General features: G+C 40.2%; 1 protein-coding gene across 8 annotated transcripts; it reads right to left on the bottom strand.

Annotated features, from left to right (window-relative positions):
- Window positions 1-115,968: 115,968 nt before the first annotated feature.
- Window positions 115,969-267,056, bottom strand: EYA1 (EYA transcriptional coactivator and phosphatase 1). 8 transcript variants are annotated; one of them, XM_070392137.1, is made up of 18 exons: window positions 266,983-267,056; window positions 261,792-261,841; window positions 260,170-260,297; window positions 238,939-239,016; window positions 227,624-227,693; window positions 227,164-227,309; window positions 223,172-223,309; window positions 209,692-209,774; window positions 209,108-209,294; window positions 180,642-180,781; window positions 179,222-179,305; window positions 159,344-159,433; window positions 137,141-137,199; window positions 136,875-137,035; window positions 135,751-135,865; window positions 135,512-135,633; window positions 131,567-131,667; window positions 115,969-117,920 (listed from the first exon to the last, which is right to left on the bottom strand). In XM_070392137.1, exons 3-18 carry the CDS (start codon window positions 260,291-260,293, stop codon window positions 117,840-117,842), a joined length of 1,779 nt encoding a protein of 592 aa, XP_070248238.1. In that variant the 5' UTR covers window positions 260,294-260,297; window positions 261,792-261,841; window positions 266,983-267,056; the 3' UTR covers window positions 115,969-117,839. The 8 variants fall into 8 exon arrangements, with proteins under 8 accessions (XP_070248238.1, XP_070248239.1, XP_070248240.1 ...); XM_070392138.1 differs by having other exon boundaries at window positions 223,172-223,294; XM_070392139.1 differs by having other exon boundaries at window positions 223,172-223,294; window positions 227,164-227,306.
- Window positions 267,057-288,358: the final 21,302 nt, after the last annotated feature.

Here is a 288,358-nt window from a genome sequence, read left to right as displayed (position 1 = left end):
ATTCTGCTTTCAGTGTCGGTGCATGTGAACTAAGTTCTCCTGGAGGTACATCTCCACATCTACCAGGGACCCTTAGGCAAATCATTCTAGCTGTTAAAGTCAGACTGCCCACTGCACAGCAGAGCGCCTCAAGTTAACAATATTGAATTGTAGCCTGGCTGGTTTGGCTCAGTGGATAGAGTGTTGGCCCATGGACTGAAGGGTTGTGGATTCAATTCCAGTCAAGGACATGTACCTCGGTTGCAGGCTTGATCCCTGGACCTGGACAGGGTACATGCAGGAGGCAACCAATTGATGTGTCTCTCTCACATAGATGTTTTTCTCTGTGTGTCTCTCCCCCTCCTTTCTCTCTAGAAAATCAATGGAAAAATATCCTCAGGTGAGGATTAACAACACACACACACACAAACAAACAAAAGACAATATTGTATTGTATCCTTACACATCTGCTAAGAAGACAGACCTTCGGTTATGTTGTTATTACAAAATAATAACTAAAAGGGTGGTAGGAAAGTTTGGGAGATGGTGGATAGGTTTATGGCATAGATTGTGGTGATGGTTTTCATGGGTGGAGACATATCTCTAAAATCATCAAGTTGTGTACATAAATTATGTACAGTTTTTTTAATGTGAAAAAAAATCCAAGTGGCCCATCCTACTCAACATGGAATTCTTATTTTCTTTTTCAATTCTAAAAATAGGGAGAGTGACAGTTGCTACAAATCTTCTGACCAGTGAGTCCTCTTGCCAGCTCAAATGGGAAGAGGTAGTGTGCTCCTCTAAGCAGACATTTGCATATCTTTTCTCTTTGCCTCCTTACTCAGGCTATTCACATACTACTTAGGAGTAATAGTCTATTAGGTAATTTTCCAATGTTTGGTAACTTCATAACATATTCTATTATTTTATTATAAAATTTCAGACATGTTTTCACATGTTATACCTTTAGAGTTAAAAGTACAGAGAATGGTGCAATGAACCACCATATACCCGTTACTGAGACTTAGTACATATTTGCTTCATTTTTTGGAGTATTTGAAAGTTAGTCCTGGATCTATAATATTCTATTCCTAAATATTTACTTTCATGGGTATCCCTACAATAATTCTTCTTCTATAAGAGCACCAGTGTCATTAAAACTTATAAAAATTAAAATTTCTTACAGTAAAGAGAAATATGTTTTTTAAACTTTATGTAACAGTGAAAATATTTTACATGTTAAATTTTAGAACTTATACCCAGGATCATCTAGAAATTAATATCATTGTTAACAGACAATACTTTTGCTTTTTATATTTGGTAAAAACCTTGATACCACATATGGAATAAAGATTTCTTGTGGTCTATCTTAGAGGTTTTCTTGAAAAGCTCATTGAATGAATCTGTGTCCATTTTTCCTCTCACATTCTTTAACGTAATGTTTTCCTGTTCAAAATACATGTGCTTTTGGTACTGTGAGTAATCATTTATTCCTTTATGATTTTTTTTGTAGGACCTGATGGCTTACTGTGAGAACAGCGGAATCCCCTCTTATTCTATACTCCTGGTGCACATGAGAACAGATGACACATTAAACTGTTTCTATTCTATGGGGTTTAAGTCACTAATGTGTTAGGTGGTCAAGTATAAGAATTACGACGTTAGATTTTAATAGAAGGTCTCTCTAAGGACCTTGTTAGGAGCCATATGTTTTTACAGTGTCTGTGGATGCTTTATAAGGAAAGCTATTGAAAGGTGATCAATGCAAAAGGTCATCTTGGACATTGGGAACGTGCTCGAGAATATGAGCAAAAGGCTTGTATCGAGTTCCAACTTGCATTTTACTCACTGAATGACCTAGGGACAGCCAATTTTTTCTGAGCCTCAGTTTCTCAATTTGTTATTGCAGCAAATAAAGTATTAGGGATTAAATGACTATATATATATATATATATATATATATATATATATATATATATAAAATCTATCTCCCATATATATTATTTTGAAGAGTATAATACTCTTTATTGACATAAAATGGTAAAATGGTAGGGGTATATTATGGACTGAACATGTCCTCCCCCAAATTCATGTTGGAACTCTAGTTGCCAATGTAACTATAGTTGGAACCAGGGCTTTTCGGAGGTAATTAAGTTTAAATAAATGTGTTAGGTTGGGGTTCTAATCTAATAGCATTGCTGGCCTTAGAAGAAGAGGAATCTCTCTCTCTCTCTCTCTCTCTCTCTGTCTCTCTCTCCACAGACTGAGGAAGGGCCATGTGAGGACACAGTGAGATGATGGTCACCTGCAAGCTAGGAAGAGAGCTCCCACCAGAACCCAACCATGCTGGCAACCTGATCTCAGATTCCCACTTCCAGAACGGTGAGAAATAAATTTCTGTTGTTTAAGATACAAAGTCTATGTTATTTTGTTATGGCAGCCTGAGCTGACTAGTAGAGGATGTAAGAAAAGAATGCATTCTATGTACAGTGGCCTTCTCAATTCTACTAAAAGATCAGGAGAATGGGTTTACTTTGTAGTAGGAGGAAAGTAGGTTACCACTGTGGAAAGCAGTATGGAGTTACCTCAAAAATAAGAAATGGAACTGCCTTCTGACTCAGCAATGCCACTTCTGGGAATTTATACGAAGAAACTTGAAATACTAATTTGTTAGAATATATGCACCCCTATCTTCATTGCAGTGTTAGGTACAATAACCAAGATTTGGAAGCAGCCCAAGTGCCCATCAGTAGATGAGTGGATAAAAAAGTTATGGTACATATACATAATGCAATACTACTTGGTTGTACAAAGAAAGACAATTTTACCCTTTGAGACAGCATAAATGGATCTGGGAGCATTATACTAAGTAAAATAAGCCAGTCAGAGAAAGACAAGTACCATATGATTTCACTCATATGTGCAATCTAATGAACAAACTGAACTAACAAGCAAAATAGAGATGGACTCATAGATGCAATGCAGGCAGACAGCTCTGGTGAGGTTGGGGGTATTTGTGGGGGAAAGAGATTGGGCAAAAAGAAAAAAAAGAGAGTGGTAATTGCAGGGAGAAAGGGGGTGGGTGGAGGTAGAAAAGGGGTTTAGGGGTAATAAATGGTGATGGAAAAAATAAAGGGGAAAAAAGAAAGTAAGTTAGACATAGTGTAGCATGTAGAGAAAGAACATTGGTCTAGGCTCTATAATGACAGTATTGAGCTTCTAATGTTAACTCTGTCATCTGTCTGTGTGACCTTGGGCAAGTCTTAAAGAATAAAAGCCTTTGGGATCTTAGTTTCCTAATTTCTAAAATTAAGAGATTTAAAAAAAAATGTTTTTCAAGGTCTTTCTTCTTCCCCTAAAGGTTTTTTTGAGCTCCATGATCCTTTCCCCCTTTCTCTGATGAAGCAGTGAAACAGCTCAGAGCACTCTGGAAGGATTATGGGAGTGACTTTTTTACCTTACGGGTCTCGAATAACACACAGGATTTACCTGGAAGTAGATCTGCTAATTTCTACCTGAAGTTCTGTCTAGCCACCAGGTTTTCTAGTACCTGGTCTTTAATTTAAAGAATTTATAGGCAGAGATAATGGATTTTTAAATTCAATAGGGAGAAGCTGTAGTGAGACTATTAATCCATGAAACATACTTTACCCTTTGAGAAAATGTTTGATTTCTTTTGAACACACACACAGACACACAGACACACACACTGTAGTGGGTTGAAAGGTGGACCCTCAAAAGATATGTCCACCTGGAACTTGTGAATGTGTCTTTATTTAGGGCAATTTTTGCAGATATAATTAAGACTTTTGAGGTGACATCATCCTGGATCATCCAGATGGGGCCTAATTCCAATGACAAGTGTCTTATAAGAGACAGCAGAAGAGAAGACATAGGAAGGCAGAAGACCATGTGAAGACAGAGGCAAAGACTAGAATTTTGCAGCCACAAGCTAAGGACCACCTGGAGCCATCAGGAGCTGGAAGAGGCCGGGAAGGAGTCCCCCCCAGTGACTTCAGCGGGAGCATAGCCTCGCTGAATCCTTGACTTTGGACTTCTGCCTCCAGAACAGTAAGAGAATAACTTATTATTTTAAGCCACCTCATTAGTTGTAACTCATTGTGACAGCCCTAGGAAGGTAATATACATACTCCTTTCTTTCCTATACTTTTATTATATATCATTTCCCAGTGGATACATTAACTAGGTTTAAATAATTTTGCATCTTAAGGAAGACAGGCATATTTCCAGATTTAAATGCCTAAGCTACAATGATTCTGGCATGGAAGGGTGAATAGTCATCAGCATGCCAAAATGTTTTGGTTGATTATTGAGGGGAGTCTTGTAGGTAATCAGAGTCAGCTCAGTTTTGAGAGGTGGAAGGACAATGGTAACGTTGAGTTAGAGAGCTTATTTTACCGTAAACAGCATTTTTCAACCTCAGCACTGAGATTTGGGGCCTCATAGTTCTTTACTGTGGGAGACGGTCCTGTGCCTTGTAGGGCGTTTGGCAGCATCCTTGGCCTCCCCATACTGGCTGCCTGCAGTCCTCCCTCCCTCACCAACCATGACAACTAAAAATGTCTCCACGTGCTGCCACATGTCCCCTGGGGGATACAAAAGCACCCCAGTTGAGAACTACTGGTCTAAAAGACGACACAAGTATAGACTCTGTGATAAGGATGAGGAAAGTGCCTATGGAAAAGTACCCAACAATACATGAAAATCAACAAAGATTTTCTAAGGAGAGCCATTTTCCTAACAATAACAAATACCTCTCCTTTAACCCAAAAATAAGAGTGGAGCTATGTGAGAAAAAGTCTGTCACATTCACTATTGTCGCCTGACAATTTTTGTTGTCAAAGAGGGTTATCCTGTGACAGAAGAGAGATCTATCCTCAGAGTAGATAGTGATATATATGTACATAAATGTGACTGTGTATATATGTGTATTTCATGCTTGTGTATGCATATATGCCTGCATATGTTGAAATGCTTACTAATAGAGATGGCTACAGGGTTTCATAGATGCCATTGTCTTGCTTGGAATTCTGAAGTTTCGGGGCGTAATGAATCGTTCCTGATGACGATGAAGCAGATTAAAAGTATTTGAGGAAGCTCTTCTTTCAGAAAGGACTACACGTACATTGTTGTAAGTGAACATAACTGGAACAATAACGTTGTTATCGTTTTAAAAAAGCCCCCATTTCTCTCTCAAATCTAAGATTCCCCCAGCTAATACGACAAGAGAATTCTGTTCTTTTATTCTCTTCTCGACACAGTGCTCATTCCCTACTTGAAACTTTGTAATCTTCCCCATCAGTTCAGTGAGTCACCCAGCTGAGAATCCTGTGTGCTTTCACACACAGCTGTCTAATGTGCCCTATGTCATGTATAATTACAGTGAACACATCTTTCTAAAGATACACTTGTGGTAAGCTTGGGTTCTTTTGCTTCTAGAAAAATGTTCACATGCAGGAAAAAAGTGTCCTTTGACAACCCCTAAATTATTCTTTAGCTAGAGAAATATTTCTCTTTATCTTTAAAGTATACATTTCCAAGGATGCAGACAGAAACAGAAAGTTGCTAAGAGCCAGTTCCTGGCTTGGGAATGGGGCTGAACTGGCTGGTCTAACAGTTCATTGAGATCACACCAGAGCAACGCCCCTTCCCAGAGACGCAGGGATCATGAGATAAGCTCTGGAAGCCAATCGAGGATTCCTGCGGAGAAACTCCTGCGGTCCCACTGAGCAGGAGAAATTGTAGGGAGTATCTTCTGGAAATTGGTTTTTAACATGGAACTTCATAAATCACAAGTGTTTCACAGATTGTCTACAGATGTTAACAGGACGCGAGTGTAATTGACAAAAAAGGTAAATGAGCCCAGGGAGGTAGAAGGAGGCCAGCAAAGAGCCCCCAGGTCTCCGTGCACAGGGCTGTTTCCCCTTTGAGAGGTCCCTTTTGGCAGTTAGAGTGCTCTGCTTCGGCCGATAGCACACTCTCATTTTTTTTGCACTGATTCACACACTGCTGGTGGTGGGGGCAGCAAAGTCACCAAGGCTGTGGCCCAGTCTGGAGCTGCCTCCCATAAACACAAAGTTTGAGAAATACCCCTGTTGCCTGAAATCATTTGTAAGAGGCCCGATCCTGGCTACAGGATGCACTGGTAGGCTCTAGAGCAGTGATGGCGAACCTATGACATGCGTGTCAGAGGTGACACTCAAACTCATTTTTTTGGTTGATTTTTCTTTGTTAAATGGCATTTAAATATATAAATGAATATCAAAAATATAAATCTTTGTTTTACTATGGTTGCAAATATCAAAAAATTTCTATATGTGACACGGCACCAGAGTTAAGTTAGGGTTTTTCAAAATGCTGACACGCCGAGCTCAAAAGGTTCGGCATCACTGCTCTAGAAGGAAATGGCACCTGTTCCTGGCCCAAGGTCTGAGACAACACGACTTGCCCCTTGGGGGCCAGCATGTCAACCACTGTGTGGATGGATGTTCATGGCGTGGGCTGTCTTTTTCCACAGTTAAGTGGATGAGAATGCATTCCTTATGTACTCTTTTGCTTGTACAAGTGCTGGGGTTTGCCCACACGAGCAACTCCAAACCCAAATATGTAAGTCTCATTTGTGGTTACTAGGATAGAACCTGATGGAAAATTTGACCCTAAGTACAAAAAAGTCATGTGAAAAAAACATCCCCTGGTACAGAAATAAGGAAATAATTTTAAAAATGTATTGTGTAACCAACACCTTCCCTATATTTTTTCTTTTTTAAATATATTTTTATTGATTTCAGAGAGGAAGAGAGAAACAGAGAGAGAGAGAGAGAGAGAGAGAGAATGATGATGATAATTGATTGGCTGCCTCCTGCATGCCCAACACTGGGGATCAAGCCCGCAACCCAGGCACGTGCCCTAATTGGGTATCAAACCATGACCTCCTGATTCATAGGTTGATGCTCAATCACTGAGCCAAACCTGCCAGGCTGCTTCCCTAATTTTCACAGCAGCCTTCCCCAGGTGAGGGTGACAATACCTCTATCACCACTATCCGTTGTCCTGAATCCTCACAGTGGACTCACTGGCCACTTAGGCCAAAGTCCCTGCCTGGTCTGGGGAGAACCTTCTCATTTTGCCCACAGTGGATGCTCTATGGAACACTGTGAGTTTCTCTTTGCCTCAGCATCTCATCTTAGTGGCCCTTGTCTCACCTCAGCTCCAGCGGCTACTTTTGCTAAGTTTGGGGCAAGACCCTTCCTAGGCAGGATGGACTTGTCCCTTCCCAGTGGGAGCACTATTGGGTCCTTCAAAGCTCTCCTGTGCCCACAAGTTATTCAATAATAACAGTAGCTTTTTTGATTTTTTGGCATGGACAATTACTATTTGTCTTATCTATAATAATAAAAGGGTAATATGCTAATTAGACTGGACATCCTTCCAGACGACCTTCTGGACGAAGCTGTGGCAATGAGGGTCGAGGCAGAGGCAGCTACCATGGTGGTGGGGGCCAAGCCCCTTACACAAATTTCATGCATCAGGCCTCTAGTATTAAATAAGATAAAATATTTTAAAAGATTATGATACTGCCCTGGCCTGTGTGGCTCAGTTGGTTGGGTATTGTACCATATACTGAAAGGTTGCCAGTTTGATTCCTGGTCAGGGCACATGTCTGGGTTGTGGGCTCGATCTCCAGTAGATGGTGTGCAGGAGGTATGTTTCATTCTCACATCAATGTTTCTTTCTCTCCCTTCCTGTCTCTCAAATATCAATTTGAGACCATTTAAAAAAGATTATGATACTTATAATAAGATACTACTTCTCTCATTTTGATAAAAGACCGAATGGATTCATCTTTAGAAAACTTAGCTATTTTTAATCAAATTAACAAATCCTAAAGTAAAAGTATGTGTTTAGAATATAAACTCCACATACCTTGACCCCCAGCCAGGAGGCTTTTCTGGAAATTCTGGAATACAATATGTTTCTTTCAGAGTGGCTGGTATTTTATTTGTTTTCCAGGTTCTTGAAAACCATTCTGTAAGGAAATATGTGATTGACTTCCTAGGAGGGTGCCCCCAACACCTCCATGCTCAATCAGATCTGGAATTTAAACCCAGGCCTGTCTCTAGGGTATGTGCCAAATTTGCTTCCATAGTTCCTCTCTGTCTAACTTGCATATGTCAGTCACTGTTCTCCATTTTGGGGATAAAAGCTAGCTGTTTTTCATGTTGACTTCTCTTCTTTTTTTACTCTTTTCTTCCACACTTGGAAATGGGAGTCTCATGTTTAAGAGACACTGTGGGTGTTAAGGAGCTGTAGGGTGGAGGGATATGGAGTTTGGGTTCTGGAGGCTGGCTCGCTGCTTTAAAAATCTCCACCTTTCCCTATGACTGTCCATTTATTTTCTAGGTCTCAGAGTGGGGACGATTATGTTACCTTGATGTGGGGCTAAAATAGTTTACTCATATAAAACACTGACACAATCCACTGAGCTTGGCAAAGAAAGAGCAACTCACCCCCATGGTCACCACTAAAGAGTTCAGTTAGCTTTTTGTTGTCAAGATTGATAAAAGGCCTTTAAAAATGGTGGAGGTGGGAAGAGGAGGAGCCGGGGGGTAGGTGTGCTTCTTTCCTACCCCAGCACATTTTTCCTTCTTCATCTTGGTCTTTCTTGAATTAGAAGGTCTTCCTAAACCTGTTAGTGGCTATATTAACTGTGGTGGAGCAGATTCAACCAGAGGAGGGCAACTTATTACATACACTTAACTCCACAGATCCTATAAAATACCTGGACCAGTGAACTGGAGCTGCCTCCTTCTTCCTGATTTCCAGTGCTATATTCTATCTTCAAAATGGAAACTTAATTTAAAAAGTCATTTATAATCACTTCTCTTTTCCTTTTAATTTCTCATATTTTGTACAAAGGCTTTTTGGAAATACTTAAAGCTTTAAAATGCTCCTAAAAGCCCTAAAAGAATATTTGCTCATTGGCCCTTTTTCTGTCTATCCTTATCACAGAACATAGTTTTATGGGGGATGGGAGCTCTAACAGTGAACTCTTCAGTTTTGTCTATCCACAGATATTTTTAAATATAATTTCAGGTGTTTGTTTTTTTCCTGAGTGTGATCATAAGGAAGGTAGAAATATAAGAAAGACTTAAATTCTTAATTAGTTGATTTTCCTAAGACATTGGTACAATTTCTGAGCAGTCATCATAAAGATTAGTAGACCTTTCTGAGTGGTGGTAAGCCATGTGCTTGCCCTGAGCACCTCCCCTCTACTTCTCTCACCAGGGAATGGCCTTCACAGGACTCTTAAAATTAATTTTCTCATTCCTTTCATTGGAAAAATGGTTAGCTTTGGGAGAAAAGGGATCAGAGAGTATTTACTTCTAGATACTGTATTATGATCCTGCCAGGGAATTTTACATTTTAAACATTCGAGCTTGGTAAACCAATGGAATAGATCTCTAACAGTAGGGTGGTGAAGGAATTGTTAAATGTGCACCTTGGACTCTGTGCCAGTGAGGAGTTATATTGTGTGAGTAACAGGGACCTCCCACACACCCTCTCCCCCTCAGGAAATCCCCAGTGCCTTAAATAAATTAAAGGTTATTTTTATCTCATGGAAAGGCAGAATGGAGATAGGTCAGTGATGGCTAACCTATGACCCACGTGTCAGAGGTGACACGCGAACTCATTGTTTTGGTTGATTTTTCTTTGTTAAATGGCATTTAGATATATAAAACAAATATCAAAAATATAAATCTTTGTTTTACTATGGTTGCAAATATCAAAAATTTCTATATGTGACACGGCACCAGAGTTAAGTTAGGGTTTTTCAAAATGCTGACACGCCGAGCTCAAAAGGTTCGCCATCACTGAGATAGGTAGTTGAAGACTGCCGCGATAACTTCATGATGCATCAAGCACTTGGGCTTCTATGTTGCCACCTTCAGGATGTGTCTCTTGTCCTCGTGCTCCCAAGATGCTCTCTGGAGCCTAAGCCAACCTGTGCACAAATCATGAGGAAGAAGGGAAAGGGGAAAGGCAAAAAAGAACAGTTTTTAAAACTCTGTTCAGTCCCTTCTGCTCATACATCACAGCCTGAACTCCAGCTTGTAGCCACCCCTAACTAGAAAGGAGGCTGGAAAATGCAGCAATTTCTTTAGTTCTTTCTAACCGAGCACAATGCATTCCTGAAAAAAAATGAAATAAATGGAATTTTACTGGAAGGGAGGAAGGGGAGAATAAATCGGCAGCTCTATTCTCTTTATGTATCATGAAGAAGAGTATATGAATATCCTGTTAGAAAAACGCTTTATAGACTAGAGTCAAATCCTAAAATCTCAATAAGAATTTTTCTGTTTGTCCTTTCTTCTGTCTATTCTCACTGTAGGATGTGGTTCTATGGGGTTAGGAGGTCTCACAGTAAACTCTTCAGTTTTGACCATCTACAACTCTCTTTGAAGTACTTTCTATTTCTCTGGTAAAACATCCCATCTAACAACCTGGAGCATTAAACACCTCCTTAAAACTACTCATATGGTTTACTCTTTAGCTTACAACATGGCTTACACCATCCTCCCAAAGAGGCAGTCAAATTGACCCCAGCCACCTGCTCCCCCACCCCCAGCCTTACCCCGGTTGAAAGGCTGATGGTGTAGAAACACAAGCATCAGCCTTTTAACCAACAGCGCTCACTTTGAAGTCACAACCTGCTAAGCCACCCTGGTAACACCAGCAACAGTTAAATTTGTCTTTTTAACTGAAATAGTTGCCTGTGAATTTCTAAGTCAGTACATTTTGACACCGACCTGGTTATGTAGCCTTGATTTTCTTCATTTCAAATTTGCACTCTTAACTCCTTAGAAGTTCTCTGAAAACAGTTTTCCACTATAAATGGTGCTACCCTTTCATTGTAGACCCTGGGCTGATGTCTTTACTATCCCATTGCCTGTAAGAAAAGTACTGTAAAGTGATTTTCCTGCCCCATCAGCTATAAGGTAAATCATTCCCTTATTACCCTTGCTAAATTATCTGCCTTTGGCAAGAGATCACACAGAAACTACAAACGGGTATAAGCACACTGCCTGCAGTCCCACAGGTCTGGCCAGAAACACTTTCTCTTGCAGACCCTATCCCCTTTCATGGAGCTCTCTTCCCAAGGAAGTTCCCTCTGCTATCGTTTGCACAGTGAGTTTCTCCCTTCTCTCTACGTTACTGGCTTATACCCCTGCACCCGGATCATGACATTGAAATTATTTTCAATAATGAAGCAAAAGAGAAGTTATGAGCAAAGTGTGCAAATAATTTTATCAAATAGAACCACCGACTGTTTTGATGCTTTTTAGCCAGGTAAACCTTTTTGTCCATGAATTTGTTGCAGTTCCCACAATCACATCTTTTATACCCAATACATTTAAAGTTCATTAAATCCCGGCTTCGGTGGAGGATTCAGCTCTGAAATGTCATTGTTTGGAGTGAGGCACAGATTAGCAGAATGATTTCCTCTTCTCTACGCATGGAAAAGATTATGCCGCATTCAGTAAGCACCTACTGGAATTCTTAACTGCAGTTAAATCATGTTAGTATTTTCCTTCGGGTCGAGGCAGAGTGGTTAAGCCTGCTGAATGATTCCATATAGGTGAAAACTTGGCGTGGAGCCTTGTAACCTCAGGCAGTGAATCTGAGCTCAGCCACACATGTCTACGCATCCCCCAGGATCCCTCATAATACATACGAGGGGCTAAGTTTTAAAGAGGTAGTGGAATTATTTCTATTTGCTCAAGAACTGAACAGAGCTATTAGGAAGAAATCTTCAAGTCCTCTGTGGGATGAAAATAATTCTCCCATTGCAAGACAGTGATCGGAGTTTTGTGAGCCAAGAAGGAAGCAGCTGAAAAGGGCTAGAAAAATCATCATGAATGTTTTTCCACTCCTTAAAGTCATTAAAACTGGCTTAAAATATTGAAAGTGATTTTTTGTCCAAACGGCTCCTCCTGCCATACATAACCTGTCAACATAATGGTTCCTGCTCTTTTGTGATTTTTCAAAGTGTTGCATTGAAGCAAGGAAAGTTTATTCAGAAACTCTACAGTGCTGATGTTTCTAAAAGTGTTAATACTCTCAGATGTTCCTTTTCATGGTATGATGTTTAAAAGAGAATTGGTTTTGAGGAAGAGTCTTGGAGTTTGCTTCTGCATTTGTCAGCCATGACCTTGACCCAGTTGCACACCCTAGTAGCCTCAGTATTCTTGTCTGAAAAAATGGGGAAAATCATATCCAAGTTGCAGACTTGTTGACGAGGTTACATGAAAGCCCCTCACATGGTACTTGGCACACAGTAGGGACTCAATGAGCGTTCATTGCCTTTTCCATGCTAGTGATATTACTTTATTAGTAAGGTTATTTTATTATTCATAGTGGTACAATGGATTTATAAAGAACTAAAAGCAAATAAGCTAGATGAATCCAAAAAACTTCCTTTAAAAAATAAATTCATTGGGGGTAACATTGGTTAATAACATTATGTAAACTTCAGATGTATAATTTTATAATACATCATCTGTATATTCCATTGTGTGCTCACCACCCAAAGTCTAGTTTCCTTCGTCATCATATAAACAAAGAGTTTCTTGGTAGGGATTCTTTATTTTGGCAGTACATATAGTATTGACATGTATTAGCAGCTATAGTATGTCTGAAGGGTTAATTCTTAATAGTGGAATGAATGAGTCAATAGGAGAGTACTTTTTTGATAATTCGTAACAAATTCCTCTCCAAAAAGACTATCCCAATTTTGATCCCCCTACCTCCTGCCCCCGAAGGTATATGGGAATGCCCCAAATCCATGCCCTGGTCCGAGTTGGATATTTTCAAAGTTTTAATTTTGAGGACACTATGAGAGGTAAGATCATCTATTATATCGACAAATCATGAGTGCAGGACTTAAACCTAAAAGTACTGGGGAACCACCAGAAGCCTAAGTCATGAAGTGCTACCATATTTTAATAACATGACCTACTTTTCCCTTCGATTGGCCTGTATTTTTCACTGTTAATTGTTGGGTGAAAACACCCTGTCCTCCTTCCCTTCTCTCCAATGCCCCAGCTTCTTATTTTCTTCCAGGCTTTTGCAGGAAGTTGTTTCCTAACCCAAAGTAATACAAACAAGGGATGAGCAGACCCTTTCTAACACAGTCCCTTATTGCGAGAGAAACTTCTCTGGGCTAGTCCCCTACAGAATCAATAGAGACTGATACTCAAACTTGAGTGTGTGTAAAAATCAAAGCATTGTGAAAAATAAAGATTAGGCTGTTCTCCTAAATAGGGTCATTCTGTAGATCTGGGATGAAGCCTGAATATTTGTGTGGTTTTTTTAAAAAATGTTTTTATTGATTTCAGAGAGAGGAAGGGAGAGGGAAAGAGGGATAGAAGCATCAATGATGAGAGAGAATCATTGATCAGCTGCCTCCTGTACGCCCCCTACTGGTGATCGAGCCTGCAGCCAGGGCATGTGCCCTGTCTGGGAATCAAACTGTGACGATCAACTACTGAGCCACAATGGCTGGGCCTGAACATTCGTTTTTAATAACACCATAGGTGATCCAGACAGCCCCCGAACAACACTGCTTTAGGATATAGCCAGCTTTTACCTCACCAGATTCAGTCTCTATGAAGATGTCTTTTGTACTCATGAGTGACAAGTAGGCCCCAGACATGCAGCTGAGCTTCCCCGGTTACTGTGTTCTCTTTGCTTTGGGGCTGTGAGATGGATCCTGGGGAAGAGCAGCTAAAAAACCAACACTTGATGGTAGTAAAGAAAGTATTTCATTGACATGACTCTTGGTAGGTAGCCTGAAAGCAGCTGTGCTCCTTGGCATGGTGACATCATACATCTTACCCACTGCTCTCTGCACTTCATTCTACCTGGGCCCTTGTGACCTCTGCTGAACTGGCAAAACTCTATGGTATGGAATTGTGGCTTGGGAGAGGGAAGAGGGACAAGGGGAATCCATATTAGCTCTTGTTGGTCTTGGAGTTTTCAGCTCTTTAGTCAAGTTTGTAGACGTTGCTCATAATTGATTCAACAAGCCTGGCTCTGATGACTTCTGATACCTTTTATTTTCCTGATCTTCACCTAGTACAGTCCCCAGTGCATGGCATGTAGTCAGAAAGTATTTACTGAGTGTTCACACATGCACACACTCCGTTGACAAATTTATATTGGGAGTCTGATTGTGGGCAGGTGTTTGGATCCTAGGGATATGATCGTGAACAAAATGGATTTGTTCTTGCCTTCATGGGGCCTGCATTCTAATTGTCAAGTTCACTGACAACTATAGTTCTAAGTACTACAAAGAAGAACGTATAAGCTTTAGTGGGAATGTGCAATTTAACTGGGAGATCAGATTTAGAGAAGCATTCCTTCAGAGCATCCAAAGCCAAAAGGAAATAAACAAAAGGTGCTGAATCATTTTGATCAATATAATAATCTATTTCAGGGTACTTTAAGTCAAGTTGCTTTGAAGAAGAACTTACCAGGATCAACAGGTTTGCCTTCTACAGTAGTTCTATAATGTATAGTAATGTGTAGTACTTCTTAATCATAGGTCCTTGGTTCATTCTCATGGGTAAGTAGGTATCTTTGGCTTTTCTATTCCCCAAATATCTAGGCATATGCAAAGTTCCCTATGATTTTTTCCAATATCAGAGCTAATTTTAGGCCCCAGATAGGGCTTCCAGCCAGAGTGTTCATGGACCACCTCCTGAATGTGCTTTAGGAAGCATGATAACGCCCATTTAGAATAATGTTCTGGTTTTTCTGAGCAAATGTTACTGCCCATGATGGATGGCTTGAGAACAGCTCGAGCATCTATGTAGATGCTTTTGTGAATATCTCTTCACCACCATATTTTGGGACATCTGCTATTGGGAATTCTGTGAAATAAATTAATTTGTGATTTGATCAGTTTGTACATGTAACCTGGATACTCCTTTTTTTGCTTCTACTATACAAATGTGTGGTTATTAATACTTGTTAATGCATTCCAGCCCTGATGACCCAATGGAATGATTACAAATGTTCTCTTATCCTCAGGGAAGAGGCTTATAATATGCTTATTATTGGTACCACTGTCGGGGCATGAACCCAGAAATGATTGTGGAGTTGCTAGGTGAAACATCTCTGGGCTAATCCCATATAGAATCAGTAAAACCCAGCATTATTCAAATGTGGGTTTGCATAAGAATTAGAGTGTTTCTAAGGAATTGATGATGAAATGTTAAGAAACAATGGTTTAAACCCATCAAAATCTGATGATACCCCTTTCCTTAGAATTCTTGAAGTGAGTCTGTGATGGTCCAGTTCAACACAACTCATACTTATTAAACACTCAATCTATTCCAGGGACACTGTGCTGGATGCTGGGAGGTGATGAAAGAATGAGTAAGGCACAGTTTCCATCCTCAATATTTCATTAACCTGGGGAATTTATAGGATATGTCATAATGCAGATTGAGCAGTATCAAGGTAGTTAACTATAATACTGCTTTCCTACTTTCCTAGGATGCTGTGGAGCAGTGGTTCTCAACCTTCTGGCCCTTTAAATACAGTTTCTCATGTTGTGACCCAACCATAAAATTATTTTTGTTGCTACTTCATAACTGTAATGTTGCTACTATTATGAATCGTAATGTAAATATCTGATATGCAGGATGGTCTTAGGCGACTCCTGTGAGAGGGTCGTTTGACCGCCAAAGGGGTCGCGACCCACAGGTTGAGAACCGATGCTGTGGAGAGTATGTGGCTCATTGCAAGAGGGTGAATAACACAATAACACTACCTTTGATGTAGCCACCAAAGAGCATGCTCTCATTTTGTATCTTTTCTAAAATTTTTATATCTAATATAACAAAGCAATTTGAAACTGAATGAAACATCTCTGAAAATTATTTTATTGACCTACTGTTCACTTTTTAGCATCCATGCAATTGTTGCCTCTCTTGTGTGGCTACCCTGCCTGATTTCTCACTTTTACTCTTTGTCTCTTTCAGATGATACCCTTTCTCTTCCCACAGTTGACAAGGCCCAAAAGAAAGAACTTTGCCTTCTGAGAATTAGAACTTTTGACTACTCATATAAAAAAAAGCAACCGAGTTCTTTCCAGATAGTCTCTGAACAGCCATTTGGATCCAGTCAGCTACTGCACTAATTTACCTAAAAACAGGAATGTACCTTTGGCACCAGGGAAGGATGGGGCAGGAATCTCAAACTGGAATAGGCTGTCATGGTATGAGTTTTACCACTTTAGGTGGCTAACACCAAGTTGGCCTGCACTGAAAACCCTTGGTGAAGTGAGAAGTTAGGGTGACTTCTGCTGGGGAATGAGATAGAGCAACCTTAACCAATAATCATACAAGTGTCCAAACAATTGGTTTGGCTGAATAACAATCTTGACGAACTTATTCAGAGGAGACTGTTGATGTTACCATTGCAGATGCCCAAATGAAGCCACATTTGGAAAAAAGTGAGATTTGAGCTCCTTCCCCTGAGGAGTTAGATAGAGTTAGGATGTTGTGGTGGAGAAAGATGGGAGGTTGTTCCAGGCGATTTTAGGTGCAATTGGGGAGTTGATAAATGTTGTTGCTGAAAGGCAAAGGCTCAATCCCAGAGGACCCTGTGCACCATGTCAGGAAGCATGACTTCCCTGGGACACAGGAGGAGGCACTAGTTTGGGTGGGTGGTCAGAAAATAATAATCAATTAACTATTTACTTTACACCCCAAACTAAGCTACTACTTTACATGGGTTATGTCATTCAATTTTTAGAACGATAGAGTGAGTTGAGGCATGGAAAAGCTAAGCAGTTTGTTTACATTACCCAGCTAGCAAACTGTGATGCTATAATTTGAGTTCAGCCTGACTCAGAATTCAAGTTCCTACTCATCTATTACATAGCCAGATAGCATTTCTGGGCTTCTCTGCCACATGAATAGTTAGGATCACCCAGTGTCAGGTAATGTGAATGCTTATGTTTTCTGGAATTTATTTTAATAAATATGAGTGTCATATTTTCTCAAGATGATCCTTTCTGTTTTAGAATCTGTGTTTCATAGAGGGAATTTGATGAAATGTGAAGGCTTTGGAGTCAAGTGGATTCCAAAGTGGAATTTGTCCTCAAATCACTGAGCATTTTGTAGTGGTGGGACTTTGGGGCAAGGTACTCGACCTCTCTAAGCCTTAGTTTCCTCATCTGTTGGGTTGAGAGGAAAATGCTCACCTTGTAGGGATATAGTGAGGATTTGCAGTAATGTGTATAAGGCATCTAACGTAACATCTGGCCAAGAGCAGGCAATGGATAAATTATTACATTATTATTCATTTCCTTGAATCTGCCAGCAGGGCTTTGATATAATCCTCTGTAGTCATGGTCAGGGCTCAGCTGTCCAAAGCCAGTTACAGATGAGGCAGAGAACACCTTTCCCTCATTCCCATGATCCTCTGGGTCATGGGCAGAATGTATTTCAGAAGCTGTTGTTTTCATTTTCATGACACGTGCTTTAAAAAATATTGTAAACACCCAATTTCTTTTATAAACTGAACATGTTGCCTTAACAACCTCCCATGCCATCTTAGAATTTCCCTAAGCAGGGCTTCAACTGGGTGCCTTCGCAGTAGGAAGTGCCTTCCCCAGGCTGTGGTTCTACTTTTGAAATTTGAGTCTCTGAATTGTGACTGAGGATGGTAAGAAGCCCCTTTTAATAATGGTGCCAGTTAGTCAGATGTCTTGGCAGCAGGTGAAGCAGGGTTTTGTAGGGTCTCATTACCAGACATGTTTGGGCTATCCAGACTGGCACTCTAGACCTTCTTTTGTTCAGGACTTCCTATTTTGTTTTTCTACCATAACAGGCAGAAACGTTCTTGGGCATGATTGGCAGCAAGTATACAATTATTAGCCCACTGCTTGTACACCCCATGAGATGTCATTTCATGTACAAGATGCTTCAGTTCCAGGGTAAAGGGCACATCCAATTGCCTGCAAACCATACTTGATACTGAACTTACACAGTCTGCTATCACCTTGGTTTCTTCCTTAATTTCATCACCTCAGTATTGATTGATGACAAAGGGGCCAGTTGCTTCAGGGAATGCAAAGGTGGCTAAGGGCTTCCCACCTCTGTACCCAACTCTCGTGGAAGAACACCAAGGGGCACCCCAAGTGTACAGATAACTATTTTACAAGACACTGATGAAGAATACCTTAAGAGATATAACAGCCAAGTGCCATGGAGATTCCAAGGGAGGCAATGTGAAATCCGGGGATGGAGAATTGAGGAAGTTTCAGAGACAACAACTCCTTCCTTGTGGTTAGAGGATAATGTGTTAGCAGCAGTAAAACAGGTAAAAGGCAAATAGGTCTTAAAATAAAACCCTACTCTGTTACTGCAAAAAAGACTCTGAATTAACCTGACCCTCAATCACTTTAGCATGTAAGAACAGAAAAGGGAACAGTGAGCTAGGGGTCCCCAAGACAACCACCAAAGACTGTTCCAAGAAGAGATATAGGATTTTTTAATGCAAGAGGTTGCAGCTTATTTATTGAACCCTAAATATACAAATTTAAATACATCTGAGGGCCCAGATTTCTGAAGACCAGCCTGTCTCTTTAGAGCAGCAGTTCTCAACCTGTGGGTCGCGACCCCTTTGGCGGTCAAACGACCCTTTCACAGGGGTCGCCTAAGACCATCCTGCATATCAGATATTTATATTACGATTCATAACAGTAGCAACGTTACAGTTATGAAGTAGCAACGAAAATAATGTTATGGTTGGGTCACAACATGAGGAACTGTATTTAAAGGGCCAGAAGGTTGAGAACCACTGCTTTAGAGGAAAATGGATATTTTCCTAGAGAAGTTACTAGTGTCAATGAACCCACAAGTCCACCATTCTGTGTTTAGCGCATAATACCTTTACCCCTAAAATAAAGCAAACCTGGTTTTATAACAATTTTCTTGACTGGTTTAAAAAAACCCCACAAAACCCTCTCTTTTTAAAAAAAAAAAGAAAGATCTACTTTTCTTTCCCCAATTATTTGTTGCAGAAACATGGACAAACAAATTAATCTAAGAACCAAATTCCCATGTTATCCAAGTTTTATTGTGGGCCTGGACCAGCCTTCACAATTTTCCTCAGGGCTTTGAGTTCTTTTGGCTTGGCTGGAATTTTATAATTGAAAATTTTTCCATCTGACTTTGGCCTTCAAGTAAAAACTGCATAAACGTTTCTTTTAAATCAGGCCGAGTTTTAAGGGAATCAAAGCAGATGTTCCATTCCTGGTTCCGCCAGGAGCTTCACCCCAGGAAGCAACCTCAGCTGCTCCTGTGCTTGATCTGTGGGGATCAATCTAGATAAAAAGTGATTTGTGACTGTTCCATTCAGTGCCTACTCATGTTGCCCAAATTACTCACCGTCTACCAGGAGCATCCCCCAAAGGATCAGAACGTATATCACCTTTCTGCGAAAACATTGGATGGACTCAGCTGCATTCTTCCTTGCCTTCCCTTTCTCCCCTGATGTCCTTGTGCTCATTTCTTCCCATTTTTTATATCCCCTGTTTCCTTGGAAACCTGAATTGTTGCTCATCACTGACTTGCTGCCTAGGTGCTCTTTATCCCATTCTCCATTGTGACTTTTCCAATTGTCCTCCATTGCCCGAGTGCCATCAAATGTCCCCTTTCTCTTGTATCTGCAACCTGTCACTCCCCATTGGCGTATCCTTCCTTATGTTCATAAACACCTTGTTTTCTTATGTCTTAACAACAAAAATTAACAACAAACAAACAACAACAATGAATAACTTTCCTAGACATGTTATGATCCTTTCTGGTTTCTTTGATGTTCAGACTCCTTGTGAGAGTAGGCTATGTTTCCAAATTTTTAGCTTTCACTGAATTATGCTTTCCTCCCCAAACTCTCTAGAAAAACCACTTTCTTGAAGGTTACCAGAGGCTTCCTATCATCAAATGCAGTGGCAGTTTCTTGACTCTCACGTTAATTGACTTTATGTAAAACCTGGCACTGTTGGCCACCCTCTTTCTATCCCCTTGACCTCCTGTCCTTGAGGGATTCTGCAGACTCCTCCTCTCCCATATGCCGCTCAAAGGCTAGTGTATCTAAGGTTTTGTGCCGGAATCTCCTTTTTGTTAGAAGACATTTCTTTCTGGGTCATCTCAGGTAGATCCAAACCTTCTGATATCTCGTCTATGCTAATGACGCCTAAATCTCAATTTCTAGCCCTAATTTCTCCCCTGGTTACTGAAAATTGTTGAAAAATTCTGCCTGTGGGTATGCATCCAAGGTCTTTAAATTCAACATTGCCTATATCCAATTTATTGTCCTGACTTTGTTTTCCCCCTAAACTTGCTCTTTTCCCTACATTCCTCATTTTTGTTAACTATATTCCTCTCAAAGCCAAGCAAGCTGAACCCTTTTGACATATTCCCCACCTTCATTCTCCTCATTAATCAATCCAAAATACTGTCAATTTAACTACCAAATGTTTCTTAAATTATGCCTTCTGTCTTTATAGCATTACTTTAATGAGAATTTGGATTATTTCATTTTCCTCCTGGGCTCTAATTTCGCTTCTCCAAATGATCATTTCCAATGATTTTAAAGTTCTCTCTTTAAAATATAGTCCAAATAATCTCATTTCTTCTGGCTTTCAACAGCTTCTCATTGTTCAAATGATTAAACTTGAGCTCCTAAGCGTGGCATTCAGTGTCTTCCATTATGTGTAGTTAAGGACATACCAGAACACACAGTAGGCACCTCAGGTCCCCTGAGCTTTGCTCTTGCTATTTTTCATGTCAAGATGGCACTATGGTCCCTCTTGCTCAGACACTATACCTTTCCTAAGTTTGTCCCAATACTCCTGGCAGAATGATCTGCTCTGAACTCTACAACATACTAATGGACACAGCAGGATAGGAGGGAAACAGCCCTGATTTTTGCATCAGACAACTTGAATTTAAATTCCTCTCTAGCACTTGGAAATTTTGTAGCTCTCTGTGGCTTCCAAGTGACCTGGCGAGACTGCCACCCCCATGCTGTACTCTCAGGAAATGGCAACTCCATTCTTCCAGTTGCTCAAGTTACAGACCTTGTAGTTAGTCTCAACTCTCCTCTTTTTTTCCACATCCTACATCTAATCCATCAGCAAATGATCTTGGCTCTGCTTTCCAAATAATTCAGAATCAGGCCACTTCTCCAAACCTTTGCTGCTACCACCCAGGCCCAGGCCACCTTTTTCCCTAGTGTGGATTTTTGCAGGAGCCTCCTGGCTGGTCTTCCTGCTTCAGTCTGTTCTTAGCATAGTGTTTGGAGTGATTGTACTACATGGTGTCAGATCTCACTGCTCTGCTCAAAATTCTTCTATGATTTTCTGACTCATTCATAGCCGTAATTTTCTTTCCTCATACTACCCTTTCCCTTTCTCACTTTCCTTTGTGATTCCTCAAACATGCCAGGGACAATCCAGTCTCAGACCTTGAATTTGCTCTTGTCTCCACTTGGGACACTCTTTCCCAGCTACCCACACTACTCAGAACAATGCTCCATGGCACTGAAAATCTCTTGGTGATAAATACAATAGATTACTGTCTATTAATATAAAGATTTATTCCAAAAGCATGCAAAGGAGGAGGTATGTCACATTTATTGACCCCACTGAGCTAGGCATTAAGTTAGAATGATTTCATTGTGTAATTTAATTCTCACAGGAATCATGTGTGTCCATTTTGTAGGAAAAGCAAGCAAAGCTCAGAGAGATGAAGTAATTTACCTGGATTGGGACAGAGAGCTGAAGTTTGAACCAGAGTCTAACTTCAAAGCCCATGCACTCTCTCTCTCTCTCTCTCTCTCTCTCTCTCTCTCTCTCTATATATATATATGTGTGTGTGTGTGTGTGTGTATTACATTATTATTATCATCATCATTGTTATTTGCATCTGTATTCCTAAGGCACTGTGCAAGATGCTGCAGATACAATAATGAATGGAAAATGGTACTTGTGCGGAACGAGCTCAATCTGGTGGGAGAGCCATCCACTGTGGTGGCCTCACATGCGGTTCTGAGCAGCAGGCCAGTGTGTTAGTGGCAAAACACACAGAGAGCTGTTGATGTTGGAAAAAAGCTCAGCCAGTCACCAGAGAGAATGTGGGAAACAAGGGAGGGCCTCCCATGGGCAAGGAGCAAAGCTCAAGTCATTGCTGAGAACGACCAGCCACTCTGCTGCTCCTGGGTCATCTATGCCTCCAGTGGCAGCATCTTCACTAGTAACCAGGCAACCATCAAAATTATTGCCTCAGTGAAAGCCCAATGTTGCCAGGTCTTCTCATTTATTATTTCCCCCAAAAGGATCTTGAAATTTTCATATTTAAGTGAAATCCCCCAATGGTTAAATGTTGGCAATTGGTTCTTTAATATTAGAATATCAGCTTGCCAAACAACATAAGTCTCCCACAGGTCAAGCGTGTCTTCTGATCCAACCTCCCCCCTGCATCTCTAGCATTTCTTCCAATTCCCCTCCCTCCCTCCCCAAACCCCAACCCATGCAAGGTCTTCCAGCCATAAGGAACTCCTGCCTACCCAACATGTCAGGACATTTCACACCTTAATGCCTTCTACCTGTTGGTGCTGTTACCTCTTCCTGCTTCCTTCTATCCCCAACTTCCCTGCCCTCTTTGTTTTTTAGGACTCAATTTAAATACCACCTCTTCCAGGGAGACTTTCTACTTTCCTCTGCTCTGATTCAATGTTTTTCTGTTCTCCTGTTATGTATGCTACATGCCTCCATCTCAGCCCTTTCAAACTGACAGTATTCAGAAATTTCTCCATCCTCACCCCATGCCATGTACACCCATTAGGCTGTAAGCTCTTCTGAAGACAAAAGGAGTTCTTATTTGATTTTGTACCCCAACTCCTCACAGGTACTTCATATACCAGTGTGCTCTCTGAATGATCTATTCTCCCTTTGTGACCCCTGCCTTTTTTCTACCCTCCTCCCTCCCTTTTGGCCCACTTAGTACAGGATGCATTCCCTCACTTCTCCAACACTTTCGCACTCCAGAACAAGTTTGCAGACCTTCTGAAAGGTCTTCTCTGAGTTACCAACCCAGGGCCTGTTAAAGGGTCCCTTTCCTTTCGTGCTGCCTTAATTCTCTTTTCCATGAAAACCCTGCAGGGGTTTTCTTAACATACAGATGTGGCCATTTGTGCATATTGCTAAGGAACTATAGAACTGATGCTTCCGGTGCTTTAAAACTATTGTTAACCCTCTCAATAGGCCCTGGGAGGCAATGAGTAGCCACATGTTATAGATGAGAAATGGAGGCACATGGGGGTGAACTCCCTAGTACAAGATGTGGTGTTTAGGAACAAGGACTGAGAAGGAATCTCCACTGACTTGCTGGGCATGTGGAGGTCTCCCTGGGATGGTGTCACTCCTTCACCAGGAGTGAGCAGGGGAGGCAGGGAGCCCATGGCTAAAAGGCAGGGATGGGCTTGAAGGGACTAAAGGTGAGGCAGGGATCCTAAATGCCCCCATGTCCAAAATCAGAGTCCTCAGGCAGTGTGGGACCCACTCCACTGCTGTTTCTGCTGCTGCAGATCCTGGTTTTTCTTTTTAAATTTTAATACATTTTTTATTGAGTTAATGGGAAGTTACATGCAGCTGTAGGAAATAAGAGAGAGAGCCAATGAACACTTTACCCAATTGCCCCCAGTGGTAACATTTTCAAGACCATGGTGTAAAACATTGCAAGCAAGCTATTGGCATTGCAGTACTCTGCCAGTCCTATTCAGATTTCCCGTATTACTTGTATTTGTGTGTGTGCGTGCACAGGGGTGTGGTGTGTGTGTATTTACATTTCTATACATTTCTATCCCATGTGGGTTTGCTTATCAATCACATAGTCAAGATACTGAGCATTTCCATCACCAAGAATTCCTACTATTGCTTGGGAGGGGGTCCTTCAACCACTAATCTGTGCCATTTCTAAAATTTTGTCATTTCAAAATATTATACAAATGGAAAAAATCAGTGTTTCACCTTTTGGGATTTTTTTTTTTTTCACTCAGCATAATTCCCTAGGGGTTCATCTAGGTCAGTGATGGCGAACCTATGACATGTGTGTCAGAGGTGACATGCGAACTCATTTTTTTGGTTGATTTTTCTTTGTTAAATGGCATTTAAATATATAAAATAAATATCAAAAATATAAGTCTTTGTTTTACTATGGTTGCAGATATCAAAAAATTTCTATATGTGACACGGCACCAGAGTTAAGTTAGGGTTTTTCAAAATGCTGACACGCCGAGCTCAAAAGGTTCGCCATCACTGGTCTAGGTTGAACCCATTTTGACCACGTGGTGAGGTGGGAATCGGCTGGCTAAGGAGAGATAAGCAGTTGCACCAACTGGGAGCAAGTTTGTGGGTGGCCAGACTAGAAGGCATTTATTTGTCAGCTGTGCTTAACTTCGGATGACCTGTACTCCATTAGATATCTATTTAACCCTGAGACGTAACTGCATTTTCATCTGTAAGTTATTTTCTTGAATTAAAGTTCCCAAGTGCTAGGGAAGCCATAGCTTTTCTGCCTTGTGGTATATTGAAAAGCATCCAAATGTCTGAAAGCTAGTGTGGTCTTTAGGGCATGTTAAAAGGATACCAAGAAGATTGTAGTGATTTTGAGTTAATTTTGGGACTCTACAGCAGTTGATGATTTAAAAAATAGATCAAAGAATCCAAAGAAAAGAAAGATGGGAAGTTGTTCCAGGTGATTTTAGGTGCAGTTGGAGAGTTGATAAATGTTGCTGCTGAAAGTTCATTCTACTTTTACTAAGTCCTTCAAATGTCCTAGGTACTACATCTCCATGAAAATGTTAAATGTCTGGTAAGCTTTGAAATTTAAAAAGGATACCAATTTGAATTAGATTTATGATTTAAAAGTTTTAACTTAAAAACACTTTAAAAATCTATTTGTTTCTATAATTTACAGAGATCACGTTAGTTTATACAATACTTTTCCTTTTCAATTTTGTCTTAGTAGAAAAGCAATGTTTTTTTAAGCTAAAGGAATTAAGTACACAGTGCAATATACAGGTTATGTGTCATAGAAATGTACACTTGAAATGTATATACTCTTATTAACCAATGTCAGACCAATAAATTTAAATTAAAAAAAATTTAAAATGTATTAATATAGGATTCTGGAAGGTGGTAGGATGAACTAAGAATGTGTTAAAATTCTAACTAGGGCCTAGGTACTAGGCTCTAGAACTAAGTGGATCAACTCAGTGACTCCATCCTAAATGTGGACAGAAATTTTAAAAATGATTATAGCTAGTACCTTACATAAAATTTAAATGGCAAAGTTTTTCTTTAGAAAAGTATAGTCACGATTTCATGTTCATGATGGCATATGGCTAAAAGCGAGGGGTCTGGGGTCACACTGCTGCCACCTATTAGCTGTGTGGCCTTCACAGATTTCTGAACTTCTCTGCCTCAGTTTACTCATTTTTAAAATAACCCCAATGGCTATCATTTTTCGAGCATTCTGTTACACATTTTGCATATATATATTATAGGAATTAATTTTTATTAATATTTCTATTTTATTGATGACAAACACAAAAACACAGAGAGGTTAAGTAACTTGAGCTCATGCAGTTAGTAAAGGGTATAACCAGTGCCAGTCCCCCCTCACTCCAGTGCCCATGCTTTTTTCTTTTTTTTTTTTTTTAATATATTTTATTGATTTTTTACAGAGAGGAAGGGAGAGAGATAGAGAGTTAGAAACATCGATCAGCTGCCTCCTGCACATCTCCCACTGGGGATGTGCCCGCAACCCAGGTACATGCCCTTGACCGGAATCGAACCTGGGACCCCTCAGTCCGCAGGCTGACGCTCTATCCACTGAGCCAAACCGGTTTTGGCAGTGCCCATGCTTTTAATTGCTTAACCACTAAGCAAAAGTCTCAGAACAAGTATCCGAGGGTATCTACCTGGGAGGTTTATTATTATTAAGTAGAAATTCATATAAATGAAGTTAGAGATGATCTAGTGAAAGCCACAATGCTTGGCACTTAAGTGTTCAATAAATGCCAGCAGATGAATTTTTACCGTCACATGGTCATTATTTGGCTTTTTCACTTGGCTGCTGAGGTGTATCTAAGTAAGTGGATTCCCAATTGTCTTGCACTTTAACTAGCATCATGAACGCTATTAAAAATATGAAGTTATTTCTAATTCCCCCCAAATTTCTGGCATTTCCAACCACAACGTTTTGCAGTAACATGTACATTGATATATAGAGTTTCTAAGCTGTATCAGCAAAAAGCTGTTCTGGTCAGTTTTTAACAATGTAATGTCTAGCATAATTTATTTTTTCATCTTTCAAATTTCTAAAATGTATTAAGAATGACTAGATCTTAACGACCTGTGAGTTCAGGTTTAAAGATAAAAGTGAAGTAGTGTTGGGAATAAATAAGAATATGCATGAATGAGACGGAATATAAAAGACTGTGATCACCATGAAGATGGACACATTTAAAATTTTATATATGTGCTGAATACTTCTTCAACAGCAGCAGTATGTCATTTAATACAGCAGCAACATGAACCTCTGCAGGGGGTGAGTGTTCGGATACTTGATGTTGCCTCCTCTGCATGTCTTTTTCATGTTAGCTCCACGCTGAGTAGCAGCCTCCTGTTCAACCTGTCTTATGGGCCTCTGTTGCTTAAATCAACATCTCAGTTGTCATAAGTTTGATTTTGTCTTATAGCATGCCCTACTAAGACCTTTGCTTGGGAGACTTTTGGTTGACTGAACCTCCCTATAATATGAAAAACATTTCTCACGTTTGGCTATTTTCCTATTTTTAAATCCACAGCTCCATTCTGAAATCCGAGTTTCTTCCTTATAAAAGCTTTTATTTTTCTTCTTTATAGCTGGTTTTATCTTTTCTAACATCACCACACCTGTGTCATATTATCCCGTAAATGCATATTGAGTGCAAATGTATTTTTCTCTTTGAGGGATATAAAGTAACATGTATTCAGAAATATGAATCCATTTCTGCAGAGTACATGCAATCAATCATTTCATGAATGAATGAAACTTTGGTACTGTTCAGGTACTTTCAAACAGCTTCTTTATAATAATTCTAGATATTGATAAATTAGTATGCCATTAACCTATATGTATATGGCCCCCTTATATAACAAGGACGTGTTTTATAACAGGTTTTCCCCAAAAGATTTTAAATGCAATTAGAGAATGAAACAGGTATGTGTGGATAAATAAATACTAGATCTTAGAATAGATGGCTACTATGAATAAAAATCAGAAATGAAATCTACAACTGGTGAGTATAGTTCCTAAAAGTTTTGTTTTGCCTTTCAAAGATGAACCAGCTGTTTCTTTCCTCTGGGAGAACTGGGAGCGTGTGGTGGAACTCAATGATTTTAGTATACAGCGCCTTTCACTCAGGCATCTCCAAAGACTAATAGATATTAAGCTTCTGTGAAGACACCAACTCAATCGCACCTTTCAAAAAACAAACCATACTCAACCATCTAAATCTAAAGTAAGATTTTGGTGGTGATAGATCTGCCAAGTAACCTTGGCAATTGTTCTTTTCATTAGCTATTCCAGGGGGTGGGGTGGGGATGAACTAACGCTACATCAATAGGGTCTCGAAGATTGCTACATCCTCCAATGTGAGAGGCATGCGCATTGCATACTCATTTCACTATTGGAAAACCCAAACCCTCTGTCTATATCTAGATTTTTTTTTAAAAAGGAGTCTTCACCTAACACATTTAAACTTAATTAGAGCTTTTCCTTTCTCAACTGGCTCAACAGTGCTGCCCCCCACAATGGAAACCTTCTTTCTTCCCATTACTCCAGTTTCCAGACTATTGTTCAACCACAATTGCTCATCATCATCCAGGAAAGACTACACTGGGCAATTATCCCATAGTTTTTTTTCTGTCCTTATCTACCAAAGACTAAATAGTGCCCATTTCTCAAGGACTTCAACACCTTCCTTCATTTAACAAATATTGATTGCAGCTCTACTATGTGTGGGCCAGAGAAAAGATGGTAATCATGCTTCCTGCTCTACTAGAGTCTAGATTGGCAGTCTAGATTGTTCACTCATCTATATCTGTCTTTCTCTTGGATTCAGCTAGGCATCATTATCACATGGTCAACCAGTCTATGCTCATGTAAATGTTCCATGATCTATAAAGGTTGACACCAATACATTTTGACTTTTAAGAATAACATGGATTTTGGAGTCTGTAACGTGAACATACTTGAGAGTCAATCTGCTTTTTTACCTTCTGAAATCTGTATCTGGTGATAGGTAATTTATTGCTCTGTTGATCTTTGGACTTTCTAAGGATTGCATTTTAAAATGAGATTGTTAGCCATGCTTTTAATAACATAAAGAAATAAACTAAATGTGTTAATACTTTATTAACTACTACTAATACTTTTTGTTAACTACTAAGATCTGCCAGAATGGTGTGCATGTGTCACTAAATGCATGAAGTAATATTTACCTGCAAAAGTTAAGGGCTGTGAAAGAAAATCTCAGGGCAAAAGTGGAATGCTGCTGAGAGCACAGTAGGTATTCAATAATACATTTGTATTCTGAACTGAGGCAAAGATAGCTGTGTCATGGTAGATGGATAAATTTAGTGTTTTGTTTTTGTGGGTTGTTTTTTTTTTTTTAGGGGATGTAGCAAAACAGCAATGAAAAAGGCATGAGATTTAGAATGTCTTTTAAAAGATTTATTAACACTTAAAAATAGGTTTTGGCCCTGGCTGGTTTGGCTCAGTGGATAGAGTGTTGGCCTGTGGACTAAAGGGTCCCAGGTTCGATTCCGGTCGGGGGCATGTGCCTTGGTTGCGGGCACGTCCCCAGTGGAGGGTGTGCAGGAGGCAGCTGATTGATGTTTCTCTCTCATCGATGTTTCTAGCTCTCTGTCCCTCTCCTTTCCTCTCTGTGGAAAATCAATAAAATATATTTTTTTAAAAAAATAGGTTTTGAAAGATACTATTAGGACATGTGCCCCTCATCAGAGTGAAAAGAAGTTTTATCTAGAAGCTTGGGTTAACACAAAATAGAACCTCAGGTTCTAAACATTTCCTTTGTTTGTAAATCACTTTGTAGATTTGAACACATTTGTTTATAGGGAAACATGGGCAGTGAAGGAATGTATTATTCTGGAATTTATTGTTTGTTATTCCATTCATTCTTAATTTCCCCTCCTCCTCCTCCTCTTTTTTCTTCTCCTCCTTCTTTCAATTACAGTTATTATCATCATCATCATCATTAGTATTAACTATCCTATATAAAAAAAGGCTAATATGCAAATTGTCCTCGCAACTGGGAGTTTGACCAGGTGGCAGGGCTGGCCAGCCAACCTTCTTCATCCCCTCCCCCTGGCCAGCCTGGCCCAATTGGCCCCTATCAGGATGGGTGGGCCAGACCCCATCCATACACAAATTCATGCATTGGGCCTCTGGTAGTATATAGGTTTCTACTCCTCTTCTTTCACTGGGATGTTAAAATTATTAATAAGATCATGCCCAACATTTATTTGATCCTTTCAGAAATGCTATGTGTACAATTAAAATTTTAAATGTCCGCAGATATATGAGGTAAAAAATACAGATAAGTGGAATACTAAATCCCTAGGTCCTGTTTTAGAGCATTAAGCTTTAACTTTTCCCACAAACTAATCATCTTATAAATAGGGGTATGGTATGTTTAATATGTTAGCCTTTCCCCCTCTTAGTTTTGGGTGAATATCCTACATAATAAAAGGCTAATATGCAAATTGACCAAATGGCGGAACGACTGGTCACTCTGAGGTGCACTGACCACCAGGGGGCAGATGCTCAATGCAGGAGCTGCCCTCTGGTGGTCAGTGTGCTCCCACAGGGGGAATGCTGCTCAGCCAAAAGCCAGGCTCATGGCTGGCAAGCGCAGTGGCAGTGGCAGGAGCTTCTCCCGCCTCTGTGGCAGCACTAAGGATGTCCAACTGATGGCTTAGGCCCACTCTCCGAGAGAAGCGGGCCTAAACCATCAGTCGGACATCCCCTGAGGGCTCCCGGACTGCAAGAGGGCGCGGGCCAGGCTGAGGGATACCCCAGGGTGCATGAATATCATGCACCGGGCCTCTAGTAAAATTATAAAAGAGAATTAGAAACAAAGGCCATCAGTATTCTAAAAATTGGATATTGTTCCAATTGATTGTAAGTACTAGATTATATAACAAATGTTTTGACTACTTTTTCTTATTTTTCTGGAATAACATTTGTTTAAAATCAGGAATATTAGGGATCTTCATTTCATAACAGCATGAAGAGTGACCTAGAAAGCAGAGTGATTGCCCAGTATTCCTTAGTTCTCCAGGGCCATTGCTGGAGTATCATAGGTGGATACCTGGATAAGCCCTCATTTCTGGATGGCCATGTGAATGACATATCCCTGACCAGTCTGGTTTTGGGCCCAGAATGTGGAGGAAGAGCACCAAAGATCATGATGTGCATTTATAATTATGCTGCCCATTTTCCTTTGGTCAATGGGATGGTAACGGAGGCAGAGACGGACACAGCTGCCATCAGAACGTGTTCTCTCCCTGAAGTTTCAGAGAACCCCGTTTTCTACATTATATATTTTATTTTATTTTATTTTATTTTTGACTTTAAAAACTGGTTTTATTCAGAATCTTCAAACATTCAACTACATGTCTAATAGAAAAGAATAACTAGTTGAAATAAATCCATTAGCTTTACTATAAGCCAAGTATATAAGGCATAAAGCATTATATCAGTAGATCAACAAAGGGAACTTTAAAATACCTTATTTAAAGAGAGTTGAAAGAAATTATTATAAAGGGAAACATTTCTTTTTATGTACCGTTAAACAAAAGACATTAAACAAAATTAAAATCCAAAAGAAATTTTCATAAATTAAGAGTTTGAAAAAAATCTAATTAAACTTAAGGATTTCAAATGAACAAAATTGCAGTAACATATTTTTATGCATCAGCTGTTTCCTGGGGGTGATTAAATAAATACTACCCTGAAAATTTCAATAATTTTCTCAATGTTTCAGTTTGAATGTTTGTAATATTAACAACAAATTTTTATTTGTTTATGTGGTTTAATAAGTCCACAACATAGAGACTGTTGAAAACCAAACTATTAATGAGGTTTCTAACTGAAATTGTCCTGTCATACTATCTACATGATTGCTACTTAGAGAGTTCAGGCAAGCTATAAATTTAGTTAAAACAAATTATTGCTATAATTTTCAAAATACTTAAGTGAAAATTCTAAAGTGAATAAGATTATAGGTGAAATTTTTATTTAAGAAATAAATGTGACTTACTTTGACTATCTTTTCAATTACTATGTCCCATTTTCTTTGTTTTATATCATATTCTGAAAGCTAAGTTACTCATACTTTGAAAAAATTACAAATTCTATTAAACAACAATGGTAAATTAAAATTATTTCTTAAAGTAAATAAATATAGATAAATGCCAATATGTTCTACAATTTAGGTCTGTTCAATATGAAATACTAATATATATTATTATTCATGTTTAATTCAATAGTAAAGTCCTGTTGCTACACAGAAGTTTGGAAATTATAAAGTCTTAATTGTACACTATTAGAAAAATAGAAAGTACTAAAGAAAGAAAAATATCTGAGAGTAAATTTTAACTGAACTTACACATACATATTAACAATTTTAGCTAATCTGCTGAGAATTAGATTAAGCAAATGACTTAGATAATAGCCATATCTACAATATCTGTCTGTTGGGGAGGGACAACAAAATTTGTTTAATTTTAGACATCTACATTATATATTTTAGATTATATTTAAAAACCAAAGCTTGGCTGAAAACAAAAGTCTAGAGCTCCTTGGCCTTTTTATATCTCCAGAGGGTGGTCAGTTCTCAGTGATCTTATGAACCATAATATTTAAATTTTTATTTTTAAGGATCAGTTTAAGGAGTGTGATGAACTCATGTGGCTAACAAGAGACTCTTATTAAAAATCTTTCTAGAAAAAAGTTCTTAATGTAGACTTGTTTAGGAAAATAAATTAATCATATATGCTGGCTATTTAATATTGCAATTAGGTGCTTATGTAGACACATCATTGATGTGACACTAACACTTATTGGTAATGAATACATCATTAATGATCATTGATACTGTGAGGATCTTGCTTCGTGCTTATTAATGCTTTATTGTGGAAAGGTGGAAAGTTCATTAGACCATATGTATGTGTGTGTGTTACATACATATATTTAGGTTAAGTTCAGTGTTACTACACTTTCTATCTTAGCTGTTTTCTCAATATACAACGATAATATTTTATAGATTTAGAAAGAATAGAGGATGGTGTTGGAGGAAGAAACCACACTGTAAGGAAGGAGACTTGGGGTCATGTGAGGGAAAGGGGCATGAGGACAGTGAGAAGAGAGGTCAGTGGATATGTGTATGAGAGACCTGAGAGCGACCCATGGGGCATTTGAGGCCGTTACCTCTCGTCACTTCTTCAGTATCATTACACAAAATTCAAAATTAAGTAGCAACTAAGGTCACACAGGACCAGAGCAGGACGCTGTTTTCTTTCCACTACAGCAAGGTCTTCTTTCCTTCACTCAGCCTTTTATTGCTTTTATGTTCTTCCCCCTTTCAGCTCTGTTTCATCTTTCTACTGCTTGAAGCTGTTGTTTATGTTATCTGTGGAGTGGAAAATAATTCTGATTTTAGAAGTAGAGCATTGGTTATATAGGAATAGGCACAAAAGTTTCTGTGTCCATGGTTTTAAGGGCAATTAATTTGGCAAGCAACATCCTTAGAATTGTCTTTCAAAAAAAGAAAATTCTCTAATATCAGGGGTGTTTTACTAAATAGACAAAACCCTTTTATATTAAACCTTTAAAATCTCATTCATTCTGATTAATTTGAAGGAAAACCACCACTTTCTACAGAACTTCTTTCTTCAACAGATTATTTGCAAAATTCAGAAGTATATATTATAGTGTTCAAAACCATGAGCATTTGGGAGGAGAATGGGCAGTGTGGATTCTAATTTGCTATGCTGTTTAGTTTTAATGCCAAATTGTTTTATGAAAATCACATTGTCCTGAATCATTCATGCAGAGTATATTTGGTTGTCGGTCATGTTGGTTTACATTAATATTATTTTCAGTTTTGAATAAATCAGGGTTTTTTCAGTGGTTTAATAGTTTCTCTTAAGGAAGCATTGTTTCAAATATGCTCAAAGGCTCATCGGAATATTATTTTTCATGTGTGATATATTTATTTGTGTTGGTTTGAATAGATCTAGAAATTATTTGCATGGGGAAATGAGGAGATTTGTTAAAGCATCCATCTCTGTTGAGCATGGCAATGAATGTTTTCTTGATATCTTTTTGTCCTTAGTAAACATAGATTGCTATGAAGAGACTCAGCAGACTGTGTTGGTCATTATATTAAATTTTGAATATGTTCATTCCTAGCCATTTCCCTCCAAAATAAGCTCTGATTGTTAAATTCTCTTCTTCCAAAAGTATTCTTGAAGACAGAATCCTCTTGAATCTATAAAGGCAAATAAGATGTCTTTTCTTGAAAATATAAGAGCATAGTAGCCTGAATAAATGATCTGTAAGAATAGAAAATGAATCTTTAAAATGAATCCAGGAACAGGAGATAGATCAAATGTTTCCAATTTATCTTGGAATTTGACATATGGCTTATTTACAATGAAAGATAATTGGGGTCAAACCCAATGGCCTTTTGGATTCTTTTGGCCACCCACCTCGCTTAGTATAGACTTCACAGTGTCAGGTAGCAGGTGCTATGCATGGACAACTAGCTACAAACTCATGGTTTTTAATTACTTTCTGTAAGGCACATCCCTTGCTTTTCTTTTTAAACTTGCTATATTTCCTAGTCCAAACATTATGAGAGTTTTACACAACTGTGACTAGAATAATTAACCCCTAATTGCTTCAACATACTATTTGAATTTAAATACACCTCACTAAAGAGAATCCTTTGCCACTTGTGTATTAGGATTTTGAGAAATTGAATGAAATGTGACTTATAATCTTTTTTGAATTTTTTTATTTTAAAGATGCTTCTAGATGCATAAATGTTTATTTTTGGCAACCTATTTTTAGTGAAAACTTGCTTCAAGTACCAACTTCTGCATGCCCCTCCCCTATAACACAAAATACAATGAAATCTAGCTCTACCTTTTTTTTTTTATCATTAAACAGGATATTCAGAAAGCTATTGATAATGGGAAACTTGACTTTCCCTGAAACTTCTATAAATCATAGAGAAAGGTGTGCTTACAGAGATGTACAAATTGAGGAAATATGTGTATGTTTGTGTGTGGGGCAGATGTAATTGCATCTGTTTTCTTCTTACGAGAATGACCAGCTACGGAGCAAGAAGGACTGTACAGGTTATTTGGAGCCAGTAACCATTAGCATCATCAGAACCTCTGCCATTTCAAAGTAGTACCACTGGGAGAGACTTTCATTGTGATGATGCTATCCTGTGCCCTTGAGCCAATCTCAAAATGTACACTTCTATGAATACATATTCAGCTCTAAGAATCTTTGGCCTTGCCATTTTCAAGATAGAAGTGTGAAGATTTCAAATGAGTTAGTTTCAAATAAAGGACTTGAGAGAATAGATCAGGTATGAAGATAAAGTATCTGTCATTATTTGGTAAGCCAATATATCTTTCTTTGAATTTCAGTTTATTGACTCCATGCTTAATAATGAACCTACATGCAGTGTAATTATTAGTGAATATGAATGAAAATTAAACTCCATGATAAAATTTAACTGACAGCAACCTTTTCTCTTTGTTTCATTTAGCAAGTATGAAATGAATGTCTGCTAGTGAGATGGAAAAATAGGTGGCATGCCTGCTGCTTCCTCATCTTGAGCTCACAGCAGGCACCACTAATCAACCATTGGCAATTTCTCTTGGTGGAGTCTAGTCATGAATTCATAATTTTTCTCAGTGTATTTCCCCAGGGAGACTCTACCACTAAACTGAAGATGGGAAATAAAACTTATTTGTCATTCCTAATCTGTTATTTACTTGGCACTATGCTAGGCATTGTAAGGAAACATGAGTATAAGACATAGTTCTTTAAAGAGCATGTAATCTATTTAAGGAAAAACAAAAACAAATGAAGCAATTAGAGAGTTGCATAAGGCTTCAAAATTAAATTTAAAATGAATTGTACATAGAAGAGGGAAATATTTGAATCATCTGCATATATTTAACCAAACAGCAACAATAATCATTTGTTTATTCTGATCTAGTAATTCCAATATTTTCCTGTTCATTTCTTTGATTTATCAAAAATACATGGACTTTGGATAGCACCTGGAGAACATCTCTGTGTCCTTCAACATGATGTCTTACATGTTTTGAAGATGATTTTGTTTCCTTGGTTCCTTTGTGTTAGCTTCATTTTAGGATGAACTTGCCTAAAGATCAGAAGGTAGCCTATTAAAAGTTATAATGTGTTAGCAATTTCAAGAACTTCAATTGTTTATATTCAGAGATGTCTATGAGGAGCTAATAAAAAGCTGAACTTAAAATAAAATACTTTAAATCAGATTAATTCAGAATTTATGATAATTTTGTCAGTGCCTGGGTGGATGGTTACCAGTATATTAAGTATTTGAAAGTACTTAGAAAAAGTTAATGCTGCAACTAAAGTTATAAGATAAATTCCTTATTATTTAAGAGAAGAAACATTTTAAAATCAATTTTAGAATCATCTTTTTTACTTTTTATAGTGCTATTGCATGTAATCAGAGACTTGACTTTCGAATATTTGAATACTCTTGATAGAGTAATTATAACTCATATATATTCATTGGTAAGCTACGACCTCTTTTTAAAGGAATTGTTTCTTAGCCTAATTTGAGTTTCATTATGCACTTAGAAATAACATCACATTTTATTTAAAAATTTATAGTTTAGAAATTATGCAAATTCATTGACTTCTTATATAGTGTGAGATGATGGTGTTGTTTTTTTCCCCCTTCCTTTCCTTTCATTTCCATTTGCATGAAATATCATTTTTCATCCCTTTACTTTTAGTATGTGTGTCTTTCATTCTGAGGTGGGTCTCTTGTAGACAACATATATATGGGTCTTGTTTTCTTATCTATTCAGTTAACCTATGTCTTTTGATTGGAGCATTTAAGCCATTTACATTTAAAGTGATTATTGATAGATATATATTTTTTGCTGTTTTATTCTTTATAACTATGTTCTTTTTTTTTTCTTTTTCTTAAAGAAGACCCTTTAACATTTCTTGTAATACTGGTTTGGTGGTAATGAATTCCTTTAGCTTTTTCTTGTCTTGGAAGCTCTTTATTTCTCCTTCAATTTTAAATGATAGCCTCTCTGGGTAAAGTAGTCTTGGTTGTAGGTCCTTGTTTTTTTTTTTTATCACTTTAAATATTTTATGCCAATCCCTCTGGCCTAAAATATCTCTGTTGAAAAATCAGCTGACAGTCTTAAGGGAGCTTCTTTATAGGTAAATAACTCTCTTGCTGCTTTTAAGGTTCTCTCTTTGTCTTTAACCTTTATCATTTTAATTATGATGTGTTTTGGTGTGGGCCTCTTTGGGTTCATCTTGTTTGGAACTCTTTTCTTCTTTTCCTTAAAAAACCTCAAACAAACCAAAAAAACATTTCTCCATCATATTTTAAACTTCAAGAACAGGCATTGCATCTTAAAGGTCCTTTGGAATCTGCTCCAGTGTTCTGACTGACGTTGTGTGTTTACTGATTTCATCTGGAAACCAGGTGTCTTAAAATTATATATCTATATGCATGATGGTCCTAGATCCACTTCCTTTGGGAGTGAGATAGCATAAATAATATGGACTTTGCAGTCAATTATACCTGAAGTTAAATCTCAGGTTGGCCACCTACTTTCTAGCTATGTAAATGAGGGTATTACATTTATTTCCTCATTTATGAAATGATGATAATTCCATGCATTAGAAAGAGCTGTTAAGTCAAGATTTAGTGTAATAACTTCTCAATGAATTTTGCACAGAAATTGAATATTAATATTCTTTTGGTTGTAAGAAAAATCAATTCTGGCTAGCTTTAGATAAAATCAGTTTATCTGATTTTATAGTTTGTAGTTTCTCTCTTTCTTTCTGTCTCTCTCAGAATTGAAGGTATTACTAAGTTTTGGGCAGGGCACATATCAGAGCAATGTTGGGGTTCTCAGCAGTAGGATTCCATGAATATTTTCTTCAAGAGGCTACATTAATGAGTCACAGCTTCAGCCATTCTTTGTGTTCTATGTTTAAATGTCCCAAGTAAAACAATCCAATTTTGGGTCAGATACAGCTCTATCAGCTTTGGCCAGGAAGTATGGATACATACCACAGACACAGCTATTGGGGACCCACTTCGTGTGTAAGATGGGGCTCACTCCTAGAGGAGGAGCCAGCCAGAGAGCTGTTTACCACATTCCATCCCTCAGCTCAAGGTACTTGCTTGTGCCTATGTGTGTTCATACAAGCACACTCTATCTTTTCCAACTTTTAGATATACATGACATGATATTTTGTTAGAATTAAACTGACTTAGCTAACTTCTCTCTTGAATCTTAAAGCTTAAATCAAGGTCAAGCAGAAATACCTAGAGCACCACCGCCCAGTGTAGAACTCTCCTTGATGAAGTAAATGTTCTGTCTACATGGTCCAATATGGCAGACACTAGCCACAGATGGTTATTAAGCACTTGAAATGTTGCTAGTGCAATGGAGAAACTGAATTTTAAATTTTTATTTAATTTTAATTAATTTAAATTTAAAGTCCTGGTTGTCATAAAGTTCTTATGAGTCTCCTTTTTGTACCCTTTATGTACCTTATTTTTACTCAAGCCTAAAAGTCTTAAAATTGAATATAAATGCTCTACACTGAATGCTTGTGTTCCACTTAAATTTGTATGTTGAAGCCTAATCCATAATGTGATGACATTAGGAGGTAGGGCCTATGGGAGCTGATTAGGTCATGAGAGTGGAATCCTCATGGTTGGGGTTAGTGTCCTTATAAAATAAACATGTTATGAAGATCTCAAGGTGATTTATATGAACACTCAATTTTGAGAAACATGGCCTTATTAGTAAAGTTTGAAAGCTAGCCTGGTTGATATTAGAGACTTAGATTCAATCAGCATTTCAAAATCGTATAAACTCTAATTTACTCATAAATCATGCTGGAATCATAGCTTTCTCAGCTTCCAGAAATAAATTTCTGTTGTTTATAAGCCTTGCTATTTCTGGTATTCTGTTATTGAAGCCCAAATGGTCGAAGACGGTAAAAAATAAATAAGTTACAATCCATAGATTTTTTTTTTATCTGTTCTTCTTCCGCCTCACACAATAGGAGTCTAGAGAGGTTGAAGAGGATGGTAAGAGAGGTCATGTTCAGGGGGAAAAATGAATTTAACATTGGGCAGTTCATGCAAACACATTAATGCAAAGGGGCATGTGGGAGTCATAGAGTCCAGTAATGAATCCAGGGGTACAATCAGAGATTGATCGTGGAGGAATTCCCCAACCACATGGCTTTTTTTTTATGGGTAAACAGAGAGTTAGGAGGGTTCACTGTTCTCAGGTGGGGCATTCTCTGATTTGAAGACTCAGTGTTAGACACCAGCAAGAGCCTAGACAACTGATATTTGTCCAAAGTCACCAAATGGTTACTGGCAGATTGAGTGTTAGTGTTTCCCCCCAAACTAACCAGCATTAGGACAGACATAAAAGTAGGCATTTGGTTTTTACTGGTGATCAACATGTTCACAAAGGTCATTCCAAAAAGCAATATGCCAGTGGTAAGACCAGTAAATAACAAATGAAGTTTTTTCTGAGATAATTAATTACAGGAATTGTAGTCATACAGTGGCTCAAACTTCAGTGATCCCCAAATCTAATTCTCATAATCCCATCAGCAGTTTTACTTTACATTTCCAGTGAACAATTTAATTGTAAGAAATCATAGATATAAAATTATCAAGACTTCATTGCCTTTACAAAAAGCATTAGAAAGCATTTACTGGCATGTTATGAAGTATCATAAATAATTAAAATACATCTACTTATTAAAATATCAGAATAGATAGTGATGTTAATGCCTTATTGTTGTTTATTTCCTCATGGTCACTTTTAAAATTCAATAACTTCCAAAAGTCAATTGTCATTAGTGCAAAATGGAAAACAACAACAACATGTGATTAATGGGTTGAAGAAAGAGAAAATGGGGCATTGACTATATATTTTACTGAAATACAGGAAAACCAATTAAAGTATTCATTACGGAAAAACAATTCAGAAATGAATCAACATTTTCCTAACACTCCTCTTAGAGACAATTATTTAAGATTTACTTATGAGTAAATTAGAGTTTATACAATTTTGAAATGCTGATTGAATCTAAGTCTCTAATATCAACCATGCTAGCTTTCAAACTTTACTAATAAGGCCATGTTTCTCAAAATTGAGTGTTCATATAAATCACCTTGAGATCTTCATAACATGAAGATTGTGATTCTGCATTTTTAATAAGCTCCTATGTGATGCAAATACCTCTATTGGAAGAATGATACTTTGGATAGTAAGAGACTATAAAACTGAAGTATTTTTCCAAAGTCATATAAGTAATTACTAAAAGAATAAGGATTAGTGTTTCTATCCCCCTCCTTCCTTCCAATCTCCATTCCATTTTTTTAAGTGTCTATTGCATAGTGGTTAACAGTACAAACTTGTAAACAACCTGGGTTTAAATCTCACCTTCATCACTTACCTTACTTATCTGTGACCTTGGACAAGTCTCATAACCTTTCCTCCCTCTCAGTTTCTTCTTTTGTAACAGAGAGGAAATAATAGTGGAACACATCTGGTTAGGTGAAATAAGAACAAAATGACTCATGTAAGTCATTAGTATAATCCTACTATATAGTAGGCATTTGATAAATATTAGCCTGTATAATTATGATTATGACCATTATTCCATTCTTCCTGCCACATCTGTACCTCAATCTAGTAACCTGCGTAGGCGATTATTTGGAAACAATAGATGGTTGTTTTCTTAATAGACAAGATAAGAAGCATGGATAACAATTTAAATTATTTTGGCCTAGGCAATGCTTTGACCATATATTTGATGATGATGTTTGAAGTAGTAGGAATTCATTTCAAATGATGAAGAGCTGATTCTGGTGAATGTAAAAGTTGGACAGTATCTCTACAAACTCACTGCTTTTAACTCAACACTGGAAAGGCACTATCCTTTTTGACTGATATAAAGACCTTTTTCAGTCTTTCTCTAGATAGAGGTGGTGATTGTATTTAGAAGGAACTTGACAGTATGTAAACTAGAGATAGGTGAGGTGTCAATCAACCTGTAATAACACATCTACAGCTACTGAAGGAGATAAGGGCATGCTACCCCAAAACATGCCACTTCAGCATATTGATTATTTTGAACTGAAGGCAATTGAGAAGGAGCAGATACAGGAAGGACTCTCTGACCTACCCTTTTCTACCTAAAAACAGGCCATAAAATTTCTCATTAAAATGGTGCCCTCCCTGTACCAGGAAGAGAGGAATGTTCTTGTCACCAGAGACTGGGAATCGATTAAATGGATCTGTACATTTACTAACATAACCCTTGTCTTCCATTAGAACTCTCCCAACCCCATATCTCCTATTCATATTCCCATAACTTACTGCTCCTAGTCCAAATCCCTTTGTCTTGTCATTTCTTCACAAATGTATTGTTTCTTTGTCAAAAGGCATAAGAGCTTCCTGTTCTGGTCTTTTCTTTGGCTCTTCATTCTCTTGCGAAGGCCCCCATGTACATGTAAATATTTAATAAAACTTCTGGGTTTTTTTTTCCTGTTAATCTGTCTTATGTCAGTTTAATTCTTTGGCCCAGCTAGAGGCCCTAAGAGAGTAGATGAGAATCTTTCCTTCGCTATACTAACGTAAATGTGAAAAAGCAAGATTTGTTATGGATAAACTAAAGCAAAGAAATGCCCATGTAAAGGAGTCATTGAGGAAATCTTGGTAAGCCAGTTGTTTGCCTTTTTTTTTTTTTTTTTTTTGAGTCAGCTCTCCTGCGTTCTTCAGAGTGGTAGGAGAATTAATGAGGCACCATACTGTTTTTCACTGTTTCCTGCCTGATGGGAGTGTCTTCCAACAACTTAATTGCTCTTATTTTGCTTTCCCCAGCCATCTAATTTTTATCCATGTCCTTAATTGCTCCTGCCATTGGCACCATATGTGTCAGCCCACAAGGAACAATGTCAGTATCACTTGCTGCAAGATGATCCTCACTCCAGGTGGTTTCAAGGCAAGATGAACAAAGGCGAATGAGAAAGTAATTTATTTTTTAAAAAACCAGAATGCCAATTTACTAATGGACAATTAGAACTATAACTGTCACATAGACTAAAATATGTCAGTAAAGGTTGATCTGATACAGACATTCTGGTCAGTGTGACAGCTAAGTCTGTTATTGTAATTTTTAAGTTAGAATTTATTAGAGAGCAGACTGATATACAAGAAAAGTCAAATTTTATCCAAAGAGTGCTTGGTGAGTAAAGGAAAAAAAAATTAATTTGAACATTAGTAATATCAGGCTAATAGAACCTAGGGTCATGGCCCTCTCCAAATGGGGTGAGCCTATTGTGATTTTAGAATAGTGTACTACTGTATACCTGAAAGTTATGAGATTATCATTTAATCACATTAGGTCAAAGATAACCCAAATTTCACATATAGGGGACTATAGCAATAATATTTAGCATACCTAGTTATTTGTTCAAGTATGTGGTCCCTGAATCATAGGGATATTAAAGACTAAAAATTATACCTGTATCTTACTTGAAATAGAATAGTTAGCCAACATGGTGTGCAAAGCTCTGAATCACCTTTATTCAAGTCATATTTGATAATACATCTTCACAATAAAGAATTTATATTTCACTTTGTGTTGAAAGCAGATATTAGCACATTTGCATGATTATTTTAGTGCATGCATCTCTATTTTGCAATTTTAATTATCTCAACAAATTCTTATTGACTTTATAACTTAATCCAGAATCTAATCAAATAGTATTTATGAAAATTAACTTGGTATTTACACTAACATTTTATTGTGTACCTGAAAGACCACATGCAAACATATATTAGTAATTTGAATCCATTTGTGAAAATGATACAGATTTGACTATATCTAAATAGCCAGTATTTATTTGTGATATTGCTAATGTCTTATTTTCCTAGGCTTTGTGCAACATTCATGAGTGCTGAGAAGCTCAAGTTTGTGTTATTGAACATGGATTTTTTTTGGAAGGTGGTACAGAGTATTATGGCTCTCTAATAAAACACACACACACACAAATACTCATAATTTTTCTGATTATTTCAAAGATACCAAGAGAGAGTTGACAGAGGAGTAAGCAAGATGGCAAATGACTTTCAGTGATACCATGACCTTTAAAATAAATCACTAAAATTGTATTGACAAGCAAGAAGTCAGGATATTACTTTAAAAAAAGCAGTACAACTGAATCCAGGTCATTTATCAGTAATTCATTCATTTGTTCATGCCTCCACCCAATCTACCAACACACATACCAGACTCTATACAGAGATAAATGAAACTTGTTCCCTGCTATTGACAAGTACACAATTAAGACAGCAGATTATATAATCCTTTCAGCAATAAGTGTTATTTTAGGACATTAGTCCTAGCTTATACTTTTATGATTATATAGTTTGGTTCTTCTGTCATTCAACTTAGCTTTCTGTACCCCATAGTTCTAATTTTTTGTTTTAATGCTTTGCGTTCCTTCACTGCTTTCATCGCTTCTCATTGAGCTTCTCTGGACACAGAGATAGGTAATCAATCCCTTTCTTAGTCTTACTCTTTGATGTTTCTTATTAATCATATATATTTTTGGACCTGACAGCTATCCATTTCTTAGTGATCAACCCTCTCCTAAACTTTCTGGCTCTGATGGGTCTGTCCTCTTTTTTATAGGAAGGCATACCACATAGGGTCTGCAAATTGCCAAAATGGATGTGGATCCAGGTAAAGATGGTGACCATGGCCACCATAACCACCACCATAGGCTGATGTTTCCACAAGGAGAGAGCTTTCAAAAGTCATGGTTTTAAAAGATTAGTAAATTAGCTCTAACAGAAACTGTCAGAGGGAGAGAGAGATTGAGATGATTTTGGTAGTTGCTTTAGAGTGTAACTTCAAGATAAAAATACTTAAAGAAAAGTAAATTTTGAAAATCCAGTTTTGCTGTATAAGATGAAATGTAACCTCTTTTTCCTCAATGAAACATAAGGAGCTTCATTATTCTTTGAGGCTTTGAAATTGGATTTGCTTGGATGGAGCAATGTATGGAGACTAGCCTTTAGTGAGAGAAAGAATCTGTTTGTGTGCAGGAGATGGCACTATGATGTCATCTGGCAGTAGATTTACTCTCTGACTCTGCTACTGACATGATAAATCATAGTTGATATTAATAGTTCAAGGAATGGCACTGACATTTTTTGGGTATCCTTCACAGTAAATGTTGCCTAACTTCTGCTCACAATGTTTAGCATTAAGTGCACATCACAATTATCTATGCACTCCAAAAAATAATTTAAAAAACTGCAGACAGAGCCCTAACCAAACCTACTAAATGAGTTTCTTCCAGTGGTACCTGCACATGTGCATTTTCAATAGTTTCATAAGTATTTCTGATATTCAAGAAGGGTTGAAACACTGAGTTTCCATGCCCTTCCTTGTAGTGGCCTCAGGAACAGGGAATTCTGTCTATGTATTCTGCTTTTGAAAGTAGGAAAAGCAAATCTAGAACTTAGAGTCTGGACATGTAAGAGTGCTGAGGTCGCCCATGCCAAGAGTGTAAATAGAAAAGGAAAGCCTGGGACAGAATATTAAAGAATGTCTTCAGTGGAGGATCTCAGAGGAGAAAGTTTGTTGGGGGAGAAAATGAAGAAGAGACAAAGATGTAGAGAGGTGTCTTACTCATTTCAGAGGAGTGGTACTCATCAGGGCGATGCTGCAGAGAGGTGAGCACTGAGCAAAGGCAGTTAGTCCAATTTGGTGATCAGGTGGTTATCAGGGATGTTCAAGAAAGAAAATCATGTTGGGGTAGAAGTCAGATGCAAAGGCCTAAGGCCACTATTCTCACTGACTGTATCTTGCAATCACTTGTGGAGATTTAAAACCAAAGGAATTTCTGACTCCCAGCCCAAGAGGTACTGAATTGGGATTTCCAGAAGAAAGGCCTGAACAATGGTCATCTTTTTTAGAAATTTTTAGAATTTTCAGAAAGTGACACAGAGCATTTGTTAGCAAAGCCCTAGTTCAGGGACTAGGGAGTAAGTGGAAAGCCCGAGTTCAGGGACTAGGAAAGTAAGGAGTGGAGGCAGGAGTGTAGCCCACTCTCTGAAAAATGGTGGTAGGGATTTAAAAAGCAGATTGGAGAGAACAAGAAGTAGGCAGAGCTAATGGGAAGTTGGGTGGAAGAAAAATTTTTGTCTTTCTTCTAGAAGGAATTGAGAAATTTGAAGGAAAGGCATGGTTAAGAACAAGAGGTTACAGCAGCATAAAAAAGGGTAATGAAATCAGGCTCATAAGAAAATCACATCAAAACCTGTCTTGGAGAATGGGGAGGGTCAGGTCAATACTTGATTCTTATTTCATGGTTAAAATGAGTTGAGGGTAACACTTAAGGGTTAGACAAGTAATTGCTTCTTTTTTTTAAAAAAATATATTTTATTAATTTTTTACAGAGAGGAAGGGAGAGGGATAGAGAGTTGGAAACATCGATGAGAGAGAAACATCGATCAGCTGCCTCCTGCACGCTCCCCACCGGGGATGTGCCCACAACCAAGGTACATGCCCTTGACCGGAATCGAACCCGGGACCCTTCAGTCCGCAGGCCGACGCTCTATCCACTGAGCCAAACCGGTTAGGGCAAGTAATTGCTTCTTATCTGTGACTATTTAGGGTTTAACTGTTTAAGTCTTGCTTTTCAGCCTAAACTCTTTACCAACATCCCAGCATTGACAACGATGGACCAATGTCAGGCTTGTACAAGCTGAAATGGAGCTGAATGGGTGATCTTTAAAAAGTCCAGGAAAGCCTGAGAAAGGTAATTGCATGCTAGTCATTTCTATAGGTTTATGGAAATGGTGGTTAGGGGGAGAGTTTAAGCTTCTGTCGACTTCCAGATCTATTAACACATTACAAAGTTTCTGTAATTCTTGACAAAGATGACCATTGATTCTGAACAATGATTTTTCATCACATTTGAGTGCTGAGCAGCACTTATTTATGCTCTCAAAGAAAGTTACCTTTTGCTTCTAAAATGATTGATTTTCATTTCAGTGGTGTTCTTTCTCCTGCATTAACTCCAGGAAATATGGAGGTGATGCGTATTCAGCACGTGTTGCAAGTAAATCATTAAAACTCTTGCAAACACACCTCACAGCTGTCAGCTGGCTTAGTCTCAAAAAATGGCTCTCTGGCAGTATGGGTTTAAGCTGGTGACAATGAATACAAAAAACTGGTGTCAAGTTTTAACATATGTTATGCATAGCTTATTTCACCTGGTTACTAGTCATTCTACCTTTCGAGGTACAACAAACACAAACTTGCAAAGAAAATAATCTATTAACAAATGATTTCTAACAAAAGCCAGGGCAACGTGGCTACTTGCACACTGTGTTTACTCTTTTCTGCTTGTTGGGGGGTGGCAATCACCACACCTCCTCTTTCTTTGGACCCAGAGGCTTTACCAAAGGACTAAAAAATGCAGGTGGGCTTACTGATTTCTGAATTGGGTACAACCCGTAAATTTTGTTAGATTCTCTTTCATTCAATGGTTGCATTTTCTAAGATAAAGTTAAAATCTACTGGGCCCTTTAAAAATGGGTAATATGGACACATAATTTACACGCTAGTTGGTGACTTTACGGTCTTTTAGAAAGAAGGGATCCTGGAGGGAAAACTCAGAATTTCTCCCTCGTGCTTACACTCCGAGGTGGGGATGAGGCAAGGCTTGTTACCACAGCCTGCTGTGCCCGGGACTTTCTGTTTAAAGTCCAGCAGACCAACCAACTCCAGCCTAATGCCCAGTGTGATTCATTTGTGGTGATTTTAGTTGCCACACTTGTAAGACCTTGCTTGTCACCAGAAATTTTGAAGACTTTATTGCTAAATTCTAAATAATGTTTACAAGTTCCTTTATTTATTCTGCCAACCAACTGAGTCCCCCGTACTGTGTGCCAGGCACCAGGAGAGGCACTGACCCCACAGAAATGAATACGGTAGAGCGCAGCCACGAGGAATCACAGTCTAGGAGGAGAAGCTGCCTTGAAAATGACGCCACATTCATAGTTAGTACTTGAGAGGTACCTTTCCCTATGCCCTTTGACTGGAGGCCTATACTTTCCACGCTGGTGTAGCCAGTTAAGGCTGGATTGCTAACCCCTGAGAATCGTCAGGAAGCACGAAATCCCGCTTGAAAGCGAACTGCCTGCACCTGTGAAGCAATGCGTGCGCCCGCCCCTCGCCCCACGACCTTTCGACCTTTGGGCCGCCAGTACCCTCCACCTTTTTAAGGAGTTACCTCGCCCTACTGTACGGTCACTCCAGATCTTTCCCTGTGATAAGCCACTTGATTCAAAGGGAAGAGGCTTTATTTTGTCAAAAGCTCATTGTAGGATGAGCTCCTCGGGGAAAAACTAACTCAAACACCCGGGTTAAGAAGAAAGGCGCCAGGAGGAGAAATGCACCAGGGGCCAGATTGGTTCCTTCAACGGCGCGAGGGGCTTCTGAAAGGCTTTTGAAGGTCAGTATGCTCTTTGCATGGCCGCCAAGAGCCAGCAAATGTGCCAACTCATGAACTGTCGGAGGGGCACCTTCAGGAAAGCCTGCCGGGTCTGTGCCTGGGCTGTCTGTCCACCCAGTCGCCGCCTTAGATCTTCGCCTTGTCGCCGCCGCCCCAGACATGCCCTCGCAGCCTCGTCTCCTGGCCGCACTCCCAGGTGAGTACTGTGCTTTATGTCGTGGGGGCCTAAGCTGGGGAGCCTCGCTGACCTGGGTCCCAGTTCCAACGCTTCGGTAAGAATTTAGATATGCCGAAAAGCTAACAGTGCTCTCCCTTGTAATTTCATTTCCCAAGGGAGGAACGGCCCGCCCATCCCACGCTTTCAAGAACAGCATGGGCAGGTTTGGTGGCTTTTGTGGATTTCAGAGAGTGTGAGGGGTCCCGACAGTGGCAGAGAGATTAAATCCATGGGGTGATTTGAAGCTTGTTTTGTAAGTAGCAAAATGTGGGTGTCCACGAAGCAAGTGGCATTGTTAAAATGTGTTTTATGTGGGTGTCCAGGTGGGGAGGAGAGGGAGAAGCAGAAGCATATCTGTCCTGAAGAGCAAACAAAGTCAACTATTTTAGTTCTCAAAATGTCCTCACGAGAAATCAGGTTTCTCCCTGGATTTTGATAAAAATCTTAAGAAAAGTTGTGGATAACTGGCGTTGAAGTAAATTGGACCAAACTTTAAATTCAGCTAAATAACATCTGTGAAAACCACAAAGAACTATTTTGCACCCCAAAAAATTGTGTGATGGATTGCTTATGGTTCTCTGAAATGACACCATTAGAAACACAATCCCTGGTCTCACTTCAGGACCAGGTTCGCGTTGTTGCTGAACTGAGGCTAAGTGTGGAATGTGGCAGAAAGTTTGGGCCCATTTTCCCACTCTACTGAATGAACCTTATGGAGCAGCCTACCAGTGATAGATGGGGTCTAGGATTTTCATGAAAAAGAATTTGTTTCAGTTGGTGCATATGCATTTCATTCACTCATTTATTCATGTGTATGGTACATAGTTAATTATCTGCTAAGTGCAAAGCACTGGGCTGGGTAAATAAATCACCATGAGAAATATCACAAGCCCTGACCTTAAGGCACCTGGCATCGCATTAGCAGGAAAGAGACCTCACATGCGCAGTGGGTGAGGAAACCAAGCGGTGTGGGCAAAGTCCCTGAGAGAGGAGCAAAACCAGAAGAGCTCGTTTGTGTGTAATGACTTACATTTTATGGGTAAATGTTATTTTCTGAAAATGAGGTGGAAATGGTTGGCCATTTGAGAAGTGCTGGAAAGATTTGGAGAGGCCACAGTGAAAAAGGTTGATAAAGATGATGGTCAACAAGGAACCTCAGAGAGATCTGTCTAATGGTGGAGAGGCCTGGGTGCCTTCGGCAGGTAGCACACACTTGTTTTGAGACTAATTTGAATCATCTTTGGGAATAGCCATGTGGAAGATGAAGACAGGGAACACATAAGAAAATTCTATGGGCCGGAAGCCACTGAACATGGCTGTCCCCAAACAGGATGCCTCTGTCTTCTAAAGAAATCATGGACTGAAAAATAATTTCTAGTCTTGCCAAGGGCACAAAAGAGATTAAAATGAACTAAGAAAATGTCATTAGTAGTGAATCTGTGTAACAGAGGAAAGAAGAGCACAATCTTTCGAAGTACGATTGAGGCAGTGGTGTGGAGTGGAATCGCAGGGTCTTACTGTAACTCTGCGTTTAACCTTCAGAGGAACGGCCAGGATGGTTCCTAAAGAGGCTTTCCCATTTCTCCACTAGCAATGTGAGGGCTCTAATTTCACCAGATTTTTACCAACACTTTTTTGATTCTAGCTTTCCTAGTGGGTGTGAAGTGCTATTTCATTGTGGTTGAGTTTTCATTTCCTTTATGGCTACTGATGTTGAGCACCTTTTCATGTTGTTATTAGCTATTTGTATGCCTTTGAAGAAATGTCAATTTTGATTCTTTACCCACTTTTAGTTGGGTTATATGTCTTTTACTATTGAGCTGTAAGTGTTCCTTATGTAGACTACATACAAGTCCCTTACCAGATAAATGGTTTGCAAATATTTTCTCCCATTCTGTTGGGCTGTTTTTCCACTTTCTTGGTGATATGCAAGTTTTAAATTTTGATTAAATCCACATGCCTTGTAAATGACAGATTTGGGATTCAAAGCCAGTAGTGTGCTTGTAAAAACCTAAAGTTAACCATGACCTCTACTAGTTGAGATGTCTTATTTCAGCTCAACTGACCTCTGTCTACCCCTTTTTCCCCATCCTGTGTCATATTTTTGGTATCAGCATAGGGAAAGAAAAATGGAGGTTAAAAGCTGTTTAATTAATGCGAGTAAGCCTAATACATTTGTACCTACTGAAGAAGAAACAGCATGATCGATGGTGGATGTTTAAGATGACAGCTCAACTCTCCATGTTTTTTTTTTTTTTTTCCATGAGAATTCACATCTAGGAACATTTGTTTAAATGACTGTTGGAGAAAATAGCTAGTTTAAAACACTGATTTGTGGCTGCAATGAATTAAGGCAGGGGCATAAGGCTCTGTTTTTCTTTTCTAAAACTCTTTTGCCATCTGGTTCTCAGTGTCCCCTTCACATCGTTTTCAGGCTATGAAATTCTGTCCATCTTTATGAAGCTTAAGAATTGACCTTTGAGAGGAAAAGTTTTATTTTATTATGTTGGCACCACACATCATAACTCTCATTTTGCTTGGAGATCTTATTAATGTTATCACCACCATGTGCAACAAGAGATACGTCATGTTTATGCCTAGAATATTCCCTTTATTTCCAGTTATAGTTTTCCCATAAAAATCTCTATTGACAATAATCTCCATGCAGACATTGAACGTTATTGCTTGGAGCAGAAATGCTAAAACAATGTGCTTATTTGGGATCCCAAGTTTTCCCCAACATTTGAAGTGTCTAATCCCTCACAGAATACCTTTGCAGCCAGAGCAGTAGTAACTGGCTTTTCTTGTCATTGATGTTATGGGATTATGTTATCTCCATAATACATTTTGTATTCCTCCCATGTGTATTAGAGTAAATAATTCATTTTGACTCTTATAGATATTTTATATTTGTGATTGACATTATCTCAAGAGTTTATTAAAAAATAGAACAATTTTTGGGGATCCAAGAGTGGTAAAAGGCAGAGACTGTACATCATACTAAGATCCAAAAAATACCTGTACACTTTTGCAAAACAAGATTTTGTTTGCCTCCCACCTATCATCTTTTTTCTATGTATAGGTCCCTTCTTGAACTGGGTTAACAGGCTGGGAAGGAGACGTTGTCTCAGGAGGCCAAGGGCAGGAGAACCTGAGGGTCCCTGGAGAACCCTGAAAGTCAAGGCCTGGGAACAAAGTCCAAAGGGTTGGTGGTGGGTACGAGAAGGAAGGTTGTAGGAATAAACCTGAAAACAAAGTCCAGTGGGGAAGTACCTGGCAGAACTAGCAGGAAGGACAGAGGAAGGAATAATTTGGTCATTTGTATAAATGCAGATGAAATGCATTAAACTTGATGCATGTGATCTGGTGCAATGAAATGCATGAGGCACTGGATTTAGATCTAGATTCAAATCTTGCTTAGTAAACTGGCTCAGATAAGTGATTTAACTCCTCTGCGCCTAAGCTTCTCATCTATTAGATGAGTATCATCATCACATCAACTTCACAGAGATAATCTTATTTAATTATCAGCACAAACAATGTAGTATTTTCTACTATCCTGGTTTCACAGATGAAACTCAGAGAAGTTGTTTGCTTAAGGTGCTTTCCTACAGCTAGAAAGTAATAGAGCCAGAATTTTAATCCAGGTGGGTTAGGCATGCAGTCCATTAGGCCACTGGGTCAGAATGACCTGGAGCACATGTTATCATGGGAATCCTGGACTCTACAGTAGACCCTCTGCATTAGCATCTCTGGGGACGGGACCCAAACATGCACTTGACTGCACCACTAAGTGACTCTCATGCTCTACATAAAAGTACTCTACAGCTTTTACTACTCATAGTGTGGTCTGTGGTCCAGGATCAGCAGCATCAGCAGCCTCAGCACCACCTGTGAGCTTGTTAGAAATGTGAATTCTTAGCCCCTATCCTAGCCCTCATGAATTTGAATCTGCATGTCCTCTAACAGGATCCCCAGGTGATTCCGTACATTATGGTTCAGGAAGGCCTGTTGTACAGGTTGTGAGGATTAGAGATCCTAAATGTAAAGTGTCTACCATATTGTAGGTACTCAACAATGTTCTTTGTTACCATTCCCTTTTTGATCAAATAGAAGGTGGTTTGCTGGGAGAGCTCACAATTACAGGATTAGGAGAGACAACTGTTTAGCTCTCCTCTTCCTTCGGGATGTATGCTCAGTACTGTTATGTTGTTTCCTAGCTTCCCACCATGTTCCACCCAAAGCTTCCTTTCCTGAAAACACAGCATGCTGTCTTACCCACAGTTTGGTGTGGACTTTGACGATATGGGGTTGATTCTTGACTTGGCTAATTATTGTCTGTTACCTTGGGAAAATTAATTAACCTTTTTGGGCCTCAATTATATCAATGATAAAAAGGATAATGATGATGGAAATAATACATTTTGTCATACTAAAACCTAGGAGTTAGTCCTGTCTGCCCCTATAATCAGTGGGGTATCAATTGGACAAGTAAGCAAGGAACATAGGCAGAGAAGTCTTAGAATCTATATTTTCTTCTTCTAAATTTTAAACATTTCATCATTTAAATAAATTTCATAAAATTATCTGTTTTGCTCTAAGGACAAAAACCTGCTTTTAGAACTAGGATGTAAATCCTATATAATAAAAGGCTAATATGCAAAGTGACCGAATGGCAGAATGACCGGTCGCTATAATGCACACTGACCACCAGGGGGAAGATGCTCAATGCAGGAGCTGCCCCCCTGGTGATCAGTGTTCTCCCCCTGCTCAGCCAGAAGCCAGGCTCACGGCTGGTGAGCACGGTGGCGGGAGCCTCTCCTACCTCCACGGCAGTCGGACATCCCCCAAGGGCTCCTAGACTGTGAGAGGGTGCAGGCCAGGCTGAGGGACGCCCCCCCCCCCCCCCAAGTGCACAGATTTCATGTACCAGGCCTCTAGTAATCCTATATAATAAAAGCCTAATATGTTAAGTGTCCAGGCATCTGGTCATCTGTTCAACCAATCAAAGCATAATATGCTAATGATATGCTAAGGTCACTCAACCGCTCGCTATGATGTGCACTGACCACGAGGGGGCAGACAGTCAACTGGTTAACCAGGTATTATGACATGCACTGTTCACCAGGGGGCAGATGCTCAACTCAGGAGCTGCCCCCTGGTGGTCAGTGCGCTCCCACAGGGGAGTGCCGCTCAGCCAGAAGCCAGGCTCATGGCTGGTGAGTACAGCAGAGGTGGCAGGAGCCTCTCCTGCCTCCGTGGCAGCGCTAAGGATGTCCGACTGACTGCTTAGGCCCGCTCCCCCTGAGGAAGCGGGTCTAAGCCGTCAGTCAGACATCCCCCGAGGGCTCCCAAACTGCAAGAGGCACAGGCCAGGCTGAGGGACACCCCCCCCTCCTGAGTGAACAAATTTCGTGCACTGGGCCTCTAGTCTATAATAAAAAATAAATTTAGATCTAAATTCACAAAATTTGAAAAATTGCCAGGATCTTTAGAAAAGCATGCCATTCAACTTCTTGATTTTATGGCAGTACAAAGAGCAATTAAGTAACTTTTAAAAATGATGACAAGCTAGTTAATGGATGTGTTTGATTTTAATTGGTCTAATTGTTTTTGCAAACAATTCTGTGTAATGCTATGTTTCTAAGTAAAACATACCTCTCTTAATGAATGTTTAATAACTCCCTAGAGTACAATCATTAGTTCCATGTTTAACTGGCTTATACCTAAAAATTCTCTGCTAGAATTCAACTCAGTCAGCTTCTAGGGGTGCATTTTGTGATGGAAGGACAGTAAGAAGTTCCATTACTTTCAAAGGTGTGCTTAGCTGATTTTTTTTTCCTGGTGGCCTTTTTTGTGCCTTTTACATGACACTCTTGGCTTGAATGGACTGTGTTAGAGTAGAATCAAATGGGGTTTTGAGGAAGAGCTTGGCCCAGTCTATCTGCATTCCCCAGTTCACTGCTCTTTGGATAACTGTCCCCTGTAACTTTTAAACTTCTCTTCCTTAAGGAGGCCTTCCTGGACCACCAGACTGGGACAGTCCCTCTTTTTTTACATTCCCTCAGCACCCCCTACTTCCTCTCCCAGAACGGATTCATTGTAGTTTTGTATGTTAAATTGTCTCTAGATCAGTGGTCCTACAGGGGACATTTGGCAACTGGAGATAGTTTTGCCTGTCACAACTGGTGGAGTTGCTACTGGTAGTTGGTAGATAGAGGCCAAACCTCCTGCCATGCACAGAACAACCCCCACAACAAAGAGTTACCCAGCCCAAACCCTCATGACACCATGGGAAAAACCCTGGCCTGAATGGGATTGTCAGTTCCATGAGGACCGTGCAGTGGCCAAGGCTGCCTCGGTCATGTTTTCCTGGCACGGAAACAGACCTCCGGGACAGAAGAAGTATCCAGCAAGTGTCTGTGGAGTCGCCTTTCATTAATTGAATGATGGATTGAATAAAAAGATAGCGGCCTTTCATTTAGTACGCCAAATGTTAAAACATAGAGGGTGCTTTTGATTGTAAATATTGGTATTGGAGAATATATCAAGTTTACTGCAGCACTCTGCTTTTTAGAGGTTGGTTGACAGAATTAATAACGGTGCATTAAAAAAAGATATGTTGTTTGTGCCTTTCTGGATATGAAAAAAATAATCCCAAGATTAGGCAAAATCACTGAGCTGTGAACCTGGACCACTGTGTTCACTTTTCAATCTACTAACTAAGTTACTTATATAAACTGTGAGTGGGGGTGTCATAGTCATGGACCATTGCAAAAGGCATGTATGTACTGTAGGAGATGTTGAGAATTTTGGTCATTACATCACATATTTTTCTTATTAAGGACTCATTGGAAAAATTGCCCTCTTGTTTCTGCTGTGCTTTCAACTTGCTTTTTATCTTTACAATATTATGAATTATAGAATTGATTGTGTTTTATTTGTGGCATGGGCTACTAACAAGCTTAAATATAAATTTCTGTCTCATTGTTATCAATTGTATGGGGCATTTTGATATGCTAATTACACCCATGGCTATCTTTTTTTTTTTTTTTAATTTATTTTCCCTTTACCTTGGGAAAATAACTTGGTGCTCTTCTTTAAGTTTTTAATTCCTCTCCTCCCTCCTTTCCTTTTTTTTTCTTTTTACTTCTGTCATGCTAAATGTTTTGTAAATTTTTTTCAAAAAGACATATATGAAGTAATTTGTTTAAACTATAAGTATTTGAATGCTTATTTTATTACAACTAGAGCTTTGTGACAAAGAAATTTATAGCATGCCTTGAACACACAAAAATTTTTTGGAATGGTCATCACAAATAATGCTAACCAGTATTTCTATAACATTAAGCGCATGATACATTTACGACACTCTTCTTGCTGTTTCTGGACTCGCGTCCTAGAAAACAATCCCAGAGATGCCCTTGAGATATCTGAGCAGAGAGAGAGTGAGAGGAGCATCAGGTCTATAGTAATCAAATTGTCTCACAAGCAATGCAGCCAATTTTCTGTCAACTCAGCACATACCATGGTTTGTCACACATTTTAACTCATTTCTAACCTTTTGAGGTTTTGTTAATTCAGTTGGTTTGGCTGTCCCCTCCTTACACTATACGTGAATGGGCCCTTTGCCCATTTTGTTCCCCCCAGGGTTCTTTCTCCTGGCCTCGGTTAAGAAAGTAATTACTATAAAAAATCACTGATTTTTAAAATTCAGCACATTCCTTGAAATTCTGGGGGTGGGCTGAGGTTGGGAACTGACAAGCAAAGAACAAACAAACAAAATATACCTATAAGCAAATCGTGAGAGGTAGTAACTACTATTATTTTGATAAATTCTTTCAGCCTTTTTATCCTATGCATTTGTAAGGGTACATTTTTTAATGGAAATGGGATGTTGTGCATAGTGCTTTGCAATTTTTTCTGACATTCCCTTGTTTGTGATGGTATTATGTTTCTGCCATTGAACATTGTTCTACATTATTATTTTTGGTGGCTGCATGGTATTCCGTTGTATGGATATATCACAGTTTATTAAACAATCCAATAGACATTTACATTGTTTCCATTATAAATACTATTAAATTATGGAATTCTGGTGTGTGTTGATGAACACCTGCTTTTTAAACAGCTGGATCCTGTGATCCAAAGTTAAAACATTTAATAACTTTTATTTAAAATTTATTTGAGACACAAATATGGAATGAGTTCCAATGCAGACTGATATAGCAGAGTAATTTTATAAGATACATTTACATTAATAACAGTTAAATCCTTCATTTTAATATTTAGTCAGATAAATAATTATGTTAAGGAAATTAAACAACATGTATAACCTAATTCATTTGTATGTAGAGCATACATCTATCTAGGCTAGGGACATGAAGTCAATACAAAATCTTAATTTAAAACAACATCAGTGTTGTATCTTTACAGACCAAGAACTTCAGATGGACATTTTTTTTTCTTTTTAAAGCAGACTGTAGGCTAAATATGTTAGAGATTGAATTTCAGAGAGCAAATTGTTGATTAAAATTAATGTGCCACTGTCAGGGAGGAACAGCCCAATCTTCTCTCACAAAGAAAGAATTAGGAGGACTATTTTATTTTCACAAACAACTGGAAAAGAGGTAGAGATAAAAGAAATGGGGAGGGAAAAGACAGACAAATCCCTGTAGACACCCTAGATTTACAGGTGGGATTCAAAAGTGCCTGCTGTGTGAAAAAGGCACCATTATGAAGAAACTCTGCTCAGATTACTCACAGAAATAATCAAAAGGGACCCTGATGGAGTACACCCTTTCAGTATTGTCACACTGCCACAGCAAATTAAATTCATCCAGGTTGCCTTCATGGTATGCATCACTTAAAACACTTTCTCTTGCCTGTGCTTCACCCCTAGACCCCTATGAACAACTTACCCTAAAAACAGGGGAAGAAAAAAAATAACTGATTCAAGTGCAATGTTAATAAACAGCCACAGTGAAATAAAGGAACATCCGGGTTACTCTGCTACAGTCTTGGTTTGGGAGTCAGTTTTCTGCTTTGTTACATTTGTAATCTTCTTATATTCTGGTATAAAGAGTTAATAAGAATATAGGAATCAAAAAGCATTGTCTAGATGCTACAGACAGATTGGATTTTGACTGACACATAGGTTCCTTTGAATGGGTTTTAGGACCAGGTGTTAAAAAAATTTCCCCTCTACATTCAGGAGCTCAGGAAGGACCGTTTCTACCCCATGCTGAGATTTGTAAGCAAAGGCTCTAGGAGGTTCCTCTTGTTGGGGTCTTTACTGCCATTGATTTGCAGCGGGAGAGTGAGGTCGACATATGGGCCTCATTCAGGGAGCTCTGAGCCATTCCGTCTGCCCTCCACTGCACCTCTGCAACTTAGGAGGATTTTCCCGCAGTGTGACGATTAGAAATGCATAGCTTCCCCCCAAAAGTTGGTTCAGGGGTACCTGCCACAGCTCCAGAACTGCTCCCACAGGCTTACCTTCTGCGTCCCTGTCATTACTGCCGGAGAAGCCCGGCGACTTTTTATAGCAGACGCCAATAAGAGCATCAAGCAGATGTTCCGTTTTTCGGATGACATGAAAATGCATTGCATAAACTGGGCGTGCTGTGAAGGGACTTCGCTGTCAGACTAATTTTTAAATTACCTTTCTGCACATTGTTCTCTTTTTAGTAAGTCCCATGGCTTTGGAAAGTACATCCAATCTTTCTGACTTTGCTGAAAAGGAAAACCCTTTTAAAAATTGAAAACTGGAAAAAAAAGGCTCTTTGTCTAGCCTTCCTGACCCGTAGTTGACTCACCCTTTTCTTCAGTGAGTCTAACATGCAGAGAAATAGCCCGAAGGGAAGTGTTTGAAGACTGTGCAGTGTGTGTCTTTGTGCACGTCCTGTGTGTGCGTGCGTGTGTGTGTGTGTGTGTGTGTGTGTGTTATCTGTCCCGGGGCCCAAGGGCTGTACGGGCCTTCCTGTGCTCAGAGCTCCAGCTTCTGTTGGAAGCAGGTACACAAAGCCTCCTTTAACTTACCCGCAATGAGCGGTAAGATGAAACATGCCCGCTGATGGTTAACAGATCTGTCCCTGAAGACGCCGCTCCCCAGAACACGGCATTTGCTGACTCTGGGTGAAGTTTTCGGTATTTTCTCTCGGTGAAACGATTTGGCCAGTAGCCCTTCTGTTGATTGTCATATTCCCTAGCCAGAAACATCAGTTACCAGTTTTTTTCCTTCATCTGCTCATTAAGCCTTTTGTATATTTTCTCTTGGATTCCTAGGAATTAGTGATGACATGTGTCGTTTCCACATCCTTGAGAAAGGATACAAGGGCTAGCAATTCTTCACTTTGTAGGGTTTCAAATATCTGAGAATGTTACTTCTTTTTAATCAAGAGCAAGTGAAAATAGGTAAATTCACAGTATTATTTAGCTGATTTAACTCCTATTATAGAAATAAAAATCAGGATGGTTACTTATAAATGAAACAAATCCACAACTGTATTTATAAAAAACTCATTATAGTAATAAATTTGTCCTTGAACAACTTGTTAAAGGTGATGCAGTTGGCTGACATGGGTTTCTTTTCTTCCAGTCCCTCTGAGAATGACGGCTCTGTGGAAAATCCTCTTCCGTTTTGATGGGTAATGAGAGAAAAAGGAGTGGGTAGGCCCTAGCTGGTTTTGCTGAGCGGATAGAGCGTCGGCTTGCAGACTGAAGGGTCCTGGGTTTGATTCTGGTCAAGGGCACATGCTTGGGTTGTGGGCTCGACCCCCAGTAGGGGGTGTGCAGGAAGCAGCTTGTCAGTGATTCTCTCACATCATTGATTCTATCTCTCTCTTTCCTCTCTGAAATCAATAATAATAGTAATAATAATAACAACAACAACAACAACAACAACAAATAAAGGAGTGGGTAGGAAGGCAGAAAGCACAGAACTAGGATCCAGGGTGCTCACTCTGTTGCAAGTTGCAGTGTGGGAGATGTGCCGGAGCCTGGTTCTGTTGGGCTATTAAACAATGTGTTTGTGGCTGTTTTCCCAGATGCCTCCACCAACTCTAAATCTCAGGCTCTGGTCCTGGGAAGATTCCTTTCCATACCTGGCCCATTTTCTGTGCCCGCACTGAGTTGCACAGTCAGTGGCTCTCAGGAGGCTTGTATTCCATATGGATTTCAGTCTTAGCATAGAGCTGGATTCAAACAGTTCTATTCTGTCTGGAGGAGGGTAGACCAGAGTCCCACCAGAAGCCACAGGGCCTCCTGTGGACTTTGCTGGTGATGGAACCCCTCATGTATGTTTCCGGGTTGTTCTCTATTTGAGACCCATTTTCAACAAGAGATATACAGATGCCAAGACTTAATAGAGACCTAAATAGTGAAAATGTCCAACTTACTGCCCCTCACGGAGTCCTCTGGGTCAGGATCTTTAATAGGCACGCTGTACGTTTTCTCATTCAGTCTTATAACCTGTAGAGGAAGGGACTGCTACAATTTCTGTGTTTTTGGATGAGAAAACGGAGGCTTTGAAAGGTTAAGTCACTTGCCCAAGGTTTCACAGCTGGGATAGGAAGTCAGTCCGCCCACCTGTGCAACCCCAGGCGTTCTTTCTGCGGGGTATGCTGCCTGTATTCCCTGGTGGATCCTCCACACCATCCTCTCACCTTTGATTTCCTGGAGTCCTGTCCTCCCAATGCTCATCTGGCAAGACCTCAAGCCCTGGATTTGCCTTTCTGCTCCCAGTCAGGGGCAACTGATATTTTGGGAGGAGACCCAAACTATAAAACTATTCAGATTAATACCATGAACATTCCTTGTTTTCAACCTCAGCTAGAACCTCTGCATTACCCAGAAATTCTTCTAGAGATTCTTGGTCATGTCCCGCTCTCCACAGAGTAATTTTAAACTACTACCACTCTCCTCCAGCCCCCATTCTGTCTTCAATCTCAACAGAGCCTCAAACTTCTGGGAGAAACGGAGGCTCTCTGAAAATTTCATTTATAGTTTAGCTTCTTATTGCCAGTTTCAGAGTATCAACTCTCCATTGTCCTTTAGGTCAAACCCTTCACCTTCTTTTTCCTCTTGGACATTGTTCCATTAATCAATTCCCTCAATTCCTCTCCCTTTATTGTCTCTCTTTTCAAACATCTTCCCCTGAGCCTATAAACAAAAGCATGTCTTACCCAATCTAAACCCCAAATTGAGTTAAAAAAAACACAAACCTCCAGTCTTTCTTTTCTTTTCACCCAAACTTACTAGAAGAATAGTCTATCGTTCTAGTCTCTGGCATCTTCTTTTCTCATTCTTTCTCCCATAGTGTTTGGCTTTTGTTTTACCACTTGTACTAATTAGGATCTAACCTGGGGAAAAAATAAACTACTTCAGTGATTTGTTCCAAAGAAAATATAATGCAGGGAAATTTATTAGATGAGTGGCAGATTAACTGAGAAACCAAACAGGATGGTGAGGAATCCCAGAGGTGGTGACAGCTGGAGCCACTACCACACTTAGAATGGAGGGACAAAGGAAAGATTGTGCTGTCAGACCATGGCCTTGGCATTACCCAGGAAGGCAAGAAGCTTGGGTTTTTTGACTTGTCCAGTGGGAGCTAAAGTCGTGGAGGGAATTCAGCCTGAGAACTGCCAGCCGTGTCATCCAAGGCAGAGAGGAGAAGCAGATACCTGGCCACTCCATTCCTATCACTTTTTAACCACTCACCAATGCCTCCCATTGGCTAAACTCAGCTCAGCTAGAAGTCAGCTGGCACCAGAGCCTGGGAAGTGCAGTCTGCAGGGTCAGACATCGGGGATACAGAGTAAGAGGGAGAATGCCAAGGGGTCCTGAGGGCCAACAGATCCAGGACCATTGTATGTTTCATATCATATAAGGACTATAGTGGCTTTCCAGTGCCAAATCCAGTGAAATTTTAGTTTTTCTATTATTGGATCTCTGCTAAGTGCACTGGTGATTACGCCCTCCTTGGAACCTTCCACTTTGTTGCCTTCTGAGAGACACAGTGTCTTCATTCCATTCTGTCTGTCTTCTTTGAAGACTTCCACATCCCCATACCTACCACTTAAATATTAGTGTCCTCCAGGGTATGATTCTTCATCCTCAAGGTGTTAACTTCCATGTAGATTCTAGTAATTTTCAAACACGTATCTCTAGCCCAAACCTCTCTCCTGAAATGTAGACCTGTGTTGCCAACTCTGTCTCCACAACCACTTCAAATTCAATAAGAACAAAACCAAACTTATCATCTTTCCCCTACATTTCCATTTAATTCTCCTGTTTTCTATCTCGCTTGAAGAAACCACTACCCATCTGTTAACAATTGTGAGTGGTCTGATATTTTACACTACTTATAAGCTAGGCAACTTGTCATGCCTGCCACAGTTTCATGGGTACTGGCAGAAGACACAAGGCTCCTGGGTCAGAGACAAAGGACATTCTTATGGCACAGCAAGCAGCATGAATTTTACGATCATGTAGGTCTCCCTGCTCCCCAAGTCCCACAGAGATGACCTGGAGTGATTCAGGTAGATGCTGTGCACACACTGCGTTTCAATCACTGCTGAGGAAAACTGAGCTTAGGGACTCCAGCCTTTTGGGACGAGCTCCAGGCACATCTGCAAACCTGTGCTCCAGAGGGAGACAGTATCTCACTCTCCTGGACAGTAAAAACACCTGCTCTTTGCTCTGGAGGGCTCACTCTTTAGTGAGGAAATTGTGACTTCACTCTGTGCCTCGTTCTCATGCTGACATCTGTCTCCCCTATCCTTTGGCTTCCTGTCCAGGCAAAGAGTTTTATGTTCTACTCATCCTTCTAGGCTTGGCTGCCTCAGCTGCCACCCATCTACCTGTGCTATAGCTTTTCCTGCCTCTTGATTCTAAGAAATTCCCTATGTTTCTTTATTTCAGAGTTTGTTGCATAATAATTGTTTGTTTACTAAGTTGCCTTCAGAGCCCATGCATTGTCTGCCTTCTTTGCAGCCCCCACAGCGAGCACCGGTGTCAGGTGTCCAGTGGAACTTAGTGTCATCTGATGATGTAGAAGACCAAGCATGTCAAACTCAAAGGCTAACACGGGCCAAATAAACAAGGTTTAAGTTTATGTGGGCCGCAAAAACACAAAAGCTTCAATTTTCATAGAAACAGAGGTTTATTTCCATAGAGACATGCTGAATACAAAGGGCTGAAATGAGTAATAGTTAACATAAAATAATAAAACATTTTAATAAAAATTAATATTTTTTTCTTGAACATTAACTTACCAGACACTGAGTAACTGCACAGATTAATAAGTGTAACACAAATAAAACTATTTTTCTTGTTCTCTGAAAGCAAAATATTTCCTGTTGCGCACACCAAACAAGTTAGTCCAAGACTAATGACATGGCAATTGGCTGCTAAAATATTCGCTGCTAGTATTAGTGGAGAGAAATAGTGCGCCTGCGCCTAAGGCATATAAGGGAAATGAATGCAACACAATGATAGTAATCAGTCATCAGCGAACGTTGTAGTTCGTTATTAATAATTATGTATAATAGGATATTGTAAAAATTAAGTTACGAAATTTTTATTAAAACGTTTCTTACATACCATTATATTGGCTGGGCTGCAAAAATATTCGTTGTGGGCCACATGCAGCCCACGGGCCGTGAGTTTAACATGCTTGATGTAGACAGTTCAGAGTGTGTTTCTTCCGCAGCAGTTCCCTCTTCTGAGCAAACATTAGTTCTGTTCCTTCTAAAATGGTCTCTGATGCCAGTGAGGTTAGCACATCTGTATTTCTAAGATTCAATATGACATATAGAAGTACTAAGTTGTGGAGGCAACTTTGTTTAATGAAATAGTTAAGAAAAAAAAGGTAAAATAGCCCTTATTTGTTTTAGAACCCATTGTGGGTTCTTGTGCTAACACCAGGTAGAAAGTCGACTACTTTCCTAAAGAGAGAAATTAGTCCCAACCATTCACCTGGTTTGGTTATTTTACTTTTCTGTCAATAATACTGAAGTATGTGCCCCCTTTTTTTTATATAAAGATGTAAAAGAGTGAGTTTAGAGTAACCTGTCTTTAATCAGATTTGGATGACATTTCAGGAGATTTTGCAGCTGGCAAGAAGAGAACCTGGCAAACACATATGCACACACATTTCAAAATGGCATCCAAACCCCCTTTTTAAAAATTACTTGAGTAGAATTCAAATTTGGTCAGGCTTCTTTCCATTTCTGCAAATTCTGGAAATTCCAAAATCACTTTGCTCCAACCTCATTGGAAAAACCATGTAACTACTTTCATAATGAGTTGATAACCAGTCAAATATTTTGTCATGCATTTCCCATAAAAAGATAAATCCCACCCACTGGAGGACTAATGGAGGAAAAGCATAAAACCACACTAAATCTCAACAATGGCGACTTTCATGAAATTGCTTTAGGTTTTATAGGGATCTTATATCAATCGGCTATTCATAAAGCATGTTACCTGAATTTTTATTGGTACAAATCTTTTGGATTATATATAGTAGGCAAAGCAGTTGAGTCAGGTTCTTGGAAAATTGCTTGATTACTATTAAAGCTGATTAAAACTAAGGTTTTGATTTTAACCACAGAAAATTAGGAACTGATTTTTTTTTTTTATGCTTCATAGTCTGGAGGCATAAGATATTAAAATCATGCCCTAAAATAAGTACTTTTAAAGAAGACAGTGAAAGTCTTATATGTGGTTGAATTGTCTTTGTTAGTGTATGGATATTAAGTTTTTCTTAATGAAAGACTATGCAAAGTTTAAGCCAAATTTTGAAGTTTGTCTCGGGCTGAGACTACGTGATTTACTCAGTTAATGAGTAAAAATTTAGGTTGCTTGTATGGTTCTGTGTATTTAATATGACCCAATTGAGATGAATCTTTGTTTTTGACAACTAGTGATCTGATTACATTGAGTCTTTTCTTTGTTTTATCTATACACAGATAAATAAGCTATGTATATACTTTTATAATATTCTAGATATATTAGCTACTTGCTGTGACCAGTGTTTCTCACCCTAAATCATCCTATTAACAGTGTATTACGTTCTTTAAGACATCTCTGTGAATGAGTGAAAGGAAGGTGGAGCAAAGGGAGGGGCAGAAAGAGGAAGAGGGTCAGTAGCCAGTTAAGACAATTTTTCTTTGCTCCGCAGCATTAGAAAATTATTCATGTATATTGTTTCTTGACTTTTATTTGGGTATTAAAAAATAACTCTCTGGTGTGTGTGTGGGGAGGTGCTAGTGGGTAAAGGGATTGAGAAAAAAAGAAAAAAAAAAAGAGAGAACTCATGGACGTGGATAACAGTGTGATTATTGCAGGGATGGAGGGGGATGGAGGTGAAAAAAAAACTAACTTCTGATTTTTTTATTTTAAAAAGTCATATGACTTCTGAAAAAAATTAGCTTGTATAAAACAAAACTGAAAAATAATTGCAAATCTTGGTCTCATTTAAAACAGTCTTTAAAGGAAAAATATCTTTTTAACCTCAAGATACGTGCTGAGACCCAGGCGGTCTCAGTTGACTCTGCCCTTAGAGACAAGTACCTGTAGCTCCGGTTCCTTGAAGGTCGGTTTGTGTCAGGTCACACCGAGAGGCTGTTTGAGAATGCACAGCGTCAGTCAGCAGGAGACTTACTTGGGGAGCCTGTAATGGATAAAAACTAGACATTACCATTTTTTAAAGAAATAATTCAAAGGCCCCTTTGATAGTGGATAAATAGTTTAATCCCAAGCTATAAAAAGATAATAGTACATTATCTTCTGCAGTTTACATAATGGACTAGGGGTTTATCTTAGTCCTTCTTTTAATGTCTTGTTTGCGAAATATGCTCTCACATAAAGCCAGCTCCGTGAAAGTGTGTTAAATCCCACTACACATTTTACCTGCAATTAAGGTAGTCGGCTCTATGCACATAGTACCCAGGATTAAAACATGTAGGCAGAGGTGCTAGGATTTCCTCCAGTGTGGTCATATAAGGGACTTAAAACACCCCATCAGTGTCATTTTGATATAATGGTAGAGTTCTCTATTAAAATCTAAATATTTAATAATTTCTTATAATTAGACACTCAGAGATACTATGTAGATATAGACTAAGAATTAAACACAAACGTCAAGGTACAAATCCATTTATTTTTTTCTATAGCCATGTATTTACTTTTAGTTTCAAGCTTGGGTTCGAGTCACAGTTTCTTGCTAGATATTTGAGATTCTCCTGCTAATTACTACTTTGTACTTTTGCTGCAGGCCTGGTTTTTTTTTTATGCTGCTTGTGGCTGATAGTGCCTAACAAGTCTCTTTGAGGCTAAGAGAGAATTGCTATCTACAGCAGTGGCTCCTCTCTTTTTCCCTCCCTAAAGCAAAAATATGAATGGTGCAATTATCCTCTTTTCAGTCAATAGCTGTCCACATTTAATTAGTGTCCTAGCTTACTCTGTCTTCTTCAATATTCAGTTAATGTTGAATAACTTAGTCACATAGCTCCTATATATTTTTTAAAATACTTTTCTGGCCCCAGTAGTTGAGCATTGACCTATGAACCAGGAGGTCACTGTTCAATTCCCAGTCAGGGCACATGTCCTGGTTGCAGGCTTGATCCTCAATAGGGGGTGTGCAAGAGGCAGCTGATCAATGATTCTCATCATTGATGTTTCTATCTCTCTCCCTCCCTCTCCCTTTTTTTCTGAAATCAGTAAAAATATTTAAAAAAATATATATCTGGTTACTGAATCTGCTGGATTTTTTAAAGAAAGACATCTATTTGTCTATCCATCTGCCCATTTACATACATACCACTTTGTTTAAAAAAGAATTTGAGGTGGGCTCTTAAAGGGAATATGCTGTTTAATCTGAAAATTTAAAAATACAAATCAAGTCAAATAGTACCTCATTTGTGACAAATTAACTGCTTGCCTCATACTTTCAAGCAAAATATGAAACAAGATATTTAATGATTCAAAACATGAAAGTAACATTCTTATGAAAAATGATATTTATTAGTAACAAATCTGACACTTTTTGATTCAATAGGGAAGAGAATAGGGTCCAAATGTAAATATAGCACTTCTGTTCTGCAAATGGAAGATTCAAACATTGGCCTTTTATTTAAAGGAAGTAGAAATTAGGAATTTTTAAAAAGGGTTTGGGTCAATCAGAATGAAGTGATTTAGGAGGGAAAATAACAGCAAAATGATGATTGTTGCAAAGGCAATGACATTTACAAAAGAAAAACTTTAGTTCTCAGAAGGTAAGAGAGAGAAAGAGAAAAAAATCAGACCCTAGCAACAGCAGCAGGAGCAGCAAAAAAATGAATGAGTGTTAGACAATTGTGCTTGGCATATGGCAACATAATAATGTTTAATCACTTGCCATGGAAGTAAGCAAATACAGTTGGCCCCTGAACAATGCGGGGTTAGGGGTATGATCCCTGTGCAGTCAAAATCCATGTATAACTTTTGACTCCCTCAAAACTTAACTGCCAATAGTCTACTGTACACCAGTCGGAAGCCTTACTATCAAGTGGTCGATGAACACATAATTTTTATGTTACATGTATTATATGTTGTATTCTTATAAAAAGTAAGCTAGAGAAAAGAAAATGCTATTAATAAAATCATGAGGAAAAAATACATTTACAATATTTATTTTAAAAATCCATGTGTAAGTGGACCAGGCCATTCAAACCTATTGTTCAGTTAAATTGATTACGTGAAAGTAAATAGTACTATAATTTGAACTGAATAGCTGTTTTTCTCTCTAATCATCCCAACATTGTAAAAAAAAAAAAATCCATTAAAGGGATGGATGTAGATTTTGACAGTCAGGAAATAACTACTGTGCTGGGAATTATTCCATCTATACCTAACCAGTACCCACCACTCATTACTACACAGTGTAATTGTTTACCGCAGTCTAACATTATCTCTAGAAGAATGCATAATTTATTAATATGCATAATGTATAAATTATGTCATGTACATATACATTCACATATAATATATATACACACACACACACAAACAACACACACACTATATTATCTGGGACGTGTCAGTATTTTTACCTTCCAGAAGTTTCCTTAGGAAAAGTATTTTCAGTAATTCACTTAACTTCAAAACAAAAGGATATTTGCTTTAGATATTACATATTTATGTTTATCATCAGCCATCCATCTAGCTCTTTTCCAAAGTCTGGTTTGGCGCTAATAGAGTGATCTTGCCAGCATGTCAGTTTCCCTCTTTCCCTCATCCAGAGGCATCCCATGGCCAGTGCTCAAGGGGAAAAGCCCTGAGGGGAAGATGAGGTGGCCTTGGCTGATGGTTTTTCCTGATGCCAGCTAATCCCAGATTATTTGTGGATCTAAAAGGAAGTAATTGAAGAAATGGAATCCTTCCCATTCCTGAGGCTGGTGCTATTCATCATTTCCTAAAATCATTTAATGTTTAGCACCCAGAAAATTGTCCATTAAATTATGACAGAAAAGTAATTCCATACCCTCTCTTTCCAGCCATTTTGGCCCCAGATGGAGTCACTGGCGCAGTGGAACATAAAATCAGATAGTCTAGGGCACGTGAAAAAGGCACCCCTTCAGAGAAGGTAACTGTCCTTGTCACTTCTCCAAATGGACATTTCTAAACACGATAAGAAAATACCCATGGTGGGCAACTCAAATAAATGAAAAATGACAACAACTATATTAATTTTTCTACCTCCATTTCATGTTGGTCCAAAATGATGTGAAGATTAGTGGATTTAACATCAAAATGCCTTAGACACAAGCCCTTCTTTTAGAGCTAATGTCTCTTAACTCTCCCTCAGGACAAAAGGGATTCTTATACCTTCTGGAGTTCGTCCCTCACTTTATTTATGTGTCAATGCCAAATCTTTTCGCTATCAGCTATGTCCACCATTCTAATATGCTTATGTTTATTTTTGTACCATAGATTGAAGAAAAGTTTGGGGTAAATTTTGAAAGCTAGCTGGTTAGAACCTATCTTCTGAGAGCATGTTCACACTAGTGGAGGAAGGTAGCTCTTTTCATGCTAAAGGAAAGCTAGTAAGATAAAAAAGCTGAAAAGATAATTTCCACCCCATCCAATTCCTGGTAAAATAAGAATAAACCAGCGGATTTCATTTAACTAATAATTGTCAATTGGCAAATCCATCACAAATGGGTGAAAACTACAGATTTCTAGAGTAGTATTAAAACCAACTGGTATGTGTTTCTCTATTAGGTTCTCCTACGATGTATATTATTAGGGAGTACAGGGCACATGTGTGGGGTGGGGGATAAAAAAGAATTGTCCTAGATGGTAAGTTCAGGTTTTTCGAAGAGCAATGTATAGAAGAAAATTACGACTGGGGATTTACTTGGACTTTGCAAGCCTCATCCTCAGATTTTTGCTGACTATTTTGCCATCCTGGCCACACCATGTTATTCCAGTACAACGAGCTGGGGCAGCTAAGAATGCTGCTCGTGCAGTAGAACCAGGGGAGGAGCCCAGGACTCTGTGCCAGTTCATGGACATTAAACAAGTTTGGGTATAAAATAAGAAACCATAACTAATTAACACCAGGCAGGTGGTCTCCATGGAAATTTAAAATCCAAACTGGGTCAGCGGGGAATAGACTTGGCAGATGAAACTGTAACTGAAATGCTCCCCCAAGACCCGCCAAGCGAGCCTGGAGCCAACCGCCCCGCGCAAAAGCTTCCTGTGCCCGTCATTCCTGGGGAAGCGGAGCCAAGGACAAATGACTGCAGATCTTAGCATGAGTGTGGTTACCTTCAGATTTCAGGGCCCCGCCCCCTGCGCTCACACCGAGTTTTCTTAAATGCCAGTTTCATTTTGGGAGACAGAAGTGGGACCAGGAAGAATGCACTTATTACTAGCAGGGAGGACCATGTGTGTGTTGGGGGCGGGCGGGGGCGGGGCGGGCAGGCTGAGCTTTCAACAAAGGAGAGGGTGTGAGTTTTGCTGGAACGAGCTGGAGTTGAGAGGAGGAAATATTTAGATCCCCATCAAGAGCCGAGCAACATCAGGTACCAATAAGAATGGAACTATCTGAGTAACAGCCAGAATCGCTGAAGTGTTGGGAGTGAAAAATAAGTTTTACTGCGACATGATTGGCAAGGGAAAGAAGGCTGAGAGGGTGAGAGGAAATGGAGAAACAGAGAGAAGGGGCTTGTCGGAGGTGTGATTTCTATCACGATGCCATGAGAAGATGACTCAGCAGTGTGCCTCTGCTTCGCTTTCTTTCCCTCCCCGAAGGGGCACATAAAATGGGGGGATGTCAACCCTAGACAGACCCTTAGAGATGATCTCACTCATAGCCCTGGTTTTATAGCTGAAGATGCTGGGCCTGGAGGGGAAGTGTCTCCTCAAAGGCCACACGGGGAATTCTTTAGCAGAGCTGTCTGGAAACCTGAGTCTCTGGTCTTTCCATCTGTTGCCCTTTCTACCTCAAGACAAGCAGATGTCATCAGTGCTGCTTTTAAAAAATTATTATTTTTTTAATCCTCACCTGAGAATATTTTTTCATTAATTTTTAGAGAGTGTGGAAGGAAGAGAGACACACAGAGAGAAACATCAATGTGAGAGAGACACATCAATTGCATGCCTTCGCACACACTCCAATCAGGGCCAGGGTTGAGCCTGCGAGCCAGGTACATGCCCTTGACCAGAATTAAAACTGGGACCCTTCAATCCCTAGACCAACGCTCTATCCACTGAGCCAAACCAGCTAGGGCCATCAGTGATACTTATGCATTCATTCACTTTGCTTGCCTTTAAACTCAACGGCAAACAGAGGTTCTGAACTATGTGTAGAAATCATACAGTGTGTGGATGGATAATTCCACAGGAATGGATATTAATTGGAATCTGGTAGGTGTTAAGTGGTCAGCACTGTTCTGAATTGAGCCTGGGCTCGGGGGGAAAGTCTCTCTTTTTCAGGAAGATTTTACTTTTTCTGATTATGGGAAAAAAAAAAATCAGGATACCCATTATAGGAACTGGGAAATACAGGACTTTAATATAAGCATCACTTATTACCAACTACTGAGAAGTAACCACTGCTGCTATTCTGATGTTTCCTTCAGGTTTTTCTAACATAGTGTGTTTTATAAAAATTGCAGGAAGGATAGTTGGCATCATGATAGGCAGAGGTATGACCTTGTTGCTCTCTTTATTTGGAGATTAAGTGTGGGTTTAGGAGATGCGTGTGGGTGCCAAGTGGACAAGAGGAAGACTTTAATGCTGTTTTGGTTGTCAGCCTGGCGAGACTGTAACCCCTTTATCCAGTCACATACTGATCTGGGTGTTGCTGTGAAGTTGTTTTGTAGATGTGATTAAAGTTCCTAACAGTTGACTTTAATGAGAGGCATTATTGTAGTTAGCAAGGTGGGCCTAACCTAATCAGTTGAATGGCCTACAGCGGTTCTCAACCTGTGGGTCCCGACCCCTTTGGGGGTTGAACGACCCTTTCACAGGGGTCGCCTAAGACCATCAGAAAACACATATATAATTACATATTGTTTTTGTGATTAATCACTATGCTTTAATTATGTTCAATTTGTAACAATGAAATTGGGGGTCACCACAACATGAGGAACTGTATTAAAGGGTCGAGGCATTAGGAAGGTTGAGAACCACTGCTTTAGAAGCAGAACTGAGGCTTCTCTGAAGAAGGAATTCTGCCTGTGGACAGAGGCTATTGCCCAAGCCCATGACTTCCAGGCTGCCCTTACTTTTTTTTCTTTCTTTTTAAAAAAATCTTTATTCAGATTATTACAGATGTCCTTCTCCCCCCATCCCCCCCCCCCCCCATAGCTCTCTTCTACCCGGTTCCCAACCCACCCCAGGCCCTTGCCACCCCACTGTCTGCATCCATAGGTACTGCATACATGCATATAAGATCTTTGTCCAATTTCTTCCCACACCCCTACACCCCCTTCCCCCGGAGAATTGTCAGTCTGCTCCATTTCCATGCCCCTGATTCTATTACAGTCACCAGTTTATTCTGTTCATCATATTTTTATTCATTTGATTTTTAGATTCACTTGTTGATATGTATTTGTTGTCACTTTTTGTTCATAATTTTTTATCTTTACCTTTTTCTTCTTCTTCCTCTTCTTAAAAAATACCTTTCAGCATTTCATATAATACTGGTTTGGTGGTGATAAACTCCTTTAGCTTTTTCTTGTCTATGAAGCTCTTTATCTGACCTTCAATTCTAAATGATAGCTTTGCTGGGTAGAGTAATCTTGGTTGTAGGGTCTTGCTATTCATCACTTTGAATATTTCTTGCCACTCCCTTCTGGCCTGCAAAGTTTCTGTTGAGAAATCAACGGACAGTCATATGAGTACTCCCTTGTAGATAACTGTTTTTCTCTTGCTGCTTTTAAGATTCTCTTTGTCCTTGGCATTTTAATTATGATGTGTCTTGGTGTGGTTCTCTTTGGATTCCTCTGGTTTGGGGTTCTCTGCACTTCCTGTACTTGTAAGTGTATTTCTTTCACCAGGTAGGGGAAGTTTTCAGTCATTATTTCTTCAAATAGGTTTTCAATATCTTGCTCTCTCTCTTCTTCTGGCACCCCCATAATTCAGAAGTTGGGACGCTTGAAGTTGTCCCAGAGGCTCCTTACACTATCTTCATTTTTTGGATTTTTTTTCTTTTTGCTCTTTCAGTTGGGTGTTTTTTGCTTCCTCGTATTTCAAATCTTTGACTTGATTCTTGGGATCCTCTGGTCTACTGTTGAATCTCTGTATATTATTCTTTATTTCAGTCACTGTATGCTTAATTTCTGGCTGATCCTTTTCTTTTTTTTTTTTTTTTTTTTTTGGCATTCTCACTAAGATACTTGAAGGTCTCACTAAATTCCTCAGAGATTTCTAGAAGATTCTTGAGTAACCTTATAACTGTGGTTTTGAACTTCATATCCAGTAGTTTGCTTTCTTCCATTTCTTTCATTTGTGACATGTTTCTTTGTCTCTGCATTTCGGCTGCTTCCTTGTGTTTGTTTCTATGTATTGGGTAGCTGCTAAGTCTCCTTGAGTTGATAGAGTGGCCTTGTGTAGTAGGTGTCCTATAGGGCCCAGTGGCTCAGCCTCCCAGTCACCTGAGGTGGACACTCCTGGTGCACCCCTTTGTGGGCTGTGTGCACAGTCTTGTTGTAGTTAAGCCTTGATTGCTGTTGGTATCACTGGGAGGAATTGACCTCCAGGCCAATTAGCTGTGAGGACCAGCTGTGTCTACAATGGAAGAGCTGCTATGAAGGAGACACCTTTATGGGGCAGGACTTGCTTTAGTGAGGCTTTGGTGTTCACTGAGTCTGCCCCTTGAGTGTGTCACTTATGGATGTAAGGAGTTGTAATCTGGTGTGGTCTCACACTGACCACTGGATACACTGGCTCTTGGATCTCCAAGGTGGTGCAAAGTCAGCCACTGCCTGGGGCCACCTAGCAGGAGCTACAGAGAGATCTGCAGAGTCCTGCTCTTTGGGAAGTGCCCAGATGAGGCCCAGCTGTGAAGCAAGGCAGACTGTTGCTGGTGCTGGCTTTGGGCCTTCTTTTGATAGCTCTGAGGCTCCCTGACCCAGCTGCAGCTTGTTTGACAGGTTTTAGGCTGAAACCTGCTGCACACAGCTTGGGTGGGGTTGTAAACTGGGTAGGCTGGGGTCTCGGGGAATCTCCAGGGTGGAGCAAACAGCAATGGCTGCCAGTCAGCCCTGCACCGGGGAGGTCCCAGCACAGGAACAATGACCATTGCGAGCACCTCCGTCTGAAAGAAAGCCACCCCCACGTTCCTGCCCCAGTGCCAGACAGTCCAGTTTCTCCCTGTATGTGTGTGGGTCCCCCCCCCCCCACACCCCAAGTCTCTCCCAACACTGGAGCTCAGAGCAAGCGGGAGCTTGTATCGCCCTCTCAATTAAAAAAGTGGCACATCTGGGTGCCAGTCCGTTCCGTGCCTCCACACCTGCTACCAGTCTCAATGCGCTTTCTTCTTTACCTCTCTAGTTGTAGTACTTCCACTCAGCCAGCTTTCCCGAGGTTCTGGATGATAGTTGGTCTGTATTTTAATTGTAATTTTGATGTGGTTGTGGGAGGCAGTAAGTACAGCTGTTTACCTATGCCACCATCTTGGTTCTCCCAGGCTGCCCTTTCTGATGTCCTTCCTGTTGGCTGGCCCTGTGAGTTTTGAACTTGCCAAGCCGTCTCCCATGATCGTGTAAGCCAGTTGCTTACAATAGGTTTCCTAATATACTTCCTCTGCTTATTCTGACTGGTTCAGGGACAGAAAATCATGCACAGCCAGCCAGCCAGTAAGTGTCACCGATGGGGCTAGCACTCCTCACACTTGGCTCTCCCTTCCTATGGAGCAGTGTATCTATCCTCCCACTCTATTATTCTCCCTAACCCGCTGTCCTGGATTCTGCTTTATATCCTGTTTGACATTTACTCTTTGTTGAGTCATGATCTAGAGGAGAAGTTTATTGTCTATCATGTATTTTTTAAATAGTTAATTTGTGCTCTTCACTTTAACCAATGACTTGCCAATAATTACTCTATTGCCCTAGATGATTTTGCTCAGTGGATAGAGCATCAGCCTATGGATTGAAGAGTCCCGGGTTCGATTCCAGTCAAGGGCACATGCTCGGGTTTCAGGCTCGATCCCCAGTAGGGGGAGTGCAGGAGGCAGCCAATCAATGATTCTCTCTCATCATTGATGTTCTATCTCTCTCTCCCTCTCCCTTCTTCTCTGAAATCAATAAAAATATGTTGAAAATATAATAATTACTCTAATTTTTGTGAATTTATTGCATCCAAGTAGTGAATATGAGATTTTTAGACTTGAACTTAGCTCGAAGTTTAAGTCACTGGTGTGTGTGGAATTCCATATGTTTTCATTACTTTTATTGTAAGTAACCATCCATGCTTCTCTCCCCCACTGTGGGGGGACTCTCCTTGGATATGGTTCCTTGAGGAAGAATTCTTCAAACTCTTTAAACTGATAGGGACTCTCAGTTTTAAAAATGGGGAATTCGAGGGGTCTCTTACCTGAAAAAGCTTTCTCTAGGAAATTGTTGGGGAAGAGGGTACTCACTGAAGTCTGGGAGGCTGAGTGCTTAAATGGTTAAGGAATTGGTTCTCAATTTTCAGATTCAGTGCCCCCCTTTTTTTTATAAGAAAGGCACATTTTTTTACATCACATCTGCTGTCTTGAAATGAGATCCATTGACAATGTAATAAACCACACACACATTAAAAAACAACAATGTAATAGCCTAACTGGAATATAGCTGAAACTAAAGGAAAGCAATTTATAATAACTTATTATAAATTTATTTCTGAACTTATTTCTGAATATAAACGTTTGGGTATGGCTATGTGAGAAAATGTAATAAGAGGTCAAGTCCTGGCCTCATCACAGAGTCAGTGTTGTTGGCACGGCTACAAATGTGGACAAAACAGACACACATGTCGTGAGAAGTGATCAATTAGTGAGGTGGTGTTTTGCTATAGTGAACAATTCTTGGTGGACTTCAGAACAAAATTAATTACAATTTTCCCTTGATTTCTATGGTGGTTAAATTTTAGGAAACACAGTATACTAAAACATGCAAAATTGAGTTCAGGTTCAGAAAATTAAAATTGGTTTTCCAGAAAGCAGAGAATTTCATTCACCCAAAACCCCTGAAAGAGTTAGTACATGATGGGCATTTAGTTAATATTTGCATGAAAGTTTTTCATCTCCATGAACTTGGGTGGGGCATTTGAAACTCATGCAGGATGAGGGAAAATTCTCTGTTGTGTGGGGCTACCCCAAACATTGCAGGACAGCTGGCATTTGTTGTCCGAGCTCACTGATGTCACTAGTGTTTCTAATTGTGAGAACCCCAAAAGCCACCACCACAAATTTTCAAATTGCCCCTTTGGGTAGTACTGCTGAGAACCACAGAAATAAGTAATGATGTGGGTTCCCTGTCTGTCCATCAGATGCCTGGCAAAAGCCACTCACAGAAGTGATCCTTAGTCAGTGGGGATGGGGCGGCCCTGTTCAAGGGACTGTGTGCTTTGAAGTATGTGCACAATAATGAGGAGGTAGCTGAGGCTTTGAAAAGGGGCATGTGAGGAAGGACACAGCCATTGCCAGCTCACGTGGACCTTTGTGTGAAGTAAAGTGCCCCCTATGGGCAGACCAGTTAGAAAAAAGGCCCTGTCTGCAGTGGTGGGAGCACACAGAAGTCACATGACGTGGCAGGTGGTGTCCTGCCTGGATGTCAGGTGCCTCTCCTGGCCTCTGGGTCCAGGTACCTTTCACAGGCCTCAACTCACATACACCTTGGCTGGCTTTCCACATGTCACAGAACCCAAGTGTCAAGAGCAAAATATCAATTCCACACTAACTGGATGGGTGACTGGCTCAGGCTGGGGTAGGCAGCTTTACATTAGCCTGGGAGAGTTAATCACCATTTGGATAAGAGGACTTACCAGTAGTGAAGGGGGCGAGACATGAGTAAAAAGTCCAGGTAAAAAGAGGGTAAGTTTAGTGAATTCCACCAACAAGTTTAGGGAACTCATCCCCTGCATTTCGTGGTAAAGATGGGTCCTACTGGAGGCTTATTTAGGTGGAGTTCATCGTGGAGTCTTGGAACTTTGGTAATCAGTGTGCTTTGGGGTGATGAAATCTTGAGGTCTGTGTCAGAATTCTACATAACTGATGTGTACAGGGAAATCTATAGTTTTCTATGGTGGTGTATATTTTTGTGAGAACAGATATTCTTGTTGACTATCCAGGAAATCAAACTCCCAGGATTATAGGGCCTTCCTGGTGAGAATGAAACCAGAGGAGGTCTTGAAGGACATTTCCTTAACGCCACAATAGAACCTATTGATACATCTTATGCCAAAACATGCACTTTTTTTTTAACCACTAGTTCCTCAGGCCCCCAAGATTCTCTCCCAGCCTGAATGGACAAACATAAACATCAACAGGTTCTTATTCTTAGTCTCTGGTTTGTTAAGCTCCACATGGATCAGCCCCTTTGTTTAAACTCTTCATTTCACTGTCAGTTTGTTTCATTATCTCATAACTTCATTGAAGGGGAGAATTCTCACTTCATGAACAGCCCACAAGGAGACACCCCAGGACCACCAGGAGGCCTTCTCCCAAACATATGGAGGGCAGGAGTATGAGTAAGCATAGGCAAAGTCATGCTGTGCAAAAAATAACATTAAAAATCTCAATGGCTTCACAGAACAAAGCTTATTTCTCTTTCACACAATGTCCCTGCAGAGCTGATTCTCTCGGGAAGTTGTGGTTTAAAATTCTGGGCTACTTCTGTCTTTGACAACTCTGTCTCAACATTTTCTTCGGATATCATGGCATGGAAGATAGTTACGTAGTGTCTTAATCCAGCAATTGAATGCTTTGCCAGAAATGTGATGCTACTTCTGCTTATACAAGTAATTGGTTAGATATCAGGGAATTGTCCTCCTGTGGCCAGGAGAGGAGAAGCAGGTATGAATGAGCATTAGCAATGAAGTAATCCCTACCATGTGTACAATAGCAGATGTAATAGAGTTGCCATAACACAGCTTAAACTACAGAAATTTATTTTATCCACAGTTCTTGAGGCTAGAAGTCCAAGATCAGGTGCCATCAGGTTTTGTTTGTTTGAGGCCTCATCATATTTTTCCTGAGTTGCAGGACACAGACGGAAAATCTTATTCTTTTTATGTATAAATCACATGAGGTATATAAACAGATATGGTATATACTAGATGACCTGTGGGTTTGGGTTTGTCCTAATTTGTACAAGTGGGATTCCTTCATTCTTTGATTTGATGGTGGCTGGTTGGACCAGATTATACTAAAGAATAACTTGGATGTAGGCTCTGTGTGAGTTTGGCAACTGAAAGTTGGGGAATATTGTCTCTCCTGTCGTCCAACTTCTCCCATCCGCAATCTTTTTCAATTTTCTTGTGCTTCTGTCTTCTGATGTTCTAAAAGTGGGCTCCTTCTTGTCCCTCTCCCACAAAGAGGTTTATTTTTTTTCCTAAGTGATTTTCCTCACCATGAAATTTTAATACCATAGATATAGCATATATCATATCTGTTTATATACCTCATGTGATTTATACATAAAAAGAATAAGATTTTTATCATCTCTCAAGAACCAGTTCTTGTTCCCTTTATCACCGCTGTGAGAATGCACGTTCTAGGGCCAATTAGAGGGAAGAAGGCTTGTCCAGGAGCGGATCTAAATTAGTGAGTGAAATTGTGAGTGCGATGCCTTTGTTCTACATGCTGGAGATGCAGGCCAAGCACCCACACCATGGCCCCACAGTGGAGCACAGGTTATTCTATAGCTAGAATGCCCACCTTTTCCATGTTTAGTCGAACAGAGCAGAGATATCTCAGGGTCCAGGATGTGGCCACCTCAAGAAGAGTATGCAAAATTCCTTCTTCTGAAATTGATTAGCCTCATGCCCCAGAGTATGGTAGCCCCTGGCCCTTTTGGAATAGGGTGGTTTATGTGACTGCATAGCTAGTGAATGGGCTCAGCCATTCTAGGCTTCATTTATGTGGGCTTTTTGTTCTTCTCATGGTTTCAATCAGGAATAGCTCTCATTCTGTGTAAGTAGCTTAGGAAGCAATTTCAATATTAACTCCTCAACATAAGCCTCTGTGTCCAAGTGAATCAGGTACCCTGAATATCTTCTTAGTCCTTCTCACCTATAGGATGTTTACAGTAAAGAGTGGTAAAGTTTCAAGGCAGAAACTAGTTCTAGATGATTCCCTCCACTTTAACATTCTGTCCTGTATCTTCCCCAAGACAGATTTCACTAATAAAACTTCAGCTCTTGAGGGGTTCTCCCAGTTCTATGTTTTCTCCATTTCAGTAGCTAGCACATAAGTATCACTACTCAATATTTATAGTTGGGGAAAACCATATGAATGAATTAGATGCACTAATAACCAATATGACCAACTGGATCACCTCAACCAGGCTTATAGTTACACTTTCCCTTCTTACTTGTGTGTCAGTAGAAATCTATATGTATTATTGGTCACACACAGTTGAAAGTATTAAAGATAGTGTCTTTAATCCCTGCCATATTATTAGTACTGTCCATCAAGGTTGCATAGTTTTGACGAGGAGGGTGAATTCCAAGTAATTGTTTAGATTTACTTTAGAAATGCCATCTGTCTTGTTTATGTTCTGGCATAGCCACTACATTTGTCCTTGCGATTGGGACTGGCTTCTCTGCGTGTTTCTCAGAGTCACACAGAGCTCTTCTGTCATGAGTAAGGATGAGGTTTGTGGGACAGGCCCAGAAGATCCATATGCCCAACATACAGTGGGGGACAACTTTGCCAGTGAGAAGTGAAAGCCCTGTTTCATGATGAGGCATGAAATATCAACAGCTGGAGTTTTTGCTTCTTAGCCAACTGGGAAGGAGGCAAGGCATGTTAAGACAGTCCCCTCTCCCCCTTTAAAAAATAATAAGACCGAGAATGTAGAAAAGCAGCAGCCTGGACAAATTAAGGGGGAAGAACAATGAGCACATACCAGTATGTCAGGGTTCTGACTTGCCTGCTGGAGCCCTGCTCCAACAGCACTAGGATTCTTCTAGCCTAAAACACTCACATGTTCTCCCAGACTGTGGAATCTGCAAAGGGAACTAAAAGATTCCCTGAGTCTTGCCTGGCCGGTGTGGTTCAGTGGTTAAGCATCGACCTATGAACCAGGAGGTCACGGTTGGATTCCTAGTCACAAACACATGCTCGGGTCATAGGCTCGATCCCAGTGTGAGGCATGCAGGAGGCAGCCTATTGATGATTCTCTCTCATCATTGATATTTCTATCTCCCTCTCTCCCTTCCTCTCTGAAATGAAAAAAATATATATATTAAAAAAAGTAAAAGATTTCCCTGAGTTCATAGCTGTGCATTTCAAATCCCAAACCTCTTGTCAGGTCTTCTCCTGACCGTTAGTTTTATCCACTGGTTTACTGTTGTATTTTCAACACCGACCATGGTAATCAACACCTGACACATATAGGAGTTTAGTCAAATCTTTGAAGTAAAAGCTCCCAATGCCCAGATTCTTGTCTTGTTTCTCATGACCAAACCCCGTCCTCATCCTCCAAGCCAGCTTTGAGGGCTCTGGCTTCTTTCCATTGCTTTGCTTTGGACCATTCTTGGATTCCTTGCATTCATCGCTTCCCCTGGGACCCGACTCTGGTTATCCCAATGTCCTAGGACTTGAAGCTCTATCTCTGCAACACCTCTCCTGTGGCCCTTACATGTTACTTGACATCAGTTCTCCTCTCCCTACCTGCTCCCCACTGATTTTTAAGGAACTTCCAAATTAGGTGATAGTCAGTGGAGGGAAAGGAAAGGTCAGAGCCAGGGCTTAGCCAGCCTCACTCCATAGGGAAGCTAAGAAGAGCGGGTCCCAGTGGTGAAGAAGAGGGGTGTCTGAGACATGGCAGGTGGATGTGTGTGCAGGCTTAAAAATCTGTGGCAGGACCCAGGGAGATAGGTGACCAACCAATGTAAGACCTTTTGATGAGAGCGATCTGTGACTTCCAAATTAGAGAATATTAGAAATCCTTACTACATGACCTTTCAAAACATGTGTTATGGGTCCTTTGTAGTGAGTACATCTTGGTAATTCACAATCTTTCTCCAATAGGTTGAAAAAGGGCCTGACCAAGATTAGCACTGATATATGGAATTAAAGGAGGAGTTCTTATTCTTTCCCCCATTTCCTACCCTATCTCTCTCTCTCCATGCAGCAGGGCCATATCTGAAGACAATTTTAAGTCACTTAGTTGGGGAAGTATGAAAAGCTCTTAAAAGAAGCAATGAAGTTTGACTTTTCTCTGTCCTACCGTCTCTAAAACTAGCACAGGATAAAGTCCCAGTATTTCTCACAGAGCCGTGGGATGACAGAGGAAGCTGATTAATAGGGTCCTTTGGCTGGTTACTAGGATCTGCACCATGAACCCAGCATGGCAAGGCCAGGCTGAGTGTCATGCTTTGACCTGGCAGTTACAGTCCTAATTGGGCACAGAGTTGCACTTTCATGGCATTTAAACACTTTAAAGAAACCCTACTCAAGACAGAAGGCTACTGTGTGTTTTCCTGAGGGTGTAGTCAGGGAGTAAAGAATGCAGGGGCTCTTTAAGCATAATTAGGCATTTAATTGTACATCTAGACTCACCGATGGTTTTGCACAAGCATGTGATTATGATTCACTTGAAAGTATTCCATTGATGATAGTTTGTATTCCGTTTCTCTACAAAGCAAATTAGGAAGGAAAATATTCAAAACATTTCATTCTTAAGTCCAATTTCTTTAGTTTCTTTTTAGTTCTAAATTCCCTTCAAGTTTCTAGAGAGTTAAACCAACCACCACCACAGGGAATTGCACATCTGACTCTAATAAAGCACATAAAATAGAATGTACATAACTGTGGGTCGTTTACAATTAGAGTGCAAGTATAGGACAAATACGGTGTCTGCCACCTACCAATATTCCCCTTCATCCTCTCCACCCAACTTTTCAGATTGAGAAGTCAAGGCATTGGTGTCAAATCTTTTGCCTAAACCACTGAGTAGCAGAGACAGATTAGGAACATAAATTGCCCATGGGAATAAAAATTAAAAATAAATTTTAAAAAATTGCCCATGGAACCGTGTTCTTTCCTATCATCAAGCCAGGGAACCAGTGGAACATGTTAACTCCATTCTTCTAGTGTACATTTAAGACAGTAAACTGTGGATTACCTTTGAGATTTGGGTTATACACAAATATTAACTTGGATAGTTTGGTCCAATTTCTTTTATGTACTCATCTCCATGGCAGAAAGGATGAAGAAAATGGATGGGTTCCTTTTCTTGGCATTTTCACTTTTAGTTCAAGTTTGTGTGCCATGCTTTTAAATGTGCATATTTCATTGACCAGAAGCCACTTGAGTTGTGCTTGCATTGCTACATCTATACCACCCACTGCTGCTTCTCCCCTCCAGTTTTTTTAAATTAATTTTTAAATCCTCACCTGAGAATATGTTTTTATAGATTTGAGAGAGAGAGAGGAAGTGGGGAAAGAGAGAGGCATCAATGAGAGAGAAACATCGATCAATTGCCTCCCATATGCACCCTGACTGGGGATCAAACCCACAACCTAGGTGCTGACCAGGAATCAAACTCACAACCTTTTGGTGCACCAACCAACAGACACCCGGCCAGGGCTCCCCTCTAGTTTTTCGTAATTTGACTATCTTCAGAGCATTCCATAAAGAGTGCTATTTAAGCTGGTTTTGGCTTAATCTGACTTTGGCTTATTGCAAGAATGTGTCCCTTACAATAGACATCAACTGAATATAAAGTCCTGAGGCATGGGTAGAGAATGCCTGAATCATCACCATGAATCTCATATTCATCAGAGGTGGATTTATATTGAGAAGACAACACATGCTTAAAAAGTAGTATTAAATGTTAATTCTTTTTTAAAAAGATTAATCAATTTGTAATGTATTTTTATTGATCTCAGCGGAAGGGAGAGGGAGAAAAAGACAGAAACATCAATGATGAGAGAGAATCATTGATCGGCTGCCTCCTGCATGTTCCACACTGGGATCGAGCCTGCAACCTGGGCATGTGCCCTGACTGGGAATTGAACCGTGACCTCCTGGTTCATAGGTCGATGCTCAACTACCAAGCCATGCTGACCAGGCAAATGTTAATTCTTAAATTCCTTCTCATGAAGAAAGAAGTGGAAACTGGGACATATACAGGTGGATTTGTCAAGAAGATTTTAGTAGGAAGTGTGGATAAGAATCACAGTGTATGTGGGGCAGCTTCTTCCAAATACAGAGATCCAGGTCCTCTGGATCAGAAATTCCAGGGAGGAGTCCAAGCACCTATATTTTCAAAGTGTTCTGTAGTGATTCTAATGTTTTTGCTGTGAGGAACCATAATGTGTCTGGGAGAATAGTCTCTTTTGGTTCTTTCTGAAATATGTTTCCTCTTTTCATGGTGCTATGTTGGGAATCATGGCATTTAAAGACCTGGATTCAATTTGTGACTGTATAATTTATTAGAATTTGTGTGAACTTGGGCAAGTTTCCCCTAAAATCTTTCATCCCCAGTGTCCTAACCTGTAGAAGGTGAGATGATAATAGGGACACTTAGGATTAAGAGAGGATATATGCAAGGCCTTTAGTAGCGTGTCTGGTATATACCAGCCATGAGAATGGGCTCATTAAATGTACTATTACTGTCATTCCGATAAATGTATGCCACACACATCTCATCCATTGCCATTCTGTATTGGAGTAGTAAAAGTCTTGTATGGGACTCCTTATTCTATTTTGCAGAGAATAGAATATAAATATTTATATCTTTAATATAAATATCCAGTGTGAAACTAATAAAGAAGCATGACTTTCCTAGAATATGTGAAGTGCCTGCTGCCTGCATTTAGTCTTTGCCCAGCTCTCTTCTGTCTCACTCTGACCCTAGCCTGGCTTTGTTAGCCAAACAAGGAGAATAACTTCTAATGAGTCTGGACAGAAAGTGGGTTTTCCTACTGGGAAGAGGTGTGGATATCTTAAAACCTTCTGTGTGGAATCATTCTACCTCCCTCCTCTAGGACAGAGGGTCAGTGAAGATGACCATTTCATGTCAAAGAACACACTGCTCTGTGCGGGTGTGTTAGGGTCTTAATGTTTGTTTCCCACCTCCGTTGGCGGTTCTTTCAGAGCAGCCTTAGCCTGTACAGGGCTTCGCAGCGCTCTGGGAACAGGGAATGTGTGTGGCAGGCAGCCCTCTGGCTCAGGCATGGGTTGTTTACCATTCTGGTTTAAATTGCCTCTTACGTACCAGTATTTATATGTGTAACAAATGGGGGCTGGCTAATTATGTGATTCTTAGTAGGAATGGAGTCTCTTCTGGAAGCAGCTCAGTCTCTGCCCACTATTTATAGCCTTCATATGCCCCAAATTTTCCAGTTCTGACTTCAAATATTCTATCCCACTGTCTCCAGAAGTACACTTTATGCTTGTCAGACCACATGTCAATTTATGGTTTGAGAAATACAGTCACACTATTATAACTGCCACCCTAAACACCACGTTTTCTGACTGTGAGATTGGAATCTTGCCTTTTAAAAACAAATTGGACATACTTAGGAGGTGTAAAAAAAATCTTTTTTTTTTCTTCAAATATTCTTGGTAAGCAATTGACTTGAAGCTGCACCTAAAAGTCATGCAGATCTGGGATTAAATGACGATGTGATCATAAAGTGTGTGATGACAGTTGGCCTACTTGGCCTTCTCATGGTATGTGACCAGTAGAATAAAGAAATACGTTGAGTGATTTTTATGGAGACTTTCATATTACCCCAAACTACAGAACTTTGATCTGAATGGGCTGTGCTTCTTGTCAATCATATACGAAGGCAGAAATTTTTGTATTCAGTGAGAAGGGGGCATATTTCTAACACTGTTTGGTTCCTACTTTGTATTGGGCAGCATGACAAGCATTTTGTCTTAACCCCCAGAAGAGCATTGGGGCAGAGAGAGCAGAATCCTTCATGTCACAGGTGGGAGAATTGGGACTCAGAAAGACTAAGGAGCTTGGAAGGGGCCCTCAGGTGGCAAGCAGTATAGTTAGAATTGGAACTCAGGCAAATGTGACTACAAAATCTCTTCATCAATCAGAATTTCTCATGTTATTCTTTATTTTCCCCAGAATGGTACTAGATGAAATTTAACTAAAATCATTTCCCATCACCCCAAGCTCCCCATTATTTGGTTATAAGATATTTACATTTACAAATGACAGATGGCCTGCTGCCTTTGTCACAGCTCCCTATCCTGTGTCTCAGTGCTGGGCAGAGGGATGTGTTTGGGGACCTGTGTGGGTGGGAGTATTTCAGGCCAAAGGAGAGAGTGCCTTATGCAATCTTGTGCCTTGTCCATGACAAAAGCCCTCCAGTGGCTGTGCAGGCCTGGACTTAACCTTTTAACCTTCAAATCTGGTGTTTCCAATGGCACATCACCAAGCCCTTGTCGATGGAATTGTACCTCCAGGTGTCTCAGAAACCAAGGGACAGCTTCCTACACCATCTCCCTACCCCACATATGCCTACAGGGACCACTAATAGAATAAATACAAATGGCAGTTGCTGGCTCCAGAAAACCCAAAGACTTTAGATACAGCCACCTCTGTCCAGTCTGTGGAAATATCTCAATAAAATGCTTATAAGTGTAAGGATGTGGAGTGCAGCTTCTGTAAGAGGAGTGGCTCTGGGACTTAGAACAGTGCCTGGCTCAAAGTTGGTGCTCAGTGAATAGTGTTCAATAAATGGATGAATTAGGGACTCAGTGGCTGTCTTTTCATATTTATTACAGGAAAGTCAGTAGGCTATTATAGTACTTCATAAATTGGCAAATGTGACGCTTAAAGCAAAGCAGAATCTTGGTTAATGCGTTGTTGGTTGTCTTATGTTCAGAGATCTCTGGATGCTGCAGTAACCATGCCATCTGTGAAATCCAAGCATCCTAGCTCCTAGCACAAAATTTATGCATGGGTATGGTCCCTAGGCCTGGCCTGTGATCAGGGCCTTCTTCCCTGGCTGCAGGCAGCCAGCCCCACCCCCTGCCATCACCCACCTTCAGTTCTCCTGCCAGCCAGGAGAAGAGACCGAGAGGTTGGCTGTTCCTGCCTGCTCACAGGCCCCATCCCCCAACACCAGTCACCCTCTTTGTGTGGAGCGACTGGCAGGGCGGGGACATTGGCCTGGCACTGCCTGTATTTGTTGCCACCCACCCCCAGGTCTCTGTTTGCCATTGGGTGATCAGAGCCTGCAGGCTAGGGGAAGAGACCAAGAGGTTGGTCAGCAGGCCCCTATTGGGTGATCAGGGCCTGCGGGCTAGTGGCAGCTCCTGCATTGAGCATCTGCCCCCTGGTGGTCAGTGTGAGTCATAGAGACCGGTCAGTTCTGCTATTCAGTTGATTTGCATATTACCCTTTTATTATATAGGATACTTGTTGTGTGGATTCAGCTGTTACATCTTTTCATTTTAAAACTCAAAGTATGCTTGCCCCTGGGGAAGAAAAGAGAAAGAATTTTAGCAAAAAGAACAAGTTAATCAGATATACTTGAGGGACTACATCCTTTATTTTAGAGAGGAAAAACCAAACAAATAGGGGCTTGCAGCAGTGGTCTTTGCTAAACTGTAAAATAGATTACCTGGGAAAAAATTTTTTGGCCTTTTAAAAATGGCTGAAATCCATAAACAGATTGAAAGCCTTTTCTACCACATGGCGCTGTGCTAGCAAACAAAGACTGAGATTCCAGCTACCACCAGGTCTGACAAAGATGGCAATAAAAAAAAGTGGAGATGAGCATTCTGTTTTTATTTGCTCTGTATTTGGTAGGGCAGGATATAATTTAAAAATCAATTTGCTAGAGTGAAAAGTGAGGAATTATGGATTAACTCTTACTAGAAGTAAATTAAACTTTCTCCTTTATTTCCCGGGACGTTGCTCCCACCCCAAGATGAAGAAGTGATCATTCTCCGTGGGTCGGGCTTGACAGCTGCTAAAGGAGAGACACTTTTGGTTCTGTAGCCAGTGGTCTCATATAGAGACAGTCACAGGATGGAGTTCCCTCCTGCTGGTAAACTACTATTCCATCTGGCCAGGAGCTTAAAGGAAGAAAGGGAAGTGGAGGATGGGCACCAAAGAGGTGGGGCTTTGTGTGCCAAGTTGCAGGGCACACTGGCTGATGGTGTCCCTTTCAAATGGGCAGAATCAGGGTCTCTGGTTTGCATAATGAATTTCCTACATTATCCAATCCACCACAAACCAAAAGTTTAGGGGGTAAGGAAAGTGGATGAGCCAAGGGATGAAAAAAGTGAAACTTTTAAGCAGGGGTGAGGAACTTTTTTTCTGCCAGGGGCCCTTTGGATACTTATAACATCATTCACGGGCCATAAAATTATCAATGTAAAAATTAGCTGTATTTGGTCAAACATTTAATTAACTCACCCATAATGTCTTGGCAGGGCCAGACCAAATGATTTCTTGGGCCTTATATGGCCCATAGGCCAGATGTTCCCCAACCCTGTTTTGAAGGAAAATTTATAACAACACTGGTTTGCTTCTATAAAAGGTACTAAAATGACATAATGATTTTACTGACTTTATTGAAAACTGAATTTCCTACCACTAATTTCCTTCTTTCTTCACCTTGATAATATCTTGAAGCTGTTGTGTTGAAAACACAAATGACAAATAGTCTTAGATTGTATTTCTTTTTCTAAGTTAAATTTAACAATGCCTTGCCCTAGCCAGTTTGGCTCAATGGAGTGAGTGTTGGGCTATGGAGTGAAGGGTCCGGGTTTGATTCCAGTGAAGTGCACATGCCCGTGTTGGGGACTAGATCCCCAGTGGGGGCATGCAGGAGGCAGCCAATCAGTGATTCTCTCTCATCATTGATGTTTCTATCTCTTCTCTCTTCCTCTCTAAAAAAAAAAAAAATTAACAATGCCTTTGTTAAGTGTAAGGTTTATAAAATACTAGTACATGCCTTGCTTGAAGCTGCTGAATTTGAAATGGTGGCTTTTTGAGGAGGAATGCTATGTTAATGATATGATAGATTCTATTTAAAAATATTAAACACAAAATGGGTTTTCTTTTTTTACTCAGAAACACTAACTTCAGATTTAATGCACCATGTTACGTTTGTCATACCCAAAAGGAGTCTGATAGAAAATCACATAAGTTAGGTTCTAACCTAGCACAATGCCTAGAATATAGTTGGTGCTCAATCAATGTTTGTGGAATAAATGAGTGAATGGCCAGGGGCATTTAGCATTCATTTAAGGACTGAACACATCAATACTCCTGACAGAGCTATGGAACTCAGTCAGCTGGCGGCCTGAGGGAACACTTTACCATTATAATTTGTTACTGATACAACTCACAGGGCAGATGCTCATTACAAGACAGAGAATTAATGAGGCCTAAGCATCTCAGTTTAATGCCTCTAGGGACCAGTTATCTTCGTTCTGTCCCATGGCTGCATCCACAACCCATAACCTTCGCCAGCTGTCACATGCCAGGGCGTGCTCTTTGTCACACTGAGGCCCAGGAAGAGACTGGGACTAGATTAGCTCAGACCTACATCCACTTAGGAGAAATAAAGCGGAAGGCATGCATTCTTCAGAGAGGCCCAGTACAACAATCAAATGAAGAACAGTATATTTTGCAGCCGACTGGACCGAGTGCTGTAACAACACGTGGTGGTTCTGTGTGTACAGTGCCCTGGCACGGTTGGCTATGGACAACCTGGCTACATTTGCTGAATGTGGCCTAGTTCCAAAGCTCTGACTTTAGTGAATCGCTCAACCCACAGAATTCCAAGTGGACTTGGGCATATTACAACCACGTATGCCTTCCAGAAACCCCCTTTTTCCTAAACCCATATATTTCAGGTTAGTCCAGCATTGCCTAGTAACATTCTTGGAGTAGTAGACTAGTATATTTTCTTCCTGGCAAGCCTCACCTTGATCTGCATTATCATTTAGGCCCCATCTGAAAACACCATTCATTTAAATAAGCAATAGAGACCGAAATAAAATTCCATTCATGCTTAACTCTCTGATGCGGTTTGGAATCGCTTTCTTCTTCAGCCAGTCTTATGTTACATGCTGGATGGTCTTTTCTTTGACCACCTCATAAAAAAGGGCTCATAAATACTTTTCATGTTTTATTTAAACTAGCGGTACTCCCCAAGGCACGGCACTCCTATTTTTTTTCTTTTAAATCCTTTGTGTATTTCTAAGGCATTTCTTTACCAGTAGCAGAGGTAAAAGCATATTCAAACCTGAGAGGGCCGTGTTCTATCACTATCAGGCCACAAATTTCCTTTACTGATAAAAAGAATTCACTTCTCAGCAAAACGTTGCCTGATTTATATGCTTTCTTTCTAAAAAGTAATCCTCTGTGAGGTATAAGTGCCAGAGGCAAAATGTATATCTTTTCTTGATGCCTCTGATACTGGCATTATGACTTTTCAGCACAAGGATGTCCTCTGATATTCTGATAAACAAGAGCTTTATTGTCTCATAACAATGTATTAACTTCTGAATAACAAGGCAGAGAAGACGGAGGAGTTGGTAGGTGTATGGGTTTGTTATGCAGTGTGTGGCTGGGTCTTAGTTAGGAGCTGACATGGTCCATCCATTCTTTCTAGCAAGTTAGGGTGGGGTCATGGCTGGCCCTTCACCTGTGCCCCAACTCACATGTGTTTCTTTTCCCTAGAGCAGCATTTTTCAACCAGTGAGCTGCAAGGATTTTTTAAAAAATATATTTTATTGATTTTTTACAGAGAGGAAGGGAGAGAGATAAAGAGTTAGAAACATCGATGAGAGAGAAACATCCATCAGCTGCCTCCTGCACATCTCCTACTTGGGATATGCCCGCAACCAAGGTACATGCCCTTGACCGGAATCGAACCTGGGACCTTTCAGTCCGCGGGCTGACGCTCTATCCACTGAGCCAAACCGGCTTCGGCTGCAAGGATTTTTAAAACATGCAATACCTAACTATTTAGCACTGACCTCTTTTCCCTTAGATTGTGAAATAAAGAAACAACAACAGCCAACACAACAATAGCAGTGTGAATGAATCAAAATTATACCTTGTGTGTGTGTGTGTGCGTGTGTGTGTAAAATCGGTAAAAAATATATTTTTGGGGTATGCCACAGAATTTTAGTACTTGGTTTATGTGTACCACAGGATGAAAAAGGTAGAAAATTGCTGCCCTAGAGTATCTTAACTCTTGCTTTTATTGTTATTATGCTTGTCTTTCTCCCTTTGAAGTAAAATTTGGTTGGCTCTACCTCTGTATCCAACTATGTTTCTTATTTCAGTTTTCCATGAATTCATCATTGCTACTCCTTCCTTAAATCACAGGATCATATCAGGTTAGTAGGGAACCGAGAGATCACCTAGTCCTGCTGACCTCTGAGCACATGCATTCTTCCTTCTGTGTCCTGCATGGCTGCCCCTTCAATATTTGTTTCCATCATTTTAGGAACAGACCGTTCTCAGCTTTGCAGGTTGCATACTAATTGCTCAAATGGTGAGAGATTTGGAACATGGAGTACATCTTCACTCCTCTGTTGGCACTTACATTGAGGGCTTATGACCTCTGGAATTTCTTATACCTGATTTTGTTAGACTTTGTCATGACTTGAAAAGTGCCAGCTCTGATAATGATAGCTGTCTTATGTATACTTGTCCTTCTTTAATCCATACTCCCAATCCATATGAACAGACATGACTTCTCTCCAAAATTCAAGGAGCCCCATTTCCCATTGCCTCCTGTTCATCTCTACCTGGATTAATGTAAACGTTCTTTTTTCACTTGGCAAATCTTTATTGAGCTGCAGAGATGTACCAGGCATTATGCTAGGCACTCATAGTACAGATGTGAACTAAACAATACTTGGCTCTCTCAGAGTGTATATCCAATGGGGTGATGGAACTTAAAGAAATATAGAACACGTCTCTCCACCACCTTGTGTCCTACATCAGTGGGTCTCAAAGTGTATTTCCCAGAGTGGCAGCAGTATCTCCTGGGAGCTTGTTAGGAGTGTAGACTCGGTCCCTCCTCAGATCTACTGAACTGAAACTTTGGAGGGTGGGGCCAAGAAATCTGTGTTTGAACAAGCCCTCCAGGTGATGCTCAAGTTTGAGAACCCTTATCTATGTGAAATCACTATAGCCGCTTAAATTAGAACCGCCGTAGCAGCCTGGATTTCTGTCTCTCTTTTTCTTCCCCAGCCACAGTCTTGTTAATTCTCCTTCAGAAATTTATTTTGCCATGAAAATCTGCCAGGGGTCAAATGCAGACCCTTATGTATTGCCTGTTGTAACTTCCTAATTGGTCTCTCAGCAATCATTTACTTTCCCATCCAATTCCTCCCTCATATAGCCAACAGTTATCTTCCTATGTTAAAAATCTTGTACTGCAAAATACAGTGAAACAAACAAATTCCCGTTGACTTCTTGTTACCTTCTGGATAAAAATCTAACCTGAGAGAGGCACATAAGGCCCTAAAAATGGAGTGGAAGGGATCCCACAGCCTTGTCTGTACACACTTTGTGAGGTTATTCTGCTTTTCCCTAACCCCTGAGTACAACATCACACCACCCGCTCTGATGAGTGTCTCCACAAGTAGTTCTTCATTGTGACTATACAATCGCCCCATTCTCTCATTTTTGTCCCTGTCTCTTTCCTCTGGCAAGAATCTACTTATCCTTCAAAGACTATACAAATGTCACCTCCTCTGTGAAGCCTTCTCTGATTTCTGGGAGAGTTGCTTGCCGCTCTAATTCCCCACAGCACTTTGTTCATTCCTAATGGAAGCACACTTTTGTTTAATATCCATTTCGATAAGTGAGAATGTGAAACCCAGATAACATATGATTTGTCCAGGGTCACACAGCTACACAATGGCAGTCAAAAATTAACCGAGGTCTCCTGGCTACTTAGTCCAGGGTAATTTTCTCTGGGCTTACAAAATCCTGTTTGGTGTGTTTAGTGGTATGGGTAGTGAGCAATTTTTCTTTTCTTTGACATGTCTGTGAATCCAGGGGATTCTTCATGAGCCCACTTAAAGTGGGAGCCTTTGTTTTTGCTAAGTTGAGAGCTGGGGAAATTTGAGAATCATTTTATGCTGCTGGAGTCTCCTGCTGAATTCCCGTACTATCAAGATTCCCTTACAACATCTGGCCACTTTACAGGACATTTCACGGAGCAAATCAATTAACATTTTAAAAGTTGGGGCGGAGAGAAAGAAAATATGTGAATGGTAGCATAGCACTCTCCCAATTCCCTAAGAGACAGTGATGGCTGAATTGCATAAAACCTTATAACTGTTTCTATATATCACCAATTACTCTTAAATATTGTATTTTAAAATTTAAATCAGGGTCATCAGATTCTTTGGATCTTTGACAAACCATCAGTAGACATCATTTAATATGATTAGCTTTTCCTCTGATACATCCTCTCTCTGACAGTGGAGTCTGAGTCTAGGACTGTGGGTTGGGAACTTACATTTAGCCATCAAGGCCCTGCGGGTAGTTCTTTCAAGATGTAGTCAGTGGATTCTGGCTAAACAGGTTAAGAAAATCTTCCCAGTTGCCACTGCAAACACTTGAGCAACACTTCATATACAGAAAATAGGAGCTGCTTCTACTCGTGAGGTTAAGTCCTGCTAAATTCATTTCAAATATTTCAGACTGGTGGTTCCCACAGAGCCTCAGAAGATATGTGTGTACACACGCACACACACACACACACACACACACACACACTCATTTGTCTCCATCTTGAACATGTAAACTCCACAAAGATGCTGATAAAGCTGAAGTGCCTAAACAGTACTTGACACATAGTAGGTGCTCAATACACAGGTTGTAGAATAAATAAAGGAGAGTGACTTAAGAATAGTGTTAATGCTCTAATGGTCCTATTGACCTAGTGTAGTCACCATTCTACACATTTTGGGATATTTTATACCTAATTTCTCTCATTTGAAGACTCCTCCTCTGTAATGAGAGATGGTAGCATTTCTCTTGCAGGACTGGTGTAAGAATCAAAAGAAAAGACATTTATGAAGTGGCTGGATCCCTCATTAGTGTTTTTTTGGAATTAACTGTATTTAACTTGAGTCTGTTTATTTGTGAAATGGGGCTTAACATGTTTGGCTTATGACCACTCTTAGGGTGTTAGGATCCAATAGGTCACAGATATGAACATACAAAGATGTATATGTCATCAAGTGTAAGGCACTGTCACCGTGTGCCTTTGTTAAGGGTTGTCAAGCAATTGCCCTTCCCAGGCTCTTCACCTCATTCTACGCTAGTGACGGGTCTTGGAGAAAGTAACATTGAGATCACAAGGTTGGCTCTGTCTTTAATCACCAATCAAACATAATCAAATGAATTTCAATAAAGACCTTTTTAAAATTAAAGGGTCTTCTCTATTCTGTAACATATAAACGATGCTGAGAGTAAAGCAGACAAGAAAGATTCAGTTCTCTCCAAGTTCTCCATAACATAGGGGATGGATTATCCTTTTTCCACCCTCTTGGAACTTCTTTGCATGGAACATTTCATCAGTTATTTACAAGCTCTTTTCCTAATCCCTCCCCACCAGACTGCCTCACACACACACACACACACACACGCACACACACACACAGAGAGAGAGAGAGAGAGAGAGAGAGAGAGAGAGAGAGAGAGAGAGACTGACTGACTTTGTTTTCTCTTTCTCCTTCCCATAAGTCTTTTCCCATGCTATGGGTGGTAATGGGCTATGATCTGTTGGAAATGGGAACTCAGCAATAGCTCTAGCCCGGAGCCTCACAAGTTTGAAGAATCCAGCCAAGCTGCATGATTCTCTAAACATTCCATCACATTAATACCTTGTGGGTCTATGGGGACCTTCATCTAATTCTCTGCAAACACTTGCCCGAGTTGGGTTAATCCTCAGTATAGTCATGGTAAAACATTCCCACATTTTGGAGGGGCCATGAATGAAGCCCCCACTCAGCAGGGACTCTGCTCAGGAACCTGGGTGAGAAAAGGACTTGTCTACCCTGAGCTCTGCTGTCTCTCAGCACACACAGGCACACCCAGCAAATCCGTGGAGCAGGACATGGGGAGAAGACTGGGAAGTTTGTTTCAAATAAAAATAAACTTTCAAATGGAACACGACACATATTGCTTTATTTTTCATAGCTGAACAATTTTATATTTGCCAAGCAATGAAATCAAAAGAATCTGTCTCTAATCAGCTACTCTCGTTGGTCTCTGTCTGGAATGCTCCCCGTGACCAAATTAATTATTAATAAGGTTATTCATTCAATAAACATTTAATGAGCACATTCCAGGTATTGTCCTAGGTGTTAGAGAGAAAAATAAAAACAGAAATGTGGACAAAACAGTGCCTCTTGCCCACAAGGAACTTGTGTAATAATTGAGAGAGACAAATAGGTAAATAATAATAATATGTTGGTGAGCTCATTCTTCAACCTTAAAAAAAACTTCTTTGAGGAAGCTTTCCCTGAACAATTTCTACCTACAATTATTCCTATGAATTGCCCTCCCTTTATATTTGTATCTCCTTTGTGGCACTTTTCTTTTTTTTATCCTGAATAATTGTCATGAACACGCATGATTTTTCTCAGTAATCTCAAAGTCCCTTGAGTGAAAAATTTCAGATTTGTTTATATTCTGAGAACCTAGCACAGATAAGCACTTACTAAATGTTAAATGAATGAATAAAGAATGAACAAATCCACACTGTTTTCCACAGTGACTGCACCAATTTGCAATCCCACCAACAGTGCACAAGAGTTCCCTTTTCTCTACATCCTTGCCAACATGCGTTGTTTGTTGATTTATTGGTGATAGCCACGCTGACAGTGTGAGGTAATATCTCATTGTGGTTTTAATTTGCATCTCCCTGATGATTAGAAATGTTTAGCATCTTTTCATCTGTGTATTGGTCATCTGTATGTCCTCTTTGGAGAAGTGTCTGCCATTTTTTTAATTGGATTGTTTTGGGTTTTGGTGTTAAGTTTTATGAATTCCTTATATATTTTGGACATTAACCCCTTATTGGATGTTTCATTGATGAATATCTTCTTCCACTCAGTAGGTTGTCTTTTCATTTTGTTGGTTTCCTTCACCATGCAAAACTCTTATTTGATGTACTCCAATTTATTTTTTTTCTTTCCCTTGCTTGAGTAGACATGTTCAAAAAATATTACTAAAAGGAATGTCAAAGGGAGGAATGTCAAATGTCTTGGTTTTCCTGCCTATGTTTTCTTCTAGGAGTTTTATAATTTTATATTTAAGTCTTTAATTAATTTTAAGTTTACTCTTGTTTATGGAGTAAGAAGATAATCCAATTTCATTATTTTGCATGTGTCTGCCCAGTTTTCCCAGCACCATTTATTGAAGAGACTGTCATTACTCCATTGTATGTTCTTGCATCCTTTGTCATAGATTAATTGGCCATATAGGTGTGGATTTATTATTTTTTATTTTTAAAATTTTAGTTTTTGATTACAGTTTACATTTAATATCATTTTGTTCTAGTTTTGTGTGTACAGCATAGTGGTTAGACAATTATATACTTTACAAAGTGATCTCCCCAACATTTCAAGTACCCGCCTGACATCATAGTTATTATAATATTATTGGCTATATTCCCTTTGCTGTACTTTATATCCTTATGACTATTTTATAACTACCATTTTGTACTTCTTAATTCCTTCACCTTTGTATCTTCTTCAGTTTTCTTTCTTTAGTGTTTTATAGTGAAAGACCAAGTACAGGTCTTTTACTTCCTTGGTTAAATTTATTCCTAGGTATGTTTTGATCAATTGTAAGTGGGATTGTTTTCTTAATTTCTTTTCCTGATAGTTTATTGTTGTGTAAAACTAATTTATAAATATTAATTTTGTATCCTGCTATTTTACTGAATTCATTTATTAGTCCTAATAGTTTTTTTTGCTGGCATCTTTAGGGTTCTCTCTATATAATATCATGTCACTGCAAATAATGACAGTTTTACTTCTTCCTTTCCAATTTATATGCCTTTTATTTCTGATTAAGATATACAAATTGCCAGTTATAAAAACAGTCATGGGGATATAAAGTACAGCATAGGGAATATGGTCAATAATATTGTGGTGGCTGTGTATGATAACAGGTGGGTGCTGGATTTATGGGGTGATAACTTCATAGTTTATGTATATGTCTAGTTGCTGTGTTGTACATCTGAAACTAGTTTGGTATTATATGTCAACTGTAATTGAAAAATAAAAAATATTTTAAAAATAAATTTAAAAGGCAAAAGAATGAGCAAGTCAAAATTTGGCCATTATGTAAGAGATGTTGTGCTATGTTCATAGCAGCATTATTTACAATAGAATATCTGGAAACAGCCCAAGTGCTCATCAGTAGATAAGTCAACAAAAAAAAGCTGTGGTACAGCCTGGCCGGTGTGGCTCAGTGTTTGAGCGTTGACCCATGAACCAAGAGTTCACTGGTTTGATTCCCAGTCAGGGCACATGCCTGGGTTGCTGGCTGGATCCTCAGTGGTGAGCATACAGGAGGCAGCCAATCAATGTTTCTCTCTCATTGATGTTTCTATCACTAGTAGCTGAGAGAGAGGAAGGAAGGAAGTCAGTCTAAATATATAACATCTGAACATATAAAGAGAGGTCTCAACGATATTCATGAGAAGTATAAATGAGGAGTACAGTGGTTAGAAAGGATTTTTGTTTTTATAATTCATTTCAGTAAATAAATTGAACAAATGGCTGGATGCCCACATAATTCCTGTCTTTCATGCTTTTATGTCTCTCTGTGTTTGTGATTTCTATTGTTCTTTTGTTAATATGCCAAACTTAAAAAATAAAAGCTTCTTCCTTATACTCTCTCCAGTTCCCAATTTATGTCTGGTGGGTGGGCTGGGATGACTTTCACTTTCTGAAGTAAATCTTTGGTGCTGTGGGACTCAGTCTGGATCTATGTAAATTTGGAGAATTCATAATGAACAGGTGAAAAGATATGAGGAACAGGAGAAATCACAAAATCATACGTATGAAGCATAGAAGCTGAGACATGCATATGGAAACAGACATAAACAAAGAACGATGCTAACTGCTGGGATATAACCAGCAGGATCCAGGTGAACAAATAAATGCCAGGGCCTAAGTGGGTGGTGATGACACAACATTATCCATAATACAGAAGGCATGTTAGAAAAAGTGTCCATTCATTTTCTGGAACTCCTCAGCAGTCTGGAAGCATGCTTGCATAAAGCTTAGTAACCAAGTGTTTAATTTTCCTTAGATGGATGCAGAACACATTTGGAGCATGGAGCTGTGGCCTCCTACTCTGCTGGGGCCCTTCTCATCTTACTAGGCTGGGGAACAGCTTTCTGGTAGGTTTTTGGCGTTCTGGACTCATGTACCAGATTGGAGGGGTGGTTCACTTTCCTCCTGTGAGGAAGGTTGGAGCTACTTCATATACTACTGGGATCCCCTTTCAAGGAATATCTTGGACTAAACTGTCTTTTTCCTGATGGATTATGCTTTGGATCATCCTTTACCAAGGTTATAATCATGGGCTGTTAACATTTTTTTGGACTTTGATTTGGCTGGTGATTACAATGTTTTTGGAAACCTGATTTCACTTAATTTCATTTCCCTTTTCCTGTTAAGCACATCATTGGGCTAGAAGGGAAGAACGTCAGATTATTGGAAATCTTTGTTTTGTCCTGCTGCTCAATTCAGATTGGATACCAGAGGAGAAAAGAGCTGAAACACACTCATGAGTTCTGTGGTTCCTTCCACTGGAAAACCAGAATCCATGGCCCGACCTGTCTTAGGTGGTTGGCACTAACATCAAAACAATAATCACTTAATGCTACCATAACATTACATAAGTCATTTCCTTCCCTTCTAGAATGTGGAGGGATATATGAGAAGCAAAAAAAAAAAAAAATTCTGTGACTCCACTACTCATATTTTCCAATTACCCTTTCATCTGTACCAAAACATGGAGGGTGATGGTAAAAACTTGTGTAAGGATCTGGCAGTTTTGTACGCTAATGTCTCTGGTCCAGGTTCTAAAACCATTCTGGTAATTTGGAAGATCCGCTAGCAGGAGCCAATTGTTCAACAAAAGTTGTTAGTTTGATTCTTAGATGGTGGTTAGTTTGGTTTTGCTTTTAAAGAATACAAAACATGCCCAGCAGGCTTCCTGCTTACTCCTTTTTGGGCAAATTTGTTTGGCATCCACGTGAAAAACAAATTAGTAGTATCTTTAGAAAACTCAACATGTTTATGATATGAGAGAAACATGATGAAAAGAAATGAACAAAGTCTTAAGGAGTAAAATTCATTTTCAGGCATAATCTTGTGAACTAATGGGAGGTAGCTTTTTCTTTGCCACCAAACAGATTTCATTTATTCACTCATCTATTCATTTATTCTATTCATTTATTCACACAAATAACAATTAAGCGCCCATTGTGTGCCATCTTTATCCTTACACCAATGAATCCAAGTTAACAGGACAAACCATTGCTGTCATGAAACTTTGTGTAGTGAAATCACATAATGGCGAAGCAATCTTTGATTTGAATAGAAAATGTTATTGTCACTCTCAGATTATTTTCTTTTGAAAAGAAAGCCACTATAAAAATAATCTGAGAGTGATATGGTTCTTTAAAAAGAAATTGTGCCTGGCTGGTGTGGCTCAATGGTTGAGCATCAACCTATGAACCAGGAGGTCATAGGTTTGATTCCCAGCTGGGACACATGCCTGGGTTGCAGGTGTGATCCCCAGTATGGGGCATGCAGAAGGCATACAACCAATGATTCTCTCTCATCATTGATGTTTCTATCTCTCTCTCCCTCTTCCTTTCTCTCCAAAATTAATAACAATAATATTAGAGGGGGAAAAAATTTGGTGATGACATGGTTACTAGCATCCCCTTTATTCTCTTTAATTTCAAAGCTGAGATTGTCCAGAAGCTTCTGGAAGAGGTGGAATGTGTTAGGATGATAAAAGCAAGGTGTGACCTAAGAACAGGTTGTGCAGGTGCCAGCATGTCAGCAAGCACACTCTCTGGGGAGGATTTACGGGTCCAGCCAGGTGTGGTCCTCCATTCCTTAATGTGCCAGCTGGACTCCTCCTACCAAAGCTTGGCTCCAAGAGTTTGTTTCCAGTAAATGGGCTTTGCTTTATGTACTGGCAGATGTGCTCCATGAAAAAGCTCATCACTGGCAAAAAGTGGGCGATACACAGTCAAGTTCACCACCTTCCAATTGCTGCTTTCTCTGTGCCCCAGATCTCACCACACGCCTATTAACTTTGCACCAAACAAATAAGAACGCGTATTTATCAAATTCTTCAAGTACATGTAGACCATGAACAAAGCGATCCCAAAACATCTGGTTCTCAATAAGAGCATGAGTGGCATATTTTGCCTGGGGTAACCAAGGATCAGAGAGTAACTGGGCTTTGTAAATCGCTTTTCTTGGCGGCCCATCTTTCTGGCCCCAGCAAGTGAAATAAAAATTAATAAATAAAGTCACACATGCTCACAGTTTTTTCCTCTTTTCTTTTTCATCATCTGATAGATATTGGGATAGATTTGACATCCAGTATACTTGCCAACCAATTTCAGTGCTGATGTATTTAAGAAAGATTGCTGGCATACAATGGATTTGACTTAAATACCAGTAAATAACACTCCTCCTTCCATAATATTATTCAGCAGAGATGAAAGTTAATATCTTCTGTCCCAGTGCCGAAGTCAACATGATCACTAATTGGCATTTTTCAGAGAATCAAAGAGTCAACATCAAGCTTGTGTAAATGGCTTTTAACATCTAATTTCCCACCTCAGTCATAGCGAAGTCCTATCAGTGTTTTCCTGCCAGAAAAAACTCTCACAAAAGGGAAGGGGAGGAATAATTAAAATAAAAAATGAGCCTTACATAGCACACTCTCCCTTTTTTCCTATTGACAAGAAATTGGCTCCTCAGCTTGTTAATTAACTTATAAAAACAGAAGTTTCCTGGCTATTCTCTCATTGGTTGCAGAGTGTTTGTGACTTTGAAGTCAGCCTCACTGTTGAGTGGTTGGGCATGGAGCTAATGAGATTTTACTGTTTCAAACAGCTGGTCAAATTTGGAGGCCCCAGGAGCCTAAAGGCAACTGCTGATTTACAAGAATCCTGTAATACGTGCAGTTTTGGCTGATGCTTTCGTTGTTGATTTAGGCTGGCGCAAAGGTGTAGATTTTGTGATGCTGTAAAAATGTCAAGTGATTGATTTGAGAATATGTAATGCCTATAGGTAGCTGCCACCAGAAGCCAGCATCTTGTGTGGCTCATATTTGAATATGTTTTAGGAAGGCTTGGGTTTTCAACGTGGCACTGTGTTTTAGAAGGGAAGGGTTTGGATGCATTTGGCTGTTTATTGCTGGGTGGAGCAAAAAGAGCCTTTGAAAATTATAACTCCTGTTAGCTCCTTCCCTCCTCTCTCCCTTCCTTGTTGGTAAGTACATTAGAGCAAATTCCAGAACTCCTATCATGTTACCTCTACATCCATGTATCTCTAAAAAAATGTAAGTACTTCAAAACATAAACACAATAATTCTTTGGGATCATCTGATACCCAGTTCAGCTTTACATGTTTTGTATTGTCTCAGGAGTATCTTTTTTCATTTTGTACTTTTTCATTTCATTTCTTATTCAGATCAGGATCCAAGTGAGGTCACATTATGATCTGGTTGCTAAATCTCTTAATCCAGAATAGTCTCCCCGGAGGAAAGTACTGTTACCTCCATTTACAGAGAGGGAAACTGAGGCTGAAGAGGATCCACAGGGAATGCGAAACAGTGGTCTTGTAGAGTCCACATCTTTTCCTACCCTGCTTCCCTCCTTTTCCTAGTAAATCCATTCTTTCTGTTGCATTTGGATTTACTTCCTCTGGGTCTTTCCTTTCCACCTTACTATTTTATCCTAGTGGTACTTTAGTGGAATATTAGAATCTCAGAGTTTGTCCCATATGATATCCGTGTTTGTAGTTTTTCCCTGAATCATTCCAGAATAAAGGGGGGCAGAATCACAGGAACAGAGCCTAGGAGGTGAGATCCTTCTGTTTTCCTTAGTAGTTTCCAGAATTCTCTTGGGCTCTCCAGTCAGTTCTTTGGCTTTTGGTGAGAGATGGGAGGGCTACTGATAAGGAGATTGACAGGACAAGCTGACAAGTTGATTTCTCTATTCTTTTAAGTAGTTAGAGATAGGGCTTCAGTATTTAAGCCAGTAACTAGTCCAGATGCACATCAAGGACAGAATTTTTAAGTTGTGTTTCCACTAATACAAGTCCAGAAAATAGAACTTCCTTTCTGTAAGCAGTGAGAGCCCAGAGGAATCTCTCGCTGACCCCATGGTCTTGGTGGATCTAAGGAAAACACAGGAAACATTTTACTCTTTACCCCAGAGGCAGTCCTACCCTAATCCCACCCTCAGCCAGGCCTTCACATCTTGCCAAGAATGGGTGGTTTGTTTGAAAATCCTAGCCAGTGCCTACCTGGCCAGATTGGTGGCTTTGCTGCCCCCTGGGACTTCTGCAATGATGCACCCATAGGCCCTCTCAGACCCACCCGGATTCTGAGCCATGCCTGAACATCAAATAGGTCTGAACTGGAGCCACTAGTCATGTGCTCACTCCCTATAGGTTCTTGCGCAAGCCCCTCAGTCTCTCTAATTGTTCCTACTCTGATGATAACCCCAATCTAGCCCTTCGGGTTACAGCAGCTATTCCTTTCTGATCTTTAGTCTCAACTGTCTCAGAGCAACTCTGGTATAAAGTTACTTCCTAGCTTTTTTTCCCTTCCTTTTATCTCTCTAAAGTACTAAATTCCTAAATCTCTTCTTATCTAGTTAATGCTATTAATTTTGTAATGACCATCTCCCTTCTTTGTGTGTGTGTATTTTTCAATTACAATTGACATACAATACTATATTAGTTTCAGATGTACAGCCCAGTGATTTGACATTCATATAACTTATGAAGTGAGAACCCCAATACATCTAGTACTCACCTGACACCATACAGAGCTATTACAGTATTTTTGACTATATTCCCTATGCTGTACTGTACATCCCCAGGCCTATTTTTAAAACTGAAAATTTGTGCTTCTTAATCCCATTCACCTTTTTCACCCATCCTCCTTACGCACCGCCTCCCATCTGGAGATCTTCAATTTGTTCATTTATTTTGTTTTTTAGATTCCACATATAAGTGAAATCATATGGTAGTTGTCTTTCTCTGGCTTTATTTCACTTAGCATAATATCCTTTAGGTTTATTCATGTTGTTGAAAATAGTAAGATTTCATTCTTTTGGTGGTTAAGTAAAATTCCATTGTATATATGTACCACAAGCTTTATCCATTTATCGCTTGATGGAAACCTAGGTTGCTTCCATATCTTGGCTATTGAAAATAATGTTGCAATGAACATATGGTTGCATATGTCTTTTTGAGTTGGTGTTTTGGATTTCTTCGTATAAGTACCCAGAAGTGGAATTGCTGGGTCATATGGAGGTTCTACTTTAAACTTTTTGAAGAACCTCTGTACTGTTTTCATATGGAAAATGTGGCTGCACCAGTTTACAATCTCCTCAACAATGAATGTGGGTTCTCCTTTCTACATGTCCTTGCCAACATTTGTTTGTTGATTTATTGATGATAGCCAACATCTTTCAATTTCCTTAGGTTGCTATTTATTTTCTTTTGGTATATTTTCTATGGTCTCCTCTGCATCTACTTTCCTGGTATTCCTGGGCCATGAGTTCTTCAGAGCAGGGTCTTAAGCCCGCAACCCAGGCATATGCCCTTGACCGAAATCAAACCCAGGACCCTTTAGTCCACAGGCTGATGCTCTATCCACTGAACAAAACTGGCAGGGTGTCCTGGGTTTTTACTGGGTCATCATTACATATGTAAGATTACTTATCAGGTTGATCTTAGGTCAATTACATGATCCAAAGACTTCACTCTAAAGCGCACATGTGGCCTCTTTAGGTGGTCATCTCCTACTTCAGACTAGAGCAGGGGTGGGCAAACTTTTTGACTCGAGGGCCACAATGGGTTCTTAAACTAGACCGGAGGGCCGGAACAAAAGCATGGATGGAGTGTTTGTGTGAACTAATATAAATTCAAAGTACAGTCTTTTTTTTTTTTTTTAGTTTTATTCATTTCAAACGGGCCGGATCTGGCCCGCGGGCCGTAGTTTGCCCACGGCTGGACTAGAGTGTGTGGCTAGCCCCACTTAAATCTGGTGTGGCCAGCCTCCTCCATAGGCTACCTCCCAGAAGCTGAGGGCAACAGCCAGACCTCTCTCTGGGCAAGGCCAAGTTCTTCAGTGGGCAGTGGCTTGGCAAGTCTCTTCACTATTCCCAGGTCTTCCACCTCTGGAGCTCTTTTCCTGGCAAAGCCATTAAAATGAACCAGCAAGCTTGTCACTCTACAACCTCTCTTTATTTTTTTTTAAAAAATATTTTTATTGATTTCAGAGAGGAAGGGAGAGGGAGAGAGAGATAGAAACATCAATGATGAGCGAGATCACTGATTGACTGCCTTCTGCATGCCCCCTACTGGGGATCAAGCCCACAACGGGCATGTGCCCTTGACTGGAATTGAACCTGGGGCCCTTCAGTCTGCAGGCCTACGCTCTATCCACTGAGCCAAACCAGTTAGGGCTAGGCAACCTTTCTTTAAATCTTTGAATCCAAACACCATCACTTGCCATATTAAAGTAGAATCTAACATTATATGAATTCATCTAGCGTGGTATGTAGTATAATATTGGCACTCAATAGACTGGAAGTTCTAGTCTGTGAACCTCCTGAGATCACATGAAAAATTTGCAAGTACATTTGGGTTTGGGTTTGGGTCGGGGATCAGAGTTAATATATTTCATCGGATTTCAAAGAAGTCTGTGTCCCATAAAAGTCTGTGTCCTGGCTTAAATAATAGCAAATTTTCTTCCTGCACATCACCACTGCTGGACTAGTCCTTCATGAGCTCTAGAAGTTTTGTTTGCTATGAGGGGGACACAGAGGAGACAGTGCCTGGGCTGGCGACATAAAGTCAGTCTTGCTATCTTGGTTTACAGGCCTCTTGGGTTAATTCTGGAAGCATCAAAGCAAGCGTTTCTTCTGTCTTTCCTGTGCTCTGCAGGCCAAGAGTTTCTTGTGCTAAAATAAACAACTGGCAGTTTCATTAGACTCCACAGAAGGAAGGAAGAGGTTTATGTTTCATACCTTTTATATTATATAACAACATTACTATGCAGACTTCAATTCTTCAATCTGTTTATTTATTTAAACTTAAAAAAATAGTGCTAATGCTATAAATAGAACAAACTGTGTCCAATTCTGAGCATTTAAAATAAGTGTGCAGCCAGTAATATAGTCCCTGAAATAATAATAAACCACTTACCCCTGATGATATGTGTGTGTGTGTGTGTGTGTGTGTGTGCATATCTATAATAATAAAAGCGTAATATGCTAATTAGACCAGACAGCCAAATTACCTTCTGGACATCATTCCAGACATCCTTCCAGAAGACCTTCCGGATGAAGCCATGATGGCAGGGGTGAAGCAGAGGTGGTTAGGAGCAATCAGGCAGGCAGGGGAGTAGTTATGGGCGATCAGGCAGGCAGTTAAGAGCCAGCAGTCCCAGATTGTGAGAGGGATGTCTGACTGCCAGTTTAGGCCCGATCTGGCAGTTGGACATCCCCCGAGGGATCCCAGATTGCGAGAGGGTGCAGGCCAGTCTGAGGGAACCCCCATGCATGAATTTACAGTTATGAAGTAGCAACGAAAATAATTTTATGGTTGGGTCACAACATGAACTGTATTTAAAGGGCCAGGAGGTTGAGAACCACTGGTATAGTGGGAAAGACTGGTGTTTGAGCTAAATCTGCTAAATGTGGTGATTAGAAAATAGGGGAAATTTTATATAAAAATTAAAATAGCTTTACAATTATTTTAGATAATACATGCACATTGGAAACTTCAGAAAATAAAGACATAATTAAGAAGTTAAAATGCTTCAAAATGCCACCATTCAGATTATTACTGTTTATGTTCATATATATTCATCTAAATATTTTACAATGCATATATGTACATAGACTGTTATTTTTTTCCCTTGGCTAAACAATATATTGTGGACTGCTTTCCATGACTATAGGTATAGTTCTACAACATTTGTTTAATGGTTGCATAGTATTTCATTGCATAGATGTACCTTAATTTTTTAAAAATGAATTCTAACATGGGCTGTGTATTGGAGATGCAATAGACAAAACAGACATACTTGTTCTCATAGAGCTAAGAGGCTAGAGAGGACTTTAGGCAATTAGACCAGCACAACTAGAGTCTGCTAATGTGATGTAGGGGAGGTAGAGGAAGGGTCTCCTGGAGCACAGAGGCAGAAGTTCCCAGCTCGTAGACACATTTAAGTGTAATTCATAGTACCTCTTCATTGGTCATCAAGCATTCTATTTTTATCGAGCCATAATTGACACATAACACATTAGTTTTAGGTATACATCATAATGACTTGACATTTGTATATATTGCAAAATGATCACCACAATAATACCTAGTTAATATCTAACACCATATATAGTTACATTTTTTTTTCTTATAATGGGAGCTTTAAAGAACTACTCTTAGAAACATTCAATATGCAATACGGTATTATTCATTATAATCACCAGGCTTTATATTATATCCCCATGATTTGTTTATTTTATAACTGGAAATTTCTTCCTTTTGATCTTTTCACCCATTTTGCCTCCTATACATCCCCTGCCTCTGGCAATGACCATTCTGCTCTTTGCATCTATAAGTCAGTTTTTTTGTTTTTGTTTATTTAGATTCTAAATATAAATGAAATTATAAGGAATTTATCTTATTTCACTTACCACCAATGCACTCTAGGTCCATCCGTGTTGTTGCAAATGGCAAGATTTCATCCTTTTTATGGCTGAGTAATATTCCATTGTACATATGCACCTCTTTTTTCATTTATCCATTAATAGACACTTGTGTTGCTTCCATATTTTGGCTAACGTAAATAATGCAATAAACATAGTGGTACATATGTCTTTTTGAATTAGTGTTTTGGGTTTCTCCCGATAAACATCCAGAAGTAGAATTGATGGGTCATATGGTAGATGTATTTTTAAGTTTTTGATGAACTTCCATACTGTTTTCCATAGTGGCTACAACAATTTACCATCTCAATAGTGCACAAGGGTTCCTTTTTCTCTACATCCTCAACAATTGTTCATTCATTTATTGATGATAGCCATCTGACAGGTATAAGGTGATATCCCAGTGTGGCTTTAATTTGCATTTCCCTGATGATTAGTGATGTTCAGCATCTTTTTATATGTCTGTTGGCCATTGATATGTCTGTCCTCTCTAGAGAAATAACTTTTTAGGTCCTCTGCCCATTTTTTAACAGTGCTGGTTTGTTTATTTGGTTTTAAGTTGTTTAAGTTCCTTATTTAGTTTGGATATTAACACCTTATCAGATGTATTATTGGAAAATGTTTTCCATTCACTAGATTTGTTTTGTTTTGTTGATGGTTTTGCTGTGCAAAACCTTCTTAGTTTGCTATGGTCCCATTTGTTTATTTTTTCTCTTGTTTCCTTTGCCTGAGGAGACTAAGAGGGATGTCAAAGAGTTTACTGCCTGTTTTCTCATAGGATTTTTATGGTTTGGGGTCTTACATTTTCCTTTAATCTATTTTGAGTTTATTCTTGTATATGATGTAAGAAAGTAGTTTAGTTTTATTTTTTTATGTATCTGTCCAGTTTTCCCAGCATCATTTTTTAAACTTAATTTTTAAATTATAGTTTATGTTAAATATTATTTTGTATTAGTTCTGGGTGTACAACATAGTGACTAGACAATCATATACTTTACAAAGTGTTCACCCATATATTTCCAGTACCACCTGGCATTATGAGAAGTTATTAAAATATTCATCATATTCCCTATGCTGTACTGTACATCCTATGATTATTTTGTAACTACCAATTTGTACTTCTTAATGCATTCACCTTTTCACCTACTCCTCCAATCCCCCCTCCCCTCTGTCAAACATCAGTGTGTTCTCTGTATCTACGAGTCTGTTTCTACCTTGTTGGTTCATTTATTTTGTTCATTAGATTCCACCTATAAATATAGGTGATATTTATCTTTCTCTCACAGACTTATTTCACTTAGAATAATAGCCTTTAGGTCCATCCATGCTGTCACAAATGGTAAGATTTCATTCTTTTTTTATGATTGGGTAATCTCCATGATATACATGTACCACCACTTTTTTTTTTTTATCAACTCTTCTATTAGTGGGCAATGGGGTTGCTTTCATAACTTGGATGTTGTAAACAATGCTACAATGAACATGGATGTGTATATATTCTTTTGAATTAGTGTTTTGGGTTAGTGGGATCATGGGGCAAAAGGCAGTTTCATTTAAAATTTTTTAGGAACTTCCATACTGTTTTCCATAGTGGCTGCACCAATCTGCATCCCACCAACAATATACGAGGGTCTCCTTTTCTCCACATCCTTGCCTCTGCTGGTCTTGGAGGCATCTGGTATAGGCTATGTTGCAAACCAAGGCCAGCTTCCATGAGTGCCAGGCTTGGGGGCCACTTATCAAGAGGTACAGGGCAGGCGGAGGGCAGCTGCTGCTTGTTTGTGGTTTATGAACCATTGAGAGGTTTTAGGAAAGTTTGCAGTGGGAGCTGAGGCAGGCGATTTGTGTGGAAAAGCCACGGAAAGAGGTTCAGATTAGGTGCCCGAGTTGTTTGGGATGGGAATCGCCAGGGCGGGGTCAATAGAGAGCTCTGACTTGGCACCCACCTGTGACTGCAGGCTGGGAGAGGGAAAGGCTCAACAAAGAAATAATGGCACTTGCGAGCACTTCGTTCTCCAGAGAGAGCTGCCCTGATCCCTGCCCCAGCAGCCCTGCCCTGAAGCAAGGCAATTCAGTTGCTTCCCATATGTCCCTAGAGCTTTTTCAGCTGCTGCTCCTGTGCTGAGCGAGTGAGTTTGTGAGCAAGTGCAGGCCCTTAAAGACCGGCATGCCTAGGTCTCTAGAAGCCTATTGTCTTTCTCAACACAAATCCACTTGTTTTCACTGCCAGATTTTATGGGAACTTCTTTTCCTGGCACTGGTGCCCTGGGCGGGGGAGCCCAGTGTGGGCTGGGAACCCTTGCTCCTCAGGGGGGACCTATGCAGATGAGATATCCCTCCTGATTCTTAACTGCCATAACCATGGGTGTGGGCCCAGCCTGGTCTGCTTCTTTACACCTCCTATCATTCTGAGTGGCTTCTTCTTTACATCCTCATTTACAGAAATTCTATTCAGCTAGACTTCAGGCAGTTCTCAACGACGGCTGATCTGTAGGTTAGTTGTAATTTTGGTGTGGTCATGGGAGGAGGCGAGCACAGCATCTACCTACTCTGCCATCTTGACTGGAAGCCTCTGGATATACACATTTTAAAATTAATATTGAAAATATATAAATGTGGAGAAGATATTCCCAAGTTCATTTTGGTATATTGCCAAACTTGGGACCACTGAATTACATGACTTTCTTTTTCTAAATAGATTTTCATTGATATCAGAGAGGAAAGGAGAGGGAGAGGGAGATAGAAACATCAATGATGAGAGAGAATCATTGATTGGCTGCCTCCTGCATATCCCCCACCGGGGATCGAGCCCGAAATCCAGGCACGTGCCCTTGACCGAAATGGAACCAGGACCCTTCAGTCAGTCTGCAGGTTGACACTCTATCCACTGAGCCAAACCCGCTAGGGCTACAGGACTTTTAAGAATGTGAATGATGGCTGTCATTTGACCCTTTTGCCCATCAGGTTCCTACGTGAGGCCCTCAGTTCTGCCAATAACCTCCTCAGCGGCACAGCTTAGACATCAATTCCTCCAGGAAGTATTCTTAGACATCCTAGATAGAAATATTTCCCATTAAAAGGTGCCCACCATCATATTTTAATCTGTCTACAGATTTTAAAATTTTGATCCATAATTCACAAAGCTTAAGATCCCACAGTAAACATTTCCCAGGATCAGGATATCTGGCTTCTTTTGAAAACTGGATAACCTGACACCCTGAGCCAGCATTCCTACATGGCAACAACTGGTTAGTGTTGGGAAGCAGCTGTCTACTTTGTGGGGTCACGCTCTCTTCTGACTGACACTGTCCCTACCACTTTCCGCTGCCTCCTTCCCTCTGAGAATGAATGCTTAGAGCCGATTACCATGTACATGCTCATTTTTTTCTTAGCGTGTAGAAATCCTTTTCTGAACTCCTGTCACTGTCAAACCAAAGAATTCTTTTTTAACTGAGAGGGCCCTTGGATTTCTTTAATAGGCCTTGTGTCATTCATTCATTTATATTACTTATTGGCCACTTGTCATTTGAGTTTGCAACCCTCAGTGAACGTAATCCTGGGCATTTATGTACATAGCTCATCTCGCTTGCTATTCTATGACTTTCTCACAATATGTAGAAAACACTCCATAAATGGGCATCCAATGTCATGCTTAATTTTTGTAGCAATTTTAAGGCTCAATTTCTGCAACTGTTTTAGTCATTATCCACCTTTCTTCCCGCTATGTGCTTCTTTCTCTTTTCTATCTATGAAACTCCCACCTGTTCTTCCACAATTTAGATTAAATGTTATGTTCTCCTAGGAGTTTTCCCAAACAATCTCCTCGATCCCTTCTGCTGGAAGCCGCCAGCTCTGCCTTCTCCTTATTGGTGAGGTCCAAATCCCCCACTCATGGCCTTTATTTCAGCAGCACCCCTTACCCCACCCTGAGAAACATGAGCGCCTCAGGGCACAGACCCTGTCAGCACCTAACACGGGGCTGGGCACCCAGTGGGTCTTCAGTACATGTTGAAAGATTACATGTCAAAGGGAACTATTTTTTCAGCATCTAATTTTCTTTCAAGTCTGTTGATGCAAGGCTGTTTGGAGCAGTCTGTTGTTTTTCCTGATTCCTGCATTTGCCTTTGTTTTTCATGGAACGCATAGCACTGATTTCCTGTAAGGCTTTGCAAATAAATATCAAGGTCAGGGGCTGGAAGCACTTGCGGAGCTATCAGGCACCTCTGGATTCCACTGGGCCCAGAAATGCTTTCAACCCCAGAGGGCAGAAGTTTTTCAAAACAAGGCTGTTCCAATAAGGGCGTGTGCTTCTTCCATCAACTCCCACCCCTGCCTGCCTGCCTGCATTTAACCACTTTGGGAAGAATGGAAATTGTGCAAAAACTTTGCTATCTTTCAACCACTAAGTAGACTAGGTGATGGAGCCTGTGGTGATTTCTCAGTGAGAGGTTCCAACAGGCAGGAACATGGGGAGGCTGTGAAATGGGCCCTTTCTGAAGAGCCAGTGGAGGGGGAAGGGCCTCCTTGGGCTCAGATCGCCCCCTCTCCCCCTTTCTCCTCCTCCATGGGGCGCTGTCTGGACTTGTGCTCACAGGGACTTTGATCCCTGCAGCTATGGGTGGACCCTGTGCAGGCCTCAGGCACATCAGGGCTAGAACAGGGGCAGGGGATCTCATTCAATGGTTTAGCCCTTTTGATGTGCAGGTTTACACACCAAACCTTCCCTCTTTCCACACCCATACTCTTTGTCTTGATTTTCTCCTCTTTCTTCCTTTTCTTTTCCTCCTCTTCAGCACTTTGTCATTTGTCTGAGGTAGGCTCTGTGCTTGCAAACAAGGAAGTGCAGGGACACAGTCAAAGGGGTCTTGTATTAAGCACCTGGAAGCAGCCTCTGGGTGCTTGGTTCATTTCAAAGGACACAAGGCCCTTCAGGGAGGTGTGAGGAGTGAGTACCTGTGGGAATCTTGGAGATGCTACAGAGTCCCTGCTCAGGGGTCCTGGAATTCAGGCTGGGGCCCACGTTCACCCTACAGGCCCTCGTCCCCCAAGGTAAATGGAAAAGTAATATTTTCTCAATTATATGTAAAGGGCTTCAGTCTGATTGCTGTACTTTCTGGGACCATCAGGTAAACCAAGTTGCTTTTCTTGCCCCTCAAAACACTGCATATCTCTCTCTCTCTCTCTCTCTCTCTCTCTCTCTCATTCTCTCATTCACACACTCACATTCAATGATATATAAAATTAGTTTCAAAGACAGCAAGGCCTTCTGCTTCTGGATTAGAAAGTTGTAGAATGAACCAACCCTCAGCTGTAATCCAATTTAATTATACACACATTTTTGTATCTGGCCGGATCTAGCAGGATCCTTTCTAGTGTTGTATTTGGAAGAGGGGAGCAAGAGGGTCGTAAAAGCCCACTCACCCACTCATGACTAACTCTGCCTCTGGGACACCTTTGTTGGTGTCATGTTTCTCTCCCTAGGACTGCCCTAGGACAGACCTTTATTACCTCTTGATTGGATTAGTGCAGCCAGCTCTCCCATTGTCCCAGTCTCCAGTTACTCTACGTTTCTCTCTCATTAAATTGAGGGATGATGAGGTTCAGGAGCCTATAAGCATCTTATTCTTATTTTATTTCATTTAGGCCAATGAAACTGTCACCCCCTCAATGAGACTTCTGTTTGTTTCCCCAGCCAGCATTGATTGCTGTACCCTCTGGGTTTCCATCATTAGTTAAAATTCTTTGTGACCTTTGCCCCCCTAGATTGCAGGTGTCCTTGTAATTTGTAAGGACCTCATCCCAATCTGTCTTTTATCACATATCTCTCTTTCCCCACTGGGTGGCCAGTCCTGGGGACACCTCTGACACAGGGTGGGATTCTTCACTCACAGTAGTTACACTCTAGATCCGTGGTCGGCAAACTGTGGCTCAAGAGCCACATGCGGCTCTTTGGTTCCTTCAGTGTGGCTCTTCCACAAAATACCATGTCTGGGCACGCACGTACAGTGCGATTGAAACTTCGTGGCCCATGCGCAGAAGTCGGTATTTTGTGGAAGAGCCACACTGAAGGGGCCAAAGAGCCGCATGTGGCTCTCGAGCGGCGGTTTGCAGAGCCGCAGTTTGCAGACCACTGCCCTAGATGATTGAATGGAATTGAGTTGTGTCACAAGGATTTCAGGGGCATAAACATGGCCACTGGAAATCAGAATGGATTAGAAAAAGAAAGGCCACAGAATGGAATGTACACTTCATGAGTTGCCCAGTCCTGTTGGCAAGTGACTAGATGGAGGTGTTTCTCCCATGCCTTTGTTGACCCTAAAAAATGAAATAGCCAGTTGTTTACCAGCAAAATTACTTTATTTGGGAACTAGAGGCCCAGTGCATGAAACTCATGAACGGGAGGCAGGGGGTGTCCTCCTCAGCCCTGCCTGCACCCTCTCCAATCTGGGACCCCTAGGGGAATGTCTGGAAGTAGGACATCCCTCTCAAAATCCTGGACCACTGGCTCCTAATCGCTCACTTCCCTGCCTGCCTGATCACCCCTCACTGCCTCTGCATGCCAGCCTGATCACCCCTAACTGCCCCCCACTGCTGGCCAGGTTGCCCCCAACTTCCCCCTCCCTGCCAGCCTGATTGCTCCTAACTGCCCCCTCACCGGCCTGGTCACCCCTTACTGTCCTCCCTGCCAGCCTGGTCACCCCAACTGCCCCCTCCACCAGCCTGGTCTCCCCCAACTGGCCCCCACTGCTGGCCTGGTCACCCCCAACTGCAACCCCCTCCCCTGCCAGCCTGGTTGCCTCTAACTGCCCTCCCCACCAGCCTGGTTGCCTCTTACTGCCCGCCCTGCCAGCCTGGTGACCCCCAACTGCCCCCCTCTGCCGGCCTGGTCACCCCTAATTGCCCCCCGTGCCGGCCTGGTTGCTCCCCAACTGCTCCCTCTGCTGCCCTGGTCACCCCTCACGGCCCCTCTGCCAGCCTGGTCACCCCACACAGCCTGCTTGTTCAGTCGTTTGGTCGTCCCTCACTAACCCCCCTGCCGGCCTAGTCGTAGGCAGCCATCTTTGTGAGGTTGTGAGGGTTAATTTGCATATCACCTCTTTATTATATAGGATAGCAGAGAATTGCAATTTAGGACAAGCAAACTATGACAAAGCTGTAGGCAACTCTGGAGAACAAAAGAGAGGAGCACTCTTGCTAGAGAAAAGGGAGGAGTTGGAAAGGGCTATTGTGAACAAAATGTCCATGGGAGGAAACCTGAAGTTCAAAGTGTAGTGGCTTCTCATTGGCTGAATCATGACAGTTCCTCATTGGCAGGGTCTGTTGCTAGGCAAGGAGAAAATCTTCCTTCTGCTGGAATAGTAAAGCAAGTTTCTTCTTGTCAAGAGATATAAGGGTAAGCTTCTTCCTTTTGGAATCTGTAACGTGTAGGTGAGTGGTAGTGACTGAGAGCTCCCTCTGCAGGACTATTTGACTCCATTTTAAATTATGATTCTTTGTTCATTTTCACACCTGGTTGGCAGAAAGCAATGGCTCAAATCCAACCCAAATTAAATTAGAGTCTCCACAGTGGGGCTCAAGCAGGGGTATATTCCAAAGCTTCTGGGAGATTTCAGTGAGCATCCAACCAAGAAGCACTGGCATAAGGAAATCAGGGCCTCTGTTCTTTTATGGAGTTACCCAGAGGTCACTGCAGAGTCCAGCCAAACAGATACCAGACAGAGGGAGGCAGGGAGGAATGGTGAGTGGGTGGATAGCACCAGCAGGAAAATGTTAGGTCGCTCATCTCCTGTCACACCTGGTCTACCCTGACCTCGGGGAGCCTTGGAGCTTTAGGCAAGCCAGGATAGAAGATGGGAAAGGTCATGGGTGCTGGGAGAAGGGGCACTTCAATTTCAGCTGTCTGGAGGGAATCCATATTTAGGGTGCTTAGTCTAGCTCAGTGATGGCGAACCTATGATATGCGTGTCAGAGGTGACACGTGAACTCATTTTTTTGGTTGATTTTTCTTTGTTAAATGGCATTTAATTATATAAAATAAATATCAAAAGTATAAGTCTTTGTTTTACTATGGTTGCAAATATCAAAAAATTTCTATATGTGACACGGCACCAGAGTTAAGTTAGGGTTTTTCAAAATGCTGACATGCCGAGCTCAAAAGGTTCGCCATCACTGGTCTAGCTATTGTCCCAAGCAACAAAGTCCCCCAGTCAAACCAGCCCACAAAAACCAGAGCAGAGCCACCAGGCAACAGTGTGGTCACACACTCAGTGCCTCCGGGCATGCTGTTCCTCCACTGGAAAGTGCTCTCTGAAGGGCTTTCCCCAGCAAAGCATCCGTTTTTCTTCTGCTGCCAATAAAAATCCCCAGCACTGTTCTTTCTCCTTTGCTTCCTTCGATTGCTTCTGACAGAGTTTGCCAGTTAGCTGAGGTCAGGATTTCCTTTTTACAAACAACCTGCTTTCAGTCAGTGGGGCCAAAGGTTTCCTAAATTACAAACCCTTTCATTTCTTCGGCTACAAGTTCTCCTGTCAGTTTGTATCATGGCACAGAATGGAAAGAAATGGAAACATGCTGAGAGACACCAAAAGAAAGGAGAACTTTTACTAAATTTCTCCTTCGGGCTGTCAAAAAACTATCCTGAGCGGGTGGACAGGACTGTTTCGGCTGCAGCTTTTGTGGCTGCGTACAGGGTGGGCACACTTTGGAGGCTGGAAAGAAATTTCTTTCAGGTCTGTAGTAAATGAACGTACAATACCCATGGCATTGTCTCTGCATTCTGTTGAATCAGTGGCCTCCTTTATATCCATTGGAATTGGGAAACACCCATGTCATATCCAGATGTTTTGAAAAGCAGACTTAAAAAGTTGTTGCAAAATGTAGGTGTGTCTGACATTTGTAAATGCTGATTGGAAGATAAATTTTAAACCAAGCTCTGGAAGGATGACAGAATTGAGGTGCTTAGATTTAAAAGAAAAAGCAGTCAGGCATCACTGGGCATCTGTGCTAACGGTGGACAGGATGCCAAATACCTTGGTGTGTGGTGACAGAGCAGGGGCCACCCCAGCTTCTCTGACCTGAGCGCTCAGTGATTCAGTTGGGGTCTTGACTCGAACTTATTTGGTGTGACCTCTTGGGCAAAGCATTTAACCCGAGTTTTGCAATGTGTAAAATGAAAGGGGCTCAACTAGACAGTACTCAGACCTAACCTTTGAAGCCAAACTCAGTGTAGAAAGGTGTCAGACTGGGTGCTAATGCAGGAGCCTGTCCCTAGCCTCTTCTTTCTCTTTCTTCCATCAAGGTGGGGTGGGGCGTCACGCGCATGTATAATGAAAGCATGTATAATACAAGCTCATGTGTAATACAAGCTCATGCATAACTTCATGAGCCTGAAGTTAGGACAGTTACAGTGCTTACCCCGTGGCTGGCAAGCCCCTCACCCCCACTCTGTGCGCTCCAGTCCCACGTCCCATGGTGTCTTTCTCGTCTTCCCTGCTCCACTCCTTCCCGCTCTAAGCCTCTCTCCTGCTCTCCCCACCTCTCGCTCTGCTAAAGCCGACTTCAGCCTCAGGTCTCTGCTCAGACATCAGCTCTTCAGGGAAGCATTTTTCCTGCCTGCCCCATTGGTGATGCTCATTTAAGCTTGTTTTATCGCTGTAATTAATTCTTTGTTATTTGCCACTGCCCCTATCCTTGAGGTCTTGAACTAGACTCTTTTGTATCTTGTTTCCTGGGCTAGGACAGAATAATGCAGTGAGCTTATAAGTAGCCTGTGCAGTCAAGGAGCTGGGTCTTTAGTTGGGGAGAAAAAAATGTATGTGAATACTTAGCCAGCACAATAATAGGAAATATTAAATAATATGCCAGGCAGAGTCCCAAGCATGATATACGTATTAACTTAGTCATAATAATGCCCTAATGTAGATATTGTTACGCCCGTTTTACAAACAAGGAAATGAGGGCACAGAAGTTAAATAACTTGGTTAGCTAAGTCAGGGAAGCTGGGATCAGAACCCAGTCAGTCTGCCTGCAGAGGCCAGGCTCTTAACCACTAGGCCACACTATCGATCTCACAGTGGTAGTGAGAGTCCTTCCTTTGGCGGTGTCCACATTCTTCTAGTGTCTCACCTCTTCCCGCTCCCCCCTCCCCAATCCAACCCATTAGCAAGTGCTGTCATCGCCGTCACTCAAAATAAGCCCAGATTTTCATTTCCCCATCCTAATCTGAACCTGGCCATTGCTCGCCTGGGCTGATAGCTCGTTTTCCCACCTCTCTTGCCCTCTATAGCCCCTTGTTTACCCAACAGCCCTGAGAAAACTCCTCAGTGGCCTCCCGTTCCCTTTGGAATAACACCCAAAGCCGTAGTGTGACTTCAGGGTTTTCCCAGTCTCCATTCCTTTCCCAAGTCACCTCTTCTTCTCCCATGGGCATGAGTTTTACTCCCAGCACACACTAAATAAAAGTATTTTCCCTTGAGGACCTTTGCCTATATGCTCTGCCCCTGAACTTTACATGTCGCCTACTTCTTAGCATTTTGTCTCAGTTCAAACATCTGGTCTCTGTTCATTGTTTCCAAGGAAGATTATGCACTGTCACTCACCCATATCCCTTGTTTTAATTTTCCATAAGGAGCGTTTCCTAGTGAATGTGTCTTATTCATTAAACCATTTCTTGTGTGTTCCCACCTGCTCCAATGTCAACACCATCCTCAGGATCAGGGACCGGCTACCTTCAGCTCCTAGGACAATGCCCTTGTGGTGGGGACCCCGTGAGTCTTTATTGCAAGGAATCATAGGACTTGCCTATAAGACTCTAGATGTGGGTGGGAGAAGTTCAAGAGAAGGAACTCACACGGTGCGCCATGATGGAAAAGAATGCTCTGCAAGGGGGAGGGCACTGGAGCTTGACCGGGTTTGGGTAGTTTGAGGGTGGAGAGTCATTGCTGGCAATGAGGAGTGCTCTAAGCCTGCAGTCACCAACCAGTGGACTGCTGCTCTAAGCAGAGATAAGGCTTATGGGTTGTTTGGTCTATTAAAGGGCCCAGTTAATGTGCATTGAAGGTTTGCTCAGAATAATAATGTGAGAGAATGTCAGGAAAAAAAGTAGACTGTATTTGGCAACTCTAGGATGTCAGGTAGAGAAATCGGGGCTCTAATCTATGCTCAAAAGGGAGCCTAAACATTTTGGCCAGGAGATATCGTGCTTTAGAAAATTCATCTTTTGAGGGTATGTCCTCCATTTTGCCCATTTCCATACTTTTTTCACCCAATACCTAAACATCCCTCCACTGCCTACCCTTGCCTCTTTAAAGACTTTCTCCAAGTATTTTTCATCTTCAGGAGTTCTGAGCATGCTCAGACCCTTCATAACGCCTGCCTCTTGTCCTGCTGCATGCGTGTGAAAAATGTACATCATGGGCCTGATAAATGGCTCAGACAACTGCATGTTGGATTTTCACGTGTTTGCATGTTGTGTGTCTAAGATGAAATCCCAGGAGGAAGTAAGTTGTGCTGGTTTAAAGCTCTCTGTCCATGAGTAACCTGGCCAACTTTTAGAACTATATCTTGTGGGCATTCTTTTTGATAAAACTGCTTTATATTGCTGTCCCTCCGGTGCATAAGTGGCTAAATCTATGCTCTGTCATTCAAGATCTTTAATGCTGAGTTCTGTTCTGTAGTAGATACATTTGAGCGAGGGTCTGGCTTATAGAGTTTTGGAGGAAGGAAAGAGCTTTTCCTTCATCTGTTCTTACGATGAACAAAGAACCAGCTGTGAACCTTCCAGATTAGTCTCCTCAGGGACTGATGAAGCCATTACTAGAATTGCTTCATACAACTTCTTTTGTTGGACTATGAGCATTGCAATGCAACCAGGTCCTGCTATTTCTTGTAACCAGGAGATAAAGAAGAAAATACTGACAATCAAGGAGCTTACAGTACTTCACAAATCAATTTTATTAATTTAAACACAAAATTAATGAAGAAGAATTCTGTACACAACTGTGGACACAACACACCTTTATACAATAAGGCCAAGATAAACTTTGTCTTTTCAATCTGCGGAGTACAAAAACATAAAATGAAAAGATTAAAAATTGTCAAATTCTGTTTGCTCCAAGCAAAAAACAAACAAACAAACAACCCCAAACAATTGTTAAATAATTTGGAGAATTTTCAACTGACTAATTCTAGCAGCAACATGAAGAAAGGGATAGGGTAGCTCTTTAGCTACTTTGGGTCTTAGCTGGTTTTTACCCCACCCAATATAATATTAAAGGAAATTCATCCAAAAAGTAATTTCATGACAATAGAAGGCTTTATAGATAAGAGGAACTAGTGCTCAAAGTAATCCCTTTTGGAGAAACATTTTGTATGGTACAACAAAGATGACAATGTTTATTTCCCAGATTTGTCGTGTAATATGTAAGACAGGTGAAGAGAAATATTATTTCTTGGTGATGATGACTGCCACGTCCACTGCCAGCAATGAACTTTCCTGGGAGGGTGGGTGGAGAGTAGGAAAGCAGAGGGAACATGAATGTAGAGAGTAATGCAAAGTTTTGCTAATTTCCAGATGTGTGGTGATGTCCTCCTTTATCTAAACAAGGAAATGCAGACATGATCATCTAAGCACATGAAAACTTTGCTAGTCTCCAATTCATGAACCGTTTCATTAATAAAATATATCTATCATCCACATATTTTATGTGGGAAGAAGCATTTGAATAATCATTTTTTCCGAGTACTTACATATAATACATTAGTCTTTGAAAATGAAAAAGTGAGGTTCTAAGAGGACTTTTTATTCAAATGATTAAAGACACTGCTGTATTATTTTACCAAGGCCTTCCTCACAGCACACACAAAACAATGAACTGATTGGGGGAGGGGAGATTTGGAAAATGAAATCCTATTGACACTTGACATCCATGCTTTTGGTCTTGACAACATTATCTAAAAAAACAAACAAAAACCTATTATCTACATATTTATACCCAGTACACTTCGCTAAGGCCCTGCACACGAATCTGTGCATGTACTGCCTCATACTTCTATCAAGGCATTGCTGCCTTTCAATATTTTCTAAACAATATGTAAAAGAATCATCCATTATTACAAATTTACACCAAAAATTCTTTCTGTACATGATTGTCTCAGTGATGTACATATTATACGTTTAAATTAGACATACTTTAAACTACTTTGCAATGTGCTAAAATTCAAAGTCCTTGCTGTGTCATGAGGCCAAGGCCTTTAATCACTTATTTCTTAGGCTACTCATAGTCTCTTCAATTATTGGATGCCCATAAAGTCTGTTCAAGGGAACTGAATGGTACTCGGATTATACCTCAATAAAGCTGTTTTTTAAAAAGTCTGTTCATAAATAAGTAGAGGTGTGCAGATTACCCTGGGTATGAAACACCGAAAAGTAAACCTTCTTTGTAAGAACATCCCCCACTGGTGTTCAGGAAACATTTCCGTCTTCATTGTGCAATCAAGTTGCCTTATTGGAGAAGCTGTTTATGTCACATTGAAGATGCTAAAGACTCAGGCGTCTGCAGGTCCTTTCTTCACAGGTTTGAACCATGTAGTTAACCATGTAGTTAATGTGGCGAAGACACATTACATTGTACTAGAACATTCTCATGGCTTCTTTTCATCGGATTCACAGTACTCGAGGCAACAGCTGTTTGAAGAAATAGACGTGCATGGGCCTTCATTTACCACGAGGGCAGAGGTGAAGGCCGACAGCAGCTGGGCGTCACCACGCTGAAATCGGTAAGTTCGCTAGTCTGGCACCGACAGGGACTCAGGCCTGCTGGGTTCGTTCATTCCTGGTCACAGGGCAGTTACGCGGTTTCAAAGTGCTATGTGGTGGTTACAGGTACTCCAGTTCCAAGGCGTGGTGGAGGGCCATGAGGTCCGAGTGGCTGGAGATCCTCCAGAAGGGCATGGCGTGCTGGGGAAGGGCAGACACGGGTGAGGACAGACCAGGCTCCCAGCCCCAGCCCCAGCCCCAGCCCCAGCCCTGAAACCTGCCTTTGCAGTCCACTCCAGTGCTCCTCCCCCCGCACTGCCAGCTAAGATCTTAACATCACAGCTGTTTAAGCCAAAAATCCAAACTGAATGCTCCCCTAAGAACACTGGGCTGCATTTTAAAATGTGAGATTTCTTGAGTAGATCTACACTGTGACTTGAACACAAATTTCAAACGTAGATAAAACAGTAGCTATGACTGAAACTTTGTCAAAAACCATTGCCTTGGGAAATATGTATTCAGTGGATATTTAATGCTGAAGGTCTAAGAAGTTTTCCTCAGTGGGTAGTATTTTACAAAGCTTTATTTTAGTCATGTAAGAAGCAACTTTTTTTCATTTATTTCTATTAGGCATTCTTTGCTTGACATTAAAATGGTTTTACCACTTGGGAAAACCTTAAAAGAACATTTTTAAAGGTTTTTTAAAAAATATAATTCATTGATTTTTTTTACAGAGAGGAAGGGAGAGGAATAGAGAGTTAGAAACATCTCTTAGACTAGAAAAACAGACTGTACTATTTTGCATTCATCCATTCATGAATGTTTTGAATTTGCAGGCATGGTGTATCAGTGGTTGGCAAACTGCAGCTCGCGAGTCACATGCAGCTCTTTGGCCCCTTGAGTGTGGCTCTTCCACAAAATACCAACTTCTGCGCATGGGCCACAAGGTCTCAATCGCACTATACGTGCATGCCCGCATGTGGTATTTTGTGGAAGAGCCACACTGAAGGGGCCAAAGAGCCGCATGTGGCTCGCGAGCCGCAGTTTGCCGACCACGGGTGTAGACGATGCCCCTGGCCCACCCTGTCACAGCCTGTGGGTGAGTAGCAGAAATGTACACTAATCATGAGTGGGCACCTATGTGTTATAATAGGAGTAGGAGGGGCCAAGCCCCTTTGCCAGGGGAACTGGGAAACACCTGAGAAGAGGAGGTAACAGCTGAGCAAGGTCTGAAATGACAACCACTAAGAAGAGTTTTTTAATGGCTGTTTGTATTGGGGGGTAGAGGATAAAGGAGAAATTCACTATTAGGATACTGGCTGTGTGAGAGAGAAATATATGGTTAGTGACATGATTGGCTGCAGGAGCCAAATGACGCAAGGCCTCCTGAACCAAGGAGTTGATTAATGATAATGATAGTTACGATTTATTGAGTATGGTGTCAGGCATGGTCCTAGCACTGGTCACAGACTCTCCCATGTAAGCCTCTCTCTTATCACTACTTTACTGATGAAAAACGGAGGCTTAAGGAAGGAACAGAGAGGAGATGTGAATAGCAGCTGGTAAGGAGTGAACCCAAGATTCATACAAGGTCTGGTCCGCACCTGAGGCCTACATGCTGTAATGCCTCCTCACTATTCTGTGGCCTTTATACTCAGCAGTAAACACACACACACTCCTTCCCATGCTCTGTTTGGTAAGGGACACTGAAAAATCTGAGTGACTATGATACATGGATTGGGTTTGAAAAATGTTGACTCAAAACTTTCCTTATTTTTCTCTTATTAGAATAGAAATCCATGCCTATTGCAAAATATTTGTAAAATGTAGAACTATACAAAGAAAATAACTTCTAATCCTACTACCCAGATAACCTTCATCAATGAACCCACTCATATTTGAAATGGTGCAGATGCAGCAGTACAGGCATACCTCGTTTAATTGCACTTCACAGATGTTGCATGTTTCACAAGTTGGAGACAAGATACTAACTTTATTGCAGTGGTCTGTAATTGAATGTGCAATATCTCCGAGGTATGCCTGTGGGTACCATTCAGCATCCTGTTCATTTTACTACCTAAGCCCATTTCTGATACATCACTTTTAAGGATAATCATTCACTCATTATTGAAAAAAAACTGCAAGTATTCAAATGTACACAGTGTTCTTTTACATTTAACCATCTACTTGGTATCTATTTTAATATTCCTTTTTAGTTAATAATTAACTTATTTTTCTTAATGTTTGTATAATTTGTCAGAGATTCTCTGTGCAGCTGAATAATGGGAGTTATAGAGTAGTTCTATTGCTCTTATGCCCCAGGATGTAACAGAGGCTGCTAAAGGTGCTTCAGAGAGACATCCAGAAATGTTCAGGGCAACTGTCTTTATAAATACATATAAAAGTACTTGTGGAATGCTTTTTTTTCCAGAGCATGTTCAGTCAAATTATTTTTGCATGCCAATTATCTGAAGTTAGACTTGTTCCTCACAGACAACAATACAAACTAGAAAGCTATTGGTGCTCTCAGAAGCATGTCATGTAGAACACAATGATTGGCAAAGAAATTGAAAAGGGAACTGAAAAAAATACCCGGCTAATTTTTGGTACATGGTTAATGTATAAATTGAGCATTTAATTCCATAGTAAACAAAGGACCTGGACAATGGCTATGTGTTTTTTCTTTATGGGTTGAGGAGGTCATGTCAGCCTTGAGCACATTTAATTTAAACTGTTTTACTTTTAGACCATATTAAAAACATGTTATGGAAGGAAGGTGAGATGATCTGCAAAGATCCCTGCATTGCCTTATTTAAAGCCATCAGGATTTCAATGACAGTAGTCTTCCTATGTAGAGCATGTCAAGCAGCACCCTGAAACATGTTCAAATGATGCAATATGCCTGTGGTATGTTACAGACAACTCATCACAGTGCAGTAGTAACAGGGTCATTCGAGCAAAAGTGTAAAAGTTTCTACAACAATAAGTGGCAAACCTTAGGTGTACGTGAAAGAGAACAGGCCGTCTCTGGGGACACTCCCAACATGAGGACAGCAGCTCCATTATCAGCACTGCTGCATAACATGATAGGTAATGATCTCAGCTATAATCAGGTGTTCCACTCTCTCTAAAATATGTGCACTTACTATAACGTGACTGATAAGAAGAGGACTGATCTCAGGGGCTCAAACTCATGTTATTTTCCCTAACTAGGCACATACTGATGTGAAGATTTTATGGATCTAAAGGAGATTCCCAGGACAAGGAGGTCCAAGGTAAATAATTTTTTTTTCTGCACTAGTGTTTAGCCTGGAACAAATATCTCTTATACGAAGTCAGATATAGTGCCATGGTGGGAGAAGGAGGTGCTAGAACAGCGGTTCTCAACCTGTGGGTCACGGCCTTTGGAAAACACATATAGCACATCAGATATTTACATTAAGATTCATAACAATAGCAAAATTACAGTTACAAAGTAGCAATGAAAATAATTTTATGGTTGGGGGTCACCACAACATGAGGAACTGTATTAAAGGGTTGCGGCATTAGGAAGGTTGAGAACCACTGTGCTAGAATGAGGAGATGATACCATACTCTCAAATCTGACTTTAGTCATGTGACTTTGAATTATGACATAGTTTCCTTGGAAGTTGTTTATCTGTAAAATGAGGGTTTAGGAAAAATGACTCGGGGTTGTTTCTAGGTTTAATAAAGTCTATGACCTATATAAGTACTATAGCTACAGAAGATGTTTAAATAATATGTACATGATATATGCCCTCATTGACAAAAACCAGCAGGCAAGCCATATCTACTAAAACTATTTCATTATAATGTAAGGTAGTGTAGGATTAAGGGTCAAAATGACCTAGCCAGAGCAATCAGGCAAGAAATAAAAGGCATCAGAATTGGAAAAGAAGAAGTAAAACTGCCTATTTTTAATGACATAAATTTATAGAGCATTTAGAAAATCTTCAAGACTCCACCAAAAACCTATTAGATCTAATCAATAAATTCAGTAAAGTTGCAGATACAAGCATGCTAGCATTTATACATACTAATAACAAATTATCTGAAGAAATAAAGAAAATGATCCCATTTACCAGTGTCAAAAACAATAAAATATTAGAAATAAATTTAACCAAGGAGGTGAAAGATCTCTACACCGAAAACTTCGAACTATTGATGAAAGAAATGAAAGACACAAATAAATGGAAAGGTATCCTGTGTTCATGGATTGGAATAATTAATATTGTTAAGATGTTGATATTACCAAAATTCAACTGCAATACCAACCAAGATTCCAACGGCATTTTACAGATGTAGAAAAAAAAATCCTAAAATTTATATGGAACCACAAAAGATCTGAATGGCCAAAGTAAATCTGAGAAAACAAAATGGAGGCATCACTCCCTGATTATCAAAATATTATGGTACTGGCATGAAGAAAAACACAGACCAATGAAATAGAATCGAAAAGTCCAGAAATAAACCCATGCATATATGGTCAACTCATATTTGACCAGCGAGCCAAGAATACTAAATGGAGAAAAGACAGTATCTTCAGTAAATGATGCTGGGAAAATTGGCATTTTATATGTAAAAGAATGAAACTAGACCCCCATCTTGCATCACTGACAAAAAATAACTTGAAATGGATCAAAGACTTAACTGTAAGACTGGAAACCATAAATCTAGAAGAAACCATTTCTGTTAAAAGGTTGACATTCAACGTATTTAATGAACTCATACAATCCAATAATCCAATTAAAAAATGGGCAGAGGACCTGAATAGACATTTCCAAATAAGACATACATATGGCCAACAGGTGCATGAAAAGGTGTTCAACATCACTATTCACCAAGGAAATGCAAATCAAAACCACAATTGGCTGTCACCTCATGCCTGTTAGAATAACTATCATCAAAAAGACAAGGAATAACAACTGCTTGTGAGGATGTAGAGAATAAAAACCCTGTGCACTCTTGGTGGAAATATAAGTTGGTATAGCCATAATGGAAAACACTCTGGAGGTTCCTCAAAAGGCTAAAAATAGAAATAGCACATGATCCAGCAATTCCACCTCTGGGTATATATCCAAAGGAAATTAAAACACTATGTTAAAGAGATATTTGCACCCTCACGTTCTTAGCAGCATTATTTACAATAGCCAAAACATGGAAACAACCTAAGAGTCCACTGACGGATGAATGGGTAAGGAAGATGTGGTATGCATATTCAATAAAATATTATCCAGCCATAATAATGAAGGAAATCCTGCTATTTGTGATAATATAGATATTGAGGACATTATGCTAGACACAATATTTGTTCTCTGACTTATTTTATCTCATTTATGTGTGGAATCTTACAAAAACAAAAAATAAAACACCTCAAACTCAGAGAAAAATAGATCAAATTTATGGTTACCGGAGGGGAGTTGGATAAAGGTGGTCAAACGATACCAGTTTCCAGTTATAAGATATTTAAGTACTCAGGTTGTAATGTACAACATGGTGACTATAGTTAACACTGCTGTATGGTAGATTTGAAAGTTACAAGAGTAGATTCCTAAGAGTTCTCATCACAAGGAAAATAATCTTTTAAAAAATGTATGTGAGGTAATGGATTTTAACAAACTTATCATGGTAATTTCATAATATTTTATCAAGTAATTATGCTGTTCACCTTAAATTTATACTGTGCTATATGTCAATTATACTTCAACAAAACAAAAAAGTAAAATGATAGACTCAGAGAGAGAACTCAGCTGTAAGCTGGAAAGGGTAAGTTGGATCTACATTGAATTTGAAGAACGGGCTGAGTTGGTTAAGGAGATGATGTGTTCATGATAAAGACTAACAAAGATTTTTCCAGGTAGAAGTACTTGGAATATCTAGCTGGAAAGGGTGGCTGGCTGCCAGGAGAGAAACTAGGCAGAAGGACAGTGGCAATGGAGTTGGGACAATGGATAGAAGATACAGTGAAGAGAGAATTCACATGACAGGAACGAGGTAGAGAGCACTGGAAAATATGAGTGGGTGAACTGGTTTGGGAATGCATTTGCTGGTATTCAGCTGCGATGGCATGGGATACCTAAATGTCACTAAGTATCTAGGGTCCTGGAACTAAAAACAGAGCTGATCACAAATCTCAATAGAAATGACAGCTGAAACTGTGATATGTATACAAAGTAGAACATGTTTTGGGGTCATTAAAACAAAAATATTCCCTGAATAATGGGAAAAGAATGACACATCCTTCCTGTTCCTCTTGCCTACACATTCCCAAATTCCCTTATGCCACCTTTCCTTCTCACCTGGTATTTTGCATTTATCCCTGCTGGTTATATGTAAAACCAACAACACAAAAACCTGGGTGCACGGACACTCGCATGTAATTGAATTTTGCTGAATTAAGTACACATGATCTTTGGCCCAAGTATTGGAATTCTAGGAATTTATCTCATAGAGATACTTGCCCATGAACAAACTAAATGAAAACTCTTCACTATAGAACTGTTTATAGGAGTTAATGCTGGAAACCACCTAAATGGTCAGCCACAGGGGACTCAAATTATAGCACATCCACACAATGGAATACCGGCGTAGCAAACTTGAGAGTTAGAGATGCAGAGCTCCAGGTACTAATAGGGAGTGACTGCCAGTATATATTACGTGAAAAAAGGTGTATAGTTACCATTTGTATTACAAAATAAACATATCTGTGCTTTCATCTAAGATCAGAAACAAGACAAAGATACTCACCCTTGCTACTTTTTTTTTTTTTTAAATATATTTTATTGATTTTTTACAGAGAGGAAGGGAGAGGGATAGAGAGTTAGAAACATCGATGAGAGAGACACATCGATCAGCTGCCTCCTGCACACTCCCTACTGGGGATGTGCCTGCAACCAAGGTACATGCCCTTGACTGGAATCGAACCTGGGACCTTTCAGTCCGCAGGCCGACGCTCTATCCACTGAGCCAAACCGGTTAGGGCAACCCTTGCTACTTTTATTCAAGATAGTATTGGAAGTCCTAACCCTAGCAATCCAAGAAGAAAAAAGAGAGAAAAGGCATCCAAATTGGAAAAAGGAAGTAAAAATTGTTTGTTGATGAAAATATACTAAATATTGAAAACCCTAAAGGCTCCAAAAAATACTGTTAGAACAAATAAATGAATTCAGTGAATTTATAGGATACAGAAATCTGTTGTATTTCTAGACATTAAGAATGAACTATTGAGAAAATAATTCCATTTACAATTACATCAAAAAAGTACCTAAGAATACATTTAACCAAGGAAATGAAAGACCTGTACTCTGAAAACTATAAGACATTGATGAAAGAAAGTGTAGATGATACATATATAAAATGGAGGAAAATCTTGTACTCACGGATTGGAAGAATTAATATCATTAAAATATCCATACCACCAAAAGCAATCTACAGATTCAATGCAATCTCTCTCAAAATACCAATAGTGGCAATGGAGTTGGAACAATGGATAGAAGTGGGTAAATGACTTCATATTTTTTTCAGATGCAATGCAATCCCTCTCAAAATACCAATAGTATTTTTTTTTTCACAGAACTAGAACAAGTAACCTTGAAATTTATGTGGAACCACAGAAGACCCGAAATAGTTAAAACAGTCCTGAAAAAGAACATCGGAGGCATCACACTACCTGGTTTCAAACTATACCCCAGAGCTCTAATAACCCAAACACTATGGTATTGGTGCAAAAACAGATACACAAATCAAAGGAACAGAATGGAGCCCAGAAATAAACCCATGCTTATAAGGTCAATTAATCTACAACAGAGGAAGCAAGGACATACAATGAAGAAAAGACATCTCTTCAATAAATGTCATTGGGAAAACTAGACAGCTACATGCAAAAAAAAAAAAAAAAAAGCAACTGGACCACTTTCTTACCCCCACATACAAAAATAAAAAATAAACTCAAAATGGATTTGAGTGTTGTTAGATCAGAAACCATAATACTCTTAGGAAAAAAAATACTAAAGAGCTTAAGCACAGTTAAGGAAACCATTAACAAAACAAAATGACGACCCCCTGAATGGGAGATTTACAAATAATATATCTGATAAGAAGTTAATATCTAAATTATTTAAAGAACTTATATAACTCAACGTCAAAAACCAAACAATCTGATTAAAAAATGGATAGAGGACCTGAATACACATTTTCCATATAAGACATACAGATGGCCAACAGACACATGAAAAGATGCTCAATGTCACTCATCAGGGAAATGCAAATCAAAAACAAATGAGGTATCACTTCAGATTGGCTATTATCAAAAAGACAACAAATACCCAAGTTACAAGTGTTAGTGAGAATGTGGAAAAAACTCTGTGCATTGCTGGTGGGATAGCTATCCACTATGGGAAACAGTATGATGGTTCCTCAAAAAGAACATGTGACCCAGCAATTCCACTGCTGGTTACCTACCCACAGAAAATGAAAAAGCAATCTACAGATTCACTGCAATCCCTCTCAAAATACCAATAGTGGCAAAAATCTGTACACCTTACCTTCACACTAATTTGGAAGATATTTGCATTCCTATGTTCATTGTAGCATTATTCATAATAGCCAAAATATGGAAGGAACCTAAGTGTTTATTAATAGACAAGTGGATAGAGAAAATGTGGTGTACACAGGGGAATATAAAAATGAAAAAGAATGAAATTTTGCCATTTGCATCAACATGAATGGACCTAGAGCGTATTACATTAAATGAAATCAAAGGACAAGTACTATATGATGTCACTTATATGTGAAATCTAAAATACCAAAACAAATGAATAAACAAAGCAAAATGGAAACCCAGTCCTAGATACAGAGAATAAACTGATAGTTTCCAGAGGGGATGAAGATGAGAAGATGGGTGAAAAAACAGAAGGGTAATAAGAGATATAAACTTCCAGTTATAAATAAGTCATGTGGATGTAATGTACAGCAAAGGGAATATAGTCAATATTGCAATAAATTTTTACAGTAACAGATACTAGATTTATCACAGTATGATTATAAGGTATGGACTTGTTGAATCACTGTCATACACCTGAAACTCATGCAGTATGTCAATTATACTTTAATAAATAAAAAGTCACTGCATTAAAAAAATACCTGGCATATTGTATGTGCTCATTAAGTACTAGTGGATGAATGGCTTTAGAATAATAAATTCATATACTCAGTGTTAGTAAGCCCTGTTTCATTGAAATAAAACTAGAAGCAGAAATTTGCATTAAAAATGTTACAGTTTTCACAAAAGCAGCTCTATCTTTCTCCTGAATAAGCTTAGGATCAAGCATTAGTTTCTCAGCTTCATCTTGGATTTCAGCAAGTTTGATAGTGTACATTTGAAATGGACACCTTTTGATGAAGCCTTCATCATTAGGCAGAATAATGGTTGCTTGCCATTTTCCTCCTGGTTTTGTTCACAAGAGATTTATTTTAAGTAGCTCTCCGAGTAGTAAAATAAATGTAGTTGTGTTGTTATAAAACAAGGCCACTTTTACTCTAGGAATGCAAACTGCTTTCATTGTGCAAGAGACTATTACATTTTGATCTTTTAAAAAATCATACATATGCCTAATTATTTTCACTCCAGATATGTTGTATTAGGGAAACAAACAAAATATGGTAAAAAAGAAATCCTGGCAGATTTTGACAATAAAGGACACATGTCAAAGAAAGATATCCACAGGTAGATAGCTCCTCACATGCTCTCTGCACCGTCTTTTAAGAGGTGCTCCCAGAAATGCCTGCAAGAGATTTCTGTAGAATAATGTTGCTCTTTTAAATAAACAAAGGTATTTCTAACCTTTTTCTCTCTGAAGGTGTGCTTTCTAATGGTAAAAATGATAGAATTAGATGAAATTGCTGATGAAAGTCCGGGAACTCATTTGGCAAATAGAGCACAGACTTCAATAACCCATAACAAACAGGCAACTGGCCACTACTGACTGGTCTTCATTTCTGGGCTTTATAAAAGTAACTAGATACCTCGAGCAGAAGAACATTATTTAGGGAGATGAAAGGCATCTTTACAGGGGGAAAGAGTGTTGTACAGATTTTCAAGAGGATATAGGAAGCTAAGAGAGACAAGCTAAATGGTTAAAATCAATTCAGAAGAAATGCAAAATCGTTGGATTTTGCAAAAACATTTTAGTGCACAAATGTGCAGAACTTCACTGATTCACTTGATTTTAATTAATCTAGAATGCTCATGAACTAAATATCAGAATGATTTTAAAATTTTTAGTCATAAATGTAACATTGGGGGAGAGTGCTAAATTGTTCTACCTCTGAAAAAGAATGAAACAAACATTATACACTTTAATAGAGGCATGGAAGAGAGATTAACCAAAGAACATATATGCATAACCCATGAACACAGACAACAGTGTGGGGTGTAGGTTGGATGGGGGGAACCATCTGAAATACTGTAAACAATAAATAAAAAAAGTAAAATTCTGACATTTAAATGTGAAAAGAAAAAAGCATGAAAATTCCTTTGTGTAAGTGAAATCATAATTAAGCTATGTAAATAAAGTTTATAATTTGAAAGAACTTTGTGCTAAATCTCACAACTAGTATTGGCTTCAAATACCTGTTTGGCCCCTTTCTAACTGTGTGAACTTGGCCAAGTTATTTACCTTCCTGTGCCTTGGTTTTCTCATCTATAAATTGGGTCCTTCATCATCAAATTATTGTAAGGTTTTAATAAATAATGAATAGGAAGTGCCTAAAAGAGGGACTGGGACATAAGGGCTTTACAATTTATAGTAATTATAATTACCATTATGAGCATTAATCCATCAATAATCTGGATAACTATTTCTTTTAGCTTGAATTTATTTGTAAAATGGGATATTGATGAATTTTAGTTACCCACCCCCAAATTAAATAATTCCCAAGTTAAATACTAACTATTCTCTATTTCCGTGCAGAATTCCACTTTAAAGATACTCAGTTCTTAGATCTTTGCCTCTTAACTTATACACAAACTTTAAATACTAGTTAAACTGAAAAGGGCAGGCAGAATATAAGAAAGAAATGATCAGCTTGTCTCTCTGGATGATAGATTGATAATATCAGAATCTTATGCAAGATTATTAGGAATCTGAACCTTCTGAAAAATCTGTACACTTTACATTCACACATACACAATCTTTTAACCCCTGGCCAGGTTCCCACACTGGGAGGCTTCAAAGTACAAGGAGTTTGTTCGAAATAGATGCTATTGGACTCTTATCACATTCACTCATCCCACGGAATCAAAACAGGAAGTTGAAACGAGGAGTCCTCACTCACAGTAAAAAATTCAAAGAGCATGTTCTTTCTAGGCAGCTGCTTCATTCTTTCTGGTATAGGTGTGTGTGTCCCAAATATAAATAATAACAAAAGATAAACAGTGGGAATAATTTGAACTGTTCTTCAAAGAGAGCAAATAACCTTAGACCTGTTAATACTTTTCATTCTAACATCAAACCAAGAATTCCTTTACTTGGCACGTTGTGTTCACCCACGCCAAGCAGCTAACAAACGCTGCTCAGTGAGGTTTAGGAAGGGACTCACCCACAGAAACCTCCACAGGGCCCAAAGGATTTCACTGGTGTTCCTTGCATTTTAAGTTGTCATTTTCATAAGTATCCTTCTGTCTACCACAAGCTAAAAAGCCACCATTTTGGCAACCTTCTCCTGAAATGAAAACTTCTTGGTAAATCTAGACGGAGAAAGACAAGTCTGGAGAACAGATCCTCACCTCAGGCCCTGGGCCCCACTGGTGTGGATGCTGCTTCAGTTCTAACTGCTCAGAGGTGCTAATCCATTCCACGTCCCTCTGGCCACCAGGAGGTCCTGTCTAGGAATGGCACAGAGATTCCAGAGGCTTTCCCAAGAAGACTTGAGTATGGATTTCCACCAAACATTCTCTCTAACTCTCCAGGGTTGTATCTGGAGTATTCTAAATTGAGTCTGGGAAAGATTTCAATTTATGGAGACAGCACAAAGGGCTAACAGATGTACCCAAGGACCATGGTGGTTGGCCATTGGTAAAGCTGGGATGTAAGAGCTAGTGTTTAAGTGACAAATACTGCTTAGGATCAAGCTCGGCTGGATCTGAAGAGTGTGGGTTCCCACCAGCACTGATCACATGTGGGGAACAAAGTCCTGGGCACATTGCCTATCTGTAGGCATAAGTGAAATAATCCATTATTTAAGAGTCAGGGTCAGCTTCTATGCTTTCACTGAAATTCAGAGGCACTGAAAGTGAATTAAGTCACCTTCAGACTCTATAAGAAGGCTGATCACCTATCATGCTTAATGATGCACCTATATTCTGGTGACTTTATGTGCCACTTCTGGTATACACTAGAATACTCCGAAAGAACCAAACTGAAGAACTGAATCCCTTATGGAATTATACAGTGATTTCTATGAGTCAGTGTTTGGGGAAGGGAAAGAAAACTGTCCTATTGATTAATCTCATATTTAATGCTCTCCAATTTAAGAAATATTTATAGGGTACGACGGTGCCAAGAATTAGGGAGTTGTAAAATATTTTGAAGACAGTCTCAAACAACAAATCAAGCAAAATAATATCCCTAATTTGCTACAGCTCACACTTTACTGCTAACACAGGCATGTAGGCAAATAATAACAATGCCCACCATTTATTGCACACTTCATATACACCCAGCTCTGTCCCACGGTCTTCACACACCTGAACTAAACTATGCCTTAAACCAGCCCAGTCAGCGAGGTGCCATTCTTATTCCCACTTATAGATGAGGAAAGAGAAAGAAAAGAGTTAAGTAACTTGCTCAAAGTCACGGAACTGGTAAATGACGACTCTATAATTCAAACCCAGACTGTCTGGCTCAGGAGTCCAAGCTATTTACAATTTCTCCAGTTATGTTATAAGTGAGTGCCACTGTAACCGAGCTCTTACAAACAAGGAAATTAGAAAAAGTGCTACATGAACTGGATTTTGCAAAAGTAAGTAAGATAATGAGAGTAGAGCATTAGAGAAAATATAATTCCATGCTGAGCAGAGGCAACGGCGGGGAAGAAGTGCTGGGCGTGGCCAAAGGACTGAGCACACCAATGTGACCGAAAGGTAAGGAGCGACAGTGAAAAAGACTGGCAAGCCAGGTTGTTACTATGGAATGTGGTCTCCTTAAAATACACCAATGAGGAAACTTTGCTAAGTTTTACCCTCGAAGGGATGCAGAGGAATGAAAAGAAGTATGAGGGGCAACCTGGGCATCAAGCTCCCTTCCCCATATCTCAAGAGAGACAAGGTGGCGACTTCATCATCAAAAGAAGGCCTGGATTCCAGGGCAGCAAATAGTATTGCAAGCCAGCCCTGGTCTCCTGGTAGAGCCTTTCTGGAGTGATGTTTGGAAGGTTCTCAGGTTGCATCCAGGCTCAGAGAACAAGATTTTGATCACCTGGCAGTGTCTGCCACGGGTGCAGCAGGGGGCATGCTGGCTGAGCACACCGCACGTGTAGCTGTGTCCTGGATGACGGCTACAGCACGGAGCCTGCTCTGCTCCCAAACATCACACCGAAGTCTACGTTCTGTGAGCACCAACCATCCGTGACCCTTGAGCTTGTGTGCGCCCCTCTTCAGAAAACCCACTTCATGTTTAATTCTGCACGGCCCCCTTTCAGTGCTGACGGTTCAGAACACATCCATAAGCGGTTTCAGAGAAAGAGAATGTGTGTCAGTGACCCAGGTCTGAGCATTTTGAGGACCAAGAAACATTAATGGCAGAAGGTGCACCCCTGGGAACACTCACCTTCTTTGCTCCTTGTTCCTCTTCCACGCCATCGCCTATGACGACGTACACCACTTTTCTTCCAAACCTTTGAATTATCCTCTCGAAACAGCTTTCCTTTCCTAATGAACAAAAATAAATCACGAAACATGTAAAGGTTGGATAACTCAGTGCTATCACACTTGCACTTTTTATTGACAACACTTTCTTCTTCATGCCTGTGATTCAACCCTCACCTACTTGTGCAAACTAGAAGGAGCTTTTACATGTCGTGGGGTAACACGTGGAACAGCGCACTAAATTAAAAACTGTAAATTAATTCCCCAGGCGGTGTCCCATCCCTTGAAATTGACCATTTTAGTACTCTTTTCCCAAGGACTCGTTGATTGCAAAGCAGGTCCTAGTCTATGGCATACAGCATCCGAGGGGAGAAATACTCTTGCAGAAGTATTTTTTTTTTTCTATAAGCTGAGACTAAACAAAGGCATGTCATTCTGGCAACACATTTTAACTTGATTGTAAAATTGTTTCGTGATCTTTTAAACTCCGAAAATCATGTTTGATCCAAAGGCTATCGATAAGGATGGGAAAAAATGGAGAAATCAAACACTATTGAATTCACCCCTTCATTTTCAGGTGGCATTGTATTTGAATTAAAGACCTTCCCCCCCAAAAGCCTAACATGTTTGCCTGAAATATTCTCATTAACCTGTTTCTGCAATAAATGTCAGGTCATTTGGGGCACTTCAGGGAGATCATGCTTGCCTTACCCAGACATCTCATGTTCAATACAGCCCCTTCCTAGAGGAGAAGCAGGTAAAGGTAACAGAATCCCTTTATCTATCTATTATCTTTCCCATGTCATGACTTGGTTTGGGCTCCCATGGCGTCTGCACTGTCAGCACACCCGGCTCTTAATGCAGCCATTGTTGCTTCTTAGAGAAGAAGCTGGTGCTCCCAGTCCAGGGCTGCCAATGGGGTCATTTTAATGGACAATGGGGCAGTTTATAATGTTCCACTGTGAATGGCTGAGCGGGGCCTGCGTCTCTTTCAAATAAGGATCAGATATACACGGGAACAAATTGCTTGTTTGCTTAAACAAATGTCTGCTTTATATTTGCATTTTGCACTAAAATATCTCGTTTGCATCTGGCAGAACAAAAATAGGGCCAGCCTTAGTCAAAGATGTCATTTCAATGCTTCTTTAGTCACCCACTAAACTGTGAAATGTTAAATCACTTTAAGAAACAAATACAAAGTACAGTTTTCACTGCAAAAATATACAACCCAAAACTTGGGTTGCAGTGAAACTACCTTTTCCTCCTCAGAGGGAAATGTTATCGGGTTTTTTGTCAAGTATCCTTCGCATGGAAAACGGAGAAGTAAACTCATTGTTTTCTTAAAGGTGAAGCTGTGGTGAACAAAAAAATTCTCACCTACATGCTGTCTCCTACAGGCTTCGTTGTGAATTTGGGGGTCATGCAGACATTTTGCCCAATAAAGATTTAAAAATTGAAACTATTAGAAGTTAATTTGAGTTCCTGTCTGGAGTTTTCATTTTGACCAGTGCATTTTTGTCAGAAAGAACATCATAGCTGTTACAGGAGACACCAGTCATTTTCGCCTATGACTTTGACATTGGCCTACAAGGAAAATGCCTAGGTTTTCTCTGCTGGTCCCCATATTATATCTCACTTCATGGCAAAATTAGCATTAACTATAGAAGTTTCGATCTCTACTTTTCTTATTAAAAATACCATCGAAACAGGTTTTGAGATAATTTCTACCACCATAAATTCCTTTCATTCTAATTTTTATTCTGTGCTGTAAAAAAAAGTTCCAATATGTCAAACAAAATGCCCATTAAAAATACTTACTTGATTGTTATTATCATTTCCTATCACCTAACATTTTTGAAGTATTTGGAATTAAAGTTCAATGTGCATGACGTAATACACTACTTGCTCTTTCTTCTGGGAAGTAAGGCAATATCCCTCTGTCCCATGTGCTTCTTAGGAACCTGTTTTGACTTTCATGTGCTGATAAACCTTTATCTTGGACCCCTCTTTACAAAACACAATATGACTCCTCTGTATTGATACAGAGAGGATAAACACCTGACTTAATGTAAACTGATGGCTATTCTCATGGAACATGAGAACATATAAAATTTTGGTTATATTGGGCTATGAGAAATTCTATTCTGTTCCTTTCTTTTCTTAAGAATTTTCCAGCATTCTGTTCTTGGCTCTTTTCAGGAGGCATCAGTTATTCTCCAACTCCAACTATGTATTTCCAATGTCGCAGAGCTATGTGAATATCACATAGGCTCTTCAAACTCAACACCAATAAGATCAAACCCTTCTCTTTCCAATAAAATCTGATTCCCCATCAGTTAATAGTGTCACTACTGACTCAGTTACCTAAAAGATACCTCTGTTCAGCCTTCTTTAGAGTAAACAACCATTTATTCATAAAGTTCATTCAACAAACACTTACTGAGCACCTACTATGTACTGGACCTAAAGCTACAATGATGAATGAGACAGACAGACTTAACTATCTGGTGGGGAAGTCAGACTATAAACAAATAACTACAAAAGTGATTTTTTAGCCGTAATTTAGTAGTGCTTTGAGGAAGAAGTATAAAAGTGTAGTCAGAGGACAGACGTACAGGCGTTCCATTTTTGCCCCTTTTTCTTAAGAGCTGAGCAGCCAAAAACAACCTTTTTTCCACCTCCCAGGACATTCCCCCCCGCCTTCCCCAGGACTCACTAATATTCCTCTCATTAGGGTGACATACAAGGCCACTTCTGACTGGACCCAAGTCTACCTTTCCAGCTTCAGCTTCCCATGAACATTGCACACTAGTCACACAGGACCACTCACAAGTCCCTCAGAAGGGAACATGTTTTAATGTCTCTGTCTTTTTGCTCTCACAAGACCATCTGTCTAGACAACTCATACTTACTGTTCTATACCCAGCTCAGATACCAGTTCTTCCCTTTAGCTTTCACTGACACTTGTCCTCTGCCCCCTCCTGGGGGGAAGTGAATGTTTCCTCAATGAAGTACATGTTCAGGCACTTAGTGGAAGGACCTCCTAGGATGTGGAAAGGTGTCTAGACCTTGGAATCAGAGATCTAGTTTGTCCATTTTCTTTACTAGCTATTAACCTGAACGATTTACGTAAGTCTCCAAGCTTTAGTTTCCTGATTTGTAAAATGCAAAGGCTGTGAAGATTGATTTTAATATGTAAAATGCTTAGTAGAGTTCTGGGCTCTAATAAATACTTGATAAATGCTCATTTACATATTTCTTCATCATATTATAGTTAGTTAGCTGCCTGCTTCCCCTGCTAGATAGTGAATTCTCTAAGAACAAGAGCCATGTCTTCTTTTTATCCCACTTGCATTCTGTCTTGGTTTGTATTCTAACTAAGTTTTACTTTAGTTTTCTTTCTCCAATTATGTTTCGTTTTTTGCAAGAACTTAATTTTTTGTATCCCCATAACAAAAATGGGAACTCAATGGTTCACATGTGTTGAATTAAAATAAAGCAAAAAATAGTTCCAGCAATAATAATTTAAATAAAGCTCTTATTAGAATTGTTTAATTTCTACTTTGTATATTTCTATACTACTATTTGTTTTAGCTTATAAGATTTTTTTTTATGATGTTGCCTAAAGAAAAATAAGATCATCTAGAATTGATGCTAACTTGGCTGTAGCTAAAATGCGTAGGTCTTAATGTTAGCCAGTAAAGTGAAATTTTATGAATAAAATTACACGGGTTATGATTTATATTTCTCTTCATGTCCAAAACCAATTTTGACAATAAAATTGGTTAAATTATTCTTCTAGTTGTTTTGGCATCTAGCATTCTGAAAAAAAGTCTTATTTAATGCCTTTAATTTTTAAAGCCTGAGGAGGAAGAGTCCATTGTGAAACAAAACAAAAGCAGCTCACCTATTTTAGTTGCACTGTAAATATTTTCTATAGGGAATACAATTCCTAATCCATACAGCAGGACTTTCGCCAATGCTGGGATAAGCTGAGTCGTTGTTACTAAAATATTCACACAGTTTGTCCTATGAGAACAGAAAGAACAAAAAAAAGACTTAAAAAATAAATCTCCAAAATAAACAAGTGTTAGCACAGCTCATTTCCCAGCAAAAGCACCATGAAGGGGCTTGGGGCGAGCTTACCTGGAGTGAATGAGTGTGAGGGCTTTCAGGGCCAATGTCAACCAGGAGTCCGTCAGGGCTTCGATCTCGGCCCTCAGCTGCAGCCAGGCCTCCCTCTTGGCCGGACCGAGCAGACCTGTGGATTCAAAAGCACATGAACTACTTCCTTACCAGTGTGTCTGTTCCACGTTATAAATCATAAACATGTGATGCTGCTACTACTACCACCCTCAAGCTTTACAGTAGACCAAGTCATTTTTCACATACTAGCATTCATTTGACAAGTGTTTAGTATTGTAGGAAACATCTATTGAGTGCACATTCCTAGCATCTCTTCTTCTGGTTATAGAAGTTATCTCTTCTCTTTGGGGAGCCTACTCACACCCATTCCTCTAACCATGTAGTTGGACAGAGCCAACCCTACCCTCTGGCTCCCAGGGTAGGAGCATGACCATGGCTTGGCCAGTGAATGTCAATCTTGGAACTTTTGCTGAATCCATTGGGAAAGATATTTCTCCACCCAGTGGAAGCACTGGTTGCATATAAAGCTGGATGTACCAGTGGTCATCGTTGCCACCTTCTGGGAGGGACTGACCTAGAATGATTCCTGGAGGAAAATCTAGGCAAGAGATTCCTGATGGCATCGTTTGAGCACCTGGAGTTCGCCATGCTGGAAACCAACACCACCCCGACATTTTCATTATTGGGCCACAACATTCCCTTTTGTGCTAATGCCATTTTGAACCACAATGAAAAGATCCAAACTAATACAAGAGCACCTACTGCTCAGAGCATCTACTGGGTAGAAGGAGCTTTTTACAAGCCATCTCAAGTCATCTGGGCAAAGACTGTTAATCCCGCCTCATTGGAAGGACAACGAAATGTCACAGAGGTCAAAAAACTTACTCCAGATCACACACCTACTATTAAGTCATGGAGCCAGGACTAGACTAGACTTGCCAGGGCAGCTGGCTTTAGTCTAGTATTCCTGTCACTAAGTCACAGTGAAATAATCACAGGTCAGACAAAACTGCTCTTAAAAAAGTTATATCAAAAAATCATGACACAAAAGTTGTGTGGTGCTCTGAGAATTTTATCTAGGCTGTCTTAACTAACCCAGTGAGATACTGGTGACTGTCACTTGCCTCCAACATTATTTTTGTAGGTGTTGTAGATCTCTTTTACTCGTCGGTAGCGGAAAGCCAACTTTCTCATCCAGTCTACACCGCCGCGCACGCCGGTCGCCAAGCATAAATTAGCGCTGGTGGCTGCAGCAGGGAAGCCATCTGTTCCAAAGTTATATGTGCTATTTAGACGCAAGAAAAGCCCAAAGTTAACCAAAGCAAGTTGATCTTAATTAGCTGAGCAATTACACTATAAAATGGAGTCGATCACATTTCTACGCGCTCACCTTAGGTCTTGCCCATTATCATCTGAAGAGACATCATCTATATGAACTTGGTCACATTCCTAAAATGCAATTAAAACACTACATGTCATTTTTCAAAAAGCATTTACTTTTTTTTAAACCACAGAGTTATTTAAAAAAAAACAACCCACAACTTTAATTGGACTGTTTTCCAACTATGTCAATCAGTAGGTGGCAGTCTTGTTAAATTGGCATTTTTACCTACTTCAGGTCCTCTTCTAATAGAAGAAAAGAGCAGTGTCATTAAGGACTACTGTTATTCCGCTTCAGAAACCACATTTTTGTGTTTAGAAAGGAAAGTGATTGAAAACAATTAGCATATGTGTTCCATAAACCTCAGGTACCTGAGGACACCATGCTGCTCAGAGCTGATTCAGTCAATGCCTTCCCATAACTGAAACCAGACATTTCGGTAAATGTAACATGCTAGAAAAATTAAACCTGATGCTAACTGCCAATGAAATTATGACCTCTGATTGCTGTCGAGCCACACACCAACACAGCCTGAGGCCAGTGTGCTGAGGAGGCCAGACAAAAAAATCTGTTACTGGTTTGCCATTGATTTGAGAGATGCGAGTTTTATTCCTTCTCTCTCCCTCTTCTCTTCTCTTCTCTTCTCTTCTCTTCTCTTCTCTTCTCTTTTCTTTCTCTCTCTCTCTCTCTCTCTCTCTCTCTCTCTCTCTCTCTCCCTCCCTCCCTCCCTCCCTCTCTCCCTCCCTCTCTGTCTCTCTCTGTTTCTCTCCCCCTCCTCCCCTCTCCCTCTCTCTCTCTGTGTTTGCAAGTGTAGGAGGAAAAAAGCATGGGAGACTTCACAACCCAAATGAAAAAAATCAAATCATGCACTGTTTTTTATTTATTTTTTACTCCTATTTTTTACCATTTCACTATTATTACATACTAATTTTAAGCATTAGGTTTATGAGTTTATTATAGAATAATATTATTTGAACAGACTTGATTTTTCAGTCCCAAACCATGTGTGAACTTGTTAGAAGAGGATGCCATAATGGTGGGCTCAAGCTGTATTGGACCAAGTTCATGTTCAGGCACCTGTTAGCACATGAGCACCCTGTACCTACCCCCTGGGTCCCCACAGCCTTAGAGTTGTGGGAAGAACCGATCTCACACAACTTAAAAAAGCAGAATCCAACAAACATTTGCTGAACAAGTGAAGGCACACTAATTTGGAGACAGACAAGGTCTCCAGTCCAGAAAGAAGCAACACATCCTTGGCATGCTTTCACATTTCAGTCATGAGTCTTCTCTCTGCACTCAGGCTCCGAATACCCCAGAGGCCTTTAGTATACTTATTTCCCTAAAAGTTTTAGTTCAAAAATATTATTAAGAGAAATTTCCAGGCATACGCCCTATATTTTGAAAGTTTCTGATGAAAGGTCTGGTTACATTTCCTTAAAGAGATCATTTTATAAAATCTTAACATTCAGTTTGCAATCAAGACGGCATTCGCCAAGCACCACAGTGACAGGAGGTGTATTTTTATGTTGCCGGTTCCTTCTGAACAAATTCTCTGCTCTCCATGGATTTGTGAGGAAGGGAGCAGGAGATAGAAATGGAAGGAAACTCAAACCAGCTGTTGCTTAACAAAATTAAAACCCTGACCCCAACCTCTTCTCTAAAGCATCTATTTTCCAGGCAACCCGCTCCCAGCAAGCAGCAAGTACTAGGGAGGAAAAGACTTTGACCTTGTAACCCTCCCCTGCTCTCCCGAGGTCTATAACCTCAGATAAGAAAAAAGGAAAAGCCAGTCCAGGAGGCCTCACATGTGGACGATGAATTGCACATTTGAAGACCAGGCCATTTCTGGAAAACACGTTTGGGACCTTCTCAGACTTACTCCTTTCATGGTCTTTCTGAAGGTGAATACTAGTTGTGGGATTTTTTTGTTTTGTTTTTTTACAACATACTTATTCTGGCTTTGAAGAGATTCTAAATCATGGGTAGGAGTTTCTGCCATTCCCCTAGTCAGAAATACAGTGGTGTGTGTTTTTTTTTATGTTGTTGGTAAATAACTCTTTGGTTCGTGTACCAAAAAAAAAAAAAAAAAAAAAAAATCATACCCACAAACCGAACCAAAAAGCCATAGTAATTTTTCTCTCTTGGGATAAAGAACAGACAGGAGGAAGTCGAGCAACTACAAGAGGAAAAGAGATGTGGAGAAGAATGGATTTCAAGGAATCCAGTTGACCTACAGTTATTAGGTTGACTCTGGGCAAGGGGGGAATTCTTTGGAAAAGCGGGGTGTTAAGAGGCTTTTCTTAGACTAAAGCCCAGTAAATCCCCATTACCAACAGAGCAGTCAGTTATCTGATCATGGCTGTTAATGACTCCACTGTTGCTATTGTCCCCCCACATCCTGTGTTTGTTTTCTCCTGCGAGCTGGATTGGAGACTTTCTGTCCCCAGGCTGAGGCCTCATTTGAAGTTTTGCTCAATATCTTCCTTGGCCCTAATTAAATGTCAATGGCGCTTAGCTTTTGCCTGCAGATACCAAGCTCACTTCCCAGTGACTGGATTAACGCAGAGTTCCCTGTGGTGGCAACAAGGAAACCCCCCTTATCAGGAGACTTTGTGTAGAATGATTGCAGTGACAATCGATGGAAAAATCAAGAGCATTGTTTAAAGGGCCCAATTAGCACCCCAGGAATTAAAAACACACAGGCCACTAAAGTGTCTACGTTAACTGTGTTGCTGCTCGTTTCACTTAGGAATAGGAAAACACCATCTTGCACAGATTTCTAATCGATTAAAGTACATACTGAAGATTCACCACCTGTAAGTCTTTGTATGAGTTTACTAATAATGGTATAAATGTTTTGAGAAATAAGCTATATGTGTGTGGTTTTTAGGAAATTTTAATGAGAAACTATAATGTTACTATCTTGATGCTTACCAACTGAGAACTTTAATTCCTGAAAAAAAAAATGGAGACTATTAAGACACTGAAACGTTTCACAGCAGAGCTGCGTGATGCGGGAACTGTACTGGGTGTACCCACTCTGAGACTAGAAGCTGCAGGTCCCTATATTCTGAAATCCTCAATCTTTCTCCCTGGGGATGAAACAGCCCTGAAACTGTCTCCTGCATTTTGTTGTTGTTGTTTGTCTTCAGAGCCTAATTTTAGGTTTTCATTTCTGCTTTCTGGACTTGGTTGTTTTTTAGTTGCCAAATATGTTTTAAATCTGATAATCAGATCCCTGAGGGAGGGGAGGGGCGCAGAGGGGGCCCAGCCCACTGAAACAACAGCAGAGCTGAAAGCCCCACTGGACGGACCCAGACACAGGAGATGGGAAGGGGGGCGTCCCCTATTTCTAGGTGCTAGAATGTATTCCTAAAACCCCCACTTCTGGTGCTTCCCGCACAGAGGGCAGAACATACAGACTTCCATGGGGAAATAAGCTTCGATTCCAAAGAGACAGGATGTGCTGAAAATGGACTTTTGAAGTAAACCTCCAAAAATGTCCTGAGAGGGTTTGAAGGAGTTCAGTCACGACTGAACCCACATCCTAAGGCAGCATGCACAGGTCTAGGGGCCCCCAGGGCCAGTTGAGCATATTTTATACAATAATCTATCTTGTTGAGGCTTGAGATGCATCAAGGACCCCCAACCTGTTTCCATGTCTGGCCTGGGCCTCACTTGGGCCGAAGTAGCAATTCCCTGGACTCCTGGTAGAGTTTGCACTCAACATCCATCCCAGCTGGCTAATGGGTGCCTTAGCTTAGAAAGGTGGTCACTGATTCAAGTATCTAATTATTAAGGGGCTACTATGTTCTAGGTGCTATTCAAGATGCTAAGGACACACCATTAACAGACCAAGGTGCTTGCCATTTTGGAATTAACATTCTAATGGGACAGGCACTGCAACACAAGAAAGCATGCGAAATGTATACCATGACCGACAGTGCGAAGTGCTAAGGAGAAAAACTACAGCAGGTTAGGGAAACATGCAATGCTGCACAGGTGCCTGGGGAAAGGGCCTCGCAGGCCAAGGAAAGAGCATGTGCAAAGGCTCTGAGGCCAGGGCAGGAGGGAGGAGCAGAGGGGAGAGTGAAGAGGGGAAGCATTAAATGGCTGGCAGGGAACAGCAAGGAGCTGGCTTTGGGAGTTTTAGTAAGCGATGAGTCCCTGCACTATAGGCACCTACAGGTTAACAGAAAAGACACGTTAATTCACTGCACAGGTGACAATTCCAGGTGTGGTAAATGCTGCAAAACCTCCCGGAAACCCAAAGGAACACCCTGGTGTTGACACAGCATGTCCCAAACAGGAGGTCTGAGGCCCAGGAACAAGGATTTGGCCACAGTCACGGCAGGTGGTGACAATCAGAGAGGCTCCGTGCTGAGCTCTCCGGTGCTACGTGCACACCTCTGCTCCACAGGGCAGACCCCCGTCATCTTCAGATAAACCCCACGAGCCAATCAACCAGGGGACTGGGGTCTACTCTCGGTGGCCACCCTTTAGGGTCCACAGCCTGTTTTTCGCAGAGGAGTAAATGAATAAAATTAGCAAGCCTCGGTGAGTGCCGGTCTTCAGCTCCAGATCTAAGTGCTCATGGGTTAGAAATGCCCAAGTGGATGGGGGGTGGCGGGGGAGGAGTGGGAATGGCCAACACGTGGAGCAGCCGAACACCAGCTTCGGTGCTGGGAGTGGGAAGAAAGCCGCCATGCGCAAAGGCACACTCGCTCTCAGAACTCTGGGTGTGCTGTTATTCTGCCTTTTTGGTCGTGTCTGTCATTATTCTTGGCACTGCCACCCAAGCTGACCTTCTTCTGATCCATCATCATCTCTGGCCTTCCAGGGCCGGGCCACAGACATGCTCTCCGGGACCAAGCCCCAGGAGTCACTCCGATTTTGTTCAGGGCTCATATGCAAAATATTAAGTTATGGCTGAATTTTTCTGCAAATATTTATTCTGCTTTGATACCGTCGTGGTTGTACTTTTCCCCCCAAGACTTTCACTTGTGCCATAATGATGTAAAAATACACCCTACCATTCAAGTTAGTTTAGGAAAGTTAATAAAAGGAATGAAGACCGTCACAATGGGTCTTGCGTCTGTGCCAAGCACAGTGACGGAACAGCCAGCACGCTGGGGCGCTGCAGCCCCGAACACGACACTAGAAACATAAACTCCACGTAAACTTGGAGTCTCTGAATAAACAGAGACTCCACGAAGACGTTGAGGTTGGCTGCATGTTATGAAAGGGAACAATATGAAAATGTTACCACCACGACTTGGGAGAAGTTGAAGTATACAAGCCCGAATTCTGCTGACCGGGGCTCTATTTGCTCCCTTCCCCAAATGGACCAGGAGGAAGTTAACAGCATTCTGCCAGCTAATTGTTTCAACGCCTCCCTTTACAAAGTAAAAAACGGGAGGAGAAAGGAGTGGCCAGAGGACGAGCTATTTCCTTGTGTCCCTACACCAGTGTGTCTGCTGAGACAGCCGGGAGGGCATGAGGATGGGTCCCTGTCCCTTCCTTTCAGTCATCGAGCAATTAGCTCCCCTGCTCTGACCTCCCCACTGAACACTACAGGTACGTGCTGGAGACCTTCGACATCTACAAGTTCCTGGAAATAAGTTTTCCTTTTGTTTCTAAACAAACAAACAAAAAGGTGAGACAGACTGCAGGAGTATTTCTAGTACGTTAGAGGCAAACTCACACAATTTGCAGGAAAGCTGACAAGTGGTCGGCAATGCTCGAAAAGGAAAAGGGGGGAACATTCCCTTGCGGATCTGCCCACACTCCCCTCTTTCTCACAGAAAATCAAAACTGTCCAGATGGCCTTCCAGGTGACCAGGACGGGAGTGGCAGAGGGTTGAGAGGAGTGATGTCCACAGTAGCTTTTGGAAATAACTCCTGACTCCCCCTAGATATTTTCATAACTTCTTTGGAAAAATAAGGTAAAATGGGTCATCCCTAGAGATTCCCTGTGATGCAGAAATTCTATGTCGGGGCCACGGGTAGTCCAGAATCAAGCCCGTTGGTGGGAAAGATGTGAAGAATCCCACTTCAAATTCACCGACAATCAGATTCCGCACGTCAGTCTCTGTGGTTAAGAAATCCTGTCCACGAGTCAGTACATCTGCAGAAACCAGGTTTTTCCTTGCGGATTTCTCCCTGCACAGCGCAGACTGTTCAATCAACGCACTGTGTGTGTATACGTTACTGATGTGCAACAATGTCATTCCAGTGTGCTTTCTACAGCTGGGCCCCGGCCCTCACTCCGACAGACGTCACAAAGAGCGTTGGCACTGCTGTGCCCTAGTGCCCTTCCAGGAGCGGCTGCAAGCGCTGGGCTGGGCTGGCAGCCCTCCTGCCCGTCTGGGGTGCATCTCAAAACCTTCTGATGGCCCTCGCTTTCCCACCGCACACTTCCTTGCAGAAGAAAGGGCGCAGGTTTCCCATGGCTAAAGCACAGGAGTTGAACAAAGGAGGTTTTGAAATCTGCCTCATTACTTCTGACAATTTGGGGAAATGCGAGTTGAGGGATTAAAACATACCTGGTCACATTTAAATTCCCACTCGACACCATCTACTCGGCGTAGCATCGACATAGCATGGGCACTAACATGCGTTGTGAGCCAATATTTAAACATCCCAATCTGTTCTGATTGGATGACACAACTATAGAAACCAATGGGGGGGGGGGGATTTTCAAATCTTAGAAACTGATAAGAGGAGTTTTAATGTCTATTTTTGCGATTTGGTAATAAGATGCAGTTTGTGAAGACAAACACTGCTTTTAATTATTGTTTCTTACTTAGAAAGCAGTATTTTAATATCCTGTAGGGCTTACCTGAATGAGAGAGTTTACTAGAATTATGTTTACATTAGCCAGACCTAGTGATTATACTCGAAATGCAAGATTTGAATAACAGTAGTTTCAACAAAGGTAAGAGATTAGCTATTTCAATATGATTCTATGTAGATGGATGTTCACAAAAGTTAGAGAATAAAATCTTTACTGCAGGTACGTGAAGATGGCATATTAAGGCAAAAGGTAAGTCGAAGTGCTTAAGCTATGTATTCATCTGTACAGGAAGTTAGGGTAAATGTTTAAGATCACTAAATGAAACAACACTCAAGCTTATTGTTAATGGTAATTAAAGAAAAGATGAAAACATGCTTTTAACATTTTAGTATTTTCTTCTAATACCAATTCCCGTTAAAATCTGCCCATTGAAAATAAGATGTCATGATAACATCACCTGAGCGTGTCGCTCAAAGAAATCCGAAGGAATTACATGAAGACGATTCCTCTTAGCCAGCAGCACAGAGTTAATAAATCTATGTCAGTGCCACTCTGCCCGGAGTTCCTTCCTTCTCACCACCAGTACCTTCTCTACCATGTGATTACATGAAATACATTTGTCTTTATTCACACTCTGAACCTTCGGGTGAGGAAAAGAAAGCCTTACTAAAAAATCCAGAAAGAACTGAAAATAAGCTTTCAAAACCAAACGGGCTTACTCAAAAACGGCTCACTATTGTGTCTCTAAAAGCAATGGATTAATTTCAGTGACAATTATGGCATATATTAAATTTGATCTAATGATACCAACACATAATTTACTTAAAAAAACGTTAAATATCCAGCGAATACCTGGTATCTAATGCTACTAGGTCCATTTTTACTGTGTGTTATGTTTTGTGCAATAACAGCGCATGCTGTTTCAGTGTGTTCTTAAGCCCCACCCACATGTTATGGCCAAAGACAGAGCCTCACTTATGGCTCAGCTCGTATCAGAAGATTTAGCTCTTTACAAATTTGTATAGGAATGAATGAAAATGTCCCATACCTTCAACTACAAATTAAGGGCCATACATGAGTGTTTGTAATATGCCAAATTATAGTGTACAGGTTTATAATAAAAAATATCAAATTTTTTATTGTGTCATATAATATAAAACAAAGTATGAAGAGGAAATATTAAAGGCTGACTATATAAAAAATAACCTAGAACCTTAAAAAAAATTAAAGACAACTCAGCATATAGCAAATATAAATGTAGAGTCAGGACTACTCTTAAGAATAAACCTTTGATTTACGCTGAGGGATTTCTCAGTCTTCAATGGGTTTGCTCAGACTTTTGCAAACATCATTTGTCACCGGCAAGAGTGTTCTTTGTAACTCCTGTCATCTTTCTTTTAGATCTATTATTCCTGCTGAGCGTACCTACGTAGAAGAATCTTTCATCGTGACACCAACTCTACTCTTGCTGTGAGTAATCACAGTCTCATAAAAATCATTCTTTTTATCGCAAACTTGCCGCCAGAAGCAAGGAGAAGTACCCAGACCAGGAACTCTTTTATCCTTGTCTGCAATGCTTTCCCTTTAACCCTCCTTTGAAGAAAACCAAATAATGTACTAACTTGGAAAAAATGAATCATGTACTAATTTATTCACAAAGTGTTTAACTACAAGTTTCAACTTACATGGAATATTTCTGTTTTGATCACATATAAAACAATGAACTAATGCTATAATATGACTATGTCGTATTTTAAGAAAGTTGTTGTTTTTCTGGAGCAATTTTTCACTCTAAAATTAAATGTTTGCAACAAATAAAGAGGTTTCAGTTCATGACCATTCCATGTCTATTGATTCATCTTTATTTAACTGCAAACTGTATGTCAATACAATTTTTAAAGAAATATTTGAATGTATTTGGCTTTAGGTTTTAAGTGACTTTTATACATGGGGGAAGGAGTGAAATTTGAAAGTTTGGAAAAGATTATCAATTTTAGTTAACTTATAGCATACAGCCAGATAATTTTTATAATAATAAATACTCAATTTCGTATTAAAGAATGTGTAGCTCAGAATAACATCCTTAGTTGGGAAGTTAATAAGAGCCCTCCCAGCCGATTTCCTCTGCCACATAATCATTATTGACTCCGGAGAGAAAAGTATGCAGGACCGGACATTGGCCCTTAAAAAAAAAGGTCCCCCTTGAGCTGCAGGAAGGTTCCATCATCACCTCCCTCACTGTCAGCTCTCTGGGGAGAGGGGGCCTCCGCGGGGCACTTCCTTACTGAAAAAGTTCCCTCTCTTCCCAGCATCAGTGGGTCTGAAATTCCAGCCCCTGAAGTCATTCCTTTTGAATCGTCTTTTATAAGACAAAGACTTCAGGTAACGGACATTAGTTAAGCCCCTTAACTTTGGTGTGAACTGTCCTATCTGATAAGTTTCCCCCAGCACAGGGAGCTCTGGGGTACCCCAAACCCTGGGGTGTCAACAGAGGAGGAGGAGGAGGAGGAGGTGCCTGAAAGGAAAACTAAGAAAAACTTTTTTCCACACTCATATTCTCATTCCCTAGAAAACAACCTCTTTTCCCATTATGTCATTTTTAAAGCTACAAATAGGGGCCGTGCATTATTAAAAGATAATATAGACGAGCCCTGGCCAATGTGACTCAGTTGGTTGGAGCATCATACCTGGCACTGAAGGGTCATGGGTTCAATTCCTGGTTGTTTTGGTAATTTATATTACTATTCAGGAAAATGCTATATTATATACCACCAATATGGCGTTAATAGTATATATATTATATATTAACTGTGGAAATACCTCTAGAAAACAAAAAGGACATGCATTCTGTATTCTTTCATTCATTTGTCATGTGTTCAACTAATGAAAGGCCACCTACTCACACGCCAGGCACCCAGCACACAAAAATAAATGAGGGCAGATATTTCCACGAGGCTTCATAAATGTGGGGAAGAGCTGGAGAGAGAGGGGACAGGGGAGCATCATAATTTTCTCTCGGGAAGGAACAGAATCTCTTACAAATGAAATGGAAATGGAATGCATCACATGTCTAGTCCTTGTTTCCATCCATCCTGTGCATCACCTCATTCAGATACGTTTTTCTCAAAGTGGGTTTTGCTCCACCAGGAAATACAATTTCCAATGTCTGGAGTACAAGCTTCTTAGGAGCCGGTGATACATATCACTTCTGTTTCTATGTCTGCCTTTCAACCAGAAGGTATTCAATAGATGCCTTAGAAAAATTACATCGCAAAGACTATTTTCCAATGCCATTGAGCCTTGACCTTGCCTCTCCAGTGCCCTGACTGTCTTTCTATCTCGCACACCCACTGCCAATTGCATGCCCCTGCTAGGCCGGTCTCAGTCAGCCTGGCCTCCACTCCCTCTTTCATAAGGTGATAGTTTATCTACTGCTAGCTGGGTGCCTCTCTCTCCTCTCTCTCCTGTCAAAGCAATGTCCCCTGTTACCCTTCTATTGCTTTCTTTTCTTAGTCCCTGATGTACGCCTGTCACCCACTGTCTGAATGACAGTAGCAACAACTATTGAGAGCCTGCTATGTGTCAGGCACGGTGCCAGGTGTATTACATGTTATTTCCAATCCTCCCCAAAACTCTACATTTGCTGGAGGGGGAAACGAAAACATAGAGATAACTTCTGTGGATCCCATCACGTAGTAAACTCTGTGAAGGAAGAGAGAACTTCTCATGTGTCTTTTTCTCCCTCTTTATTTTCTAAATCGGATTCTATTTCTTCTTATTTATTTTCTATGTGGGCCGAGCACGTAGACGATACTGAATGAAGGCTTCCAGACAGTCTGATAGCCAGGATTTAGTCATGAAAGACTCAGTGACCCAATCAGACATTAACTGATAATGTTACTGCATTATGTCACTGAAGTGTTAACTACTTCTAGTTTTATAAAAGTACATTTATTTTGTCTGATTATAAAATGAAACATACTCATGTAAAAAATGCATGCAAAACAGAAAAATACATAAACTTCCATTGCCTCCCTCAGCAGTAACCACTGTTCACATTCTTCCGCCGTCCTTCCTGTCTCCCTATTAACTCATTATCCAAAGTCTCTCACGTTCTTCACAGAGCTTACATGCTAGTAGGAGATACACACCACAGGCAGGTAAAAGCCAGATACGTGTTTTGTAGCTACTTTCCCCTCCATTCAATAGGTAATAAACATCTTTTTATATCAATTAATCATCTATAACATCTTTTAAAAAAATCTTCACCCAAAAACATGCTTTCATTGATTTTAGAGACAGAGGAAGGAAGAGGGGGAGAGAGAGAGAAACATCAATCAGTCGCCTCCTATATGAATCCCCACAGGGGATAGAACCCACAATCTGGGTATGTGCCCTGATCAGGAATCGAACCCATGACCCTTCAGTGCATGGGATGATGCTCCAACCAACTGAGCCACACTGGCCAGGGCTCATCTATATTCTCTTTTAAGTTGCCATATACTATTCCATTTTATGCATCTTTCAAATTTCTTTTGACCAAGCAGTGGCTGACAGTTTCCAAGTTTCCTTGGATGATGAACTTCAGTAGAGCAACAACGATCCATCCTCCTCCAACTCCATCGGCAGCACCTAAAAGAACACTGGACGCACAGCCCCGTCTCTGCTTCGTGAGTGTTCTGGTGAGTGACCCCTGGGATGCACCTGTGTGGATGTGTCTGTGACACTCTTTACCTTCTTCGGCTACATTAAATTTTCCTTAGCCAATTTTTTAATCACTTAGATCGTTGAGCCTTGTTCATTTCATACTATCTGCTTAGAACTCTCTCCTCTACAGCCCGGCCCACAAGCCCTGCTGGCTGTCAGTCCCCCAATGGCCGTCTCCGGGTCGCCCGCATCTCTCTGAGGTCTCCTACGTATGCTGAGCTTATGCCATTCCAAGCTCCCTGAGAACAGGATCATCGTTTTGCTTACTATCATTTTTACAAAATTCCTCTGTTTCTGATCTCAATTTTTAAATTTTCTCTTGGATTATGGAAAAGCCCTTGTCGATTTCCACAGGGTCAGGACCAGTTATGAGGAGTGACTGAATAGCTTTGTGATTGTAATTAAAGTGAATTATTCATTTTTGCCACTTAGAATTTAAATAATTTCCCGTCTCTTTTAAAGCAAATGTTAGAATGACTACTTTAAAAAGAAAAAATATTCTTATTTCACTACACCTCTACAAAATCTTGTCACCCACATGCTGATAAACACTATGCTTCAATTGTGAATTTTCCAAGCTACTCCTTTTTCTGCTTAGCAGTAACATCTTAGCCACAAGCCTAGTAGGATTGCATGCCTATGTGCTTAAAACAAACAATTCCCACCTATCGAAGCGGATGACATCTCGGACATAAGAGCTCCGTTTAACTTTCCGACAAAATGCGGATACTGGAAGGTAATTCTCAGGCAGTTATTTCTGAAGAGGCAAGCGGATGTACAAAGTCACGTCCACCAAATCCAGCATCCTCTTCCCCTGCCCGCCCTCCACCTGCCTGACCAAGGAGCAGCCCACGGTCAGCAGCAAGGACCCAGGCCCGAGAGCGTTTCCTTAGCACAGTGATGGCGAACCTTTTGAGCTCGGCGTGTCAGCATTTTGAAAAACCCTAACTTAACTCTGGTGCCATGTCACATATAGAAATTTTTGATATTTGCAACCATAGTAAAACAAAGACTTATATTTTTGATATTTATTTTATACATTTAAATGCCATTTAACAAAGAAAAATCAACCAAAAAATGAATTCGCGTGTCACCTCTGACACACATGTCATAGGTTCGCCATCACTGCCTTAGCAGGTCCCTTAGCACGCGGACCGGAGCTTCGCCCAGATAGAGGCTCCATTGTGGCCGCGGAAACCGAGTGTCTCCAGGGGTTGCAACTTAAACACTTCGAGGGAAGTTGAAGCAACAGGCTTTCTCTTGCATGGGGCACTTTAAAAGAAGAATTCCTTTCTCGACTAAGCAAACTTCCTAGGAAGGTAATCTGGCTGGACAAAGTAGCGACTCTCCCAGATCCAAGATTAGCCAGCACCTGTCAAAATCAAGACTTTGAACAAAAGGTCTGTCATCTGCGACACCCGAAGGTCAGTTTCACGGGATTTTAAAATAAACGGACAGCTACCCAGCCAACTGTGTGGACGCTGCCGGCGCATTTGCATTCGAGGCTGCGAGGGGAAGGCGCTCCGGTTCAGTGAGGCTCACCAAGGGGCCGGCGCTGGGCCGGGCTCCACACCCCCGTCCCTCCTCCGTGTCCTCAGTGTCCCCGTGGGTCCCTGAGGCTGGTTAGCGGTGGCTGTGAGAAGGTCACTCATCATCAGAGTGAGGACTGACCTCGCTCACCCATCCCTGAAGCCTTCACTCTTTGCTGAGACCACACCACCTCCCGCTGCTTCACCCTCAGAATCAAGAGACCTGCAAAACCGGGAAGGCAGTTTCCGCGCAGGCTCACGATCAGTTTGCCAGAATGACCCCCTTCGCTCTACGTGAGTCACTGACTTTTCCCAATCTGGAAATTTCAATATATATTTGTGTGTTTCCAAAGGAAAATTTCACAAAGGGACTCCTGCTCTGAACTCTCTTTTCTTTTTCATTCAATACATTCTTCCCGGGAACCTTAACTAATTTCATGTTCAATTCTTCAAGTTCAATTCTCTTTCCTGAGCTTCAGGCCTGCACGCACAATGCACGTTAGCGTCTACCTATAGGTCCAACATGGACTTCAGATTCTACATCTCAAAACCCAATTTAGCATCTTCCTTCCAAAGCCAGCCAGTTTTCCTGTTTTTTTTTTTTTTCATGGTTACCTTATTGCTTAAGCCAGAAACTCAGACTCTCACTTCCCTCTCCCCTGCGTGGAGTGTATTTCCCAATCCTTCAGAGACTTTCTTAATGGCTTTCACATCTGGCCCTGCACTCTGTCCCCACAAACAAACCCCGTGATCTCTCACCCAGATTATCGTCACCTCTGACGTCACGACGCAGCTCATCTCCATCGTGGAGGGCTGACCCTGCCTTCGGTGTGAAATCTGACTTCTTTAGCCGAAGAGCAAAGCCGTCCCTGGCCTGGCTCCTCTCCCTTCCCCATCTCACAACCGCTCCACGTGGGCTCTGTGCTGACAGCTGCTCAAACTCTGTTCTGGAATGTCACGCGCTCCGCTGCCACTTCCTTGCAAAGCCATCGGGTGAGCCACCTGCCTTTAGACCCACTGCCGTCCTGTGCGTCCCCATCACGGGGCTGGTGCACTGCGACACAACTGTCCTGCTTCTCTGTCTCCATCGGGGCCCGGGCTCCTGGAGGGCCGCGGATATATTTCGCCTCCTCCATGCCCAGCACAGAGTCCCAAATGGCGCGCACACGCACACTGACAGCACGGGAGCTCCTCTCCTGGAATGCGGGGGCTGCTGGGATGCCATTTCTGTCTGTTCAAGGGCAGGGATTTATAGTCACACATCTGTCTGTCCACTGTCCGCCTGCCGGCCTATCTGTTTACCTGCCTACCTATCTCTCAACTTCTTCAAAAGTGAACTTAGGCTGCTTGAGTAGCTGCTGTTGGTTAGACACAGAGGGCAACAAAGCTTTGAAAGACCCCATCAGTGCAAACGCCGGTGGTGGGCTCTGCTGTGCCACATCAGCGTGTGACACCACAAGTGCCACTGCGTCCTCTCCGTGGCTCAGGAGGACCAGCTGGTGTGTGAGCAGCTAGAGAAGTTCGGTGTCAGGGCGGTGACATCTGGGATAGGAAGCCCTTGTTCCCAGCTGAGCTTTACTGTGACCTAACCGGTGGCTTTGGGCAGAAACCACTTCCCTTCAAGGTCCCCCATGTGCGACCTGGAGACGTTAAGGCTGGGAGCACAGCCGGCAGGGACTCACGGCCCATGTGTTTGTTGTTGTTGCCAATCCTCACTGAGGATATTGTTCCATTGATTTTTAGAGAGAGTGAAAGGGAGGGAGAGGGAGAGAGAGAGAGAGAGAGGGAGAGGGAGAGAGAGAGAGAGAGAGAGAGAGAGAGAGAGAGAGAGGGACATCAATGTGAGAGAGACACATCGATTGGTTGCAGGCACCCTAACCAGGGCTGGGGATCCAGCCTGCAACCCAGGTATGTGCCCTTGACTGGCATCAAACCCACAGGACCCTTCAGTACTGGGGCCACCGCTCTATCCTCTGAGCCAAACCAGCTAGGGCAAAGCTGGTGTTTTCTGCCTGACCTGAGAATTGCTTCCCTGAAGCCTGATGCCTTTCTGCCGCCTGAGCCGGCCGCCTGGCTGCACTCAGGGCGGGGGCTCTGCTCCTCACCACACACGCACCAGCAAGATCCACGAGCCCTCCTTCAAAACACGAGGCCAGGATGGCACAAGGAGAGAAAGCTCGGCACAACCTGAGAAACACGTGTCTTTTTAACTTGAAGCCAACATCCTCATTTCCCAGGAAGGGACAGCATCGAGGAGAGATGGGAGCCAGATACGGGAGCTCTTAACTGTCCACAGTGAGCCTCCCCTCGAGAAACTGGGAGGGGCAGAGGCGAGAGTGAGGAAAGAGCGAGAGGCCCCGGGCATGCCTGGGACCCTCTGCACTTGTGACTGAACCCGGCTGACTTAATTGTGTTTTGTGCTGGGATTTCTGTTGGAAGGCTACAGGGTGATTTGGGCAGCAAAGCCCTTATTGTCTCCTACCCTTCATCCTCTGTCCCCCTCCCTTCTCCCCCTCCCCCATTATCACCATCTCACACCAGAGTGGGGACATTTGCTATAGTCAATGAACCTGCACTGACACATCATCGTCACCCAAAGTCCGTGGTCTACACGAGGGTTCACTCTTGCTGCCCTACACTCTGTGGGTACCACAGCATCGTACAGAGTAGTTTCCCTTCCCTAAAAGTCCTCTGTGCTACTCATCCTATGCATCCCTCCCTCCCCATCACCCCTGGCAACCACTGACCTTTTTACTGGGTCCATAGCTTTACCTTTTCCAGAACGTCATATAATTGGAATCATACAGTTTGTATTTTCAGATAATCTGCCATAAATTTCAACACTAAGGCTATGCTGAAGGGTACAGTCTATTTTAGAACTTGAACTGTGAATATTTTCCATATATTTAATAAATTGTCTTAAACTTTTCTCAATAAAGATGTACTTAATATGTTTCATTATTAATTTATTTGTGGATCTTTAAACTATTTCTATATTTTAATGGTAAAAATCACCTTTTGGAAGATACAGTGTGGGCCTGAGTGGACTTCAAGAAAGTATTGGACCTGAGTTAGAATCTGCCACTGAGTAGCCATGTGACCTTAGGCAAGCTCTTGTCTTAACCACCCTAAGCTTCACTTGGCTCCTCCATAAAATGGAGGTAATAATGGTGCTTTTATCATAGAAATATCAGGGGATTAAGTGGAATGATGTATGTAGAGCACTTAGGACAAGTGTTCAGTGAATGCTTATTACTCTTGTATAAATTATCTGTCTACAACACTCTTTTCTAGAACATAAGCTAAAAGTGGAATTACTCAGTAAAAGGATCAGACATTAAGGTACTGAATACATATTATCAAACTGCTTTTCTGAAATCTTGTGTCAATCCATATCCTTATCAGCAGTGTACACAGTGTTCATCTGACTGCATTGTAGACCGTATTCCTGATTTTAAATCTTTCCAATGTGATGTCCAAGAGGCGGACTACTTACTCTTTGACATTTCAATTACTAGAAGTGAAATCCAACACTTTTCATTTCTTTATGCTGACAATTTGAATGCTTTTCTCTTGTGATTTGTTCATATCCTTTCTCATGTCTGCTACTTATATGAGTTGCTACTCATCTTTTTTAATTTTGTTTTTATTTTGTAGTTACTGCTATTTAAAATTATAATTTAATTAAAAGTTTATATGTATGGCTATAATAAAAGAAGACTCTTAATTTTTAAATTTAATTAAATAATCTTTAATTTTTCTGAAGCCTATTATATATTCTAAGGCTATTGTAATAGACTCTTTTTTAGTTTAGAAACTAATTATTTTTAGTTTCCTGTATATGTCAAATCTCCAAAAAATAATATTTTAAATCTCATTTTATTCATTGTAGTTTATTCCTTAATGCACTGTCCCAAACTCCTAGGACAAAGCTGAGTATGGAGCCAGCAGAGGGCTTCCTTATTTTGTTTCCATTTCTATGATAATCTGCCTCTATTATTTTATTGTTAAGAACAATGTTGGCTGTTGGTATTAGGTAAATATCTTTTATTACGTTAAAAAGCTATATACTTTGACTTAACTTTCTGATGAACATCAGAATTAAGAAAGTCTTTGAATACATTTTCGTATTTCTATTTCTTACTTTAGATAAAGATGACAGAATCTTGTGGAAAATGATGAAGAAATAAGAAGAATGCCTAAAATTATCCAGTAGTAATGACAATGGATGAAATATGGGAATTGTTTCTTTTTGGCTATCAGTTACAATATAGTTAAATTCAATACACATTCATTGAGTCTAAAACACATGGGTTGCTTCAAAAACTCATTTTGCCCCTAAACTGAGGATGTTGATGGTATTTATGTTAACTAAAAACATGGACAAGGCCAAGCAACCTACCCTAGAACGTAGGGAGACAAAGTCAACTCTTGCCTTCAGTGGGGAAGGAAAGAGCAATCGCTATTGTATTCTCAGATAACAGACAAGAACTCAACCTAACAAACACACATTTCATGGTATAAGGAAGGATTCTGGGTGCTATGGAGGATGTTATGAGGATTAAAACAAATGTGTGATCCTTTATGTTTGCTAAATGGATCAGGAGAAAATAAATACGTATACAAAGCCTGTGGACAGAGCTGAGCATGCTGAGTGGCATATACGTGTGTGTGTGCGCGCGCGCGCGCGCGCGCGCGCATGGATGTTTGGTGTGGAATCACTGATCTGCCCCAGGCTTCCATGTAAGTGGTGCTGTGTGCAGAGGGAAGGAGAGCACAGCGTAGGCTCCTCCTCAAGTGTCTTTCTTTGCAAGCACGGAACCCTTTCCCTGGTAGCGGGATCTGAGCCCCAGCACCCACACAGGCCGGAGCCTGGGCACCAGAGGTTCTTCCTGTTCATTTCTAGAGACTAACGAGCTTTCTAGGTGAAGTATATGTTTTTCAAGTCAAAACATCAGCTTCTGAATTAGTTTTAAACGTTGACACTTTTGGAAGCAGGAGCATCTGGTCACTATCTACCAAACGCTTCCCCAGCAACAGAAGCTACTGAGCATGGGCGTGGCTGACAGTAAAGAGAGATTCCTTTCCCACCTGAAAATCGACTTACAAACAAGACCTATGAAAACAATTGAGATGATAACCTACGTTTTACAGTAATCAGATATTACTGCAAATTTGAAGACTGAATTAAACCAAGGGGAAACTAATTGCTTTGCTTTGTTAAAAGCAATCCTTACGGCGCTCTCCCTTTCAGGTGTGGCATGACTTTGAGACTGTCCACTAAGCCTTCTTTTGGCCTGTGACTCATCAAACCCAGGCTCTACAGAGACCAGAACCTTCTGTCCCAGACCTTTTCTTAACAGAAAAGATAAACACAAGAGGCTACAAGAGCAGGTGCTCGAAAACGGGGCCTGGGACAGGAGTCCACATATCGAAGGCCCGAGAAAGGGTGGGAGTCTTCACCTTCTAATCCGGACACCGAAGAATCCTCTAACTAACCAATGCACAACCCACAACCCACAACACCAACGCGCGAGGAGAGTGCAGGAGGGAGCTCCCACGCGGCTTCACATGGACTGGGGACTGTGCTCACGACACCCTCACAGGTCCCTGTCTCACCAAGGACAAGAGGAGGGCGCCTGCTACTTCCCAACCCTGGTCCCTGAGGGAGTGGTAGGGCTGGCAACCCCAACGCCTGTGAAATGGGGTCACTGAACACCAGGCGGAAAGAGAAAACTCAACATCAGCTTACGCCTTATTTTTATTTAGACTTATATCCATCTTGATGAAATATTTTCCTTTAATTGTGGAAAAACCTAGCAGGAGAGCTGACCGACGCAAGCTAAACTGAAACGTTATTGTATACAGAAGGCCTGTCCTCACTCTGTTTGCAGATTGCCTTCCCACGAAAATCCAACAGAAAGAACTCTTTCTCCATTCAGTCAGAAAGAGTCATACGTTACTAACGGAGCTGAAAAAACCCTCCAGTTCCATACTGTCATTCATAAAAAATGATTTCCATCTAAGCATCATCGTGTTGCACACAGAGACCTTTTGGTAAGACGATATGCTAGTCAGACTTAGAAACAGGAAAGCCAGAAGTACACCAAGTCTACACCCTTCTCTGATGGGGAACTACTATTTCCTTTGATAATTATGTCCCCCTGTCACTCATGTTCCTTACCTTGTCAAACATATTTATTAGTACCCAAAGTCCAAAATTTCCCCTTTGTATCTTTTCCCTGGAGTGGCAACAAAATTAAAGTGTGATTGCTTTTATGAATAACTGTCACTGACAAGATGACCAATGACTTTTACAATGAAAACAACTGACTTTATTTCATAAAGGACAATTAAGATGTTTTTAAAATACTTTAAAATCATATCCCAAATTTCCTAAAGACTATCCTAATAACCATTTTAAGTGCATGGCCATTCCTCGATAATACAAGGTCAGGTACCGGAAGGTCCTCACATCATGTATTTCATTGTTCAAAACCTCTCATAAGCCAAAGCTGTGAACAAACCAAACTACACAGAGGGACTAGCTGGAGAAACGTTAAGATTGTAAAAGAAAATGAGGCCAAATGTCAACAATAAATTCAGACATCACACTTGAAGCTAACAGATAGTTAACCTCCTTGAAGTTACTTGTACTCTTGATCTTAAAAAGCTAAAAACGTGCAATTTAAATATTCCTCTCCTCTACCATAGCATTGCTAACTGGAGTGTGAAATCAAGCATTACCACATCGTTTCTGCCTGATGAGATAATTTTGGTTTTCTTAGGAGGATTATGCCAATGCACTTATTTTTGCCAGAAAATAATTTTACTTTTTATTTCGCAAGAAATATTTGCAATGACCAATTCCAGTTGTGTTGACTTGCAAAACTATACGATGAAAGATTGAAATAAGTATAAGAACCAATTTATTTTTATAGAATATTACTCAAGTTTAGAGCAAGTAAACAATTTCCAAAGATAGAGGCTAGCCCTAACCGGTTTGGCTCAGTGGATAGAGCGACGGCCTGCGGACTGAAGGGTCCCAGGTTCAATTCCAGTCAAGGGCATGTACCTTGGTTGCGGGCACATCCCCAGTAGGGGGTGTGCAGGAGGCAGCTGATCGATGTTTCTCTCTCATCGATGTTTCTAACTCTCTATCCCTCTCCCTTCCTCTCTGTAAGAAATCAATAAAATATATATATTTTTAAAAAGACAGAGGCTAAATGTATCTTTTATACTCTCGCTGATACCTTTATAGTTTTCTCAAGTAAAATGACTTAAAGCCAACTTCTGTAAAGTTATAAGCTTAAATAATTTTTCCATTGTTTTCATATTTGGTTGAATCATATCTTCCTTCTCTTTTCTCCTTTACTTCTCATAAAAAAAAACCAGTCCTCGTGCCAAGAATAGAATTTGATATTTGAATAACTGTGTAGACCCCCTAGTTATTTTTTTAAAATTGGGTTGATGGAAAAACTATATTCTTTCCATCCCTAACGCAGAACTTTTAATATATACATTTATTTTAGACACTCTTTATATGCAGTTTAGTATGAATAATGTCAATAAACAATAATCGAGCTATATTAAATCAAAACTAAGTTTGGAAGTTTATATTATACCAAGTTTGCCCAACTTCTCACTTTTCACCACATAGTTTTGGCACGGTATAGACAAGTGATGGCATTTTTTAAAGAAGGTAGAGTTCAAAAACAATAGCAAATTACTGCTAATTTCTTCTTGATGGGTGCTATTAACACTTATTAACATCAATAAGAGGAACAAGGTTGTTTCCAGCACAAAATATCGGTCTAATCTATATCATTTAGAAACAAATGAAAACTTTGGAAAGGAATTTGAAAGTACCAGTAAAATATAACATTTTTGTGTGCTGTTCTTTGATGAAGTGAATCACAACCATAAATCAGAAACAGCTTTTGAAAATAAGTATGACTATCAAGCTTTTCTAAAGGCAATTCTAAACTTGTCACTCACTCGAAACATTTCCACCTTAGAAAGTACTAATGCCTTACATGCCATTTCCTTAAGGAAATCGGACACTTTAAAAGGCAAAAATCTTTTGTCTTTTACCCTAAGCATAAAAAGAAATATTTCAGTAGGAATGGAAGAAAATGAAGCGCATTTAAATAATCTCTTTGCGCTGGAAGTTGCCAATTCGTCTGTGAGCAGTTTCACTGCAGATGAAAAGAAATCAAAATACAGGGCAGATGTTGAACAAACCACATTTTCGTTCTGTCACACACGGGCATTTTTCAAATGATTTTGGCTCATCTATTAAATAAGGTGCATTTTGCTTGATTTTGAAAAGGGAAACATCAGGAAATATTTAAAGGCCAATTGCTGCCAATTAACTTCGATCAGTAAAAGTTCTACTTGAATCTTTCAGATTCTTCTCTTGTCTGAAAAAACATACATTTATAAAATCTAGCAAAACAACAACTTGATGACTAATGGCTGTTAGCAGCTCCACCACAAGCTCGCTTAACAGCAGGATTTAAATAAACAACTGTCTCTATTAAGAAGGGAGTGTAATGTAGTTATAGTCACGTTGTCTGAGAATGGAGATATGAAAAACAATATTCTTTATTCTTAAGAATGCTGCTCATCGAGACCATCACGTTTGTCACTGCCCATAACACCTTCAATGAGCCATCTGACACGTTTCCCCCCAAATGATGATGGACAAATAAAATCATCAGCAGTTTCACATGAGAAGTCCTGGTGCCCTAACAGCAGAGGCCCGACTGAAATGTGATGCAAACGACAGGGCCGGTGAAAAAGGAAAGCACCCAATGGAAGACAGTGACAGCCTGACATGAACGGCATATGCAAGTATCACAAGCTCTGTTGGGTTCTAAAGGCAATTCATCTCTACCGTGACAATGTAACTGAGAAATCTGTAGTTTCTGCTAATCAACACAACTTAATATTTAAGATCTTTGACCTCAAATTTTCATCCTTATCAATGGTTATGTGGCAATCTAATTTTGAAACACAACAGTCCATGTAAAGCATAACAAATACCATGAAGGCAAAATGCATTACTTTGCCTCATTATCCAAATTATATATTCAAAAATAATATCCCCTTTTTAAGACCAATCATCCATTTTCAGGCATCCAATATGAATTTTATATAAAAAACTGAACTTACTTCTAAGTCATTAAAAAATAGATGTGTGTCTGCCAAGTTGAAAATCATTTCTTCCATTCGCAGTCCAAGGGAAACTGAAGTAGGTGGATCCTAAAAGAAGAAATTTTACAGGTCAAGAACATGTATTCTTCAGGTTACATGAACTATATTGTCACATTAAGAGGGAGTGAGTGTAGGGAAAGGCCCAAAGTGATCGTCGGGCGGCTTGGGCTCTAGTTGCCTTTGGTGTGCATGATTTCTTCTATATGCAAACTTCAATGATTTATTTTATTTAAAAAGTTCCCCTAATGTTGTTGGTACTTTGCATAAGGAAGAAACAACTTGCTGCTTAATATATTACAAAATATATAAAATCTAGGGTTACTTAGACATATAAAGTAGAGGAAATTCAGTTTCGCACTTATGTTTCAGGAGCAAGAAAATCAGTGAATCAAGAAGACATTGCTTACGCTACACCACAATCCATTAAACATGTCTAAAAGCATTACCACAAATATTAGAAAATAGATACAATATAGATTCACTTCTGAAGGGCAGTGAATACTAATTTTACTGCAGAGGATAACTATAATTTTTTATTGATTCAGACTGCCTGCCAATTTTGAGTATACTTAAAAGTAGGAAGTGATGGCCACTCTGGCACCATGCCACCTGGCACCATGCCAGCTCCGGGAACATATTTAACATTCATGTGACACGATCCAGTCAGCAAACATCCAGTACTATACACAGAGAGATCCAGTGACTTCTACCCAATGCCTCACACAACCCATACCCTGATGACATTTACTGGCACTGAGGCAAACTCGGGGGAATATGGAGATATTTGCAGATTTTATGGTGTTGCTGTATTCCTAATATATCACACTGAGGAAGCAAGAGGGGTCATGGTGAATATCCTGCATAATCATAAAGAAGGAAAAATAATTTCTGTTGAGGAAGTATTCAAGGATGTAATGTGCGTGTTTGAAAATTTTATTGACATTCTAATAACAATACCAACTTTCACAGGTCCGACACTGTCACATTTTCCCAAAGAACAATTATTTCTGATATACTGTTTTTTATTATTACAGCAAATTTTTCGGAGAAAGGCGGAATCTACCTCACTATCATTGATCAGGGAAATTGTAACTAGAGAAACCATGCCTTCACATAGGGCATGCATCTGGCTGGGTGCACTCTGTCTATCACGCATCCTTGAGTCTTATGTTACAGTCAGAGACACAAAACCCAGAGAAAATAAGATTCTTGTTTTCTAATACTGTCCGACGTAAACCTTGTATGTTTTCTCTATTGTCTTCCTTCCAAAGCTCGAGACTTGCTTGGCTTACTCTCTACTGTCCGTGTATCCACAGTCGATCATCCCGAGTGTTTACCCCAAGTGCCACTCATGGGCTTTGGGAAGTCGCAGGAAGTGACAGGGAAGAGCCCCTGGCACTGAGCTCACTTGCCCTCTACTTGACCCTCAGTTTGCTCATCTAATAAGTCAGATGGCTAGATGCAAACACATTGTTCTCATAGAATAAATGGAATGATTTTTTTTCTTATAATAAAAAAAATTCTCATCTCTTAATTTGGCACAATCATACCTGCTTGTACACCTGGGGAGAGCGGGCCTGTGATGGGGTGAAAGGGGCAGAGACTCCTTGAATGCCTGCCAGGGGCCAATCAACTGTGGCAAGGGAGGCGGAGTCAAACCTGCCAACCCCGCCCACCCACAACACTAGCCCCGCCCACTCCTTGCCAGCTCCACTCAGGGTGGAAATCCCAGAGGAGGGCTTGGCACCTCTGGTCTCAATTCCTCTCCTGCGCTAGGCCTCCTCTGCCTGCTGACTGACTGGAAAGAAGGCAGAGAACACAGAATCGCCAAAGGTCGGGGCTTAGGTTGGCACAGGGTTTAACAAACGCCCCGGGGTTTATGAGGGCAGAGAGGAAAGACACACCAAGGCCACTGAAAGTGCAAGAGCTGTGTGGGAGGGACCGCAAACCCTTCCCTCAACTCCCCTGTGCGAGGACTCACACGCCTTAGCCCTCTCCAACTGTCCCTGTGTACCACCACCGAACACCGATGAAATTGCATTGGTTGAGAAGAATTAAGAACAGTTTACAAATAAGTAAAGGCAAACTCGCGCTGCACGCTGCTTTTATGGGGAATGGCTCACTTGCTTCCATTCGCAGTATTAGCAAGCATGCTGGAAAGGCACATATTCAAACATACCCCGGAGCAGAATTACCAGTGGGGGGAGTTCAAACAGCTGTTTCTAAAGCAAAACACCTGACGGAGGTGTTTACTCCCTCTTGTTCAGGCCAATAAAAGTGCGCTGAGTTGTCGCATAACCAGGCCCATGAATCTTTTTATGTGGCGCGCAGAAGAGTTTCACTGCCAATTCCGGAATTTATGTGCCATGGTATTGTTACTTTTGAAGGAGTATTATTCCTCCTTGATATGGTTGCTTATTTATGCCGCCATCAAAAGAACTACTGCATTGTTTGCTAATATATAGCATATTTAACTTTTCTTCATAAATTAGAGTAATGGCTTGCCAGTCGGAATACTAATAAATTTTAAAGGCTTGTTCAGTCTCATGGTCAAATACGACACAGATGTTGGCCTTATTTACCTCTGAATGTTTTTCTCTTTTGTTATGAGCTTTCATGCCTCCACAGTGTCTATCCCTGCCACTCCACCATCTTATGAACCGTCTACTACACCAAGAGAACAGTTTTCAGATTTAAGTGGAATGAGAGAATTTTAGAATAGGAAGGGGCTCTAGTTGAGGGAGCAGTGTTTATCAAATGTTTTTCAAACCACAATCCACAATAAAAAAAAAAAATATTTTACACCATGTTCTAGAAATACTGTCTCCTCGCCCCCCTTCTCTCTCTCTCTCTCTCTCTCTCTCTCTCACACACACACACACACACACACACACACACACACACACCACAGCTGAAATAAAGTTTGGCAAAAGGAGCCTTTGCTCACTGCGTGGGGGGTACTCTGATAATTCCCATTTCATAGCCCACTGACGTGTCACAATCTACAGTTTGGGAAGCTGAGCGGGGGTGGGGGGGTGGGGGGGAGACACCCACTTCTGATTGGAGAGATGGGAAACCTGGCGGCGGTGTGATTTGCTTGTGGTGACAGAGCTGGCAGGGCGCAGAGCCGTCTCACACGCAGTGTTTTCCCTGAGAGCAAATGAGCAGAAGAGCAGGCAGACGAGCGTGTCCGCAGATTTGCCTACACGTTCTGGCATGGGAGTTCTTCTCACATCGAGGTTCACTTTTATTTTCCTGTTATCATAATCTTCTAATACTTTCCTAAGTTCTCAAACATGTCTGACACAAACCAAATGCGACAAAAGCTCACACTGGACAGTTAATAAGTTAGTCATGGCTTGATGGCTTTTTTGGGCATATTTAGAAGAAGAAAAACACACACTTTTTTTTTTTTTTAAGACCAAAACTGAGATGGTCGAATCACCACATCTCTGGCTTAGTCTTACTTTTCTTGTGCTTTTTGCAAGAACGAATTCCGGGGCTGCAGTTATGAAATGGTTGCTTTTGAAACACCATGTTTTGTTTGATCACTTTTGAAAAATTATACAACTTTGCTTCCACATCAAACAAACATCTCTTTTTAAGTAAACTTTTCTGCCAAATCTTTCCATTCTTTTCTGAACTTGACCCCTCTGTGGCAGTGGCCAGTGCTGTCCTATCTTGACATTTCTCCTTCCCTGGTGCCTGTCACATCATCGATCTTTTCTGAACATCTTCCTGGAATCGACTGTCCATCACCTGTTCTTAATGGATCCTGGTCCCTAGGAGTATTTCCACCCATTCCTCACTCTACTCACAGGCCCTGCGGACCCCACCCCATTCATGCCCCAACCACCGCTCCTCTCCCCTCTATTAAATCAGGTCAAGTGCAGGCTCACACACCGATGACCTGTTGGTGATTTCTACTTGGATGTCCTGCACAGCACCTGGCACTCAATGTGCTAGAAATTGGAGTCATCATTTCCCCTGGAACCCACTGTGTTCCTTCTTCAGGAGAACAGCACCCTACCAGCCCCAAACCTTGGCATCTTCTAAACAGCCTCTCTTTCCCCCACATCAAGTCAGTCTCAACACCCTGCCCCTTGGACCTGGAATCCACGCCTTCCTTGTAGTCACCGCCCCGTTAAGTTCCCAGCCATGCGTCTGTTTGGGAGATATCTTCAACCGGCTCCCTCAGGGGCTCTCAGCCCAGGTGTCACCATGTCCGTCCCATTCTCCCATCTCTTTTAGGAAACATCCAAACACGTCAGCAAGCACGGGGCCCACAGATGTCTGGCTCTTGTTTACCTCCCCAACACGCGACCTAGTTATAGTTTAATCATAACATCTTTTCTTCAAAAGATGACTAGGCAGAGGCCTAATGGAAAAGCGAGGTGGCTCTGATGGCAGTTCCCACCAAAGATCTTAAAGAAAACTGGGGCGAGCATCTCCACTGGTTCCCCACATTAATACACCGAGGGCTCTGACCCAGCCGGTGTCCTCACCCCCTGCATCCCTGCGCCCACAGTGCTCCTCTCACGCCCCTGCCTCAGCTCAGTCTCCTCCCTGACTCCTCCCACCGGCTCATCAGTGCTGGGTACCTCAGCTGTACGTGTACGTGTCTAAGGAGGGCAGAGACTTAGCCCTACATCCTTCTCTCTACATCCTTAGGACCTAACACAATGCCAGGCACAAGGGCTTTCCCAGTTTGGTAGAAGAACAAACTGGGAAAAGCAGTAAATAGAAATACAGGGTACCCCTCCAAAATGTGTACACACACTTTGAATAATTCTAAAGGCAGTGTTTATCAAAATACATTTTTTTTTTCAAAATGGAGCTATCAGCTGTTAAAGTGTGTATATATTTTTTGGGACACCTGGTGTTTCAAATAATTCCAATGAAGAAGAAAAAATATAAAATTTGATCTTTAGTTGCTATTGTTTAGTGTTGGGAAAAATAAATTCCTAGTTACCTAGATTAGGCTACACAAAGAGACATTTGAACCCTAAAATCATTTCAGCGACATAGTATAGTATTAAACATGTTTACTAGTGATGCCTGATTCATTTGTACCTGGTTAAAGAGCAGCCCACTTTTAGAATCGCTGCTTACAAAACCTCCTTATCTACTTAATGAAGTGGGTAATATTAGCATAAGATCAGCAGCCAATTAATTTTTAAATGCAATTGGTGGCATGCATTACATTTTGCAAAATGTATTCTTATGTGCTCTGCAATTTAGTTCCCTAGTAAAACTTGGATAGTGCAGTGGGGAGGCTTGGAAAGGGAAAAAACAATCAATTGCTTTACCATTCTTCTTATTTAATAAAGAAACAGTGCAAATTTACTATAGCTCTTTGTAACGGAGACTTTCTTTAACCAAAACAAAACAAATAGCATCCAACACAACACACACACACACACACACACACACACACCGCAACACAACACACACAGGAATGAAATTTAACCCTGCTCCTAAATTATTTTAATACTGTAATGAATTGCAAATGTCTTCTTAAAGTCATGAAAATGAAGGAAAGGAAATAGTCGCAATGCTAGGCTACCATGGCTGTTGTGGGTTAAACCAAAGAGAATTATTTCTATTGAACAGAAAGCAACACTAGGTAGAAAACTTAAATAACAATGGAATCTGCCGAGGGGAGACTCAGGCCTAAAAAAATCGTTTTGTTTTCATCCCCTGTCAAGTGACCTTTAATTACCCCTGGCCTCCAGGTCTTCTCTTGTTCCTAGAACACAGAACTGCCCTCAGAGACTAAAGTTATCATCATCCCACCTGACATCACCAGCATTACGTGGGACCTATTGTGATTCCTTTCCTGTTCCTTTCTCCCCAGCCTGATCACTGCTATTATACTAGATCTTCATGTTATGAAAGGTTTAAAAAAGAAAAAAGGAATTCTAGACAAAGTCAGTGCGCAGCAATGCTGACCTGAAATTCAGTCTTTAGAGAGATTTATGTCCGTCAGTGTTGCTGTCACATGTTAAAAATCTATAATCTGATTTGAGGTGAAGAAAAGAAAAGGGTGTCTATAAATACATATGAACTAGGATATGGCCTCTTATTGCCCTGTTTTGTTTTATAGAGCTGAGGTATTTGATAAATGTTAAGAGTCATTTTAAAAATATTCTTAGTAACCACAATCCATAGCAATTCAGAAATATGTTTTTACCAAGACTCAGCCACCCGGTGAAGACACTGTTGCTCCTGCAGGCGGTCCTATTTGCTTCGACATCTAGTAATTGCCTTAGGATGACAAGGAGTGACACTGTGCAGGGAGTCTACGATGAAGCCATCCCGCTCATCTACACACTGAAGGAGCTCTAACACTAGTGCTGACACAAGGCATTGTTAGCAGGGGCACTTTTGCTACTCAACACAGATATTGAAAAAGTTTCTTCCAAAATAATTGTGCTCAGGACCTGAGGGAAAGAGTTCTTGCATGCACACAGGTCAGAAAAGCACCCCAAATGCACATTCTTATAATGGTCATGCCACCGGCTTTGCTTAGATAAATCACACTGCACCTAGAAACTTCTGTGCATCAAAGGACCCAATTAGCAACCTATGAGTAGGAAAAAATATTTATAGCTCAGATATCAGATAAGAGGTTAATATCCAGGAAGACTAAAGAACGACAACTCAACGGTAACAATAAAAAACTACTTTAAAAATGGGCAAAGGACTTGAATGGCTATTTCCCCAAAGATGATACATAAATGGTCAACAAGCACATGAAAAGATGCTCAATATCACTAACCATTAGGGAAATGCAAATCAAAATCACAATGACATTCTACCTGACACCCATTAGGACGACTATGAAAAACAGACAGACAGAAAGCACGGTGTTGATGAGGCTGTGGAGAAACTGGAACCCTTGCACACTGTAAACGGTGCTATGGAAAAGAGTCTGACCATTCTTTAATAAATTACTTTAATAAATTAGGCACAAGTCTACTTCTGGGCATATACCCCAAATAATTGAAAGCAGGGTCTCAAAGAGATATCTGTACATCCATGTTCATAGCAGCCTTGTTCAAAATAGCTAAATGGTATAGGCAACCCGAGTGTCCACTGACAGAGGAGTAAACAAATGTGGTATAGCCATACAATGGAGTATTAGTCAGCCATGAAGAGGAAGGAAATTCTGACACAGAATTCTACAACACGAAGGAAGCTTGAGGAGATTACGCTAAGTGAAATAAGCCACTAACATAGAGACCAACACTGTCTGATTTTACTTAGATGAGGCACTTAAAGCCATGAAAATCATTAAGATAGAAAGTAGAGCAGGTTGTTGCCAGGTGCTGCAGGAGGAGAGCCTGAGGAATTGTTTCCTGGCTACGGACTTTCAGTTCTGCACAATGAAAAGAGTTCTGGGGATTGAACAACAATGTGAATGTACTTAATGTTCCTGAGCCGTACACTTAAAAACTGCTAAGGAGGTAGAGTTTATATTATACGCATTTTACCATAATTAAAATAAAAATGTAAAACAATTGGAGAAATGTAATTGTTGATTAGACATTTAATGATATTAGGAAATAATTATTAATTTTTCTAAATTGCTGAAGTACTGAGTATCACCTACTATTTCTATTCTAAAAAACTCTTTCAATGGAGTCTTAAAAACATAATGAAATATATACAAATAAAATAATACCTGGGATTTGCTTTGAAAAATAATCTTAGGGGAGGGGAGGGCTGTGGTAAGGATACAGACACAAAACGAGGACCTTGGACTTCATAACTGCTAAAGCTGGGAGAGGCTACACTGGGCTTCGTTACACTCTCCCATCTACTTGTGTTTAAGAAGTTTCTATAGTTGAAATTTAAAAACTATTGAAACTATATGAAAATATTTGCCAAGACAAGATTGGTTGTCTTTGGTGGGTGTAAACATGGATTAAAAAATATCTCTTTTGAAAATGTGAAACACACCCAAATCTAAAATGCCAAAAAGATTTTAAACATTAAAATCATAAGAACCAAGCAAAGCTTCCCAGTATGTCACCGTTTATAAAAAAGAAGGTCTTGGGACTCGCTTGGCAATCTTGCCCAGACTTAGGCGAGGTGTAGCATACACACAAGAACATGCATCAAACACTGCTTTCCCTGTGTGAACGCCACTGATTTGTATCCTATGGGATGTTCTTATACTAGAAAGTCAGAGGAATGCCCACATTTATAACAGGACCCACATCGCATACATTTTGGAACAGCAGTGTCACGGGCAACACTGATGGGCGGCAAAGGAGAACTCCCGGTGTCACGTAAGAGCAGCACCCGGGGAGGGGCATCTCACTAGGGCCGCTGGCATTTCGGTTTTGGTTGTACAGCTCTGTGGATCCTGGTTTTTCTTGATGCACAGTGCTAGGGTGACCAATTGACATCCTATTATGGGCCACTTCTTCAATGATTGTAGCTACTAGAGAATACTTGTCATGAATTATACAGGCAGACTGGTTGCCTGAATTCCTTTAGGCATCAGAGTCTGTGGTTTCACTCTTTGTGGATTTAAAGTGGCATTTAGTTCAGAATAGTTTTGCCCCATGAAGGACTGCTGTGGAAGATTCATTCATTCCCTACCAGCAGCCTCCTTTGTTCATTTATACACTCCCTGAAGGGAAGAATTATGGCGAGGCACCTCTGACACTACTATGTATGTGTTCAATCCCATATAAATAAAAGGGTAATATGCAAATTGTCCCCTCGACCAGGAGTTCGACCAGGGGGTGGGGCCAGCCCACCAATCGTCCAGGGCCCCTCCCCCCAACTGGCCCCTCCCCTGATCAGCTTCCCTACCCTGATTGGGGGCAGGGCTGGCAGCCCAACCTCCCGTGTCCCCTCCCCCCAAGCTGGCCCCATCGACCCAATGGGCTGGCCAGACCCCACCCATGCATGAATTCATGCACTGGGCCTCTAGTAAATTATAAAAGACTGACTTTTCTGAAAAACTTGTTAGTCTCAGGCCAGGAAACAAAGGGTGACTCGGCAGAAGAGAGGTGGGTAGCCAGATGTGTAGTGGGTACTGTGGCCCATATAACACCAAAGGCTTTGTGTGTGTAACTTTAAAATTGTCAGTACAGTTTCCTGAATTACCTCATGGATGGTTTCAGTGATCATTACTTCATCTAAACTACTATAGATCATAAGGCTAAGCTATTGGGTACCATCTACTGCTTTTATTTTGACAAATTCTTTTGATGGAGTCTTCAATTTGGGCAGTCCTCACATGGAGACCACACGGTATTAGCACGGGATCTCACCCAATGGGACACCACGGTGAATGCCTCCAGGTCCCTGGTGAGGAGGGGCAGTGATCAGGATGAAGTTCATGCTGCTCAAATTTTATGTTGAGAAATATGATAGTTACATCTGCATTGCTGATTCCTGTATTTGTTCATGATCTTGATCTTAACTATCTTTTAAGTAAGCATTGCAAACACTCATTCCCACTTCTCACTTCCAACCTTCAAATGGCAATTTCATCTATTTTAAATGCCACTCCCAGAATTGAGGCTGATTCAAAAATGATTTTCAGAACCTGTTTTCATTTAATTTCTCAAAAATTCTACTTTGGGTTCGGAGTGTCCATGGTCCTTTGAGCCTCAAACTAGATAGAAAGTTTAAGGAAAACCTGTTTATCTTTTCTTGGGTTTTTAGAATAGGATCCAGAATATTCTTCTGAGTATAAAAATAAAATGCCTTCTCCTTTCTCTAAAAGTCTTAAAGCTAACAACTCATCTAACCATAAAAATATTTCCCCCTTTTATGTAACCTTTAAATGATACACCCTGAGATTTTTAGCTTTGACTTAACTATGCAACAAATGCCAAATATCACATTAGATTATGTGTAATCTAAAAAGGACTGTAAGTCATTTCAGTTTTACTAAAAGAACAACTAAAAATAGCACCAATGCTAATAAGGAAGCGATATCTCTTTATTGTTTAGATGTACCCGTAAAGCATTAAAAGAAAAAAATCGTTTCTATTTTTAATGACGCTCTGGTTCCTATCCACACACCCTGGAACATTTTGCCCCCATTTTCTCTTTCTTTTACCATCTTATTTTTCTAAACTAAAAAGCAAAGAAATATTGAACAATTAAACCAAACACACAAGGCCACATAAATTTGTCCAATTTAAATTATTTCAGTTGAGGCCTTTAAGAAATAGTTTAATGCTCAAGTCACTGTTCTAGTTTTAGATAGCTACAGCATTCTCAATTAGCAGTTGGGTTCTACAAAGTGCCTATAGTGCTGGGGGCCCCCAAAATTAATTTTGTTTTTAAATGTATCTATTACTATTTTCAATTTGTAAATATATTTCACATGTCTGATAACTGTCTCCTGCATCTCTAGTGAGTCTGCATCCTCTTACATCTATGAGGTCCACTCTACACAAACGCCTAGCAATTGCTCTTCTACTTTGGATCAAAAAGTAGATCTATCATGTTTAAAAATTGCTGTTTAAAGAATTCACCTCAGGCTAGAAAGAGTAACTGGAAGATGGTTCATCTATTTCAGAAAATGTGACTAGTAACGCAGGTACTTACATTGTGAATGTATGGAATGAAATGTTCCCACACTGTCCTATGTGGGCAGCTAAGCCTCCTCTGACAAGCAGTGACTCGGAGGTGAGGAGGCCCAGTGCAGTGTGAGTGACACTGACAATGTGAGTCGGCTTATGAGGGTTTGTTAGTCACCGTGGAGATCTTGTAAATTGTGCTCAACTCAACAAGAAATCTTCGGGCAGAATCAGTCAAATGAAAGAAAAAAGTACCCATTTTGGACCCAGTAATCAATTTCTTATTTAGAATGCTAACATTACAGCCACAAATGGGGCCTGAATGTCATTGAAAATGATTACTCCCCATTCAAGATCTTTGTTTTGGGGGAAAAGAAGCTGAAAAACAAGAACGGGCACAGCGTAGAAGAGTGGCTTATTTTCAAAGCCCAGCGCCGGCTGCTCACAAGGAAAGGATTAACGGTAAGATTGAAAAGTAGCTCCCTCATCTGAGAGAAGAAAATATATGTTAAAACATTATTTCTTTTAAAAAATATCACTAGAAGTGTTATGTAAGTGATGCATACAACCTATGAGACCCCAACGGTCCACGGCTTACCTTCCACCTGTCTAAAGCTGTCAATACCACCAACAAGATATTAACTGTTTGTAACTTTATAAGGATCTCTTACGGGACAGCTGGCATGAAATGCCAAGTTTTAGGAGTTGGGCGTAGTTCTGATGACAATTAAGAAATAATCTGGATTATTGTGAGAGTCTGTATTCACATGAAATGTAAGTCACAGTTCAACTACTGGCGGAATGATTTTAAACACACACACACACACACACACACACACACACACACACACACACAATCCAAACTTGTGGTGGAGCTAATCAGGTCTTCTTTTACTGATTAGATATGTGACACTTGCCTGCTTTAATTTTCTCTGTACTTAAAGAGACTCCCTCTTTCAACATCAGGAAAATAATAGCCAAGTAGAGAACAAGAGAAAGAACCTAACCATTCCAAAGATTAGTTTTCATTGTGGCAAAAACCCACTGAAGCCCAAACAGGGGACCACTGCCAAGAAGGGGTACAAAGAGGGAGGAAGAAGAAGAAAGCCGGAGTAGACCTGGCCAAGTTGGCCTCCACACATAGGGGCCCTCACAGTGCCAACGAAAAGGCTAAATCCAATCACAGAGCCATCTAGATTTCATTTGTAACCATTCTCCTATCTCTCTCTCCTCCCTCAGGTTACAGCCCTTGCCTTAGGTCTTTATTATTTCCTACCAGGGGCACTGCAATAATCTCCTTTGCTATCAGATTAATCTTCCCACGTGTCCACGTCTAGCATGTCACTCCACTGCTTTACTATTGCTCACGGCATCCCCACGACTTCGGCACAAAGCCCTGGCACTGGGTGCTCCCTGAGGGCCATGGGCCAATCGGAAGTCTAGATCATATTCCCTGTGTGGTCAGTTAACAGATGTGCTTCCTTGGGCCAACTATTTCATTTTTCTGAGCCACAGTTTCCTCACTGGAAAAAAAAGAAAAGAAAAAGACTAATTGGATAATTAATGGAAGATAGCAGTGTAAACTGTAAACGCTGAACACAGACACAGCGTTTTTATTACCATGTCAGCACATTTTCTGCTGCCCATTTTCTGTGAGTCCGATTCACTAAATATCCTTTAAACATATGCAGCCTTTCGGGCTCTCATTTCCCTACGGGGCCTGTGCTCTGCTCCAACCTCTCCCTCTCCTGCTCCCTGGAAAACACAACAGTCACTATTGCCACTGCTTCCTCTGACCCCAAAGTAGGCAATAACAGCTCTTCCTTATGGAATGACTAGGAGTATTTTCTCGGGGCTCCCCACTGTGCTCCCAGCAGCCCTGTGATCATCTTGCCCCTCCAGATGGGAAGATTAAGACAGAACAAGTGGGACTCTGAGATGCTTGGTGCTTCTTCGGAGGCCCCAGAGCAAGGGAGCCCCAAGGCTGGCCAGTGCAGGCCGCACAGGAGGCTAGGGGGCGGTGATGGCCTGTGTTCATTCACTGCATTCCCGTTTACATGTACGCATGAGAGAGACCAGACTTTCTTCAATAAGGGAGCAGGAACATATGTATCAGTTATATACGGTGGGTCTTTGAATAACATCATTTCCTTATAACATTGATAAGAAAAAAATTGATTCCTGGCCAGGGCCACTGCCTGTGGAGTTTGCACATTCTCCCCACGGCTATCTAGGTTTTCTCCAAGGACTCAGGTTCCTCCCATCCCAAAGATGTGCACATGAGGTGAATGGCGTGTCCACAGGACAAAGTCCTGTGCTTCAGCGAGACCCTAGATGCTGACCCGTGGTGCCTGCACTGTGTGGACAGTCTAGTGGGCTGCAGTGTGGCTGCTACTGAATTAACTGTCCTGGTGCCCTAAAGGCAGGGCTGAAACTAATCAACATGAAGGAGGGCGGGGTGAAGGGGATCAATTGGCGGGCCAGGGGGAGGGGAAAGGAGGAGAACATCTATGATACTTTCAACAATTAAGATAAATTTTTAAAAAATGTGGGAGACGGAATCAGGAGAAGAGAGTCAGAGACGGAGATGTCACGATGGAGAGGTCAGGAGGATGCACTGTGAGAAGGATTCCCACTTTTTCTGGTTTTGAAGGAGGAGGGAGGGGCCATGAGCCAAGATTTACAGGCATCGCTAGAAACTAGAAAAGGAAAGGAAAGGGATTCTTCCCTAGAGCGTCCAGAAGTGAACATAGTTCTGATTTTTGTCCCATGAGACCATGTTGAGTTCTAACCTACAAAACTGTGAGATAAATAAATAAATGTTTGTTGTTTTAACAACAACAAAGAGCCTGATATAAATAAGGGTAGGCAAACTTTTTCTCCAAAGGGACAGTCAATAAATTATTTAGGCTTTGCTGGACATATGCAATCTGAGACACAGTTTTCTTCTGCTACTTAAACAGCCCTTAAAAAGTGAAATGACATTCTTGGCTTGAAGGCGCTCTGAAAGCAGGCCACGGACCAGATGCGGCCTACAGGGGATGGTCTCAATCTCGGATCTCGAGCTCTGGTACAGACATTTGAAACCAAAGAAAAAATAATATTTCATGACACCTGAAAATTACCTGAAATTCAAAATGGGAACCATAAATGAAGTTCTACTGGGACGCAGCCACGTTTGTTTGTTTACCTACTTCTGTGGCTACGTTGGCTGAGGAGCTGTGACAGCAGCTGGCCCACAAAGCCTGAAGTATTTCCCATCTGACCCTTTAGAGAAAAGGTCTGCCAATCTGCGGTCTGGAGGTTCCATGAGAGAGATTGTTCCGTTCAAGTGGCCAGACCCCCTGCAGTCCCTGGAGGACACGGGGGCTGGCTGCCCGGTGCCATGCTGAGAGCGCAGCATCTTCACCAGCCACCGTGGAAGGAGGTCATCCCTCAACAGATTTCGGAGCTTAGTGCTGCCCCCCAAAACAGGGGAAGAACAGCCATCTTTACCGGCCAAAGGAGTGTTCTGATGAAATGGGCTAGACCAGCTGCTTTCAAATTTGTCTTTTACCAACGTACTGAATACTCACTAGGGAAGTTTAGTTGATTTAAACTCACTATGACAATTGAGATCCTTGGAGAAGCCTGGTATATTATAAAACAAATGCCCAGGCAGCAGATATATGATCAATAGGTGATCTTTGCTGTTTTTATTATTGAGTTATTGCTGTAATTAGACACAGTGTGAGGCCCTTCAAATTCATGACACAACCCAAATCTTTCTTTTCCCCTCAGCTTTATTAAGATATAATTGATGTGACTTAATTCTTAAAACAATTTTGCAAGTCAAGTAGCCAGCATTATGGGTGAGGAAATAGGCTCAGTAGGAATAAATGATTTCCCAAAGGTAAGGAAATAAGCCAGTCACAGTAAGACAAGGCTCACATGATCTCACTTATATGTGGAATCTAATAAACAAAAGAAACTGACGAACAAAACAGATCCAGAGATATGGAAGAATGGAACAGACGAATCTGAGAGGGAAGGGAGGAGGGGGAGAGATTAACCAATGAATTTATATGCATATATGCATAACCCATGGACACAGACAGTGTGGTGAAGGCCTGGCATTGGTGGGAGCTGATGGAGGGGGTCAATGGGGGATAAAAGAGGGGCATCTGTAATCCTTTCAACAATAAGTTTAAAACAACAACAACAACCAAACAAATCAACAACCCCCTCACCTACACCGCCCCCCCCCCCCCCCCCGACCCTGAAGTCAGAGCTTGGATTTGAGTCTAGACCTATTTGAATTGAATTATGTCTGTCACATACTGGCACTTCATAAATTTGAAGACACGACCACATATTACTTACTCACTATGCCACATTCAAGTATTTGGCAGTCAAGGTTCAACTACATTAAGATATAAATAATATTTATTTTATGCCAGTCACGGTGTTCTGGTTTTTCACATTTGGTCTCTAACCTCTCCTAAGCATCAGTTTCCCCATCTGTATAATGGGCTTAGCAGTTTCAGAGCATTGGTGCTGAATTATATGAGTACTGGGCACATAGGAAATCCTTAACAAGGAGGGCCTAGAATTAAAAATACTAGGCTTTCTGTTGGCGTAAGTGCTTATGTTTAGGTTTTTGTGTTAAAATGAGGAGTGTACTAGGCCAGATCCATATGAGCAATGATAAAAGGTAAGTATTGGGACAATGAAGCCATTGGGTCTAGATATCTTGGGGAGTCCTTCCACAGAGGGGTATCAGCACAGTACTTATTTGGGATAGAAGTCTGGGGTGCTTGCTTTGATGTAACTGGATTATCTTGCCAAATTTTTTGTTGAGAGGACGTTTATTAAAGTTGGAGACAGTGAAACAAGAAAGGGCGTAGGACAGAACGAGCAATAGGAGAGAGACTAGAGCAAGGAGCCCAGGCTGGCTGCTTTGGCTAAGAAGTCAGAGAAAAGGGGGACTTAGGGACAGGCTCAGGGGGTTAGCCCAGGACGAGCTGCTGCTGCCCATTGCTGCCCAGGTTGCAAGGCTCTTGGGGTCCCTTAGAGTTGAGGAGAGGCATGCCTGAGGGGGAAGGAGAGGGGAAAGGGGAAGGGGTGGGCGCGCTGCTGGGAGGGAGAGCATGCTCTGATCTATTTTTTTTAAACAGGAGAAAAATCAAAGTTTAATATATGCTCATGGGGAATTCACGTCGGAATAACAATTCCATGAAAATTCCAAAATATATTGTCTATTTTTAAAAGAGCAGTCAACGAAAAAAATCAAGACTAGCTTTCTTCAGTGAAATTGGGGAATTTGGACTCAGTTTGAGAGCAACTTCTAAAAATGCATTAAACAAAGAAAGCTGGGACAGATATTATTTAACAACAACCTACTTAACAGGAACGCCCATGGGCTTTATTTTCCTGCTAAGATGCTGTTTCTCTTCTCTTCTCTTCCCCAGCCAAACCTGCCCTGGACCCAGCACCCTCCTTTAGTTCCCATCACCTTTGTTATTAAAACAACACTTCTTTATAACACCCAACATGCCTGCTTCCCAGAGCTAAGATTACAGGGAAGGTGGGACATTCTCAAACGTTTTTTTTTTTTTTTGGTACATATTGCTGGAACATGCCCTAATTTTGCATTATATCAACCAGATCCTGTGTCCCCTTACTGAATGGCCTACTCATTGAGTTGCCTAAGCTAGTGTGACTAAGCTACTTCTCAAGTGTCTGGTTCCCATGGAGACAGAACAGCTATCACATTGTCAGGCATTCATTTCTTTCTAGGCCTGGAGAGTAAGGCCCAGCCTTCCATGCGCCCCTTGACAATGCACAGGCACAAAGCACACCACGGAACATGCGCTCCAAGAAAGAAGGCTGCCTTTAAGACCTGAACTGCTTTAAGACCTCTCTCCTCAGCCTCAGGGGAGATGAAAGGATACGGGATGTTCTGATCATCTTGGTTATTATTATTGTCAGGAAGAATCCTTGTTGGACCACATTTTTACAAGGCATGATGATCAGATCTGAGAGCAAATTCTGCTCGACTCTCAAGTTCTCCAATGAAGAGAACATGAAGCAAGCATTCTCCATTGCTTCAGGCTACAATTCAATTAGCAATTGTGTTTTCAAAACCCATCTGGACCAGGACACAATGGCTGACCTTGAGCGTCCAGCACGAAGAAGGTGTGCAATAAACATTTAGTGAGCAATCAAGCTAAGAGCATCTCAGAAGCTTGTGATCCCGAGCTGGGCACTATTGACTCATCTCCAGCCCTGACTACAGCCTCATTCCTGGGCTCAGGATGTCTCACAGACATCTCAAACTTGTCCAACACCAAACTTTCCATTTCTCTTCCAAATTAGTTCTTCCCCATCTCAACACTCTCATATGGCTATTCTCCCAGTTGCTCAGAACAACAACAAAAAAACTGATGATGATCTTTTCATTCCTCTCTATTACTTGAGGCCCGGCGCATGAAGATCCTGCAGGGGAGGGGGGAAAAAGGGGGGGTCTCTTAGCCTGGCTTGCGCCCTCTCATAGTCTGGGACCCCTCAGGGGATGTCCGACTGCCATGGAGGCGGGAGAGGCTCCCGCCACCACTGCTGTGCTCACCAGCTATAAGCCTGGCTTCTGGCTGAGCAGTGCTCCCCCTGTGGGAGCACACTGACCACCAAGGGGCAGTTCCTGCGTTGAGCATCTGTCCTGGTGGTCATTGCATGTCATAGCAACCGGTCGTTCTGCCATTTGGTCAATTTGCATATTAGTCTTTTATTATATAGGCTAGGATTGCCCACCAGGCCAATCCAAATCATTTCCAAATCCAAATTTCCCACCAGCACTAGAATCTAGAATCCAATCGGCTCTCTCCATTTCTACTGCTAATTAATCAGATCACTGCTAAAACCTCCCCTGCTCTTCCATTCCTCTGCCCCTACCTTCGATTATCCACACATAGTCAAAGACATCTAAAAATCCAAAGCAGATCTGTCATGTACTCTCTTGAAGACTTTGAATGGCATCCCATGGCATGTACAATGAGATCAACTCTCCTGACCATGGCTGGACGGCCCTCTGTCCTGGCCCTCCTCTTTCTCGACTCTGTATCATCATCACAAAGCTGACAACACTACCCTTTGTCCCTCAAGCATCAAGCCCTTTTCTGTGTATGCACTTGCTGTTTCTTTTGTTTAGAACATTCTCTCTTTTTTTAAAGAATACTCTTTCTCTTGATGGTTGCATGACCCATTGGCCTATTCAGATCTTTCTGACCTCAGGAAGACCTTCCCTAACTAGGTTTCCAAATTTGCTTTCTCCCAGACCCCCATCAACTTATAAATAAGTAAGCTTACATTTAAATATATCAAATCACCCACACTTTGAAGAATATTAAATTTTTGTTTTGAGGAATTATATGTAAAACTTTTTATCACCTGCCCTAGTATTAGAAAAGTAAACAGACTAACAAACAAAATACTATTTGATAAAACCTCAAAATACTAATGATTGACACTTTTAAAAATATAACTCATGGTATTGTTGAGAATCTGAATGGAAAATTCTAGGTAGCCAGCAGTTTCCAGGTTAGGCGTGAATTCCATATGTAAATGAGTAATTTATGGTCAAAGAGTGACATGAGGTCAATAGGTCACAGGATGCTCTAAGCTGACTCCTTTCAATGGTTACAGAGAACTGATCAAGACAACTCCGTTTGCATCAATTTGACCCTTAGTGAGAAAGTTTTTAAAGACTCAAGACTTTCTGGATTGTTTTCAAATTCTGGTTTTCTTCGTGCCTGCTCTTTCCAACACTTTTGTGTGAGTTCCAAGAGCCACCTTTCTCCCATAGAAGTTAGTTATAGGACATTATAATGGTTTAGTTAAGATCTCCCAGATTCTTCCTGCTGGCTACATGTATTCATCTTTAATCAATTTTTTAAGTTGTTTTGTAAAAATAGGAATATCACTATTTCTAGTAAATAAAAGTATAAGTAGAGCATTAATATAAATAACAATACAAAAAAACAACACAGCTAATAATTATTGAATCCTTATTGTGCTAGGCACATAATAGATTTTCTGAGAATGACTGATTCTATGGTTTTATTTTCATAATCTGAATTTTTGTTAATTGTTGTCTTCTCTTAGAAATTTAATAATAAGATGGGACATACTGTGTTTTACAGATACCTTATTTCTGGACAGAAATTCAAACGGTGGATTATTCTTACTCTTACAAATGTGCATTTTTCAGCCATATTTTTATTAGGCATATCTTTAGGGTTAGGAGAAGGAAAGCTGCACTGTGAAGCTCAATTGATAATTCCCTACTTTCACCTCCACACTACACCTACATAGCAAGCACTCAATTATACTTACTGAAACAATGAATACCTGGGTAGAATCTGTAATGACAGCATGCACATTTTATGGGTATCAACTGTGATAAACAGTTTCATTTTTAAGGTTCCAAACCAATAGTTTATGAATCTAAGATTTGTAATATTATTTCTTTAAAGATTAAAAAATTAAAATATCATATTTACAGAATAATTTCAGAAATTATTTATAGCCACTTTAAATAGCATGATTACTGTGTGGACAGGTTTATGAATCCATCAAGCAATATATCAAAAAATGACCAAGGTTTTAGAAAACCCAAATGCAGAACATTGAAACTGAAGGTCTATTCACGAGGTGGTCTATAACATTATTTTTTACTTACAACACCAAGATAAGTGTTATAACAACTCAAACATAAAAGTATTGGTTCTATTGTCATTCAGAGGCCCAATGTTACATACTATTCCTATAAATTTAGTCTCATGGCAAAGGGACTTGTAAAGACATTCATAACAGGTGCTTTGAAAATAAAATACAAATACTGCTAATCACTGAAGACATCAGCAAGTGAATATTTGCTCCATTGAATATGTTGTGAATAAATAAAAAAAAAATAGAAGGGCATGGCAAATAAAAAAATACAACCCAAAAAATCTTTCTATGTCATCTAAACATTCTAATATATCATCGTAGAATAGCATTCAATCACTTTTATTCATTGGGGTCTGAAGTAAGAATGAATTAAATTGCATAAAGTTTATCTCATTTTTAAGAATCAAAAAATATCTCCTTTTTTTCATTTACGTGTTTTTACCAACCCATCAAGTTATTTTCTTTTTTAGATTTTTGATTTATCATTTAAAGTTTAACCACATTCCCATTTGGACAAAAATTCAATTCTAGGCCTTGTTATTCTAAAGAAAAAATAAAACCTCCTGGTACTCACCCTCCCATATCTGTTTGCGTAGGACCCAGTAAGCAAGGAATGGAAAACGATGATTGTCTCGTCCAAGTCCCAGATGAACACCCTCTACAAAGGAAGAACCAAATCGGTGTGTCTTTCTTTTGCTTAGGAAACCTTGTTATTCATAACTTCAACCATGAGCAATTTTTTTGAAATGGGAGACAAATGAAAAATCTGATTTACTATTTTTTTTAAAAATTCAACTATTTAAAGTATGTCTCCCAACTTTTCTTCTGCTGTAACCTCAGATAACATACAAGAGGATAATTCTATTAGCAACATCAACATAAATACAGGAGAGACATAATAACATATGGCCTTCCTACTTCTGAAACAGGTTCTCAGTCTCAGCTCTGAAGAAATTAAAAAATGAGCTAAAACTAGTCTGTTTATAACTTCTGAGACAGAGAGGGACAATAAATTAAAAAATCGTTCAATTTATCTTGTCCTTATTTCTACTCTCTGTTCATTAGGAAGTGTTAAAGGAGCTAATCTTATGCTTTATTTCTATCAAGCAAAGTATTAAAAAATTGCACACACAAAAACTAAAACTTTCCATCATCTATTCACTTTATGTTACCTATTGGGCTGTTATCAATTGGCCAGGTTATGTATTTGATTTTCTGATGTTTCCAGACAGTTAATAACTTAGCAGACACATCACACTGCTCTTGACACACTCTCGGGGTATTTGGAATTGGATTTGAAGAATTCATTTCAAAGAAGGTCTTTGAGATACCACAAAAGGCCTCATGCCTGCTTTTCTTCTTTCCATTCTCACTTACACCAGTACATATTCATTTAGGTCCTGCTGAAAATTTTCAGCTTTTTGGTAAAAATAATCACGTTTCCCAAATCAGGTTCCAATTTGGAAAAACAAAAGAACAAAACAAAAACAAAAAACCAAACCCAGAAACTTAATTGCAATGGATTCAAGGCTACGAAGCCTACTGACCGTGGAAGGTTTTGTTTAATCCCTCCTGCTTTTGAACTCCACCAGCACACACCTCATAAGAGGATGGCCACTTCAGTTTAGAACATTGCAGGTTTTCCTTTCTTAACATACACAAGTATGTCTTTAATTACCTCATTGAAATGACAGTGATATAGAGCACTATAAGATAATTTTGCTCAAGCAGAATTATGTAATTTATTGTATTCTCTTAGAAATAAGCAGATACTTTACCATACAGTTAAATAGGAGAGAGAACAGAAATAACTGTTTTCCCTAGAATTCATGCAGAAGAGAGAAAATAATGCTTTCCTTATAGTTGCTACGGAAAAGGAAGCAGTAACAAAAGCATTTGGACACGTTGGTCTCTGCTGTAACAATGCAGGTCTTCAGAACCATCCTTTAGCTCTAAGATGCCGTGTTATTGCTCAGGTGTTGGCAATGACTTACCTCAAGATCAGAATCCGGGGGAGGGGAAGGATTATTGTTTCTTCGGCCTCGTCCACGTGATTTCCCATCAGAACCTCGACGTAATCGTTCAGAGTCCGAATCTTTAATGGGTGTTGACGGGCTGTGGATGGTACTGTATTCTGTAGACAGACAGGAAGAACTTTATCTCCTGGTTCTAGCGCCACGATTAACCTTGTTTCAATTCATGGGGAAGTTTGAAGAGTCGAACAAAGTCCGCATTACCTTTTCTTAGCATTGGCAAATAATCTGAGATATCTGATGCCAAGACTTGTTTTGAAAACACATATGATCAGAAGTGACTAAAATTTAATTGAAGACAGCAGGTCATACTCAGTTGCCTAAATTTTCTTCGTGGTTCTCTATGATTAGACAGTGCTCCCCTTCACCCCCCAATCCTCACCCCCAGTTCCACTCTTGTTTCTCTCATTCCACGGACAGTTCCTGGCCACACTGAGGGACTCACACATGAACCGAACCAGCGCACTCACACCTACAAAAAGGCTACTGGTCCATGGAAAGAAATGAAAGAGAAAAATCAGCTCTGGGGCCGGGGAAACCATTGCCAGGCAGAGTTTTGGTTTTTGGAAAATTTAAAAAATTTTCTCCCTCGTTTTAAGTGAGAACAAGGGAGCAGCAAGACAAGGAGAACAGAGACACATGGGCAATACCCGCGCTCTGTACGGCATTCACCACAGGTTCTTCCTGTGTCTCAGTCTCTCTGAACCAAAAATCCCAGGCCAGGCACCACATTAAGTTACTCATCTGGGTAACTCAGAGAAACCACCGAAATAATCATATAGAAACCACAGCATTAAGAACAACCCCCAGGCAGCTCAGAGGAATGGCTGGGCAGTGGTTGTGGCATTGAGAGGAAACTCTTATCCTGTTACCAGAATGAACAAACCATTTACTCTCATCCCTTAGGTACATTTTTGCCCTTAGTCCATCCAGTTCACACATCAGACAATTTCCAACTCCCCGAATTCCAGATGTGCCCGTGTGCTGACTCTCCCCAAAATCTTGGTCAGATTTCTCTACAGATACGGTTTGGAATCTCAAAATCTAATATGAGGAATGATTATTCTCACTGAGACATTGTTGAGGTTACATTTCACCAACTAGAAAACTATGCAGAACAGTTGAAGGCTTTTATTATTGTACTGTCAGCCCCGACTCTGTCAAACCACATGGTCTCAGTATTACCGCCATGTTTAAGCCTTGGGAGTCAGGGAAGATAGGAATGGACTTTGGCAGAATAAAGTCCATTTCTAAGTCACATGAAACAGCCCTATACCTCCTGTTTAATTTGAAACTTAAATAGATTCCCGTCACTTTTAGATGAGGCTTTTGCATGTTCCTCTGCCATTGCAAACAAGACGGCAAATTTCCTCATACAAACTGGTCATGTGATCCTCATACCCAGAAACCACTGTGATGACCTACAAGCCCATTAGTTAATTATGGGAAGAAAGTCTCATTCAAGGCCACTCAACAGGTCTGTTTATGTAGCTATTCGGGATGCATTTTGAGCTAACTTCTCTTGTAGATCTGTGAGAACACAGTGCTGGCTGGTCAAAGTTAAGTGTTCATGAAATCTACGTGAGGTCATTTTTCTTGTAGAGGCAGGTAACTCTGGCATCCTCTCCTCAAGTTGTTCCCAACCAGGCATGTCTCTTCCATGTGTTATAGAGAATTAGGAGCTCCAAATGAATATGAATATGAATATATATATATATATATATATATATATATATATAAAGGAGTTCAGTGGATTCAAAGTTGTGCTTTGAAGAAAAAGTCTTGACCCTCCTTTTCTTTAAATATTCTACAATCTACATCTCTATGCAAACCCTAGACAGCCACCATTTTAGATAGAACACATGCCAATTTCTTAACTAGTGGCAAAACAGACCATTTACTTTGCAGTGGCACAGCTGGCATTGAATCTGCTCTGTTTTTAACTACTTGACTGCAAAGTCCTATCTTTAAAAAATATATATTTTTACTGATTTTTTTTTTTTGAGAGAGAGGAAGGAGGAGGGGAGGGAGAGAGAGAAACATGGATATGAGAGCAAAACATTGATTGGCTGCTTCCTGCATGCCCCCTATCAGGAATCAAGCCTGCAATCCAGGCATATGCCCTGACCAGAGTCCAACCGGTGACTTCTAGGTAGGTGCATGGGACAACACACAACCAACTGAGCCACACCGGCTTTTGCATGTTCCTCTGCCATAGCAAACAAGATGGCAAATTTTCGGGCCTGCAAAGTCTATCTTGAACTGTGAGCTCTCCAGCTTTCGGAAGTTCATTTTGAGAAGAAGTTAAAGGATAGCAAGCAATGTATCTTATCACATATATGTTTGCCTAGGCTTTCTTAGCCTCGATTTCCTCCTATTATTGCCAATTTCTTTGTTTACTTCTGTACTTCTGTTTTAAAAAATCAATTAAATCTTTAAAAATATATTTCATTTCAATTTTTTTAGAAAAGAAAAAGCTATAAATTGATTGCTCACTTCTGTAACCTCCCCCCCCCCCAATAAATTCAATGAGCAAAGTATACAGGTAGATTTTTAAATGATCTTAGCTAAAGTTTTTCCAGGTGGAGAAAAAGCCCTAAAAGATGGACAATCTGACACCTTTAAATATTAAAACACACACAGTTTACAGGTGTTAGCTTCTCAGAAGGAAGATGAAATTTAAATGATGCAACTGGTTTAAAAAAATCTCTTCCTCTTTGTTCTATGCGGTGGAATTAAATGCATCTACTCTCCTAATCAGCTTTCCTGACTAATTTCTCCTTCCTCCTACTAGTGCAAAACAACTCAACAAAAAATTTAAATCTTCTAATGCATTGACATCTCGTGTTTCGTTAAAATCCTCTCCAAATTGTTCAACTGTACCCCCACTGAGATAATGGATGTGAAAGTTCTCAGAAGAGCATTTATTTCATTTCACAAACATGGACTGAATGTTCATACTATTCTAGGCACTGCACTAGGTAGAAGCCTGAAGCATAATGATGTGCCAAAGAGATATTGTTCCTGCCGCCTTGGAGATTTAAATTCAGAGGAAAGCACTGATTCAGGACAAAAATGAAAGATTACAGGACAATATGTGAGGGGTTATACATGGGAAAGGCAGGATGCTAGATCACAGAGGAAGTCCACACAACTCAGATTTACAGGGTTGTGGAAGCTTCCTGAGGATGGAGAAAAAACTCACCAGTGAACAGGAAATAGAAATGTGTTCCAGGCAGCCACTGGAGCCTCTGGGAAGGTGAGGGTGAGGGGTGGGAAGGAGAGAGAGAAAGAGAGGAGAGAGAGGAGAGAGGAGAGAGGAGAGAGAAGAGAGGAAAGAAGAGAGGGAGGGAGAGAGAGGGAGAGAGAGAGAGAGAGAGAGAGAGAGAGAGAGAGAGATTGAGATTGAAATTAAAGAACTGAAACAAAAATCAAACTGACCTGAATCTATAGAGGAAGAGTGGAAGAGTAGAGGTAAGACTGGGGGACGGGCAAATAATTCAATAAGAGAGTGATGTGACCAAATTTCCATTGAGATAGAGGACTCCAGCTCTAACGTGGCCAGGGTACTGGAGGCAAGTGAAGACTGAAAAAGGGAGCCTCCAGCCCAGAGGAGAATTCAGTAATTCAGGTCAGAAGTACTGGTGGCCCAGAATCAGTTAGTGGGCACAGGGAGAGTTAATGTTATGCTGTGTCATTAGGAGGTGAAACCAGCTGGATAAGAAAGGAGGAAGTCAAGCATGATGCTCAAGCCCACGGTTTGGCAACAGGGCAGATGATAATCCAAGGTATGAGATTTAGGAAGAAAGGATTACAGGGGAGAATGTAGGTGAGAATTCAGGCTCAGCTTTTGGACACATTGAACTTGAAGAGTCTGGGGCATTCATGTCCAAGAGACTGTTAGACTGCCTTGTAGTTCAGGAAAGAAATGTGGTTTGGAAATTGATACGATACATAACTTAAGAAATGGGTCTAATTAAAGACATGCAGTATGTGTAGAAGAGATGGGCAGAGATAGATAGGTGGGGTGTGAGAAGGAAAACGCAGGTCAATGTCCGGCAGAGGGAAGAGTATGGAAAGAGAGTGACCAGTCACTTCAGATCAGCAGGAGCTAAATAAAAGGAAGATTGAATCCGAGAGTATTTTAGATTTAGAATCAAAGAGGCCTTTTGGTATATCTGGCCAAAGTATAGATTTGAGAATTATTTGGGAGATAGATGGGTGGGATAAAAATGAGATGGCAGAAGGTGGAAAAAACAAGCAGGGGTTAAAACTCTTAAAATGTTACTGATGACCCTGTAGTGGACAAATCCAATTGTTTTTAAAATTGATTTTAGAGGGAGGAAGGGAGAGAGAAACATCAAACCCACAACCTGGGCATGTGCCCTGACCGGGAATTGAACCCACCACTTTTTGGTGCACAGGACAATGCTCCAATCAACAGCCACACCGGCCAGGGCTCCAATCATTACTTTTTAGTCCTCAATCATATTTGATCTCTCCGTGGCTATGCTGACCACTCGCTCCTTTAAACCACATACACATATATCCCTTCTGCTTCTCATCTTGTCACTCACACTATTCCTTCTCACTCTCTTTGGACACCTCTTCCTCAAGGTTAAATATTAGTGTTCTCTATATTAGTGATACTCAAAGTGCTGATCTGGGACAAAATAAGAAGTTTGCATCTAGACATTAATTAATGCAAGGCTTCCTTCATTGAGGATCTTGCTAAGATTAAAAGGAAAAAGTCAGCTAAAGTAAACAGTGGGCTTAGTGATGCAGTTGATTATATTCTGAGGCAAATCCCTTGTGCTATCATGGACTAGTGAGAAACTAGTAGTGGACAGGCAGCCAGTGGCTGGACCACATTTTTAATAGTAGAGTGCCAGTTTTCTCTATTGTCCTCTTATCTGGCTATAAGCTCTCAATGGTTGGTAGTATTTGTAAGAGGGATTTCACTGATAAGCTCCAGGTTGATGATTTTAAAGCTTTACTTCCTTATCTCCTGACCTGACCATCACACTGTTTGCTACGCCGCTCTATGAGAATATTCCATGAGCAGCACAACTGAACTTGTCCCAAACTGAATCCTCCTTCTCTATTAACAACCTTGATTAATGGTACCAACATCTACCCAATGTTCCAAGCCCGAACAAATCAAGAGTAAATTCTGTGGTTTTCAGCTCTTAAATACTTTTGTTCTAATTCAGGCTCCCACCATCCCTTGCAAATGGCTGTTTCCAAGCTTGTCACTTAGAGCCTTGGAACAATTGTCTGTACCACCATGACCGAGAGCTTACAAACCCTTCAAAACTCCGAATATAGAACAGGAAGGACAGTCTCGATTTCAGGACACTGAACTAGGGACTCAACTGCCACTTTTCAAATCTTGATCTCACTACTTATTAGCAGTATCATTTGTGCAAGTGATTTACCTTCGCTATGACCAGTTACATTATCTATGAAATGGAAATAAATGAGATCAAATAAAACTAATAGATAGTAAAGGTACTTAGAACCATGCATGGCACTGACAACGCCATGATGTTAGCTGCTCTGAGAAACAGAAAAGTCCCACTGAGTTGCTCCCTGAGCACCTTACCTCTAACTGCTCTCTCCCCTTTGTGGTCAGCACTTGGATAAACACACCTAACATTCTCAGTTCGCTGCCATGTGCCAGGCTGTTTCACCACTTTGCACATTCTGTTCCTGTTCTTAGAAAGCCCTTTCTCAACTCAACTGCCTCCCCCGATTTGTAAAATTCCTTTGGGAATCCCTAAAGATCAAGTTCAAGTACCTTCTCTGTGAATTCTCCATTTAAATCTTGGTTCCTCCTTTATAATTACATGTATCTCTATTATATGGTTAGACGGCTTTTGCAGATATTTATGTTCACAGTGGATAACATAGAATTTGATTGAGTTATTATGTCCATCATTCCTGCTCCTGGAGGGCAGAACTGGTGGCATTCATTTTGTATCAAAAGCCAAGGGAGATTTTTTTATTTTTTTTTAAATCAGTGATTGGAGGAATGAGTGTTTCTCAAGTTTAGCTTTCACTCTAGCAAATCTACGGAAGTGATCTAATTATTCGTACTAGCTAGTCAGAATATTTTCAAATGGAAAATAGCTGAGATTATTTTAAACCTTACTAATGTTTATATATTAAACATAAATTAAAACTAATGTTTATGTATTCAATCAGAAAATATTAAACTCTACACAAGGTCATTAGAATTCTACATTTGTAAATGCTGCTAAATCATTCCATAAAGCCTTCAGTATTACAAAGAAAAACAGAGACTGCAACTCAGAAGATTCCATCTAGTTCCTCTTGGCTTCTCTAGTTCCCCTGAGCTCACAAGTCTTACATGAGCCTTGGGGAAGTTACCTCCATATTTTTTAGTCCTCAGTCGCTTAGTCTGTCAAATTGAGGACAGCCTCGTTACTTAGCTTTAAAGTTCTATCACCTATGGGTGTGTAGTATTTACCAATCCTCCTAGGTGTTAGTTTTGGACTCTCCCCTTTAAGTACTCATCAGCAGACTAATCTGTATAGAATACCTTGGACAACTCCAACCCTTAGAAACCATCAGAGTTCACTGTCTACTGTATATAATCCAAACTCCTTATCAGGTTTTATTTCTCATGCCTCCCTTAACATTTGTCTACTTTCTTATACATATTGCCAAATAGTTTTCAAAAGGATATTAATTTAAATGGTGTCATTTTTACCATAGCCTTACCCACTTTGGTTGTCATTGTTTTAAAGAAGTCATTGCTACTTTATTAGGTGTCCAGTAGTATTGCATGCTTTTAATTTGGAGATATTAGAGATGCTTGTAAATATGTGCTTGGAAATCTTATTTTCTTCTATGCACCATCCAAATTCTTTGCCCAATTTTTAAATTCCTTTATTCATATGTTTTCATTTCTTTTGCATATTTGCAGATACTTTTTCAAGCCTGTTAGTTCCTCAAATTATGCTGATATTTCCTTAAAGTGTGCTTTCCTTCACAGAAGTTTTTGATTTTTATATAGTCCTGCTGCAAAGCATGAAGACCTGGTTGAAGATTTAGGGATAAGCTTCACATTTATTCTAAAGGTAGCAGGGAATTTCTGCTCTAACTTTACACTCTTGAGACTACATCTGCCAGTGGTAGATGTAAAGGAAGCAGGATACAGGGCTCCTGCAGGCTCCCTTCTCTGTGCTCTGAGAGGGCTCATTTCTCACAAATTGAAAGACCCCTCCCCCAAAACAGAATTAAATAAACTGACTCCTCTCAGAGAGGACCCTCTTGTCCTTGTATGATGTTGGGTTGAGGCCAGGGCAGCTATTATCTCTGGCTGGATCCTGAGTCTACGCGAAGACAATATCAATTACAAAAAGAAGTACAGAGCTTTGGGGGAAATTCTTTTAAAGATTACCAGAATCTGTTAAACATGTTAATCAATAATTATATTCTATTTGCTACTCTAGGGAACTCAGATAAAGAGAACAGGGTATATTACTTCCCTAAAACCAGACTTATCATGGGCGATCCAAGATGTAAAGTCCAGGGGACAATTATACAGGTGAGCATGAAGAAGATGCCAGACCGCAATCAACACCCAGGCACCCCCAAACTTCGAGACTCTTAAAATCAACAAAAGTGTATGCAACAGTCATCTCAAAAGGTGGCCTATCAAATCTAAATCAGGAAGACTAAGAGAAAGCAAGCGGAGAGCCTAGTTCTGATTCAATGACAAGGATGTCATGGATCCCTCGGTATTCCCAAGGAAATAGATGCATCAAGCTTGATGCGACTGGCCAAGAGAACGCTATACACCCCTGGGATATATTACTGTTTATAATTTTCGAAATTTGTTTGTTTGTTTTTAAGGGGAAAAAACTGATCTGTAAAGCTAAGTTAGTTACTTTAAGGTAAATAAGTGAGATTGCATCTTACTCAAGGGATAGGTTGTGTAATCAATGCACATGGTAAAAACCACATGTAATCACAATTACCCCCAAATTCTTTCAGTCAGCTGCACTGTGAGAGGCAAAGGCAGTGAAACCGACCTGTAGGACAGCAGGGTCACAGGCCATGGTGACACATGGGGCCACACTATTTAATTTAATTTAATTTTTTATTTTCGGTCTGTACACTCTAATGCAGTTCTCAGCAATTTTTTTTTAATGCAAAGAGTCAGATGGCAAATATCTTAGGCTTTGTTGGCCATATGATAACTGCTATTATAGCTCCAAAAAAACCACAGAAAATATGTTATTGTAGGAGAATGGTTGTGTTTCAATATAACTTTATTTAAAAAACAGATCTGTCTGATGAGAACATATAATTGTATTCATTAAAATAACTGTATTTTGTGCAACTCTGTGGTGGCTATGAGGTTCAAGTATGTGACTGTCACCTGACTTCCCTGGGTGACACCACTTCTTCAAAAACGGTTGTAAGCATTAAGTGTTAAAACTGTGTGGGAAAGATAGTAAGTGAAACATGTGCTGAACTAAGTAGAGAACAAGGTGCAGAACAAAGTACTATTATTTTGGAGTTGCTAACAAGTAGAAAAGGAATTTACCATGTACCTTTTAGAAGGCCCTGTCCTGCTAGCCAGGGAGCTGAGCCATCATGAAATCAAAATGCATTTACCTTGAACATGCCAACAAGGCAAGAAAAGGAAGGGTAAGATTTTGCTTTTCTCCTGAACACAGTAACTTGCCATGCAAGATAGAGATTCTCCTTGGGTGGATACGGGCACCTGACACATATGTTCTGGGCACAATTTTCTGTGCTCATCTCTAACAGAGCAGCTCAGGGCCACCAGGAGTCACAAACACCACAGGAGACAGCCTGCCACTCTGTAAGACCAAGTCTACCCCCAGCCCCGGGCAAGCAACCTGGCTTCCCATTCACTGAGGAAATGGAAGCTCCTACTCTACACTCTCAGCGCCAGATACCCCCTACCAGGACATCATTCGCTCTGCCCTTTTTCCCTTATATTATGATGGATGAATTTTCTGTGCTCCTAAGGCCAACTTCTCATCTGAGCACAAAATCACGGGTCCCTGTCCCCTACACCAGCCAGCATTTCCTTTCTTCTGGATCACCCTATGCTTACAGGCTAGATCTAGTTCTTGCCTAAAATATACCCCTGACTCTCTCTTGTTTCTGCTCCACTTCTCAATTACCTTGTAGAAAAAACAACTAGAAGAACTGTGAATATTTGCTGCCTATACTTCCCCTCCTCTCATTCTCTTTAGAACCCACTTCAGTTATGTTATTTTCTCCAAAACACCAACGCTCCACTTTGTCAAGGTCATCAGTAATTTGCTGTCAAATCCTATGGTCCAGCCTCAATTTCCATTTTTCTCAAACTTTCACCAGCGTTGCACACAGCCCATCACCCCTTCCTTCTGCAACACTGGCTCCCCCCGCCTCCGGGAGGCCTCCTCCTCAATGCAAGGTCCCGGGCTTGGTGGCTCTCACTCCTGCAGTGACACGCGCTGGCCTGGTCATCTCATCCAGGCACAGAAGCTTTAAATGCCATGTGTGATGCCTCACAAATTGAGGTCCTACACCATCCTATGGACAGCAGACTCATCCAGCAACTAACTCGCCATCTCGCCCTGGGGCTGCCAACAGGGATCTCAACCTTCACATGTGCTAAACAGAATCCTGCTTTCCTCAACTACCCCTTGTCTTCCTGTTGCTTTCCCATATCAACAAATGGCAAATGCACTTTTCCAGCTCTTTGGGCCAGATCTGTGGTGTCCTCCATGATTCCTGCCTTCTCACTCCTCACATTCAATCCAATGACAAATCCCGGTCACTCTCTTTCTAACTCTCTCAATTCTGACCACTCTCACCACCTCCACGCCTAGCACTGACCTCGTTACCTGTCACCTGGACCCCTGGAATCATGTCCTATGTGATGGCCATGCTTCCCTTCTTGTCCTGATACAGCTTACTCTCTGCCAACAACCAGACAGATTATTTTCCAATGTGTGACATTTTGTCACTTTTCTGCTTAAATATTTCTCCACCTCATTCAAAATCACATCCCAAGCCCCTCGCCCCCCTCACCCATGTCTGCGGTGATCTGGCCTCCACAACCCTTCTCCTCACCCCTACTCCTCTCCTCTCTCACTGAGCTCCCACCTCTCCCCTTCTTGTCACTGGCTGAATCCACCAAGCACAGTCCCACCTCCAGGCCTTGGTGACTGCTGTTTCCTCTCCGGGATACTCTTCCCCAGATACCATGGTGGGTCTCTGCTCCAGTGCCACCTGGCAGACCGCTCTTCTGGCAGTGAAAAGGACAGACAGGTGGGCAGCCTCTGGGGGGCACCTGCCTGGACAGGCTGGCTGCCACCTTCTCCTGGAGGCTTGGGGCCAGAGGAAAGAACATCCCAGGACCAAGCTTAGCCCCTGGATTACGGAACCTGCACTGACTCCAGAATGTGACCTAACCCGCCTGCGGAGGTGGTGGATCTTGTCAATTCTGGTCCATCTCCACATCCTCCCTAACTTACAGGACAGAACATGGAAAGTTGAGCAGTTCAAGTTTCCTTGTGGTGGAGAGCATAATCTACAAAGTCAGACAGAAGGATCTGCATATATTTCAAAATGAGCCTGGTAACTTGTAATTTATATTATTATCTGAATCTTAGTTTTTTTGAACAGAAAAATGGGGACAGCATCATTGTGAAGGTTACATAAGATAATGCATGATAAAGTATTTTGTATAAACACGATAGTGTTGTCATGTTCAAAGTCACCTCTCTAGACTTAGTTACCTTAGTCATAAAGATGATCATAAAGTGATCATCCAGTTCAAAAACTGCTTTCATCTGTTAGTGAAATTGATATGCAGTTTAAGCTTATTCTGATGAAAAAATACCCTGTCATTAAGCCCATTTAAAAGGGTCCATTCCTCTAGCCTTGAATGAATATCCCTTCCTTATCCTCTGTCCCACACTCATTCGCATCTTTCAACACTAAGGATAAATTTCACCTCCTTTGTTAGTATTTTCTCCAAACACTTTACATAAGAAATTTCTGTTCCTGCATCCTTCCTGGGCACTCTGCTACTTTTAGCATAACATTTTTCATATCCAAGCCTCAGTAAGTTTGTCTGTTCATATAGTACAATGATCCTTGAAAACAGGGAGTAACCCTCCTGCTCTGTGAATCCCCACAGACCCCAACAGTACTTCCTAAGTAAGAGATGCTCCATGAACAGCTAACAAAATGGGGGAGAGCATCATCGAACCCATTGACATGTGGCAATAGAAGAAACCGCGTTTTCTGCCGTTCCTACAACTAGCAAATAGTGTAACGCCACTTAATAGCACAAATAAGGAAAAAGTCTTGTGAGAGATGTGCTTCCTCAGCAACCTCTAAGGATATCAAAGCCGAGCCAAGGGAGGTAATTAGCTGAACAAATGTACTGAAACAGACGCTTTAGGGAAAACACTAAATGGGAAATTGGAAAAGAAAGAGACTTGCCTGGCTGGCATGGCTCAGTGGTTGAGCTTCGGCCTATGAACCAGAAAGTCACGGTTCTCTGAAATCAATAAAAGTATATTAAGAAAGAAAGAAAGAAAGAAAGAAAGAAAGAAAGGAAGGAAGGAAGGAAGGAAGGAAGGAAGGAAGGAAGGAAGGAAGGAAAAAGAGAGAGAGAGAGAGAGAGAGGGAGGGAGGGAGGGAGGGAGGGAGGGAGGGAGGAAGAAAGACTTCTCAGGGAAAAAAGTTCTTCAAATGCTTAAAGGGAAATCATTTAAATTGTTGTCAGGGATGGAAAATAAACTGCAGAAGTTGAAAACAATGTCAGTGGTAGAAAAAATAAATTCTTACATTTGGGAGACATTTCATAATTGGCAACATGATTTTTATACAAATTAGCTGAATTGAAAATACTAACAAGCCTATTAGGGCAGATCTGGGGCTTTGAGCAGAGAGAAGATAGAGAGGTGTGTGCTCTTGGGACGCTGTAATTATGAGAAGAGGTTCTGTGCACATATTAACCAAAATGGTTACGGTTTTTGTACACATATTAAGCAAAATGGCGATGTTTACAAAATGATGGTTATAATGAATTACAATGCAATTTGCAAAGTAGGTGCTTCCTGGGCATGGTGTGCCTGTGGAATCTTCTCTCTGGCCCTTATTCTTGTGGAATAAAACGTTTGAATTCTTATTTTATTTTCTGAGCAATTTATATCCTTCCTTTCTCTAAAAAGGGCTTAGGATAGATAATCCGCCACAGATATATGAGATGACTACATAGCAATCTTCTAAACAATGAATGAGCTCAGTAGAAGACAAATTGGCTGGACCAGGGAAGATAACAGGGGAAAGCATGGTCGGCAAAGGGTCTGCTTGCCCAGAGGTCTAGCTCACCGGGGCAAAGGCACCAACAGTTCTCATGGTGCATAAGATGAGACAAAGCAAGATCTCCCTGGAAACGTAGGTGCTCCTAGGAGAGAGGAGGCAGCCACGCCTCAGAGGACTGCAGATGGGGAGGGTGCTGTGTGGGGCCAGGAACACACCCTCATGGCAGAGAACACAGTGAGTTTCACGAGATGTTTACTTTTAAGGCTGACTCCATACTCAGTGCCTCAGAGCACAGAGCACTGGGGTCAGGTACCGAGCTCATTTTAGGGTAAAACTGAAACTAAAGGGGCCATTACTTATCTTTCCGGCAGCTGACAGATGCTAGTCTCTCCTTAGGTTTAAGCAGCAGTGTGGTAAGTGGTTCTACGGAATCACCTGGAGAGGAGCTACACTTGGTTGCTGGGCGGAGTGGAGACCCCTAGCTTTAGGAGGCTAGCAATGCTGAAAACAGAAATGACACTGTCTTATAACAAGAGTTCGAATCGAGAAAGAGTCCCAGGCGGAAAGCCTTAGTTCTCAGAGAGGGTCTGACATATGCCTCGAAAAGCTACTTGGGATTCATGTAGACTTTACAAAGTGAGGGACCATCAAGCCCGCGACATTGCATGCCACAGAATGTGACTACGATAGTTTTACACCAGTTTTTTTTAAAGTGGAAGCTATCTGTATTGTTAAAAAGAGGGGAGAGGGGGCTTTGCAAGCCCTTGAATACATTATTTAATTAAATTATATTAGATTCACAGTGAGTATTACCTTATCATCAAAGGATAAAAGACTTAACATAAGGGAAGCTTGTTAGCTCTAAATCATCAGCCATAATAAACCAAAGGCAAGAAAACGTGTGACTAGTCTTACAGAGTTAACGAGAAGTCAGAGATTAATAAATATTAATTGAATTAATTTTAGAGAACTGCTTTGACTTTCCTATCTGTATTGCGTATCCATTACTTCCCTGCCACACAATCACTAATAGAGGTCGCCTAGGTAAATTAATTCCTCAGTCAAGGTTTAGTATCTAAATTAATAGAGCTTTATCATCCCTGGAGTACAGCCATTATCCACTCTCCAGTACTCCATGGGCAACCTCATAGGAACCTCTATCATCCTTCTTACACATTTTGACCTTTCGTGTAAATACCCCACGGTCATTCTATGTGAATCCATTCTGGCGACCTCACGTTGGGGGCTGTAGTCTCTGAAACAACCACGATGCACAATGCACTATATAAGTCAAGAGGGAGAACACATTGGCTTCCTGAGGCCAGGGATCTGCTTTTCCTGTCACCGCTATGTCCCTAGCACAGGCGTGGGCAAACTTTTTGACTCGAGGGCCACAATGGGTTCTTAAACTGGACCGGAGGGCTGGAACAAAAGCATGGATGGAGTGTTTGTGTGAACTAATATAAATTCAAAGTAAACATCATTACATAAAAGGGTACGGTCTTTTTTTTTTTTTAGTTTTATTCATTTCAAACGGGCTGGATCCGGCCCGCGGGCCGTAGTTTGCCCACGGCTGCCCTAGCACCAAGCACAGTGCCTGGCATATAGCAATTATTTATAAACTAGAGGCCTGGTGCACAAAATCCGTGCACGGGTAGGGTCCCTAGGCCTGGTCAGCGATCAGGGCCCATCTGTGGGGTGACTGGTGGGGTGACTGGGGCTCCCGCTCACACCCACCTTGGCCTGGCGCTGCCTGTTCGCCAGCCCTGCCCACTGCCACTGCCACCAGTTGCCTTCCTCTGCAGGGCGACTGGAAGGGCGATCGGTGGGGGGGGGGGGGGGGGGGGGGCTGCTGGCACCCACCTTGGCTGGCCTGGTATCAACCACTGACCGGGTCCGGCCCCCACCGCCACCTCTGGTCAGGGCCTGCAGGCTGGGGGCAGCTCCTGCGTTGAGCGTCTGTCCTCTGGTAGTCAGTGCGCATTATAGCGACCAGTTGTTCTGCCGTTCACTCAATTTGCATATTAGGGTTTTATATAGATAGATATGTACTGAATGCATAAATGAAAAAGATGAATATGTGAAGGCCTGGTACGTGTCAACTAGCCACATAACTTCTCACATTCATTCTATGTGTAAGAACGGTGTTCTCCACAGTTTACAGAAAACAGATATACCAACGTGCTAAGTGACTTGCCCAGAGTAAATCATAGGACCCAGGTTGGCCCAGCTCCAAGTCCCCCACCACTACTCCAGTTTCTCTCACGGGTACTCTAAGGAAGCATGACTCCAAGGAAGCATGGTGCCCAAGCAACATTCATAGACATCCCCTGCAGGGGTGGGTGAATTCCCAGTGAATCCTACTGTATCAAAGCATCAGAAAAGACATAAGGAAAAGGAACCCTGATAACCTAAACCCCAACAACTTGTGTCCCTAGTAGATCCTTCTTTGCAACTCATCAGGGGACAACCACCTTCAGGAGACAGTGGTGCTGCCCAGGGCATAGCAGGTCATGCTGTCTCCCAAGGCTGCCACTCCAGAGTGCCATCCAGAGATGCCCCTGACGACACTTACAGGCTGCGCTGCTTTGGGAAGATGTAGTCCTTCTGGATTCCTTACTCATAATCGCTCAAGGGCAGGTCTTGGGCAAAAGAATTCAATGGTCACTTCTATCTTAAACTTCAAAGCTTCCCCATTGCCCAGGTGCTCAGACTAAAGTTACTCAAGTGGACATGAGAGCTGTCAATTTAAAATCAGCTATGTGCCAAATCTTTTAAAACCAGTTGTTTGAAAGTCAGAAACTATGTTCTCACAGAAATAATGGTAGACATGGTTTCCAAACCAATTCATGATTATTAAGTTAGTTGATAATCCAGCAAATATTGCCCATACGGGGTGGGACAAAAGTAGGTTTACAGTTGTGAAGATATGAAACAGAGTTTATTCTTGTATTTTGTATTAATTGTTGGATTATTTTCCATAAGAGCAACTGTAAACATACTTTTGCCCCACCCTGTATACAATGGAAAGTATTAGAACATTGCACTCAAATATTAGCAGTTACCTAAAAGTGAAAAACAGTGAACTTTGTCTTAAATAGTACTACTGAAAAAAGTACAACTTGAATCTTATAAAATTGGTGAAGTTTCTGAATGGGTCATTTAAATATTTTCAAAAGCATTAGAAGGTGATCGTACTGGGCTAAGAGGCCAACTTTCACTCTCATGTGGATGGCTGCCCTTTTCCTTGAGACAAGAACACCATTATCCCTACACTGAGTCATTAAGTATCGACTCACCCACCATGAGCTGGGAGTGAAGAAATAAAGAAGAAATGTTAGCAAAGTAGAGAATGAATTCCTTGGTGGTGAAGAGGAGGGAAATGCTAAAGAAATGCTGTGGAAAACTGCATCCAAAGCAGGTCCATGACAGGTAATTATTAAATAGGATGAAGAGGGAGTGAGAGTAGAGCAGATTCAAGAAAACGGAAGATACAATTCAGGTAATATTTACAGTACAAGATAACCTTCATTATCCTACACACCACTTCTCTAGAATTTCGGACCTACATATTTCAGCAGCAAATAGAGATCATTCACTTAACACATATTTAACTGAATCCCTCCTAATACATGCCTTTGCTGGCTGCTATGAATGACTAAAGAGAATAAATACCAGGTAGCTACTACATTTCACAGCTCATTTATTTACACTTTCATATGTCTGCTTGTTTGAAACTTCAGATACAGTGATTTCAAGAAGTGGCGTGCTTTCCTGACCAAGAACTCGGGTTTGCAGCCAAGCCTCTGGAGGTTAAGTCCCAGGGCTGTCATGGACCTCTCCTCAGCTTCCCCATCTGTAAAATGGGGACAATGATGAACTGCCTATCTTGTGGACCTGTGTGGGACCGAGCTAAGTTCATCAATGAGTGATGCTTAGGATAATGTCTGAAGCGTAGGAAGCACTCAAAAAAATTAGCTACTATTATACTTGTATATTATATCCAAACAAAAATACTTATTGAATTTTTCTCTATATATTGCTAAGTCAAAAAACTAGGGTATAGAATAGTACATATAGTATTCTACTTTAAGGAAACAGGTAATAAAAAGTTTATATACTTGAATGTGAAAAAAAATGGCCAGGGAAGGTGCTATGCATATGTTTATGTAAGCAAAGTATATCCTTGGAAGGATTCACAAGAAACTCTGCTGAAAGAAACGAGGTACAGAAGAGGAAGAGAATTTCATTCTTCTCTGTAAACCCTCATGTACTTTTGTCCCAGACTCATGTGTTATCATCCAGTAAATTTAAAAAAATATTCAGTAAACTTAAATTTTTTGTGGCTCTCAAGCAGGGGATAAAATTGGTAGACGTTAGTTCATCAATCCTACCTTGATTTAAAAGTTAATCCAAAACTCATCCACTAAACCATCCAATCCCAATTAAATGAGATGGAGGGAAGCCAAACACAGATAACTAGGTTCTCTTCCCAACCATCTTGAATGAAAAAACCAAATCAGTCAATGCTGAGGTCCTCCAACTTAAACACGGGAACATATTACACTGATTGTGTTGGCTGCATAAAGACACTTAATACTTTGCAGAAACAATAAATCAATTAGCTATTTTTAAGAAAGACAAAATAATAAATGTTTAGGAGAGTTAGAAAACTGATTTCATTAGCTCAAAAATATACGCCTTTTTATTTTGATCACTTAGGACATGTACAAGTCATATGTTACATATAAGTACAAGAAAGAATTACATACTAGAATCCAAGTATATTAGTTTGATGCTATAAGGCATCCTGACTTCCGGCTAACGAACTGAAAAAAAAAAAAATTACTCAACCCTGTCATGAGGCACAAAATGGGTAAATGCTAAAACACTGGTTGTTTTACTTCTTGGAAATACAGTCCAGATTTCAAAGGTAAGGAAACTCGTTTTTATTGCTTTCTGACAATATAAAACAAAGAGTGAACTTTATTTCCAAGAACTTTATAATCTCATTAATCCTCTGGGGAGAGAAAAAAAGAAAGAAAACAAAGGCCACCAAGACAAACCAACTCAACAACCCCAAACAAACATCTGTTTTGTTTTCTCACGTCTTAATAGCCCGGCTATTTTAGATACAAATCTTTGTTTTGCTGACAAATGTTTCCAACATGTGAGTGCAAATGGTTTCTCTGCAATAGTTTATTTTTGAGCTGGACAAATTGCAAACTTCTCCCGAGTCCAAGAGGCATCTGTGAAAATGAGCAAGTAGGGCCTAGAGATGGTCAAAACCGCTCACGCTGCACAGCGCAGGCCTCCAGGTGCCTGCTGTTGCAAACCTCAGGATCGTTTCTACAGGGAAGACACAGGCGTGCTAGGTAGTGTAGATGTGGCCCAAATTCCTTGCATTTATAGGGAAGTCGCGGGCTGTTTAGTTTTTCAGCCTGTCACACTGAATTCCTGTGAGAGCTCAGCATTCTCCAACTTTGCACAAGAATGTTCCCCTGTTTTCAGGCGCTCTGCTCTACTTTCGGGGGCCTTGGCAAGGATCAAAGAAGCAAAGGGAACAAATGGTTTCCCATGCATATTGAATTCCCTCTTATACTGACTTTTCCTCTGTCATTGAAATTCAATATTGGCAAGATTCCCGTACATCACCTTAACCAGTAAATCGTCTGCATGCAGTCAGAGCATGAAAAGGTACATTTCAACAGCAAGTTTTTGTAAGGAATTCAAATGAACTAATTGCATGAAAAATTAACCTTTCTATGGTATCTGCACCAAAACTCATTGCTAATAAATAAAACTGCTTTTTGTTTCACCGTAACCTGAAATGTTTTATTTATCATTTTCTCTCTCTTCTCTCTCCTCTCTCTCTCTCTCTCTCTCTCTCTCTCTCTCTCTCTCTCCCCCCCCTTCCCTCCCCATGCTTAGTATTATTTAAAAATTCAATTTTATAAGTTAATAGTCGTTTTGTAAGAATTTGGCCTCAAAATCCTTGATTAACTTAATGCTGCCTAACATTTACTGAGCATTTAATAGCTATGTGTCAAGTTTCCCTCATCTGTAAAATGGGAACAAATAGTACCTACCTCATTGGTATGTAATAAGATTGCACGGAATGTAACATAGTCTCTAAACACAATCATTGTATTTTTTCTAAGTATGATGATGATGATGATGATGATGATGATGATGATACTGTCCTAATTATTATGCAATGCTCCAAGAGATTTGTTAAGAAATATGTTCTCAAGCCAAATTATTTAAATGTAGTACAGTAATTGAATTACAAATGAGTGTTCATATTTTGATTATACATATATGAGTCATAGGATACAATGTATTTTTTTAAATGGCTTAGGCACTTGTTTTAGAAAAAAATTCTTTCATGACAATTACTTTCAAGTGGTAAAATTATTTTTTAGTTATGTTGGTAATAACCTGCCTTAAGATTTTAGGGTTGAGTACAAGGAAATAACATACTCTTTAAACATCAGTGGCTAAGAGATGATAAGTTATGTTTAGATATTAGCACAAAAGTAAAATATCCTATAATGGTTTTTTCTTTTTTAAATGTTTATATGTTTTTAAACATAGAAAACAATCATTGATTTTGTAAAGAAGAATTATAAACACACACAATGCAATATACAAATATATTATAGAATTGTACACATAAAACCTATATAATTTTATTAACCAATGTCACCCCAATAAATTTAATTACTTTTAAAAAAGAAATTTAAAATAAATTTTTGTTTTGAAAATTTGAAAAAATTTTAAAATGAAGTCCATCACTTAAAAATTAAAATAATTATGCATTTAATTTGGATATTGCCTTACAGTCTTAGATTTAAATAAGAAAAGAAAAAAGAGTTGATTCTGACCAAAATTTTCTATTTTAGATAGTGGGATTTGAATGTAACATGAAATTCTCAGGAACTAATCACATTCTCTAACAATACAAAGACATTTAATTGGGAAAATATTAATAACTGGACTATTGTCATAAATTATATATACTGTACATCATCAAATTTCTAAGATTTTTCCAATAAATGTTTATAAATTTATACCTCTTTAAAAGGGAATGTTTCAATGATAATGAAAATATTTCAAAATAAATGAAAATGAAAAAAAATTACCTATCGAATTTTGTGGGATGCAACAAATCCAGTGCTTAGAGAGAATTTTAAAGCATTAAATGCACATATTAGAAAAAAAATAAAATACACTAAGTTTCAAGCCTTAGAAAACTAGAAAAAGAAAAGCAAATTAAATAAAAAGTAACCAGAAGAAATAATAAAAAGCAGAAAATTCAATAAAATTGAGATAAGAAAAACAATAGAGAAAAATCAGTGAAACAAAAAGTTGGCTCTTTTACAAGATCAATAAAATTTATAAACCTGTAGCTAGGCTAACCAATACAAAAGGAAGACATGAATATTAATATTGAAATGGAAAGGGCCATCAGTAGCAATCCCATAGACACTAAAAGGCTAATAAAGGAATATTATGGAGCAATTCTCGTTTTATAACATAGATGATAAGGACCATTCCTGGAAAGACAATCTACTAAGACTCACACAAGGAGAAACATATACATAATCTGAATACCAGTAGGCCTAATCTATTAAATCAATACTTAACTTTCCAAAACATAAAGGACTAGGCCTAACGGGGTTCACTGGGGATTTCTACTAAATATTTAGCGAACAAATAATACAAATTTTCTACCATCTGTTCCAGAAAACAGAAGCAGAGGAAACATTTCTTAATTTAGTTTATGTGGTCAGCATTACCCCAATAGCAAAACCAGAAAAATACATTACAAGAAATGAAAATTACAGACCAATATCTCTCATGAACACAGATGCAAATATCCTTAATACAGTATTAGCAGAATGAAACCCAACAATGTATAAGAAGAATTATACACCATGACCAGGTAGGATTTATTCCAAGTATGAAAAGCTGGCTCAACATTTGAACATCAGTTAATGTAATTCATTACATCAATAGGCTAAAGAAGAAAAATCATATGATCATATCACCTGATGTAGAAAAGGCATTCTTGATATGAACTCTCAGCAAACTAGGACTAGAGGGAACTTCCTTACGTTGATTAAAAAACAAAAACAAAAAACAACCCTAACCGGTTTGGCTCAGTAGATAGAGCGTCGGAAGGGTCCCAGGTTCGATTCTGGTCAAGGGCATGTACTTTGGTTGCGGGCACATCCCCAGTGGAGAGTGTGCAGGAGGCAGCTGATCGATATTTCTCTCTCATCGATGTTTCTAACTCTCTATCCCTCTCCCTTCCTCTCTGTAAAAAAAAAATCAATAAAATATGTTTAAAATAAATAAATTATATTTTAAAAAATCTACAAAGAACCTACAGCTAACTTCATACCTAATGGTGAAAAATTCGACATTTCCTCCCTAAGATCAGGAATAAGTAAGGATGCCTCCTCTTGCCACTTCCATTCGACATTGTACTGAAAGTCCTAGCTAATGCAATTAGATAAGAAATGAAAGAAAAGGTATTCGGACTTGGAAAAAAGGCATAAAACTGTCTTTGTTCACAGATGGCATGATTGTCTATGTAAAAAATACCAAAGAATCAACAACAACAACAACAAACCTCCTGGAACCAATAAGTTATCATAGAAAGGTTGCAGAGTATAAGGATAATACACAAAAGTCAATTTCCCATATACCTGCAATGAACCAATTGGAATTTGAAATTAAAAACACATTTACATTAGTATATAAAAGAGAAATATAAATCCAAAAAATAAATACAAAATCCATATAAGGAAAACTATGACACTGATGAGAAAAATAAAAATCTAAGTTAATGGAGAAATATCCAATCTACATGGGTAGGAAGATTCAGTATTGTCAATATTCAATATTGTCAGTTCTTCCCAACTTGCTGTACAGATTCAATGCAATTCCAATCAAAATCCCAGTTTCTTGGTAGATATTGATAAGCTGATGCAAAAGACCCACAGTAGCCAACACAATATTGAAGAAGGACTGGCATTACTCAACTTAAAGACTTACTGTGAAGATGCAGTAATCAAGACAGTGTAGTAGTGGCGAAAGAATAGCTATAGATCAAGGCAACAGAACAGAGAGCTGAGAAATAGACCCACACAAGTATCGTCCACTGATCTTTGACAAAGGAGTAAAGGCACTTCAATGGAGCAAAAACAGGCTTTTTAACAAGTGAGGCTATGACAACTGGGTATCCACATGCCAAAAGTGAATCTGGACACTGACCTTACACTGTTCACAAAAATTAACTCAAAATGGATCATAGACCTACATGTAAAATGCAAAAACCATGAAATTTCTAGGTTATAATGTAGGAGAAAACCTATGGCATGGCAATAGGTTTTTTAGATACAAACCAAAAGCATGTTTCATGAAAGAAAAAATTCATTAAGTTACACTTCAAATTAAAACCTTCTGCTCTGCAAAAGATACTGTTAAGAGAATGGAAAGACAAGCCACAGACTGGGAGAAAGTACTTGCAAAATGGATATCTGATAAGGGACTTGTAACCAAAATATACTAAGAACTCTTAAAACTCAACAATAAGAAAACAAACAACCTGATTAAAAAGTGAGCAAAAGGTCTGAATAGACACCTCACCAAAGAAGATAAATAGATGGCAAATAAGCATATGAACAGATACTCATCATCATATTTCATTAGGGAAATCCAAATTCAAACAACTAGATGCTATTCCACACCCATGAGCATGGCCAAAATGTGACATAGTGACACCATCAAATGCTGCCAAGGATGTGGAACAAGAGGAACTCTCCTTCTTTCACAGGTGGGAACACAAAATGGTGCAGCCACTTTGGAAGACAATTTGGCAGTTTCTTATAAGACAAAACATACTATTATCATACAATCCACCAATCACACTCCTAGGTATTTACTCAAATGAACTAAAACTTATGTCCATACAAAAACCTGCACACCAATATTTTTAGTAGCTTTATATATAACTAGAGGTCCAGCGCACAAAATCGTGTGGGTCAGGTCCCTAGGCCTAGCCTCCATCTTCTGCCTGTTCACCAGTCACCAGGCTGAAGGCTGCCTCTGCCTCCGCCTCCGCCGCCAGGCTGTCAGGCTGTTGGGATCACCAGCTCATCCCCGGCTGCTTGGGGGCTCAGGCTTGTGAGAAAGCGGGCGCTGGTGACTTCACCTCCATGCGTGTGCGCTGGGCTGGCCGCTGATGGAACGCACTGCCCGCTTAGGTCGCTCACGCCGCCGCCACCGCTGCCGCTGGGGCTTGAGGCGCTGACAGAAGCTGCAGGCACGCCTGCGACCTACCTGCCCTGGTGTGAGCGACCCGAGCAGACAACGTGTTCCATCAGCGGCCAGCCCGGTGCACACACATGGAGTTGAAGTCACTGGCGCCTGCTTTCCCGCAGGCCTGAGCCCCTGAGCAGCTGGGGATGAGCTGGTGATCCCACAGCCTGACAGCCAGCCTGGTCCTCCCGCCACCCACCCCGATTCCCCCATTCACCATCGCTGATCCATCGGAGCCTGCGGGCCAGGGGCAGGGACCAAGAGGTCAGCCGTTCAGCCTGCTCGCCAGTCCCCAGTCCCACCCCACCCCGCTCATGGGCTGGGGGAAGGGGGGGCAGTGAAGGACCGAGAGGTGGTCAATGCTACCTCATGGTGACCGGTCGTTTGGTCATCCTGGTCATCATGGACACTGCCTTTTTATATATATAGATTGTCCAAATTGGAAGCAACCAAAATATCCTTCAATTGGGAGGTGGAGGCAGGCATTTCTACTTGGAAAGTAAGCATGACTTTCTTGAACCTAATAAATAAATGAAAATGTTGCTGAATGAGCCCTGGCTGTTTTGGCTCAGTGGCTAGAGTGTCGGCCTGAAGACTGAAGGGTCTTGGGTTCGATTCCAGTCAAGGGCACAGGCCTGGGTTGCAGGCCCAGTCCCAGACCTGTAGGAGGTAGCCAATCAATAATTCTCTCTCATCATTGATATTTCTATCTTCTCTCTCTCCTGATTCTCTATCATCATTGATGTTTCTATCTCTCTCTCCCCTTTCCTGTCCTCTCTGATATCAATAAAATATATATTTAATAAATAAATAAATAAATAAAGTAAAATGTTGCTGAATGATAAACCTCACTGTATTTCTCAAGGCAGACAGATTCTTATATATTTTCAGATGATGTAAATTTTATTTTATTAAGATAGTCCAAAGATACTATCAAACACATTTTTAAGTGAATGCAAAAGATTTGAAAGTTGCTAAGAAACTAGGTCTTAAAAGTTCTCATTACAAGAAAAAAAATATTTGTAACTATGTGTAATCCTGGATGTTAACTAGACTGTGATCATTTCACAGTCTATGCAAATATCAAATCATCATGCTGTATACCCAAAGCTAATGTTATATGTCAATTACATATCAAGAAATAAACAAAAATGAATGCAAATGCATTGTTTTTAGTTTTTAAAATGAATTAAATATTTGAGATTAAACTTTCATATGCGTTATGTAATTTTAATGTATTAGACTTGCCTTTCCAAACACAGTACAATAATTTTTGAGCTTAAGATTCATGAGTAGGTTCACATTTATAAGTAACACTGCATAATGTCATGTATTTAAAAGATACCTATTCTTCATATAGCTTTAAAAATTCACAGTAAAATAAACAAATGAGTCCTTACATGTTTGCCCTGAAGGTTATCTTTATATGTTCATTCTGACATAATGATTCTGTGAACAATACAATAACAGATACCATAAGCATGTATTTATCTGTAGTGCACAATTCTATGAGACTGAAAGCATCCTGGTCATACATAAAATCAGATAATGGCTAGGGTCTAACTTTCCAGCATTAGAAAATACTGACTTTAAAGCCACTAGACAGGTTAAAAATAAAAGAAAAAACACTTGAAATTATTTCAACAAAAATAAACATTATTTCAACTATTTTTATCTCTATCTTAAAACAAAGACATTAGGTTATGTGTAATAAATATCTCCTTCTAATTCTTTAATAAATTACTGTACTTTAACAACAAAACTTCCTTTTAATCAAGAAGGACAAGTCTGCAACTCTATATATGATTAGTAAGAAAGGAAGGTTAGCGCCAAAAAACTGAGGCTTACCGCAAATGTAAAAAAAACCCAGACTAAATATTCCTTGAATTTTTCAAGTAATCCACATTTCTTTTTCAATGTGGAAACTCACTGAACTTTCCACTTCTAACTATGCAACACAAGAAAGGCTTAACCATACACATTCATTTCAATGGGAAGTGGTAAATACAAGATTTCTGAAAAATATTATTTTCTCCTCAGTTCAATTAATTCCTATTCTGTAGCCATAAAGATACTGAAGTTGAAATAAGTACCTAAAACACTGTTTATTAACATAAAACTTAAAATAGGTCATTCGATCTTAAAATCATATTATACCTTTAGAAAGTGATAATTCTGCATTGTTTCCCTAGCGGCATGGTTTTGTGCCGAGTCATGCCCGCCCTTTTCATGGCATCCCTTTCATAAATAAGATTCACTTACAACAGTGTCTAATTTCAGGAACAAACTCATGATATGACTAAATTGTTTTTCCTATAGAGCTCTAATCAACCTTAATTTAAAATGCATAATTAAGTCTCCACCAGATTGTTTTACTAGAATATTGTACTTTTCACAAAGCAAAATGCCATGAGTTGAGTATAATTCTTCTGCCTTCTCCTTTTCTCATCCTGTTATCTCACAGATCCTAAAGAGTTTTTCTACTACTCATTTACACAGCTATCTGCATGACAAGATTTCAAGACGACTTTTAGTCCTCAAGTTCTTACATGACCCATGTGAAAACACAAGAGCTCCCTAAATTTGGGACAAGTCCTTATCTTCCCTCATGAAGTTTATGAAAGCAGGGTAGAAAATTCTACAATAATAGCTACATTAAATTCAATACCTGAGAAACCAAGATGGTGGCATAGGTAAACACCGGAGTTTGCTGCCTCGAACAACCACTTTAAAAATACAACTAAAAGACGGAACGGACATCACCCAGAACCACAGGAAGGCTGGCTGAGGAGAGACTCTTCAACTAGAAGGAAAAACAACAGCATTACGAGGCCCAGAGGAGGCGCAGTGTGGAAAATTTAAAGGTACGGTGGTGCGGCGGTGCGCGCGCAAAGCGGGCTGGTGGCTGAGGGCGCGGTTGTCGTTTTCAATCAGGAGTGAGTCTCAGACTCTGGGCTACAGATCCGGGCGAGTCTCTAGGGACCCAGACTCAAACGGGAGAAGCAGGACTGTCTGGCTACGGTCCCTCCGAGGTTTGCAGCGGTTGTGGGGACAGAGAGGCAGAGCCCCTGGAGACGGACTGAGAGCAGCCATAGCTGCTCCCTCCCCCCGCCGTGTTGAGCCCACCCCGCCCAGGCCCTGCGCAGAGCCATTTGCCGATCGCCTCAGGCAAAGGCTGGACTAGCGCCTCCCCAGAGGACTGAAGTTTTTCACACAGCTGATTCCAACAGCCAGTCGGCCTGGTGGTCAAATCCCTCTAGTGTTAACTACAACAATTAAGGCTTGGCTAGAACAAGACTGCGCACAAAGACCACAAGGGGGTGCACCAAGAAAGCATAAAAGATGCGGAGACAAAAAACATGACAGAAATGGAGGATATGGAGCTAAGAATCGCAATTTTGAGGGCTTGCTATAAACTTGTGCAGAGCCTCACGAAAACTAATGAGACCCTCGATGCTACGATAAAGAAATTAGAAAGTAAGCATACACGGACTGAAATAAAGAATATTATACCCAATAGCAGACCAGAGGAGCACAAGAATCAAACCAAAGATTTGACAAAAAACACCCAACTGGAAAAGCAAAATGAAAAAAGAATCCGAAAGTGTGAAGATAGTGTAAGGAGCCTCCGGGACAGTTTCAAGCATACCAACATCAGAATAATAGGGGTGCCAGAAGATGAAAGACAGCAAGATATTGAAAACCTATTTCAAGAAATAATGGCAGAAAACTTCCCCCACCTGGTGAAAGAAATGGACTTACAGGTCCAAGAAGCGCAGAGAACCCCAATCAAAAGGAATCCAAAGAGGACCACACCAAGACACATCATAATTAAAATGCCAAGAGCAAAAGACAAAGAGAGAATCTTAAAAGCAGCAAGAGAAAGAGACTCAATTACCTACAAGGGAATACCCATACGACTGTCAGCTGATTTCTCAACAGAAACTTTGCAGGCCAGAAGGGAATGGCAAGAATTATTCAAAGTGCTGAATACCAAGAACCTACAACCAAGATTACTTTATCCAGCAAAGCTATCATTCAGAACTGAAGGTCAGATAAAGAGCTTCACAGACAAGGAAAAGCTAAAGGAGTTCATCACCACTAAACCAGTATTATACGAAATACTGAAAGGTATCCTTTAAGAAGAGGAAGAAGAAAAAGGTAAAGATACAAATTGTGAACAACAAACATGCATCTATCAACAAGTGAATCTAAGAATCAAGTGAATAAATAATCTGATGTACAGAATGAACTGGTGATTATAATGAATCAGGGACATAGAAAGGGAATGGACTGACTATTCTTGGGGGGGTAAGGGGAATGGGAGATTCGGGAAGAGACTGGACAAAAATCGTGCACCTATGGATGAGGACAGTGGGTGGGGAGTGAGGGCGGAGGGTGGGGCGGGAACTGGAAGGAGGGGAGTTATGGGAGGGGGAAGAGGAACAAATGTAATCTGAACAATAAAAATTTAATAAAAAATAAATAAATAAATAAATTCAATACCTTTTACAACAAAGTTTATCCTGAGTGAGATTATATAGATGTGGAATCTAATTAAAAGACAGAAGAGACATGTATACGAGGCTCTATGAAAACTGTATTTACACATGTGACGTGGGTGAAGAATACCCAACTAGATTTTTAAAAAAATAAAGGTAAACGGAAAGTGATCAAAGATAAAAATGTTTAGAGTTGGGATGTGCATCAGAAGTGAATATTTGCAGTGAGCTGGAACACAGTTTAGGAATGATTTAACTGCTTACTCTGGAATAAACCACATTGGCATGCATTTAAGAGAAAAGGTAGAACACAAAATGTAAAGCTGTTTTTGGTGGGGACTGCCTGCTAACATCTACAGAATAAACCTACAGTCAAAATTTAAGTTAGCATCTGTTACCTAAAACTTTTGTTTTTTAGTATATGTGCTGCCGAAGCGAGCACTAAAACTTTTGTTTTTTAATGAATAGAATAACCACCCGGAATTAACCTTCTGATCAAAATATCATAAAAGCGAGTCTTTCCATATAAGACCATTTCACCTGACTGGTAGCAACAGGGTAGGCGATGGCTCCATGAATAAAAGGCAAAGGAAGAACCCTCTCAGACTCTTGGTGGCTAAGAGCTCACTCATAATCCATGAAAGGAGAGGTTGCATTAAAACAGTGTTAAGGCGAGCATGAAGCGGTATCAAAACCATAGCAGGAAAACTTCCACGGGAGGAGGGGGCCCGTCAAGGCTGCGCAGAGGCATGGAAAATGCCTTAGACACACTGTTACCCATTTCACAGCCTGCGTGAGTGGGAAAGGATCGGCCAGGGAATCAGTTTCCCATCACCAGCCCTCTCATGCTATTTGATTTCTTTATCATCATTAAATATTTAATGTTTTTCAACATTAAATTCAAGGTGATGGCACTTATTTTCATTTTCAATGTCAGCAAATTACTTATAATTATAGTTAAGAATTATAACTATTTATAATCATGCATGTAAAAAGCTATATAAATCTTGAAAATCATATATTTATAATTAAATGGAATCTCCTTTTCATGTGCTTTTGAAGTTCACATGCTTTATTTTTATTTGTTTAAATATTTTAGTATAAAGCCAATGCCCCGCTCATGCTGCTTGATTTGTCTGTAGGCTTGCCCAAATTTGCCAAAACCCTGCAACCACTGCATGAATATATGACTGTAGAAAAATGCATTTAAACCACGAGAAATACAGCCTGCAGAGCCAACAAAATGAGCATAATTACCTGCTGCGGGATCTGTAACTGCCTGGCTGGTGATGCCAGATGGTGGTTCTTGAAGCTGGTAGGTGGCATTTGTCGAAGGTGTGGTGGGGCTGGTGTTGCTGCTCGTCATGTAATGCGCTGGATACGGTGAGCTGTTATAATACTGTGCGTACTGGCCCTGGCCGAAACTGGGGTAAGATGGATAGTCCTAGCAAATCAAACCACGCAAGAATCATCCATCAAAAAGTGTGGCTGCTTATTTCTCATATTGCAAATAAATCTGTGTTTCTGAATTTACTTAGGAACACACAAAGCACCGTTGACTGAAGTGCTCAGACTTACAAATGAGTTTTATGTAAGACCAGAACACTCTTCACATTTCTTCTATGTGCCATGATGCATTACTAGGTAAAATTAAACCAACCCCAAAACCAAACAACGCACCATGTCAGACTATTAAAGAGATATTAAAAGAAGAAAAAAACTATTAAAAGGCTTAGAAAAGCTCTCACTTATAGTGTCCTATAAACAGATCTTTTTTTTCATATAAAGAAATCATCTGTGCATTTTTAAAATTTCAGAAGTTAAATTAGCTTTTAAATTACCTGCTGTGAACTGTTAAATCCAGAGGAATTTGTGAGTGAATTATTTCCTGTATATAATCCTGATGATGTTGTAAAACTGCTACCTGAAACAAAATGAAAAGAAATAAGGCTGACTAAGCTTCGTAGAATCACATGCCTACAGGAAATTATTACTTAGACAAAGCAGGATTGGAGTTCATTGCAAATGTATTTGGTTTCTCTTCAGAACCAGAATCCATTGCCATGGCTAAAACTGCATTTTCTTAAAATGGCTGACAATTTTAGTTTTACCAGATTACAAAGAACTAAAAAGTAAGGAGGTTTAAATTTGTGATGAATGAATAACCCATGTAAACTATTGATGAAATTATACAGTTGTGCAAAACTCTTAGACACTGTTCTTTCCATTTCAATTAGCAAAACACAACAAAATTTTCCCCATTTTACATTAAGTATGCTTAGTAAAAGGATGGAACAAGATTAGGTGACCTTAGAGTTCCTGCAAGCCCAAAAACTATGTTGTTATTTACAATAACTTAAGGTGCTTATACTTATCCTAATGGCCCACTGAAAAAGTTGACTATTTCATCTCACAGAAGAATGAAAGGTAGCAGTTGAAGTATTTGATAAAACAGAGGTCAGAGAGGAACGTGACCAATGCTTTATTATTACACTAGAGGCCCGGTGCACGAAATTCGTGTATTTGAAGGGCCCCTCAGCCAGCCTGCACCCTCTCGCAGTCTGGGAGCCCTAGGGGGATGTCCCACTGCCATGGAGGCAGGAGAGGCTCCTGCCACCACCACTGTGATCACCAGCTGTGAGTCTGGCTTCTGGCTGAGCGGTGCTCCCCCTGTGGGAGTGCACTGACCCCCAGGGGGCAGCTCCTGTGTTGAGCATCTGCCTCCTGGGGGTCAGTGCACATCATAGTGACCGGTTGTTCCGCCATCGGGCCGAAACCAGCTTTCTGACATCCCCCGAGGGGTCCCGGATTGCAAGAGGGCGCAGACCAGGCCGAGGGACCCCAATGGTGCACAATCGGAGCAGGGGAGGGATGTGGGAGGTTGGCCAGCAGGGGAGGGACCAGAGAAGGACTCCAGGGAGTGTCCGGCCCATCTCGCTCAGTCCTGATTGGCTGGACCCCAGCAGCAAGCTAACCTACTGCTTGACTGTCTGCCCCCTGGTGGTCAGTGCACGTAATAGTGAGTGGTTGAGCAGCATTAGCATATCATTAGCATATTATGCTTTGATTGGTTGAACGGCCAACTGGATGATCGGACACTTAGCATATTCGGCTTTTATTACATAGGATGTGCTAGGTAACATTCTATGTATTGAATGTCTACACATGTTCAACAATAAATAGTAAGCGATGTGCAGGATATAAACCTAAGAGCCAATCTTAGTTCTGTCCCTCACTTTACTTCCTATCCTCCAACAATATACAGCAAAGCAACAATATACTAATTTCAAGATCATATTGACAAAGATTTTGGAAATGACAAGATCAGGGATTAGCAATTTTATAAAAGAGGGAATTTATAAACTGCAAAATGGGAATTTAAACCGGCAAACCCATTCTGTTGAGCTATTTGGTCAATGATTAAGAAATGTTGTCCCTTGGTCAGTGTGGCTCAGTTGGTTGAGCATCATCTTGTGCACCGAAAGATCTCTGGTTCAATTCCTGGTCAGGGCACAGGCCCAGGTTGTGGGTTCAGCCCCCGATCTGGAAGCATACAGGAGGTAACTGATCAATGTTTCCCTCCTTCCCTCCCTTTTTCCCTTTCTCCACTTCTCCCTTCCTCTCTAAAATCAATAAAAACATATATTTAAGAAAAAGAAATTTTGGCCCCAGCTGGAGTGGCTCAGTGGTTGAGCACTGACCTATAAACCAGGAGGTCATGGTTCAATTCCTGGTCAGGGCACATGCCCGGGTTGCGGGCTCAATTCCCAGTGTGGGGCATGCAGGAGGCAGCTGATCAATGATTCTCTCTCATCATTAATGTTTCTATCTCTCTCTCCCTCTCCTTTCCTCTCTGAAATCAATAAAAATATTTAAAAAAAGAAATTTTGTATACCATTTAACCCAGGAATTTTATAGCCAGATATTTACCCTAAGAAATAAATATGGATTTATGCAAAAAGATAGTGAAGACGTTCTTCAGTGTTGTTCCTAATAAAGGAACATAAAAAGCATCCCCAAGTTTGTTATAGGTGTTAACTAGAAAACAGAACACTATGAAGCTATTCAAATGGTATTATAATGACATTCAATGATGTAGGGAAAATTTTTCATACTATTTTGCTAAAGTAAACACTAAAACAACAAAAATATTTTTGGTGATTTTATTGGAAATATTTTTAAAAGAATAAAACTTTTTCTTTTATTTCTTAATTAAATTTATTGGGGGTGGCCTTAGTGAATATGATTATATAGATTTCAGTGTACAATTCTATGATACATGATCTGTATATTGCACTGTGTGTCCACCACCCAAACTTACATCATCTTTTGTCGCCATATATTTGACCCCCTTTACCTTTTACTACCCCCTTAACTCCCTTCCCTCAGGTAAACATCACATTGTCGTCTGTGTCTAAAAGCACAAGACATTTTTAAAAACCACAGGAATCTCAGAAATGTTATCTATGGAGAGATACAATCATTGGTTGCATAATATTCATAAAGCCAATGTATATTTTTAAAAGTTCTACGCAGAGCTGTGTTGCTTCTGTCAATAGAAAATCCATTTAAAAAAAATAAAAATTTTATGGCAAATGACGGTATAGGCAATAAATGAGTTGGCAGTTCAATGAAAAAGCTCAATGTGAATGAGCTATTCACAGATGCCCCAGATATGATGTAGTAACCACAATATGCCAATTATTTACTTGCTACTGAACATTTAAGTGCTGGCTTAAGAGCCAGAAAACAAAGTTTCCAGTTGATCACTTAGGAGCTGTTTGGATTTTGGACAAATCACCTAATCCCTCTGAGATATAATCTCCCTATTGGCAAAAACTCTACTTCATAGGGTTTCTTAAACAGATCAAATGAGGTAATGTTTTGGAAAGTACAGTCAATAATCTACAGTATCAACAAATGTTAGGAACTGTTGTTATTTATTCCGGCAAACATTTCTAACATTCTCCACTGTATTTATGTATCTTTTCTCTCTTTTTACTTTCCCAAACTAGATAAACATGACTTAATCTCTTTGCATATCTAAAATTCTTTTCCTACTTATCAAGCATCTCTGAACTTTGAAAACTCAGTCCAAAGATTTGTTATTTTAATTAAGAAGGGAAAATATTTCCTAAGATTGTTTTAAATTTAGTTATCACACAGACTCATATTGGAGGATTTTTTTTTCATTTGTATCTTTCATGAATACTGTTCAAAATTCCCAGCACACCCACCCATCACAGATAAGCAGAGAGCTCTCTCACTGCCAAAATGAATGCCACTATGAACATCAGGGCCTCGGGAGACAAGATCCCCTATTAATGTTCATTTTCATGTGGCAATCTCATACTTCTTAATCGTATTAAACACTGGGCTCATGGTGACAATTACATGGGGATAAAAAGATGACTAAGTCATAGTCTTGGACCTCACAGGGCTTCCCAGGATAACATCAGTTTAGTTTTGTTTTTATAAGCATTGAACCTCATGAGCATATGACTCATCATGTTTTTACATATCAGTGAGCAATTAATATATTATCTATAAAGCAAACTTATAATGAGCTTTTTAAAATTCCTTGAAAACATTTTTTTGGATAGAAGTGGGACTATCAATGCCTTTTTAATAAACTTTTACTATTTTATACATTTGATAGGAAAAATTACTTTGAGTAATGACTTGTACTTGCGTTTAAACTCCACATTTTTAGGTTATGACTTGCTACTTTCATTTGTACTATACATTTTCTAACAATAAATACTGACCTCAAAAATCCCTATTCACCAAGAAAATGAACAAGATATAGAAAATATATTTTAAAAATGGATGTTTTCATTCCGTAAGTTATTCCCTGGAACACGGTGGAAAAGACCATGGAAGCTATATTGGCACATGCAGGCCACCGAGATATGACCAAGTAAATCACAGCTCAGTACTCCAAATGGCACCCAAGTGACTGCCCAGACTTCATGCTCCTTCCAAGCCTGCACATTAGCTGGAATCCAACATAAGTTATACTCATTTACTGGCCGACTGGGGGCTGGATTCCATTCCGTTTAGTATGCTGAGTAGGCCTTTAATGGCACTCAGCAGCCCAGGAGGCAAAGCAACTTCCAAAGGATCTAACCTCAGGGAGAGGTGTACATAGAGAAAACCAGCCTCAGGCAATACAGATTTTTCACCAGCAGAATCCAATCTGCAGGCTGCCTGCCTGCCTTCGTGTAGGATGCAGGCACAGAGAGCAGCTAAGGGTTGGTCCAGGCCACCAGCAGCTGGCGGGGGGGGGGGGGGGGGAGGAGCTGTGACAGCCTCCTTTCCTGGCTTCCTGCCCTCCTCTGGCCCCTCCAGTTCATTCTCCACAAAGGCAGTGCCATACTTTCTCTAATGCGCATATCTCATCTTCTCACTCCCCTGCTTAACAAAGTAACAGTCAAGGGTTCCCTATTGCTCTTGGGATAAAATTGCAACTCCTTACCAGGCTTCCCTATCGAGCCCTGGTCTGGCTCCAGTTTACCTCTTGGGCTTCTTTGGTTTCTTCCCAGGAACCCCAACCCCAGCCCACCCAGATACACATTCCAACACTAGTGAAGCAACACGCGGTTCTCTTAAGGCCACTCCTTCCCATGGTATCCTGCTAATTTCTTATGGGCCTCAGCATTTCACAATTCAGCATGGACAGGAAACCCCTTTCCTCAAAAAAACCTCCCCTGCATTCCCGTCTTCTCCCCTTGCCTCCTAAGCCTGGATTAGGAAGTCAATCAATCAATCAACCAATTATTTCTATCTCTGTGATATGTATTTCTTATATATATATTTACATATATAAGTTATTAATCAGTATTTAAGCTAATTTGTACTAATTAACAATGGATTAACCAATTAATACAAATTATCTAATCCTAATTATATCTAATTAGTCCTCTCACTATCAAATAGTCTAAAAAGAACCTTGGCTGATGTTGCTCAGCGGTTAGAGTGTTGGTCCGAGCATCAAAGGGTGGCAGATTCAATTCCTGGTCAAGGGCATGCACCTGGGTTTTAGGTTCGATCCTGGGCCCTGGTTGGGGAGCTTGAGGGAGGCAACCAATCGATTTGTCTCTCAATGTTTCTCTCTCCCCTTCTCTCCCCTTCCCTCCCTCCCTTCCACTCTCTAAAACACAATGGAAAAAAATATCCTCGGGTGAGGATTAACAACAACAAAAAATAGTTTAAAAGGAAACCCTAGAGCAGTGATGGCGAACCTTTTGAGCTCGGCGTGCCAGCATTTTGAAAAACCCTAACTTAACTCTGGTGCCGTGTCACATATAGAAATTTTTTGATATTTGCCACCATAGTAAAACAAAGACTTATATTTTTAATATTTATTTTATATATTTAAATGCCATTGAACAAAGAAAAATCAACCAAAAAAATGAGTTTGCGTGTCACCTCTGACACGTGTGTCATAGGTTCACCATCACTGCCCTAGAGGTTATATAAGCAATTGGATATTTATAGACAACCCATACAAACATACACAGGCTACAAAATATAGTAAAACTAAAAATCTATTAACATCTATTGAATGCTTACTATATGTTAGGAGTGTGTTCTTCTCTTACATGCTTTATCTCCACAACTCGATGCTATAAGAAGTATTTACATTCTAATTTTGTACATAAGAAAACAGAAGGTTAGGTTAAGTTAAAAAAAATATTTTCCTTCCTAGAGACAAATGACTTTATATGAAAAGTCACCTCTAGGTAAAAAAAAAAAAAAAAAAAAAAAAAAAAGAGTGAGAGAGAGAGAGCAGAAATAGTTTATGATAAAGTGTTTTACATTTTATGAAACATTATATCATGAAACTTCCCCAAAGTAGAAAAAAATCCCTACTTAGAATCCATTATTTCTCAATTAAGGTGTCTGGGAGAGATGGGTTCAAGTAAAGCTCCAATAATACCCAGTATTATTCTTGGTAGAGTCTGAATTAAGTTATGCTCCAAGCAGGGTGGCTGTGGGAGTCCCTTCTTACCCATTAGTTAAAAGGAAAAAATCGCATCCATCTTATCCGTTTAAATAGTTTACTGTTGTGAAAAGTCATAGCCACACTTCTTTTCTGGCAGGGAAGGGGGATACTAATTTCCAGAACAAAACACTGGAAAAATCTTTCTCGCTAGAACTTCTCTAAGAGATAGACTTATTTTTCATTTCATTGCCCTCTTTTAAAACAAAGAACGTTTACATTCCGAGGGCAGATGAACGATATCATTATGAAAAACACTTTTCAAGTTAATTCAGTCGACAGCACCTACTGGCAGTCTTTACAGCCACAATCACTACTGGAGAGGATGTTGGAGACCGAAGGAAGCAGGTGTCATGAGTCCACCCCTTGGAGAAAATGTAAACACACACACATACACTCACACACACACTCATGAAGACAACACAAAGAAATATCTGTGTGCATTACCTACATAGGCACCACACGTGTTGACACGGAGCTGTTCATGAATGAAATGACAACCCCCGGTTAGATTGGAAAGAAACACACAACTGTGCACAGAAAAAGATAAGTCTCCTGATCATTTGTTCAAGGAAAGAATTAACAGTTCAGGGTAAGAAATGGCATTCTTCAATAGATATATATGGTGAATACAGCAATGTGAGCACATTGGGACACAGGAAATATTATGATTATCATTCTCCTTTTAAGGATTGGAGGAGATGGGGGGAGGTGGGGAGAGCTATTGTAAATGCAATGTATGTTTATATCACTGGGTCTGGAGTTGGAGTTTGGGGTGGAGACTTGGGATGATGGTACAGGGAGAGGAATATGCTGACCATGCTATATCCCAAGGCTCCCCATCCACAGTCCACTCTATTAGTTCAGGATGGGGACTGCTGTCCTGGAAACTCATCTTATTCTTGCTTCTCTAACTTGAAGCTTCTGTTAGTCCCCATTTCCCTTCCTTCAAGGCCTAGTTCAAGTCACATCTTTCCAATAAGCTTCCTCCAACTATTCTTCAGTTCAGTTATAACTTATACCATGTAATTTATCTCTTCATTGGAACAATACTAAACAAGTGCTCATTTGTCTTGTTTTCATCCTGATCAAGAGGTCCTAAATTTCTGTGTATATTGATCTCACTGCCTCACACAGGGAAGGGTAAACCGTATCTGCCTCAGGCCTTCGAAGGGTTTCATCTAGGCTCAAGTGAGAGACAGAACCGGTGTTTGAAAATTTCTTCTTCTTTTTTAAGTTTAAAAAGGGAATTTACTGGCTTATAAAATTTGGAAAGTCTGAAGCTGCATGTAGCAAGGCTGGATCTAGGAATTCAAATGATGTTATCAGGACTGTCCACCTCATAATTATATCTTCTTTTGCTGGTGTTTGAAAATTTCAATCCAGTGTGTTAAGTGACAGAAGAGTTCAGTGAGAATTGACTTTCATAAAGAATTGGGGGTAGGAATAGGAAGAAGTCTTTTCATAACTGCGTGTGTGTGTGTGTGTGTGTGTGTGTGTGTGAGAGAGAGAGAGAGAGAGAGAGAGAGAGAGAGAGAGAGAGAACGAACGAACAATAGGCAGTTTGGAAGGGTGACTTAAAGACCAATAGACATAGAGAAAAATTCTCTCAACTTCCTCATTTGTTCAGTAAAAAGAAGAATAGGGAAAAGAAAAACAATAAAACGATAATTGAGCTTATTTCTCAGATTTTTATCTAGAGGACACATACTTTACTGTTTGGGTTTTTTTAAAAGTAGAAGGTGTATAAAGGCTTATCTTAAAAAAAGCTAGATTATAATCTCTATTTTAGATTGAAATTATGTAAAGAAATTAAATGCAGGACTTAGAAGTATTTGCTGGAAGGATTTAAAATATTTCTGAGTCTCCAGAAACAAAATCCAGCGGAGTTTTAAGTCAAATAAAAATTTAAACTGATCAAGCATCATGGATTTTAGACAGTTCATAAAAATCACACTGATCTCAGATATGAGTACCTTGGACCCCAGAAATGGTATAAGGAGTTCACTTCCATATATTACATGGCATCCTAACAGAACACTGACCTCATGGTACAGGTACAGACTACTAACTCTGTTAGTTCAGATATGAGCATATCATGGATATATCAGTCAACATAAGATAATAGTGCTGTTTACATGTGAAAGATTTCAAATTCAGCATGCAATAACATCCTATGTTTTCATAGTACAGTTATAACACATTTTTAAGCAAAGAGAATGGTGATTTCCTTGTCCAAGGACACTTGGTTAGGGAATGAGCATTATCTCCACTTCCAGGTCAATGTTTTCCATTCTATTACGTCAACTCTACCTCTTAGATTTTCAGATTTGGTTACATGGAAAGTGAGTTATAGATTATGAAAAGTGGCATTCATTTTTGGTTATATGAATATCACAGACACACAAAGGGTAGAGACGAGGGTATCTGAGAAATTTAGTATATAAATTTAGAGTAAAACTATCATGGCAGCTCTCTTTGAGGCTAAATAATTTTTAAAATAAGTGATACGAAGTCACCCAGGGAGAGGGTATCACAAAGATTCTGTTTTCATGTCACTGTCAGGGGTCCCTACAGAGAGAGGGTGGTGGTCTCAACCGTAACCAACAAGAAACAGTCTTGTTAGAAGACCTGGTGCGGGTCACCAGTTCTGTAGGTGCAAAGCAACTGTAGTTTAAAAGTTAACCAACCCCTGAAAACTTTCACTAGTAAATCCCTACTACTTTTTAACAGTGAAGAAGAACCCGGTCTATGTTGATTTATAACATGATTTAAAATGCTACGTCAAAGTGTTGTGTGTGACTTAACCTAGAGAATGTTGACTTGCTGTAACTTCAAAAAAACTTAAAAAAATAAGAAGGTAATGTGTAGGTCAAAGGTCTACTTCACAGGGAACAAGGACTCCCATTAAACACCAGAGTCCCAGCCAACAGGAAAATGCTGGGACCTGCTGGGGCCTGTCGGTGCTTCCCAGGTCATAGAGTGTTTCCCAGCACTCACTGCGCACCCAGGAGGCCATCTATCCCTCGTGTATTTTCCGAGAAGCCCATTTCTCTCCCTCCCTGGCCTCCTCACCATGGGCTGTGTCCATCATCGGGCGCGATCTATGTGGCAGAAGTTCGCACAGCTCCCTGGGGAAAAGCCTCAGAAGGCCAGATGGGCTATTGAAGACCAACATTTCCCCCTTCCTTAATGAGAAGGATTTTAAATGACTAAGTTTTCTTTCTCACCCTAGTAACAGTTTCTATATTCTAAAGAGAATTTTTAACTTTGGTAAGAAAGACTGCAAAGCCTTTATGTTGATCTTTCTTGATCTATATTTATATATTTTAAATAAAAAACTTATATAAACAATACTATTGGTATGAATCTCTGATCAATTATTGGTATAATGGGATTGCAAAAAATTTCCATATAATTTTCAGCACGTGTTATTTGAAATATTAGATGATGCTAAAAGAACTGAAAGGGAATATGACTTTTAAAAAATCAACAAGAAAAAAAAATCCTAGAATGCAAGAAAAGACACAAACTAAAATATAGGTATGAGTGGCAGAGCAATTGTGGACATCAGAGCTAGCTGCAATAATAACCCTTGCCTACCGTCATTTTACACCAGGAAGGGCAAATCTCAAATGCTCTGTCATAGCAGATTATGAAAAAGGGGTAATATACATTTTCTTAAAACCCAATTATTTTGGAGTTTGGTATTGTCCCTTTTGAAAAATGCCATTTCTCTAGTTAATGAAAAACGTTAACAGTGCACTTTGCTAAGCAGTTTTTGAGGTTCTAAATGACTTTTGAGGTTCTAAACACTTCATCTATCTGTTTGAAAAGCTATAGAGAGGCAGCCCACAGGAAGTGAGGGTGGGGTCCCTTATTAGGTTATGATTATTAGCTCGCTCCCTCTTCATAACGAACCCCAGAGAAGTGTAGCGCAGACTGCTGCGGAGTTATGCGCTCTTCCGAGCCCTGTTAGCAAGTCTCTGCCATTAATTTACTGTCTCTCTTCACTGGTTTTGAACCCCGATCTCTTTAACAGAACGAACAACATTGTATACAAAGAGGGTGTTGGAATTTGTGTTCTTTTCTTCTCTAAGCAAGAGCAATAAAGCCTTAGGAAAATAAACAAAGTGGAGTTTCCAGAGGCCTCTGGTCCCCGACGTGTGCATCTGTGCAGTCCCTCCCATCCATCACGACGAATCCTGACCCCTTCTTGGTGTAGAATGACAGAACTGTCCCGCACCATCACTGCTACTCTGGGGCAATAAAACACTCAGATAGACTTTCTCACCTCCACCCGATTCTGGGAGGGCACCAATCAGCTCCATTCCGCCTACCAGTATGGGCACAAGGGAAGATTGACTTGAATAACCCATAATAATGAACTAATCGGGATTTTTAGTATGCTAACGTCCAAATTCATGTCTCCAAACAAAGAGAACGAGAGTTCTTACGAATCTTAATTTCTGTCATTGTGTCAGAGGCCTCTCCACTTCCAACAACATTTGTAAATTTCAGACATGCTACTAGATAGCAGAGATGAAATATGAGTAGAGACGGTCTCTACCTGCAAATGTCTGGAATCAACAGAACTAAGTTATTTGGGGAAACGGGGCTTGCTTCGAAGTGGAAGCTTCACCCTTAACCAGTTAGGTGACTTGACTTAATTTGAATTTTTTGTGTGTGATGTGTGTGTTGTATGTGTGTGAAAACCTTTTGCATTTCTTTACCTCAGACTGCTAAATGAAATTTCATTTTCTTCACATGACTGAACCTCTGTGGTGGAGGGAAGTGCAAGTCTATGTTGTGGGGGTAAATGGGTGGTGATATCAGCAAGAGGTCCAGAACTTGCAGTTTTAAAATATTATAACTAAAGCTTGATGTCAACTCAGATGCCTCTTTACATGAAAGGAGAATAAGCCTTGCTTGTGACAATCTGGGCAGATATTCTGTGAAACTGATCAATAAATCAAAGGCTGAAGCAGTTTCTCCTAAGTGGTTTTCCTGTCCTAGAACAAGCACGCACACACACACACACACACACACACACACGCACACAGACACGCACGCGTGCACACACACACCACCATCACCATGCTCCCCCTCTGCTTCATTCTCACTGTCAATGCCCTCTGATTGGCCAGCAGCATTGAAAACACTCTACACCATCAGTACAGCTGACCCTGGGTTCTCCAGGCATCTTTGGTCCATCCACACTCATCCATTCCGCTAACTCATATGCATAAGGTTTGTCAATGGTGTGTGAAGACCTCCACACACCATTTGACAACTTCTTCCAGAAACATGGAGGCTGATCCTGGGAGCAGGATGATGTCAAAAACTAATAAAGATTTCTCTTCCTTGGGGTGAACTCTATAGTTGTCTATAAACAAAAAACATTTTGTCTTTCTCAGTTAAACTTAAGTTTCTGATCTTTTACTAAATGTACAAAAGAGATAAAGCAGAAAGAGGAATTTCCACCAATCTTGCAGCAAAGGTGAATGCCATTTCCCAGTCTCAGGTTTTACTTCATGAGCTTTTAGTATTAGTACATGATGAGATCAGTATCAGTAAAAAAATCACTGTTATTAATTAAAAATAACAGAATTTGGAAAATTTTATAAAAATAATCTTAGGAATTGTAGAAATTTTTGTATTTAAAACAAGGTGTTTTGAAAAGACACTCTTACCTCAATAGACTCCTACAACAGGGCACACAAAATCATTTAATAATGGTGGATCTTTCTCATCATGTGTTTAATAATTAAGAAACACATATTAAACAGAATCTAATTATTTATCCAAATTTGTCCATAAGGAATCTATAATATATAATTATATACCATCACACTGGGCAGTTAAGTTTCAAGTTAATAGCATATTACCTGGCTTGATATGTGGACATCATGTTATGTCCAATAATCTAAAATTAAGTGAAGGGTCATTATAGAAATACCCATATGAAATATTAACTCAGTCACAGAAAATGACTTCTAAAATCCCTCCAGAAATGCTACTCAACAAAGGGACACACAAAAACACAAACAGTTTTTAATGCAATATCCAATAAGCCCAGACGCAATGAAGCCCATGGGCAGAAACACAATCCTCTATTCAATGCTACAAATGTCCTTATTTCTTTTTTTTTTTAAATAATGAGTTTGGTTTTTTCCTCTGTCACTGCTATTATTCTCTCTATTCTAACACTATGATTATACTTTATGGCTGGGCAGTTCTCTTAGAACTGTTTCTGCTGCATATGCTTGAGGACAGAAAGCTAAAAACAACTCCCAAGTGTAAGATTTCTCAAACTCTCGGGGGTGCAGGATGAGTTTTCACCCTAATCCTTCCTGGCCTGACGTTCAGGAAATTACAATGGTCAAATATTACTCACAGAATGAAATGGAAAAAGAAAAGACACAGAGAGTCCAAGTCCCATTTCTTAAAAATTAAGATTTAATTTCATCAACATAAGATTTACTAGCAACCAACTGGAAAAATGTCTAAACGCGTACTTGAAATTTTCTGTAAGCTCATTTTGGACTGGTAATCAAGAGGCTGCAGATAGGTGCTTACACTTGGCTTGGTCTCCAGTTTCAAAACCAGAACCCAGGAACTGGTCATTAGAAGCACTCTCTTGAAGATGCACTAGTGGCTATCCATGTCTCTTGGACTTTGGTAGATCATTTTAGTCAACACATATCACACACTCTATTTCTAGAGCTGTGATAATAAAAATAAAGAAAATGTAGTCCTTTTGCTTTTTTTAAAATTGATTTTAAGGAGAAGGGAGAGAGAGAGAGAGAAACACTGATGTGAGAGAGAAACATCAATTGGTTGCCTCCCACAAGTGCCTAGACCGAGGATCGAACCCACAACCTGAGTATGGGCCCTTACCAGGAATCAAACTGCCACCTTTTGGTGTATGGGACAATGCTCCAATGTCTTGCGCCACACCAGCCAGGGTGAAAACTAAGCCCTTTTAGAAAGGTTGATGGCCACAGCAAGAGCCAGAGTTTTTAGCATATGTCACAAGAAGCAAGGGCAGAAAACTTGGAGTTCACAAAGAATTCTGGAGCTTTTTGAAAAGAAGCAGGGAGATCGTTCCATCTAACCCCTTGATGTTATAAATGTGCAAACTTAGGCCTGGAGAATAGGTGAGTGAAGAGCAAAAGTACAATCAGGTATCTTGCCGCTAAGCGCAATCCCCTTCCCAGCATCACCCACTCCTTCCATAGACCTTCAGACTCCACTTTAGTAAGTACCCACTGGCCTACAGGGTTTGCACAGGGCGCGTCAGTGTGTATACAGACCTTGCATCTGGTAGCTGTACGGTGCCTGTCCAGGCTGGGGGGTACCGAAGCTGGTGCCATAGCTGAGAAAGCCTGTCTGGCCAGGTGACTGAGACTGTGACAATCCACCTTCAGTCTTGATGCCTGCCCACAATGCACCTAAATCAGTTAGTGACAGCTTATCTATCTGTTCATTTCCACAAGCTGGTAAATATGCAAAAACACTCCCACCACGGTTTGTCTCAAATGCTTCCCAATATTATCTCAATAATCAAGTGTATATATGCTTAGAGTGAAAGACCCTAAACTATAACTTCAATTTAAAAAACTGGATTATTGCAGATTTGAATGCCTACTCACATTGTTCTTTCTTAGTGTTCTTCTGAATTCCATTTTCTATGAAATGGAACTCCAGTGATAGCACTTTTATACTTGTTTAATTGTTTTACAAAGTTTAAGATCATCTTTCTCCTCTATAGTCAAGAAATGGTCATAACTAAACTTGAAAGTATTCCAAAAGTTGCCATGTTGATTACAGTCAGAATCAAAATCCACCCCCACCCCCTAAAAAGTAATTAGATTCTCTAGTCTCATAGCATTTTCTTTCTTTACTCTTTTACCACAAGGATGTTTTTAGTACACACTTATTTTGAAGTCAGAGGAGGCAATTTTGGGTACAGAATAAGCCACACAAGGGAAAAACTTCCCAATATTCAGATCCTAGCAGGAAATAAGCACACAAAAAGCAGCATATTAAGAACTAAATCCTGTAGAACAGCAGAGTGACTTATAAACAAGTGAAGTTGCCCAGTAGTTCCCATTTTGTCCCTTGTAGTTTTAAGTATTTATTCAAATATATTTTTTAAGGTTGCTAATCAACTGACTTAATTTTTTATTAAGTTGTATACTTAAAAATATTTTAAAATTTTTCAATAATAGTTTTATAATATTATATTAATTTTAGGTATACAACCCAGTGAATAGACATTTACATAATTTATGAAGTGATCACCCCAATAAATTGAGTACCCACCTGGCATCATAAGTACTTATTACAATTCAAATAGAATTGGTTCAAGTGTAGCCGAAAGTACACATTCTGTTTATTGTACTGTAATAGAAATAATGTATTTGTGGCCTCCAAGTACTTCCTAAAGCCTCAGTTTGACATCCTAGTTTCAGGACTCGGGTCTGGCAGGATTGCTGTACAGGCTCAGCCCTGGATCCTAATTAAACACAGTCACGAAAGTTCCAAACTGTCCTTCACTCCCACAGAGGGAGGGGAGGGACCTTTCTGCCAAGGGAATTCACATTTTTGAATAATTTTACTTTGCACTTCAGATAAATGATATCTCAAATCTTTGGGATCTAGAATACACAGTAGCCTCACTGTTTATTTCCATTTTAGGGGACTTGCATCAGTAGAATGAAGTTAGGTAATTTTCCTGAGGCAGTTGAAGAATCTGACTCTTGGCTGAGGGAAAGCCTCCTCTAATTCCTGCAGTATCACTAAATAACCTCACAATGGCCATGACATTTAAGTCTTACCCTTAACGTTTTAAAAAATGTGATTTTCTCTGTATAGGTAATCCTAACCAATGAATAACCCATAGGTATAAATAACCCCTGGATGGGTCTATGGTGTGATGGCTCTAGATCTAGAACCTCCCGCTCTTCCCATATTGTCACAATAGGGATCGCCCCCCTCCTCTCTCCATCAAGGCTATAATGATCTGCTTCCAGTCTCTACCTGAGCCACCTCTGCTGTTAGCCTGGAGGGATGGGAATCTTTGTGTTAGAAACAGGTAAGGAAAAGCAGGAAGAGGTATAAAAGGCCCATAGCCACACCTATCTCTGTAGCTCCTACCCACAAACGGGAAAATCCATCTCATTTATCAACTCCAAGCAGTTCTAGTGAAGACTAGTATGAGCTCTTCTTCCCCACCGATCTATTGTTCTAACTATGAAAAGATTTGCGTATCTTTTCTTATAGGGTCTCAGTAAAAAAGTCAGGGGGCACAAATGCTTGGAGAACATCTTTTAAGACCACTGGAACCTTGACTATCAGCAGTTAAAAACCCTGAACTATGTGCTCAAGCAATGGGGAGAGGGCTGCCATATTTCTTGATGCACTGACCCAAGGAAAAAATAGAATGCCTGGTCAGAAGCACTGGGGCCATCCCTTTGTAGTCAAGGCCCAAAAAGAGAAGAAAGAAGGTGATCAGGAAACTTCTAAGGACTGAGAATCCTTCCCAGAAGATTTATAAGCATGGAAGGCCCAGGGGTCAAAGCCCTTTCCAAGGAGCCTTGCTCTGACCTCCTCTCAGCCCTACCTGTCATATCAAAGTTCCCATCCTTACTCTACTAGTTCCGATTCTAATCTCAGAAACTCTGCTCATCTCACCCACCAGGAACAACTGTTTCAGACAATAGGGACATCTGCTAATGGTTTAGAACTGGAGGAGGCCCTACACCACAGCCCAGATGGTGGCAATGGGCCCTACCATGACTGAATTGAATGGGAGGGAGATGGTGAGAGGCAGCCCAAGCAGTACCAGGAATGGTACCTTCCCGCCAACAGCGCTGACAGGTCTACAGAACGCTAGCATGGTCTATATTGGAAACGACACAAACTTCAAATAATCAGCTTACAATAAAATCTGAGAATATACACTAGGGAATCCTTAACATTATAGAACTAAAGCTACACAATTCAAATCATAGATCCTTTTAGCAAAAGAATAGTTAAAAAGTAAATTATAGATAAATTTGATTTATAGCTAATATTATTTTGAGAAACCTTGAGTCAAAGTTATGGAAATGAAATACAATTCTAGGAAGTCCATTGTATGGCTGTTTTTTTAAAGTCTAGTTTAAAAACATTTAGCTAGATCACATTCAGTGCTGATAGTTTTGAAATAAAACTATAAAGGGTGAAGTCATATATAGATAATTTAGATTTCAATTTCTAGACATTTTATAAAAATTTATATATGGTTGCCTTGGTTTGGGGGTAAAGACAGAAAAATGAAAGAAATGAAGTAATTTACCTTCTAATTATTAATGAAATGCTTAAAAACATTTCTTTCAATATACTACAGAAAAAATATTATAAAGCAATAGCAGCAGAAGCATAATTAGAATATTGATCACAAAATATAACCCTTTGCAATAAGCACAGAATTACTTATTCTACCAGCTCTTCCCTCCAAAATTAACATACTTTTTCTTGATAAGGTTTTATGTATTTCTTCATAAAATGCCAACAATTCATACATTTCTATTCCAATGGGTTGCAATTTGTTTAAAATTAGAATTGCAATTCAACTGAAAAAAGGATATTTTGAAATCCTACGATTCTGTAAAACTAAACTTGGAGGTTTTGCCTGACTTATTTTTAAAGTACAGGTATTGACCCTGTAACAATGAAGCTAAATTACCTGGAGATACAGATAATCTGCAGGTGAGGAGGAACAAACGGGAGGTGAGCTTGAACCGCTTCCTGATTTGCCTCTTTAAAGCGCAGCCCACACCGAGCTGTGTAGCTCACTTTTCCTAACGGTGGATAAGGCTGCAATGTGATCACACTACCACCCTCGAGTTCAGAGCGAGGGTTTGTTGAATTCCGCTTGTACTTCCCTAATCGTAGCCAGGCATCTGATAAATAGGAAATGAATCTTTACCCCAAAAGACTTCATTCACAGACGTTTTATCGCAAATATGCACCCACATACTTTGCATTCCAGAGCCAAGTGCTCAAATGGCAAATGAGGAGGGGGCCATAAATAGAAGGAAATGAGAGCAAGAGGGCCTGTGACCCTCGCCATCTAGTTGCCACCTCTGACCTCAATATAAGCAGCCACCAGGTCTCACAATGAAACGATCACATTAGGAAGGTAGGCACAAAAGGTGACAGCGCTTTCTAAGGTGGCCCAAGATGACAGTCTTTCCGTGCCACTCAGGTATGCCCGCCCGAGAATGGCACCCCTAAATGGAAAATCAGACTTACTCACCATATGAGGAAATTCCGTATGGCTGTCCCGGCTGTGGGTAGGTGGCGTAGGCTGTGGCTTGCTGCATTCCTGTGGTGAACTGTGTTTGCCCATATGCAGCCATAGTTTGTGAGGAAGGGGTAGGGAGAATATGTGGGTATGCTCTGCTATTTGTCAGAAATGACAGAAAATGAAAGCCCATGCATTAGATGGAAACATGCAAGGAAACCGATTCACAAGCATTTCACAAATTTCAGTTAGACTATCTCTGCAAGTACAAGTTCAAATGTAAGATACAAAGTGCTGAGAGACCTCCGTCTCCACCAAGTGAGGCCCAAAACAAATTTGCATAAATACATTAAAGTCTCTATGAAATGCACTTGAGTTTAAATTAAGATGTAACGTGGGCACAGGACATGACTGGAAATAAGGTAAAAGGCTACTCAGAAAAAGCTACTTATGGAGAGAAAATACATCTTACTTGGAAGGATAGATCTGTGGTGGGGAGAACTGGTGAGTGGGTCTTGGGCTGAAGCTGCTGCTCCCAATTGCTGAAAAAAAAAACAAGAAATGCACAACGATCAGAGCAAAAGACAAAATATGTATCAAGCAGGGATATAGTTTGAACTGTAGGTTGACCACAGAGACCTTTCTAACCTGTAGAAATAGAGCCAACCTAATAGAAAGTAAAACCATATTAAGAAACCTATGGGAACTGATGAAGTGGTTTTAAGTTTAAATAAACTCTTAGAAAATATAGTCACAATCTTCTAAAATACCTGCCAGCGTGCTGCGATGGGTTTTTTGGTGGCAGAACTTGAAGGGGACAAGGAGTCCTGGCTACTGTTTGGAACGGTGCCGAAAGGGGAGATGTGAAGTGGGATTGCAGGGCTGGGCAGGGCCCAGAAGGTCACCTGGCCTATTGTTTCTGCTCAACGAGAACACACACCTGGGACTGGATTACCAAGAAACACAGTCTAATCTTCTCCCCAGTGAGCAGAAATAGGACAGGTCCTCATTTGCCTGCACCGATTTAGCAATATTTCTTAGCGAAAATGCATTCCTATAACTATCTTAAATTTCTCAAGTTGCAAGCTGAGCCTGTATTTTCTTGGCTGCGGTGGGTGTTCCTTTGCCTTCAGTTATAGGTGCTCAACTTCAGTGTCCAAGTAAAAAGCTGTGTGTGGGTTTTTTTGTTTTTTTTTTTCAAAGGGAGCATTCAAGCAGAATTTTGTTTCCAAAAAATCACATACATTTAATTCATTATGTCTCAGAAATGTACTAAATTCTTCTATCAGATGTTCTCTTATGTTCCTCTGAACAAAAGAAACACAAATCCATTTTTGCTAACAGCAGGCCTTAAAATGTTAGTTTTCAGCTTCTTTCGCTATTCATAGGGTTATTTATCTGTCTATGTACATATATATCTATATACATTTTAATTACATACAGACATATATAATACATATTATATATGTAATGTATATAATATATATAATGTAATGTGTATATATATAGTTTCCCTCAAACTCTATTCTCTGCCTGGCTAAAATATATATTCTTTGATTCTTTGGGTAAATTATCACCAGATGTAATATGTTTATTTTCTTCTTCACTAATAATTCCTCTCTTCAGAGGTTCTATTATTTATTAACTGTAGTCTTCATTAAAACCCTTCTCAAGTTTTATATATTGTTCATGACGTCACATCAGTACACTTATGCCTCTCAATGTAATTTTCTAGCTCATGTTCGGGAGAACATTGGTGGCATTGAACTAGAATCTCGAAATCTATGACTACCCCTTTCCTTGGAAAGCCAGCAGGCCCAACCCAGTGACAACAGAATAGATCTGGACTGGCACCCCTCCTTCTAGCTGCCAGACTTCAACCCCATGGCCGTCACTGTGGCCGAGACGGGGTCCACATTAAAGAAATGGCTGGCTGACCCACTGATGTCCCTCTGTCCTCAGGCACATGTTGAGCACTACTTTGTTCCGGGCATCGACTAGGTCAGTGATGGCGAACCTTTTGAGCTCGGCGTGTCAGCATTTTGAAAAACCCTAACTTAACTCTGGTGCCGTGTCACATATAGAAATTTTTTGATATTTGCAACCATTGTAAAACAAAGACTTATACTTTTGATATTTATTTTATATATTTAAATGCCATTTAACAAAGAAAAATCAACCAAAAAAATGAGTTCGCGTGTCATAGGTTCGCCATCACTGGACTAGGTGCTACAGGTGCAAAGACAAGTTCTGCCTGTCACAGGCAGGGAGGGGGCACACAAATAGCCTTGGGAGGGTTAGTTCAATTTTGCAGTATAGAGAAGGGAGGGATTAATGAGAGAACACCAGGACCACAAGGACTACCACTTGCCAAGGTCACCTGTGACTACAACCTTTTCTACTCCCGTTTTCTAAGCCTGAACAGAAGCCAAGGGCAAAGTAGATTTATCCCACAGAGTCCCTGCACAATCACAGTTACAGATAATTTTTTAAAAATAAGACTATTACCAAAAAAAACTACACAAATGCCATCTGATGACAGAAATCTCTTTTTATTCTTTTCTAGCTCTATCCCTGTGTTTTTCAAATTGTGAGTCAGGACCCATAAAAAGATCATAAACTCAACTTTATAGGTTACACCCAGCAATGTTTTGTTTCAAACAGAATAATAAAAGAGAAGATACCAGGGTTATTACACAGGGTATGAGAAGTTCTATGAGGCTCCGAATTAAACACATAGGCTATGTGTGTACACATGACAAAAGAGATTTGAGAGGCTGCAGTGTGTGGTAATTAAACACATATTCTGGAATCAGAATTTAATTTCAGCTCCGATTTAAGCTCCAACTCTTCTATGTGGTCTTAGTCAAGTGATTTGATCCCTCTCAGCCTTGAGATGTTCTCACGTAAAATGATGGCAATAATACTACCAGTAGGAGTGTTGTGAGGACTAAATGAAATAATCAACATAAAGTGCATAATACAGTGTTTCTGCAATATGTTTACTTCTCAGACACCCAGATAACCACTATCTTTGTCCCAAATTTGCCATTCCTTTTGTATTTTTACTTCCATTTAATGGACAGCATCACCTTCTGTTCAGCAAAATGCTTAAAAAGCAGGATTCTTTCCCCCATTTACATCTGGGGGTAGAAATGAAGTAACACATCCAAGTGACTAAATGAGAAAGTATTTCCGCCAGCCTGACTCTTTTCATCAAAACATACTATCTCTTGACAGCCTACATAGAGAGTAGAAACCTCAAAATCATCTCATTTCCCCCCTTCTATTTCATGACTCTCAAGTCACCCATCCCAAACCCAGAAATCGCCTGTTGAGTTTCCTGCATGCTCCATCCCTTCCCTCCCTTCCTAGTTCAGGTCGTCAGTATGTCTCACCTGGACAACCGCAACTGCCCCCTAGCTTCTGTCCCTGCGTCCCACCCATCACCCGCCGACTCCCACTACTGTCACTACAGTGATCTTTCTTTAATGGAAACTTCTTCATGATCGTTCTCCAGCCTGCAGTCTGTCCACTGAGCTCACATTATCCCTAGGAAAAATTCCAAATCCTTGGCAGAGTACACGAAGAGCTGCAAGCTTCCACCCTCCCCTGGTTTAGTGTTCCATCGCCTCCCTGGATGTGAGGATGCCCCATCCGTGCCCTGAATTTTCATGTCATCTCAATTGCTCTTTATACCAGACCCTCTGCCTCACAATGTTCTTCTCTCCTCTCCTGACTAACACTCACCGCTCTGTTGGGACTAAAACATCATTGTCTCTTTAGGATATGGCTGCCTTCTCTTTACTTTCTTAAAATGCTGTAAACAATGGCAATGCAGCACTCAACACACTGCCTCGAAGTCAGCCTATATAACCTATAGATTTTGGATTTCTCTGCTAACCATGAGTTTCTGGGACCAAGGACCACTTACTCTGTCTCAGCATCTGATGGGGCCTGGCATGTGGTAAGTAATCAATAAACAATATTTGGCCCACCTGGCATGGCTCGGTGGTTGAGCATCAACTATGAACCAGGTCAGGGCACATGCACAGGTTGTCGGCTTGATCCTAGTGTGGGGCGTACAGGAGGCAGCTGATCAATGATTCTCCCTCATCATGGATGTTTCTGTCTCTCTCTCCCTCTTCCTTCCTCTCTCTGCAATCAATAAAAATATATTTAAAAATAAAAAAATAAACAATATGTGTTCAATGAGATTGTGAGATTTAGGTCATGAGCAAAGTAGGTATTTTAAAAACCATAAGAACCATTGAAAAATGGTTAAATTTTTAAAAGTTATTTATAAACATGCACAATAAACTTAACTCATCTCTTTGGCAATAGAAACTGGACTAAATAGTATTCTTGTGAAGTAAATGTGAATAAGAACTTGCAATGCTACCCAAGTGTCTTGTTGATACTTCCCTCACTTACATGGACCGAAAATTATTGAATATTTAATGCTGTATCTTTGGGGCTTTCTCAAAATCCAAATCCCTGCCATCTCTGTGTGGTCTGAAGTCAAGCATCTTCCATCATAAGCCTCAAGTATCTTATCCCCTTAATTGCTTAAAACACCCTGTAAAACGTTGATCTACGAATTCAGATGAATTTTAATTTTATGGAACTAGAATAACCTAAACAAAAAAGAATGTTCACAGCTCATCTATGAAGATAACTAAAATGGTTATCTTTCCATCAGCAAACTCCATGCTCCACATGCTAGAGCCTTGGGAATTACGGACAACTAATTCCTCTCTAGTTTAGCATAGTTGTTTCGTGTTACTTTCCATTCTTTTTCCTACTTCTAATGTATAAATTGAAGAAGCGCCCCAAATCTTATTGTAGGAAGGGAGAGGAGAACCCAAGATAAATAATATTCACAAGTTTGAGAATCCACTGAAGAGGTCAATAGAAATTTCAAAATTAGCAAGTTTTCAGTTCGCAGCTCCTATCTCATTACTCAGCCAGACAATCACATCCAAAGCCTAAAAGTATGTTTTGATTCTTCTCTTTCCCCCATACCCTTTTTCTTTATAAATTAAGTCAGCTCTGCCTTCAAAATATCTTCTAAATCTGGCAACTTCTCTTTTCCTATTGACTACCACTGTCCAAATCGCCAACACTGTAGCCACCAGAGAATGGCAGGCAGGACATGGACACTCCCCCTGCCTCCCCTCCCTTCCCTCTCTCCTCCACTCCTTTTCCCTAACAGAATCCTGGCACATTTAATCCTGACTTGGTGGCTCTTCTACGAAGGATGTAGCCTAACACAGCCCTCTTTCTTCTGGCCAGGGAGAGGCTAACATCCCTGCTTCCATTACCTTCTGCCCACTCTTGTCCCATAGAGCATTTTCCATACAATAAACAGTGATCTCTTAAAAACATAAATTAGATCATGTGACAACCACAACGCCCACCTCTCCATCTCCCAGCCCTGTTACCCTCCTATTACATTTAGATTGACCCAAACTTACTCCTTCATGTCACTAAAATCTCTGCTCAGATGCCCTCTCCCCAGACTGGCCTTCCCTATGAGACCTCCATCTGTTCTTCACTGTATTCTTTGATCTGCTATTGTTTTCTTCATAGCACTTTTCATTATGTTCCTACACTATCACTTTCCTATTTACTGTCTGTCTCTCCCACAAGAATGGAAGCTCCCTGAGGGCAGGGACCTTATCTATTTTTTCACTGCTCTATTCCACTGTCTGGAACATTACCTGGCTTATAGTAGGTGCTCAATACGTAATTATTGAACGGAGGAATCAGACCCCAAAAGTTATATCTTTTCACAAACATTTTTTAAATTAAAATAAAAACATATTTGCCACACACGGTGACTTTTTTCCCCTCTAGAAGCATTTCTGTTTCTATTTCCAGGTTCCAATACCACCAGAAGTCAACTTTGTATGAGTAATATCATTGGCTGGCATTTTCTTTAACAAATTAATAACACATTTAGGCTTTATGGAAATGGCTGAAGCAGCAGGCAAGACGTTTTGCAATCCCTTAAAAACACATTATTTTCAACCCCAATTGTTCTTAACATTTAAATCATTAAAATAGTGCTTTTCATTCGTAAATAGTAAATGACCAGAACATCACTATATTTTAAAAACTTAATAAACAACCCGGCAATTTTTAATTCAGCCACGTGCCTTGGAAAACCAATCCTCTCCCCCAGTTCCTCACACCAGGATATCTGGTGATTTTTCTGGAAGAGTGAGCCTCCTGCCTCTTTAACGCTTTAAGATACTAGGGTTCCCTGAAGGTCAGACGTAGAGGTAGCTATTACCAATGTCAGAGTGACTCTATTTCTTCTTTATCCTAGTTTTTTTCCTCAAGACACCCACCACAGTCAGGATGTAAATTTTTAAGCCATCATGAAGGAGGAAATAAAGAGTGGTGATCGCAGAGGCAAAGGCCATCTTGGCGTTAAATGCTTAGAGAATGCTTTCAACAGCCTCTCCTTTCTCTTATAAACCCTAAGTCCCGCTCACAGCCACTCCAGCATGCCATGATTTTTGCATCTTTACTCAAGGAAGGAAGAAAGGAAAGAAGAAAGGGAGGGGAGAGGGAAGATAGAAGAGAAGAAAAGAGAGAAAGAAAGAAAAGAAAGGTAAAGGATGTGAAAAGAATGTCCATGCCCATGGTGCTCCAAGCTTCCTATGCCTTGATCCAATCCCCTCGCTCACCTGATCCTTCCCTCTGTGTCCATCAGAGAATCAATCTGTGGAAAACAAGATGCTCTGCAGCTTCTTCAGTCTTCTCATCCAACTCTCCCTCCGCCTCCAGCTAAGCCCATGCTTTTCCTGCACATCTTTTCCAAGCAGAGGCTGCTCATTCTCTCAGATTCCAGATACTACAAAGGCCTGATAATGTATCCTCACTGCCGCTTCTTCCAAACCATTGCTTTTCTGCTCACCCATAAAAACCCTCCCTTCCCTGAGATTTGTGACAACGTTCCCATGGTGACCCATCTCCTACACACTGCCTTGCGTTGATCAAAAATGTAGTGTTTTGACTGTGTCCCGACAAGACCCAACATTATCTTGGGTTATGCATCCAACCCTTTCCTCATTCTATCTAACCCTCAGCTCTAGCCTTCTATGTCAACCATCAAGCACAACACCGCATCCTGGACCTTTTTCTCCATTCCACAACAGCAATGACCCAATCAGGTGTTTACTGAAGAAACATTTACTGACCATCGCGCATGTGCTTGACTCCATGCGGGCCTCTGGGACTGTAAGTGTGAAAGGACAAATAGAACCCCTGTTCTCACAGGCTATAGTTTAGGAGGAGGAAGGACCACGAAAACTAATTCTAAAAGTAGCGACAAAGGCTGAGGAAGGGAAGCACAGAGAACCAACTGCAGAAGCATGTGGTAGAACTCTCACTGGTTTTGAGGTTAAGGAAGGAACACCCTCTCTTTCCAGAATTTTCATTGCTTTGTTCCCATGGTACCTGTTCTCCAACCTCATCAAGAGATGCAGGACCCCTGATGTCCTTAATCTTCTTGCAACTTATTGTCCCTACCTTTTCATTCTTTCTATCTCTCCTGGATTCATAAACAATTATTATTTTTAAAATATATGGTTTTACTTATTTTTTTAAGAGAAGAAGGGAGCAGAGAGAGAAACATTGATCTGTTGCCCCCAGCACACACCCCAACCAGGGATTGTGTCCTGACTCAGAACTGGTGACCTTTTGGTGCATAGGACAATGCTTAACAAACTGAGCCACACCAGTCAGGGAAAAATAATTAAAGGTACTTTAAATCTTTCTTTTACTGGTCATTTTAATCCTCTTCTCTTCGTTCCCTACCTGGAAAATGCTCAATCTTGGATAAAGACAATGTCTTTTCTGGGCAGCTAAGCCTCATAAAGAAAAACCGCTCTGCCATAAAGGGTCCACTCATTAGTTCCATCTTTGGACCTTTGACTCTACTGTCAATCCTCCTTTATGTTCCCAAGCAGCCTGTGCTTCTCCAGTCTCACAGCATTTATTTCAATCATCCCCATCTCTTCAAGCTCACGAGCCTATTACTACTTTCATTTTGAGTCAGAGGAAAAAGTAGGAGCCTTCATTCATTCATTCATTCATTCACTCACTCATTCATTCAAGTATTCATTATTTCACCTAGCAAATATATGAGTGCCAGGTACTATTTCAGGAGTTGGGGATACAAATGAATGAAACACAACAAAGTCCCTGCCCCCATAAGCTTACATTTTGTTGGGGGCAGGGAGAGAGACCAACATAAACTTAATACATGGGTAAATGATATAGTTGGCAAACAGTCTAAGTGTTATGGGGGATGTGTAGTGGAGGAGGCTCAGTGTGTTAGAAAGACTGCAAGTCCGTAGTGAGAGCTTTCCAACATGGGCTAGGGTGATGAGGATGGCTCATTCAGAAGGTGAGATCTGAGCCCAGACTTAAAGGTGGCAATCCAGCCAGAGGGGCTGCCACTGCAAAGGTCCTGATTGGAAACACATCTGTCACCTTCCCATACCCACTGGCATGTTGGGGGAATAGCACGGAGCAAGGGAGGCAGGCGTAAGGTCTGATGGGGCATGTAGGCTATTGCAAGAACTTGGCTTTTAGAGATAAATGGGAGCCATTGAAGAGTTAGAGCAGAGAAATCAGGCAGGAGTTCCCTCAATGTATTGCCTCCTCCTGCACTTCAAACTCACCTGCATTACTCTCCATTCGTCTTTCCTGATATTTCCGTGGAACAGTTATTCCTTTTCTAGGCTGATTCACTTTCGTTGGGATTTCAGCCATTGTAGTCCCACCAAGGACTTCCTTCCACCACCAATTATCCCCGTTTTGCCTATATCTTGACCCTCCTCTACCTCTGGGAAGTTTTTTGGGGCAGCAAACGCCCCCTGAACTTCTCAATGCCATCCTCAACCCTGTAGCCCTCTTTCCAATGACTACCTTCTCTCCTTCTCCTTTACCATGTGTACTTGAAATACATTTTTCTCTTCTGTGTCCACTTTCCCTTCTTATTCCTTAAACCATCCATCCATTCAATATACTTTATGAGCACATACTGTCTGTCAGGAACTATGTTAGAGACACAGAAATGGGGCCTCTGGGCCGTGGGCACAAGGGGAACTGAAGTCCATCCATGCATCCATGGAAACTGCTACAGACTCACTCCACTAATGCTTCTCATTTTTCAATTTGACATAATTTGACACTTGCAGAAAACTTGGAAGAAACAGAAAAAAAAACCTTCCAATACTTGCAGAAAAGTTGGAAGAAAAGGAAAAAAAACCTTCCAATACCCTTCACCCAAATTCCCCAAATGCTAACATCTTATCAGATTAGCTTTATCTCCTATTCTCTTTTAGGTGTATATGTATACAATGTGTATTTCACATTTTTAGAGCTGCAATCTGCTGTCCTTTTAATAACACTTCAGTGTATCTTTCTTAAAAACAAGGAATCCCTTTACGACAATACCATTATCAACAACAGGAAAAATGATGCAATACTATTACCCATACTTTCAAAAACTTATCCATTTACAGTAGGTGATTTTCAACTTTAAAATCATTACTTTTTAAATGTATATGTATTATACATATGCACTGGGAAAAATTTTTGAAAAAACCACAAAAATAACAAAATACAAATTCTACTCCACCATCCAGAGAGCACCATCATTCATTTTTACAGGGTTCAACCCTGTAAACTCTCTGTACATATGAAATTCTTTCAGAATTTCCTTTCCAGATCTTTCTTGAGCTCCCACTTTTTCAGGTCAATGTTACCTCACAATCAACACACTCCAAACTGAAGCCTCCACCCTTCTTTCTCAGTCTACTCCTCTTATGTCCCTCACTCTGAACCTCTCTCTCTGCCTCACCATCCCGCATCCCCCATGCTCACCGGTCATGATGACCACAAATTCTATTTCATAATACAGCTTAACCTGTCACCTTCCCACACCCACTGCCAGCACCTGACCTCAGGTCTTCAGTATTTCTTGCCCAAATCAATGCAAATACATATATATAACCAGTGTCTCCACTTCAGTTCACCGTGCTCCCCTCCATCCAGCTGCAGTCATGATTCTATATGTGACCATAATCATACAACCCCTTCCTCTGACGCCTCCCACTGCACTCAGGACAAAACACAAACACCATGCAGGTCTCTAGCCCTGCGCCCTCTGCAGCATGCCCCCACTGCTGGCTCACACGGAACACCTAAGGATGCTGAACTATTAGCAGTCGCTCCACAGCCCGTGCCTCTGCACCCTGGTCTCCTCCCACTGAATGCCCCAGGTCCACGTGTGCTTTGTTCCTACCTTTATTTTTCTTTCTTTTTTTAAACCAGCTCAGAAAGTCTCCATGCCTCCATCCTGACCTCTTCCTTCCTAGAGTGGGGGTTGAGGCTGACCCTTTCCTTCATATGAAGTGGGAGTGGGGGCTGTCTCCTTCCTTCACAGAATATGGGCGCAGGGCCGACCCCCCTATATTCCTACTCTATTTTTAAGGCTGAGTGCAAGCATCTCCTCCAAGAAGCCTTCCCTGACCACCCCACCCCACCCAGTCTCTGCTGGGCTCTTCCTGGGTGTTCTTTGGAGTCCGAGGCTTCCATCTGCCACTGTCAAACTCTACTGTGATGGCCTGGTCAGTAGTTCAGCCCCTTAAGCCCCAAGCTGGGACCATTCTCATACATCTTTGAATCCATAATAGCACAAAGCACATTATCTGGCATAAGCCAAATTCTAGTGAGTGTTTTACAGAAGAACTAATGGGTACTGGTATCGTATAAAAGTTATGCATTTGCATTTTATTTTATATCTATATATAATTCCTTTGAATTGTGGTGTGTATTAAATAAATGATCCTGAGAGCTAGATTAAATCAATCACAAATTTATAAAAGTATAGCATTTACTATTGAGAGGTTTAATAAATACAGCAGGCAATATGAAAATGGTTAAACATTTAAGAATTACTACTGATAGAAATAATTTTTCATTGAAATGGTCCAAGTTGGGCAATTTGGCAAATTTATAATCATATCCTCACAGTTGTTTTATTATCACAATCATTTCCTTATCAGCAATTTCACTATCACAGATGTGAAAGAGACTAAGAACTAACTTGGCTCAGTGGATAGAGCGCCAGCCTGCGGACTGAAGGGTCCTAGGTTCAATTCTGGCCAAGGGCACATGCCTGGGTTGCGGGCTCAATCCCAGGTAGGGGGTGTGCAGGAGGCAGCCGATCAATGATTCTCTCTCATCATTGATGTTTCTCTCTATCCCTCTCCCTTCCTCTCTAAAATAAAAAATATATATATTTAAAAAAAATAAAAACTAACGAGGTTTTCAAGCTGCTTTACAAATCTAACTTAGGTCTATAATTGACATGTAATTGCTTAGAAGGAAGGCTCATAAGTCTGCTCAGGGGGTATCAGAAGCTGACTTTCACCTACTGAAATCTGCATGATTGGAAAAATTATAAAAATAAGACAAAAAGGGAAGGAGCCATGAACATAATAAAGATATTTTACAGAAGAAAGAAAAAATCCATTTTGATTTTATCTCCTTTGTAGGATACCAATATTTCCCGCAAACACTTAAAAATATCAGAACTGCAAATATGTCACTCTGAGAAAAGTTGTATTATTTATATGATATACATACAGATATATACCTTACCATACATATACACACATGCATATACATACTTGTATATATAAATAAACTGGGAAAAATAATGTCTTGTATTAACGTAAGAATCTAATACTTATTCCTTACCTGAACCTGAGAAATTGTCTAAAGACCCGTCTGCTGTTGTTGAAACTATTTCACTGCTGCTCATTGGCTCTGTTTTAACTACAAAAATAAATAACATATGTCATATATCTAATTAATAGTTATCTGTAAAGATACTACAGAAGAGATATAACATTCAAAATAGTTACATAGAAAATTATTTTCAAATTCAGTCTTTTTGTATTTAAATATAATTCAGACTAATATTCCTACTAGAATCTTCTTTTTAAAAAAACCCAAACATTCGAATGTTATTTTCTCCCTAAGAAAACAATCTATTGCAACAAGTTACCCTTTAAAAGAAATGCTTTAAACTAAAAGTAGTTAAATTCATTTGTCCCTTACATATTTACTGAACTGTTTTATTTTTATTTTTTTAATTGTTTTATTGCTTAAAATATTACAAAGAGTATTATATATGTCTCCTTTTTTTTCTCCCCTTGTGAACTGCTTTTTAATAAATAACTTATCTCGAAATTGACATAATGTGAATGTGAAATTACAATGGGTTTGTAGCCATGTGGCCAAATGGAGTCAAAATGATAGGCTAAAGAGACTTGAAGATGTGGGAACTATTGGCAGCAGGTTTTCAAGGTGCTCAAGGACCGGTTCCTGTGTGCACAAGTACACACACACACACTCTCTCTCAGTTAACCGCCAGGGCTAGAAAACAGAGCGCTCAACTTAATGGAATATTATTATTACCATCCAGCCATAACTCACAGCTGATTCGTCAGTATCTAAGGTACATTTAATATTTTAAAAAAACCACACTAAATGTAAATGAAGCAGAAATGCTTTCCATGTCAAAATAATACCAATGGCCGTCAGTTTGTGGAAAACATAGATGACCTTTGGTAAAGCTCCTTGGGTGTAAAATAAAAACCTTTAGATTTATGTCACAGGTTCTCTAAGCAATCACTCTACTGAGACAGTGATGGTGTTACTGCACCCCTATCAAACAAATGGCCAGACCACTGCAGAATAATAGCCATTTCCCTATGTTCAGGTTATTTTAGAATGAGGAAATAGCATTAGTACCTTCCCTAGTGAAATGCTATGTCAGAATTTGCCTAGCCTACTTTATGGAAGTTATTCGTCTCTATTAACAGGTTTTCAGAAAGAGTACAATAATTATTTAGGGACTACCTAAAAATGAATAATGTGCTTCCCAAAATGAAAGTCCTAACAAGAATATCAGGGGAGGCTTTTGTCACAAAGTAAACACATTCTGGGAAAGGATGATGGAGAAAATGTAGCTTTTCCTTCTCCCAACATTGTCAATCTCTTATGAATATCAGGCAAAGGCCTCATTCACCTGACCCCGTAACCCTCGGGGCCTTTGAAATGTTTGCTAATGCATACTGAGTAGTTTAAAAATAGGCATTATAAATAGTTGCAGCAGAAAGTCACTTTCAAAAAATTTAATTATTTAGACTGTTTCTAAACAAAGTTGAAAAATAAAACCAGTGAGACTAATAGGAATCACTCCAACTGCTTGTTTTAATGCAGACCAAACAATCGTGTAACTGAAATTTTCACTTTTCCACCACTTGTTGGGGGTTAGAAGTCTTAGTTGATGCTAATAGATTCCGACATAAGCCTGTATTTCCCTTCTTTCTTCACGCCTCCAGGCAACCTAATGATCTTGCTCTTTGCAAGCATCATGTGGCCATAGATTCAGGAAAGCAGATCGGCCTCTGCTGGTGCAGAGTCCCTACGTTTCCTGCTCAGTAGCCCACATCCTGGGTTACCTTCCTCAAAAGAACTCATACAATGAGTTATATGTAATAAACTCCCACAATGTGCATATAAAGCAAGAGCTGTTTTACTCTGTCCTGGACAGGTGACCATTGGAATTCTAGCTCGGAATCACTTACCACATGCCTAGCAAAAAAAGGAGAATTAGGCCCACAGGGTACAGTCATGTAAAATGCCTACTATGTGTCAGATTCTACAAGGATGTCCCAGAGCACAACTCACAGACTCCCTTGTTAGATATTGCCTTCTTTTTTCACATGCAAAAACTTAAAACCAGAAGGTTGGGAATTTGCCCAAAGTCAGGAGGGTGCAGAAATGGGATTTAATTTTGGACATTTTTGATTCCAAGGCTTGAAGAAATGGCAAAAAAGTAGCACTTCCCAATAATAATTAGAGCTGCTCTATAACAGAGCAAGATGACTGAGATGCCATGCCGCTGTCTTTATGAAGCATAATCATAACCAATTCTGTTTACTCCAAACAGATCTAAAGTCTCTAATTGCACACTCCTCCCGTCCCAGAGCCTGCAGGGCACTCCTCGCTGTGCTGGCACATTCATGCTCCCAGCCAGCGTCCTGACTAGCAGATCTCAGGTAGATGCTGAGCTGCCTGGGAAGATGGGGAAGAATAAATTGTCCATGGTGCGGGATGTTAGCCCAGATGACTTCTAAGTCTTTGCCAAAACTCCGGTCTATGATTCTGTCAACTGGACCATAAAATTACTCTGTGAAAGCCGGACTACACCAAAACTTCTGCTCCTGTCACCTAAAACCTACCCCGGCTCTGCTCCATACAACTGGCTTAATCAAATGTGCTTTCACTCCCAAGAGACATGTTCAGTTATACTTGAAATCCATTCAGAACAGGCCAAAAGGATAGGAAGGAAAGGAAGAGGATCCTTTTTCTCCTAGGCCCCAAGTCCATTGCCTTTTGCCATTGTTCAAATATGCCCCTCTATATACACGATGGAATAAAGGCTCCCTTTCCTAATGAATCCAGTGTTAAAAGGCTCGCTGTTGAAGAGAAGAGGATGTACATAAGGTAACTACGCTGGTAGTGGTGATGCTATCAGGTGCTGTAATAGGACACCTGATCACCAGGGACCTGATGCTAAGGAGACTGGCGATTTATTGTGATGGTAAATAGTTTCTGAGTAAAAGCCAAAGGAACCCAGACCACTTCTGCCTTTGTTGCTGCCAAGCACCCACCCACCAGAAAGTTAAAAATACAAGAGTAATCCCGGCCACCAAAACGTGCCCATCCCCCTAGCTTGCACCACCGCGGGTACCAACATGCTGTGGACAGAGCACCACTCCAAGGCTTTGAATTTAAAAACACCACATGCTGAATCTTTTTGGTCTTAGAGAGTTGAGCTACTGTCACATCTGTGAACAATTTTCCCATCTAAGCCACCTATCTGAAAAGGAGAAAAAATCCACGCACAATCTGTCCTCTAAATAACTATAGGACTTTTTTCTCTCCATTACATGCCTTTAGTTTATTAGAAAAGGGTATTTTTTAACATCTCTGTTACCCCCACTCAAGAGTCTATTTTTTCTACCATCCCAAGTTTCTACCTGATGTTTCAGAATTCTCCTTTGTCCATTTAATATCCCTGATCCCCCCACCTCCTTCGCTCGGCCATGCACTCCAGGCCTGAGCTGTACTGTAAAACGGGACTCCCCAGAGGTGCCAAGACTTCCATCTACCAATGCCTTTGGGCTTTGGTTTTGGACTCAGAGAATCCAGTTACTTTCTTGTAAGACTTTATGAAAGTTATTTGATCTCTTCAACCTTAATTATCTCATGAATAAAAAAATTTTAATGATACTGACATTACAGGCATGCATAAGCCATAAAAATTTATGTAAAGTAGCTGGTCTGAAGCAGAAGCCGAATCTGTGTTTATCACCGTCTTTAGGAGTAGAGGTATTCTATTTCTGCTGCACTGAATGCCTTCTCCGGGGGAGTAAGTCCCAGGGGAAAAATACCAAATGAGAACGTTAAAGCATCCGCTTTGGAATTATCATCTGATTTTCAATCTAGCTTTGCTATTAACAGTGTAAACCTGGAAAAGTTATTCAACTTCTACATGCCTGAGCTTCCTTCTCTCTAAGTGGGTAAATACACTCATAAAGATGTTAAATGCTTATAAAATATTTAGCAATGAACGTGATCCAGAGGCCCTGCTTTCATAGTCACTCTATCATGATAGTGTCTTTAATTAGAGAAATCAAAGTGTTTCTTATGAGGTAAAATCTATTAAAATATTCACATTAAAGGTAAGCTTACGTTTAAAAAGCAAATTAGAAGAATCTAAGGTAAGTGACTTGTCTAACATCAACCATGAGGCCATGGCCTCAGGAGAGCCAAATTCAAATCCAGGTAACCTGGATGTCACTTAAGAAGGCAGGACTAAATCACGATTGAGAAAACTTACACCTTTGCATTACAATCAGTACATATTCTTTCTGAATAAACAGGCTAGCAGGGAATTGTAAGTATTCCAGGAGAAAATGCAGGCATCTCTCTTCAGCACTGCTTACGGTAAGTATACTGTAACTGGTCCATGAAAAAAAGACACCTGTCCTAGCCACTTCGCTCAGTGGTTAGAGCATTGGCCCAAAGACTGCAGGATCTCAGGTTTGATTCCGGTCAAGGGCACGTACCTCGCTTGCAGGCTCAATCCCTGGCTCCAGTCAGGGCGTGTGCAGGAGGCAACCAATGGATGTCTCTCTCTCACATTGATGTTTTCCTCTGTCTCTCCCCCTCCTTTCCACTCTTTCTAAAAATTAATGGAAAAAATATCCCTGGGTGAGAATTAACAACAACAATAACAAAAACATAACTGTCTTCCTTCATCATAAACTTAAATGAGATCAGACCATTGGAGCAGGTGACAATAGCTGCAAAGATCATCAACTAACCCATCTCACTAGGCCTCTGCTCAAGAAGCAAATTCTGGTTATACTTTGTGTGGTCATATGCATAATCTTCAGGAAGATGGTAGGCTGGTCAGAGGATCAAGTATCAGTCATGTGATTGGTTATTTCTCACCATGGATTAGAAGGACCGTTAAACCAGTTCACCCCCAAAGGGCAGCTCTGCCTGCCGAATCGGAGCCAGACTCGTTGTTACGAATTCACCCAGGATCACACCAGGGTGAGCAGTAGGTCCTCCCCAAGCAGTATTAAGCTCCTTTCTTAATTTTCTTCAAACTCTAACAGTACAGTTGGTCTTTTTGGGCACATGCTTAGGCTTCCTCTCTATATTTCTGCCCACTGTACTGCATAAGGGCTTCAAAAACCCACATCACCATCCCTCTACTATTCCTTATGGTCCCTTCATCTCTCCAGTCTCAATGAAATGTACCTCCGTTCCACTCTGGTTATGTAAAGGTTCAGTAACACCACTGTCTAGAACTGCATCCCTGCCAAGAAATATCGCCTTTTACCTTTTTCATTTGCTCACTTCAGTCAGACTTCTCATCAGAACATCCTGTCTTTCCAAACCCTGATCTATCCCTCCACCAGCTGCACTAGCATAGCCTGGAACCCAACGCTCCACCCTCGGGTCCTGTGTTGACTCACTTTTCCGAGCAACTGGTTGCCAAGCTCTCATCCCAGGACTGGCAGCCTCTCGCTGCTCACTCTTCTGCTGCTGTTCCGGGTGGCTGAGCCTGGGAGAAGAGGCCAAATTTGCCCACTGACAACTGGATTAAAATCCATGCTTCTGTATTCTTCTGAGTCATCCTGTTGCTTGACAATCCTCCTTCTCCATTTCTTGTGCCTCTAACAGTTTCCACTGAACAGTTTCTACTTTCCCTAAGTCCCTGAACCAAAGCTTTATGCCATCACCAACTTTTTTTTTTAATCCTCACCAAAGGATTTTTTTCCCCATTGATTTTCAGACAGTGGAAGGGAGGGAAAAGGGGTATGTGTGTGTGTTGAGAGAGAAAGAGTAAGACATTGATATGAAAGAGACACATCGACTAGTTGCCCCTGGTACTTGCCCTGACAGGGGCTGTGGCTCAAACCCATAACCAAGGTATGTGCCCTTGACTGGGAATCAAACCCCAGACCCTTCGGTCCATGGGCTGACATGCTAACCACTGAGCAACCGGCCAGGGCACCAATTATTTTATAAAGAAGGTTGGAGCTTCATTAAATTTTCAATTATCCTCCTGCAACAATTCTCCTTTTCCCACTGGGTTAATCTCGGTGGAGGTTACTTTTCCTTTAGTAGGGTTAACCTTTACACCTTTATTCTTGCTGCCATTTCCACACCTCTTTGCAACAATACTCTTTTGTTATTTGGTCTCTCAACATCGTTGATCATCCCATATCTAGAGGCTACTTCCCTTCTACCTACAGAAACAGACAGGTCTCCTCTAACTTTTAAAAATCTTCTCTCCACCATGATACTTCTCTCCCTTCTTTCATCATCAAGTTTCCTGAAAATATGTTTCAAATTCTTATCTACTTACTCTTTAACCCTTTGCCTCATCCCTTTGTAGCTACTAGTTTACTCAAAGGACTTTTCCAATTCCCCAATTCAAATTTTTCTCAATCCTGATTTTCCTTAATTCTCCTGTAATGGGCCTTTCTCTGACACTTTTATCACTGTTGATCAATATAATACAGCAATATTTCTCTTTTTCCTTATATATGTCTATTTCTCTGCATTTTCTTCCTTTCTCTATGCTTCTATAATTCCACCTCCCTCTTATCTGTTTGAATTTTCTCTCACAATCATTTCTTTCCTGGCTACAAATTTTTAAAAAATCACCTTCATGTAGCTGACTCCCAAATCTCCATCCACATGCTCACCTTGTTCATGAGGACCAATCCCCACATCCCAGTGATGCGATGCCCTTGCCTGGACCAGGATCAAACTCAGCCTGCCCCAACATAAACCGTCATCGTCTCCCTCTGAAATGGCCATGTCACCTAGATTGAAAGTTTTCTTTTCACTCCCGAGTTATCTTGGCTCCTCATTTTTTTCCCTTTCTTTTTTTAATCCTCACCTGAGGACATGCTTACAGAGAGGAAGGGTGAGGGAAGAAGGGAGGCAGAGCGGGGAGGAGGGAGGGAGGGGAGAGAGAAACGTCAGTGTGCAAGAGAAACATTGATTGTTGCCTCTTACGTGCCCCGACTAGGGATTGAACCCACAACCTGGGTATGTGCCCTGACTTGGAATCAAACCAGCAACCTTTCAGTGCACAGGATGGCACTCAACCAATGGAGCCACCCTGGCCTGATATGGCTCCTCTTTCTTCATACCCTATTGCCAAGTCTATAGTTTCTACCACCCTAATCTTTCACAATGATCTTCTAAGTTCACAGCCACTATCTTAATTACCTTATACCTCTTCTCTTTTGGAAACAGCCTAAGTGCCCATCAGTAGATGAATGGATTAGAAAGCTGTGGTACATCTACACGATGGAATACTATGCTGCTGTTAAAAAGAAGGAACTCCTACCATTTGCAACATCATGGATGGAACTGGAGAGCATTATGCTAAGTGAAACAAGCCAGTCAATGAAGGAAAAATACCACATGATCTCACTCATTCATGGATAATAAAGACCATTACAAACTTTTGAACAATAATAGATACAGAGGCAGAGCTGCCTCAAACTGATTGTCAAACTGCAGTGGGAAGGCCAGAGAGAGTTGGGGGGCAGGAGGGAGGGGAGTAAGAGATCAACCGAAGGACTTGTATGCATGCATATAAGCATAACTAATGGACATAAGACACTGGGGGGTAAGGGAGGGTAGTGGTTTGTCAAGGGCGGGGGGGGGGGGGAAAGGATACTTATGTAATACCCTTTGTAATACTTTAAGAGGAAAAAAAAAAAAAAAAAAAAAAAAAAAAAAAAATAAAGCTGGCAAATTTACCTTTCAGCCATCGCTCTCTCTGCTTTAAGCAGAGACCCTTCTCTTCCACAGCCGAGACTTGAGTGAGTTACTCATGGCTCGGAGGTTGTCAATAGGCCCTCTATTTGCTCCTGAACTGTAACCATACCTTCATCATGTTTTTAAGGCCTTCTAACACCAATTTTTTTTTTTTTTTTTGCTTTATATCCCTATTTTACAGAACCACATGTCGGTATACAGAGTCAACATATAAAGCGAATTGGCCTACCAAGATGCTTAACACTTCTCTAAATCCACAGGATTGCTGGTACCTTTCTCTCTGGCATGAAATGTTCTATAAAATTTCCATCTGACTGACTAAATTCTACAGGTCCTTCAAGGTTCAACCAAAGTCCCACCTGCTTAGTTAAGTTCTGCCTGGTCTACTACTCAGGGGTTAACTTCCCTTTCCTTGAGCTGCTAAATCTGAGTATATATCTCCTTTAGGACATATATCCTGTTCTACCTTGTTTTACAATTCATAATCTTATCCATCTTCATATATTATAAATTTCTTCATGGGAGGAACATCACCTTTTTATATGCCTATAGAACATAGACAAGGTTTAACACATAGTTGAAACTCATTGGGGAAAACAATGAAGGTGAAATGTACCGCTGACTTTAAAAAACAGTTTACAACTGCCTTCATACCCTGGGTACGTTGTGTAGGGCAATCAAAAATTGTAGATGCTCAATGTCACTAATAATCAGAGAAATGCAAATTAAAAACACAATAAGATAGCATCTCCCACCTGTCAGAATGGTTATCATCAATAAATCAACAAACAACAAGTGCTGGCAAGGTTGAGGAGAAAATGGAACACTCATGCACTGTTGGTGGGAACGCAGATTGGTGCGGTCACTATGGAAAAGAGTATGGTGGTTCCTCGAAAAATTAAAAATGGAACTGCCTTCTGACCCAGTGATTCTACTTCTGGGTATATATCCTGAGAAACTCAAAACAGTAACTTGAAAGAATATACTGTATGCACCCCTATATTCACTGCAGCATTATTTACAATAGCTTAGGTATGGAAGCAAACCTAGTGCCCCTCAATAGACAAGTGGATAAAAAAAAGCTATGGTACATTTGAATACTACTTGGCCATAAAAAAGAATAAAATCTTACCATTTCTGACAACATAGATGGATATAGAGAATATGCTAAGTGAAATAAGTCAGACAGAGAAAGACAAATAACATATGTTCTCACTTATATGTGGAATCTAAAGAACAAAATAAGCAAACAAAAAGAAAACAGAAACAGACTCATAGATAGAGAGAACATACTGATGGTTGCCAGAAGGGAGGGAGGATGAGGAGCTGGGTGAAAAAGGTGAAGGGATTATGAAGTACTAATTGGAGTGACAAAATAGTCATATGGGTGTAAAAGTTTATATCTCCATAAACAATGTTTTTTTCTTTGGTCAGTTCCCATTTGGGAAATGAGGCATCCATGCATATTTAGATTGGCTCCATATATAGTCTGGTATGTTATTGTTATCTCTCCCAAATTATAAAGTTCAAGTCTTCCTCTTTCTCTTAAAAGAGGGTAGGAAAATATTAGCTCTTCAAAATAGTACATCTGGTACAACCTTATGAAAACCAAATCAACACACAGACTAAACTTGAACTGAATGGTATACATGGTCAACAAGAAATGTTAGTCAGTTTCAAAACTTGTTATTCACAGGAAGTACAGTATGTTGGAGTAGCACTGTGCACTGACCAGTTGTAGAGGTCTAGACTAGTTGACTTTTTTCTTTTGCAAAAGAAATGATTTGTGGTAAATGATGACTGTTCCTTTGAAATATCTCTTGCAAGTCCACTTACCATTCTTGCCGCACTAGCTCAGGCTCCTAACACGTACAATCTGGGTAGGTTACATGAGGCTCCAGGCTGCTACTCATCTCTCCCCCAGTCCGATCTACCCTTGAAATTGCTGCCAGATTAATACCTAAAGCACTTTCACCATATCAATCCCTTGCTCAAAATATTCAGTGGCTTCTCCACTGGCTCTAGGATTAAGTCCAAATTCCTTAGCCTCCTATTCAGGGTCCTCCCCAGTTTGGCTCCAGCTGATCCTTCCAAAACTTATCTCTATCAATTCCTTCTTCAGCCATAACTGGTCTCCTCATAGCCTCCAGAACTATCCTACCTTTGTTCCCACTGCTCCTTCATTTAGAATGCATTCCATCTCGTCTCAACCTATTCAAATTCTACCCATTTCCCAACACTCAGCTCAGATTCCATCTCCTTCTTGAAGCCTGGCCAGACCTCATGGAGCTGAAGAGCTCTTTTTTCTGAACTCTGAGAGCACTTTTGTTTGGATCAGTGGCTGCTAACCTTCTCGAGAATGGAGCCCTCTTCTAACACCAAAATATTTCAGGACCAAATGAGAGCCTATTTTTCTCAATCTGCTGATTGAGAAAGTTGCATAATGACAAAAAGCCTACTGCAAATTTCCAGACAAGAAAATCCGTACTTTCAAAAACATAACAGAACATCCATATGTGAGAAAAGTTTAATTGATATGTGGCCTATTAATTCCCTCAGCCGAAAAAGGTTTTGCACAAAAGAATCTAATCTGCTGGTCTTCGGTACTTGCTCTGCACCTCCTGGGATCTCTAAGCTACAGGTTGAAAATCCTCATCTCATAATTTTATTGACATACTGTGACCTTTCAGTTTTTGCCAAATTTTCAAAAAGTTTTCTCTCCTCCAACCAGATTGTGAGCTCCTCAATGTAGCAACAGAGTCACATACTTCTCTGCATATCTACTAGAACCTGGTAGATTCTTTGCATAGAGTAAAAGCTAAATAAATGCTTCCTTTCTAGAACACATTAAGTATTTTGGGGTCAATTTTTCACCAGTATTTTATTATAAAAAATTTCCTAAATACAGAAAAGTTAAAATAATTACGTGGTGAACATCTATAAACCTGCCATTTACTTTTCCATATCTATTCCTCATAAAACCATCATATTTTTCATGCATTTCAAAAAGAGTTACAGACATAATGTACTTCCCCTAAACACTTCAGCTTTCATATCATTAACTAGAGTTCATATTTGTTTATGGTTCTTTTTTCCTTTATGTAAAATGTATATATAATTAAATACATAAATCTTAAATGTGCCATTGAGTGACTTTTAACAGATGCCCACATTTAAATTCCAAAATGCAATCTATTTTTAGGTTATTGTAATAATGGGAGCAAACCACAACAGTATGAAAAGATTGCTCCAATTTTAAGAACTAAGGTAGCAATAGGACATTCTCAATTTCTGGCCTAGGCAATAGTGAAGTAGAATTTTATCATGGAAGAGCAAGAATTTTTAAAGTAGCCCTAACCGGTTTGGCTCAGTGGATAGAGCATCGGCCTATGGACTCAAGAGTCCCAGGTTCGATTCCGGTCAAGGGCATGTACCTTGGTTGCGGGCACATCCCCAGTAGGGAGTGTGCAGGAGGCAGCTGATCGATGTTTCTCTCTCATCGATGTTTCTAACTCTCTATCCCTCTCCCTTCCTCTCTGTACAAAATCAATTAAAAATATTTTTTAAAAAGAATTTTTAAAGTAGTTTATGTGTTTTTGAGCACCTACTATATGCCAGGCATTGTGTAAGCACTTTCTACGTGATAATTGGTTTGCTCCTCGTGGTGATTTTATGATATATCTATGGTAACTGTCACATTTTTGAAGATGAGGAAACTGCACCTTAAAGATTTTTAAAAACTAGCTGAAGGTCACACGGCTACTTTCAAATTTCTCTGATTGCCATACCTTTTATGAAACCACTGGAAAGTCAAACGTTTTCTGATGAGGGTTTTATCATCCTTCATCATTCCTCGGTTGGAGATCTGAATAATCAGTGAAAGGCACAGCAAAAGGAAAGTCCCAGAATATCCCAAGTGTATCAGTGGAGGTTGCAAATTAGCAGATGGTAAAATAAACTAGCGGACCAAGATTGGAAGCAGATGAGCTGATGTGAACTCAGAACCTCAATCACATCAATCTGAAAACATGGTTTGCTTGCCTAAAATGCAATCAGCCTACCAAATGTACATCTCACGTCATACCCTTTTCCCATCTCTTTCCATTCTTTACCAACTCGCAGGAGCACCCAGACATAAACCCTACCTGCACTGGGTGCTGACTAAGTAAGTCCTTACTGAGCACCGGAGTCCTCAGTACCTGCAAAGGCCCTTCGGTGATGGAAAGGATCTCAAAGGAGAAAATATCCTCTCCTCCCATGGAGACACTACAATAGCCAGTCCTGGTGGATATGTTCTTATAAAGTATAACATTTATTATTACTGAATAGCTGCTATGTTTTGAGCATGCAGTAGATGATAATGCCTGTGCTAGGTGTTTTAGATAGATTGTTGTAATGCCCTGTGATTAAAGTGCAATGCCAATTTTACAAGGGAGAAAGCAGAGGTTCAGAGATCAGAGATGAAGATGATATAATAACCAATGAATTTTAAGAACTTGCTACAAGTCACAAACTGTTCTAAGTGCTTTTCCAACTCATGTACCCATCCTCACCACCCTGCAGGTGGGGACTATTATTTCCTTCCTTTCACAGACCAGGAAGCAGAGGCACAGAGCACACATATAATTACACAGCATCACACTGACTAACCCGTAAATGAAACGCCCTGCTCTGTGTCCTCATGAAATCCACATGTCAGTTACATGGACAGTAAACAGCTGGATTGAGACTTTCTAGCCCAGATTAGTCTGAGTAAAAAAAAAATCCATCTTCTCATTATTCTACTTTCCTAAATTATAAATATTATTCATTCCCTACTTTTCTGAAGGCAATTATCAGGTATAAGTTTAAGCTGGAAGAAATGGTGATATATTTCAGATTAAAATACCATCATTACTTCTCACCTGGAATCTCCTCACCACCCACCACCCCTTAAATACAGTTTCAAAATAGCACCCAAGTATATCACTGCAACACAGACACACGCACATCAATGTCCTCCTTACAAGCCTGCAGGTCGCCCAGCTCCTGCAGGACTGAATCCCAACTCCTGAACTGCGTACCAAAGATCCTTTATCATCTGTTAGGGTGGCTCCTAGCACCACCGCTGTGCACTTTGCACATGTCCCTCATCTCACACACATGTGCGCAGTGTCCCTGGGATTAGGGATGTCTTTGCTACAACGGAATAATTCTTGCTCTCTCTTCCTTCCAGGCTTGGCACCCATTGTTCTCCTCCCTCTCCTTCAAGACTCCAAGTGTGATCAGTGTGTATAAACCAACCTCCACCCTCAGCCACCTCAGTCCTGTTTAGGTGCCCCTCCTCCTCTGCAGAGCGTAGCCCCAATTACAGTCATCAACCACAGGCCTGCAAGTGACGGGAGACTGTGAACTTCCCCTCGCCAGGAGGGTGTTTGGTACATTTCTAGACACAATCACTCAATGAATATCTCTTGAATGAATTCACAACGCAATAATGGATATACTAGTATAGTGTGATACATATTCTTATATATATTTAATATATAAAAATAATATATAATTTATTATTTAGGGCCAATCATCATTGCTTACCATCGCGTATGGATACTAAACCTAAGTGTACTAACTGCTTGATCTTTATGTCATTCCGTTGTTTCTTGGACTATGTGGCAGTTGCTTCATCATTACTAAATACTATTAACTTTGACAGTTATTAGTGCAGGACAAATGTGGGTCAGTTACTACAAATCCCAGTTCAAATCAGTAACAATGCTGATGGCTGATGCTCTCTGCATGGGCAGCCTATGGCTACTATACGAATTGGTCTGTGAACTGATCATGTTCAAATATTTGGAAATGGACTTCAGATGCTTATTAAATCTGGTAATGCTTTGTAAGTAAAATTGATGAATCTCTGCTCTTGTAATTATTCAACTGTATTATATGCTTGGTAATAAGGGGCATCCATTCAACAAATATCTGTTGGCTGCTTAATCACTGCCAAGCCTTCTGCTAGATGGTGTGGACACAACAGTGAAGAGGTTTGTCTCTGCCTTTAAGGACCTAGAGACTATACACACATACATGTAAACACACATGTAAACAGATGTTTCCTTCACTGGGCCACACTCTTAGATAAGGGAAAGGAATGTTTTAAGACAGATAAAGTATTTCAGTAAAAGCCAAGCTTTTTGGCTACTGAGGAGGCCAAGTTTTATAGTGTAGAGTGTGGGCTTTGAAACCAGCCTCATGTGCCTTTGAATCTCATCTCAGCTCAGATAATAAGTGTGTAAACAGAGACTAGTCATCTAAATGCTTTAAAATGAGGTGCACAAAAGTTACCCTAACTTCCTTTGAGGATAAAATAAGGTATGTAGAGCACATGAATATTGCACTCAATAAATAGTAAGAATTCAGTCAATTTGGTTCATATTCTTTCCCTTGCTAAAAATTATTCTTTCCATGCAAAATTCCTCTTATCAGTAATAGGGACAATGAAAAAATAGATAAGCATTTTGGATTTTGATCCATTTTAGGTTAAAAAAAATGTTTCCAATTTGTATGATGGGAATAATAAAACATACCTCCTTGGAATGTGTTTGGTAGAGTTCATCTATCTTTTGTTGGTGTGATAGGATATTGGAGGAATGGAATAAAACGAAAATTCTGTAAATCCAGCAAATTACCAGGAACATAATCATAATAAGCTTTTACTTATATATAATTTGGGATCCTAAAACTTAATGTCAATCTTTCATTAGCTTCTCAAAACTTACATTTTGAGAAGGCAATGGCTAGCAGTCACTGAGGACAGCTATGTAACAAAAACCTTTTTTCCTACCTACAGTAAAAATGAAAAAGTTGTCATTATGTACCTGTTATTTCTATTAGATTGTATGTCTGAAGCAAAAAAGAGAGTGAATTATTCTTAGACGTTACTCCAAGTAAATAAAGAAAACACGCACACACACATACACACACCCCACTTTGCTCCCCCCAAGGCATCCTTGACCATCACGAGAAATTAGGAATTATTTAAGCAAGAAATCCATGATGGAAGGGGTAAGAATTAGCCTAAATACCAGCACTCAAGGTTCACACCTCTCTCTGGAGGGAGCCAGAAGTTTTTCCCAGAAGATAGGATGTGCTAGGAAATGAATTGCTGCTTGTACCAAAGTTCTGGCCTGCCCAGGGAGACAGGCCACAGAACTGTGATTCTCTGAACTATCAGGTATTGGGAGCAGGTGAGAACTGTCTCCATTGAGTCACTCGTTTATTGAGAAGCCTGGCGCTCTAGAAACTGAGCTTAGTTTCAGGCAATCAGCACTGCAGTTCCAATTCCGAGTATAGAAGACACAGTTAGCTCTACATAATAAACTAGAGTATATATGCCAACCTACAAGCCACCCCTTGATTCCTCTGGCTTTATCCCTCATATCCCTCATATCCCTCACTCTCTCTTCCTGGAACAGACCAGACATGTTCCCAACACTCAGCTTTGACAACTGCTGTTCCTATGGAGCCCCAAACAAATGCCACTTATACTTCTTTTTTGACTTGTGCTTGTTTCATATCATTTGGTTCTCAAAGTCAAGATACATGTGACCAAATTTATCGCCTACTTAAAAATATTTTCTAAAGTAGAAAATATTTCCCTCAGCTGTAGTCAAACTGTAACTGCTTTTTAACGTTCACAGTAATACTGCTCCCATCCAAATGTGCAAATAAAAATGACTTGTAATGAAAAGCAGAGATGACTTCCCATCTCCATTTAATCCCAGAAAGGCTTAACATAGACGGATGGCTGGTGGAATTATAATTAAGTCTAAAGCTTTGAAAATTACTAAGAGACAATCCCCTAAAAGTTACCCCATGGATGCATTATGCTGTGCACACGTGACCCCAGGAAGAAATCTCACACACGCAAGAACTTAGAGGCCAGCGTGCAATGACCTGGGAGTTGACCTTATACTAAAGTCCTTTTGTCATCAGAGCCTCTGTCATTGGTCCTTTTGCAGCTCCGCTATTTGCTAGGGATTGGTGTTCTCCTGTCCTGAAGACACCGTCATGGCAGTGAGGGCACCGGTGTTTGGTGTGAAGGCATTAGGAAAGGCATTGGCAACTGAGGGGAACCTCGTGCTCCCTGCAGAATAACATGGGGATTTGAAAACCCAGGCTCTGGACTCGGAACTTGATTCAAATATCAGGTCAGACACCAGTGGTACCTCTTATAACCATGTGTCTTTCAAATGGCATTTCACTTTCTAGGACTGTTTCTTGTACAAAGTAGTAATAAGAACTACAGAGGTGACTATTATTTACATACGGCCTAGAAGCTAATAGATACAGAGCACATAGTAAGTTCCAGGTGTGCTACAAGTTTACTTATCCTCACAGCAAGCCTGGTGAAGCTCCACTATGATCCCATTTTACAGATAAGGAAACTGAGCCACACAGACACTAGCTTGCTTGAGCTCACACAGGCAGTAAATGGAGCTGGGATTCAAACCCCATCTCCTAACTATGATGTTGGCAATCTAAAGGGAATTTTCTGAAGATTAATGGAATAAATCATGGGGAATGGTCAGCATAATGGACTGCCAGTAAGTTATTCATAAAAGTAGCCATTATTACTATTAGCAATAGCACGTGATAATTATTCTCATACACTATATAGGCAAACATAAAATCATAACAAATTATTCTGTTCATCCTTTCCTGGATTTTGCTAAATAATAATTTATAAGAGGCTAATTCTATGGCTGCAAATTCTAAAAATGTCACTTAGAAAACTCCTTTACTCACAATAACCCTTAATCTTCTAGAAACACAATCATGTGCAGAATGTAAACAACAATAAAATTAGATTACCATGTTTCTATTAATGACAGACTATTGGACCACAAAAAGATAAATATAGCCTTCAAATGCAGCCTCAGACCATAATTTTATGCACACTCATACCAGTTTACATATTTCTCGTACATAAATTTCTTTGAAATACTCCAGTTGGACAAAACTGTATTTTACTAAATTAATATTACAGTGAGAAAAACCATGTCAGATAATTTATTAGTGTTCTAAGCTTTGCAGAAGTGATAAAACAACTTTAAAATAACTTCTGGTAATGCCAATTTGTATAACTGAATTAACCTGTGACCTAAAATATGCAATATACAATTAAATACATCTTAAAATGCAGAAAATCTAGCCACCTCACTCAAGATCATATCTCTTATCATCTTGGAAATCTGATACATCATTCAAAACGACTATCTGAATTACAGAATTCCTGAAGCCCTATTTGTAGGGAAGATTCCAATGGCATCTGGTCTTATGTCACTCACAGGCAAATTCATCTGCCTTAAGACAAAATTAAGCTTCTTCTTACGTATAAATCAAAATTTTCAATACAGGCAAACTCAGAATTAGAGCTCTTAATTCCGCTGGCTCACACCTCTTTCTGGTCCATCTCCACTCCTCACCCCCTAGACAACCAAAAATAAACACTCAAACCAGTACTATATGAACTGACCAATCGTGGGCTCCCAGGGACTTGAGACAACCAGGAAAAACAAAGATGGAAAGAATCACTGCTTTGCAAACAAGGCCTTAATTAGGTCCGTAAATAAAAACCCTTTTACTGCTCCAGCCCTGAGTCCTTCTGAAGGAAGATTTCCCAACTACTTCTCACGCTGACACAACACAAACATCAGCACACAGCCTCTACCAAACCGAGGCGCGAACATACACCCGCACGCTGGAAACCCTCTAGATGTCCCGTTATCTAAAAAAGCATCACCACGGAAAGTCCTAGGTCTTAAAAATTATACTGTAATAATATCACAAGAAATTTCTATTCCACCCTATCCTGGAAGACGAACTGCCCCGAAGACGAGGAAAAACAGGTAAAAGAAAAGCCACAGTTGATGTTTTCAAAACCATCCATTAGTCTGCCCTGAGGCCGAGCTTTCATTGTTTAATGGTAACTACACAATTTAATTCACTTGGAAACAACACTTCCAACAGTGCTCTTCGGAATGCAGGTCAAGCATTCACTTAGGCTATTTTATATTTTTACCTACTTATGTTTTATAATTCAAAGATGTATAAACTGGGTGAAACCAACAGTTAACTGCAACAATAACAATTCAGAGAGGCTGGAATGGAACATAAAAGTATGAAGAGTTGAAAGTTTTGAAATATGAAACATTCAAACAACTTTTCTAACTAAGGAGCATTTCATGTAGGAAATGGAAAAGCACAATATTTGAGGCTGTAGCTCAGTGTCTCTCTGTCTTTATCCCTTAGATGAACCATGAAAATAGGCGCTAGCCTGTGAGTACAGAACCTACAAACATTGAGTCTTATGATAATTTGGCAGCAGACCCAAGGAGAAACTTAATATTCTCTGCCTCGCCATTCCATTCCCTTCTTGTTTGTTCTTCAGATGAAGTTATGGTTTTTGATACAGGAGATTTTCATGTTTTCTTAGCCTCATTATAGGGACAAGTGGTGGCAGGAAGAAAAAATGGCCCTGAGTGAGAGAAGACAATCAATATAAATGTGGGCAAAGCCAACAACTGTGTAAACTGCGTGGAAGTTTTGTTGACCTAATTAAGGAGACCAGCTTCAATGAGGCTGCAGTGAAGTCCCTCAAATATAAATCACGGCCTAGAAAGCTAGAAAGAAATATGTGTTAGGGAGTTAAGGGGAGGTGATTGATATTTTAAACGCTCTTTGAAATTTTAATGAATTTCTTGTTTTTCATCCTTCTGATTCATTGGTAAACGCTGCTGGCTTCAAAATAAGTAAGATTTTCAAAGAAGGAACAGGAAAATCTATAATGATTATACCCCAGGGAAGCCTGCCAGACATTATGACTTCACTAATTTAAGCTTAACTCCTCTAGTGGTGACTGCGAGGAATGAAGCCAACGCATTATAGAACATGTAAGTAGCATGATGAATTGATTCACAAACTGAATAATAACCCAGAACTTTCTAATACTGTTTGCATCTACCAGTAAACAGGCATGTAACAGGGATCCTGAAGAAAGTTTGAGTCCACATTTTCAAACTTCATACTAAAATAAAACTGAATATGCCAGTAGATTGACTAAAATCCCATTTTATTTTTCGGACAATTTATACTAACGTCTTCTAACATCAATTTTTAAAGACTGGAACCCTTGACATCTTCTGACTTCTCTTAACTACTAGAACCCTTGCCACGTCCACCCCTGAAGAATGCCTGAAAACAGAGTGAAATAAGTGTGTATTTATCTGAAATTGGCCTAAAACTTTCATTTCCAACATTTAAAATAATTAAGATTATTTTAAGGATAAGGAGTAATTTTTGAATATTTTCCAAATTGAATGGCTCATCAGATTACACAATTATTCAACATATTTTATTATTTTGAACTTATTTTAGTTGTGCAAAAAAATATTCCTGAATCTGAACATGATATCAGCTATTAAGTATAAATACTCAGAAACATATTACCACCCCTCAAGCCCTTTAAAAACAAACCACACATTCGCACAGAGCCCCCCAAAGGGGAAATCCCCCCCACACACTCGGTTTCATTATGGTGTGGTGCTTATTTTGTCCCAGACGATATGCCTGTGAATGATGACAAAGTGAAACATCTTCCCCTTACTTCATTTCTTCATCTATAAGAAAATTAACTACCATTATTTCATAATTAATCCCACCAATATGTATTGGTATATTCTGTTAAGCAAAATAATTTGACATGCTTATTCTTCTATATATTTAAGTTACTTTAAATGATTATCTTATTTGAATTTTCCAGTGATGAGAACTGTTACATGTTTGGCCCCCTTTGGCACTTGTCAGTGGCTACCTGCTCAAGGTCAGTGTCTACCTGCTCAAGGACACTGGCGTGGGGCCCACTAGCCCAGGGACCTCTTTGTGACTAAGCACACCCCAGTCTACACTGTGGCCTAGCCATCCTTCCACCTGCATCTGAATTTCAAAGGAGAGAAAAAAGAGGACTGCTTGCCTTTTATTTGCTTTATAAAATCTAGTTAAACCCTAGGATTGTTTTCCTTTTAATAACTTAAAATTCTTTGTTATCACCTATCGAAATGGGAAGAAAAGAGTTTCAGATGAAAAGTCACCTTATTCAGAGATTAACTTTTGCTAGGTCAGCGAAGTTTCTACTTTTGACAGTGACCATCTTTCATGAACACTGGTAAGGAAAGTATTTACTTAAATGGAAAATACAGACTACAAGAGTGGGCAAATGTAGGTTTACAGTTGTGAGTACATGAAACAGAGTTTATTATTATTTATTATTTTCCATACAAGCCACTGTAAATCTATGTCTTCCCACCCCTGTATTTACACTTTAAAAACAACAGTCACAGTATAAAAATTAAGATGTCTCACATGAAAAACAGCTGATTTTTTATATTTTTTCTATTATCATAAATTTCATAACGTTAATAGTTTCAAAAGCCTTCACTAATACATATGGGAATACTGAACCAAACAATTTCATGGCATTTAGTTTTGTTTATTTTTAAGAAATGTGATAAAAGATCACAATGGTGATTGGAAAATGATGTTTATGGATGAAATTCTAACATGAATAATTTATTGAACTTCTAGTGAAACTTATGCTCCAAGTTCATCAAGGTCCAGAGGTTTAGGAGGGAATAAATAAGCAAAAATATAATCTGTGAAGAAGTAATTTTTCATTAGGCTAAGGTGGAAACAAATAGATTACAACATGTAATATATCCTTCCATATGCTAAAGTTTTAAAAATATACACAGTATCTAAGTATGAAGAACAGATTACAATACATATATATATATAGTCTTATTTACATGTTTAGACTTATGCATATGTGGATCAAAGTAGGTATTTTTATTTACATAACATGTATATAAATATTCATGTATTAATCATACACAAATAATTGTAATAGTACTATGTTTTAAATATACTATTTAACCTTTAAGAAGCAAATACATTTTGTGTATCATCCAAATGAGGTTGTATATTTGTAAACAATAGATTTCTTTTTTTAACTTCTTTATAACTTAATGTCCAAAGTGCCAAGACTAGGCACACAAATTCGTGTACTGATATTTAGAAACAATTCAGTCCAATGTTATATGTATGCAACAAATAGTTTAGTAACAAAAGGGAAAGCAAAACAAAGGAAATAATTCTAAATTTTCATTACTCATAAAGCAAAACACTGCAAACTGATACTGTGTTGTGGAAAATGGTCAGCAGGAGATACAACAAAAAGGTTCAAAATGTTATGCCCACCCCATATGTATAATATGCATATATATGTATCTATGCAAAATAAAACCAGTCTATGTAGTGTTATAATAACCTAGTGACGTGCAGTTCCTAATGTTGAGTACTGATTCATAAGTCAAATTACGTAAGGAGAAACAGAACAGTAATTTCATGGATTTGAACTCGTAACCACCTAACAACAGAGCATACAGTCATGAAGAAGCAAGGTGCAAAGTAAACAGTGAGAAGGCAGACACTCACCTTCGGTGCCATTGGGAGTCATGGAATTACTATTTATATGAGAGTTATCGAGTTTGGGGCCACTGGGGGATTCACTACTACCACTCAGACGGCTATGCGGGCTGGTTAGATCCTGCATTTCCATAGACCTAGAGACAAGAAGCCTTCCGTTTGACAGATGTACCAAATTCATAACGCCGCTATTTAATGCGCTAACGACTTGACGCCTCTGGAACACATTCGCACAAAAGTCCCATTGTATCTCTTTTCTTAGACTCAAAATAGTTCATCTTACATTTTACCTCCAGTCACCCTTTCATAACATGTGGTAATGAAAGGTGTCAGCCACTTGCCTTACCTATCCAGCCAAATATTCACAGGGAGCTTTTAAAATCTTTTTTTTTCTCTTATAGGGCTCATCAAGGCACAGATCAAAAGAGACAATTACATCTAATTTAATCTTTTTTTTAAAAAAATGTGGTCATGCTTCTTTTATATTAAAAAAGGCATCATTTTTCTAAAAGAAAAAATGTGTAAACAAGTAGGAAAAAACCACCCTTCTATGGAATCTGTTTGATCTAATAAATTAGCACTAAGTACTCCCTTATAATTTACCAACCAATTGTAATTTAATGGGTCCCCAAACCAAATAAAACACTCGGAGCCTATAGTCTAATGACAGAGAATGAGATAGTTCTGCTGAATGTGTTTACTCTGGCAAACTGCTTAATTGTCCCTCTGTTTCCCTTGAAACAAATGCAGCATTAAAACATTATGATGTCGGCTCTCCTGTTTGCTTTGTGGATTACATACAGCGTGCCCAATTGAAAAGGGATAAGGCCCACGTACAGGGAGTCCTGTGAGCATTAGCACTTGGAATACCTCAACTGTCACTCAGGGAAAGAACAATTCTACTTCAGTGCTCCAAGCGTGCATTTTTACCCTATAAAAACAGTCCCACCTCCCCTGAAAGTCCTTAGACCCAGCAGTTACTTACTCTATAAAAGGTACAAAAGCCACTACTCATGTGCATAAGTGTACAACTATCCATGTGTATTTAACATCTCAGTAAAGAAGAGAGGATTTATTTAAAGTGACTAAAAACATCCCTAGATACCATCTTGTTTTTAAAGCTTTTGAGAATCGAAGACCCATTTACTTTATTTTAAACGTATGTGTATTTTTAAGGCGGGGGGGAGGGGGGGCATGTCTAATATCCTATCTATGAAGCTAAGACTAAAAGTTAGTCATTTTAATTTGGAGGGTGCACTTAAACTGATTTTAAATGGCTTAAGATGAACCATTTTTCTTCTAGGGTGAGTTTTTATTTCCCCCAGTCATCTGAATTCAAACTAGAAATGACTTAAAAATCTAATTTCTCTTTTCTAAATTCCCTTTACGTTCACAGTTTTCCTAACTCCAGAAACCATAGCCCATAATCATTTTCAAACCCAGGCTCCTATTCCCTTTCTACATACTCAAAATGTTTTACACACACACACACACACACGCTCACAGTGCTAAGTAATTTCCAACAGAGGCCGTTGCTATTAATAGCAATAATTAAGAAATACTAGACAAAAATAGATATGGGTCACAGAGAGGTAATCTCCCAAAATGTCAAATATCAACAATATCCTTACCTGCAACTTGAGGAAACAGCAACATCTGAACTGGTTTGAGGTGTTTGCACCTGTGATCAGGGGTAAAAAATTAGAAGCTGTTGTTAACTCTGCTGCGGTGTCAGCTCTTAATTACACAGAGCACATGGCTGAGAACCACAATGCTCCCTTTTAACCAAAAGAGAAAAAGGAGGATACTGCGGCCGTGAAAGGCATATTGTCTTTAAGTTGAGGTCTCTACTGTTGTTTCCTCCTGCAGGTCTACCCTCCTCCTCCCCTGGTCAGGGGGGACGGCGGCCAAATGACTGGATAGTGATTCATCACTGGCCTATGACAGCTGCAAACGGATTACCCCTCCCCCAATCAACATGCAAAGCAGCCTTGCCCAGGCAGCTTGGAAAAGGTGCTTGGAGAAAAAAACATCGCTAGTAGCAAAATGAGTGTGTTTCACAGCAGTGGCCCAGGCCCCACGGTCCTCCAGCATCCTCGGATCTTTCATCTGCTGCTCTCACCAGCTGAAGCAGAGCTCCCGCCCACCCTTCTGACTCCCGACAGTTTCTTATCCTTATCACCCGTTTTCTGCTATATTGACTGCTTGTCATTTCACATTCACTGAAAGGGCTTTTGGGCAACTTCCAGGCCCCGCTGGACTCATTACAAAAGGCAAAGGCAAGTTTTCATACCCCAAGCCCCATCCCGGAGCGCAATGCTCATGTACCCACGCAGATTTACAAGGCAGCCACGCGTACTCCTCGAGGCCTGATCAAGTAGGGAGAGCTGTTCGCTTTGATCTGATTTTCCATCTTTTAAACCGAGAGAGAATGGATAAGACAGTCATCAATCCGTGTCCCAGGTAGCCAGCCTGTCGCTGTCTGTTGTCTCCAGAAGAACCTGGATTTCGGGACTTCACCGGACAACAACTAACCTAACAGGCAGGGCAGCCTTTGCTAATCTCTGCCCACCCTCCAGAGGCAGCGCCAACGCCAATGACCAGCAGGTGAGCAGCTCAGGCGAAGGTGGGCTGCTGGCTCCCACGCTCAGGCTGATGCCTCAGCTGTAAAGAGCATTCTGTTCTGCAGGGCGTTCGAAATGATTCCGAATTCCAAACCTTTGATGTGCATTTTCATTCAACCTGAACTGACATTCATTAGGGTCACAGGACCAAGTTGAAAACTGGAGCACCTCACATGGCATTAAAGTATCTGCGACTGAGTCCTGTTCTTTTTAAATTATGATTTATGAAATTAAGAAATACTACCTTTCTGGCCAGCATGAAGCATCGTTAAAGTCTCCATGTCTTGGTGAATGTTACCGTGCGATTTCTGGGTATGCTTTTCTAGAGTACGTGCAGGATGAAAAATAATTTTTAAGAGATGCCTGAGCATTAAATGAAAATTTAATGTGAATGCTTGTGGATATGTCATTCTGTGATAACAGGCTTCTGCAATTTTTGTTAAAATTAATGTTCTACACAAGGTTGAATGTTTCCCCTTAAGAACTGCAGCAATATACCTAAATACACCTGGAATAAATTATAGGCGAGAACTAACTTAGTTTTAAGAACTCTCTTGGCTTAATTATGTGAAAGAGTATGTAAAACATACTTTCTGTTTAATGTTAAAAGTGTTAAAATACATTGCTATTTTAACATTAGCTAGATTGTATAAGCTTAGAAATGTAACTTTGGTTCCATTATATACTTCGAAAGTTTGATTATATTTATATTTGAGGTTTAACCTGTCATATTTAAATTTCAAAGTCAAATTGTTCATTGAATTGGAGTTCAAAATAAGAATTATTCTAACACGTTTTCTCACTAAAAAAAATGTATTTTCACAACATCTTTCCTTTCTGCTGACTCGACTCAGTCTCTACTGTACTTTTTATACACTACAATTTTTGAAAGTCCACATTCACGATCTTCATTTCATTAAGTAGACTTCAGATATATTCTTTTGTGTCTCAAGGATTATTTAAACCATGTGTTGTGTGTTACTGTATTTAAAAATGACTCTTTAATCAAAATAACTTTAAAACAACTAATCCTCACTTAGGCTGGTCAGCTGAATCCACATCGCGGTCCAGGAAAAATAAATCTACTCTCAAGAATGCGAATGCAGACAACAATTAGACACAGATGTGAACAAAATTAGTTACAGTTTACAAAATGCTACACTTCACATGCTTTTAGTTTTTTATGTGTAGTACAAGATTGCAGTGTAGTAAGGAAACATACTCTCATAATGACTTATCTAAAAAGAACACCTATTTCTGATTGGTGTTGATTTTTCTCTTATATATGACAAGATCTCTGGACATTTCTGTATTTTCAAGGTCTAAAACCCTAATGTGTTTCAAAAATAATTAGGCGCGTTTCCATTCAAAAGAGAAAAAATTATTTCATGGTTTTCAGAAAAAATGCTGTTAGACATCTGTAAGCTTACATTTTCTGCTTCCCATCCATAAACGTAATGTTTCTTGTCTTCTCCTAATCTGGTATTTTTAATTCAAATGCTCCTATGAGTGCAACAATATTTCCCTTAACATTATAAATGGTCATCTTGTATTACAATGAAGTCATTTCACTCTAATGCTTTTTCAAACTCTTCCTATAGAATGAATGCTCAGAGTAGCATACAGCTACTGAAAACACAAAGAGAAAAAAGATAGCAGAACTTCTTAGGATTTATATTCAAGAATCTCAAACTAGTAACTCTGACTTCTGATTAGTTAATGAGGTCTTTTAAGTTTGCCTTTTTTCTAATTAAATTTATAATTCTTCACAGATGTAACTTTTGTTGATGTTCAATTTGTCTCTCTCATTTTGTTAAACCTCACATAGTACTTCGCCAATCCATTGAATAGCCACATTAAATCTGTTAATACCATGCTCTTCAACCCCAGAAATTATTTCCAGAAGGCAAACTTGCTTTGAGGGATCATCAAACAAGACTGAAGGTACACATTTTATCACATTTTCCCTACCACAGAGCTCAGGATGCAGAGCAAAATTCATGACTTTTGCATTGTTTATTATACTTTGCTAAATTACAAATCAAAAGCATCTGACAGAAGATCATGTATGAAGCCAAAAAGTTAATAATGTTCTGTGAAAAGTAAACTGTAAATGGGAAGGGATTCTAAATCTCAGCAGCACAGAGCAAATAAAATGTAGGTACTTGTCTAAAATTATGGGTTTTCCACAGGCTTTTCTGCTTGCTAGAAGCAATTTTTACAAAACGACTATAATTTTAAACTTACTTTCTTCAAACCAAAAAGAAATGTTCAAAGTGAAAGTACTGAACTTATCTAAATAAATAGAGTTGGCAGGCAAGCTAGTTTTGCCCAACCACAGATCAACCTGAGTACTCCCAAATTTGAAAGACAATGGCAATTTTCTAATCAGAATGCATTTTATAGTGAAAAAAAATGTGCCTTGGGCACAAATCTGTTTTTTTAATCAGAATGTATTCTTGCTAAAACTCTCTTCAATCAACATTTCTACCCATGGTGTCAATGCTCTGGTTCAAACCTAAACCTAAAACTGAAATAAACTTCTGCCAAGAAATGGATGGATGTCTTTGAAATGTTAACACTTATTTCCTTCTTTATCAAAGACTCCATGAAATGACTGCTTTCATACTATCACTGATTTTTAATGTAATATACTGTATTACTTTTTGAAGTATCTCATTTAAAGAAAATGACAAAAGGGAGTCCCCTTGGACACAAAAACAAGTATTTAAGTGGCACTGGTTCTACCTATAGTTTTCAAGGACTGTTTTCCAAATAGCATGTATTGTAAATGTCGGATACTTTTGATATCTGATTAAATGGAAGAAGTGGTTTTATTCCCTCTCTAAGCGTTTTCCTCATTTCAAAGAACTCCTATAAAATACATTTTTGCATCCCAATGGAAATTTTCTTTTGAGAAAATCATTTGTCATGTCTAGGAAACCCAGAGAGCAGCTGACTTGCCTTTGGCACCCTCAAACTGAACAGTGGCTCAATTAGGCTTCTCTGTCTGTCACCGCAGAGAATTTTCAGGATTGAAAAGCCATGGCTGACTGTTCACCCACTGAACACTTTGGGCCTTAGGAGAACTCATGCAGCGAGAAAGTCAAATATTTGATAATGCAAAAAAAAAAAAGCATGACTATTCATGTGTGCACGTCCTCAAATCCAAAGGGTGGGCGAAAACACTCATACAAGCCTAAAATAAAACCTACTCTGAAAGACACATTTGATAATAATAATAATATTAATAATAAACTCAAATCTATAAAACTACACTATGTGCTTAACTACCGACTTTTTGGACCCCTTGTCATTTTAAGAAAGGAAACATACAAAACGGTTGTCTAAAGGTAAGGACAGCTCTGAATTTATCGAATTCTTCCAAATGCTCTGCTTAAATGTGTTCAAAGACTCCTCCCAAGATACATACACCCACGAGTAATGGGCAATTCATATACTGATTCTGAACGACAAATATGTTAAATGATAATTCAAAAATTTAAGTCCGGTTAAATTTCAAGGTCCATTCAAGTCATATAAAATGTCAATAAGTGAAAATATTATTAATTTGGCAAATGTTTACAATTTCACTTTTGAAGATGAGCCTGTTTAATATAATGTTTGGAAATTTTGTTTATTGAAGCAAAAGGATTTCCTCCCTTTAAAAGCGGTGCCTATTTTTGTTGTCCTTTCAAAATGTTAATTTCTTCCTCATTTCCTCTGGTTAATCTGAAGTGTGTAGGAGAAGTTATCTGTGTGTTGCAATGGATGGATAGATAGATAGATAGATAGATAGATACTGACATAGGTATATTGCTTTATTCAATATCACACGATCATAGTTGAGGTTTGTGCAGCAATTCAGAAAAGAGATATGAAGTAATCTCCCCGCGGGAGATTCTATTTATTGATATAGATCACAACAAAAGTAATTGTGAACAATTAATTTGTAATTATCAGTCACTGGTTCTAATCGCTCGGATAATTTGGGGGCTGAGAATTAGGCGTGGGTGATGGAACCCTGCGGTTCATCAAGTCCTAGGTACAAAGTGTCACCATCTTCCCCATGCCCTCCTGTTTTCATGGTAAAAGAAACCAAAACAAGACCCAAAGCGCTCCTGGTATCTCGAGCTCTGCCCACCGGACAGCTGCTGTCCGCCCCTCCAATTTCTCCAGCAGCCCGGCTCGTACTTACAGCGCTGACATCGGCGGCATCCACCCGTCCGCTGCGCTCCTCCGCCTCTCCCGGCTCAGCACCCCTCCGCTCCGGCCATCCTTTCGCTCCGGGACGGGGGCGCGGGAGGGTCTAGGGGCCGCCGGGCGCTCCTGGAAGCCGCGCGCGTCCGCGGGGCAGAGCCCGGCCGCGGGGACAGCCGCCTGGCCGCTGCTGCAGGCTCGGGCTGCCGAGCGACTGAGCGAAAGCGCGGTCCCCAGCGGGCACCCCGCCGCAGCGGCCGGCCGCAGGAAGGCTGCGAGTCGGAAGTGGCACAGCGGAGTTCCCCCCTCGCCCCCAACTCGGAGCCATGGGCTCCCGGCGCAGCTCAGAGACCGCCCCGAGCCCCGCGCTCCCGGCGCCCGGCCGCCGCCGATCGCATCTGAGCGCCGCAGACAAAGAACCCGCAGCCGCTCATCCCGGCCGGGGGGCGCAGCCCTGTGGGTCTGCCCGTGCCGCCTGCGGGCTCTGGGCGGTTGTTTGTGCCACGCCAGCCACAGCTATTCTCTTGTCCTAACCTTATTGGTTTAAATGCAACAGTTGAAAGGAGCACGGCTGGTCTGACTCAACCGTGCTGCTTTAAAAAAAAAAAAAAAAATTATTATATAAATGAGCGCTCCCCGTGCTATCAGAATAAACAGCTGTGGGAGAAGAACTTCTCGGAGACACTGTCAACACACATCTCTGGCTACAGCAGCTACCAATTACGAGCTTTGGGGAGTCGTTACGCGTTATCTTTTATACTTTTCCAAAACTTTTTTTTTTTTCAGGCCCTGAAACTTGGGGAAGTGATGCTTTTCAAATGCTGTTTTCTAAATGTAACAACTGACAGGTCTGGGGGAAATAAAAAAAAAAAGGAGAATGGCCGTTTCCATATTAAGTACATCAAGGGGGTGGGGGGGGTGGGGGTGGGTAAGCAAACGTGTAAGCTATTACGAGTTTAACAATGGAAGCCTGGGCGTGATTCTGCAAAGTTTTCTGGGATGATGAGTTTTACCTGAACTACTTTTGTGGGTATGAACCAGGTAATATTGCCGTGTTAGTATTTTTAAATGATTTTGGGGGAAAGATGTGTTGTTTTACCTAGAACTCTTTACAGTCACTTCTTTAAAAAAAAAAAATTAGAACTAAACTCAATCTATGCATGAAAATCTATACTACGAGGATTGAGCCATTCAGATTATGACTAAATTACAGGTCCAGTTTAAGATACTTAGTTACCGTCATGTTTTAGGCAAATAAATGGCTTCAGTTGTTAAGATTGATGACTTAACCATTATATTGATCTCAAATATTTAAAGAAGGCATCACTTATGTGACTATTCTAATTTTATGTGCCAGCCCCATGCCACAGTTCAAACACCAGTGTTTATTTCTGATACTCCTCACTCATCAAAACCAATTTTGTACTCTAAAATAAAATCTTTATACCCACTGGATTGCCCTTAAAACTGTTCTGTCAGGACCAATAATACTGTTCTATGTATTTGTCCTCTTATTAGTAATAAGAAGGACCTTTTTCCTTAAGGTTCTCATCTTGATATTAAAAAAAAACATTTAAAAAATCACAGTAACTTCTTCAATGATTTTATAATATGTTTTCAGACCACAAACTAATAAAGCAGATAGACCCAGTCTTACCTTTCCTTTGCTAATTTGTAAATGAAAGCACCATTCTGATGCAAACAAAACAAAAAGCTTCTAGTGATCAAAATTCAATATAGACTTCCCTCTTCTTCCCCCAGAAAGGATGCCAATCTGAATTCCTCTGAAAAGAGAGCTTAAACTGCACACTCACCTAGGATTTCATTTTGTATGGTAGCGGCAAGGAATCATGGGCTAGTCATCTACCATATTTGGGAAGCCAGGTCAAAAATCAGTTGATTGCTATTGGATCCGTGCATATATGCGGCAGAAATAGAATGACGTTACAACTACAGCACTTTCTCAGACCAGAAGAATCAGTTATTCAATACACAGAAAATAAAATACGGCACTTAATGGAGGTTTCTAGAGCCATGAGTAAAATGTAATGTTAAATTGATTCAATCTATGATATCAAGCAATGACTGCTTTTGCTATCATATTTATTTCTAAGCTCCATAAAACACAAAATTTGAAGTCCTGGTTGGAAAATTCAACCCTGTTTGAAACTTTACAGTAAGCTATTATAACTATGCTTCCCCTAATTTAAAAATTATTATCCATATAAAAGGGTAAAATATTATCATTCTGATCCATGATAGGTAGTATTGGCAAATCCAAAAGATACTCACTGTATGAAGTCAGTACTGCAGGGATATAATGTAAAGTACCTGACTTTTGTATATAATTGCCTACATTATAATCAGATTTATTACATTAGTTTTTATATTGAAATTCAATTTAATTTATATAACACAAGATACTATTAAAGCAATGATGCATATAATTATGAAGAAAATTATGAAAAGCATGAACATAATGTGACCCCTAATTGACATGCTACAGGTCATGCGACATAATTATGTAACAAAGAGCATAGTCGTTGGCTAAAAGAAATATCCATGTGCATATATAGCACTTTTAACTGGTTTCCTTTCCTAAATCAGAATGAGATGGATTAAAAATGATCACATGCTCATCCACAAATTGTCTGGTTACTGCTTTGGATATCAAACATTTAACAATTACCATACAACTTACATCCAACATATTCTCTGATAACTAGCCAAAATGTAAGCCATTACTAAAAAGACCCAACTTGTGGTTTACTGTTAACTTCCTATTTCTAGATTTCCACCAACTAGAATTACATACTTAACAACCAACTTTAAGGACCAAGGTGTTCCCTAAATAAAATCATATATTTCACACCAGAAATTAGAAAAATTTGCCGAAATTTTACTATTAGTAAAGACAGATATTGGTAGGAAACATTACTATTTGATATTTCCTACAGAAATTTCAACACATATGACTAGGAGTAAAATATTTTCTAATATGATTTTCCTTCATAGAACAAAATTGTGTATCTATATTACATATATATATATATGTATAATTTTTATCTGGAAAACACTTGAAATAATCAGCTGTAATGAAATGTTTGAATACCTTCAAAGGGACAGTATCTTTCCTATACTGTGTCTCCAAATAGGTTTTATCTTACAGAGCAAGCTGCTGCCTAGGACCTAGGTAAATGCCTGTTTATGCAGAAGTCTGCAATTTTGATAGAAACTGTTAGTGCTTCCCAATTAACAGGGAATTTTAAATAGAGGCATGATTGCAAAAATAAACAAATGCCCCTGGTTTTTAAAAATGCAAGAGCAGATGTAAGGGGTTCATTAGAACAATCAAAAAAGGTAACTTGGAACTTTGCAAAAACGACACGAATAAGCAGTTGATCAATCCAAGTAAATAGAACAAACACTGAGAACAGGAAGGACAAAACACAAATGTTCCTTTCCCTCTCCCATTCCAGTTAACAATAAGAGGGTTCGTAAGCAGTTGTGAAGATTCCAATAAAAGATGCACTCAGAGGTCGTTTCCCTCCTATTTGTATTTACCTTTCAATCATTTTTTAATTAAGCGATTGCCTGGTCCAGTGTAAACCATCCCTTATCTCTCTGCTCCCACCATTCTTAGGAAATTATTTCTCAAGAATAATGGGAGAGTAAGTTACAAAATATCATGAGCACTTCAAGACCAGTGCTCTTTCTTCCAAAGCAAAATCCTAGTGATTTTTTCCTTCTATGTCATGAAAATCAATAATATCTGCAAGCATTCAACATTTTACTAACGTTCAAAGTGGGACGGCAATAGAGTATTCCAAAATGCTCTACTTCTAGTCCTCTGCTTCCAGATCGCTGTCTTTTCTCGCGGCTCCTGCCATGCCCTGCACTTTAGGCTTTTTTTCTGGAACCCTGGAACCGTGTCCAGATGGCCGACATGATGATCCTCGCTGGCATTTGGAGCGGTCACTTCCATGACCTACTCTTTCCCCACTGGCACGAGACCTACAGTGAGGGCCCTGCTCCCAGAAGCCTTCTGCTGAAACGCCACCAAGTAAAACATCCTCTATTTATTTTAAGAATGATATGAAATCCACCAAACTGAATGTCTACCAGTATTTTGCTAAATGTTTTCCATTCAAACTCCGACATGAATAGCGTTTAACAGTACATTTAAGAAGGCAATTACTAGCTATTCACTGTAGCACAGAAAATTATTTTAATAAATATTATAGTCTTTATACCAACACAATGTGGAAATATGACCTATTTCCTGTCCCCTTAATAGGCACATTGGTTATTACATATGGATAATAACCATTTATTTATATAGGGTGGAATACTTGTTATCATATGTAGTAATGACTGCCTATAGGATGTTTTTTTTAAAAAAAATATTATTCTTAATAGAAACTTGGAGCAGAACTTCTTGAAACTAATAATGATAACCAGGGCAGTAGTAAATTTTTAAGAAAAGAGAATGGTTGGGGGAGGGGGTGTGCAGGGGGAGGGGGGGCATCGATGTGTCTCTCTCACATCGATGTTTCTCTCTCTCTCACCCCTTCCTCTCTCTAAAATCAATTTTTTAAAAAAAGAAAATGAGAATGGGTTGATAGAGACACTTTAAAAAAATATGACATCAGGTTTTCTATTTTAAAATCCACTGCATTTTCTAAAATGGCAAGCAGAGTTACTTTTTCTACCTTCTGCCAAAAATATGTAAATAATTGGTCTTGGAAGCATATGCTTCATCTCAGCAATATGCTGTTTTCCTTTCTCACACTGGAAGATGGATTTCTGTTGACATGACGCAACCTAGAAAATCCAGGTTGTCTCCTCTTCAGCCTTTTCTCCCTCTGAGCCATGGGCAAAACCAACCTTGTCAGCACCTCCCAATACATGTAAGAGGATCTGGAATTTTGCTTTGTGTTTTCCAGGTTTCGTGACAGCTGAGTTCACAGTTCTTAAATTCATCAAAAATAGTGCATATCTCATGGAAGAGGAAGGGGATTAGCATGTATTGCGTGTGTACTGTGTGCCAGGCACTGTGCTGGGCATTTCATATCCATTTATTTTAACAAATAATGTCACCGTTTATCCCTTTTAATCCTGTTATTAAAAAAATATGTCTCTCCCCTCCCACCTATTATTTGTTCTGGAATCAGCCTCATTTATCTAGCACCATCAAAGTGGCCACCAAATGGTAGATGGAGCCTTGGGACATTAGTGTGCCCAGGTTGTATCATCATTTTGGAGCAAGGTGACACTCAATAAAGTTAATGAATCCTGAAAGGTGTGTGATATATTGAGATGATATATAGAAATGATATATTTAATATAGAACAGACATCAGCACTATATGATATCTGATTACTCACAAACACATTTGCAAGTTAATTTGCAGATTCAAAAATAAAAATCATCAACAGGGAAAAAATTCTGATGAATCCTTAAACTTGAAATTATCCAATCAGGAGATGTAATTTTTCTCTCATTAGTTATTTAAAAAGGTGAACTACCTTCCTAAGTAGGGATTATAAATAGTCCTAAGTTCTTTTCTTTATAATAAAAAGGAAGAGCGGAGGATCTGAGTTCACAACAAGCAATTACTAATATATGGACAACTCATTTCACAGTTCTGTCAGTTTCTTCCCTTCTGTGTTCCTTAATTTCAGTTACCCAGTGTGATGGGCTTTGATCCTCATAGTTATTACATCATAGACACTTGATTTGCTCACGGAGGAAATAATTACATACAAAATACCCTCCTTATGCTTTTGGAGGTATAGTTTAAGCATTCCAAATCAAGAAGCTCTATTATTCTTACAAAGGAAATGCCAAGAAGGGGAAAAATAAAAAACCCAAACCTAATAACCTATAGAATTTTTTTCTTCCTTCAAGCAGCATTAACTTTCCCCCCCTCCAGTCTCCCAATCGGGGTGGGGAGGGGAAGAAAAGTAACCTCTAAAGCTGTTTTAGACAGAAGGTCAGCATTCAAAGGCTCGGTAACTTAATCCACAGTGCACTGCAATCACATTGCTATTGGAAACACAACCAGAAGCACCATGATTCTAGATGTTTTTATTAAGCAATGTCAATAGGTATACAACCTGGAGGTTTCTCTCTACTGTAAAGATTCATACTTGCAGGAGATCAAGTTGCTTTGGGTCCTTGTATTTGACTTTAGAAAGCTGTAGAGTAAGGGGAAAATAGACTCTGCGCTTCATACTAGGGGAAACAATAGCTTCAGTTTGTTCAAACACTGAGAGGACTTTTTTATGGTCAAAATGCGAATAAGAGATGAAAGCTTTCAGTCTTCAGATTCTCAATAAGAATTTCTTATTTTGGATGGTTTACTATTTGGAGTATTATACTGATTTTTTACATTTGTGGTTCATGTTCTTTCAAAAAAAAAAAAAAGGAAGCCTGGAAACATCCCCTGCTGCTTTTAGAGATTCTGTATTAACATCATCAATAGTCTGATTGACCTGAACTGCAGAGTAAAACAACGTCAAGGATCTGGGGTTATCTGAATTAAAATATTTTAAATGTGTATGATTTTTAAAAACAACACCCTGGTTAGGGAGTTACAGGCTGGTGTGTGTGTGTGTGTTAATCAATACAAGGAAAAACAAATAGTTTACCAAGAGGTCAGAGAGCCTGTAGAAGGGACCTCTATGGCACAGTCATCATTGACAAGCCCTGCTGACAGATCTGCGGAGCCCCCATTAGCTCTGGCCTCCTGGGAGAGCCATTCCCCTCCTTCCTGCCCTTGTCTGCCAGGGATCTTCCTCCCCAGCAGAGTGCGTGGAGAGGGTAAGGAGGAGGTGAAGGAGCAACAGGACAGAAACAAAGTGGAAGAAAAGAAAGAAGTTATTCAAGACAATACTCAGAAAACCAGCTCCAGGGTCCCAGGTCTTTTGGAAAGAATGTGTATCTCTGACTTAGACATTCTAAAGGAAAAAGGTAATGTTTTTAGATATGTGTTAAATTTATAGCACCATTACAAGTATATCCATCTCTTTTGAGAGGCACTGCATTTGATACATTTAAAAAAGAAAAAGAAAAAGAATGACCTACTCACCATAAATAAATCATGATTAATTATTGAAGACTATTTGAAAAGAGAACCCACGTCTCTAAGTTCTGTATTTACAATTTCCCAAAGTCACACCTATTACCAACCAATAAATAACCTATATTTAAATGACCTATATTTGAAGAAAAAAAAGATGGGGGGAAGGGATTGAGCAAAAAAGAAACAAAAGAGAAAAAACTCATGGACATGGGCTACAGTTGGTGACTGCCGGGGTGGGGGAGTGGGAAGCGAGAGGTGAAGGAGAGTATGGAGGGGTAAATGGTGATGGCCAGAGACTTGCCTTGGGTGGTGAACACACAATACAATGTACAGATGATGTGTTGTGGAATTGTGCACCTGAAGCCTGTATATATCTGTATGCATGAATTTTGTTAACCAGTATCACCCCAATAAATGTAATAAAAAGGAAAAAAGTGTTTAAAATTATATTTCACATTAAGACCTCCCTGAGTAAGCATATGATGACCATGAATTCCTTCTCCCATCTTTCTATACCATTTTCTATACTTTCTGGGGATTTCATTCCTAACACTGTTCTGGGTTTAAATGCTGTCCTTTTCCTTAAATGTGTAGAATAATTAAAATCTACCTATAATCAAGGGTACTACTCACTAGGCCTTTAAGACAAATGCACTAGAGATTTGAGTTCTAATTCCACCTTCAGCATAGGTTTCTCTGTGCCCATTGTTATCGTTCTATGTAGACAGTACTCTCAATGAGTAATCTGAAAACAGGCTAACTATAAAATGGATGCAAGAAGGTTACAAACCTTACCAAAATGGCATGGGGGGGGAAATGCCCACTGATATGGTAAAGCTCTCCTGGATAGTAAAATAGCACCAGAAAACTGAATTTTAAATCAATCTAATTGAGTGAGTATAGAATGAGTGCTCAGACAGGTCAGGGCAGCTTTAGTTTCTGCACAGCTTGGTACATATAACAGGTGCTCAATAAATGTCATTAAAATTAACTAACACACACACACGTGGCCACTTGATGCAACATGGCTCTGGTTTGAGAAAGAAAAATGACTTCCCTGAATTTCCTTTGCTTCTTTGTTTTCCATTATTTTCCTTACATGTATTTGCCCCCATGAGGAACTCTAAAGTTGGACTGGCTAGGGCATTATCATCACAGGAGAGTTCATTTCATTCTCATGTTCAAAACATTTAAAATAATTTTACGGAGCAAATGGAGCCATTGAAACTGTGCTAGGAATTTGCCATACTGACAACAGGGAATAAGCAAACCCTAACGAAATTTTAAAAATTAGAAGAGATCTGAAGTTACTGTATTGGCGTGGAGTATGTGCTTGAGTGAGACAGGATAATGGAATAAAAAGTTAAGGCTGAGTAAAAAAAAACCAAAAAACCCAACCAACCAAATAAACAAAAAATGCTGTCATACTCTGTGCTTTAGTTATACCCATCATGTTCCTCCTTAAGTACTCTGTTATAGCAACTCATATTTCCCTTTTAAATCTTAACCAAAAATACAAAGAAGTTAATAAAACAATTTAAAAGGATACTCAATTGAATGAAAGTATCTTTAAAGAAACCCCACATCTCCTGCTTTCAGAAATATCTCATTATAGATGTAGCCGCAACACTGTCATTTTCAAATTGCACAGCTTTAGGGTTACAGTGGGGCCTTGACTTACGAGTTTAATTCGTTCCGTGACGGAGCTCGTAACTTAAATTGCTCGTATGTCAAATCAAAAGTGAAGAAGTGAGACACGTGATGCTGGGCTGATGTGGCGTTCACTGTGACATTCGCTGCGCCAACTAGCGGTGGGGTATCTGAAGCTGGCTCGTAACCCAAATTTTAGCTCGCAACTCAAAGAAAAAAATTGGCCGAGAAACAGCTGTATCTCGAAAAACTCGTTAGTCGGGACACTCGTAAATCAAGGCCCCACTGTATTTAAAAATCCAACTAACCAAGCTAGTTAGTTGGTGTGTCAGCGAGTCACTCACATCCAGCACATTCCAGTACTGTGGGCAGCAGGAGATGCAGGACTAAGCAAGACAGACAGAATCCCCACTTTCCATGTGTGCATTCAAGTGTGTCAATAAATTTAAAAATGGCCTACTGAACAGAGGCATTTATTTTTGCCTTTTCTATACATCCCACTAGAGCAGCTATAAATAATTTTTTTTTTTTAAAAAAGCATAAATCCCAAAGAACAAACAAGGTAGATAATAAAAAAAGCAGTAACACATTTTGGAAGTGGAAAAAAAACAAAACAGGCAAATCATTAGTAACTGATTTAGCAGATCTGAAAAAGCCAAAAGGTGATCAAACTGACACCAGCAAAGCTCCCCCCTCCCCACCTCTAGGAATGGGTGGTACCAGGTAATTCTGGAAGTGGGAGTAAAAGGAAGACTTTAAAAAATGGAGGTTTGGGTACAGGTTGGTGTAAGAATCAGGTTCCTTTCACTACTCCACAAAGTCATTCATACATGTAGAGTGAAGGAGAAGCCCTAGAATGCGTTGAGGAAGGGGTATCACACTCAAACAGGTAGATTGCGTTTGCTGAGTGCTGAATGCTGACCTCTAGGACAACTGCCTCTGCTCCTTCCACCAAACACTTTCCCCCTTAGGATTCCTGGAACACCAGCTGCTAGATCCAGGTATCCAGGCAGGAGCCTCAGAGAACCTTCGTTAGGAATTGTGACCAGCCCAAGAGGAGAGACTTAAGGTACCTACACCTGGGTGTCTCTCAAGGAAAGGACCCAGCCTAATCGCCCCACAGTAAGAATCAGGGTCTAGAAGTCCTCATACGTCAATCAATGTTAAGGTGCCCACGCTTACATATGAGCCAACGGTCAAGGGTGTAGAAACCCTCTGAACAAAGAAAAACAACTTGCCAGAAACAGAGATTAGGCCAAAGCAAGAAAAGCAAAAACAAACTCTCATTAATATCCCCAGAGAATCAAGATACTGCAGCCATGACACAAGATTGGAAAAGAACAATAAGGTGGGGCCTTGACTTACGAGTGTCCCGACTAACGAGTTTTTTGAGATACCAGCTGTCTCTCGGCCAATTTTTTTGCATTGAGTTGATAGAGTAATTTGAGTTAACGAGCTCCTTAACGAGCTCGGTCTCGGAACGAATTAAACTCATAAGTCAAGGCCCCACTGTATGAGTTTTTAAAAAGAGGAACATCCAACAACAAAAAGAGCCCTTAGAAATAAAAAGTAGGATAGCCCAGCCCGGTTTGGCTCAGTGATTGAGCATCGACCCAGGAACCAAGAGGTCACAGGTTCAATTCCTGGCCAGGGCACATGCCGGGGTTGCTGGCTTGATTCCCAGTGCGGGGGTATGCAGAAGGCAGCCAATCACTCTCTCATCATTGATGTTTCTATCTCTCTCCCTCTCCCTTCCTCTCTGAAATCAATAATATATATATATATATACACACATATATTTTAAAAGTAGGATAACAGAAATATTTAATTTAGAAAGGTTTGGAAAATAAAATGAGGAAGTTTCCCAGAGAATAGACTAGCAAAAGAGATGGAAAATGGGGGAAAAGAGAAAATATGATAAGAAAATAAAAAGCTGTAAGAAAACATGGTGGTCCAACATCAAATAAGTGGAATTTCAGAAAGAGAGCAGAGAAAATCAAGGGTAAAACTTAAGTAAATAATTCCAAAATGTTTTCTAGGATATGAGTTTTTAGATACAAAGAGCTCAACAAAATGGATTTTATATAAGGCCCACACCAACAAACATTGTGAGAAATTTCTAAAGACTTAGGAAAAGGGTAGCTCCTACAAGTTTCTTCGAGAGAGAAGAAAACAACAGATCAGACACAAAGCATGGCTAATGACCTCAGACTTCTTACATGTATTTCTAGAAGATAACAGAGCAATTGTTTTAAATTCCTTAAGGAAAACAAATTCTCAGCCTAGAATTTTGTACCCTGACAAACTTAATAACAAGTAGAAAAATTAAGGATATGTGCAGACACATCAGGTCTCAAAAACGTGTTTCCCAAGTATCCTTTCTCAGAAAGCTAACAGAGGATGTGTCCCATCCAAATTTTGAAGCAAACCTCCTTTATGAAATAAGTAAATCAAACAGGAGAGAAGACTCTAATCCCTGGTGTTGGTGGTTCAGGGAATTTCTAGTGTGAGGGCTCTGCACCAGGCATGGCATTCCAGATTGGAGAAGGTGAGAAGGCACCGAGACAGTTTTCAAGATGAAAAAATGGCTAGAATAAAAATAGTGGATACATCTGAACTTGTGGAAAGGACATTGAAGCAATCAGGGGAGAATAGGAAATTGAATTGTTAAAAGGAGTCATAGAATACTACATGTTTTTGCTGTAAAGAGCATGCATGTAGATGGAGTAATTGTTATAGAATCATTTGTCTTTTAACATTATGTACATATAATTTTGATTAAAACAAAAAAAATTGACAATTTTCCCCTCGTGTGTGTGTGTGTGTGTGTGTGTGTGTGTGTATGTGTGTGAGGGGGAGAGAGAGAGAGAGAGAGAGAGAGAGAGAGAGAGAGAGAAAGAGAGAGAGAGAGAGGAGGGGGGAATTATTGACAAGTAGCACAAAAATTTCAGGTAAAATTTGGTAGAAGGGTCATGGGGGAGGTGGTAGGCATCATATTAGCTTGTCAAGAAAAGCCTCTTTGCAGAAGTGTCATTTATGAGTTTCACAAGTGATGAAAAGGTGACAGACTTGTAAAAAATTGAGGGAAGGGAGAATGCGGTCTTCACAAAAGAAACTAAGTTCAAAGGCATCAAGTTTGGCAAGCAGGGTAGAGAAGGAAAGAGCAGGACCAGGGCTGGGTGTGGAGTGCGGGGCGCTGCAGACTTGGTGAAGAGCTGGGACTAGGTATAAAAGGAAGGTGCTAGAGGTGTCTTCTGCTTGCTTGTTTTTATTCTGTTTCTGAGCAGAAAAGTGACACAGTCTGATTGACATGTAAACAAGATGATTCTGGCTGCTGTGTAAAAGACAGACAGCCAGAGAGCAAGAACAGGGGCAGGGCAGTAAAGCAGTGGTCCTGGTGAGAAGTGAGGGTAATTTAGAATCAGGTGCTATGGGGACATGATGATCTACAGTCCTATTTAGGGTCTATTTTGGAGTGAAAACCACCAATAGGACTTGCAGATTGGATGTGGGTTTGAAGCAAAGAAAGAAATTAAGGATGACTCCAGTCTCTCCACATAAACAATAAACACCACTGATTTGACTTTCATCTCCCTTCACGTCTCCTTTCTGCTCCCTTGCTCATGCAATAACATGACATAAACACAGAGAGCCTGAATAACGAGAACCTAAATAGTTGAACGTTAACTGGAAGTTAGACACAGAAGTGGAAAGAAACCGGATGAGTGAAGTAGATAGAGGCTATTTGTGAAAATGAAGAGGCTACAAATGGGTCACTTGAGCCTGGAGGCCTTGGTGAGGGCCAAGGACTTGAAGGGCAGGGACCAGTCTGACGCTGGACAGGACCACACTGACCAGCGCACCTGCGCCTGCCGCCAGGCAGGGTTCACAGAGCTGCACGTGGGCCAAGGACAGCAGTCAGCACAGCACAGGTACCTGGGACGTGAGAGCCACACCTGCAGGGCAGGATGGCACACGAATGTGCCCCAGGCACTGAGTGCACCCCAGGAGCAGGGGGAGTAAGGGAGGGCCGGCCGGGGCATCTAAAACCACCACGGCTTAATTGCATTGCCCTGAAATTGTCACATTTAAAGATTTTTGTTGTTGTTGTTTTTGCTACCGTGTGCTTGGAAGCAGGAGGCAACTGGATGTGGAAAATAAAATCAACTTTGAAAATGTGAGTTGTGGTAACTCTAATAGCACTGTCCTAACAGACATCTGAGCTCCAAACCTCATCTAAACACCCACACTGTCCGGCTGCCTTTATAAAATATGAACCGAATCATATCTCTCATTTTAAAATCCTCTATGGATTTTAGAGTGAAGTTCAAACCTGTCAGCTGATCACAATGGCCCTGGACGATCCGGCACAAGCCTCCTTCTCCAGCCTGAAGTCCTGACCTGCTGATCCCCCTCCTTCCTTCCAGCCACTCAGAGACACAGCCGTTCCCAAACCTGCGCTGTTCCCTGTGCTTGGCATTTCCAGCCCCTCGTGTCTATCAGAGTTCAGCTGGGCACGACCTGGCCTCACCTCTCCAATAATTGTACCCCTCCCTCTTTCGTGTGACGAGCCAGCTGTCTCAGGAACATTTCCAATCCGATCTTTACCAAAGTAACCTCCTATTCTGAGCCCCATACCTGCTTCTCCAGTTCTCTATTTCACTTGGGGCACAACCATAGCTCAAGCTGAAAGTCTAAAGGTTTCCTTCACATCCGAATCCAATGCCAAGTCCAGCAGATGCCACCTTTACATATCCCTGCACGCAGCGCCTCTGTCTCGTCTTATTTCCACTGCCCAGCTCAGGCAGCCCAGCTGCCCTCCCCCCACCCCCACCGCCCACCACCCCGCCTCCAGCCTTCTCTTCAGTTCACGCTGCAGCAGGCACGGGCTTCATGCACTGCGATGCTAATGATAACACCGCGGGGCTTCAAATCATTTAGCGGCTCCCACTCCACAGTGAAAGATTAAAGACGGAAGCCATAAAACAGCTCGCAAGGCTCTCTGTGGTCCAGGTGCCGTCCACCTTGCTAGTTCAGCCCTCAGGACCATCTGCTTGCTCTTGATGCTCTAGCTTCAAACTGCCTGTAGTTCCCTGGACAGTCAAGATTTTTCTCAAGATGCCTGTATTCATGTTGTCCCCGACATTTGAAATGTCCCTGAAACTTTCAGTTACATACCAAAATAAAAGGAAACGAATTAGGGCCATGGTGTATCTTTTTTTTTTTTTTAAAGATGTTTTTATTGATTTTATTTATTTATTTATTCATTCATTCATTTATTTATTTATTTTGTTAATTCTCACCAGAGTATATTTTTTCCATTGATTTTTAGATAGATTGGAAAGAAGGGGAAGAGAGAGAGAGAGAGAGAGAGAGAGAAACATCTATGTAAGACACATTCATTGGTTGCCTCCCATACGTGTCCCAACCTGGGCTGGAGATCAAGCCTGCAACCTGCAACCGAGGTATGTGCCCTTGACTGGAATATAACCCTGGACTCTTCAGTCCGAGGGCCAATGTTCTATCCACTGAGCCAAACCGGCCTGGGCTAGCTATATTTTTATTGATTTTAGAGAGGAAGGAAGAGGGGGAGAGAGAGATAGAAACATCAATGATGAAAGAATCATTGATTGGCTGCCTCCTGCACCCCACCTACTGGGGATTCAGGCTGTAATCTGGGCATGTGCCCTGACTGGGAATCAAACCAGTGACCTCTTGGTTCATGGGTGATGCTCAACCACTGAGTCACACTGGCTGGGAAGGCCATGGTGTATCTTGAGAGAAATTCCAGTGGAACAAACACAGAAGGAAAGATCGTTTGTGAAAAGGGTTTTTGAAGCAGGGGGTCCCGCGGGGGTGAGGCCGAACGGAGTCCTAACGAAGCATGCCCGACTCCGGGGACGGTTCAGTGACGCAGATCCAACTTTATTGTGTGAGTGCAGCAGTATATATAACATTCCAGACCAATCAGAAGTTTACAACATCCATAGGGCAACCAATAGTAGGAAAGATCAGGGTACTATGTAGTGGCTCTAGGAGGTCAGCTCAGGCGGGCGATGCCACTTCCTGGTGTGCCGAGGAAGCTTGTGCAGGCGGAGTGTGCTCACGCCATTGCATCTGCCGCAGCACTGAGATAAATCTCCTGAGCTCTTCCCACAGGTTTTTGCTTTAACCACCAACCCCTTCACCCGTATCTACAAGCAGGCTCGAGTGTTCTCCATGCCAACGTGAGATAAAACTTCCTTCTGCTGCACTCGCCTGGAAAAGGAGCTCAGGAGGTGGTGGGGAAACTGGGAGAAAGAGAAGGAGGAGAATAAACAAGGGGCGGGGGAGGCCTGGGACAAGGCTCATGCAAACAAAGACTTAGGAGCAACACGATTGCAAGATTTGGGGGTTTTTGAAAGACAACAAGAGACTAGAATTCGTTTTTATCAGGACTAAGGTCAACTTTGTTTTACTGCCACAGAATGATCATCTTTTGTGAAATTTATCCTGATAGCATTATCTCTAAAGCCAGGGTCTACATTGTACCAGTCGAGCAGACATGTTAGCACTTTGATTCTAAAAGTGCTTTGAAGATTTCCTTCCTTCCTAGAGGAACGTAAAAATATTCCGACATGCTCTGCCTGCACACACACATTCACATATGCACACACATGTGCATGCACGCGCACCCACACTGGCCCCACCACACATGCTCCGGTGTGCAGACACCGTTTGTAATTGTCTCCCTCCATGTGTCATTTGGGGATTTATGGGTATTTCAGTTAACAGGTTGGTTCTAGTCCCTTATAATATAAAAAGCACTTTGTATACACAACATGGGCACAGATCCAGCGTAATGTCTTTAAAGCCCGGGGCACTTTAAAATTTGTTTTACATCAAGTTAATCATGTTATGAATCTACATTTTCATTATACATCACAACCATCCTTATTTTTACTAATGACATACAAGATGAGAAGAAACAGAACGCATATATTAAGGCTACCGTCTGATCTTCCATTTGTTAGAGTAAAGCTAGACAGTTTAGCAGAGCAGCAGATGAATTACATAATATTTATGAAGGGCTCTTATAACAAAAATGAAGAAATCAAAACCAGATGAAAGTAGACAAAAACTTTATTTTCATAATTTAAATTATGTTATACTGAATTGAAATAGTACTTAAACAGTGGTAACAAATTATTATGTGGAATATTGAATTACTTTGCATTACAGGTCGCTAAAATATACACAAATTTGTGAGTAAAATATATTTCAAGGTTCCCTAGCTTAACAGAAGTAAATTAAATTTAAAAGATCAAATATACCAACTGTGTCCCAGTGGTTAAAGGTATACCGGAGGTAAAGTATCCACATTTTAAATATATTAAATTTAATTTTATATTCACTTCGCATGTATTTCAGCACACGATATTATTTTATCCTACAAGAGTCTCTAATTCTTTAAAGTTGCAATTTATCTCCTTCAAAGGTTTGCATTAATAGGAAACAGATAAGCAATGTTTATGTTCTGAAGGGCATGGCATTTTCTCCTTTACTAGTAAAGGATGTATATGCTTGTTTCTTCAGTCACTGCGTAAAATAAAGCAGAGTTGGTGATAAAATAAGGAATCTACTTAGCAGAAGGAGTCAAACTAGATAAATCTAGATGCACATTTGCTCTGATGACTCATGAACTCAGACTATGCAACTCCAAGGTCATCTTGGTCAAAATTCTATGATTTGGTGGACCTATACTTTCTAAATTCAGCAGTTCCCTGCCTCAATCTGTGTGTTAGGTCACAGTACAGAGGAAACTTACATCTTATAGAAAGCATGTAAATTTCTAGGCTCTCAAGCAGATGCTAGAGTAAAGGCATCATTTGAATTCTTAGTATTAGAAGAGTAGAAAATTTGCATCAGTCCACATGTTGGAAGAACCACAAAACTACGTGGATGTGGCATGGCAGACCAAAAAGAATGGGCTATTGTGATTTTTAAAAATTCTAATGCTTTGTACAATGTTACGAACCAATGTTACCTTAATTTAAAAATATTATAATGCCACAATTTTAAGGGGAGGTTGCACTGTTGCTTAAGTAACTTCTCTTCCATAGAACAGTTATGATAATATACGATAATCTTAGTTACACTGTTTTCTAAGAGCAACTTTTTAAAATGCATAGCCAATTTTAAAATTATAACTTATTTAAGAAAACACAAATTAAAATGGCATATCATTTCATTCCAAGCTCAACCAAAATTCTAAATTCTGCCAATTCCAAAAGTTGCTGAAATGGGAGCAATAGAAATTCTTATCCACTGCTGTTAGGGGTAGGAAAAGCTATATCAAATACCCTCACATCCAGCAATTTCATTTCCAGGCATATTTCTTGAGAAGAAAAATGCACAAAAAAACATCCACCACAACACTGTTTCAAATATTTAAAAAAATTAATCCTCACCTGAGGATATGTTTTTATTGACTTTGGAGAGAGAGGAAAGGAGAGAGAGAGAGAGAAACATCACTGTGATAGAGAAACATGGATCAGTTGCCTCCTGTATGTACCCCAATCAGGGATTGAACCCTCAACCTAGGTACCTGACTGAGAATCAAACTTGCAACCTTTTGGTGTATAGGACAAAGCTCCATCCAACTGAGCAACTGGGCCACGGCTATTTTTAAAACATTTAAAAAGAGGAAACAACTTACATTTCCATCACCAGGAGAATCTATTTTAAAATTGTGGTATATCCTCTGCTCTATGGTAGTAAAACCAATGACCTAGAACTACAGAGAGTAAATATACATATATACATATACTTGAAGCAATAAAGCAAGTTTAATGATAATATCAGATTATAGGGTATTTTTCACTTAAGCTTTATAACATGCAATAATATGAATTGTGTACAAAAAAATCTGATACAGATTTCAGTGAAAATATAAGGACAGGAGGGGAAATAAGGAATACCAAATTCAGAATAGTTGTCACCTCTGGGAAGGAAGGAAGGAGAATGAAGCTGAAAAAAATGCACTGTGGGATTTAACTGCCTCTTTAATGTGTTCTTTTTAAAAAAATATATTTTTACTGGTAGCAGAGAGGAAGGGAGAGGGAGATAGAGAGAAACATCAATGATGAGAGAGATTCATTGATTGGCTGCCTCCTGCACACCCCCCACTGGGGATTGAGCCTGCAATCCGGGCATGTGCCCTGACTGGGAATCGAACCGTGACTCCTGGTTCATAGGTCAATGCTCAGCCACTAAGCCATGTTGGCCGGGCTAATGTATTATTTCTTGAAAAAAAGAAAAATATATTTGAACAATACAAGACAAAAAAATGTACATTTTCGCAATCTAGGTGGATGTATATAGGAATTATATTATTTCTAATTTTTAGTATATGTCAAATATTTCAGATTTTAAAGAGCAAAACAATGGTAACTATAGAATGTTTGTTACCATGCTTACACTACTTTTTAAAATTCTACATCTCAGAGATAGCAACTACAATTTTACGTGTTTTCCACCTTCATAATCTTCTCCAGATCTTTGAGTGCATCCAATTCCCAGCCTCACTAAGAGACAAGCTTAGACCTCTGATCTGATAACATAATCAGTTGTTTCCAAGTTGCTGACATTATCAGTCTGCTTATATTTTAAATTGGTGGGTCTGTTCTCACCGAAACATTTTTAAGCAGGTTTATTTAAAGAGCTTAACCTCCCATACAGATGTCTTCTTCCCTAAGCATTGTAAAACCCGGAGTGGGGCTGACTTATCCTGCCCCAGATCCCTCAGCCCATTCACACAGGGACTTCTCTGGTGGGGCCACCCCTGGTGGCCTTCTCTGACCAACTGAGGCCAGGTTGGGGCCCCTTCCTGGGGCTTCCTTTGTTCCCACGGATATCCAGATCGGGGACTATGTCACCCAGTGCTGTTCCTGCCAATCCTCCATCTCCTCCCCTGGGATAGAAACGTCCTGAAAGCAGCAGCTGTGTTCTACTTTTACCTTCGCAGGGTTAGCACTGTCATATATTTGCTTGATAAGTTGTTTGCAGAATGACTAAATGAATGAAAGAGGCTGTCACACAACCAGGATCAATGTTTTCCCACGAGTGTTACTCTTTTGACAGTGCTTTTGTATCTCAGAAAAGCAAAGGGTGAAATCAGCACGGAACCCTTCCATTAGGAAATGGCAATGCCTCCTGGACGGAGAAACGCAGGCTCAGTCTTGAATCCAAGTTTTGAGCATGGAGGGGCTTATAGGTTGTGGTGCTTTGATGCAAAAAATCACAGTTCTCACCATGGCATGTTCACTGATGCAGTGATGTTTACGTAGGTAAGATATACTCCTAGACCAGCCTATGCAGGTAGACCCCATAGGTAGAAAATATTCAAATATGGTCCAAAAGATTTTTCTAATTTACTCTTAGTGATGACGAGTGAAGCTAATGGTATAATGCTAGCACTTAATTTCTCACATATAAGTAAACTAGGAATTATTATTTAAATAAAGTGAGTGACTAGAATCTTATTCAGAGCAGCCAGGCATCAGGTGACTGATCAAGGGGATGAGCTCAGGCCTCCATAGGCCAGAACAGCCTCTAACTGTGCAAGAGTAAGGGTAAACCTCATGCGCTAGGCATCATGGAAACAGGAATGGAGAAAATGTGGGTAATAAAGGAGATAAGTTAAGAAAATTAACAGGAAAAAACATTTTACTTGTTACAAGAGCTACTGATCAACTAGCAAAATCTGGAGTTTCCATGTTTTATTTATAAAACACTTTCCCCCATGTACTGTCATGGAAGCAGGCCTACAAGAATTAGATTAGAAAGCTCAGGTAATATACCTGTCCTACAGACGGGAAAATGAAGTCTCAGAGAGGCTAAGGTCAAGAGATAATGTCAGAAGTGATACCTAAATACAATATTATTTTTACTTTCATTTCAGTCTCTTTTTAAAAATGTAGCACTGTATCTTCCCTCAGTTAATTTCCCTCCAATTTTATGTGTTTTCCCTCCAATTAAAAAAAAATGCTTCTGAGTGAATATAGTTATACTGGAATTTAGAAAATTTTGAAATTGTCTATAATTGAATAATATCTCTCTCTGTTATACTTAGCTGAGCATTTTACTTCTGATTGCATAAATATTCATAGAGAAACACCTGAGAGGAATATTCAAAGCACTGAGCGGTGTGGTTCTTATTAACACTAATAGAGATCAGGTGGATAAATTCCCATTTAATGATTTGAAAATCTGTCCCTGACATTTCACCATTTAGGTAGCTATAAAATCCGTCCCTGCTTGTTTTGGTTTTGTAGTAAAAAATATGCTTAACTGTATTACTCTCACAACATTTAGAAAGATGTTTCTGTTTTTCAGTCATGCTAATTCCCTCCATCATGTCAAATTATTCAGTTACACTTCTTTAGTTTCTTTAACTTTACCATCTTCTGAATCTTTGAGCCTCACAAATCTAGAAACTTCCATGAATCAGCACTGTCTCCGAGACCAGGGTCAACACCTAGGATGTGGTTGGCAAACTGCAAAGCCTTAAGGAGCAGATACATGTAAAAGAAAAATTGGGGTGGGCCTACAGTGTAGTGTAAACTCTCATGACTGGTCATTTGTCGTTCAACCCAAGTGGGATGTTGTCATGTAGGACTATGGATTCATGGTCTCTGAATCTTCTGAGATTTTTGAGAAAAGCCAAAAATCCATATTTTTTTTCCATAAGCAAGTTTCTAATCTCTAAATGTTGCAATTAAAAACAATTTTAAAACAGTGTATGGACCAACATTGTCCAGCCCTCACAGCATTTGTGGCCATAGGTTTACAATCACCAATTGCATTTTCTATTTTAACAAGCAGAGCGGGTTGACTATGCTTCATACCATTGGTTCAGATTTCAGCATTTCTGAAAGGATATAAGATGGAAATGGTATGGTGTCATTATCAACGTATAAGCAAAGAGCTGTTGACAACATTTAAGTAAAGGAGTAACATTGCCATCTCTTTCAGATAGATCATCCTGGTGGGTTGCGTAAAGGATAGAATTAAGAGAGTCAAATAAGGGGTAGACACCATAGCTGTGAACCGTTTGAGAGATAAAGACCTAGACTAGGAAAAAAGAAATAAAGGTAGTTGAGAGAAAAGGGAGAGATCTGAAAAATATTGGGAAGGTGAATTTTTGGAACTGAATGATTTATATGATGGTAGAGCTGATGCCAATGACTCATACACTTCTTCCTTTGGGTCAGAGTTTAGACAGTGGTAGCATCCAAAGAGATCAAGAATGAAGAGGAACAGGTTTCAGGGAAGGTGCCACATTCAGTTTGGATGCTTGAGGCCTATGGGATATTCAGGTGGAGATTTTCAGTTGTCTAACTCTTGGGGGTAAGATGTGAACTGGAAATATACTTTTGAGAATTCTCAGAAACCAGGTGGTGATTAAATAAAGCATAAGAGCAGTAGAAAACATTTAGAGTGAGGGGGTACTGAGAAGGAAAGCTGAACATAGGCGCCTATGGCAACATAACACAGACAAGGAAGCATCAGAAATGTGGAAGAACTGATAGAACATGTGATGAGGCTTCAAGAAAGGAAGCAGTGATGGCACAGCTAGTATTTTCCAAGAACTGTG

The sequence above is a fragment of the Myotis yumanensis genome, unplaced genomic scaffold (assembly GCF_028538775.1).
Source record: "Myotis yumanensis isolate MYYU_CA2020_CCGP unplaced genomic scaffold, mMyoYum1.0.hap1 SCAF_15, whole genome shotgun sequence".
In the NCBI taxonomy this organism is placed as follows: Eukaryota; Metazoa; Chordata; class Mammalia; order Chiroptera; family Vespertilionidae; genus Myotis; species Myotis yumanensis.
Note: the sequence above shows the minus strand (reverse complement) of the source record. Positions and strands in the feature narration are given on the sequence as shown.

Excerpts from the sequence above, each read along its gene's own strand:
- EYA1 (XM_070392137.1), bottom strand. The coding sequence starts at position 260,293 with ATGGAAATGCAGGATCTAACCAGCCCGCATAGCCGTCTGAGTGGTAGT. Across the intron at positions 180,782-209,107 it reads AGTTACAGATCCCGCAGCAG|AATACAGTACCATCCACAGC; the intron begins GTAATTATGCTC and ends GTCTGTCTACAG. Across the intron at positions 159,434-179,221 it reads ACGCAAACAGATATGGGAGG|GATCCACCTACTTCAGTTTC; the intron begins GTGAGTACCAGG and ends TTCTTCTTTTAG.